General features: G+C 36.3%; 2 protein-coding genes and 1 non-coding gene across 9 annotated transcripts; 1 reads left to right on the forward strand and 2 right to left on the reverse strand.

Annotated features, from left to right (window-relative positions):
- Nucleotides 1-20,703: 20,703 nt before the first annotated feature.
- On the forward strand, nucleotides 20,704-200,304 carry TBC1D32 (TBC1 domain family member 32). 7 transcript variants are annotated; one of them, XM_043889936.1, is made up of 34 exons: nucleotides 20,704-20,841; nucleotides 21,014-21,169; nucleotides 29,747-29,908; nucleotides 34,088-34,265; nucleotides 42,668-42,736; nucleotides 45,287-45,412; nucleotides 48,102-48,180; nucleotides 48,309-48,412; nucleotides 48,508-48,569; nucleotides 49,345-49,489; nucleotides 55,339-55,398; nucleotides 58,867-58,957; nucleotides 62,489-62,629; nucleotides 63,138-63,230; nucleotides 64,173-64,315; nucleotides 68,384-68,511; nucleotides 72,413-72,614; nucleotides 75,794-75,876; nucleotides 88,166-88,304; nucleotides 90,907-90,994; nucleotides 93,217-93,335; nucleotides 97,069-97,185; nucleotides 103,898-103,986; nucleotides 128,280-128,402; nucleotides 130,175-130,283; nucleotides 130,975-131,071; nucleotides 143,441-143,566; nucleotides 154,091-154,174; nucleotides 165,346-165,415; nucleotides 167,145-167,260; nucleotides 168,216-168,370; nucleotides 177,303-177,443; nucleotides 189,189-189,377; nucleotides 200,022-200,304. In XM_043889936.1, exons 2-34 carry the CDS (start codon nucleotides 21,015-21,017, stop codon nucleotides 200,139-200,141), a joined length of 3,903 nt encoding a protein of 1,300 aa, XP_043745871.1. In that variant the 5' UTR covers nucleotides 20,704-20,841; nucleotide 21,014; the 3' UTR covers nucleotides 200,142-200,304. The 7 variants fall into 7 exon arrangements, with proteins under 7 accessions (XP_043745871.1, XP_043745877.1, XP_043745872.1 ...); XM_043889937.1 differs by lacking the exon at nucleotides 21,014-21,169 and having other exon boundaries at nucleotides 20,705-20,841; XM_043889938.1 differs by lacking the exons at nucleotides 20,704-20,841; nucleotides 21,014-21,169 and adding an exon at nucleotides 31,070-31,187 and having other exon boundaries at nucleotides 29,783-29,908.
- On the reverse strand, nucleotides 28,525-29,049 carry LOC122685308 (histidine triad nucleotide-binding protein 1-like). Its single transcript, XM_043889943.1, has one exon. The coding sequence runs from the start codon at nucleotides 29,022-29,024 to the stop codon at nucleotides 28,644-28,646; it is 381 nt and encodes a 126-aa protein (XP_043745878.1). The 5' UTR covers nucleotides 29,025-29,049; the 3' UTR covers nucleotides 28,525-28,643.
- LOC122685659 lies at nucleotides 56,264-56,370 on the reverse strand. The gene has a single exon (XR_006338509.1). It is a non-coding gene; the product is annotated as a U6 spliceosomal RNA (small nuclear RNA).
- Nucleotides 200,305-288,358: the final 88,054 nt, after the last annotated feature.

Below are 288,358 nucleotides of genomic sequence, written 5' to 3' on the forward strand. Positions count from 1 at the left end.
ATGTTTTTCTATTTGGGTGAGTACCAGTAATATAATGTTTCATACTTTAGAGATTAAATATAAGCCTTGATTAAAGAGATGGTATAATCTAGAAGACAGGTTCTGCAACCTGACTATATTGCTGCTCAGTTCCCTCGTTGGAAACAGGGCAAAACCCAGTTCTACATCATGGAATTATGGTGAGCATATCAAATTAATTAGTGCATAGAATAAAACAGGCAAAAAATAAGCATTCAATAAATGTTAATTATGCAATATTTTGGTCTTCTAATGCCACAACCTTATTTTTTAAAAAAATTTTTAGCACTTCCCTGGTGGTCCAGTGATTAAGACTCTGAGCTTCCAATGCAACATGTGGGTTCGATCCCTGGTTGGGGAATTAAGATCCCATATGTTGAGGGAGGCCAAATAAATAAACCCCTTGCTTCACTGAACCTTTAAAAAAAGATAATCCAGAAAATTTTAATTATATTGGAATACAGCTGATTTGTGATGTTATGTTAGTTTCAGGTATACAGCAAAGTGATTCAGTCATGCATATACATATATTTATTCTTTTTAAGATTCCTTTCTCATACAAGTCATCACAGAATATTGGGTAGAGTTCCCTGTGCTATACAGTAGGTCCTCATCTGTCATCTATCTTATATATTTTAGTGTGCGTGTGTTCATCCCAAGTTCCTGATTTATCTCTCCTACCACATTTCCCTATTAGTAACCATAAGTTTGTTTTCAATATCTATAATTCTACTCCTGTTTTGCAAATAAGTTCTTTTGTATCTTTTAAAAAATATAGATTTCACATATGAGTGATATCATATATTTGTTTTTCTCTATCTGACTTATTTCACTTAGTATAATAATCTCCAGGTCCATCCCTGTTGCTGCAAACAGCATTATTTTATTCTTTTTTATGGATAAGTAATATTCCATTGCATATATATATATATATATATATATATATAATGATTTTTTTATCCATTCTTCTGTTGATTGACACGTCTTGGCTATTGTAAATAGTATTACAATGAACCTTGGGGGTACATATATCCTTTTGAATTACGATTTTCTCAAGAGTAGGATTGATGGATCATATGGTAGTTCTATTTTAAGTTTTTTAGGGAACCTCCTTACTGTTCTCCATAGTGATTGTACCAACTTACATTACAACCAACAGTGTAGGAGGGTTCCCTTTTCTCCACATCTTCTCCAGCATTTATTGTTTGTAGACTTTTTCGATGATGGCCATTCTGACCATTGTCAGGTGATACCTCACTGTAGTTTTGATTTGCAGTTCTCTGATAATTAGTGATGCTGAGCATCTTTTCATGTGCTTTTTTTCCCCGTCTGTATGACTTCTTTGGAGAACTGTCTATTTACATTTTATGCTCATTTTTTTATTGGATTGCTCAAGTTTTTTTTTTTTTTTTTAATATAGAGCTGTGTGAGCTCTTTGTATATTTTGGAGATTAATTCTTTGTCAGTTGCATCATTTACAAATATTTTCTCTCATTCTGTGGGTTTCCTAACTGTGCAGATGCTTTTAACTTTAATTAGGTCCCATTTGTTTATTTTTGCTTTTGTTTCCTTTATTCTAGGAGATGCATCAAAAAAGATATTGCTGCATTTTATGTCAAAGAGTGTTCTGCCTATGTTTTCCCTCTAGTAAGAATTTTATAGTGTCTGGAACAAACTGTTTTAATTTATGTGAATCATTAAATACTTGTAAACAAATAGATGCTAATAAATATACCAGTTTCTCAATCATCTGGATTGTTATGTTATAACTTACTACAGAACTTGGAAGAAATTGAAAAATAAGACTAATTTTCTTAGAAGTTATAGATCAAATATCTATCACCTCATGGAACAATAATCCTTAATCTATATTATCATATGGATAAAGCTGGACCACGTTCTCACTGTGAAATCAACCTGAATATGGTGTGTAATTGGAAAACAAACATACAAATGAAAAACATAATACAACTTTCCTAAAAATTTAGAAAGCAATTTACCAATGTATTCCCCCAAAAGCCACCAAAGAGAAGTTTCAGTCATAATATACAACAAAATTCTTTGAGTCCTCTTTTTCACCTATCTTCTTAGAGTCCTGCCCCACATAGTAGAGCAAATCACCCTAAACTCTCATCCTCGGTGCTTCAAACATCTCCTAAAGTCATCCTGGGTTGATCTTTCTCTTGCTTGCCATCCATCCACTTCTTTGTTTTCTTCTTTTTTTCCATAATTTTCTTTGGCAACTCTTTGTCATCTCCAATTTAAAGCAATCCAACTAGCTCAACTGGCTTGAACTCCATTCAGTTTTTTTCTGGTACTCTGACTGCGTAGGTCCCAGGAAATTAAGAGGCAAAAGAGAAATCTTTTTAGTGGGCAGAGAAAGAAAGAGGATATGAAAATATCTTACTATTTTTTTCTGCAGCAAATTGAGATGTAAAACAGGGGAAAAATCAGAATAGATGATAACTAATACAGACGTGTGTGTGTGTGCTCAGTCACTTCAATCATGTTTGACTCTTTGTGAGCCTATGAATTGTGCTCTGCCAGGCTCCTCTGTCCATGGGATTCTCCAGGCAAGAATACTGGAGTGGGTTGCCATGGCTTCCTCCAGGGAATCTTTCTGACCCAGGGATTGAACCCACATCTCCTGTTGTCTCTTGCATTGTAGGTGGATTCTTTATCCAACTGAGCCACCTGAGAGGCCCAATATAAACATATACTTATATAAACCTGTATTATTTATCATTCAGTTATTATTCAATTATGTTTATTATTCAACTGGTAATATAAATATAAAGAATAACTAATTACAAAATCATGACTTCTTTAGACATATGGCAAGCTTACTAACACTTAGGCCTATTTTAACAAATAAAATGAAGAGCAATTGATCCTAGTCAAAAAATAATGTTATTTTATATCTTAAAATAGTTCCATAAGTATAAGCATGTGTTTTGGCTAGTGTCCTTTATTTCCAAAAGTTGACAAAAATAATACTAAAATTCTGCTTTATCAGAATATTTAGTTGAGCTACCCTTTTGAATCATTAAGCCATTTTTTTGAATCTCTGATCATTTTTTCCCTTATTTTGTTTAAACAAAAGAACTTAATGTCTTGTCAGTCAGATGATCTTTTAAATTCAATAAGAAAGAATTTCTGCTAATTTGAAACATTCTATTGGAACATGAATGAGAAAGGGAGAGTCAGAATAGCAGTACTGACTAGTACCCAGTTCAGTAAATCTTACTTACTTTTCAGCCGAGAGGAGCTACCCCACGTCCGAGGACAGGGGCAGAGGCCGAGAGGAGCTACTCCACGTCCTAGGTAAGGAGCAGCAGGTTCACACCTGGAGCAGCTGTGAAGAGATACCCCATGTCCAAAGTTAGGAAAAACCCGAGTAAGACGGTAGGCGCTGAGAGAGGGCATCAGAGGGCAGACAGACTGAAACCACAATCACAGACAGCCAGCCAGTCTGATCACACGGACCACAGCCTTGTCTAACTCAGTGAAACTAAGGATGCCGTGTGGGGCCACCCAAGACGGACAGGTCATGGTGGAGAGGTCCGACAGAATGTGGCCCACTGGAGAAGGGAATGGCAAATCACTTCAGTATTCTTGCCTTGAGAACCCCATGAACAGTATGAAAAGGCAAAAAGATAGGACACTGAAAGACAAAATCCCTGGGTCGGTAGGTGCCCAATATGCTACTGGAGATCAGTGGAGAAATAACTCCAGAAAGAATGAAGGGATGGAGCCAGAGCAAAAACAACACCCAGTTGTGGATGGGACTGGTGATAGAAGCAAGGTTCGATGCTGTAAAGAACAATATTACATAGGAACCTGGAATGTTAGGTCCATGAATCAAGGCAAATTGGAAGTGGTCAAACAGGAGATGGCAAGAGTGAACATCGACATTCTAGGAATCAGTGAACTAAGATGGACTGGAATGGGTGAACTTAATTCAGATGACCATATATCTACTACTGTGGGCAGGAATCCCTTAGAAGAAATGGAGTAGCCATCATAGTCAACAGAAGAGTCTGAAATGCAGTCCTTGGATGCAATCTCAAAAATGACAGAATGATCTCTGTTCGTTTCCAAGGCAAACCATTCAATATCACAGTAATTCAAGTCTATGCCGTGATGCGTAATACTGAAGAAGCTGAAGTTGAACAGTTCTATGAAGACCTACAAGACCTTCTAGAACTAACACCCAAAAAAGATGTCCTTTTCTTTATAGGAGACTGGAATACAAAAGTGGGAAATCAAGAAACACCTGGAGTAACAGGCAAATTTGGCCTTGGAGTACAGAATGAAGCAGGACAAAGGCTAATAGAGTTCACCAAGAGAATGCGCTGGTCATAGCAAACACCCTCTTCCAACAACAGAAGTGAAGACTCTACACATGGACATCACCAGATGGCCAACACTAAAATCAGATTGATTATATTCTTTGCAGCCAAAGATGGAGAAGCTCTATACAGTCAACAAAAACAAGACCAGGAGCTGACTGTGGCTCAGATCATGAACTCCTTATTGACAAATTCAGACTGAAATTGAAGAAAGTGGAGAAAACCACTAGATCATTCAGGTTTGACCTAAGTCAAAACCCTTATGACTTTACAATGGAAGTGAGAAATAGATTTAAGAGACTAGATCTGATAGACAGAGTGCCTGATGAACCATGGACAGAAGTTCCTGACATTGTACAGGAGACAGGGATCAAGACCATCCCCAAGAAAAAGAAATGCAAAAAAGCAAAATGGTTGTCTGAGGAGGCCTTACAAATAGCTGTGAAAAGAAGGGGAGTGAAAAGCAAAGAAGAAAAGGAAAGATATACCCATTTGAATGCAGAGTTCCAGATAGTAGCAAGGAGAGATAAGAAAGCCTTCTTCAGTGATCAATGCAAAGAAATAGAGGAAAACAATAGAGTGGGAAAGACTAGAGATCACTTCAAGAAAATTAGAGATACCAAGAGAATATTTCATGCAAAGATGAGCTCAATAAAGGACAGAAATGGTATGGACCTAACAGAAGCAGAAGATATTAAGAAGAGGTGGCAAGAATACACAGAACTGTATAAAAAAGATCTTCACAACCCAGATAATCATGATGGTGTGATCACTCACACTCACCTAGAGCCAGACATCCTGGAATGTGAAGTCAAGTGGGCCTTAGGAAGCATCACTACAAAAAAAGCTAGTGGAGGTGACAGAATTCCAGTTGAGCTATTTCAAATCCTGAAAGAGGATGCTGTGAAAATGCTGCACTCAATATGTTCAGCAAATTTGGAAAACTCAGCAGTGGCCACAGGACTGGAGAAGGTCAGTTTTCATTCCAATCCCAAAGAAAGGCAATGCCAAAAAATGCTCAAACTATCACACAATTGCACTCATCTCACATGCTAGTAAAGTGATGCTCAAAATTCTCCAAGCCAGGCTGCAGCAATACGTGAACCATGAACTTCCAGATGTTCAAGCTGGTTTTAGAAAAGGCAGAGGAACCACACATCAAATTGCCAACATCCGCTGGATCATCAAAAAAGCAAGATAATTCCAGAAAAACATCTATTTCTGCTTTTGACTATGCCAAAACCTTTGACTGTGTGGATCACAATAAACTGTGGAAAATTCTGAAAGAGATAGGAATACCAGACCACCTGACCTGTCTCTTGAGAAACCTGTATGCAGGTCAGGAAGCAACAGTTAGAACCGGACATGGAACAACAGACTGGTTCCCAATAGGAAAAGAAGTACGTCAAGGCTGTATATTGTCACCCTGCTTATTTAACTTATATGCAGAGTACATCATGCAAAATGCCAGGCTGGAAGAATCACAAGCTGGAGTGAAGATTGCTGGGAGAAATATCAATAACCTCAGATATGCAGATGACACCATCCTTATGGCAGAAAGTGAAGAAGAACTAAAGATCCTCTTGATGAAAGTGAAAGAGGAGAGTGAAAAAGTTGGCTTATAGCTCAACATTCAGAAATACTAAGATGATGACATCTGGTCCCATCACTTCATGGCAAATAGATGGGGAAACAGTGGAAACAGAGGCTATTTTTGGGGGGTCCAAAGTTACTGCAGATGATGGTTGCAGCCATGAAGTTAAAAGACGCTTACTCCTTGGAAGGAAAGCTATGACCAACCTAGACAGCATATTAAAAAGCAGAGACATTACTTTGTCAACAAAGGTCCATCTAGTCAAGGCTATGGTTTTTCCAGTAGTCATGCATGGATGTGAGAGTTGGACTATAAAGAAAACTGAGCACCGAAGAATTGATGCTTTTGAACTGTGGTGTTGGAGACGACTCTTGAGAGTCTCTTGGACTGTAAGAAGAGCCAATCTGTCCATCCTAAAGGAGATCAGTCCTGGGTGTTCATTGGAAGGACTGACGCTTAAGCTGAAACTCCAATACTTTGGCCACCTGATGTGAAGAACTGACTCATTTGAAAAGACCCTGATGCTGGGAAAGATTGAGGGCAGGAGGAGAAGGGGATGCCAGAGGATGAGATGGTTGGATGGCATCACCCACTCAATGGACCTGGGTTTGGGTGGACTCTGGGAGTTGGTGATGGACAGGGAGGCCTGGAGTGCTGCGGTTCATGGGGTCGCAGAGTCGGACACGACTGAGTGACTTAACTGAACTGAACTGACTCAGCTTATTGCTGATATGTCATTTCATCATGAGAAAGTAGAATCAGGAGTTGATAATTTGATATAATGTTATTACCAAGTGATAAAACATTTGATTGCTTTATACTACTGCCTAAACACACCCCAAAATAGGTTTTGAGATTAGTAATAAGTTTTGGGGATTCCCAGATGCCACAGCGGCAAAGAATCTGCCTGCCAATGCAGGAGACGCAAGAGACTTCAGTTCTATCCCTGGGGTGGGAAGATCCCCTAGAGGAGGAAATGGCAACCTACTCCAGTATTCTTGCCTGTGAAATCCCACGGACAGAGGATCCTGGCAGGCTATATAATCCACGGGGCCACAAAGAGTCAGCCATGACTGATGAGTGAGGGACTGAGAATGCAGGAATAAGTTTCGAGGCGTTATATTATGTTATAGACTGTGATCATTTGAAAAATGTTTGAGGTTTAAAATGAAGATGAGTCAATAGTTAAAAATATTCTTCATGTAAAAAAGCTAGGAATTTCATCCTAGGGATGAGGATGACACTGCGTTTGATTCATGTTTACAAGCAACTTATTGAGTAAAATATAGGTTTCTCTGAGCATTCCTTTGAATATTTACAAGGAAGTTATGAGCTATGTTGTTACTCTCTACCAAAAGGAAACATTGTTCTGAAATACACTTAACTTCTAAAATAAAAATGATTACAACCAATAGCAAGCATTTCTGAGCCTCAGTCTAGTCTCTGACTCTTTGCTATAAAATCACACTTTTATATAAACCTTACCAGCTTGGCAACAAATTATTTGTCTTGACTTTTTGCCTTAGACAACAGTTTAAGGTATATCTAAGGTGTAGACCTTTGGGAAAGAAAAACAAATCATTCAGTTCTTCCATGTATAATTTTTTATCTCCATCACAAATGCATATTAACAGTTTTTCAGTGAGTATAAGTAGTGTTTTATGTTTGTGAGAAAATTAGCCGAGAAGACAAAACAAAACTATTGCTGTGTGAGAGGATGAGTTCTCATTTAAGTACTATTGTAAAATCTGAGCTATTTATAGAAAATTCTGTCACCCTTAGCCAAGCTGTCAGATAATGCTTGAAGACTTATTCCACAGGACCATTCTTTATTTCTGTTAGTCATGTTTAGTAACTTCTGAAGACACGTGCAGATTATAAAGTTGTGTCATAAACTAGTCATTACCACAGGAATTACAGTACACAGTATACAAATCAATAGTGATTTTTTTATGCCTTTATTGGCTGCTTTTTACACCCATATGAAATTATTCTTCTGTGATATTTAAAGCAAAGGGAAGCAAAGAGTTCAACATAAGATAGAGGCAATTGCAGGTCCTCAACTGCCTAGCCTAATTATGAGTTTTGTTTCTGCAGAAAACCAAACAGCAAACAGTAAGAAATGGGCAGAATTTTGGTTGTCATTTGTTGTTTACCCACAGTTCCCCTGAGTTGTCTGCTGTGAAATGTGAAGAAGCTAATGGCAGGGTATTTTCTTCACCAGTATTCTAACCCTTTAAGTCTAGTATTACTGAAAAAGAAATCTCTAGCCCTAACAAATTTGCCTTGAGACAGCTCTGTCTTGATATCAGAAAGTAAGACCAGATTTTTGGTAGGCATGGGTTAATTAGCAAGCAAAAGAAAGAAAAACATATAAAATCTGCCTTTTTTTCTCCCACTGGTTTCAGATCACTGACTATTGGACAAGGTAGAGGCATTAGCAAAGATTTTATGAACTATTGTGACATATTTTCTCAACCTGTCAGGCTAAGAAAAATAATGAAACATTGATAGAATAAATTAGTTATGTGACATTAGGTAGAACAGTGTAAGTTTACATTTACTGATTAAACTTGAGGGAATACATTTTCTGTTACCTTATGCTTTTTTCTTTTATTTTTCTTCTTTTATTATAATACTTAAACCCAGTGAATTCAGTTTTTTTTTTTAACTGCCTCTCTGGGATTCTTAATTCTTCAGTTAGTAATTGGATAATATTGTACCTTATATATCTTAAAATCACTTTTTTCTACCCACATGCCATGGCTTGTAGCTAGCACTTGAATGCAAGTACTGACAGTAATATGTTATTCTTTTCCTTATGTCTACTGCAAGCAATTAAAGTGATGATGGGTATTGATAACCATTGTGTTACTCAATGTCTTGACAGTTGAAGTTAGGTCTAAACATGTTTCAGATGAAACCACACAGGAAGCCAATGTGAAACCTATTACATATATTAAAGATATTGAGATTTTAGATTCTATCACTGTCTTTATTATCTGTAAAATTCAAAAATGCTATGTTTATAATTTTATTCATACCACTCCCATACCCTTCTTGCTATCATTTTTCGGATTAAAAAAAAAATTGAGGAAGCAAAACTCAGTGACAACATTTCATATTTTACTGCTAATTAAAATCTTCAGGACACATGATTTTCTTTTTACAAATAAATATTTTACCATAGATGTCTTCTTAGAGATAATTTGTTTGAATATGCAAATCTATGAATAGTACTGAGTTAAAGAAGTCTAGCTAAAGTTGGCTGACAGGCAGGAAACCTCACAGGACTGCACTACGCTGGAGAATTTATTATAGTGTGACACCGGGCCTGACACAGTTTCAGGCTCTTAAAATTGAAATAATTTTTTATCAATGTGCTACAGTTGAAAAACCAAAAACTTATTCAAAGTAGATCAAGCAAAAATGTGATATATCTGCAGGCTACAGTGAAATTTCAAGGAAAGAAGTTCAGAATGAAAAGCCAAAGCTCAAGGATAAAAAGTCAAGTAATTTGTAGTTCTCCCTCTTCCTTACTTCCCCTTATGTATTTTTTTCTACTTTCCTTTTATAGATTGACCCTCTATGTTTATCTTCTTTACTTTTGCTTATATTATTGAAGTCAATATATCAATTTACAAAGAGAAATATAACACCCAAATGGCAGTGCATATTTCCTCAATAGGTAAACTTCAAGGTAAACCTAATAAACAATTTGTTGAGCATGGAATCAGATAAGGTGAACTAGGTATGTCTACGTAACTTTCCCAGAGCAGCCCTTCTTTGAATTTGTACCCCGTCTCAGGGCCCTTGTTGGAATGATGGGCTTGGGTGGTGATGTTTGCATGGTGCGATTCCATGATGACCAGACAATCTATACATAAACCTAATCATCGAGTCTTGGTGTTTAGAATTTGCACCAAGGGACACAGACATGAAATAGTTTGAAATTTGTGTATATTGTTCATTGAAGAAGCCATGACCAGGGATGAAATCAGTGGGGGAAAAATGGGAGTCCTGTACAGAGTGTTCCTTCTTTTAAAAATAATCTTTTGCCATTTGGCCAGAAACTAGACAAGGTTTATATGTACTGTAAGAGAAGGGCTGTTATGAAGAAGAAGCACCATGATGGACATTGGATACAGGTAACATATTCAATACCAAAAGGTAAAAAAGCTAATTTTTAAATAGTGTTTGGAAAGGTGGGTGATGAGTAGGAAAATAGCTTACTGAATTACAGCTTTGTGCCAGGAAGTAAGCTAGTTGTTTCTGCGCCATCTCACTTGCTCCCCACAACAGCCCTGTAAATTAGGCATTCTAGCCTTCCTTGGAGATTAGGAAACTCACGTTCACTTGTTAGTGCCACAAAGTTCATGAACAGCACTTACAAACCCAGATCTATCAACCCCCAGAGACTATCTTCTGTCTCTGTAACTTTCTTCCTGATACAAGGGGGAACTCTATTTAAAATATCACAATGGAGATTAGGTTTATATACAGATTATCTACTCATCATGGAATCATGGAACTGCACAGTACAAGCATGACCACCTAAACACATCACTTCAGCAAGGGCTCTGAGAGAGGTACAAATTCTAAGTGGCTGCTGTTGGAAAATTATCCAAACATTAAGTCATAAAGATTTAGCTTCTCCCACATATGCTGGGGGTACTGACTTTATGGATACAAAAGTGGAGTTCTTGGTTCCTTATTTTAGTGACTGTTTTCCTCTTCTGATTATGTGAGTCAAGATTGGTAACTTCAGTTATGCTGGATGCAGTAAAATGGGACTCAAAATCCTTGTCATTTTGTTTGGCAAACACTGAATTAAATAGCAAAACAAACAATTAAGGGTCACACCCATAGAATAAACAAAGTGAGTTAGACATAAAATTTTATGAATGCCCTTTTGTCATTCTAAGAAAATAGTAAATGTCTTTAAGATTAACACTACTTTATCTGAGTAATCTCAACTATGTGTACTTGGCACAAATTCTGAAGGCATTATGGGTTTCTGTCTGGCATTTTGGAAACATACATCAAATGAACTATAAAAGAATACTATGATCTCTCATGAATCCTGGAACATTACTGTTTTATTTCTGAGACGTGAGACTCAATCACGAAGAACTTTGTGTGGGTGTTTAGAGTTCAAAAGTTGGTGTGTAACTGATTGGCATAATACGTGTTGGCATGGAGATAGTTTTTCTGAATAAAAATGTAAAAGTGTTTTCACAGAGAGAAATGACATCAGGGTGAAATGAACACATTTCTCCTGATATTTTTACTTACTGTCAGATATGTAGTATAGGGCTTTTACTGGAAAAGGAAAAAATTTGACATTGTTATTACTTTTTGAGAAAAGATTTCAAAATTGTTTAGAAAACTGGCCTTACTTTAAAGGGTATGCTTAAACTAGTTCTTGCATCTTGTCTGAAGAATCAACAACCCAGTTTGTTTTCATAGTTCTTCCACTTACCTGTTTTTTTTTCTGGAAATATGACTGGGTACCTGGACTGACTTACCAATAAAAATAACTAAATATTTCTCATAAAATATATTTAATAAAACTTTCTTAAATGTATCAGTGAACTGGTAATAATGTAAGAAAATTTCAGGTCAATTATCTAAGTTAAGTCAAAAGCTCAGAAAGGTAAATTGAGAAATGAAACTGGCTAATGTTTCTAACCATGTTTCTCCATGTCCCCAAAGGATATTACAACAGGAACCAGAGCCCAAGACTTGTTCAAGATAAGGAGTCTAATAGAAAAACACACCTCCCCCATAAAACTATGATGTCAAATGGATGGTGAGCCAGGATTAAACCTTCCCTCCCTACTTCACACCCCAGAATGTAACAAGGAAAATCAACTTTCTTGAACATAAATGCTGTGCTGAGAAGAATCAAATGCTGTAACTGAGAATTTGAACCACAGTCTGATAGGTAGACTCAATATGTACCACAGGTCCAGTATAGTAAGAAAGAAAAATAAAGGATATGTGGATTGGAAAAAAGAAGCAAAGATGTCATTATTTGTGGATTTTATATATAGACATAGAACAGTAAAAAATTTAAAGACAAATTAACAGAAGAAGACATTTTAATAAGGTTTGTGGCTATAAAATTAATATGCAAATGCAATTCTATATGATTTGATAGTTTTATTTGTAATGGCAAAAATAATGGAAATAACCCACACACTGAGAAATAGTTAGAACAAAATAATGTGGCATAGAGAAAAAAACAAATAGTATACAGTGACAAAAAATTATTGGCAGCAACATACTTCCTTGGGTTGATCTTGGTTGATTTATATGTTACACTTACACAAATATGTGTATGAGAAAATTGGAGCAATTTTTGATTTTTTAAATAGCTATAGGTTACATTGTTTAAGAGAATTTATTTTTAACATGTGGTGACTGGGTTACATTGATCTTTTATAATGGTGATTGTTTTAAAATTTACTTTTGACTATGCTGGGTCTTCATTGCTTTGCTCAGGCCTCAAGCTTTCTCTAGTTGTGGCGAATTGGGGGGCTACTCTTCATTGTGGTGTGTGAGCTTCTCTTTGAGGTGGCTTCTCTTGTGAAACACAGGTGCTAGGCACGGTAGTTGTGGCATGCAGGCTCAGTAGTTGAGGCTCCGGTTCAGTTCAGTTCAGTTCTAGAATGCAAGTTCAGTAGTTGTGACACATGGGCTCAGCTGCTCTTTCGTACATGGAATCCTCCTGGACCAGGGATTGAATTCATGTACCCTGCATTGGCAGATGGATTCTTATCCACTGTGCTAACAAGGAAGTCCAATTTTTGATTTTTTGAGGACCGTCCATACTGCCTTCTTTAGTGGAATAACCAATTTATACATTGCCATCAACAGTGCATGAAGGTTCCCTTTTCTCCACATATTTACCAATACTTTTTATCTCTTGTCATTTTGATGACTGCTATTTTAAGAGGTGTGAGATAATATCTCACTGTGGTTCTGACTTGTATTTACATAGTGACTAGTGATGTTGATCAGCTTTTCATGTATCTATTGGCCACTTGTATATCTTCTTTGGAAAAATATCTAATTAGTTCCTCTGCTCAATTTTTAATTGGATTATTTGCTATTGAGTTGTATGAATTTTTTTTAATGTATTTTGGATATTAGCCCCTTATCAGATAGAATTTGTAAATGTTTATTCTTGTTTGGTAGGCCAACTTTTCACTTTCTTGTTTCTTTTGTTGTGTTTTTTAGTTTTATTTGCTCCCACTTATTTATTTTTGCTTTTGGTGTTATACAAAAAAAATTTTTGTTTTATACAAAAAAACAATTTGCCACAATTTTGTCAAGAAGCTTTTCACCTATATTTTTTATGAGAGTTTTATGGTTTCCGTTTTTATGTTTAAGTCTGGACTTTTCAGTTAGTTTTTGTGAGTGGTGTAAGACAGACGTCAGTGCTATTCTTTTGCATGTATTTATACATTTCCCAACACTATTTATTGAAGAGCTCTCTTGTTAAATATTACAATACAGTTGACTGTATTGTGAGGACTTATTTCTGGGCTCTAGATTCTCTTCCATTGGTCTATACTGTTTATTTTTATATCAGTACCATATTGTTTTGATTTCTATAGTTTTATAGTATGATTTTGAAATCAGGAGTCTGATACCTCCAGCTTTGTTCCTCTTTCTCAGGACTGCTTTGGCTATTTGGGGTCTTTTATGGTTCCATACAATTTTTAGAACTGCTTTTTATATTTCTGTGTAAATGTATTAGAATTTTGATAGATACTGTATTGACTCTACAGATGACTTTGGAGAGTATAAACATTTTAACAATATTAATTCTTGACCCATAAACATGGGATATCTTTCCATTTGGTTGTGTGTTTTTCAGTTTCTTTCATTGAAGTCTTATTGTTTAAGTGTATAGATCTTTTGCTTCCTTGGTTAAATTTATTCCTAAGTATTTTATTGTTTTTTGATGCTATTGTGAATAAAACTTTTTTTAAAATTTATTTTTTGGATATATTGCAGTTAGAGTATAGAAAAACAACTATATAATTTCTATATGTTGATTTTGTATCCTACAACTTCACAAAATTTGTTTATTAGTTCTAACAGTTTTTTTTTTTTTTTTTTTGGTGGAGTCTTCAGGATTTTCTGTATTTAAGATTATACCTGCAAACAAAGACAATTTTACTTTGTGTGTTTCCAAATAATAGACCTTCTATTAATTTTTCTTGCCCAATTTCTCTGGTTAGGATTTCCAGTACTTTGTTGAATAGTAGCGGTGAGAGTAGGCCCTGGAGCACAATTTTGCAGACCAGTGACAGAAAAGAAAGCCTGATCCAGGTCCCAAGGCAGCTGTGGGGCCCTGGCTATTGGCATGCTCTCCCATGTCTGCAGATACGTGCACTGCAGTGGATGTTAGTGACAAACATCAGGTTGGCAGTGTGCAAGTGCACAGCTGGGGGAGGTAACCCCAGGTGTGCATCTAGTGGTAGGAGTCAGCTGCAGGGATCCAGTCTGTCATCCTGAGTAGAGCATCACTGCGGGGAGGTTTGCCACAGCTGTGCTGTCTGTTTTTTGCTTTTCTTTTTTTCAGTAGTAAAATCTTCATTTGTCTGCAACATGGGTCGCTATACACTGCAGTCCCTCTCACTGCATGACTACAATTGGTAACCTGTGATTTTCTTCCATGTCCCTAGCCATCTCTGTAGTCTCTATATATGCCTCAGCTTTGCTGAATCTAGGTGGAGTAAAATCAAAAAGGGAATTTCATGTGGTGCCCTGAAGGCTGGGGAAGTTTACTTTTCCTTTCCTGGTAAGAGGAACTCTTCCTATTTGGGAAGTTCCCTCTTGGTGCTGAGTAATGGCACAGACAAAATGAAGCTGTCTTCCTTCTCTTGATGTGCAGTGATTATCAGGTTTTCTTCTTTGTTTGTTTCACTGTGCTGCTAAAGTTGAACTCCAGAGCTCTTTTTGTTTGTGGATAGCTGGAGTCTCACTCCACTCTATCAGGTCTGCCATTCTGACATTTGTCTTTGCCCATCATCCAGATCATTTCCTCACTTGTCTTCTACATTCATTTATTCATCCATACATTCAATAAATATTCTAGAAAGCTATATACCAGGCAGAATTATGGATACTAGAATTGTTCAGTTGCTAAGTCATGTCTGACCCTTGTGACCCCACAGACTGTAGCATGACCAGTTTCCCTGTCCTTCACTATCTCACAGAGTTTGCTCAAAACCATGTCCATTGAGTCTGTGATGCCATCCAACCATCTCGTCCTCTGTTGCCCCCTTCTCCTGCCCTCAGTTTTTTCCAGCATCAGGGTCTTTTCAAATGAGTTGGTTCTTCACATCAGGCGGCCAAAATACTGCAGCTTCAGCTTCAGCATAAGTCCTTCCAAAATTCTTTGGAAGGGTTGATTTCCTTTAGGATTGACTAGTTTGATCTCCTTTCTGTCCAAGGGATTCTCAAGAGTCTTCTCCAGCACCACAGTTCAAAAGCATAAATTGTTTGGTGCTCAGCCTTCTTTATGGTCCAACTCTCACATTTTTACATGACTACTGAAAAAACCTTAGCTTTGACTAGATGGATCTTCGTTGACAAAGTAATGACTCTTTTTTTTAATATGCTGTCTAGGTTTGTCATAGCTTTTCTTCCAAAGATCAAGCGTCTTTTAGTTTTGTGTCTGCAGTCACCATCCACAATGATTTTTGAGCCCAAGAAAATAAAATCTGCCAGTTTCTACTTTTTCCCCTTCTATTTGCCATGAAGTGATGGGACCAGATGCCATGATCTTAGTTTTATGAATATTGAGTTTTAGGCCAGCTTTTTCACTCTCCTCTTTCATCCTCATCAAGAGGCTCTTTGGTTTCTCTTTGCTTTCTGCCATTAGAGTGGTATCATCTGCATATCTGAGGTTGTCGATATTTCTCCTGGCAATCTTGATTTCAGCTTGTGCTTCATCCAACCTGGCATTTCACATGGTGTACTTTGCATAGAAGTTAAATGAGCAGGGTGACAATATATAGCTATGTTGTACTCCTTTCCCAATTTTGAACCAGTCCACAGTTTCATATCCAGTTCTAACTGTTGTTTCTTGACCTGCATACAGGTTTCTCAGGAGGCAGGTAAGAATTCTGGTATTCCCATGTCTTGAAGAATTTTCCACAGTTTGTTGTGATCCACATAGTCAAAGGCTTCAGTGTAGACAATGAAGCAGAAGTATATGTTTTCCTGGAATTCCCTTGCTTTCTCTATGAACTAACAGATGTTGGCAATTTGATCTCTGATTCCTGTGCCTTTTCTAAATCTAGCTTGTAAATTTGGAGACTCATGGAATGCTGAAGCCTAGCTTGAATGATTTGGAGCAATTACTTTGCACCAACCTAATAGAAAAACAATAACTCAGATTTTATGGAAAATCTCAAGTTACCAAATTCTATTAAATTGATTACTTACTGCAATTCCATACTATTTTAGTTCCTTTCTATCTTTAAAATGTATTATCCTAATGAAAGGGTACGCAACTACAAATATTAACTACTACAGAACACAAAGGTTATTTTAAATCTCTATATGAAAGAAAACTGGCCTAGCAAATAATTTCAAAAATAATAAAGGGATAAACACAGGCAACTGAAGATTTTCAATTAAACTATTACAGCTTCACTTAGATAATGCAAGTATTGCAAGCCAAGGTTAAAGAAAATCAATAAAACTACTATGGACAACTAACTGATGAACTGAACAGACTCTCCAAACACAGATGCTTAGAACTGAAGGGAATCATTCAAGATGATACACAGCATCTTGTCTAATTATTTGTAAATATGTCTCCCTTACGTGTAACCTGTCTATCAGACTGTGAGCTATTGAGGACAGCAGACTTGTCTTACATATCTTATTGTTCACTGATGCAAGCATAGCATATAGCAAAGTACCTAGCACATGGCAGATAAATGTGTTTGAGTAAGAGATAGGCTGTGAGTAATTTTATAGAGATGATCAGTGACTCTGGGAAAAGAAACAGAGTATGTCTGCTGGATTCTCTCTTTTTTTTTTTTTAAGCCTCAGCCTATGTGCAGGATGCATGCACTATTTTCTGCTTTCTCTCTGCCTCAGTAGGGATGGCCTATTATTTTATAGTTATACACGTGGCTGGGTGGGTAAATGCTAATTTAGCAGTGAAATATCAGCAAGACTGTTGTGCCACATACATCAGTCACATTTTTGAATTACACTTTTAATGAATTTGTTATTTTATCTCCAGCTGTTGGAGTCCTTTGTTTGCCTCTCAGTTCTAACCTTGGTTGGAAAGAAAAGTGCCATTTCTTGTACCTCCATGTACTACCAACTCTAAAAGGGCATTCTGTTTTTAAAATGAAAGTAAAAATATGCATTAATAAAAGTCAGTGTAGCAGGACTTATAACAAAAAGCAAGTGCTGCCCCAACTCCATTGCTGTTCCAACCTTTGAGAGGCAACCATACTCAAATGTTTGTTTTTATTAATACTTGTCTTGATAGTTTTCTCATTAATTCTATAAAATTCAACCATGCCTTTATTTAGCGACTTACCGACTTTAGAATTAATCTATAAAGAAGGCTGAGTGCCAAAAAATTGATGCTTTTGAACTGTGGTGTTGGAGAAGACTCTTGAGAGTCCTTTGGACAGCAAAGAGATCCAATCTGTCCATCCTAAAGGAAATCAGTCCTGAATATTCATCGGCAAGACTGATGCTGAAGCTGAAACTCCAATACTTTGGCCACCTGACGGGAAGAACTGACTGACTTTAAAAGACCCTGATGCTGAGAAAGATTGAAGGCAGAGGAGAAGGGGATGACAGAGGATGAGATGGTTGGATGGCATCACTGACTCAATGGACATGAGTCTGAGTAAACTCTGGGAGTTGGTGATGGACAGGGAGGTCTGGCATGCTGCAGTCCATGGGGTCGCTTAGAGTCAGCCATGACTGAGTGACTGAACTGAATTGAACTAAACTGACTTTCTTCTATAGTGCAGGAGAATTCAGTGCATTTATTCTATCCTTGGACTAAGACTTTGTTCAGGATAGCATTATATATACTAATATCACAATTATGATGAAGACGGTTTCATTGGAGATTGTAAGATGTGTGTGTGTGTGTTTTCAAGTCTGACTCTTTGTGACCCTTTGGACTATAGCCCACCAGTCTCCTCTATCCACGGAATTTTCCAGGCCAGAATACTGGAGTGGTTGCCATTTCCTCCTCCAGGGGATCTTCCTGAGCCAGGGGTTGAATCGCAACTCTGTCTCCTGGGTCTCTTGCAATGGCAGGAGGATTCTTTACCACTGAGCCACCAGGGAAGCCCAAGATATGTGTATTGCCTAGCATATAATCACACATTGCACATTACATACACTCAGTAAATAGAGTAAATGTATACAATTTTAGGTTCAAACTTTTCCACTTGAAATATGAATAATTCCTTATTAAACATTCATTTCTGGTGCATTTCTCTAGCATAACACTTTTTTAGAATGACTGATACTAACAGCATAAGCCTATGCCATAATTTATTTAACCTTCAATGTACTGTGAAATACTTAGGAGGTTTTCCAGTTTTTTAAAGTTACAAATAACCTATCTGTAAACATTCTCATAATAAACTACATCTCTGATCCGTGGAGTAGATTCTTAGAAATAAAATTACTGAGTCAAAAGTTCTTAATATATATTGCCAGTTTCATTTCCGAGATTTTGCTTATGTGTACTTGTAATAACACAATAAAGGTGTAATTATTTCACTGCATATTGTTCAACCCTAAATGTATATATGCTCTAAAACTCTGCTAATTTTGTAAATTTAAAATGGCTACCTTGCTTTAGCTTGTTTTTTTTTTTAAAAAAATTTGTTTTGCAAACTTTTTATTTTGTATTGAGATATGGCCAATTAACAATGTTGTGGTAGTTTCAGGTGGACAGAGTAGGACTCAGCCACACATATACATGTATCCATTCCCCCCAGCCCAATCCCCTCTCCAACCCAGGTTGGCACATAACGTTGAGCAGAGTGCCATATGCTATACAATAGGCCATGTCCGACTCTTAGAAGAAAGTCAATTCAGTTCAGTTCAGTTCAGTCACTCAAGTTGTATCTGACTCTTTGCAACCCCATGGACTGCAGCGCCAAATGTCCCTGTCCATCACCAACTCTCGGAGCCTACTCAAACTCATGTCCATCCAATCGGTGATGCCATCCAACCATCTCATTCTCTGTCATCCCCTTCTCCACCCGCCTTCAGTCTTTCCCAGCATCAGGGTCTTTCCCAATGAGTCAGCTCTTCGCATCAGGTGGCCCAAATATTTGAGCTTCAGTGTCAGCATCAGTTTTTCCATTGTCTATTCAGGACTGATTTCCTTTAGATGGACTGGTTGGATCTTCTTGCAGTCCAAGGGACTCTCGAGTTCTCCAACACCACAGTTCAAAAGCATCAATTCTTTGGCGCTCAGCTTTCTTTATAGTCCAACTCTCCCATACATGACTACTGGAAAAACCACATCTTTGGCTAGATGGACCTTTGTTGACAAAGTAATGTCTCTGCTTTTCAGTAGGCTGTCTAGGTTTGTCATAGCTTTTCTTCCAAGGAGTAAGCATCTTTTAATTTTCTGGCTGCAGTTACCATCTACAGTGATTTTGGAGCCCCCAAAAGAAAGTCTCTCCCTGTTTCCATTGTTTCCTCATCTATTTGCCATGAAGTGTTTGAACCCATGCCATGATCTTAGTTCCTATTTTCTTATTTGACTGTTTTTTGAAATTGATTATTTTTTTCTCCTTATATGATTTTCCTTCCACTTCTTCAATTTAAGTTCTCTATCTCTAATCTTTTAATGGTTACATGTGAAATTTCACCATTCCTACCCAACTATGGTTAATAACTTAAATCCCCTTTAGAAAAATTCAAGGACTGCAGAATACTTCAACTTATCATTACACTTCCTACTTACACAGGGTTGTTCACAGTATTTTCAATACTATACATTTTCACCTTTACAAATTATCCATTGCACTTTCTGGGGAGTGATCTTTATATATGTTACCTCACGGTGCAGTTCTGGAATCCCTTTGTTTTCTACTACTTTCAAGATAAACCTCTAATCCCTTGAAAGTGCCAAATATGACCCTTTCCTATGTGGCCTTTTTACTTCTATAGACTTCTCACCTCCTCCTTCTAATTCTAGTACTGGAATATGCTACACTCTCATGCCCCTACCCTCTGCACGTCCAGTTTATGTTCTCTTTAGTTCTTTCCTTGACTCCTCCTTTGGGTTAATAGGTGATTTGGTTTTTTTCCAGCACCTACCTGGTGCATTTCTCTAGCATAACACTTAATTACACTGTTCAGCAATCGCTGACTCCTTATCTGTTAGACTGTGACGTGTCCTCTTCTCCACAGTTCCTAGCAAGGTGACTGCTAAGGAGGAGTCAACGGATGTTAGCTGTTTGAAGGAGAAAGCATTGCAACACTTCAATACCATTCACTCAATTAAAACTTTTCAAGCTGCTTTCAGTTTCACTTCAATTTCTTTTATTGACCCCTTTCTCTTCGCACTTTTCCCTCCCACCTACAACCCTTTCAACAAGCGCACCTAAAACGTCCTGTAGGTGCGGCTCAGGTTGTCAAGACGCACTCAGTCCCATGTAGGGATTCGTCACGTCAACGCGCTGACGTCACGCGTAGCGCTGACGTCCCGCCGTCAGGTCCACCCGCAGAGACTTTGGGATCTCTTTTTTGCCGTTAGTCGGGGCAGCTCGAATTCTGTTGGTGAGGAAGCGACGAATGCCAAAGGCGGGACCTCAAGGACTCTTGCTTCCCCAACGCAAGGTAATTTGCTTTCCTGAAAGACGCGCCGACAGCCGAGGGCCCGCCCCTGAGCGCCGGCCGCGGTCTCCCGGGGAACGGCGCTGTACTCTGGCTGCTGGGTGGGAACGCGCGTGCGCGGGGCGCGGCGTTCGCTGGGACCCTCGGTAACGGGCGTGGACGTTGATGTTGACAGAATGGCTCGCGTCTCCGGTGAGGACGAAGCGATGCTGCAGGCGATGTTGAGGCAGTTGTTCCAGAGCGTGAAGGAGAAAATCACGGGTGCTCCCTCCCTGGAGTGCGCCGAGGAGATCCTCTTACATCTGGAGGAAACGGATGAAAATTTCCACAAGTAAAATTCCTTTTGATGTCTTAAGCAAACAAATCAGTTGATCCAGAAAAGGTCAAAATGCAGTTGGATAAAAAGAATGTTATAAGATTGTTGTCAAAACAGCGTCCAAGTTGGAGATTTACGTTTTTGTTTATTTATTCAGATACCGAATTTATTTTTATTCTTATTTTCGAAACTTTCTGCTTCCCTTGTGTTTTTAATGACGTGACTGACATATCCTAATTATATTTTTTTCTCCTGGGCAGCATAGTAAATTATTGTAAATTATTCTTGTTCGCTTAAGAATAGTTCTATTACAAGTGATTTCTGTCACTATACCTCTAAAGCTTTGAGTTCACAAGATCCGTGTTTCATTGCTGATCTGATATTTCAGTGGCTGCACCAATTTTGGCTTCTGAGCACTGCAGGAATACGCGATAGATTAATTTCTTGTGGAATAGCTTTGTTGTTTGTTTATTCTTTGCGACCCCATACAGTGTAGCCCACAAGGCTTTCCTGTCCATGGTTCCCCAGGCAAGACTACTGGAGTTGGTTGCCCTTTCCTTCACGGGATCTTCCCAACCTAGGGATTGAACCTGCGTCTCCTGCTTGACAGGCGGATTCTTTACCACTCAGCCACCAGGGAAGCTCACGGGATATGGAAAGTTCCTACCAAGGGAGAAGGCGCATACTCAGAAGTCTGTGATACATGTCAGGGATATTAGGGATTTAGAGAAGGTACAGCGTGCTCTGGGTTGGGAGCAGTAGGTAAGAAGTTTAATGAGAGATCATTTGAGATAAATCTTGACATGTGTGTTTCTTTAGAGATGTGGATTTTTTCTTTTGATTTGATTCATATGTATAATTTAAGCCTTTCCAATGAAAATTTACCTCCAGGTGTCTCAATTTATTATTAGTAGTGATATTTTTAATTCAGTTTGCTCTCAAGAGGATGACGTTTAACATTTTTCTTGTTATGTTAGCTTTACTGACTTTTGGGTGCTCTGAAATTCTTGTCTGGAATTCCTACCTGCTTTTATGTGGGCATCAGGGGATCTTTGAGCCCATTTAATATTCTGTGCAAAAGTTTGTGTTTATTTGCAATTTTTTGGAGGAGAACATTACAGTTTTCTCCCGATTCTCAAGGAAGTTTTAAGAAGTGTGGGAGGAGTTTTTTGTTAATTAGTATTTCTGGTTATACATATGGTTTCTTTTGTATTTCCATGATTTTTTATTTCTTCATTAAATCCACTACTGATGGTTGATATTGCGTGATAAAATTCTTTGTTTTGGAGATACCAGAGACCAGCTTTTATTGGTTAGCTATTGATTCATTACTTAAACAGAAGAATATAGGAAAATTGCAACTTTATCAAATTCAGATTTGATCATTAATGTCTTTTATACTCATGTAATACAGATTTGGAGAAGGCAGTGGCAACCCACTCCAGTACTCTTGCCTGGAGAATCCCAGGGATCGGGGAGCCTGGTGGGCTGCTGTCTATGGGGTCGCACAGAGTCGGACATGACTGAAGTGACTTAGCAGCAGCAGCAGCAGCAGCAGCAGAAATACTGATTTGCCTCAAAGAGAACCACATCAAGCATTACATATGGGGTTTAATTTCTGTTTCTTAGTTCACACGCAAATACTTCTTTAAAATGTTTTTATATTATTGAGTTTTTGTTAGGATCGTATTCTGGGAATTTGTCTATTTAATCTAGATTTTCAAACTTATCTGTAGAAGGGTTTTTGTTAATATTCTAACATTGTTGACGTTTAGTTGCTAAGTCATGTCTGACTCTTCTGCGACCCCATGTACTATAGCCTACCAGGCTCCTGTGTCTGTGGGATTTCCCAGGCAAGAATGCTGGAGTGGGTTGCCATTTCCTTCTCCAGGGGATCTTCCCAACCAGGGATGGAACCCATGTCTCTTGCATTGCAGGTGAATTCTTTACCGTTGATACGCCAGGGACGCCCCTAATATCCTATTACTTTTTTGAAACATAAATGTCCCATTTTTTATTCTTTTTTTACAATTTGTGTCTTTCCTCTTTTGTTCAACTGTAACTAGCCCTTAGCTCTGATTTTCCTTTCTATTATGTATTTATTTTATAGTTTGTCAAATTTCTGCTCTTTTTTCCCTTCCTGGGAAACTTTAAAATTTGTGATGAATGTTTATTTAGCTCCTTTTTTTTTATGGTCAGTTGGATTTTTTAGTTTTTTTTTTTTTCCCATTTATTTTTATTAGTTGGAGGCTAATTACTTTACAATATTGTAGTGGGTTTTGCCATACATTGCCATGAATATTTAGCTCCTTTGTTTGCAGCTTTTCTTCTTTTTTTTTAATGTAAGCATTTAAGGCTACACATTTGCCTATAAGTATTGCTTTAGCTGTGTCAGTTTTTAAATGCTTTTCAAGTTAAAATTGAATCATTATGGTTCTTCTCAGCAGTGCAATTACTATTGTAATAATGTCAATTCATCTTCAGCAGTTTATTAGATTTAATGTCTGCCAACTAACTTGCATCATTAAGGTTTACTATTTGATTTACTTGTGGCCAACCTGGAAAAACCCAGACACAATCAAATTATAACAAGTTTGTAGTCTTAAAAGTACAATTTATAATTCTAAAAGTAGTTTGAGTCATTTGTAGTCTTCTTAAAAGTACAGATAACAGAATTCACGTGTTAGTTGCACTAGCCTAAGATCTGTGTCTTAGGAGGAAGGATGTCCTTATGAAGAAGCAAAGAGAAGGAGATGGTTGTGTTTGGTGTTTTCATAGCATTGTACAATCTTAGAGTTTGATGAGATCCTGTCAGTCAAGGTACTCATATCTTGATTTGTCTTTCTACTCACTGACAAACTCTCCTTGAAGTTTAAATGTCCTTGAGTCACTTAGGTATATGTTGCCACCCAAAGTGTTTCATATTGTATATCAGAATTATGTCATCCCATCTCCACTATCAGAAATTAGTTCCTTAAATCTGCCTGATGTTGTCCTGATGTATTAGCAAGAAAAATAATCTTATTAAATAGATTAACAGGGGAAACCAGTATCTCTAGGCTATTGGCATTTTTGTAAGATGATGATTGTTAAGAGAATTGAGTCCATGAATGATGGAATTTCAGGTAGTATAATAAAGTGACAAGGGGAAAATGCAGTCACTTGAGAAGTCATTGAATAGGCAGAACAGCCTTATTGAGATTTGCTCCACATGCAGCTGCCCTAATCTATGCTTTCCATAACCTTTAAAAAACTTTTAACTCAAAAGCGTACATGTTCTCTAAAAGATCCAGGCTTCCTTTCTTTTCTTTGAAACTGGCAGCTAGGATTTGAGCCTTGCAGGAGAGAAGAACAGTAGGGAAGAAGACATTGCTTTCATTATGCGTGTATGTATTATATAAATTTTTACACTCAGATTGACCTCCTATTAAAAAAAAAAAATCCCTGGTTTTCAGTCTTGACTACAGTAGGATTGATTGGAGTTCATTTAAAAAAATACTGATGATGAACCTTAACCATAAATGTATCAAAATTTCTGGGGAGTTTGGTAGAGGGGGAATGGTGGAGGCCTGGCCTAGTTATTTTTCATAAAAGCTCTCTCAATTCAGTTCAGTCGCTCAGTCATGTCCAACTCTTTGTGACCTCTTGGACTGCAGCACGCCAGGCCTCCCTGTCCATCACCAACTCCCAGAATTTACTAAAACTCATGTCCATTGAGTCAGTGATGCCATCCAACCACCTCACCCTCTGTCATCCCCTTCTCCCCACTTTAATCTTTTCCCAGCATCAGGGTCTTTTCAAATGAGTCAGTTCTTCGAATCAGGTGGTCAAAATATTGGAGTTTCAGCTTCAACATCAGTCCTTCCAGTGAATATTCAGGACTGATTTCCTTTAGGATGGACTGGTTGGATTTCCTTGAAGTCCAAGGGACTCTCAAGAGTCTTCTCCAACACCACAGTTCAAAAGCATCAATTCTTTAGCGCTCAGCTTTCTTTATAGTCCAACTCTCACATCAATACATGACTACTGGAAAAACCATATCTTTGACTAGATGGACCTTTGTTGGCAAAGTAATTTCTCTGTTTTTTAATATGCTGTCTAGGTTGGTCATAACTTTTCTTCCAAGGAGCAAGTGTCTTTTAATTTCCTGGCTGCAGTCACCATCTGCAGTGATTTTGGAGCCCAAGAAAATAAAGTTTGTTGCTGTTTCCATTGCTTCCCCATTTCCCATGAAGTGATGGGACCAGATGCCATGATCTTAGTTTTTTGAATGTTGAGCTTTAAGCTAACTTTTTCACTCTCCTCTTTCACTTTCATCAAGAGGCTCTTTATTTCTTCTTCTCTTTCTGCCATCAGGGTGGTGTCTTCTGCATATCTGAGGTTATTAATGTTTCTCCCGGCAATCTTGATTCCAGCTTGTGCTTCTTCCAGCCCAGCGTTTCTCATGATGTACTCTGCATATAAGTTAAATAAGCAGGGTGACGATATACTGCCTTGACGTACTCCTTTTCCTATTTGGAACCAGTCTGTTTTTCCATGTCCAGTTCTAACTGTTGCTTCCTGACCTGCATACAGATTTCTCTGGCAGGTCAGGTGGTGTGGTATTCCCATCTCTTTAAAAGCTCTGTAGGCGATTCTAATATACAGCCAGGGTTGAGAGCCTCAGAGTTAGAGCATGCATGCATACTAAGTTGCTTTAGCTGTGTCCAACTCTTTGTGACCCTCTGGGCTATAGCCCACCAGGCTCCAATGTCCATGGGATTCTCCATGCAAGAATACTTGAGTGGATTTCCATGCCCTCCTCCAGGGGATCTTCCCAACCCAGGGATCGAACCCACATCTCTTATGTCTCCTGCATTGGCAAGTGGATTCTTTACCCCTAGTGCCACCTGGGGAGCCTGAGTTAGAGTTTACTTACTTGCATTTCAAGGAGAATTGCTCACTAGTTAGCTCTCTATAAAATACTTGGCAACCCTCATGATTGTAGCAGTCTCTAATATAGGTGTTCATCTTTGTGGCCCTCTAATCTGGTATATTTTTAGTGTGATACAGAAGGAACACAATATTTATTGAATTGGCTTTATTTTTTGTTTTACAGAAGAATCTACCAATGCCTTTCTAAATTAGTGAACTCTAGTGTTTTTAAGCTGTTACTTCAGGAAAACATCCATTATATAGAGTGTTATCCCTGCATAGAGAAATCGCTAAGAATTGTATGTGTGCTTCAGTAATTAATTATGCATGTAGTAACTGTTCATCATGATTCAGGCAAAGTCCAGGTAGCCCAGTGTTAAAGAATCAGCTTGCCAATGAAGGAGATACAGGAGTTTGATCCCTGAGTTGGGAAGATCCCCTGGAGAAGGGCATGGCAACCCACTCCAGTATTCTTGCCTGGAGAATCCCATGAACAGAGGAGCCTGGAAGGCTACAGTCCATGGGGTCACAAAGAGTCGGACACAATTTAAGTGACTTAACATGCAGCAGGTACGCCAGAAACTAACACAACATTGTAGGAATTTGCTGACTGAAGCTCCAAGAAATTTAGGCTAGTTTAAAAGCCACCTGAGTACAGAATCTGTCTAGATCAGTGATTCTCTAATAACAGTCCTACGACCAGCTGCTTTGGCATTTGCATCAGAATCACCTGGCAACTTGTTAGAAATGTGAATTCCTGTGCCCACAGTGTACCTGTATTGAGGCTCTGAGAGTGGAGCCCAACAGTTTGTGGTTTAATAAGCCCTTCAGGTGATTCTTATTCATGTTATACTTTAAGAACCACTGATTTATAGGATGACTTATGAGGGCCATTGTATTTGTTTAGATACAGTTACAAAAATATGCACATTAATCTGTAGTGGGAAAGGAAAGTTATAGAGGAAGAATTTACAGAATTATAGCATTTGCTAACTAGTTAGATCTGAGATGTAATGGAGAAGATTCTTTGAGGCTATACACAGATATCCGATTGAAGGACGGTACCATTAACAATGATATGTCAGAGGAGAACATGGCTTGCAGCCGGTGGATAGGATGAAAGTTTTGATATAGTTGTGCTGATTGATATGATGATAAAACAAAGTAGCCTTGTCCAATAGGCAGTTAATATACTGGCTTACCTCAGAGATGTTGTATGTTTGGTTCCAGACCACTGAAATGAAGCAAGTATTACAGTAAAACAAGTCATCGGATTTTTTTGGGTGTTTCCTTTTTTCATATAAAGGTTATGTTTACATCACACTGTAGCCTATTAACTGTGCAGTAAAGTTGTGTAAATAAAAAGTACATACCTTAATTTAAAAATACATTATTGCTAGAAGTGCTGTCATCTGAGCCTTTAGCAAGTTGTAGTAGTAAAATCAAAGGTCTCTGTTGACAGGTTTCCATAACAAATATAATAATAATGAAAAAGTTTGAAATACTGTGAGAATTCCCAAAATGTGACAGAGACACAAAGTGAGTAAATGCTCTTGCTGCTGATAGACTTGCTCTGACACAGGGTTGCCACAGATCTTCAGTCTGTTAAAAACTCAAATAGCTGTGAAGTGCAGTAAGGTGCAATAAAATGGGGTGTGCCTGTATAGTAACAGGTGTGCCTTTATTCTGGGGAGACATTTTGGCTGAAGGAAGAGCTGAAGAAATCAATCACCTGTTTGTGTTGAATCTGAAATTGAAGCTATGGGAGTGAAGAATATCCTTTTTTAGGTTTCTTGTCTAGGAATGAAGTAGACATGATTGTTTCCAAATTTCAGATGAGAAAACAGATTTGTTCCAGGTCACTCCAGCTAGAGTTTACCAGCTGTTTTGACTCTGAGCTTGTACTTTTGCTGTAATACAACATGTTTCATAATAAATCTCTCTACTTGTCTTTTGGGGCCTGAACTGTCAATGGCAGGGCTGCCACTTACATTTCTGAAGCAGACGTGGAGATTCCAGGAAGCAGCAATGTGTTCAGAGCTGAGGGGAAATGGGCAGGCAGGAAATCTCAGTCAAAAGTAGTTAAAATTGAAAATGAGATCCCTTGGCTACCTGGGTAAGATGGCTGTTCCTTAGCAGACATACAATCACTTCATAAATATTAAACTGAAGACTGTATCCTGGGTACTATGATGGACTTATGTTGAAGAAAATTATTCAGGCTCTCCTTGAGCTTCTGTGCTACGTATTATATGCAAGGCTCTTTGTACAGAGATACATACAAACTACAAGTCTTGAACATAGTGGCATTTACAAAAATGACCTGTCCTAAATTATCTTTGTCATTTAAGAGACCAAAAAATCTTTTTAAACCATTTTGAATCATGATATTAATTACATTCATTGCTGTTTACTTTTTTTTAAAAACCATGCAACAATGTCTTTTATTATGAGTTTTTTAAATTATTTTTTCAATATCTCCATACATAGGCAAAAAAAAAAAAATTGTTAAGCCTATTAGAACTTGCAAACCTGATCACTGCATATAGAAGGCAAAATTATCCCTATAGCATGCTTAACCAGGAGGCCAGTTCATCTGCCGACCTCCAAGAACATGGAGATGAACATGATAGACAGACTGGCCCCCATCTGAACCTTCATTCACCACCATTCGATAGCCCTTCTTCAGGCCCAGATCAGCAGCACATTTCTTGCCAACAATCATCAAATGCCCAAGAAGACTTTCATCATCATCTTCTGCTGCAGAAATCTGGGATATATGTTTCTTGGGTATCACCAGAAAATGTGTAGGTGCTTGAGGGGAAATGTCATGGAAAGCAAGACACTGGTCATCCTCATAAATGATTTTGGCTGGGATTTCCTTGCGAATGATCTTCCTGAAGATCGTGTCGCCACCAGGCCGGGCGACCTGAGCCTTGGTGATCTCATCTGCCATCTCTGCCTCCCTCCCGAGCAGCTGGCCGGGGCTGCTTTTTACTTTTAGTAAATGTGTTTCATAAAATAATTACCGACTTTTGGAACTCTTGCCCTCTCATATTTGCTATATTGTTGTGAGTTAGCAAATGAATTTTAATGTTGGCATCAACCTAAGAGAATGAAGGAAAATGTCCAGTGTGTTGGATTTTCTGAGATACTCCTTTTTGTGAACATAATCAGACAAAAGCTGATTAGGTGAAAATTTAGGTCAGTTCAAGATGTACACAGTTACCAAATGTACAAAAAACCTCTGATGATTGGAGCTTAACCTTTTCCTATTTAATTCTTTTATAATTATTGTTATTCTAATGTGGTTTTCTTCATCAACTTGAACAATTATAAAAGCCTCTAACAACTGCTTTCCCTGTGCTTAAGCATCACATGCAAACCATAGCAAAGTGTGGAATGGTCCTAAACCGTTAAAGTTTGTATTGGTCCCGAAGTGTGCTATCCACCATTGTCATTTTTAAATGTGAATTTTGCCAATTTTCTCAGGAAAAAAAAAACAACAAAATTTTAGATTAGTTGAATGATTTGGGATGAATAACTAATTTAATCCTAGAGTAAGGTAAGAAATCTAATTATGTTACAGATCTTTTCTGTGCTAACATTTTTTCTGGTTATGGTTGATAGATGAATTCATGATATTTACTGCATTTATTTTTCAAATATTTGTTTCAGCTATGAATTTGTGAAGTACCTTAGACAGTATATATGCAACACTTTGGGGTCTATGATTGAAGAAGAAATGGAAAAATGGACATCTGATCAGAACCAGGGTGAGGAATTTGGCTATGACACAGTTGTACAGCATGTTACTAAAAGAACTCAGGAATCTAAAGAGTGAGTATGCCCACAATAGTATTTTAAAGTAGTTTTTCTCTCAACAGGGTTCCTTGAAAGCACCCTCAACCCATGTCTCCTGCAGTTTCTTTTTCTCCTAGCTGCCAGAACGATTCTTTAAACCAATGAGTTAGATCATGCCACTCTTGCACTCCGCTTTAAGTAAAAAGGATGGCTTGCCCAGTCGATCTGATAGGCTAAATGGCTGCTAAGTGACTCCCAGGCACGACTGGATAGAGGGATGGCTCACGTGCTGAGCAGGACTGAGAGATTGTATCACCTATTCACAACTGCACACAGTTTAAAACTTACTCTTTATTTCTGGCATTTCCCATTTAATAACTGAAACTGTGAAAAGTGAAACCAGAGGTACGGGAAACCCTCTTTATTATAATTTCTAATAGTCTATTTCTGGAAATGTCATTAAATATTCTAAAGGGAGGACTAAAACTCTTAGTCAGAAAATGAAAACTTTTTAATGCTAAAAGCAAAGTTTTACATGGGATATTTAGGATATCTAAATATTACTAAAAAGTATTTAGTAATTACTTTTTATCTCTGGTTAAGACATTTAATTTTCCTACATTTTAGTTCACTCATGTGTAAAATTAATATGATAATAATTACCTCACAAAGATTTTAAATGTCTTAATGAATGTTCTTTGTGAACCATGGATGAAAGATTTTCAGTTGTACAGAGTGTTACTTTCTTTTTTGTGTGTGTGCGTGTGTTTCTTCAGAAACTACTTAGGGCTAATGTAATAGTACAGTTATTAAAAACATTTTTACTGTAATAATTCAAATTGCTTTCTTAATTAAACATTTTGATATCTGTTTTTTAAATATAGGTATTTGCACATGAAACAATTCATTTGTAAGATCTATCACGTTAATATAATCTCGTATATATAAGTGGAAGTACAGTGTTTATTTTCATTGTTAATTGATTTGGTTTTTTCACTACCTCTTAGAGCATTTTCTTTTTTAATTTCTTGGACTATGAAGGAATCTTCTCAGTGGTGTCCATATTCTGTCCTAGTCTTTTTCAAACCTACAGATGCTACTGAGTTCCAGTTTGTTTAGCTGTTGATATTGAGGGTCTTACTCTATAGTTTTTTTGGGTTTTTTTTTTGTTTTGTTTTTTATTCTGTCTTCCTTTAGCTAGTTTGCTGACATGCCTTGCAGAAGAATTCATGTTTGTGTGTTTTCAAGAAATTTATATTTTCTGGAGAAAATATGTCTAAAATGAAACTTTATGGATTTTAATTACCCTTACCCTGTAAGTTATTGAGATTTACTTTTATATTCCTTTATTAAATCAATATGTTGTAGGCTTTTTAAAAAAACAGTTTAATTTATTTTTGACTACACTGGATCTTTGCTGCACTCAAACTTTCTCTAGTTGCAGGAAGCCAGGGGCTACTACTCTTTGTTGTGGTGCTTGGGCTTCTCCTTGCAGTGGCTTCTCTTGTTGCAAATAGACTTCAGTAGTTGCTGCTCGTGGACTCTGCAGCACAGGTTTGGTAGTTGTGGCACATGGGCTTAGCTGCTCTGTGGCATGTGGCATCTTCCTGAACCAGGGATTGAACGCGTGTTCCCTGCATTAGCAAGCAGACCTTATCAACTGTGCCACCAGGGAAGTCCCACTCTATTGTAAGTTTTAAGGAGATAGTTTATGTTGTTCATGTGGCTATACCTAACTGGAATGGAGTCTGGGGAGTGTAGTTTACTCCTCCGCCCAGCTATATCACCCAGTTCCTGTGGAAAGGGAGCGCAGCTGTGGTGGACAGCTATTGATTGCTACGAGGACATTGTTACACTTCCCTGTTTCTTGGTGCTTGGAATGTGTTAAGGAGGAAGCTGGGGCCTCCTAACCCAGTTCCTATATGTACTTCACTAGTTAGTCTAAAGAGTGTCTTAGAATTCGATTTCTTCTTGCCTTTTTTTAAAAAATTATTTTATATTGGATTATAGTTGATTAATAGTGTTGGGTTATTCTTCTTTCTCTTTATAAACTTTTAAACTTGAGTTTTCCCTGGGCTGCTTCTCACTTCTATAGGAGTTCTTTTCTGTATGTGTTTTCCCTCTGTATTGTTCCTATTCTTATTTTCTTACAGTATTGTTGTATTTTCTCATAATTTCTGAGACTTTAAAAATATACACGTGTAGCTATATGTATATTCTATTTATAGTTATATAATGTGTAAATTATACATTATTAAATAGCATGATTAAATATATAATGTATAAGTTACATATAGAAATCATGTATTTGATGCTGTATAATGTATATAATATATAATTTAAAATATGTTTTAAAATTTCTTTAAACTTTAAAATCTCAGGCTACTATTTTTATCCAAATCCCCCAGCATGATTTTATTACTTCTATGGGAGAGTACCTTACCTATCCTTTCTTAGATTTATGTAGTTAATATGACCCACTAACCAGAATATTAAGAAAGGGAAGTTTCTGTGCTTATTTTCTAATGTGTTTTCATTATTATAATGATAAGCAATGGACATATGTTTTATCATGGTCTATATTTACAAAGAACTTTCAGATATATGCTCTTATTTATTTCTTGCTAGGGCCATGTGAACTAGATTAGCTCGATTGTTTTTTTTTTTTTTAATTTAAAGCTCTAAGTGACTTTATTCAATGATTCATGAATTGGACAGCATCCCATCTAGTAAATAGAAGAGTGCTCCTAGATTGTATTTTCTTATTTTCATTTTTTGGTTGCATTGAGTCTTTGTTGCTGCGCCTGGGCTTTCTTTAGTTGCGGTGAGTGGGGGCTGCTCTTTGTTGCAGTGTGCTTCCCATTGAGGTCGCTTCTGTTGTCGTGGAGTACAGGCTCTAGGCTCATGGGCTTCAGTAGTTGTGGCATAGGGGCTCATTAGTTGGTGGCTCATGGGCTTCAGTAGTTGTGGCATAGGGGCTCATTAGTTGGTGGCTCATGGGCTTAGAACGTGCAGGCTTCAGTAGTACATGGGTTCAGTAGTTGCAGCTTGCAGGCTCCAAGTTGTGGTGCATGGTCTTTGTTGCTCCGCAGCGTATGGAATTCTCTAGGACCAGTGATTGAACCCATGTCTCCTGCATCGGGAGGAGGATTCCTATCCCCTGCACCACTAGGGAAGTCCTAGATTATTTTCTTTTTCTCATGTATAGTTGAGAAAAAAGAGACTTATTTATAATGATAGAGCTTGTAGGTAAAGTAGTGAGGACTCCAATCCAAGTTTTCTGATTTCAAATTTAGTATTTTATTTGCTTTAACGTCTGGGCCACCAGGGAAGCCCATTTTATTCACTATCTTTATTTAAATATTTTTGCCTTTTTCCTTTTATTTTTTGCCTTTTTAAGTATAGAAATTTCAGTAGTACACATCTCATATTTCTCATTTGTAAAATAAAGGGTAGGCTAGATTATTTTTATATTTCCATCTAGCTCTAAAATTCTACCTGTAGGGTTTTGGAGGATCTTAATTTAATGTTAGTATGGGTGCTTGAGAGTTTGCACTTAATAAATGGAGAAATTTATTACAAGTTTTTAAAAAATATATATATAGAGAGATAAACCCAGAGAGTTAAAATGGACCTTAGAAATTATCCAGTTCAAAATTTTACTAATTTCAGGAATCCTTTTCCTAACATCTCTGATAGTGGTTTCTCTATTTGAAAGAATCCACTGATATTTTAATTCTTATTTGGTTCTCAGTTGTAGTGATGGATGCCCATAGATACAAATTATAGGCAGGTAAGAAGGGAAGGAAAAAATAGAGGAAGGGAGAATAGAGAAAGAGAAATTTTAAAAAGGAGTGAAAGTGTCATGTAGTATAGGCTGGGTTTTGGTAGTTGGATATTAGCAGTTGACTTTGTTGCTAACTACTGGAGTCTGCCTTTGGAACATCTTGCCTTGGGTTCTGTTAATTTTACTGCCTTGGTTCATGTAACCAGATGCAAAAACTTGGGAAATAACATATTTTAAATTTCCTATTAATTATTTTCCTGTTGTGTGAATTCTGTTATGTCATTTGTTCTTTCAGAAAAACTGACTTTTGTCTTTAGGATTGTATTCTTAAAGGGACTTTACAGAAAAAAATAATCAGTTTAATTTAGTTGAATGTTTTAATTTGTGTTAATAGTCTTTCTCTTACAAAGATTGCTTTGGATTTAAAGATACAAAGAGATGATTCATTCTCTGAAGAACATCATGATGATAGTGGTGGAATCTATGATTAACAAGTTTGAAGAAGATGAAATACGAAGTCAAGAGAGGCAGAAAAAAATCCAAAAGGAGAAAAGCAGTAGTTATTGCACAGACAATTGCTCTGATAGTGACTCGTCCTTCAATCAGGTGTGTTGTTTAATTCTGCCTTTATGTCTTGAAATAGTGTTTAATAATCATTAGCTTCAATGCGTTCTTTATTAGCCAGATTTTTTTTCTTACTTTCTAGTTTTAAGATTCAGAAGAATAAGCAATAACAATGTGATATTAAACATTTAGTTCATGAAATAATATCTTCTAGAATTATATGTTCAGCAAATTATATCTGAACAGTTGTTAATGAGATGAGGAAATAAACTGGTAGATTTTGGATAAAAAAATAATGAAACAATCTGCTTAATCTTTAGTTAAACAAAAGATCTTATTCCCAATTAATCCTTATTATTCAAATTTTAACTACACTATAGATGAGATATGGAGATAAAACATTTCCCTTATCTTCTGGAGATGAAAGTTGCTATGAATTGTTAATTTTAAAATGTAAGCTTTTTATTTATGTCCAAAGATTTGAGGCTTTATATTTTATCTTTCCCATTTATTGGAATCCTTGTCATTTGGCTACAACAGAGCTAAGAGTCCAGTGTCTAGATTAGTCCTAATAGAAAACAAAGGAGACTAGTTGGAGTAGGGCCCATGAATATACCATAAATTTCCATACAGAAATTTTCAGGCCAAGTGGAGTCTGTTTGACCTTTGTATGAATCCCATCTGATATTTTTAGTGAAACATTTTCACCTAATTAGTTCTAACATAGAGACATAACCGTAACATAGATCCTAAATGCATACCAAAAAAGGGATATGGGAAGTTTTGGTGAGACGTGAAATATATATGTATGTTAATCGCAGTTAAGACTACACTTTTGAAGGAAAAATGGCTTTGGAATTAGTCAAGGCAGAATGTAAAAGTTATCACTGCATTATTTAGCAGGAAATATTGTGCTGAGTTTTAAATTTTATAAGTCCAGTTAATTATCTGATGTGATGGAGGAAGTGACAAAGGTTGTGAATTTTCTTCATGTTGTGGCTATTAATCATCTCTTGTTGATGTACTCTTTGGATGAAGAGTATGCTATAGAGATTTTAGTTCAGTTTAATGCAATCAGATGGCTTATTCAATAGGTTTACTGAACTGCTATTTTTCAAGGAGATTCTGGAAAGGAAAGGCACAGAAACACCTAACTTTAGAACTCTGAGGACTCGTAAGATTATACTTTCTTAGTTATTCAGTTCAGTTCAATTCAGTCGCTCAGTCATGTCCAACTCTGCAACCCCGTGAACCACAGCACACCAGGCCTCCCTGTCCATCACCAACTCCCGGAGTTCACCCAAACTCATGTCCATTGAGTCAGTGATCCCAGCCAACCATCTCATCCTCTGTCGTCCCCTTCTCTTCCTGCCCTCAATAGTTCCCAGCATCAGTCTCTTTTCAAATGAGTCAGCTCTTCACATCAGGTGGCCAAAGTATTGGAGTTTCAGCTTCAACATCAGTCCTTCCAATGAACACCCAGGACTGATCTCCTTTAGGATGGACTGGTTGGATCTCCTTACAGTCCAGGGGACTCTCAAGAGTCTTCTCCAACACCACAGTTCAAAAGCATCAATTCTTCTGCACTCAGCATTCTTTATAGTCCAACTCTCACATCCATACATGACTACTGGAAAAACCATAGCCTCAACTAGATAGACCTTTGTTGACAAAGTAATGTCTCTGCTTTTAAATATGCTGTCTAGGTTGGTCATAACTTTACTTCCAAGGAGTAAGCATCTTAATTTCATGGCTGCAATCACCGTCTGCAGTGATTTTGGAGCCCCCAAAAATAGTCAGCCACTGTTTCCACTGTTTCCCCATCTATTTCCCATGAAGTGATGGGACCAGATGCCATAATCTTAGTTTTCTGAATGTTAGGCTTTAAGCCAACTTTTTCACTCTCCTCTTTCACTTTTATCAAGAGGCTCTTTAGTTCTTCTTCTCTTTCTGCCATAAGGGTGGTGCCATCTGCATATCTGAGGTTATTGATATTTCTCCTGGTGATTTTCATTCAAGCTTGTGCTTCTTCCAGCCTGGCATCTCATGATGTATTCTGCATATAAGTTAAATAAGCAGGGTGACAATATACATCCTTGACATACTCCTTTTCCTATTTGGAACCAGTCTGTTTTTCCATGTCCAGTTCTAACTGTTGCTTCCTGACCTGCATACAGGTTTCTCAAGAGGCAGGTCAGATGGTCTGGTATTCCCATCTCTTTCAGAATTTTCCACAGTTTATTGTGATCCACATAGTCAAAGGTTTTGGCATAGTCAAAAGCAGAAATAGATGTTTTTCTGGAACTCGTTTGCTTTTTCTATGATCCAACAAATGTTGGCAATTTGATGTGTGGTTCTTCTGCCTTTTCTAAAACCAGCTTGAACATCTGGAAGTTCACGGTTCATGTATTGCTGAAGACTGGCTTGGAGAATTTTGAGCATTACTTTACTAGCGTGTGAGACGAGTGCAATTGTGCCGTAGTTTGAGCATTCTTTGGCATTGCCTTTCTTTGGGATTGGAGTGAAAACTGACCTTTTCCGGTCCTGTGGCCACTGCTGAGTTTTCCAAATTTGCTAAAATATTGAGTGCAGCACTTTCACAGCATCATCTTTTAGGATTTGAAATAGCTCACCTGGAATTCCATCGCCTCCACTAGCTTTGTTAGTAGTGATGCTTCCTAAGGCCCACTTGACTTCACATTCCACGATGTCTGACTCTCGGTGAATGATCATACCATCATGATTATCTGGGGCATGAAAGTCTTTTTTATACAGTTCTTCTGTGTATTCTTGCCACCTCTTCTTAATATCTTCTGCTTCTGTAAGGTCCCTACCATTTCTGTCCTTAATTGTGTTCATCTCTGCATGAAATGTTCCCTTGGTATCTCTAATTTTCTTGAAGAGATCTCTAGTCTTTCCCATTCTATTGTTTTCCTCTATTTCTTTGCATTGATCTTCGCATTCTTAGTTATTAGATAAATCGTATGTCTACACTGAAATTATTTCCTAGATGGTGCAGTGGTAAAGAATCCACCTGCAGTGCAGGAGACACATGAGTCCATTTCGATCCCTGGGTTGGGAAGATCTCCTGAAGGAGGAAATGGCAACCCACTCCAAGATTCTTGCCTGGATAGAGGAGTCTGGCGGGCTATAGTCAATGTAGTCACAAAGAGTCAGACGTGACTGAGCACATATACACTGAAATTAAACCAGAAGAGAAAAAAGTGGAGCATGTTAATTTGTTGTAAGAAGTACAAATATTTAGATCTAAATCGGATTGATTAACTGGCAGTTAAGAGTGTTAATATCAAATGCCAAGTTATTTCTCATCATAGAATCTTAGATTTTTGAAGAAATTCAAAGCTTTGATAGAAATGGAATCATACTTTCAGAAGATATTTTTGTTTTTTGTTTTGATTCTTGAGAAGGATCTTGCTTTAAGTTTATATGGCTTCCTTTAAAGTGCCTGCCTTATGAATATGACTTTGTTTCAGAAGGGACTAATTGAATTGAAAGTGAACTATGCCCACCACCAACAAGGCATGGGATCCCTGGATCTTTGGGAAAAAAATCACATAAATGCCAGAACTGTCCTGAAAGGTCTGTTAGTGTGGCTGAGATGTTTGTGTATGCTTTTGTTTAGTGAAAAAAAGATTCTCTTGCTTTAACTGACCAAAGAGAGGCTGAATTAATATGCTCAGAATTGAAAGAGTCTCTGAAGATATATCAATCATTCATTCCATTAAATATTGATGTTATTATTGATGCCTTCAAAATTGATTTTACTTGCACTGGGCTTTAAAATAGCTGAATTGTTCTGTGAATAATATTTAGTCAAAATTTTGATGCTATTTTGATATTAGTAGAACACTTGTATTTTATAAATAGAACAGGCTTTATTTCATTGTTATTTTAAATATTGACTCCTGATTGTATATTGAACCATTATTAAAAAACTTTGGACATGACTTTCTTGGAGACTATTTGTGTAAGTTTTAGCATATTAAAGAATAAAGTTGGCTGGTTTTTACTATAGTTGTGAGCAGAGAATTGTCAAAGGATTTGATACTGTGATTAAACATGGAAAAGTCTGCAAAATAATGCTGAAAAGATAGATGTACACTTTGTATGGAGAAGTTGAGTTTAGGATAACAGGCACCTGCTCTTCTTTTGTAACGTGAACCTATATAAGGCATTTCTTTGCTTTCATGGCTACCTCTCCTTAAAGCCCATCCTTTGGTCCCTATGGCAGGCAGAATAATAGCTCTTTCAAAAACATCCATGTCTTAATCCCCAGAATTTGTAAACTGTTACCTTACGTAGCCCAAGGGACTTGTAAATATGATTAAATTAAGATGGGGAGATTATTCTGGATTATTCAGAGGAGCCAGATGTAATCACAGGCATCCATATGAGAGAGACTCAGGAAGGTCAGAGGCAGAGAAGGTGCTGGGCAGGCTGAAGTAGATGTCAGAGTGGTTGTTGGCTTTGAAGAGGGAAGGTGGCCCATGAGCCCAGGATGCAGGCAGTCCTGAGAAGCTGGAAAAGGCAAGGAAGTAGATTCTCCCCAGGAAGCAGAAGGAACACAGCTCTGTGGATGTATTCTGAGCTCTAGAACTGTAAATGCTGTTGAGAACTTCCCTGGTGGTCCAGTAGTTAAGAATCCGCCTGCCAATGCAGGGGACACGGGTTCAGTCGCTGGTCAAGGAAGATTCTACATGCAGTGGGGCAGCTAAACTCTTGTGCTGCAGCTGCTGAAGCTCACTCGCTCTAGGGTCCGTGCTCGGCAGCAAGAGAAGCCATGGCACCCCACCGAAACTAGAGAAAGCCCACGTGTAGGAGCGAAGACCCAGCACCGTCAAAATATAAACAAATAAAAATCTGTGGCTATCAAAGGGGAAAAATGGGTCACTGGGAACAACTAACAGTTAAATAAATAAATAAATAGGTGTTTTTTTTAAGTCATGAAGTTTATGGTAACATGTTACAGTAGCAGTGCCAAAACTAATATTGTCCCATTGTTACTTGTTCACCTGAAGGTCAGGTTTGTTGTTTCTGCTTTTTAGTTCCTGGAAAAGAAGCTATTACTTGGACTTTGTGTTTGAACTACCTCCTGGAAACAATTTGTAGTCCATCTTGTTACTAGGTTTTGAATCTTTCAGTAAGACGTTTCTTAAGTAGCTCTTTTCTTTTATTGGGTGTGAGGCCTTTGCCCTGAGTATGTGCTATGCTTTGCAACCTTGTGGGCTGTAGCCCGCCAGCCTCCTCTGTCCATGGGATTCTCCAGGCAGAAACATTGGAGTGGGTTGCCATTCCCAGGATCTTCCAGGGAATCTTTCTGACCTAAGGATCGAACCCGCATCACTTATGTCTCCTGCATTGGCAGGCAGGTTCTTTACGGCTGAGCTACTGGGGAAGCCCTTCCCCAGATGCACTGGATCACTTTAATTTGTGTTTTGCCCTAACTTCTCAAAACTTAGAGTATCTTGAGTTTAGCCCCATTTTTGGCCTCTCTTAAAATCTTTAGAGTTTTACAGTGCTCTTTTTGGTGAGGAATTCTGCTTTTGAAGATATCATAGTGCTGAAGAATCACAGGATTCTCTTGTTCAGTAGCATTGGCTAGAGCAATAGGATAACCGCAGCCCAAACTGTTGTTCAGAAGTTCCTCCATCTCTAGCTATCCTCAATTGATCAGACTTTTATTATTATTATTTGCCTTATAAACAGAAAAAGATAAAAACCTAAAATCCTAAAAATGTAGAAAAGGAAAGGCATCTGAGACTGGAAAAAAAGAATACAGTAGTATCAATAGTGCATCTGCCTAGAGTTAAGCTTGAGACAGGTGGATTGGGAGGAGAATTGGTTAGGTGCAGGTGTGAGCTTGCTTGCTTGTTTTAAAGCAATGTCTTGAGACAATTTGATACCAGAAAAGCTAATTTCTTTAATTAACAGTGCTAATACCTTCATGAATATGTGTTCCTTTATACTGTTAAATATTAATAGGTTTTTGTTTTTATTTCACAATGGTAGCACTTTTCACATAACTTAAGTATCTAGGAAATTAAAAACTTTATCATTTGAAAATATTTTAAAAACTTGTTTTTGTTTTGAATTAATAACTTTGTTCTATACTTAAGACTTAATGAAGAGTGGGTGCATAGTTTTAAGAAGTTTTAGATGCACTATAATTTTGAAAAGCTATTTTACGTGAAGCTAATTCCTTCTGAATCTTGAAAACAAGTCAGACTCTGGCTGTGCCATTTATGAACTATGAGCTTTGACTTCTTAATCTCTTTCTGTGTCTCAATTTTCTTAACTGTTATAGAAGAGACAGTAATAACATTTACCTTATAAGGTTGCTTTGCAGGTTTAATGTACATAAAGCATTCTGCACACATTAAACTTGCCTTCATATTAAGCTCTTCTGTAAGTGTTTGCTGTTACTGTCCTCATCCCTGGTTGGTGTTTTTTTTTTCTTTTTTTCTTTTCCTTATGTGAGAATAGGGAAGAAATCATTGTGCAGTTAGACATATTAAAGCCTGAGGAATAATTAAGTTTAATATTTATATATTTATTTCCCATAGCCATTTGTTTCAACAACAGAACAGTTGTCTTTCTTTCACTAGTTGTATTTCAATGGCTTATACAATTTGCAAACCAAAGATTTAAAAAGAGGTTTCTAGGGCAATTAATTTTGATGGATGTGTGAATTTTGTACTTAGTACAGTTATTGACTAATGTGAATAATCTTCAGTTTGTGTTGAATAAAGTGAGTACATCTCTGTAAAACAACAAAAGTTACAGAACGCATCTTGTGTGCACTATCTTTAGGTATACCCTGTTTGACAGAAATGTATACAAATCTTACTTTGGCATTTAAAGACCACCTTTAATTAGTGTCTGTATGATCATGCAGTAGGACCAAAATTCATCTTAGATTATCAGCCTGATCTACTTCTTGCCCTTTCCCCTGTAGAGTTTGCTCAGAAATTGTTTGCTTGGTTTACAATTTCATACATGTAAATATGTTTAAAAAATATTTTTCCTTTTGGAGTTATCTACCTATATTGATATCACCAACAGATCTATGTTGTGTTGCTTTAGCAACGAAGTTAGCAGATCCTGCTCCCTCAAGAATTTGTCTATTTATTTATTTCTTGACTATGCTGTATGGCATGTGGGATCTTAGTTTTTGGACCAGGGATCAAATCCATGGTCCCTGCATTGGAAGCATGGAGTCTTAACTACCGGACCGCCCTTTTTTGGTGGGGAGAGGGGCAGGAATATTTAATATAACTGTTTCAGCTGTTCTAAATACTTCTAACAAATCTGTATTCAATGGAACACATTACCTGCATGCTCTAGTTAAGTCAATTATTGCAGTTAGTTGCAATGGAAATTTGCCCATCCACTGACACACAAGAACACTAGAGGAAATGTTAAATAAAGAAAACCTTTAAGGTAAGTATTCTCAATTTCCACACTTTTAGACTTATTCTGATTTCTAGTGTAATAAGTTATTTCATTGCTTATGTAACATTTTAGGAATAATTTATACTGTGTTTAAGATGACAAAGGAATCTTGTATAGTAATGCATGCGTGCTCAATTGTGTCCAACTTGTTGCAACCCCATGGACTGTAGCCCACCAGGCCCCTCTGTCTGTGGGATTTCCACAGTGGGTTACCATTTCCTACTTCAGGGAATCTTCCCGACCCAGGGATTGAAACCTGAGTCTCTTGTATCTGCATTGGCAGGTGGATTCTTTACCACTGTACCACCTGGGAACCCAATATCTTATATAGGTTAGTAAGCATATTAATGAGGCCACTCCATAATGATGGCAGCTTTTATTTTTAAGTGGTTATTTTAGGTATTATTTAAATTGCTTTGGCAAGAAAAAGATTCTTTCCTTTTCCGAAACAGTTTATGGTCTACTATAAACTTTTTTTCTAGATGAGAGTTTTTACTTCAGGGATGCTTCGCTTAAGAGAAGGCATGAAGAAAGGTTACAGAGAAGTGCAGAAAAGAAAAGGAACAAAAAAGTTCAGTCAGCATTATAGTTATAGTTTGGGCACTGTTAGTGCCTTCTTATTTATTCATGTTGTTTTATCTTTGTTTCACAAATCTCAGATTCCTGGGTGTAAAATACTTTTTACTTTTACATGTCTTTTCAGTCTTACAATGTCCTGCACGTTGCAATTGCTCAGCAAATGATAACCTTCCTATATAGGAAGGTACACTGTCCTAGTGGAACATAAGTTCTCACTTAAATGCCTTAGGATACAAAAATTCTAAGTTTGCTGCCAAACCAAACCAGTTCATTCCCTTCTCTTGTTCAGAATGCATTTTGTGCTTGGAATTATATTAAAATCATTTATAATAATACCTCTAAAAGGCTAATAAATGAGTGAAGGAATGTATGTCCTGTTAATTGTGTTACAGAGTTACAAATTTTGTCAAGGAAAATTACAATTGATTTTAGACCAGTTGGATCCTGGGCAACCTAAAGAGGTAAGTTTAAAGGACAACTGTCAAGTTCACTCAGATATACTTCTTATATATTATAATCAATAGCAGCTGGATTATTTCTCTTCAAGATAATCCTTTAATATCATGACAGTTCTAGACTCATCCCTGCTAGACCTTCTAGTCTTGAAATGAAGAGTCACAGAATAAGAGATGGTCTCCTTAGAGAATTATCACAGTTTATAAGAGGAAATTTTTACTTCTAGTTTCAGTTTTCAAGGAGATGAAGTTATGAGCAGTTTTCCCCCAAATTGTTCCTTCACTATTGCTTTGTATGTGATAATTTAGTGATTTCTTTGAAGAAAAAAACTTGGTTTAATGCTCTTTCTACTTTGGAAAGTATGAGCAACTTTGACACATATATTTATTTATTTGAAAAGATTTTTTAAAAGCAGCTTTACTGAATATTTCTTTATATTGTAATAATTACATAAATTAATTTTATGAAGTTTTCTTTCATTTGTCAGTGTCTTTTTCTCTTGACATAGAAAATTATAGGGTTTTTGAAGTACCTGACATCTCGTACATCTTACCATTTGGTCTCAATTTTGAAATACATTGTTTTTCTTCAACTTTTTATTTTAAACCAAATGAATAGCTATGCCTTACTCTCACTGATCTTTTTTTTTCCTCTCAGCATTTCACATTCTGATTTATTTTCTAGATTTTTAGTAAATGTTTTAACAGATCAGCAATGGGACCTGACTTTATATGATAACAATATTATTGTTTTTAAGTGGATTGTTTGGAAATCTGTACATGATCAGAAACTTTTGTTCTGAACACGTAGTAAATTGTTAATGGAGTTTTCTCCTAAAAATTAACTGAAAAGGAGAAATTTACTTATGTTTTTAAATTCTCTCCCTAGTCCTGCTTATCCTTATCCCAAATAAATTGTATATAGAAGTCTTTCATATGAATGTATAGACATTTAAAAACACATGTGTATTGTATCTTTCACCTAAAACTTGACATCCTAATTTGGAGTGCCTGGTATCCTAAGGTCTTAGCTTTTTGACTCTTCATTTTTTTTTTTTTCCCTCTCACTAGGCTTCAGTCAGCCGAAAAACAACCAAATTTTGAGGAACTCACTAGTTGGAGAGTGAGAGGCAGAGAAGCTTTATTCCACTTCTGATTGGAATAGAGCTTTTTGCCACTGCTGTCTCTTGGGTCATACTGTCCTAAGTGAATTCTGATTGGATTTTGAGAATTCTGATTGGATTTCTTCTCAAAAAGATTTATATGAAAATTCAGAAATTCAATTTTGCATCACATTGCTGAATGAGCCCCCCCCCCGCCACCCCACCCCACAGTGGTTACAAGGTCAGAAAATATGATGTAGAAGCAAAAGCAAATTAAAATCAATTGTTTTGTGAGAATTGTTCATATATCTTGGAGTGGGAATGGCTTACCAGGAACATCTGGGCAGTATTTTAGAATTAGAGTCCTCAAACTGTAGGACTGAAATTGGGTGGCCTTGGCCTGCAATAGCTTAGAGTAGGGCTTGGTTCCCAACCAGAGATTGGGCTGGGTCATGGCGGTGAGAGCCCCAGATTCTAGCCACTAGACCTGACAAGGGCCCTGGCCCTTCCACTTTGCGGAAAAAAATTTCCACAAAGACGGGAAGTAGTGAAGCAAGTGAAGTATTTATTGGGAAAAAGAGTATAGCACATGTGGATAGATATTTTGGCAGACTCAGAGGGAGAGTCCCTGAGTTGTGCCCACATGGCAGTTTGAATCACTTATATGGAGCATTTCTTTGGGTTTCCTTTGACCAATCATTATGATTTGCCTGGTGTGCCGTCCATATTTGGTATATCTCAGGATTCTTGTGTATGCATGCATATCTTAGCCAAGATGGATCCTACTGAAAAGACTTCTGGGTAGAACATCCCTTGACTTGACTCCAGTTTGGTTTCCAAGGAGCCTTTTCTGCACATTTGTGGTTGGGGAGGTCTCCTGACTGTGGGAATGAGAACTATGTGTTCTCTGCAGGGTCCAGCCTCCTCCCTTAATTTCCCTCTATTCTTGTCTTGGAGTTTCCATCAATAGAGAATGAATCTCCAGTTGCTTTACCCTGGGGGGACCCATCTGCCTCCTACCTCAGGACCACGTGTGGGGGATTGTTCTAGTGAGGAAAGTGTACGGGAGAAGACACTGGGACACTTTATTCTGGCTTTTCAGATTTGACCACTGTACCTTCTCCTGTTACCCTCAGACATGTGACCCAGAATCTCCCAGTATATTGGATGGGCCAAAAAATTTGTTTTTCTTCAAAATCTTGTGGAAAAACCCTACTGAACTTTTAGTGTTTTTTAGTTTTTGCATAACATAAAATAACCTATTTTGTTTCTCTGCTAAGCAGTCTAAAAAAAATCAGTTATCAAGAATTGTTTCATGAAAGGGCATCTGACTCTCAGTTGGCTCTTTAAAGCAATTATCCAAACTCAGCCTTTCAATGTTTGTTAAATATTTTGAGAATTGCTGTTACTTTGGTGGCTAATTATTAATAAAGATTCTTTTAAAAAATTATAGGTGAGATATGAAGCCTTGCAAACATTGTGTTCAGCTCCTCCATCTGATGTCCTGAACTGTGAAAATTGGACCACTCTCTGTGAGAAGCTGACAGTGTATCTTTCAGATCCTGATCCTGTATTTAGGGTAAGGAAATGCTTACAGAAGTATAAATATTTTCTGTTTTTTCCCCTACCATTCTAGAAGCAAATGGAATATAATTTTCTTTAATAGTAGCTCAAATATTTACAGAATTTCACCTCCAACTTTTGAATTGTCAAGTTTTTTTTTTTTTTTTTTTTTAGGGAATTAGCTTACTACATCATGATTAGATTCAGAGTCTGGTTAGTATCACACTTCATTGCCAAGACAGACTTTATTAGCGTGAGTTTTGTTTTTATCTTCTAAAGGGACGTCTAAGTATCTGTGTCATTGTTTTTCAATTAAGAAAACTATTTTAAAAGAAAGAGTGTGTTTTTGAAAGGATTCATATGTGAAAACTTGAACTTGGAATGATTAAAATTTACTCTGAAAGATTTAAATAAGCATTTTCCTTATGTATTTAAGTGTTAGAGATTGCTTAAGTGCTTAGAAGGGCTTCCCTCCTAACTCAGTTGGTAAAGAATCTGCCTGCAATGCAAGCGACCCAGGTTCGGTTCCTGGGTCTCAAAGATCCCCTGGAAATGGAAATGACAGCCCTCTCTAGTATTCTTGCCTGGAGAATCCCATGGACAGAGAAGCCTGGCAGGCTACAGTTCATCATCGCAAGAGTCAGACATGACTTAGCAACTAAACGACTACCACCAACTGCCTAGAAAGAGAAGTTGGGAAACTGGAAAGCTAAGACATTAATTATGCAGCAAATATAGACAATTGCAAAAATTAAGGTTGCAAAGTAGAAGAGGTAGTTATGTAAAAAATGATTCACATATGACTTCTCAGAAGCAGTATATGATGAAAAGCAAGGTTATGTTAAAAAGTGCAGTAATTATATGGGATTAAAAAAAATCTGGACTGTGTTCCAGCATCACATTTAACTACAAACTAAGTTTTTAAAGTGCCTTTTTCTTCATAAATGATATACCAGTGAAGGAAAAAAGTGTCCTTAAAATATATAAGGTTTTTTAATATAGAATTTTTTAAGGTATTAGTAAAAGATAAATTTACCTACAATACACATCATTCTAGATCATATGCTGGGAACACACTGAGCAAAACAGAAGCCTTTGCCTGCATAGAACTTACATTTTAGAAGATGAGACAGTAAACAGTTCATAAAAGTAAATCTCAATACCTTTTTACTACTTAAAAATACTCTTTCATCAATGAAAGTATAATTGTACTGGTAAACAGAAGGGATTTGGAAACAAGTGATTTATTCATATTTTTTGTAAGAGGGAAAATGGTGTTTATTCAATCCTGGATGCAGTTCAACCATACTAACACCAGAGGGTGATGCAGACTTCTCAAAAATTCTGAAGGATTCAAGGGGGAAAGATATTTCAGGGTTACCTTTTCCCTTCAACCATTCTAACAGGAAATACAATTGTTAGAATAGTGCTCTAATAGGTTTTCTTTATTCCCATTATAAATATTGTAAAGATCATGCTGGGTCAATTTAAGTGGTTTGGTTTGGCCATTATATGCAGCAAGAGTTTGTGTCAGTACTTGAGGCAATAAAATTGGAAGAAGCAGTCACCTGAGGTGAGATGACAATAGAACCAATCATTTGAGTAGGAAACAAGGTATGATGTTCTTTTTGTCTAGAACTTATGCTTTGTCCAAATTGCTGCAACTATGAAAACATGCTTCCCAAATTAATTAATACCCTATGTTCAGTAAGAATCTCTTGGGTTATTGCAATATATATTTAGTCACTTGTGTATGCGTGTGTTAGTCATTCAACTGCGACTCTTTGCGACCCCATGGACTATATCCAACCAGGCTACCCTGCCCATGGAGTTCTCCAGGCAAGAATATTGGAGTGAGTTGCCATTCCCTTCTCCAGGGTGTCTTCCCAACCCAGGAATTGAACCCAGGTCTCCCACATTGTGGGCAGATTCTTTACCATCTGAGCCATGTACATCTCCTTGGGTAGCCATTTTCTTAAATTTATTAATCTAATATTTGATATAGGCAAGGTTACTAGTTTTTTCCTCAAAGTTGAACACTTGAGGGAATTTTATTTTTTTTTAATGAGAAATTGAATTTCACTATAAGATTAATCCCATCAAAGTTAGTATAATTAAAATGATAAACTGTCATTTCTAAGTACCTGTTAGTGTCACGTACTACATCTCTTATCTCATTTAATTTTTTTACATTGTGATAGTTTCTACTTTATGTTTTAATAATGTAGAATTTTACAGTATAATATTTTTCTTGGGAGTAGGTAAAATTATTGAAGTCCTAAAAGTCTAAACTTTCCATGTAAGCAATTAAAACAAAAACAGATACTGGATTTGGAAAGGAGTGGGTTTTTTGTTTGTTTTTTACATTTAGTACTCCTACTGTTTCCTTGTCTAATACCTTTACATTGTGTCAGATTATAACAAATTATATTGTTTCCTTCCTTTAGTGAACCTCACTTTGCCTCCCCACGTCTGTATCCACTATTACCAAATTTTACAATGTTCTGCTGCATTAGATTGACTCTTAGTTTTGGTTGACTTTACTTTTTGCCAACCAACACAAGAATGTGCTGTTTTAGTTACATTTCTATTGAAGTTTTTGAATGGTCATGTATTTATTAAGGTTTTTGCTATGTGAAAAAATGATTCTTACAAAAATAGATGATGAAAGAGTCTTGGATACAAATTTTGTTTCATTTCCATAGGACCGGATTTTAAAATTCTATGCACAGACGTTTACACTTTCACCGTTACATATGACCAAGGAAATTTATACAAGCTTAGGTATGTTAATTATATCATTTTCAAAACTTTTGAAAATTTGTGCTTAAGAAAAATGGATAGGAAATAACATTTTAGAAAGCACTATAACTGAATGGCATAATAACCTTATTTTTACTTTTCCTTTTTAGCTAAATATTTGGAGTTATACTTTGTTTCCAGAGAAAACCATATTCCTACTCTTTCAACTGGCATAGACATAAGTAATCCTAATGTGACCCATTTACTTAAAAAGGTATTTACTTTCTGTAATATGCTTTTATTTCTCTTGATGTAATTCTGTATTTAAGAATTTTAACCTTTTGAGAATGGTTATACATTGTTTTATAGATTCGTCTTCTAAATGAATATCAGAAAGAGGCTCCATCTTTTTGGATTCGACACCCAGAAAAGTAAGCCCCCTAATTTATACCAGTAATAAGATTAGGAGTCTTACTGGCCACATAAATTTCAAAAAGTATATAGTCAACTGATTTTATGTGGTTTGTTTTTAGCTTTTCATGTTTTGTACTTAGCTATGTGAATGGCTCTATACCAGTATATATAATATAGTTTAATTATCACAGTGTGTTTTCCAAGTGGCTCAGCTGTAAAAAAATTCACCTGCCAATGCAGGAGATTGTGGGTTCGATCCCTGGGTCTGAAAGATACCCTGGAGAAGTAAATGTAACCACTTCGGTATTCTTGCCTGGTTACTCCCATGAAGAGAGGAACCTGGTAGGCTGCAGTCTATGGGGTTGCAAAAAGAGTCAGGCACAACTTAGTGACTAAACAGCAATAAAATTATCACAAAAAGGTAAAAAGAGGGTGCTGCAGCCTCAGGTTCTTTCATTACTGGTCTTTGAGTCTTTGATACTTTGGTGAAGTTCCTTTAATGTTCTTTAAACTTTTCCCTTTTTAATTCTAAGATTTTTAATGAGGTTGTAAGGGTAACTGTGGTCTAAAAAGGAAAGTTAAATTTGAACAGCCAGTGTTGAAGTAGAACATAAGTTTTTAGAGCAGAGGAAATTGGGGGTGAATCTCATCTGTGCCATTTACTGAAATATTAAAAAATAAGGTTTTGAGATATTACTCATTACTTTATCATTCCATAAATAAAAAATGTCACTATTATATATATAAAACGTTTTTTTTTTCCTAAAAATCACTTCTTTCCCAAACTATTAGGTATATGGAAGAAATTGTGGAGAGTACCTTGTCTTTGTTATCAGTTAAGCATGATCAAAGCCATCTTGTCTCACAAAAAATTTTGGATCCGATATATTTTCTTGCATTGGTGGATACCGAGGCTGTGTGGTTCAAAAAGTGGATGGTAAGGAAATACAGATGTTTTTCTACCTTTCTTTGCATTGCTGTATTGTTTTAAAGAATAGCTGCTGTTTGTTTACAGTGTCAAGAATTCTAATCACATTTACATGTGTTAAATCACTTAATTCTAATAACAGTTTATGACATAGGTAGTATTATTATCCTGTTTTACAGATGCAGCATCTGAGGCATAGGGAAGTAACTTGCTCAGTATTCTTTACCTAGTAGGTGGTAGATTCAGAATAGGATTTTAATGGTAATTCATTTGAATCTACTAAACCGAATGACCTATTCCAAATCATGTCTTATTTTATTTTATTTTTTAATTTTTAAAATCTTTTGGCCTTGCCACTCCACGTATGAGATCTTAGTTGCCTGACAAGGGATGAAACTTGTGCCCCCTGCATTGGAAGTGCAGAGTTAACTGTTGGACTGCCAGAGAAGTCTCATATCTTAATTTTAAAGCTATGAATTTTTAAAGAAGATCTGGTAAACCATAAGGGTTCAATTTCACTTTTCTCTGGCTTATACATGTCTGCAAACATCTCTTCATTTGCCACTTCCTGAATCTGCAGTTTAGAAAATGTGTTTACTGCCTGAATGCTGGTGACTTCCTGTGGAACTGACCACTGCCTTAGAACTGTACTAATATTAAAAGACTGTTAAAGACTGTTGCCTCCCTCTTCTGCTGCTGAGTAAGAGTAGTCTGTGTCTGACAGTAGTCATAGTTATATTGGATTGTGTTCTTATATCTTTGTCCCTCGCAACATGTATTTGTTGCAGTGGGAAGGATGGGAATGGGGCCATATCTTGCCATGCAAACCATGCAAAGCAGCAACATGCTTCATTACTACTTAACATGAATTTGGATGTTATCTAGCTGATGCTTTCCTTTTTTTTTTTTTTTTAAATTTTTATCTCAACTGTATCAGTTCAGTTCAGTTGCTCATCGTGTCCAACTCTTTGCGACCCCATGGACTGCAGCACGCCAGGCTTCCCTGTCCATTACCAACTCCCAGAGTTTACTCAAACTCATGTCCATTGAGTTGGTGATGCCATCCAACCATCTCATCCTCTGTCGTCCCCTTCTCCTCCCACCTTCAATGTTTTCCAGAATCAGGGTCTTTTCAAATGTGTCAGTGCTTGGCATCAGGTGGCCAAAGAATTGGAATTTCAACTTCAGCATCAGTCCTTCCAATGAATATTCAGGACTGATTTCTTTAGGATGGACTGGTTGGATCTCCTTGCAGTCCAAGTGACTTTCAAGTGTCTTCTCCAACACCACAGTTCAAAAGCATCAATTCTTCAACACTCAGCTTTCTTTATAGTTCAACTCTCACATCCATACATGACTACTAGAAAAACCATTGCTTTGACTAGACAGACCTTTGTCAGCAAAGTAGTGTCTCTGATTTTTAATATGCTGTCTAGGTTGGTCATAGCTTTCCTTCCAAGGAGTAAGCGTCTTTTAATTTCATGGCTGCAATCACCATCTGCAATGATTTTGGAGCCAAAAAAAAATAAAGTCTGTTGCTGTTTCCATTGTCTCCCCATCTGTTTGCCATGACATGATGGAACCAAATGCCATGGTTTTAGTTTTCTGAATGTTGAGTTTTAAACCAACTTTTTCACTCTCCTCTTTGACTTTCATCAAGAGGATCTTTAGTTCTTCACTTTCTGCCATAAGGGTGGTGTCATTGCATATGTGAGGTTACTGATATTTCTCCTGGCCATCTTCATTCCAGCTTGTGATTCTTCCAGCCTGGCATTTCTCATGATGTACTCTGCATATAAGTTAAATAAGCAGGGTGACAATATACAGCCTTGACGTACTCCTTTTCCTATTTGGAACCAGTCTGTTGTTCCATGTCCAGTTCTAATTGTTGCTTCCTGACCTGCATACAGATTTCTCAGGAGGCAGGTCAGGTGGTCTGGTATTCACATCTCTTTAAGAATTTTCCATAGTTTGTTGTGATCCACACAGTCAAAGGCTTTGGCGTAATCAATAAAGCAGAAGTAGATGTTTTTCTGGAACTCTCTTGCTTTTTTTGATGATCCAACGGATGTTGGCAATTTAATCTCTGGTTCCTCTGTCTTTTTTAAATCCAAGTTGAACATCTGCAGTTCATGCTTCATGTACTGTTGAAGCCTGGCTTGGAGAATTTTGAGCATTACTTCGCTAGCGTGTGAGATGAGTGCAATTGTTCGGTAGTTTGAACATTCTTTGGCATTACCTTTCCTTGGAATTGGAATGAAAACTGACCTTTTCCAGTCCTGTGGCCACTGTTGTTTTCCAAATTTGCTGGTATACTGAGTGCAGCACTTTCACAGCATCATCTTTTAGGATTTGAAAGAGCTCAACTGGAATTCCATAACTTCCACTGGCTTTGTAGTGATGATTCCTAAGGCCCACTTGACTTCACATTCCAGGGTGTCTGGCTCTAGGTGAGTGATCACACCATCATGGTTATCTGGGTCATGAAGATCTTTTTTGTATAGTTCTTCTGTGTATTGTTGCCACCTCTTCTTAGTATCTTTTGCTTCTGTTAGGTCCATACCATTTCTGTCCTTAATTGTGTTCATCTTTGCATGACATGTTCCCTTGGTATCTCTAATTTTCTTGAAGAGCTCTCTAGTCTTTCCCATTCTATTGTTTTCCTCTATTTCTTTGCATTGATCACTGAGGAAGGCTTTCTTATCTCTCCTTGCTATTCTTTGGAACTCTGCATTCAAATGGAACCATCTTTCCTTTTCTCCTTTCCCTTTCACCTCTTCTCTTTTCTCAGTTACTTGTAAGGCCTCCTCAGACAACCATTTTTCCCTTTTGCATTTCTTTTTCTTGGGGATGGTCTTGATCACTGCCTCCTGTACAGTGTCACAAACCTCCATCCATAGTTCTTCAGGCACTCTATCATATCTAATTCCTTGAATGTCTTTGTCGCTTCCACTATATAATCTTAAGGGATTTGGTTTAGGTCATACCTGAATGGTTTAGTGGTTTTCCCTACTTTCTTCAGTTTAAGTCTGAGTTTGGCAATAAGGCATTCATTATCTGAGGCACAGTCAGCTCCCAGTCTTATTTTTGTTGACTGTGCAGAGCTTCTCCATCTTTGGCTGCGAAGAATACAATCAATCTGATTTCAGTGTTGGCCATCTGATGATGTCCATGTGTAGAGTCTTCTTTTGTGTTGTTAGTAGAGGGCGTTTGCCATGACCAGTGTGTTCTCTTGGCAAAACTCTGTTAGCCTTTGTCCTGCTTCATTCTGTACTCCAAGGCCAAATTTGCCTGTTACTCCAGGTATCTCTTAGCTTACTACTTTTGCGTTCCAGTCCCCTATAATGAAAAGGACCTCATTTTTGGGTTTTGTAGGTCTTCATAGAACAGTTCAATTTAAGCTTCTTCAGCATTACTGTTCGGGGCATAGACTTGGATTACTGTGACATTGAATGGTTATCGTATCAACTGTATGATAATGCCCGGTTAACCAAAGCATCTGTTTGGTGCTTAACATTTATCTGACCTCCGTATAGTATATGTTTGGTAAATGCTTGCTCAGCTTGATTTAGCCTGAACTCTTTGTTCTTCATGGCAAATAGATGGGGAAACAATGAAAACAGTGACAGAGTATTTTTTTGGCCTCCAAAGTGACTGAAGATTGTGACTACAGCCATGAAATGAAAAGATACTTGCTCCTTGGAAGAAAAGTTATGACCAACTGAGAGAGCATATTAAAAAGCAGAGATATTACTTTGCCAACAAAGGTCTGTCTAGTGAAAGCTGTGGTTTTTACAGTAGTCATGTGTGGATGTGAGAGTTGGACTTAAAGAAAGCTGAGTGCCAAAGAATTGATGCTTTTAAACTGTGGTGTTGGAGAAGACTTTTGAGAGTCCCTCAGATAGCAAGGAGATCCAACCAGTCCATCCTAAAGAAATCAGTCCTGAATATTCATTGGAAGGACTGACGCTGAAGCTGAAACTCTAATACGTTGGCCACCTGATGCGAAGAACTGACTCATTAGAAAAGATCCTGATGCTTGGAAAGATTGAAAGCAGGAAGAGAAGGGGATGACAAAGGATGAGATTGTTGGATGGCATCACTGACTCAATGGATATGAGTTTGAGTAGGCTCCAGGAGTTGGTGATGGACAGGGAGGTCTGGCGTGCTGGGTTCATAGGGTCTCAAAGAGTCAGACACGACTGAGCGACTGAACTGAAACTGAAACTTCGTTCCTCAATCTGATATTTGACCTTTTTCTTTTTTTGATTATCAAATTATACCACTATTATAGAACATATGCAAAATATGTAAAAGCACAAATAAAATTAATTATCTCTAATTGTATACATGGGCATAACAACTATTGAGATTTTATTTTATGTAGTTGTATGCTTTAAAAAAGACCCAAACAGATTAATTTTAACACATCTTATTCTAAGTGCTTCTAATTAACTTTTTTCACTTAACATTTTTATTGTCAGCACTTAATTCTAAAGAGAATGAGACCCATCACAGGAAAACCAGCCAACAGAAAATTATTAAATAGCTCCCATTGTGTTCTGGTATTACTAAAATTTATCACATTCTTCACTCATCTAAGGCAGAAGTTGTCACACTTTATGTTAAGAGCCAGGCAGTAAATATTTCTGGCTTTGTAGAGTGTCCTGCCTCTGATGCAACTAATCAGTTCTCTGCCATAACATAAAACATTCTTCACCAGATATCAGAAGGCAGCTAACTTTGACCCGAGGGTTGTGGTATGTGGACTATGGTCTAAGGGATGTACTATGAGGCTTTCTTTTCAGAACATGGTCAATAGTTTAATTGTAAGGCAGCATATTTCTCTTACTAAACCTGAAAAGTGGATTAATGATTTTTTAAAAACATTTTAAGCTACAAGGGTTAAAACACAGAAAGTGAGAGTGAAAGTCACTCAGTTGCGTATGACTCTCTGCGACCCCATGGACTATATAGTCCCTGGAATTCTCCAGGCAGGAATACTGGAGTGGGTAGCCTTTCCCTTCTCCGGGGGATCTTCCCAACCCAGGGACTGAACCCAAATCTCCTTCATTGCAGGTGGATTCTTTACCAACTGAGCCACAAGGGAAGCCCCCAAAAAACAAAGGGTTTTGATTAACTCTCAATTAACTCAAACCTCATTTGATTAAATTCTATTCCCCAGAAGTTCTGATAGCTTTTACAGAATATTATTTTTTAAAGTAAAATGAAAAACTACATTAAAGGCTAATGATATTGAACCTAAGTAACATTTATGTAAAATTTCCCTTTTGTACAATGTATAAAAACATATTTTAATCTCATTTATGTTTAGTTCTAAGGAGAGTTTTTTTGGCACTTTGAATTGGTTTTAAAATATGGTTGGCAGGGAATGATTAAGCTACTGTCCCTTGAGAGCATTTCAACCTTGGCATACTTCTGTATATGTAAACATTACAGTTCCCTCTTTGTTGTGAGAATTGCGAGTTCTCCCCTCACTCCTCCTTGCCCTCATTTCTTAATCTTCCCTTTATGCTTTTTCATAAACTGGTAGTCAGGCATATTTTTTGGTTTTAAAACAAGTTAGTATGGTAACTGGACACAACTGAAGGATAGAATCTATCCCTGGATAGATCAGGGATACTGGTCTATTAGTAAATGCTCCAGTTTTTAATATGATTTGCATTCTTGTGATTGCTATGCTTATAAATCACTGTACTTAGAAAAACCTGTTTTGCCTTGATTACAATAATTTAAGCTATTCTGTAATTTATGTTACTGTAGAGAGATGATGCAGGAAATATAGATTTTGAATGGTATAGCTTGAATATTAAATGTCATTTTCCTCCTAATTTTAGCATGCATATTATAGCAGAACTGCAGTACTAAGACTTCTGGAAAAGAAATATAAATCTCTGGTAAGTCTGTTTTTGTTTTTATCTTGAGAAATAATATCACAAGAAGATATATGATGTAATAACTTGAATGTGCAAAGTTGAGTGATAGTTAATGTTGGATAATGAAGTAATCCCCCTTTTATGTGACTTTTAAACTACCATTCTGTGAAACATAAAAGGATAAAAGTAGAGACTTAAAATGCAGTCAAGATAACAGCTAGGAAGTATATAACTTCATAGTATTAATAAATTGAGCTGCTAACAAGCTACTTTGGTATAAGCCGTTAAGTATTACCATATAGTTTAATTCAGATCAGGTGTTTGTAGTGTTTCACCCCCTCCCCAATTTCATTCTACAAAATTTACGCATGCTTTTGACTGAAAGTTGCATTAAAAAACTCAGAATGGTAAGTGCTTTTGTATTCGCACATTGATTCAAGTTATACTAAATACAAACTAATACTGTAAAATATATTAGTAAAATTTTCAGCTTTTAATGCTGTTGGTAGAACAGTGTGTTAGAGCACTGAAAGGAATGGATTCAGCAAGTCTAGCGAATAATTGACAAATATGAAAATTGTGGAAATTAAGGTTATACTGATATGACTTTCAGATAATAAATATGGTTTATGTACTTAAGTAAAATCTTGAGAACAGGAGTGAAGAGAAAGATTCCTAGAATTGTGAATTTTAAGAATACTGTGATAGGACATAAATTGAAGAAAGGAAAACAAAATTGTTTTCTGTTTGAGAATTAAAAGAATTGGGGTTCAGAAAGGAGAAGATGGAGATATTGGCTATTAGAATGGGAATTTATTTGTAGAAGTAATAGGTATTTAAAAATCCTTAGAGAAACTAAAAGTCTTTCTATACTTCTCTCTCATTCCATTTTTTTTTTTTTTTCACGAATTTGCGTGTCATCCTTGCGCAGGGGCCATGCTAATCTTCTCTGTATCGTTCCAATTTTAGTATATGTGCTGCCGAAGCGAGCACTCTCATTCCATTTTTAATGGAAATTTGTTGCTGCCATGTGAGCATAAAGTGATCTTGCTAGAATAGAGAAAGAAGAAAAAACAGGAATGATTTTTTTCCTCGAATGATTTGACATACAGATATCTCACTCTTGCTGTCAGAAAGGTCCTGGTGGAAGTATTTCAAATGTTTCTTTTAGGTTAACACTTAAAATATGTCCCTTATTTGAAAAGCGAATTATACTATAGTCAGTTCTTAGCCCACAAATATTATCAGCCTCAATATTCTACCAACTTGTTCAGATATTTTATCTCATATACATAATGAACCAAACTTGCATCTTGCATGAGATTTCATCCTAAATCTTATTTTCTCTCAAAGTTTTCCTAAATTTACCAAAATATTAAAAGATATTTTTTATGGTTATATTTATGGGTGTACGTACATGTGCGTACACACACACACACAGACACACACACACAGATTTCCCAGGTGTTTAAGTGGTAAAGAATCCACCTGCCAATGCAGGAGACACAGGTTAGATCCCTGGGTTGGGAAGATCCCCTGGAGAAGGAAATGGCTACCCACTCCAGTATTCTTACCTGGAGAATTCCATGGACAGAGGAGCCTGGTGAGCTACAGCCCATGGGGTCACAAAGAGTCAGACATGACTTAGCGACTCATACTTTGGGTCAGGACTTACTCATTTGAATATTTGTCATTCATTGATATAAGTAACACAGTGGGAAGACAACAGGATTTTGGAAAAGGTTATGACTTTAGATTTGGTAGATTTGGTCGTATCAAGTTTGAGATCCAGATTTCCTGGTGGGGAGATTTCATTTTATTGGTCTGGATCCTAAAGGTTGATTTAGACATAGATATGGAAGGGGGTTCCCAAAGCCCATCCCTAGATTTGATGATCTGCTGGGAGAATTTCTAGCACTCAACATGTAGTTGTACTCCCAGCTATGGTTTCTTACCAAAAAAAAAAAAGATGCAAAACAGAGCTGGTGTAAGGATAAGGCACACTGGAGAAGATACCGAGCTTGAACTTCTGAGCCTTTTTTCCCACAGAGTCACACAGGACTCATCTTAATTTCTCCAGTGTCAAAGTATGACAGCTCATGTGAAAAGTTGTCTACCAGAGAAACTTACTAGAGATTTAGTGCCCATTTTCTTTTTAAATCAGGGATTAATCATGTTGGCACCTTCTGCCTACTACATACCAGGGATTCCACACTCCCAGAAGGAACACAGACATTCAACGTAAAAACCACATTGTTTGTTGAGGTACAGTTTTTAGAATGGTAGGAAAAGTCCTGAAATCCAAGTTTTCAGATGATGGTCAAGGTCCGGTCTTGTAGGCGGGCCATTCTAATGATGGTAATCCTGCCTTGCTAATTCTTCTACATGAAACAAGGCCATAAGAATGAATGAGACTAAGAAATCTATCAATTCCTTGATTCTATCATTATGAGCTCATCTCTGTCCACACAGCCTCCTTGGTTTTCCCATCTAAAGCTTAACCTTTCCTTTCCCTTAGGTTCTAGCTGCTCCTATTCTTAGACACTATTCTATCAATTTTCCTTTCTCTTCTACATACTCTTAACTTCCTTTCTACTTAAGCAAGACCATATCCTTTCAACCTGAAGAATTCATTCTTGACCTAAAACCTCACCCCTATGTTTTACCCTTTTTCTGTTTCATGGCCAACCTTTTGAAAATGAAAATTATACTATCTGCCTTTAATTTTTCAGTTCCTAGTCCCTTTCCTTATAGTTAGTTCTATTCCCCAAGCTCCCTTGGAATTGATCTTTTGAAGATCAACAAAACCCTCTTTATTACCACATCTAGCAATTATTACTCCTTAACTTACTGGTGGCCTTTATTTTATTGAGAGTTAGAATGAGATGGTATCTACAGGAAGTATGTAGGTGCAGAGGAAAGGAAGAAGATTTGAAATCTTTGCTTGTGGAGAGTGGGAAAAGGCAGTAGAATGAAGACTATGAGAGAATTGCTGAATACAGAAGTTGGAGATCATTTTTTATGACTGTTCTTTGTATTGAGAATTTTCTTTATCAGCTTTTAGCAATTCTGGTATCTAAGATGGAAATGAAAGCTAGATATAGGTCATGTTTTACTGGCTAAGTAGGAAGAAAAGACTCTTAAGGCAAGAAAATTGGGGATATTGACAAGAGAATTTTTAAAGTCATGACCAGAACTTTTTCGTCTTTCACTATAAAATGTAAAATACATTTGTATTTTTGTCTTAATACTAACATTATAACAATAGTATATTTATTGATCTACAAATATTTTCCATGTTTCCTGGAATGATGCCATAGTTAAAATGTAATTGCAGAGACTGAGCTTCAGTGGAAAAGTGCTATTCTAAATTTTCTGAATATTTTTCTTAGATATTTTCCCAACATATTTTATAGCCTTGACTAACTTCTTTAATACATGGACTTGTGGGCTTAAAGTTTTAGGATTAATAAGCTGTTATTTTATTAGATAACTACAGCGGTTCAGCAGTGTGTTCAATACTTTGAGTTGTGTGAAACCATGAAAGGTGATGAAGTTTTGGGACATTCAAAGTCTTGTGGTAAGTATTATATTTTGTTACATTTTAAAAAATGGTAAATTTTATTAATAAATAGCTTTGTAATTTATTTTTTAATATCATGATAAATTAGATTGCTTTTGCTAATACAAGATACTTTCCCCAGATTTAAGATACAGCATAATATGACCTTTTGTAGCAGATCTGCATTTGAAGTTAACATAGTGATTCTTACAGTCTGCAGTTTTTTAGTTCATAACATGGTGTATGTCCTCGTGAGTTACACTACGGTAATACACTAGAGGAAGAAAGAATGAAAGTATATCAGGTGCATTTTATTGGGAGGAAAATTTCTATGGAATACTTTTTTATTATTGAGCACGTTGCCCCATTTTTTGATTCTGCTCTGCTTATTCTCAGTCTGAGCTAAAATATTCTAGATGTTTCATAGTCTGGCCCTTATATATCTATCTAATCTCATATCTAGTTATTGATAGAAGTGAATCTTCTCTTAGAAGGCATACCAGTGCCTACACTTTGGTTATTCCTACTCCTGCTGCCACAATCCATAATCCCTACCCTGATAACAATCTTATTGTGAAAGAGTAAGCTTTGAGTTTTTCAAGAAGGCTTCTTTGCCTTGGGTGAATTTTTATTGTTCTTGCTGACTTCATACAGCTTTGCATGTGAATTTGATATCTTTTATCATTCTATGTCACTTTTTTAGGGAAATATTAGGTTCTTTGAGAATATGAAGGTATCTTATAATTTCCTTTATCCCTGAATAAATTCTTTACTGAATAAAAATGGCCAAAGACCAGTTATTAACAGGTTTCAAAATATAAGTGTTTTGTAGTAAAGGAGAAAGTACAGAAAGAAGCCAGAACTTTGAGAGAAGACAAAGATATATAAGTTTATATGCATATGAGAGTAAAAGTGTTAGTCACTCAGTCATGTCTGACACTTTGCGGCCACATGGACTGTAGCCCACCAGGCTCCTCTGTCCATGGAATTCTCCAGGCAAGAATACCGGAGTGGGTATCCATTCCCTTCTCCAGGAGATATTACCAACCCAGGGATCGAACCCAGGTCTCCTGCATTGCAGGCATATTCTTTAATGTCTGAGCCGCCAGTGAAGCCTGTGTGTGTGTGTGTGTGTGTGTGTGTGTGTATAATCTGTAAATTCATATATTTTTCTAATTAATATTAAAATGTTGTATCTAGCTCTTTTTTCCCTACCACTCTCCCAGCCCTTCATTGCCTTGGTTTTTTCCCTATCTGGTGAAGACTTCAGGGTGCTTCACTGCATTCTTTTGACATTTCTTTCAAAATTTTTGCTTTCTTTTCTTTCAGAGTTTCCTGCCTACAGTTCCTCTACTCTAGGTCACCTCTGGTCTTCAGAAAATTAAGCAGAGGCTCTAGGTCACCTGTGGTCCTCAGGAAATTGAGCAGAGACGCTAGATCATCTCTGGTCCTCAGGAAATTGAGCAGAGACTCTAGATCACCTCTGGTCCTCAGGAAATTGAGCAGAGACTCTAGGTCACCTCTGGTCCTCAGGAAATTGAGCAGAGACTCTAGGTCACCTCCAGTCCTCAGGAAAATTGAGCAGAGAGTGTTGTAACATTAAACTGATAGTGCACTGATGTATTTCTCTAGATTCAGCAGCTCTTTGTGTTGCTTTGGAATCATTTTAGATATTCTTTCTTCAGTGTTCAGTGAATTTCATCAAACTCCACTGAATTGCCCCTGCCCACTTTTTTCTAAGAGGAAATCTTGCATCCTATCTCACTGGGAAAAGTGGAAGTTTTTAGATATGAAATTCCTAGTTGTCCTGCATTTATGCATGCAGATACATATTTATGTGTACCAATGTTCCCTTTCTCCCAGTTAGAATGAAGAGGTAATCCTTCTGTTCCAGATTGAACTACTTGTCTGCTCTTGATTCTGTCCCCATCTGGTGTTTTGTTTTGTTTTTTTAAGAACCATTGCTTCATTTGTTGTTGTTGTCTTCCTTTCTATTGGTACCTTTCCTTGCATTCTCTAAACCTGCTCATATTTTTCATATAAAAAACTGAGCAATTTCATATGTACCTTACTTCTCTTTGCTTTTCTTAAAACTATTGAATGTATACCCAGGCCCCATTTCTTTATCTCCTGTTCACTTCTCAACCATGGAAATGAGACTTTTATTTCTGCTACTCCATGGTCTTCCCATTAACTTTCTCTTCTTTCTTGCCCTCAGTTTACAGCATTTGCCTCTCTTGACTCTTTCCCTCATCTTCCTGGTACCATTCATTCTCATCTAACACATTTGTCTTAGTCACTTGAAAGGCTCTTTTTATGTCTGTACTTTAAAAAATTTTGATCTTTGCTTTTTTTCAGCTTAGTCTACCTGTTATCTCTTAAGGGAGCCCGTCCACTCTCATGGTTTCAAATATTAGATATTTTTATATGTAAATGATCACTCTGAATTAAGTCTGTATTCCTTTCCTGAGTCCCAGACCCATGTACTCATACTTAGTATTCTATTTGGAAGATCCTTGGGAATGTCAATATTAAAATATCAAGGACTGAAATCATTATTATCTTTCTAAACATTTTTTCTTCAGAATTAAAAAGAAGAATTTACTATGTACTCAGGAACTTGAGAATTTTTTTAAATCTTTTCATGGTCTGCATGTAATTCTAGCTAAGGCACATTGATTTATTTCCTTGAACATTTATTTTTGTCTCATCTTCTTCATTCTTTTTTCTAATGGATGCTTTTGCTCATGATTTTCCTAATGAGTGTTGCTTTAAGCCTTGACCTTCTTCCATTCACCTTTCCATGTTGCCGTCAGTCAGTTTTCCACAAGCATATTTGATTACTTTTCTGCTTGAAACCCTTTAATGTCATCCCGGTTGCCTCTATAATAAAGCCCATCCTCTTTCTGCAGCTCAGTCCTGATACGTTGCTGCTGTCCTCTGGCCATTTGTTTCTCCCACTTATCCTCCCGGTGCTCTGTTCACATCAGGCTGTTTGCCATTAGAAGCCTGATTTTTCACTCTTCTTGGTTTTTGACACCAGCAAATAGTTCAAGGTCTTACGTAAAACAGGTACTCAGTAGATCTTGAATGTATGGATGAATGAGTGAATAAATGATATATGTTAGAAGGTGCCTTTATTTTAGCAATTCTAGTTTCATCTGCAAACATGATTATAAGTATGATTGTGTTACTGGCCTTTAATTGGTGGAATTATGCAGTAATAATGTTTTATATTGAGTTCCTTCCTTCCTTAATTCAAAGTCTCTTTATAATGACACATAACTAACAATCTTATGGTATTTGTTTTAGAATGGTCACTGTATGCCCATTATACTTTTCTGAGGTTTGATCAATTTTATAATGAATGCTTTTCTTCAGATTTAAGTGTATTAAAGTATCTTGGGAAACAGTAAAGGATTTTGAAAGAAATTTATACCAAGTGTCTTCATTATAGACTACAACCTTGTTTAATGTTCAGAGAGAAATAAAAACAGGTACTATGAAATATAATAGCATTAAAACAAATGTAATTGTTTTTCTTTCAAGGGATTAAGCAGAAAACTTTCTACTACTCAGGAAAAGAATTACAATACATTTATTTCATTCACTCACTGAGCCTTTTGGGAAGATTGCTGATCTATACCCAAGGCCGAAAGCTATTTCCTATAAAGTTGAAGACTAGAAAAGGTAAGTGCAATTAGGAGATATTAATATGTTCAGATATGATAAAATTTGTGCTATGATTTTTTTAAAGTTTAGAGATTTGGCTTGGTCTCTCCTAGGATACTGAGCAAGATACCTTTCAGTCTGCTGACAGGCTTATGTAAAGTGTTGTTATTGTTTTTTTTTCCCCCCAGTATGTACTTCTTCCTACTTGTGTAATTCTGTTTCCCCTGTCTTGAATGTTTTCCTTATTTTTTTTCTCTGCTTTTTAAAATCCTAAATATATTGGATGATTCAAGTCTGGATTCGGCTTGAAGTCCTTGTTCTGATTCGGCTAAAAACTAGCTGTGATCTTTAGGCAACTATGTCTGATTTATTCTTCTGGATATAATCTTGTATTATAGACCCTTTTTTCCTAATTGTCCCATAGTCTCTATGAAAACTCAGATTAGGAGGATGGATGATTAGTTAAAAATTTTCTAACTTGTAAACATATGCTAGAAAATGACTTTCTTTTTCTTCCTTTTTGAAGATTCAGTATCCCTTACAGATCTTCTGGTTCTGTTTACCCAACTTATCTATCATTCACCAACTTGTCCAAAGATGACATCACCTGGTCATTTAGGTAATCTGCTTCTATTATAAATAGAGAAATAGAAACCATGGAAAAATATTTTATTTTCTGGATGTGTTGACAGACCTCATTTGGTAAAGAGATTTCATTAAGATAGCATTATTCATAATGAATTACATTGGTCCTGTCAAGTATTTGCTTAGTGAATTTATGGAGTATGGAATATTAGAGTATAAATTAAGAACTTTAGTATTTTTATGTTGTATATTACCAGGAAAACCATACATTACTAACTTTTGGTTCCTTAATTTCTTCATGTAAAACACTGTTTTGTTCAGTATATTAGGAGGCAAATATCTGCAAATGTTAATTTATGAAACTAAAAATACCACATTAATTTTGGGACTGTTCTCTATATTTATTTATATCTGCGTCTTCCTGAATATATATATTTTTAAAAGTCTTAAAAATGTTCATTTATTTCATTGGTTTTATGCTAACACAAGAAATATGCTAGTTTCCATTACAGTTTCTCCTCTGCTTTCTTTTTGGCTGTGTTTTGTATTTTTTAATGATTCTAGTTTTCTCCCAGGCTTGACACCTGAATATACTTTCTTCTTTTTTTAAGAAAAAGAAGAAAAGTGAATGCAATAAGAAAGGTGTTTGCCAGGAGGGGAGAAGTTGTGAATTTGCTTCAAACCACTTCCTCACTATCAAGCAGAGCTTTAATGTCAAAACAGCAAATGATCTAATGATGTCTTCTGGTGTTTATAATGTCATTTACTTTCATTAAATTGAAGATACATTAAGCAAATATTCTCAAGTTTCAGATCATAATTTGGTAATAAATCATCCTCTGAGCATTGAAATTTATGGTTTTTAAACTCTTTAATTAACCTTGATGAGCTTTTTGAAACAGCAATAGCTAACACAGAAACAAAAGATGTAAATAATGTCTTATTAAATTTTCAAAAAATACTTCTTCTTTATCAGAGAATTACTCTCCTGCAAGTATGGCAACTGAGGTTCTGTGTATACTCTGTGATCAGAAAGAATGTGCAATTGAATGCTTATATAACAACACTGTGATTGAGGCTCTTCTTCAGCCTATTCATAACTTAATGAAAGGAACTAAGGTTGGTAATAAAGAGTCTCTTAATTGGGTATTAGTGAATATTCAGTGGGACTTCTAAATTTGATCATTTGAAGTATTATACCATTTTCCATATAAATGTATTTTAAATCTTACTTCATACAGTTAGTTGATTTTAGTTATGACAGTGTCAGGGAAAAGTCCATATAACATCTTAATCTTTTTTTCTGGTCAAACTTAGATATGACTGTAAGGACTGAAGTTATCTATTAAGATATTTGTTTTATAAATCTTTTAAGTCTTATGAATACTTTGTTGTTTGTTTTAATGAAAACTGTATAGCCTTTGGAAATATTTTCCTGGAGTCAGCTTTTTTAAATATGAAGAACAAGTATTATTTTAGATAAACTTATAAGCATCCCAGTTCTGAACATATGTATGTCTCTGCAGTTTGTGCAATATATTACCTTACATTATATACTGTATCCATCACACCTGAGGCTGAAAGAAACTGCTTAATGTCAGACATTAAAAGGTGGAAGAGTTGATACCATTACCACTAGTGCAGTCTGTCTAATATATCTCTCCACTCCTGTGACTAAATTTCTGGGAAATGACTTAAAGCCTTAGCAATAGACTAAAGGTTTTCGATTTTCCGGGTCTGCATTTTGTAGTGTTTTTATTGATTTCTTCTCCCTTTGCCCCCCTCTCAGTGGGATGGGCAACTGTTCACCCACTCACATATTCATCATTTATTGCTCATTCAGAAAGCATTAAACATTTTTGTGAATGTGGTACAAAGTATGGAATTCTGGGAAAGTAAGTGGTTATAATGAAAATATTTTGATCTTAGTCAGCCTCAGGGAAACAGAATGATCAGAGAAGAAATAAATAGATCATAATATACAACTTAATATTATAGAATGCCATAACATAAATTTCAAAATGTAAACCACATACCAGAGCTAAGAAACATACTCCTGGATCTTGAACCATAGCTATTACTTCTTAGCTTTCATCTATCTATCTTTAACTTTCTGTTTTATTTTGGCATCTTTCTTTTACCTGTAAATGTGTTGGGATGGGGGAAACTCTTGATTACACAGTGCACAATTTTAACTACCAGCTTATATCTGGTCTTTTTAACAATAAGCTTTTAATTATGGCAGGTTACCTTTCTTGTCTTGGCTCCTTCTCTTCCCATTGGTTCTCAACTCATTGTATTATAATTGCCTGCATCATATCACTGATGAAGCTTTGATTGCAGTTGCCTGTAATTTTAAAACATGTAACTTTTCAGATTTGATCTTTAACATAGTAGATCACTTCTGAAATTATGTTTTCTTAGCTTTCCTACAATCTTTCTGTTTTTTTCTGTCCCTTTCTAAACATTCTTTGTTACCTCTGTGGTTTCCTTTCCAAGTCCCTGCTGTCTTCAGTGATTTAGGACCTGGTTCACTTTCCTTTCTCTTAGTGTGCTTTTCCTGGATGATTAGATCTCTTCAGCTCCAGACTTCTTTAGCTACCGACTAACTTCAGGTGCCTGCTGAACACCTTTTTTTGTTATTTATTCCATGAGCCAAACTCAGCATTTTCAAAACAGTATTTTTTTTCTGCCCTTGCTCTGTTCTGTAAATGGGAACTCCTTCATTCTCTACATTCAATTTGTATTTAAGGCCTATAGATTTTTTTCCCCCTGCATATGGCTAAAATCCAGGTATTTCTCTTAATCCCCGCTGTCTTTGCTTTTGTTTGTGTGTGTGCATGCATACTCAGTCAATTCCTACTCTTTGTGATCCCAGGGACGGTTGCCCACCAGCCAGACTCCTCTGTGCATGGGATTTTCCCAGGGAGATAATGGGAGTGGGTTGCCATTTCCTCCTCTGTGGGATTTTCCCAACCCAGAGATCAAATGCGCATCTCCAGAATCTCCTGTATTGCAGGCGGATTCTGTACTGCTGAGCCACAAGTGTAGGTATTAACTTTTGTTTAAGCCCTGATAATTTCTTGCTTGGAATATACACATTTTTTCTTGTTCAGTTTTTCCACTTTCCAGCCTATTCCTATTTTGCCACTAAGGCTACTTGATGCTTGCTGGATAAACTTCAGACTTTTCAACTAGACATTTATATTGAGTGTTCCATTTTATATTGTACCTGTTTCTTTCCTGTATATTCCAGTTATAAGAGATCATTTGCATTTTCTAAGTCAGGTTATAGTATTTCCCTATGTTCAAACACTTTTTCCTTGCCATGGAAAGTCTTTAACTTGGTCTGTTTGTTCTTCAGACCACAGTTAATTGTATCTTGAAATTTTCTCTCAGTTCTCCCTGACAGATTTAGGTGTTTGTCTATATTCTCATATTATGTACTTCTGTAATTATACCTAAGTTGCAGTGATTCTTGAGAGTAAAAAACAACTGTCTGGCACATAATAGACATTCATTATCTCACTTAAGACATTGAACACTACCCACTGAGCCACCGCTGCATCACTGGCTCTGTGCTGGGTAGTTGAAATGTAGAAGTGAATAAGACATGGTCATTGCTTCTTAAGGAACCTGCTCTAATAGGAAAGACAGAATATTAAACAAATAAAATATTGAAAATGAGGAAAAAGAAAGTTTAAAAAACGTGTGTATGAATGAAGGAAAGTAGAGAAGTTCTTTTAAGAAAGATATTTAGTGTGAAAGTAACAAATTAAACCTTAGATCATCATGAACTAGAACATCTAGATCATCTAGACCCCGCATTAGTTGAACTAACCTACTGAATTTTTTAGAATGTATTGGTTGCAATGTGTTTTTTGTTCAGTCACTAAGTCATGTCCGACTCTTTGCAACCCCATGGCTACAGCATGCCAGGCTCCTCTGTCCTCCACTCTCCCAGAGTTTGCTCAAATTCATGTCCACTGAGTCAGTGATGCCATCCAGCCATCTCATCCTCTGTCACCCCTTTCTCCTTTTGCCTTCAGTTTTTTCCCAGCATCAGTGTCTTTTCCAGTGAGTAGGCTCTTTACTATCAGGTGGCCAACATATTGGAGCTTCAGCTTCAGATCAGTCCTTCAAATGAATATTCAGGGTTGATTTCCTTTAGGATTGACTGGTTTGATCTCCTTTGCTGTCCAAGGGAGTCTCAAGAGTCTTCTCTAGAATTACAGTTCAAAAGCATCAATTCTGTGGCACTCAGCCTGTGATCCAACTCTCTCATCCGTACATGACTACTGGAAAATCATAGCTTTGACTATACGGACCTTTGTTGGCAAAGTGACATCTCTGCTTATTAATACACTGTCTAGATTTGTCATAGTTTTCCTTTGAAGGAGCAAGCATCTTTTAATTTCATGACTGCAGTCACTGTATAGATATATTCAAAATTATCGTAGAGAATAGGTGCATTGCATCCATGTAGGTACAGGTGCATAAGTAGGTCCCAGAAAGAATAGAAACTTTAGTAGAATTAGACTTCTAGATAGGCTCTAGCATTGACACGACTCTCTAGCTTTTAGTATTTCCTTTGTACTAATTTGCTATATACTGGTAAAACTAGTTTTACTGTTTTTAACAATAAAAAATGGGGAAATATGATCAGTTCCACTTACGTTTTCTCATTAGTTGACATCATTAGCTATTGGCCAACTCATGAATTGATAGTCCTTAGTCACACCTACAACTAACTCATGACCCAATCAGTTACAGGAAAAGATGATGTCCCTTAGAAAAGATGGTAGTATGTTATATAGCATGTACAATGAAATTAGATCAGATATAGCCCAGTGAGTGAGAAGTAAAGGGCAAAGAAAAAGAGCTACTGCATTTGTCATCTAGAATTATATGCATGTAAAACTGTAATAGCAGCAATTGTTTCAGCTGTCTTAATAAACAGTAATAGCTTTGGGTAAAAAGTATGTATGTTTTTGCCTTATCAACTGTGCTAGTATGAGAATATAATCTAATGATGCATTTAATTCAGACATATTTCACAGCCTAACAATCATTAACTTTCTCTTTTGTTGTGATAATATAACTTTATTAGATTACAGTACCATCCTTGAATGTTAGTCTGTGATATGTTAGCATGTCATAAAATTATATGATATCTTTAACATACAGGCTGCTCCAAATTGCTCTGAAACAGCTTTAATTCATATAGCTCATATTTTGGCAAGAATTGCATCTGTGGAAGAAGGACTTACCCTACTACTTTATGGAGAAAATATGAACTCTTCTGAAGAAAAAAGGTATGTTTCTGTTTTGAATAATTTTTGGAATTTTTTAGTATGTTTTCTCAAAACTGATTTAAAGTTTCCAAAAATCTTGTCATATATTAATGAAAATTGGGATAATTATTCTAGATAGTTATCTAGTTAGGTTTCTTGATCAACTAGTAACATATTAGATCATCAGAAATTTGAAGGAATAGCCAGGATTATGAATTCTACAGGCAGAGTAGGTCTTGATATCTATAACTTCAAAAGAAAACTAGAATGGTTCACGCTGCATAGGATTGTTTTTGCTCCCTTGGACTGTATTCTTGGAACTTCTAAAGCCACAAATGACTGATTTTAAGTTAAACCATACAAAGGAAAGCTAACTACTTCCCCATCTTCCTTTTCTAACCCTTATTCAGTTCTGTCACCTGGGTCAGCCAGTGGTAACATTATGGTCATGCTTCTAGACTTTCTCTGCACCTGTAATGATGCATCAAATATATATGTTCAGTCATAGGATGCTTTCTTTTCAAAAATGGTATATACGTTACTTTTTTGGGGGGTTTTGTATGGAACCATAACCCCTTCCTAGGTGAATATAGAATGAAACATTTTTAAAAGCTCTATAATACATTTTTGTATGACTTTACCATAATTTATTCAAATTTCTCTACATTATTGGATATTAGGTTGTGTCCATGATTTTGCCTCCACAAATAACACCACAATGAGTGTCCTTTTATTCTATTGGTATGGTAGATTACATTAATTGATTTTTTTTGAATATTGAACCACCTTGCATACCTAGAATATTTCTTTTTATATATTGTTAGATATGATTTACTAATATTTAAGGATTTTTGTCTGCATTTATGAGAGAGATTAGTCTGGTTTTCGGGATTCTTGTCTAGCCTTACTGTAACACTGGTCTCATAATTTAGGAAATATTCTACTTCTAGCTTTTGGAAGAGATTTGGCATAATTTGTTAAATGTTTGATAGAATTCACCAGTGTACCTATTTGGGCAAAGTGTTTTCTATTTAGGAAGTTTATTATTTATTCTATTTCTTTAATAGGTAGGCATATTCAGATTTGTTTGTGTTTTGGCAGGTTGTGTCTTTCGAGGAACTGGTCCACTTATCTAAGTTTTCTAATTTGTGGGCATAGACTTTTTATTGATATATTTGTTTTTTTACAGTATCCCTTTATTGATATATTTGTTTTTTTACAGTATTCCTTTATTACCTATTTAAAATCAATGGGATTAGTAGAGATAGCCTCTCATATTATTAATTTATGTCTTTTTTCCTCTCCTAACCTCGTTAGTCTTTTCACTTTTACTGATCTTTGAAAAGACTAGCTTTCCACCCCCCACTCATTTCCTGTTTTAATTTCATTGATTTCTGTTCTAATTTTTATATTCTGCTTTGTTTTGGATTTAGTTTCATTTTCTATGGTGAAAGTTTAGATTATTGAATTTTAGAGCATCTTTCTACTATATGCATTCAGTTCTGTAAACTTCCCCTTCTAAGCACTGCTTTTGCTACATCCAACAAATGAGTTGTGTTTTCATTTTCATTAGTTCAAGATATTTTTAGACTTATCTGGAGACTTCTTTGACCTATGAGCTATAGTTCTGAGAGCATATTTTGTATGATTGATATTTTTAGTTTGTTAAAATGTGTTTTATGGCCCAGAATGTGATCTCTCTTAGTGAATGTTCTGTATGAGCTTAAGGAAAATGTATATCCTGCTACTGGAAGTATTCTGTAGGTACCAATTATATGCTGTTGGTAGTTTGTGGTGTTCAGTTCAGCTATGTGTTCATGCTGGATCTGTCAATGACTGACAGAAAAGTGCTGAAATTTCAGACTGGATCAGTGAATTCATCTTTTTCTCCTTGCAATTCTGTTAATTTTTCCTTAATGTATTTTGACACTGTCAGGTACACATTAAGGATTGTTACATCTCTTTGCAAAATTGACCCCCTTTATTATGTAATATGCCGTTTGGGTAATTTTCCTTGCTGTGATGTCTGAAATTAATATAGCTAATTTAGATTTCTCTTGATCATCAGCATGATGTCTTTATCCTTTTCCTTTTAATCTGTCTTTATCATTATATTTAATAGGCTTCTATAGATACCACATAACTGGATCTTGTTTTTTTAATCTACTCTGATAGTCTTTCTTTTAATTGATCCTTGTCATTTAGAGTGATGTATGATATGATTGGATTAATGTTTACCATATTTGTTACTGTTTTCTATTTTGCCTTTGTTCTTCCTTTTTTTGTGTGTTCCAAATTTTTCCTGCCATCTGTTATTATTTTTTTCCATCATGTGTTTTAATATGTTTATATCTGGGAACATATTGTCTTGCTGATAATAGTCACACAGGATCAAAGTCTCTGCATGAGGTTGGGGGGGTTGGTAACCATTTAATCCTCACAGTGACTAAGGAAGAGGCCTCTATGTTTATCTCTATTATATAGATGGAAACATTGAGGCTTGGATTTCTATAACTGTGATTCAGTATTAATAGAAGAGAAGCATAATTCTTGTTTCTAATTGTTTTAATTTTGACTATTCAATTTTTCTGGATCCTAAATTACTCATTTTTTCCTACATTCCTAAACTTTGTTACTTATCATACCTGTTTTTTTCCTCCTTGTCCTTGATGGCTACAAGAGCCTTCTGAAAATTTTGTTTACTGTTGCATTTTAATATTTCAGAAGGGAGTAGATGTGAATGTAATGTGTTCAGTCTGACATATTTTTTAACCTGGAAGCCTTTTCTTATCCATATGAATTCTTTTAAAATTAGGAAGACTAACTCCTTGCCATGAGTTCTAAGATTCTTTTTATTGTTCATCACTTCCCTATTTTTTTCTTTTATATAGACATCATTTAATTGTATGTAGTTAATTTTCTCCCATTATTATCATTATGATTTCTAGGTTTCTTTTTTTTAGGCATCTCCCTTACATTGAAGTTAAACAGAAAAGACATAAAATGTTAGAATTTCTTCTGAATCCTCATTGTGCAGTGGTTTAGAGTTTCTAACTTTATTAGGGAAAGAATAGAAACATCCCAGGTGTTCAATCACAAGAGGCTAATAGATTGAATTATAATTATGCAAAGGAGTGCTTAGCAGTACTGAGAAGGGGATGCTGCTGCTGCTGCTACTAAGTTGCTTCAGTCGTGTCCAACTCTGTGCGACCCCACAGACGGCAGCCCACCAGGCTCCCCTGTCCCTGGAATTTTCCAGGCAAAAACACTGGAGTGGGTTGCCATTTCCTTCTCCAATGCATGAAACTGAAAAGTGAAAGTGAAGTCGCTCAGTTGTGTCCAACTCGTGGCGACCCCATGGGCTGCAGCCTACCAGGCTCCTCCATCCATGGGATTTTCCAGGCAAGCGTACTGGAGTGGGGTGCCATTGCCTTCTCCGGAAAAGGTTTTGAGAATTTTTTTTTATGTACGGCTATAGAGTTGTCATCAGGATATGTAAAGTGAAAAAACAAAACAGAAGAAAGTTTATAGAATATTACCTTTTATATAGTAGAAGGGAATATGAATAAATAAAATTATATTTGTATTATTTTCAAAAGGAAATGATAGAAGAGTAGTAATAGCTTTAGGGGAAAGAAAAGCAATAGTTTAGAGGAAAGGAAAAAAATATTGGATTAAGAGACATAGATATAAGATATCTGGGATTATTCCTTGATTGTACCTAGATTTGACTTTGGAATCATGAATATGTTTTATATACTAAATGTTAAAGTTAAAAAGTAGAATTAAAAAAATGTAAAACAAATGGAGAAATAAGTGAGCTTTACTACCAAACAGTCAAGTTAGTGACATACCCATGCAGAGAAAGCAGTTCAATCAAATTAGGTCACTTGAAATGCATTGTTTTGGTATCATCTTTTAGTCCTACAGGTGCTCATCTAATTGCCCAGTTTTCGAAAAAACTTCTTGATGAAGATATTTCTATTTTTTCTGGATCAGAGATGTTTCCTGTGGTTAAAGGAGCTTTTACTTCTGTGTGTCGTCAAATATACAGTACATGTGAAGGCTTACAGGTGTTAATTCCTTATAGTTTGCATGAATCTATAGCAAAGGCTTGGAAGAAGGTAAGTATTTTCAATCTTTTTTCTTCCCTGAAAATCTTTATTTTGGATATGTTCAGTATTATAATATTATACTGCAGTTAAAATATTTTACTGAACTTCTTTAGCATCACAGTACTCCAAAGGACATAATGATTTCTAACTTGTCAAAAGATGACTTCAGTACATCCTGTCCCTGTAGGATAGAGCTCTACAACTTAACTGGCGCTGCAGTCTTGTCTTCTGGTTATTGTTGTTGTTCGGTTGCTCAGTTGTGTCTGACTCTTTGAGACCCCATAGACTGTAGCATGCCAAGCTTTCCTGTCTTTCACCATCTCCTGGAGTTTGTTCAAGTCATGTCCATTGAGTCAGTGATGTCATCCAACCATCTCATCCTCTGTCATCGCCTTCTCCTGCCTTCAGTCTTTCCCAGCATCATTGTCTTTTCTAATGATTCATCTCTTCTCATTAGAAGCATCAAGTGGCCAAAGTATTGGAGCTTCAGCTTCAGCATCTGTCCTTCCAGTGAATATTCAGGATTGATTTCCTTTCGGATTGACTGGTTTGATCTCCTTGCTGTCCAAGGGACTTTCAAGAGTCTTCTCCAACACCACAGTTCAAAAGCATCTATTCCTTGGCACTCTGCTTTCTTTATGGTCCAATTTCACATTCATTCTTGCCTACTGGAAAAACCATAGCTTTGAATAGACGGACCTTTGTTGGTAAAGTAATGTGTCTACTTTTTAATATGCTGTCTAGGATTGTCATAGCTTTTCTTCCAAGGAATAAGCATCTTTTAATTTCATAGCTGCAGTCACCATCTACAGTCATTTTGGAGCCCCCAAAAGTAAAAGTCTGTCACTGTTTCCATTGTTTCCCGTCTGTTTGTCATGAAGTGATGGGATCAGATGCCGTGATCTTCATTTTTTGAATGTTGAGTTTTAAGCCAGCTTTTTTCACTCTCCTCTTTCACTTTCATCAAGAGACTCTTTAGTTCCTCTTCAGTTTCTTCCATAAGAGTAGTGTCATCTGCATATTTGACGTTATTGATATTTCTCCTAGCAATTTTGATTCCAGCTTGTGCTTCATCAGCCTGGCATTTCTCATGATGTATTTTGCATATAAAGTAAATAAGCAGAGTGACAGGGTACAGCCTTAACATACTCCTGTCCGAATTTGGAAACAGTCCATTGTTCCATGTCCAGTTCTAACTGTTGCTTCTTGACCTGCATACAGGTTTCACAGGAGGCAGATAAGGTGGTCGGGTATTCCCATCTCTTGAAGAATTTTCCACAGTTTGTTGTGATCCATACAGTCACAGGCTTTAGTGTAATCAATGAAGCAGAAGTAGATGTTTTTCTGGAATTCTCTTGCTTTTTTTATGATCCAACAGATGTTGGCAATTTTATCTCTGGTTCCTCTGCCTTTTCTTAATCCAGCTTGAACACCTGGAAGTTCTAGGTTCATGTACTGTTGCAGGCTGGCTTGGAGAATTTTGAGCATTACTTGCTAGAGTGTGAGATGAGTGCACTGTGCAGTAGTTTGAAGATTCTTTGGCATTGCCTTTCTTTGGGATTGCAATGAAAACTGACCTTTTCCAGTCCTGTGGCCACTGCTGAGTTTTCCAAATTTGCTGGCATATTGAGTGCAGCACTTCAGAGCATGATCTTTTAAGATTTGAAATAGCTCAGCTGGAATTCCTTTACCCCCAGTAGCTTTGTTCGTAGTGATGCTTCCTAAGGCCCACTTGACTTTGGACACCAGGATGTCTGGCTCTAGATGAGTGCTCACACCCTTGTGGTTATGTGGGTCATGAAGATCTTTTTGCATAGTTCCTCTGTGCATTCTTGCCACATCTTCTTAATATCTTCTGCTTCTGTCATGTCCATACCATTTCTGTCCTTTATTGTGCCCAACTTTGCATGAAATGTTCCCTTGTATCTCTAATTTTCTTGAAGAGACCTCTAGTCTTCCCATTCTATTTTTTCCTCTATTTCTTTGCATTGATCACTTGGGAAGCCTTTCTTATTTCTCCTTGCTCTTCTTTGTAACTCTGTATTCAGATAGATATTTCTTTCCTTTTCTCGTTTGCCTTTCACTCCTCTTCTTTTCTCAGCCTCCTCAGACAACTGTTTGCCTTCTTATTTTTTTTTTTTTTGTGCACTTCTTTTTCTTGGATATGATTTTGATCACTGCCTCCTGTACAGTGTTAATGAACCTTATTCCATAGTTCTTCAGGCACTCTGTCAGATCTAATCCCTTAAGTCTATTTGTCAGTTCTACTGTATAATCATAAGGGATTTGATTTAGGTCATACTTGAATGGTCTAGTGGTTTTCCGTACTTTTCTTCAATTTAAGTCTGGGTTTGGCAATAAGGAGTTCATGATCTGAGCCACAATAAGCTCCCGGTCTTGTTTTTGCTGACTGTATAGAGCTTTTATGTCTTTGGACTACAAAGAATATAATCAATCAGTCTAGTTTTGATATTGATTCTGGTGATGTTCATGTGTAGAGTCCTCTCTTCTGTGGTTGGAAGCATTGTTTGCTATGACCAGTGCATTGTCTTGGTAAAATTCTGTTAGCCTTTGCCTTGCTTTCATTTCTTCAGGTAAAAGGGACTTCAAATAGACTTATCTCTATATAGATTTGGAGAAGGCAATAGCAACCCACTCCAGTACTCTTGCCTGGAAAATCCCATGGACAGGGAAGCCTGGTGGACTGCAGTCCATGGAATCGCAAAGAGTCGGACATGACTGCACGGCTTTACTTTCACTTTTCACTTTCATGCATTGGAGAAGGAAATGGCAACCCACTCCAGTATTCTTGCCTGGAGAATCCCAGGGATGGGGGAGCCTGGTGGGCTGCCGCCTATGGGGTCAGACAGAGGCAGACACGACTTATCAGCATATAGATTTACTCTTTGTAAGTTATTTCTGGGCAGTTTTTACAGATAGCTGGGTTTTTGTTATGGACACTGGATATCATAATGGAGCAATATTCAAATATAGTGTATATCAATACCTTCCCCCTACATTATCTATGTGCCTTATTTGTGAATTACTTTACGTGATATTTAAGAATCAAATAATTTAAAATTTGCAAGTAATTTAATCTTTAATTACAGTAAAAATATAAAGATGTAGCTTGACAGCTTATGAGTAATGGTATAAGTAAGAAAAATGTGTTATTTCTTATATTTTAGACAAGTCTGCTATCAGAAAGAATTCCTACTCCAGTAGAGGGTTCTGATTCTGTTTCTTTGGTTAGCCAGGAATCCCAGAACATGTAAGTATGATTGATTTACGCTCATCTGTTTTTTCACATTTGCTGAAATAATTTTAAAATGAGAAATGTATAGATACTGTGGCAAAAATCAAAGAAAAGTTCATCTAGGGGAAACTTTAGAGATCATATATACTTGTATTTTTTGTAAGAGGAAAAACTAGCAGTATTTATTATATTTCAGCCTGTATTTACATTTGGAGATAGGAAATGTGACATGTTAGAGTGCTTTCAGAAAACTTGGAAAATTACCAAATACTAAAATTAGAATTTCAGTAGAACTTTTCAAATGGCCAATGAAGTCTGTTACATTTAAACTATAACTTCAAAATGTGTGGGAGTACCGTTTACTTAGATTTTGGCATTGGAGAATTCTTTAAATCATTATTTATACTAATTTTTAAAAAAAGTTTATTTATTTATTTTTGGCTGTGCTGGGTCTTTGTTGCCCTGTACAAAGACTAGTTGCTGTGATCAGGAGCTACTCTCTAGTTGCAGTGCGCAGGCTTCCCTTTCTGGTGACTTCTCTTGTTGTGGAGCACTGGCTCTAGGGCCCAGGGGCTCAGTAATTGTGTCCCATGGCCTTAGTTGCCCTGTTGCATGTGGGATCTTGCCAGAGCAGGGATGGAACCCTTGCATTGGCAGGCGGATTCTCAACCACTGGACCACCAGGGAAGTGTCTATACTAATTTTTTAATTTAGATGTTTTCATATTTTTTTCCATAGTTATCAATTGGATATGGAGTCAGATTAATGGGAACTATATATACATATTTTCTTTTTTTTTACTTAGGGTCATGTATTCATGGAGTCTCTTTTTAATTGAGTATTGGCATAATCTGAAAAAATAATTAGAGTTTTAAGTGGTAGTCTAAAGAAATTGAAAAAAAAACATAAACATTTATCTTTAGATAGGCATTGTTTAACTAAAAAAAAAACCAGTCAAACAAACGAAATCTTTTGCATTTCCTTAATGGTGTAATGCTTAACAAATAGTTAATTTTCTAAATGTCAGCTATAATTTTTTTTCTGATATAGTTGTGAAACTTAAATCAGCTACTATTTTCTTTGCATGAAGGGGTGAGTAAAAATGTTGCTACAATTAATTTTTATGTTTGTTTTCTTTGATTTATGATTTATTGTCTTCATTCATGCATTCATTTTCTACTCATGTATTTAGGTATTTATTGGACTGAGTGCTTTGCCAAGTTCTGTGGATGCCTACATACCTTAGAGAACTTATTATATAGTATAAAATACAAATAAGTAAATACAATATGGCAATATAGTATGCTAAATTTATGATACAAATCATAGAGGGTTCATACAGGCTAACTTGGGGAAATCTTTCCAGAAGAAATTATAATTAAAGTAAGTTAAAATGAATACATGGATATTAATTGTCTAGAAGGGTAGAACATTATTTCCGGTGGAAGACGTAGTGTGGTCAGTGGGCTGTAAGTGAGAGGGATCATGAAAGTGTTGTGAGTCCCTCAGTCATGTCTGACTCTTTGTGGTCCATAGACTGTAGCTCACCATGCTTCTCTGTGCATGGAATTTTCAAGGCAAGGATACTGGAGTGGGTAGCAATTCCTTACTCCAGGGGATCTTCCTGACCCTGGGATCAAACCAGGTCTCTTGCATGGCAGACAGATTCTTTACATCCTGAGCCACCATAATCTATGCATTTAGCAGAAGATATTAAGAAAAGGTGGTAAGAATACACAGAAGAACTATACAAAAAAGGTCTTCCTGACCTAGATAACTGCAGTGGTGTGATCACTCACTTAGAGCCAGACATACTGGAATGCGAAATCCACTGGGTCTTAGGAAGCATCACTCCAAACAAAGCTAGTGAGGTAATGGAATTCCAGATGAGGTATTTAAAATCCTAAAAGATGATGCTGTTAAAGTGCTGCACTCAGTATGCCAGCAAATTGGAAAACTCAGCAGTGGCCACAGGACTGGAAATGGTCAGTTTTCATTCCAATCCCAAAGAAGGGCAGTGCCAAAGAATGTTCAAAATACTGCACAACTGCACTTATCTCACACAACAGCAAAGTAATGCTCAAAATTCTCCAAGCCAGTCTACAACAGTACATGAACCGAGAACTTCCAGATGTTCAAGGTGGATTTAGAAAAGGCAGAGGAAGCAGAGATCAAATTGCCAACATCTGTTGGAACATTGAAAAAAAGCAAGAGAGTTCCAGAGAAACATCTACTTCTGCTTTATTGACTATTCCAAAGACTTTGACTGTGTGGATCACAGCAAACTGAAAACTTCAAGATCTGGGAATACCTTACATGCCTCCTAAGAAAACTGTATGCAGGTCAAGAAACAAAAGTTAGAACTGGACATGGAACAACAAATTGTTTCCAAATTGGGAAAGGAGTACGTCAAGGCTGTATATTGTCACCCTGCTTATTTACCTTATGTGCAGAGTATATCATGCGAACTTCCAAGCTGGATGAAGCACAAGCTGGAATGAAGATTGCTGGGAGAAATATCAATAACCTCAGATATGCAGATGACACCACCCTTTTGGCAGAAAGTCAAGAGGAACTGAAGAGCCTCTTGATGAAAGTGAAAGAGGAGAGTAAAAAAACTGACTTAAAACTCAGCATTCAAAAAACGAAGATCATGGCATCCAGTCCCATCACTTCATGGCAAATAGATGGAGAAACAATGGAAACAGTGACAGACTTTATTTTCTTGGGCTCCAAAATCAGTGTAGATGGTGACTGCAACCATGAAATTAGAAGATGCTTGCTCCGTGGAAGAAAAGCTATGACCAACCTAGACAGCATCTTAAAAAGCAGAGACATTACTTTGCCAACAAAGGTCCGTCTAGTCAAAGCTGTGTTTTTTCCAGTAGACATGTATGGATGTAAGAGTTTGACTATAAAGGAAGCTGAGTGCCAAAGAATTGATGCTTTTGAACTGTGGTGTTAGAGAAGACTCTTGGAGAGTCCATTGTACTGCAAGGAGATCTAACTAGTCAATCCTGAAGGAAATCAATCCTGAATATTTATTGAAAGGACTGATAGTGAAGCTGAAACTCTTAAATTTTGGCCACCTAATGTGAAGAACGGACTCATTGGAAAAGACCCTGATGCTGGGAAAGATTGAAGGTGGGAGGAGAAGAGGATGGTGGAGGATGAGATGGTTGGATGGCATCACTGACTCAATGGACATGCGTTTGAATAAACTCAGGGAGTTGGTGATGGACAGGGAGGCCTAGCGTGCTGCAGTCCATGGGGTCCCAAAGAGTCGGACATGACTGAGCGACTGAACTGAACTGAACTGAACTGAATCTTTCTGTCCCAATCAACTGTCATAGACTTTCCTCACCCTCAGAGGCAGAGCTTACAAAGATCAACCATAACTGCATAGTAGAACAGAGCAGACTGTGCTTCCTACAGGTACCTGGGTTGCAAAGAAGTGCTGAATTTGGGGCGAGGCATCGCCTAGCCTAGCATTCTTAGGTCCTCCTACAAGTCTCCTGAGTCCCTTCTTCAAGGGTAAGAGTGAGTGATTAGGTGAAGAAAGGCAAGCAGTGTTAAACTGGGGAATGTGCTCCATGTGTAAACTTGATGCTGGAGGAAAAGAAGTTTCCTTCAATCTGATACTACTCTTAGAAACAAAGGTTTAATGGCTTTTGATAAAATAAAACTGTTTGCATTTTTGTCATCAAAATACCTCATGTAGTTGAGTATCTCTTGTATTATTTGAAACGTTGATATGTGTTGGGATTATTTTTCCTTTGTAGTTTGGTAACACTTGAGTGTAGAACCAGTTTGGTCAGTTAACTAGACTAGCCTTTCTCTGTCATGTAGCAGGTGCTTGATACCTTGGTTGAATGGGTAAAAGAATGAATAACATTTCTCCTACCATCAAGCACTAGTTTCTAAATAATGACATAGACCATAACATTTACTCAGTCTTACTGAAGAAGGTAAAATGAAAAGTTGCTAAAATCTATATTTTTGAGCCAGTGACAGACTAATGTGAGGTAGTTTGATTTTATTTCCTCACAGCATATGTTGGAGATTTCCTCTCCATCCTTTCATTTATTGGTGCTTATAGTACTATAGAGAAGGTAGAAGCTACTGTGTAGTCATCATAGGTGATGTCTCTAAATCTGGACGTTGAAATGCAACCCCAAATAAGATTTCTCAAGGCTAGTTTGATATCAGTGATTGCAATGAATACAGACTATATGGGACTTACCTAGTGGCTCAGATGGTAAAGAATCTGCTTGCAGTGCAGAGTCATAGGTTCGATCCTGGGTTGGGAAGATCCCCTGGAGAAGAGAATGGCAACCCACTCCGGTATTCTTGCCTGGAAAATCCCATGAACAGAGGAGCCTGGCAGGCTACAGTCCATGGGGTCTCGAAGTGTCGGACATGGCTGAGGGAGTAACACTTTCACTTTTCACTTTCACAGACTACTTAGGGACCATCCTTAGGGTGACTGTAGAGAAGAACGTAGTCACAGAAAAACCAAAGATGCCCGCCCTGCCCTGACCTGTTACCACAGGGCTTTTGGTAAATCTCCGACAGGGAAGCAACAGGGATCTTTGGTCTGCAAAAACAGCCTATGAATAAACACCTAAAACTTAAGTGCCATGAGAATGGTCGATTAATATCTGACCATTCAAAAAATGGAGTTCGCATAAGCTAACAAAGCAGTGGTATTGTTACCTATTGTCCTAGGGGAAGGGTTCTCCAAAGACAGGAGGCAAATTCTATAGCTTAGATCTTCCTTCTGTTTTGAAACATTGAGTGTTTTCATTATAATTTGAAGGAAGAGTTAAATGCTAAGTTAATAGAAACAGTAAACTAAAACATATTAACTCTTTCTCAGGATTGTGTGATACAACCTGCAAGTTTTTGCCTGTGTTTTACTTTTTTGGAGAGTCAGAGTAGACTTTTTAAAAACACAATTTCTTTAATGGCTAATGGTTCATTCAAGATTTTTTGTTTCTGCATGAGTAATTTTTAACTATATTTTCTATAAAAGCATATTTTTTAATCTGAGTATTTACTGTATTGGTGTTAATTTGTTCAAAGTATTTTTGTGATGTTAAAAAATTCTTTAGCTGTAGTTACTTCTCATTTTTTATTCTTAGTATTTTTTGCAGCCATTGCTTCCCCTGACCAATTTATTTGCATTAGTTTATTCAAAGACCAGGTTTTGATTTTGCTGATGTTCTCTTTCCTTCTCTATCTTCTCTCCTTCTCTCACTTTAGTAGGATAGGAGAGCTAGTGAAAAGACAATTGAGAATGGATATCAATAGAAGAAATCTACATCAGGCATTCTAACTTTAATACATTTTGAAATATAGCACTTTCATTATTAAGCTCTTAAAAATATTGTTATCTCGATTTTGCCCTTTAAATCCATGAAATATTTGGAATACATTTAACTTTCCACATATAGATTTTTCTTTAACTACTGTATTTTACTGTTGACTTCTAATTCATTTCTGTTCTTTTCAGAAAACATGGATTGTATGATATATATACTTTTGGGTGGGTTGAGATTTTGTGTTCTAGTACAGGATCGGTTAAAAATCTGTCTTTACTTGAAAATACTATTTTATGTTCTTCATTGGAAGTAGATAGAGATATTCCAAATTTTTAATATCACCACCAATATTTTGTCAGCTTATGATAATCATTCACTTTGAAAGTTGACTTGTCCATTTTTCTCTGTAATTCTGGGGTTTTGTTTTACATACTTACATTTTATGCTATTAGGAACATAAAAATTCACTGTTTCTTGGGAACTTTTACTTTAGTATCTCATTACTTCTTTCCATTAAGTTTTATATTAAATGATATTAGTATTGTAAATATACTTTGCTTTAGTTACTATTTGCAGAGTACATTAGTTAAGAATATATCTATTTGCAGATAGCTCAGTAAGGCTTTCTTTTTTTCATAAAGCAAAAAGTCTCATGAAATATTATCAGGCATTGACTTATTGATGCAGTTTGAGATCCAGCCTCCTTTTCTTAGGAGAAAACATCACTAATGTTTTCTTTTTGCACTCAAGGTTGCACAATGGCTAACCTCTAGAGCTCACAGCCTTCAAAGAGGAAAAAGGTTGTAGAGACAAATGGCTTCTTTTCATTCTTTATCTTTTATTTAGGAAAGAAATCTCTTCTCATTAACATTTTTGTGAACATCTTGCTGGATGTGCCCTATGGCCATTTCTTGCTGTATGGGAGTTGATGAAAAAGGAACTTAGATGGAGATTGGGTCAGCCTATTAAAGTTTTTTTTTTTTTTTTCATCTCTTTATTTTCTGCCATTCAGAGTAGTAAATTTTGAATTTTTTATCCAATCTGACAATTCCTATTTTTTATTAGATGAGTTTTTAAGTTTTTTACATTTTTGCAATGCTGATATTTGTGTCTTATTTTTCTTTTTGTATTTTCTATTTCTATTCTGTTATCTTTACCTTTCTCCTTTACTTCCTTATCTTAGATCAATACATTTTATCCTATCTTCCCCTTGCTTTTGACTTTATATATCACAGTTATGTTTCTTGAAGTGGTTGTTCCTAAATTCTCAATATGCATTTAACCATATATTTTTCTAAGAAAGTATAAAGTAATTGGGTATTTATATCATGTTTTGAAAAGCAATATGAAAAAAAGAAAAGAACAGCAGTATGGAGTTTAACATACCTTGACCAGTTACGGCTTGTCTAAATACTCTATAGTTCTGTCTTGTTATAGTTATCTAGAATTTTGGTTTAATATTTTTAATCACCTGGTTTGTGTCTTCACACAGAATTTAAATTGGTATTTATTATTTTACACCATTTGTTGAGGCTTGTAGGCCATTCTTTCTGATAGGCTCCTTTTTTCCCCCTACTGAAAGATGTTTTTCAGTTTCTAACTATAGGTCTTAAGGTGATGGAAGTAAACTGTTTAATTGTTCTTAAGGCTTTGAGGGAGGCAAACTGATAGTTCTGTGTCTGAAAATAGCTATTGTCCTTCCAGCCCACACAAACCACCCCACCTCCTGTTCAGAGCTTTTGAGATCTCATGTTGTCTCTCCTCTAAATGGTAGTTTATCTGGGTGTAAAACTTTGATCTACCGTCCTTTCTTAGTGCTATTTGAGGTTTTACTCCATTGTCTTCTGGAGTAAGTAGCAGCTGATATCTGTTAGTATAACCACTTTTTTTTTTTTTTTTAAATTTTTATTTATTTATTTATTTATTTTGTCATATATTGATATGAATCAGCCATAGATTTACACGTATTCCCCATCCCGATCCCCCCTCCCACCTCCCTCTCCACCCGATTCCTCTGGGTCTTCCCAGTGCACCAGGCCCGAGCACTTGTCTCATGCATCCCACCTGGGCTGGTGGTCTGTTTCACCATAAATAGTATACATGCTGTTCTTTTGAAATATCCCACCCTCACATTCTCCCACAGAGTTCAAAAGTCTGTTCTGTATTTCTGTGTCTCTTTTTCCATTTTGCATATAGGGTTATCGTTACCATCTTTCTAAATTCCATATATATGTGTTAGTATGCTGTAATGTTCTTTATCTTTCTGGCTTACTTCACTCTGTATAATGGGCTCCAGTTTCATCCATCTCATTAGGACTGATTCAAATGAATTCTTTTTAACGGCTGAGTAATATTCCATGGTGTATATGTACCACAGCTTCCTTATCCATTCGTCTGCTGATGGGCATCTAGGTTGCTTCCATGTCCTGGCTATTATAAACAGTGCTGCGATGAACATTGGGGTGCACGTGTCTCTTTCAGATCTGGTTTCCTCAGTGTGTATGCCCAGAAGTGGGATTGCTGGGTCATATGGCAGTTCTAGTTCCAATTTTTTAAGAAATCTCCACACTGTTTTCCATAGCGGCTGTACTAGTTTGCATTCCCACCAACAGTGTAAGAGGGTTCCCTTTTCTCCACACCCTCTCCAGCATTTATTGCTTGTAGACTTTTGGATAGCAGCCATCCTGACTGGTGTGTAATGGTACCTCATTGTGGTTTTGATTTGCATTTCTCTGATAATGAGTGATGTTGAGCATCTTTTCATGTGTTTGTTAGCCATCTGTATGTCTTCTTTGGAGAAATGTCTGTTTAGTTCTTTGGCCCATTTTTTGATTGGGTCATTTATTTTTCTGGAATTGAGCTGCAGGAGTTGCTTGTATATTTTTTAGATGAATCCTTTGTCTGTTGCTTCATTTGCTATTATTTTCTCCCAATCTGAGGGCTGTCTTTTCACCTTACTTATAGTTTCCTTTGTAGTGCAAAAGCTTTTAAGTTTCATTAGGTCCCATTTGTTTAGTTTTGCTTTTATTTCCAATATTCTGGGAGGTGGGTCATAGAGGATCTTGCTGTGATTTATGTCGGAGAGTGTTTTGCCTATGTTCTCCTCTAGGAGTTTTATGGTTTCTGGTCTTATGTTTAGATCTTTAATCCATTTTGAGTTTATTTTTGTGTATGGTGTTAGAAAGTGTTCCAGTTTCATTCTTTTACAAGTGGTTGACCAGTTATCCCAGCACCACTTGTTAAAGAGGTTGTCTTTTTTCCATTGTATATCCTTGCCTCCTTTGTCAAAGATAAGGTGTCCATAGGTCCGTGGATTTATCTCTGGGCTTTCTATTCTGTTCCATTGATCTATATTTCTGTCTTTGTGCTGGTACCATACTGTCTTGATGACTGTGGCTTTGTAGTAGAGTCTGAAGTCAGGCAGGTTGATTCCTCCAGTTCCATTCTTCTTTCTCAAGATTACTTTGGCTATTCGAGGTTTTTTGTATTTCCATACAAATTGTGAAATTCTTTGGTCTAGTTCTGTGAAAAATACCATTGGTAGCTTGATAGGGATTGCATTGAATCTATAGATTGCTTTAGGTAGGATAGCCATTTTGACAATATTGATTCTTCCAATCCATGAACACGGTATGTTTCTCCATCTGTTTGTGTCCTCTTTGATTTCTTTCATCAGTGTTTTATAGTTTTCTATGTGTAGGTCTTTTGTTCCTTTAGGTAGATATACTAAGTATAAGTATTTTATTCTTTTTGTTGCAATGGTGAATGGTATTGTTTCTTTAATTTCTCTTTCTGTTTTTTCACTGTTAGTATATAGGAATGCAAGGGATTTCTGTGTGTTAATTTTATATCCTGCAACTTTACTATATTCATTGATTAGCTCTAGTAATTTTCTGGTAGAGTCTTTAGGGTTTTCTATGTAGAGGATCATGTCATCTGCAAACAGTGAGAGTTTCACTTCTTCCTTTCCTATCTGGATTCCTTTTACTTCTTTTTCTGCTCTGATTGCTGTGGCCAAAACTTCCAACACTATGTTGAATAGTAGTGGTGAGAGTGGGCACCCTTGTCTTGTTCCTGATTTCAGGGGAAATGCTTTCAATTTTTCACCATTGAGGGTGATGCTTGCTGTGGGTTTGTCATATATAGCTTTTATTATGTTGAGGTATGTTCCTTCTATTCCTGCTTTTTGGAGAGTTTTAATCATAAATGAGTGTTGAATTTTGTCAAAGGCTTTCTCTGCATCTATTGAGATAATCATATGATTTTATCTTTCAATTTGTTAATGTGGTGTATTACATTGATTGATTTGCGGATATTAAAGAATCCTTGCATTCCTGGGATAAAGCCCACTTGGTCATGGTTTATGATTTTTTTAATATGTTGTTGGATTCTGTTTGCTAGAATTTTGTTAAGGATTTTTGCATCTATGTTCATCAGTGATATTGGCCTGTAGTTTTCTTTTTTTGTGGCATCTTTGTCTGGTTTTGGAATTAGGGTGATGGTGGCCTCATAGAATGAGTTTGGAAGCTTACCTTCATCTGCAATTTTCTGGAAGAGTTTGAGTAAGATAGGTGTTAGCTCTTCTCTAAATTTTTGGTAGAATTCAGCTGTGAAGCCATCTGGTCCTGGGCTTTTGTTTGCTGGAAGATTTTTGATTACAGTTTCAATTTCCTTGCTTGTGATGGGTCTGTTAAGATCTTCTATTTCTTCCTGGTTCAGTTTTGGAAGGTTATACTTTTCTAAGAATTTGTCCATTTCATCCAAGTTGTCCATTTTATTGGCATAGAGCTGCTGGTAGTAGTCTCTTATGATCCTTTGTATTTCAGTGTTGTCTGTTGTGATCTCTCCATTTTCATTTCTAATTTTGTTAATTTGGTTCTTCTCTCTTTGTTTCTTAATGAGTCTTGCTAATGGCTTGTCAACCACTTTTATAGGTCATATCTTTTCTCTCATCGCTTTGAATTTTTCTTTGGATGTTTGCTACTTCTGTGTGATGTAAGTTTGTCCTGCTTGGTACTTTAAAACATTTTTTTTTTAATTTTATATTGGAATATAGTTAACTCCTGCTTAGTACTTTTGAATGTTTTTTTGATCAATAAACTAGACTGATACCTTTTTTTTTATCTAGAAAATTCTTAGTATTTTTCAAATATTTCTTCTGTTCTCTTGGACTTATCATTAGATGTATTTGAAAGCTTTTAGTATGTTCTGTCTTATCTGTTTCCTCAAACATTTCTTATCTAGCTACCTTTCAGTTCAGTAATTCTTTGTGGCTGAGAGTTTTTCCATTTGCTTTTTAATGGTTTTTAAAAAATACTCACAAGACTTTTTATAGTTTTTTTTTTAATATCCACCTATTTTTATTTCATTTCTGCTTTTTTGTTTCAGTTCTAATAGAAGAGTAAAAAATTTTGAGAATCATAGTCATTACTTTTGAATTATTTCAGCTGGAATGGATTAATTTAATGAATGTTGATTCTGCTGGCACTTGGCTTTAGATGTCCTTTGAAGTTTGATTACAAGTTCATTTTAAAATGAGTTTTTTTTTCCTTCACTACTTTCTTCCCTCCCCCATTTTTCCTAGTTTCTTTTCTATATTCATTCTTCTCTGTCCAGCAGTTTTATGGTTTTTTCCTTTTCCCCCATGTTTTAAATAAAAATTGCATTGGCATCTTGAGACTCCTGTCAGTGATGATGAGGGTATTGCATATACCGTTAAAAGTTAGAAGGTAAATTGATTATCTGTACATTTCTAGAAATGAGGCTTTTTCTGTATCCTCCTGTCTCCCTAGGGTTATGGCTTGTCAAAAGTCCCAATTTTTGTCAGTTATATTTAAGTATTTTGTTTATATAAATTTTATATTTTAATTTTGGCTTAACATATGCAATTTTTAGTAGTATTGCTCCATCATGAATCTTAAGCAGTGAGCCTTCCATTGGTCATACATCTCATATGTAACCCTGAGTCTTTTATATCCTATTTGAGCCAAATTTAGTTTCCATTGCCTGTATTTACCTCAAAACTAGTCCTACTTCTTTGTCCTTCTTTATCCAAGAGATATTTATTTTGTGTTTGAACATGGTTATATCTTTGACCATTGCTTTGTGATCACCACTGATGGATATCTGTCAACATGTACTGATTGTTTCTTTTTTAATCAGAAAAGTTGTGGATTTCAAATCTCTTACCAGTTTCAAAACATACTTCTGAAACTCCCTTGGGCAACAAAAGGGCACACATTTCCACGCTCTGTTTCATTGTACATATAAACATTTGATTTTGACCTATTTTAATATCCAGCTTTTTTGTTTTTCCAAGCAAGTAGGAATAGGATGGGTAGAAGATTTTCTCCTACTTTGATACTTCAGATGAAGTTCTCATATCCCCTCCAGTGTTTCCAGATTTCTAGCTGTGACTTTCCTGTTTACTGTATGACTTTTGAATGTTTTGAGTTATTTTCCTTTTCTTTTTTGTTTTTCTCTGGAGAATGCTACTGGCTTTTTAGAAGTATTCTGAGGAAAAAAATGTCATTCTCCAAAAGTAAAACTAATAACCAGTGAAAATAAAATGCCTGGCATGCTTTAGAAAGTCAAAAGACAAATACTCCTTAATGAACAGAATGTATAGAAATAGTGGAGAGCTAGGGCTTGGGGAATTTAGGCACAGCAGAATTTTAATAGGCAATGTGGAATGAGATTAAGACCTGGTTGAGAGAATTTTGGTGTAATGAAAATGCTGATATGTGCAGTTAATATTTGATTCATTTAGTGAAGGAAAATTATTAGATAGTAGAAAAAAGAATAGCAGCTCACTGTTAAGGAAGCCATGCTGCTTATCTTATTTTTAAACAGTTAAATACTTTGCAGCCAGTGTATTCTCTGTAAGTTTAATTGTTGGTAGTATTAAACTGAGGGTTTTTTTTTTCTTCCAGTTTTGAGAATAGTAAAGACATTTGTACCTTTCTTTTTATCTCTTTCAGTATGGCTTGGGAAGAGAATTTGTTAGATGATTTACTAAATTTTGCTGCCACTCCCAAAGGACTACTGCTTCTTCAAAGAACAGGTGCCATCAACGAATGTGTGACATTTATGTTCAACCAATATGCAAAAAAATTACAGGTGCGAATTATCATCTGCCACAGGCAAAAGGAACTTTTGTTTCTGTAAAAGCCATTAAGAACATCATTCTGATTTCTTTGCGTGAAGAGATTATTAAACTTCAATTAAAAACTCATATAGCTTTGTAATATTTAACTTGATATTTTTTTCAAGAAAGCATTAGAGTTGATATTGGTATCTATGACTGTTTTACAGGATGAAACAACTGAATGAAATTGAAAAACTCTCTCATCCAGATGTTTTATAAATATATCAGACATCTGGCTATATTAAAACTCAATGGAATTTCATTTTTGGGTCTAAATGTGTCAATGAGAATTTAGGGTTCACATTTTGAAAGAAAGAAATATATTTGTAGAGGGCTTTTATTATTGCTACTGTTTAAATTTAAAATCTAGGCCTTTCTCACAGAGATCATTGAAGTATGTTCATTTTTTTGCTATTACAGTAAATATCCCTAGACTTCAGAGGATCATAGGTATACTTTTTGTTGTTGTTGCTGTTGTTTTTGTTTGTTTGTTTGTTTTAATTGGAGTATAGTTGCTTTACAAAGTTGTGTCAATTTCCACTGTACAGGGAAGTGAATCAGCATAGGTATGCTTTTAAAAGTGTTTCCTTTTATCTCTGGAAGTTGCTGTTTCTTGATGTTCTTCTTGTAGTCTAGCAGAAAGGGCTGCTCTTGGGGATCTTTTATTTATTTATTTTTATAGAAGAGCACTAATCCCTTTCATGATCACTCTCCGCCTTCACAAATAGCCTCCCAAAGGCCCCACTTGCTACCATCACGTCTGGGGCTTAGGATTTCAACATAGGAATTTTGGCAGGACACAGACATTCATACTATAGCAAATGTAGACGTTTTCAGGCTTTTAAGTTTATATAAATTGTGTTTTGATCTGTTGGTGAGTTTGAATTTCTCCTTGTATACTAGTTAACCATTTGAGTTTTCATTTTTCTTCCATTTCTGAAAATATTCAAGCAGTTCAAAGACATTTTTCTTTCTCATTTGGATGCTTGAGACCATTCAGACACAACTTATTACTATTGTGATAATGCACCTAGGATTAGATGTTATTTTTTTTTATATTCATAAAATTTAAAGCAATCTGGTCTTCCTTTGTATTGTGCTTTTAGTTGTAATAGAAGACGTTCCCTCAGTAAATTACAACCATATAATTTAGTACAATACTTTAATATCGATTATTCAAGATGTCTTTTGAAAATTTAGATTCTGAGTTATCTTGTAAGAAAGCAGCTAGACTTTCTTTAATTTTGCTGAAGATAATGTTGAGAGTCAAGCTGGTATAAATGATCTGCCTGTGTTCACACATGTAGTTATTGATGGCAGTAATTCTAGAACTGAGATTCTGGTCTTAGATTTTAACAGTGTCCATGAAATCTAAGTCTTGTTTAGTGAAGCCCCTGTAACTTCTTGGAAGGTTTTCTTTGCTTCTTCTTTTTTAGTATTTAGTCTTGATTGGGAGACCCCTATGGCTACTAGTATCTGAATCAGTAGGGTCATTTGGAGTGATTGATGAGTAAGGTGTTTTTCTTCCTGTCATGGAAAAAGGCATGTGGGAAAAGATAAACACTTTGCTGTACTTCTATGTTATCTAACTGTTGAATTAGTGGATGGTATATTAAGGAACATGGAGAATGAGATTTGGAAGGCAAATTTATAGAGATGTGAGCAGCAAAAAAATTGAAGAAATAAGCCTAATTTTTTTCCCATAGTCTTTTAATTCCCACCCCTTTTTTGCCCTTAAAACAGAATGCATAGTTTATATTTTAAATATTTGATGAAAACGTGCTTATCTTTTTAATAAAATGTTGAAAAATACAAATTCTAAATGGTTAGCTCTATTTAGAAGTCAAACACTTTGGCTAAGATCAGGCTGACCTATGAAGTCTGAGGAAGGAGGAACATTTTGTAGTGTCTTTGTTATTTCCTTATTGTGATTTTTGCTAAGAGATACTTCTGAACTTTACCATGAATATATGTATAATATTCCCTGTGAAGTAGCAATTATTTCAGGTTTTCTACAATGTATATTAAATGAGGATTATGTGTGCATGCATGTTTGTATAACTTCCTCCTTTGGGGAAAAAATATCACATTGCCTCTAAAATGATGATTTTTAAGAAGGTACCATTGTTCTTTTTAAAGCTGTTTATTTGCAAGCCCAGTGTAAAAACTGGCAGTCAATACAGATTAATCAATGATAATTTATTATTGAAGAACAAATTAAAGAATAAAATAGTAAGATAACAGAAATTAGAGTTAGAAGGAATATCTTTTCATTTAGTCCAAAGTCCCTTATTTTATATATAAAGAGACTTAGAGACATAGTGACTTGTTTAAGGTCATAAAGCTTCTTAGTTTTAGGGCTGGTACCAGAGCCTAGTTCTGATATAAGATTGTCAAAAATATTCGTTAGCATTAACTCACTGATCGTTAATAGTTTTTCTCTGCTCTTGTTATCCTTACTTGAAAGACTATCTATCATTTTAATAAAGAAATCAGTAACTCTGCATATAAAATGTAAATAAAATATTAGCATGCTATGTTTTCCTGCTTCTCATGGTTTCTTATTTACATTAGATCAACAGGCATAAAAAGTTTGGCTATGGAGTTTTGGTTACACAAGTGGCATCAACAGCAGCAGGTGCAGTAGCCCTACAAAATTCAGGTAAGCTCTTTAGAAGTATAATTTAAATAAAGTGAGCTAGTTGATACAAAATTCAGCTGCCATGATCAAGAATCAGCTATTTCACTCTGAAGTTCTTCTTCCCAAGTTAGGTCATAGGTAAAAGAGTGTTAATGGGATTTCCTTCTTTTCTCTTCCATGAAATCCCACTAGGAATTTTTTTTCTGTAAAATATATACAATTTTTTTCTTTGCTCAGAACAATGGTACATAATGACCTAAACTAAGATATACCTGATGGCTTTAAGAACCCTTCATTTTATAAATCAAAAGTGTATCATCTTTTCTTGGTATAGTTACATCTGATATGCTTTAATGTTCAGTTTCAGTGATTTATATATGAATCAAGATTTACAGTCATAATAGTTGTCACACATGCATATCATTTTCTTAGTCCCTTTTCTCTTCTTTTCTTGAAAGATTCTCACCCACTAAATTTTCACCACTGTTTCTGGAGTTTATAGTCGGCATGTATTATCTAATATAGATTGGATTTTTAGATGTTCAAACATTGAAGATTTAATGTATTGTAAAGTTACCTGAACCCTGCACCAGAAACCAGATGTAATCTCTGATAGAGATGCTGTGATTATATTTAAACCTTAGAAGTGAAGAATCATAACCTCAGTGGTTACTACTGAGTCTCTCCTCAAATGAAAATATTTTTCTATGGTGTATCTAAATCTTAAGTATTTTTCGGCTGAACTTATTTGGACTGCTTATATTATGAAACATATTTCTTGGCAGAAGCTGTCCTAAGCGAACCACTTACTGCTTTACTTAGAATAAAATCCAGATTATTTATAGTACTCAGGGGCACATTAAAGGAAACATTTGAAGACTAGATTCAATCCCAGATTTCCCTGTTGGTCCAGTCATTAAGCTTCTAAACCTTATAGTATCCAGCTTTCTTTGAAAGGATTAAATGCAGTTTTTCATAGGACAAAGGAAGGGACTGACACTGCCTGAGTTCCTATGATGTCTTAGGTACTGCATTAAGAACTCTTATGTATATCATTCCATTTATACTTTACGGCAACCTCCAAATATAGCACTTATTCAGTTTTCACATTGGGAACTGATGCTGTTAGAATTCAAAAGATTCAAGGATATATAACTTAATAAGCTGGCAGATTAGTAATTTGAACCCTGATAGTCTTGATTTCCGGAGAAGGCAATGGCAACTCACTGCAGTACTCTTGCCTGGAAAATCCCACGGATGGAAGAGCCTGGTAGGCTGCAGTCCATGGGGTTGCGAAGAGTCGGACAAAACTGAGCGACTTCACTTTCATTTTTCACTTTCATGCATTGGAGAAGGAAATGGCAACCCACTCCAGTGTTCTTGCCTGGAGAATCCCAGGGACAGGGGAGCCTGGTGGGCTGCTGTCTATGGGGTCGCACAGAGTCGGACACGACTGAAGTGACTTAGCAGTAGCAGCAGCAGTCTTGATTTCAAAGCCTATATATTTTGTTATACTAGAAACCCATTCTGCTCTAATGTGTTCCTGCTAAATTACTGATTTTATGATTAGGTGTTCTGTTTTACACTTTTCCATATGCTTTGATTCCTCATAAAGGAATTTGATAATCAAACTCAGTAGTCACTTTCATTTAGATATGTAGTATCTGACTCAGGGAAATTTGAAGACTATATAGAACCAAAAATTGTATGAAATAGAGAACTGTTCTAAGCATATGGAAATACAAAAGGATAGTTACGTTAGAGAAAGAGAACACACATACACTCTTCGGTTGCTTACGGTGCCTCCTGATACCTCCTTCCTCGTGTACATACACTGTGACTTTCAGGGTGCATTTCACTGTTAGCTCATTTGCAGAGTAACATGTAAACTTTTTTTTTTTTTTTCAGGAAAACACGCTGAGAGAGATTATTGACTAAAGGATTAAAAACTGGGACTCAAAATTCAGTCCCCTAGGGGAATAGTTTTGAGAGTTTAGTCATTACATAGTTTCATAATAATGAGAGTTTAGTCATTACATAATTTAGTCATTACATAGTTTTATCATAAGCATATAGTAACAATATCAGCTCTAATTTCTACCAAGGTTAGAGGTTGTTTCTTATACAGGATTCAAGTATGTCTTTTGTCATTGTGGAACAGTCTCATCAGAAGGATAATTATATCTTTCCATCAAAATCCAAAGAAGAAACATACTATAAATATGATGTAAAATTCTTCTTAGGGTTTATTAATGCCATTATAACTGAATTATGGGCCAATCTGGAATGTGGAAGAGATGATGTTAGAGTAACCCATCCCAGATATACTCCAGTGGACCCTATTGACCAAAGCTGTCAAAAGGTAAGAAATGATTTATCTAATAATGTATAGATTTTAAGTATCTCTCAAATTACTTCATCCAGACTTTAATCTATATTCAGTTACAACCAGCAACCTTTCCTAAGTTTGTCCTTTCCCTCCTTTCTTTGATTTCTAACTTTGTGTTTTAAAAATAAACTTATAAAAGACAGAAATACCAGTGTTCCTTGGGAATTGTCTTGCAAGGACATTCTTTTTTATGATATACCTACTATATTTTATACTATAATTTTTCTCAATTAATAAACATCATAGACATCAGACAAAACAATAAATGTGGACTTAAAGGAGCTAGAAAAAGAACAAACAAATCCAAATTTAATAGAAGGAAAGAAATAATAAAAATCAAAACAGAAATAGAGAGTAAAAGTGAAACCAGAAAAAGAACAAACAAACTCCGATGTAATAGAAGGAAAGAAATAATAAAAATTGAAACAGAAATAGAGACTGAAAAACCAACAGAAAAGATCAGTAAAACTAAGAGCTGATTTTTTGAAAAGATAAACAAAATTAGTAAACCTTTAGCTAGACTGCTCAAAAAAAAGAGGACCCAAATAGATTGAAAATGAAAAAGAAGTTAGAACCAGTATCACAGAAATCATGATATTACTATGGACAATTATATGCCAATTAAGTGCACAACCTAGAAAAAATTGTATATTTCTAGGATTTTACCCATCTTTTAAGATTGAATCAGGAATACAAAATATGAACAGTCAGATGACCAGTAGCGAAATTGAGTTAGTAATTTTTAAAAGACTCCCAACAGACAAAAATCCAGGATCAGACGGCTTCACAGGTGAATTGTATCAGATATTTAAACAGTTAATGCTTCTCCTTCTCAAACTATTGCAAGTTTGAGATGAAGGAATATTTCAGAATTCAGTCTGTGAGGCCCATATCACCCTGATTCAGAAACAAAAGACTATGGGAAAAAAAAAAAAATACAGGCCAGTATCACTGAAGGTGGTTGCAAAAATCCTCAATAAAATGCTAGCAAATCAAATTCAACCATACATTAAGAGGGTCATAGACCATGATGAAGTGGATTTATCCCAGGGTTTCAAGGATGGTTCAGTATCTGCAAATTAGTTGGTGTGATATTCTACGTTAATAATTGAAGGATAAAAATCACATCATCTCAGTAGATACAGAAAGAGCTTTTGATAAAACTCAACATTCATTTGAGTATGAACATTCACCAGTGTATGAATGGATAAAGAAAATGTGGTATAGGTATAGAATGAAATATTACTCAGCTATAGAATAAAATGAAATCTTGACATTTGTGACATGAATGGACCCAGAAAGTATTATACTAAGTGAAAAAAGTCAGATGGAGAAAGACAAATACCATATGATTTCATTTATATGTGGATTTTTTTTGGGGGGGGGGATTTAATTTTATTGTCATTTAAATTTTAGGAAATAATTACGTAGCTTCCATATATAAAGAGGTTCATTTAAAAGTTTTAGTCCAGTTTCTCCTTCCTTCTCTGTATAGCTTTGCTTTTGCTGTATGCTAGACAATAGCCCTACATAGCTATGTAAATTTGAATTAAAACTAAAATTAAAAATTCAGTCGCAATTACATTAATCATATCTTAAATGCTTATCTGTAGTCACATGTAGCTAGTGACTATCATATTATACAGTTTAGAACATAAAATTTCCATCACCACAGAAAATTTTATTGACCAGTCAGGACCGTGGAGCTAGGGTGATACTGTATAGAGTCTGAAGGCTATTTATTTGGTAGTGAGTAATCTTAGCCTGGAAATAAGAAAATGCAATTAGTTCTGCTCTCAATTTTTTGATTATATGTTTTTGACCAGGACACTTCACTTCTCTGGTCCTCAAGTTTTCTCATCTATTAAATGAGAAATTGAATTAAACTATTCTTTGAATTATCTCAGTGTTTTGATTTTTGTGAAAATTCTTTTTTTTTCCTTTCCTTTTTTAAAATTTATTGATTTTTAAGTCGAAGGATAATTGTTTTACAAAATTGTGCTGGCTTCTGCCAAACATCAGCATGCATCAGCCATAGGTATACATATGTCCCTTCCCTTTGAACCTTCCCCCCACTTCACTCCCCATCCCACCCCTTTAGGTTGTCACAGAGCCCTGGTTTGAGTTCCCTGAGTCATACAGAAAATTCCCATTGGCTGTCTATTTTACATGTATTATTGTCAGTTTCCATGTTACTCTCTTCATAGATCCCACCCTCTGCTTACTCACTGCCCCCACCCTCATGCCTATAAGTCTGTTTTCTATGTCTGTGACTCCACTGCTGCCCTGCAAATAATTGCATCAGCACCATATTTCTATATTCCATATATATATTAGTATATGATATTTGTTTTTCTCTTTCTCACTTACTTCACTCTGTTTAATAGACTCTAGGTTCATCCACTTCATTTGAACTGACTCAGATAGATTCCTTTTTATGGCTGAGTAATATTCCATTGCATATATGTACCACAGCTTCTTCACTGATTGATTTGTCAATGGACATCTAGGTTGCTTCCATATACTAGCTATTGTAAATAGTGCCACAGTGAACCTTGGGGTACATGTGTCTTTGGTTTCCTCAGGGTATATGCTTAGTGGGATTGCTGGGTCCTGTAGTGGCTTTATTCCTAGTTTTTTAAGGAGTCTCCATACTGTCTTCCATAGTGGCTGTATCAATTTACATTCCCACCAACAGTGCAAGACTGTTCCCTTTTCTCCACACCCTCTCCAGCATTTATTGTTTGTAAACTTTTTGACGATGGCCATTCTGACCAGTATGAGATGATATCTCATCATAGTTTTGATTTGCATTTCTCTAGTAATGAGCAAAGCTTCTAAAGTAACATAGTGAGTCAATGGGAGGGCTAGAGGGAGCTCCTTAGTAGGATAAGAAAAGTTTGTATATGTGGCAGTCACTTGAAGGAGACTGCAGACAGATCTGATTGACTGCAGTGATGACTTCAGGCTGAGGAAACTTAATGGCAATTGAGGCTTTTGAGGCTGAAGAGGAGAAAAATGTCAATAAAGTGCCTTGAAAGTCATGCTAAGGACTTTAGATCTGATGTTTAGTAATGGGCAACCACTGCATACTGCATCCAAAGAATGAACTGTGCCTGAGAAAAATATACAGATTCTTGTCAGTGAGAGAAGAGCAGGAGCTTAAAGTTTTCATGGAGAGATTAACTTGGTAAAATTGCATGAAAAAAATGAGCTGATTTTGATAGGAAAAGCCATAGCTTTTTCTAATTAACTGTAATTATTAATAGATTACTTGAATTTCCAGTGAATGTATCAACAGTTAAAGGCTGAAGATAGCCTTGTGACCTGAGTGCTGTAATATATACAATTTGTTATCTTGCTCCAGAGCCCTGAAGTATTATCTTTTTTTATACATCAGATATAACAATGTGAAGAATGAGAAAAATGTATCATTTCATTTTTGTCAGAACCAAACTGTCAGAGATATGTGATATTTTAAAACATTTTCCAACTCTTCAGTTACATTTTCTTATAGTTTTTATGCATTGTCAGTACATAGATTATTGTTGTTAACTATTTTGTACTTATCATAGAAGCATATATTTCAGTTATATGGGTTGATTAGGCTTATTTTTAAAACTCCCATTTGCATTAATGACTCTTCAGTGGATGTGATTGAGAAAAAAAATGAACCATTTGAACAGTGTTTTTTCTTCCCACCTAGTCTTTTCTAGCACTGGTGAACCTGTTATCTTATCCTGCTGTTTTTGAGCTGGTTGGCAATCAAAGTCTTCCTAATAAAGCAGAATATTCTCTTCGTGAAGTCCCAACAAGTGTTATTGTAAGTCATTTTCTTTTAATCTTTCACTTTTTTTTTTAATCTTTCACTGTTATAGTGCTACTTTTTAAGATGTGTAGTAAAAATGCAATTTTGCAGGGAAAAAAAAGTACAATAAATCACATTTAAAGACCTATTTGATTTATTTACCTATAGAATGTTAGCTTCCAAATTATTTGTAAATGGAATCTTTGATCCTGGCTGGCTTAAAATGGTGGCACCTATTGAAATAACAAGGTTAACATGAGTTTGAGTAAGCTCCGGGAGTTGGTGATAGACAGGGAAGCCTGGCGTGCTGCAGTCCATGGGATCTCAAAGAGTTGGACATGACTGAGCGACTGAACTGAAAGGTTTCCCAAATAGGGAAGAGATCCAGCATATATAAAAGTTAGTGTATTAATTATTTTTAGGTGACTTATGTTATTAGTCACACGATTATTGCTCCTTCATTGACTAAGATAATTAGAAATAAATTGTATCTAAAGAGTCCAATACGTTTTCTGCTTATATTTTAAATGATCTGTGTATTACTGCCCCATGAGGGCAGTATATGCATATTTCTTTAATTTGAAACTTATTTTATATTCATATTTCAAAATTAACTTATTTTAATCATTCAAGTGTATTTAGTTCCTCATCTTTTGTTAAGTTTATGAATTAAGCGCCTATTTGTATTTAATTTAAATACATTTAAATAAATATTTAATTTAAATATGTGTATATATGCATTATTAAGGAATCATTTAATTCTGAAATCTCAGTCATTGATTTTATCTTCTGGTCACTTTGTGCTGTGTGTTGTTTTCCTTATATCATTTTGAGATTTTGAATTCTTCTAATTCTTGGTGACCCTAAACATTTTATTTTTAAGAATTTGCTGTACTTTGGAAATTTTTTGATAATTTATATGAATGAAATACAAATAAAATATTTTTCTCTTTAAACTTTTATATTCTTGAAGTGTTCCAATTTTAACTTATACTTACTTGTATCTTGGCACTTCTTAAGTAGTTTTATAATTAACCATTTATCTGCTTGTCTTCCCTGCTACACTGTGAGGACCTGAAAGCAAGTAGAATATCTTGGTCATATTTACATCTAGTAATAACTGGATAGTAGATATCCAGTGAATGGTTTTTAATGTAATTATAATGTTATTGCCTTTATTGAAATCTGTTATGGAACACAAGTATTATATTAATACAGATGTGCTGTTATTTAATCTAGAGCAATGACTTTGGTGTTTATTCTCAAGTTTTTGTGGATGTGCTACAGTGCATAGTCAAAAATACCTGTCCTCTTAAGTAAAGGATTTGTCTTTAATGTAGTCTTAAAATGCTTAACTGCATGTAGTTTTGATAGTCCATCTTCTTAATGTCACTACATTTTAACCCTGTAAATGAATCACTGCTTCTAGTCATCATTTAAACAAGTATAAACTCTTCTTATTAAAAAAACAAAAAAACTCCCTTGATCTGTGTTGTCTTTTAGCTATCACCCTATAGTTTTCTTTTTTTTTCTTTGCCAAAAAGTATCTTGAAAAAATTGCCTATATTTGAATTCTCAACTTATTTCTCTTGTATCAACTCTAGAAGTCACTGTAATCTGGAGTCTTGCCTAACCAACTACTGAAATTGTTCTGCCAAAAGTCACTGATAAATATGTAATTCCCTAATCTAATGGAACCTTCCCCTATATTTAACTTAATTTACCACCTTGTGGCATTTAGTGGAGTTGGTTCATTCCTCCTCATTGTTATTCTCTTCTGTGGCCCTGGCACTACTTCTAGCTCTCTTACGGCTTCTGTGGTCTCTTCTGTGGACTTCTCTTCTGCTGTCTTATGTCCTTTAGGTTCAATCAGTTCAGTCACTCAGTTGTGTCTGACTCTTTGTGACCCCATAGACCGCAGCACATCTGGCTTCCCTGTCCATCACCAACTCCTGGAGCTTGTTCAAACTCTTGTCCATCAAGTCACTGATGCCATCTAACTATCTCATCTTCTGTCATCCCCTTCTCCTGACTTCAATCCTTCCCAGAATCAGGGTCTTTTCCAGTGAGTCATCTCTTCACATCAGGTGGCCAAAGTATTGGGAGTTTCAGCTTTAACATCAGTACTTCCATTGAATATTCAGGACTGATTTCCTTTAGTATTGACTAGTTTGATCTCTTTACAGTCCAAGGGACTCTCGAGAGTCTTCTCCAACACCACAGTTCAGCACCTTTAGGTTCATTTCATCCAGTTCTGTGGCTTCAGTTGTACATTGACAACTCTCTGAACTGTGTCGTTTACTTGACTGCCAGAACTATACCCATATTTCTACCAGATAATGGACATTAGGAAAACTCATAGAAATCTTAGATTTAACCATGTCCACAACTGAATATTATGGTTTTTCTCTGTCTTAAATCAATTCCATTTCTTATTTTTCTATCTCAGCATATGGCATTATCATTCCCATAGTTGAATGAGCTACACACTGGAAAGTCATTTTTGACTCCTGTTTTTGGTAATTTTTCACTATTTATAAATTTTTCTCTCCTTTTTGACTTGATCATATTTGCTTTATCTATTTATATTAAGATTACCTTAGTTTAGACCTTAGTTTCCTGTCTAGATTACTCCAGTGATATGTTAACTGTTTTTTCTCCCAGTCTTAGCTCGTAAGTTAACCTCACAATGATTCTTTGAAAGTGAAAGCCAGAAGCAGTCATTGTTTATTTCCTTATTCCCTTTGTCTCCATACACAGTCCATGCTCCTTCACATTATCTATTATCTAGTGTAGTCTGTATAGAAGTTTTCTTTGTTGTGTCAAAGATGTCTGTTTTTTTTCAGTTTCTCAAGTCATGATCCAAACAAGGTCCACATGTTGCAGTCAGTCATTATGTCCTTTTCAGTCTTTTTCTAAAACATTTTCCCCCTTTTGTTTCCGTGCAACTTATTGGAGAAACTAGGCTACTTTTGCTATGAATTATACTGATTGTTTCATTAAGAGATGTGAAATGGTGATACTAGTCTGTCATTCTTTTTTATATTTAACTGAAATTATTTAATAAAGGGAATCCTGAAATACAGTTCTTTCAGAAATAGCAAAATAAATGCTTGATATTTTAATTTGCAGAGTAATGAATTTGTGTTCTAGTAGTCTGTAAAAGGGAGGTTTTATGATGGTTATTATCATTATGAACTTCTGGATTTTACACATATATTTCAACTCAGTGCAGTCACTATTGCTTAGATGGTCAAAATATTCTTTGTATATTGACTCCTTTTGTTATTTGGTATTTTTCTTTATTGATTTATTTGATAGGATATTTCAGGCTCATTGTATACATTTTTTGGTTTAGGCTTTCTCCTCTTCTTTTTTAAATATCCCTTTGTCTTTTTCTTACAAGAACACTAGTCATTAGATTTAGGGCCTGCTTGCCTAATCCAAGATGATCTTATCTCAATTCTTAGTGACATCTGCAAAGACCCTTTTTCTCAATAGGGTAATAATCATAGATTTTGGGGATTAGAACATAGACATGCTTTTTCAGGGATAGTTACCATTCAACTCACCACACTGTCAGAATGGCATTTTCATCTACCTCTTGTCTATAGACTGAATGTTTGTATACTCCCAAATTCATTTATTGAAACTTCATTCCCTGTGTGATGATATTTGGAGGTGGGGTCTTTAAGGGGTGAAGTGAAGTGAAGTGAAAGTCGCTCAGTCAGGTCTGACTCTTTGTGACCTCATGGACTATACAGTACATGGAATTCTCCAGGCCAAAATACTGGAGTGGGTAGCAATTCCCTTCTCCAGGGGATCTTCCCAACCCAGGGATTCTACCCAGGTCTCCCACATTGTAGGTGGATTCCTTACCAGATGAGCCACAGGGGAAGCCCTTTAAGGGGTGAATAGTGTCTTAAAAAAAAAAAAAAAAGACCCTTGCCCCTTCTGCCATCTGAGGACACAGCAAAAACTGTCTGTGAGCTAGAAAGTAGATCCTCATCAGACGCAAAATCTGGCAACTTGATCTTGTACTTCTCAGCCTCCAGAAATGTGAGAAATAAACTTCTGTTGTTTCTAAACCACCCAGTCTATGGAATTTTATTATAGTGTCCAGAATGGACTAAGACTTTCCCTTCTTTGAAAAAGTACAAGGAAGGACTTTTAATGGACTGAATTTTGCTTATAGATGTTCATGGACTAACTAGTCGCAAGCCACTCCTCATAATGCAATATGGGAATATTGGCATTATGGTTGATCTGTTCTTTACCCTTTACTTGGCCCTTCCTTAAGTGAAAGGCATCAAATAGCACAAACACAAGCTTTGGGACAACTGTAAACACAATAGGCCCTCAAACATATATTGATTTATAGAACATGAATATTATTTGTTTTTCCAGTCTTGGTTCCATTCTGGCTTGGTCATTTAACATATTCTCAAGCTAGACAATATGCTTTAAAAAAAAAAAAAGTACACAGTTTCCGACTCCTTTTTGCGAGTCCCAAGCCTTACTTGCACTAATTTGTTACCAGAAAGCTACTGCTTAATTTAGGAAACATTGCCTTCTTGACACCCATTTTGCTTAGGAACTGAATTTCTCTATAAGGCAGACTTCTCAGGAGTTTCCTTTTCTTCCCTAAGTGGTGATCCATCAGTATAATCCTCTTTGAAGAATTCATTTACTGTAACATTTGTTCTCTGAAAAACGCATTATTATTGATAGATTGCTGCAGTTAGCTTATTGGAAATGCATTCTTTGTCCTGTATTCTTACAGTATCTAGTACTTCGATTCAGAGCTAAAACTTTTGAGCCATGAAGTGTCAAGTAGGGTTTTGAAACAAGGAGTGTCTAGTGAGAAATGGAGTGTTTCCTGCTGTATCAGTAAACTTGAGGATGTCACAGGCATCAGTGATTCTGGGCCTCCAAAGGCAAGTTCTTGAGCCCTGAGGGCACTCAGGAAGGAGAAAAATAGCTTAGTGAGATCAGGCAGCCATTATGCTCCAGCCATGCCCTGTGGTTAGCACTAAAGAACTCAGGATGTGAACTCAGGATACTGGCCCTAGGATAGCTGAGATGCTAATAAAAGGAATGATTTCTGTGAGCCCAGACTCTTGTATCTTCCCATACAAAGAAAAGTGCTAAATTCCTTGACTTGGAATATCTGGTTTTCTTCAATTCACAAAGATGTTCAGACTACCAGCCTTTTGTTGCAAACTTCTATGTAACCTGACTCACACCCCACCCCACCCCGCCAGAGCAGTTTTCTCGAGATGTTGCCTCTTGAGCTCAAGTCCTAAAAATTTGCATTGAATAAAACATAACTCTCAACTTTAAGCTTGTGACTGTTTTTAAGTCAACACTTGCTAAGGAGCAGACAACAATGACAGATTCTTTAAGAGAGCAGTTCTTACATTCTTCATTGTTAGGCAGTTTATTTAATATTTGCTGATTATAAATTCTTGTGCTTATATTATTTACACATTTTTCAAGATATCTGTGGAATGGTAAATGCCTTCCTAAGTGTTCCATGTAAACATTTCAGTTTGTAAGTTTATTCAAAATCCTGTATTTACTATGTCTTGTTTATTATTTTTCAGATGTGATTTTTAAGTCTTATTATTTCCTCCTTCTTACAGATTTATTTCCTGGCCTCTTAAGTTATTTGATATGTTTGTACTATTATCTACATTGACCTCAGGAAATATTACATGACTTTATTCCCCAGTATAACCTTCCTCCTTTTGCCATATTGGTTACCGAAGTATCTTGAATTTAAACTCATGGAATGTAGCAAGTTTGTTGGTCAGGAAAATGAGCAATGAGAGAGTGTTTGTCTATGAATAAATTTCTTAGGCCTAAATCCAAAGATATGCACAAAAGTCAGGCATTATAGAAAGAAAGCCTTTTAGAGAATGCTCAAAATTTTGTGTTGGGCTTTTATTGTCATTGCTTGGGACAGCTGATGACACCTAGGCATTAAATTCTCTCTGCATCAGTGATTTTTAAAACTGGTTACCCAACACTGAAATGTTGTGAAGTAATTAGCCTCCAACTAATAAAAAAAATAAAACAAAAACAAAAACAAAAAAAAAAACTGGTTACCCATTGCAACAACTTTGGGAAGCTTTTACAGGGATGTTAATGCCAGAATCCTACCCTCAGGAATAGTGAGGTAATTGCTCTGGGGTAGAGCCTGGGCAGCTGTTTACTTTTTTAAGTTCCACAGGGTTGTGTTCAGGGTTGGAAACCACTGATTTACATGAGAAGAAGATATCTATTAACAAGATCTTAAATAGTTCCAGGTAAAACTAAATCCACTGTTCATGCTTCACATTTGTAGAGTTCAAATTTGATTTTGAAAGTAGTTTATATTTTTAGCAGTTTAAACAGTATTTAACTGGTGACAGTAAGCTGCTCACACAGTACCAAAGTGGGATATAAATTAATGATTCTCCTTTTTGGCTAAACATTTGATTCATTTCAGGAATGTTTACAAATCTTAATGTCCATATCATACCCAGACCAATTAATTTAGAGTCTCTAGGGGTGAGACTCAGCTATTAATTTTTCTAAAAAATCCCTTTTTTAAATGGCTCTCTACATTCAAATGTAAAGCTCCGAACATTCACATGTAAGGCACAAATCTAAATATTTGTCAGTTTGATGTTCTTTAAATGATTTCAACCAAGTACAGTCTAACTCTAAGACTGTTTTATAGGATATTATTGACAGACTTATAATTTTGAATTCTGAAGCCAAGATTCGTTCTTTATTCAACTACGAACAATCACACATCTTTGGTCTAAGGTAAGATGCTGAATTTCACTTGATGTTTTCTGTGTTGTAAAAATAGTTGAGCATATGCTCTATATTTATAATATTTAAAATAATTTTATAATATTTAACTTTATAATATTTTAAAATTTTATAATATTTAAAATTATTATAATATTTAGAATAATTTTTAAAGCATGTTTAAAGGTAATTTGTCTTCTGTAATATTACAGAGTAAATTATAGTCATTAGATTTTTACATTATACCCTTTGCTGCATTTAGGTTCTGTATTATTATCACTTTTGCTTGATTTATTAGAGGCATTTTGTGTACTATTCAGTTTTCTCAGGAGTCAACTGGGGCTTCCCTGCGTTGGTATTGTTGTGTTGTAGCCACGCGTTCTGGGAAACAAACTCACTCAGAAGGACAATGCAGATAGTGGAGTGCAGTTTATTACACGGCGGGCCCAAGACAGAGTCTCCTCTTAGCCAAGGACCCCATCCAGCATTTGTGAAAATCTTTTATACCCCATGTGTACGTGTCCGAACCCACCACCCCAAATTCCTTGAGACTTACATAAACTAAGGAAGGGTAAATACAATCCCAATAACCCCATCACTCATGTGCCATTTGCTCAGACAGTTAAACAGTTAGCCAATAATCAATAAGCACGAAGTTACACTCCGACAGGTACAGAAAAATGGCCTGTCTGGAGGAAGGGTGATTAGTGTATGTGTTCTCTTAGGTGATGAGTAACCTGGATACAATCTTCAAGATTCCCCTGTCCAGAGGGGGTCCTATCCTTCTGTTGTCATTTCCACAGGCACTAAACACAGAGTTCAGAGTCCATTGGAGAGGTGGCCGAGCATGGTCAGCATGGACAGGCCTGAGGTGGAGTCCAGGTCCTATGAATTCCTTCTTCAGTTGTAGCCACGCGTTCCGGGAAACGAACTCACTCAGAAGGACAATGCAGATAGTGGAGTGCAGTTTATTACACCTGCGGGCCCAAGGCAGAGTCTCCTCCTAGCTAACGAAACCGACCGACTTGTGTGAAAACCTTATATATCTTAAGTGTACTGCTCAAGCCTACATCCCCAAATTCCTTAAACCTAGCCTGGAAAGTGTTAAAGGGAAATACAGTCAGGTTACAGCCATGATTCATAATCAGAAGGGTTAGCTGGTTACACACTGTTGCCTCCACCAGTGGGTGCCATAAAGATGACAAAGGTGACTGACTACACAGGGGATTATTACATTCTTTCTGGCAACAGGAAATCTCGGTATGGAACCTGGTGTTTATCAGTCCAGGAGGCCATTTCCTCAGTAGGTATATCCCCGTGGCTACCAGGCACATAGTCCAAAGTTCACTGAAAGTGCAAGATGGAGTTTCCTTCTTTTTCAAGATGGAGTCAGCTCGGCCTGTTCCTTTCCTCCCTCAGTATTGGGTTGAATTCCTGCCAAAATATGGTCTTTTTAAAAAGAGGCCTAGAAATGGATGATATATTGCCCAAATTTTGCTCCTCAATATTTATCATACTCTTAAACCCAAGGTTTAAATATTTTCTGGTTGAATTTATACTCCTTAACATTTAAAAGCAGCTGAATTAAAGAAATTTTCACTTTCTTAGGTTCATGATTTCCTTTCGACTAGTAAAGTAGCTTTTTCAAGTATGGTGGAGGAGGTCAGTGAGAATGTTCTACCTAAGAAGTAAAGCAATTACTTTTCTAAAATTAGAATTCTCTAATGGTAGTATATAAGTCTTAAACCTTTTTTTAAAATTACATTCATTAATAGCTGAGCTTCATTTTTGGACTTTCTAGTTTAAAGAAAGTAGAAAAAAAAGATACAGCTATTATACTTTTTTGGGTAGTGCGCTCTTTATCTCAAAATGTGTTTTCACACTCAATTTTAACTTCCTGTGAATAGCATCAGATAATCACATAGCAAGCAGTGATGAGGAATTCTGGGGAAATCATATCAGTAGATCCTCCTTTTGCATAGCAAGTATGTTTCTGAGTTTTCTAATTGTAGACCATAGATTTTGGCCTCTTCTTATTAATACATTGAATGAATTTTTTTTCTGTATGTTTTCTTTCTTTTATGAGGTAGTATTTTTCTCTGGTATTCTGGCTAAATTTTTAACAGTAGGATTTTAAGTCATGTAAAAAGCAATCCAAGAAGTAAAATGCTCCTGAGGATAAAGTATATTGATGTGTGTGTGTATGTGCTTATAATGTTTAAATGGAGTCATTCTCTCCTACATGAAAAAAAAAATTGCCATTCCATTGTTGATACATGTAATAACCATCTATATAGTGGTTAGCAACATGGAGTCAGACTGCCTGCTGTTTACTAGTTGTGTAAAGTGAGATCTCTTGGACTGCAAAAAAGATTCAACCAGTCCATCCTAAAGGAAATCAGTCCTGGATATTCATTGGAAAGACTGACGCTGAAGCTGAAACTCCAATACTTTGGCCACCTGATGCGAAGAGCTGACTCATTTGAAAAGACCCTGATGCTGGGAAACATGGAAGGCAGGAGGAAAGGGGGATGACAGAGGATGAGACAGTTGGATGGCATCACCGACCTGATGGACATGAGTTTGAGTAAACTTTGGGAGTTGGTGATGGACAGGGAGACCTCGTGTGCTGTAGTCCATGGGGTCACAAAGATTCAGACACGACTGAGCGACTGAACTGAACATAAAGTGCTATCTCAGTTACCATCTATAAAATGGAGGATAATTGTATATTTCCTCATAGTTACCCTGAGACTTACATATGAAAAATTAGAAGGGCATACCAGTGCTTGACACATAGAAAGCACTATAAAAAATGTTAGTAATAGATATAGAGTAGCAGTACTTCAAGTGTTTCTTTATATCTGTCTACTTGCCCTATACTATTTTTGATTTTTGCTTAGGAAATAAATTTTAACTTCACTTTTCCAGTATCTCTGTAGTCTTCTAGATGCTGCCAGGTAATATGCTATTTATAATGTCAGCATTCAAACAACTTTTTGAAGAAAAATTCATATTTTAATTTTATGTTCATTTTAACAAATTTTTCTTTGACAGGAAGTTTATTTCATTGTATTTTAAGGTCCATCCTTATAATACTCAGTTATGTTTTTAAGTTATGCATCTCAAGTTAGGTTTTTTTCACTTTTCTACTGATTCCATCTAGCATTGGTCACTGAGGTCCAATGGTGATGATTTACATCATAGCTTAGTATTGTATAAATCCCGTTTCTTTGTGTTTGGGATTTTTGCCTGTATCATTTTTTCTACTCCCACAATTTTTTGGTTTGTTTCTGATTGTACCATTCCCTTCAGTAGATCATCTTATTAATGTGTTTGATTTCTTCCTTTAGCATTGCTTTCTTCCATTCACTTTATTTTTTTCCCTTACTTCAAAAATCTAGACTAGCATAATGATAAATTTTATACAGTTTCTTTAGGTTTTCCACAGCGCTTAGATAAGGCTAATTTGGGGCTTATGGAAATGTGGATTTACACTTTCAGTAGCATCACATCCTACTTAAGTTTCTGAATTTTTATTTGCCAAGGTCTTCTTATAAATCTTATATTGTAAATAACTAATACTCAAGAAGGTTGCTCCTTTGATTAGCTCTCCTATCCTCTTTGTTTCCACATCAACAGTGTGCAGACTTGCCTTTACATGTCCCAATTTATACTGAAATGAAGCAAAAATACATGCACAAAGAAACTTCTCTTGATATCACATCTCTCTGCAGTCACTGTCCTATTTCTTTTACTCTTGCAGCAAAACGTATCTGCACAAACTGTCCCCGCTTGCTCACCTCTCTTTACTCCTCAGCCCACTTAAGATTTGGCATTGACTTGGACAGCTCTGTCAGAACTGCACATCCTGTTCATCTCAAGGTCACTTGCAACTTCTATGTTGATGAATCTAGTGGATTCTATATTCTCATCTTGCTGTAAGCAAGACATGGACGTAACGGGACATTTCTCTCTGTGTGAGCGTTCTTTCACCTTCTGTGATAGCACGTACTCCTATGGCTGCAGTTTCTGCTCTTCATTTTCTAGGCAACCTCTGACTGATAGAATACTCAGGCTTGGTCCTGAATCCACTTTTTTCCTTTATACTCTACCCCTAGTTCATTCACTTATGCCTTTGCCTTTTAGTACATCTGTATGTGAATGGATGCCCCAGTTTTTATCCCCGATGTGAACCATTATTCTGAGCTACCAGACTCTCATTGAATCATCTTAATTTTCTTTGCATTTCAAAAAATAATTTGTCTTTATTATAAAGAAATTAACCTATGCAGGTAATTAAATATAATAAACGAAATTCCTTCTGACTCTGAAAGTGACATTATCAACATTGACGAAAATCATTCTAGATGTCTTTCTATGCATATACAGACAGAAGAATAGATATGTGGAAATAGTTTATAAAAATGGAATCATTGTTTCCATTTAAAATTCCAAATGAATTTCATAGAAAAGAAAAGAAACCCTAGTGAGACAGAAAGAATTGCTGAATTTCAAATAGCTGTCTTTTCACTTGAGAGGTAATTATATCCCCAGCATTTCCTCTAAGGTTAAGAAAAAAGATTATATAAAATATTTCAAGTGGTCTGAGCATTATATCTCACTTTTATAAAGTATTGATTGACTCTTTACTGTAAAAAAGCTGAGGACATTAATGTTCTCATTGATTTGGCCTCCCAGCTTCCTTGTATTCACCTATGTTAGAAGGATGTACTCCTGCCATTTCCTGACCTACCTTCATGAGTCAGAGACTCTATTTTCCTCTCTACCCAGGAAGGGAAGGAAGCTAAGCTGGGTTTCTTGTAGTGACCTAAGATGAGCAATACTTTTTATATTTGACTACAGAGTAAGACTTAAAAATTTTTAGTTTTCTCTGTTTACTTAGCCAGTATTTTTTTTTAAACTTGGAAGACATTCACATTTATATTTACTTTCCCAAATTGCCAGCTGTGCATATGTTGTTGTTGTTAAGTTGCTCAGTTGTGTCCGACTCTTTGTGACCCCATGGACTGCAGCACAGCAGGCTTCCCAGTCCACCATCCCCCAGATTTTGCTCACACTCATGTCCATTGAGTCGGTGATGCCATCCAACCATCTCATCCTCTGTGAGTGGCTTGTATTTCCATGAGGAAAGCATAGCACCATCGAGTGACTGTAATATCCAATGAAGAACTCAGTCTTTGGTCACAGCATTAAGGATTCCTAGATTTGGTCCCATTAGCCCTCTTTGAAATGACCTAACAACCAGCATTTTTGAACTCTTTGAACACATAGCTCTGCGCTATATGTAGGAGATGTAATAATATGTAAATGTGATGTGATGCACATTCTCTTTAAGCTTGCTACCTAGTGAGAAATTGAATGTTGATCATGAAAAATGTGAGGTAATTAATGCAGAAAAGAATAGCATCTTTATAAAGCTCTCCATCATCCCATTTTAAATAACTTGACAATTCCAGACACTTTATGTGGCTTTCAAGGAGCTCCATAATATCTTCACCTTTCCTATGTGTATTTTTCATATTTTCTACCTTCCTCACCCTGAACTAATGTAGGTTAGACTTAGCTCCATGAAGCACAGTGTTTATTATTGCCTCTATACCTGTTTGTCTTGAATGTTATCTTCACTTTTGCCATCTTTGTTAAAATTTGGATCATCCTCTTTCAAGGCAAAGCTTTCTTTATGAGTTACTTTCTCTTTGACTTACTATAGCATAAAGTGAAAGTGAAAATCACTCAGTCGTGTCTGACTCTTTGCGACCCCATGGACTACATAGTCCATGGAATTCTCCAGGCCAGAATACTGGAGTGGGTAGCCTTTCCCTTCTCCAGGGGATCTTCCCAACCCAGGGATCAAACCCAGTTTTCCCACATTGCAGGCAGATTCTTTACCGGCTGAGCCCCAAAAGAAGCCGTATTATAGCATACTCTGATCTTATAATTTTCCTGGATGTCCACTGCCTTTTTGGTCATTCACAAGGACTTAATTTTATTTTTCTCTCTGACTAAAACTTAAAACTTCCTGAGGGGGTATAATTTTCGTTTATACTTTCATGCCACCTCATTGCCCAGTACTTTTTGGTTATTGGGTTAATATTTATTTGCTAACTGTGTTGATTAAGACAGTTGCCTGGAAACTTTTTCAAAGAAGCTGTGCATTTATTATATGCTAGGTGCAAATTATTTTCTTAAACATGTCTTTTAAGGACACTAATTAAGGCACAGTGAGGTTTTTATCCTCTATAATTTGAGGTATAATTGTCTATAATTTGAAATGTAATTGACAATAGTTCAGGTGATAACTTGTATATACTGTGAAATATACTTGTATATATTGTGTATAAATGTGTGAAGTAGACTTCAACACAGAAGTCTACTTAAGATCATCAGCATGCATGCATAGTTAATAGGAATCATTTTTTTCTTGTAATGAGAACTTTTAAGATTTACTGTCTTAGCAACTTTGAAATGTAGTATACATTCTCTTCACCCATCTTGCCCTTCCACTGTCCTTTGGCAGTCAGTCTGTTCTCTATGTATGAACTGTGTTTTTTTTTTTATTCCACATGTAAGTGATCATACTGTATTTGTCTTTCAGACTTATTTCACTTACTCTAATGTCCTCAAGGTCCATTCATGTTGCAAATAGAAAGATTTTATTTTGTATGGCTGAATAATCTCATTATATATATATTTTTTCTTTATCCATTTATACGTCAATTGAAATTTAGTTTGTTTAATCACTTGCCTTTTATAAACAATGCTGCTATGAACTTGGGGGTACATATATCTTTTTGAATTAGTGTTTTCATTTTCTTTGCTTCAACAGGAGCAAAATTGCTACACCATATGATACTTATATTTTTAATTTTTTGAGGAACCTCTGTACTATATTCTGTGGTGGCTGTACCAACTTGTGTTTCTACCAACAGTGCACAAGAGTTCCCTTTTCTCCATATCCTAACATTATTTCTTGGTATTTGGATAATAGCCATTCTAACAAGTGTGAGGTGATCTCATTGTGGTTTTGATTTGCATTACCCTGATGATTAGGGAATCTGAGCATCTTTTCATGTACCTGTTGGCCATTTGTCTGTTGTCTTTGGGAAAATGTATATTTAGACCCTCTGCCCATTTTTAAATTATATTTTTTTGCTTGTTTTTGAGTTGGATGAGTTCTTTATACATTTTGAATATTAGCCCCTCTTCAGCTATATGATGTGCAGCTTTTTCTCTCTCATTATGTAGGTTGTCTTTTCATTCTATTGATTTTCTCAGTTTCATCTGGTGCCACTTGCTTATTTTTGTTCTTGTTGTCTTTTCTTTTTGTTGTCAGATCCCATGAGCAGCTTGATGTTGTTCAGGGTTTATCAGTTTTAAGATTTTCTTAACCATCTTTTTGGAGAAGGGAATGGCAACCCACTTCAGTATTCTTGCCTGGAGAATCCCATGGACAGAGGAGCCTGGTAGGCCACGGTCCATGGGGTCTCAAGAGTCGGACATAACTGAGTGATTAAGCAGCAGCCATCTTTAGGCTAGAGGAATGTTATACTCTTCCCTAGACTATTTTATTTCAATATGAAAACTGTATTTTATAGAGAAAAAAGTTACATCATTATTAATATTAATAGTATTCTTTATCTCAAACTGTAAATTATGTTTTAGTTACTCACTGTAGAATTGCTTATTTTTAACATCTTAAATCTTAGGTAGTCATTCTTAATTATACACATTAAAATTTAATATGGTTAAAAATGTTAATATAGTTCTCCTAAAATCTATTATAATACATCTTCATTTGAAACTCTAATGTGGCCTGTTAATTTTCTTCAAAATAAAACTCAAGAATCCAAATTTAAAGAACAGCCTTTAAAATTAATCACTTGCTATTTTAGTTATTTTACATCAATGAATAGTAAATTTTACACACAGTATAATGAATAGTTTTTTGCATAACTAACTTCTCTATAAAAAGTTTGACCTGGAAGATGACTTGAAGAGTAAAAAATTTTTTACTTTTACTTGAAAAGTAAAAAATACATATTTGTTTCTCAGTTTAGAAACAGTCTGGTTATCTTGAACATAGAAACGTGTTAATATTCCATCACAGCAAATCACCAAACTATTTTTTCCAGTGACCCAGATGCCAAGTAAACTTAAATCTTATTAACACTGGTAATCAGAAATAATTTTAAAATTCTTTTGTAATCTTTCTTTAACATCAGAAATAGGAATATAACCACAAAACTGTCCACATTTTGGATTCTGGATATACACAAATGCATATATCAAAAACATAATTTTATTCTATTAAGTTAACTTAAAGAAGGTAATCTTTAAACAGCTCAGGTCAAACAGAAGATGGCAAGAGTGAACATAGATATTTTAAGAGTCAGTGAACTAAAATGGATTGGAATGGGCAAATTTAATTCAGATGACCCCTGTATCTACTATTGTGGGCAATAATCCCTAAGAAGAAATAAAGTAGCCCTCATAGTCAACAAAAGAGTCCAAAATGCAGTAATTGGTTGCCATCTCAAAAATGACAGAATGATCTCTGTTCGTTTCCTAGGCAAACCATTCAGTATCACAGTAATTCAAGTCTATGCCCCAGGCACTAATGCCAAAGAAACTGAAGTTGAATGATTCTGTGAAGAACTACAATACCTTCTAGAACTGACACCAGAAAAAGATGTCCTTTTCATCAAAGGGAACTGGAATGCAAAAGTAGGAAGTCAAGAGATCCTTGTAGTAACTGGCAAGTTTGGCCTTGGAGTACAAAATGAAGCAGGGCAAAGGCTAACAGAGTTTTGCCAAGAGAACGCACTGGTCATAGCAAACACCCACTTCCAGCAATACAAGAGATGACTACACATGGACATCACCAGATGGTCAATACCGAGATAAGATTGATTATATTCTTTGCAGCCAAAGATGGAGAAGCTCTATACAGTCAGCAAAAACAAGACCGGGAGCTGACTGTGCCTCAGATCATGAACTTTTTATTGCCAAATTGAGACTTAAATTGAAGAAAGTGGAGAAAACCATTAGACTCTTCAGGTATGACCTAGATCAAATCCCTTATGATTATACAGTAGAAGTGACAAGGAGAGTCAAAGGGTTAGATCTGATAGACAGAGTGCCTGAAGGACTGTGGACAGAGGTTCTGAACATTGTACAGGAGGCGGTGCTCAAAACCACCCCTGAGAAAAAGAAATGCAAAAAGGCGAAACGATTGTCTGAGGAGGCCTTACAACTAACTAGCTAAGAAAAGAAGAGAAGTGAAAGACAAAGGAGAAAAGGAAAGATGTATCCATATGAATGGAGAGTTCCTAAGAATAGCAAGAAGAGATATAAGAAAGCCTTCCTAAGTGATCCATGCAAAGAAATAGAGGAAAACAATAGAATGGGAAAGACTAGAGATAATTAGAGATACCAAGGGAACATTTCATGTAAAGATGGGCACAAGAAAGGACAGAAACAGTATGGACCTAAAAGAAGCAAACAATATTTAGAAGAGGTGACAAGAGTACACAGAAGTAGGTCTTCATGACCCTAGCTAACTGCGATGGTGTGATGACTCACCTAGAGCCAGATATCCTGGAGTGAAGTCAAGTGGGCCTTAGGGAAGCATCACTATGAACAAAGCTAGTGAAGATGATGGAATTCCACCTGAGCTATTTCAGATCCTAAAAGGTGATGCTGTGAAGTGCTGTACTCAATATGCCAGCAAATTTGGAAAACTCAGCAGTGGCCACAGGACTGGAAAAGGTCAGTTTTCATTCTAATCCCAAGGAAAGCTAATGCCAGAGAATGTTCAAACTCATGTGCACTCATCTCACATGCTAGCAAGTAATGCTCAAAATTCTCTAAGCAAGGCTTCAACAGTACATGAACTGAGAACTTCCAGAATGTCAAGCTGGATTTTAGAAAAGGCAAAGAAACCAGAGAGCAAATTGACATCTATTGAATCATAGAAAAAGCAACAGAATTCCAGAAAAATATCTACTTCTGCTTCATTGACTATGCTAAAGCTTTTGACTGTGTGGATCACAACAAACTGTGGAAGAGATGGAAATTCCAGACCCCTTACTTGCCTCCTGAGATAGCTTTATGCAGGTCAGGAAGCAATAGTTAGAGCTGGACATGGACCAACAGACTGGTTCCAAATTGGGAAAGGAGTATGTCAAGTTGTATATTGTCAGCCTGCTTATAAACTTCTATGCAAAGTACATCATGCAAAATGCCAGACTGGATGAAGCACAAGCTGGAATCAAGATTGCTGGGAGAAATATCAATAACCTCAGATAGGTAGATGACACCACCCTTATGGCAGAAAGCAAAGAGGAACTAAAGAGCCTCTTGAGGGAACTGAAAGAGGAGTGTGAAAAAGCTGACTTAAAAGTTAGCATTCAAAAATTGAAGATCATGACATCTGGTCCCATCACTTCATGGCAAATAGACGGGGAAACAATGGAAACAGTGAGAGACTTTAGTTTCTTGGGCTCTAAAATCACTGCAGATTGTGACTGCAGCCATTAAATTAGAAGGTGATTGCTCCTTGGAAGAAAACCTATGACCACCCTTGACAGCATTTTAAAAAACGGAGAGATTACTTTGCCAAAGATGATCCATATAGTCAAAGCTATGGTTTTTCCAGTAGGCATGTATGGATGTGAGAGTTGGACCATAAAGAAGGCTGAGCGCCAAGAATTGATGCCTTTAACTCTGGTGTTGGAGAAGACTCTTGATAGTCCCTTGGACAATAAGGATATCAAACAGTCAATCCTAAGGGAAATTAATCCTGAATATTCATTGGCAAGACTGATGTTGAAGATGAAGCTCCAATACTTTGATCAGCCGATGTTAAGAACTGAATTATTTGAAAAGACCCTGATGCTGGGAAAGATTGAAGGCAGGAGGAGAAGGGGATGACAGAGGGTGAGATTGTTGGATGGCATCACTAACTCGATGGACACACGTTTGAGTAAGCTCTGGGAGTTGGTGACAGATAGGGAAGCCTGGCGTGCTGCAGTCCATGGGATCACAGAGTCAGACATGACTGAGAGACTGAACTGAACAGAAAGAAAACAATAAAATGATGCCTAACTAATTAAAATAACCAATTTAGAATTCTCTCTTAATCAAAGAGTTCCTGTTTATATAGAATGATTAGAATATAATAAAAACAATATTCATTATCCTCTTAAGGGAAAACTCATACCTTTTGAAGATAACCACCATTAGTCTCTTCATGCCTATAGTTCCTTTGCTGAAATTCTTTTTGAACAATAGACTTGTTTTTAATCTGCCTTTTTTACTTATTTTAAATTATTCTCTCATATCTATAAATATTCATCTATACCATAATTTTAAAGGGCTAAATAATATTCCAGTGCATATCCCAGCTTTCTGTTTGTTTATAAATGTAGCTTATTTAAAATTTTTTTTTATTTTGCATCTTTATAAATATCTCGTTCCATATTTATTTCTTAAAACTATTCTTTAGAAATGGGCTTGCTTAGTTTAAGTTTATTGATTATGCCAAAGCCTTTGACTGTGTGTATCAATAAATGTGGAACATTCTGAAAGAGATGGGAATACCAGAACACCTGACCTGCCTCTTGAGAAATCTGTATGCAGGTCAGGAAGCAACAGTTAGAACTGGACATGGAACAACAGACTGGTTCCAAATAGGAAAAGGAGTACGTCAAGGCCATATATTGTCACCCTGCTTATTTAACTTATATGCACGGTACATCATGAGAAACACTGGGCTGGAAGGAGCACAAGCTGGAATCAAGATTGCTGGGAGAAATATCAATAACCTCAGATATGCAGATGACACCACACTTATGGCAGAAAGTGAAGAGGAACTAAAGAGCCTCTTGATGCAAGTGAAAGAGGCGAGTAAAAAAATTGGCTTAAATCTCAACATTCAGAAAACTAAGATCATGGCATCCGGTGCCATCACTTCATGGCAAATAGGTTGGGAAACAGTGGAAATGGTGGCTGACTTTATTTTTGGGGGCTCCAAAATCATTGGAGATGGTGACTGCAGCCATGAAATTAAAAGATGCTTACTCCTTGGAAGTAAAGTTATGACCAACCTAGACAGCAAATTAAAAAGCATAGACCTTACTTTGCCAACAAAGGTCCATCTAGTCAAGGCTATGGTTTTTCCAGTGGTCATGTATAGATGTGAGAGTTGGACAATAAAGAAAGCTGAGTGCCAAAGAATTGATGCTTTTGAACTGTAGTGTTGGGGAAGACTCTTGAGAGTCCCTTGGACTGCAAGGAGATCCAGCCAGTCCATCCTAAAGATCAGTCTTGGGTGTTCATTGGAAGGACTGATGTTGAAGCTGAAACTCCAATACTTTTGCCACCTGTTGCAAAAGACTGACTTATTTGAAAAGACCCTGATGCTGGGAAAGATTGAGGGCAGGAAAAGGGGATGACAGAGGATGAGATGGTTGGATGGCATCACTGACTCAATGGACATGAGTTTGGGTAAACTCCGGGAGTTGGTGATGGACAGGGAGGCCTGGTGTGCTGCGGTTCATGGATTCACAAAGAGTCGGACAGGACTAAGCGACTGAACTAAACTGAATTGAAGTTTAGGCATATTTCCTACCTCGTATATTTCTATATGCCCTCTTCCTATGACTCATTTTACTTGACCTCTCTGTACCATTTTATATTCTACCAAGTTTTGACACTTTCCTTTCATTTGGTTCATTCATTGAGAAAATAGTTATTGAATTCCTACTAAGTGCTGCACTGCTATATATGGTCTGTTTGGGAGAATTGTGTGACTTTTGTCTCTTTATTTGTGGAGTTCTTTTTATGAATCATTTTTGGTGACTTTTCCTCTTTTACTACCTACCTTTCTAACTGAATTCTAGAGTATGTCTTTTGTCCTTTACCCAGTTTTTTTTATTATCATTATTTTTATTTTCTACAGTGGTTTCAATGTTCATTTCTTTACTAGCTAACCTTGTATCTATCTATCCTCTATGCTATCTCTTGACCATACGTCCAGATTTTATTGACCATTTGGATATGCACACACAAGTTTGGTCTTCCCTGGTGACTCAGCTGGTAAAGAATCTGCCTGCAGTGCAGTAACTGGTTCGATTCTTGGATCAGGAAGTTCCCCTGGCAAAGGGATAGGCTACTCACTCCATTTTTCTTGGGCTTCCCTGGTGATTCAGATGGTAAAGAATCCTCCTGCAATGTGATGCCTTGGTTGGGAAGATCCCCTGCAGGAGGGCATGGCAACCCACTGCAGTATTCTTGCCTGGAGAATCCCCATAGACAAAGGATCCTGGCGGTGTATAGTGCATAGAGTCAGACACGACTGGGCAGCTAAGCATAGAACTCACACCACGCAAGTTCAGCAGACTTGTCATATTCAAAAGCTATACTCTGTGTGTCCTTAGGGAAATCCAAACTAACTTCCAGCTTCAGGAGATCCCAGAGCACTTTCTGAAACTATGATGTGAATTTGCTACGTAGCTCAAATGAGGAGGCTTTCCACAGCCCTTGCTCACTCTCTTTGCTGCTCACTAGTTTTATGGACAAACTGACCTTGCCCCCTTTTTCATTTTTCGTAAACCGTTGTTGGTGTATCAGAATCTTTAAGCTCCAGATTTGTAGGTGTGGTTAGTGTGCTTGTAATTCATGTCTCGTTGGGTTTGATCAAATGGCAGGGAACTGGGTATTGCATTTTTACTAGCTAGTTTGTGTATACTAATCAAAAGGAAATCTTCCGTATTGGATTTTTGTATTGTTTGGTTAAGTAAAATATACACGATGCATTTGATTAAAGTTGATAAAAGTATATAATTTATGTAATTTATGGTGATGCATTTTTTAAAGTAGTTAAAATGTTATTAGAAACATGTTGTTTCAGTGTATTCAAGGAAGAAATACTAGGGAAAAAATGGCAGGGTGAAGAGAAGAGGCGTGTGACTGCTAGCATGAGGAAAGCAATGAACATTTTTGGATTCATTCAAGTAGAGATGATAGCTAAGAGTAAACTGCCCAGAACCATTCTGGTAGCCTGGACAAGTGCCCATTTGCTCACATTAATGATACGATGGTGATGATTAAAAAGTGGCATACAAAGAATGTGATAATTAAGAACAGGGAATTATTCTGGTGTTGAGATTTGATTTGGGTTATTAGCAAGTTCATGGGGGAATGGACTATGTTCAAAATACATCCCAAACCTAGTGAAAAGGTTAGGCCCAAATTTGAGGCCATTTTATTCCTTGAAACAGTTCAAATAAACATTCATATTAAGGAGACACTGATTTTCACTTCCAGAAATGAATTAAAATTCGGAATGTTTGGTTGGATTTTAAAAATAAATTTCTCTATACCATGTGTTATAGACACACATTCTTTTAAACTTACAAATATTATAATGGGTATTAACTTGGCATTATCCAGGCTCAAGTGCCACAGTTTCTGATTTGAAATTCTAAAATTCTAAGAATTTATTTGCTATCTGCGTCTAATCTTAACCTCAAGTGATGAGATTCTTTGTAGTCTTTATTTAGCCTGCCTAATTTGAATATCAGTATATTTTGCCAAAGAAATATTAATATGCTTGATTATAAGGTATTGCTCCAGACTCCGTGTATACTGTATTTTGTTGCTAAATGCATAAAAATTTAACTTCTTGGTCCTAAGGTTTACGGATAAGGAATTATAGACCTTACATCATAACTTTGCAATTTTTAAGTCACTGAAGGTTAAGGGGAGGGAGACTTTCAGGAAAGAAAAATTATATAATGTTTAGTATTTGAAAATCCAACTTTTTAGTGGTGTAAGATACCCATTTCCACACTAGGTTTGGAGTCTCCCTTTGCATCTGAGGCAAAACAGTGTATCTTCCTTGTTCAGAGTGGGGTTTATGGCTCAGCTGCATTACTCTCATTATCCCAACTCATTTAGGGCAAATGGGCTCTCCTTGAGTCAACCCTCACAGGGAACCTCACAGCGGCTCACAGCATGACTAGTGTGAGCTGGTTCACCTCACAGCTTGATCACATTGTTAGTGAAAACAATCTGGCCTAGTTATCTTTGGTTATAACTAGATTATGCTAGTTACGCTTATTGATACAGATTCAAGGATATATTGATATCTCCTGACAATATGATTTGACAGCATTGAATCTGCTGGATTAAAGCTCAAGTGACAGGATTTCTACCTCAAGTTTTAGACTTTATTCTAGCCTTTAGGTCACCTAAAGTTGAGAGTTAGGGATTACTTGATATGAATCAGAGAAGCATACCCAAATATTGTAGGAGTTGTTGCTAAAATTCACAGAGTCATGCATTATGTCACTTCTTTGGTGGTAAATAGTGTAAGATTTAATAATACATCATTGTATATTGCACATGTATATTGCATGTGATATCTTGACATTTTAGGCTACTAGAACTCAGAAACTTCACTGAGATGGCCATGAGTTTTTTGGATACCTCTCTCTGGTGCACCTACTCTTGGCTAAAACATGTAGAAAACAAGCTATGTCCTTTTCACAGATATCATCAGTAGAGTAGTTTTTCATGATAATTTGAGGGATGATAGGACTAAATTTTGATAAAACAAAGGATGTGTTACTGTCCATGTTGAATGAAAGCAAGCTGCTCTTGCTTTTCACATTAGCCAAATTAGCAGTATCTTACCACTGAGAGGGCTTCCCTTGTGGCTCAGTTGGTAAAGAATCTGCCTGCAATGCGGGAGACCTGGGTTCGATCTCTGGGTTGGGAAGATCCCCTGGAAAAGGGAAAGGCTACTGACTCCAGTATTCTAGCCAGGAGAATTCCATGGGATCCCAAAGAGTCGGACACAACCAAGTGACTTTTACTTACCAGTGAGAGATTTTGTTAATTCACTCGCGTAAAGAGGCTTCATCTTGATTATGTCTTTTGTTACATATGATGAGCAGATAACACAAAGGCAGGAAGCACGCACACTGAGCAGTGCTGTGTAAATGTCTGATAGCGATCGGCACTCGGTCTTCAGTGCCTGAGGCAGGATGAGAAATATGTTGTTATATATCACCAATAAGCCTGACTCAAATAAGGCAATAGATTTGATTATCCCCACAGCTGTACAAATGCTTTCATGGAATTACTGCAAGGGCTGGATCCTTCCCCACTTTTCATAATTGTGTTACGCCTGCAAAAGCTTTGCTACAGGCAAAGAAACTCTTAAGTCTCACTGCCTTCAACCAGCAACACCATATCCCTGGGATACTAGACTGTTTGGGTTCCTGGGAACTGTAAGACTATAATAATGTGGGTAATATTTGCACATTGTTTAGAATTGTAGGAAATAGAGAATGAAGGAACAGCTAAGGTCTGTGATTACTGTCTGTCTTTTGGTGTACAGAAACTTCTATTATTTTGATAAAAGTAATCTATAATACCTAAGTAACAAGCTAAGGGAGTTTGTGTCTGGAGTAGGTAGAATCAATCTACTTCTAACTGTATTCTGAGAGAGACACAAGCATATACTCAGACACTTCTGAAATTTCTTCTGTGAAGCTGTCGATATCTTTACATTAACTTTGTTATTGCTACTTTATCTATTTATAAAAAACTGAAAATATACCATTAAAACATTTATCTAGTTTACTCTTGAATTTGGATTCATCTTGGATAATTGTTGATTTTCTTTGAAATACTTCTTGATATAACCAACTTTATGTATGAAATAAGCAACAGTTTTTTTCTTAACTTTGGGAAATGTGGGTTGGAGTCAACAAAAGTTAAGCTTCACGATTTGTTATTTGCAAGCCTAATAATATGTAAGTTTTGAGACATGTTTTTCTGATCACTTTTTAAAAATTAATGGATATGAAATTTGCCCACTCCAATTCACTTTGTAAACCTAGCTTTAATTAATGTCATGGTTAGGCTAAAAAGATGGTCTTATTCAAGTGACTTTTTCTTCCATATTTACTGTAGCTGCTAGCTTATGCAGATATGCTGATGTAGTTAATGAACCCATTAAGATCTGTTTATTAGATGATTACATGATTGAGTAGTAAATGGCACTTGTCAAGGCTTTCTGCATGATTATTAAAGTATGCATTCTTTTATTGATATTTTTAATTTGTTCATATTGCATATATGTTTATACTTCATATGAAAAAAATGCTATACTTTTTCACATTATCCACCCTAGCATAAGTTTTTTAATGAAATATTAAAAATACAAATACTACATAAAACATGAGCTTAACAAGGTGTTGTAAATTAAATGTCTACATAAAATCCCAGTCAAGTAAACAAAGAAAACTTACTAGTACTATCCATTTGTTGATCATGACTGCCTCCCTTCTTGTTAATGGGTAAACACTATTCTGACTTTTATGCTATGTACTACTTTGACTTATTTTTATTTTTACTAATTATTTTTATATTTCCAAAAAATACATTTTAATTTTATTGCTTTTTGTTCTTTATTTTAGTTTTAGCATAGACTATATCCTCTCACATCTAACCTCTTATATGTAGCATATGTTTCTAAGGTCAATGCTCATTGCTATATAATATGTCATTAGCAGACATAGACTGTGTTTTGTTTATATCTTATGCTACTACCAGACTTTTAGGGTATTTACAGTTCATCAGTTTTAGCTGTCATAAACAACTTGCTCCACGTGGAACATATAGCTACATATCTCTTTGTGCATACATATACATAATTCTTTTGTGTTACAGAAAAGATATCTAAATATTCAAAGAGGTTTCTGAACTTCCTGTTCTATTCAGTTAGATTTTTGTTCATCTTTGTGCAAATATTGCATTGTTTTAATTACTATAGCTTTATAATATGTTACAGTAATTATAGGGTGATTCCTTTTTTCAATCATCTTGGCTACAGTTAGTCCTTTTCTTTCCATGTAAAGTTTAATATCACCTTGTCACACAAATCAACCCAGTGGGATTTTAATTATCATTGGATTGAACCTTTAAATCAATAGTGAGTGAACTGGTGTCTTTATAATGAGTTTCCAATCTGTAAACATTGCATATATCTGCATTTAAGTATTCTTTAATTACTTTCATTAGAACATTTGGTTTTTTCCATAGATCTTATCTGTATTTTGTTAATATCTGTAGCCTTACGTTCCTTAGTATATACTACAGTGCATGGCAGTATCTCCCAGTCCTTTAAGAGCATGGACCCTGGTACAACATTGCCAGAGTGATTTTAGACAAGATTCGTAACTCTCGATGCTTCCATTTCCTCATATGTGAAATGGAGACAGTAACTATACCTTCCTCGGAATTACTGTGAGACTAAATGTGTCACATAAATCTAGAACTGGTAGTGAAAGTCACTCAGTCGTGTCTGACTCTTTGAAACCCCATGGATTATACAGTCCTTGGAATTCTCTAGGCCAGAATACTGGAGTGGTTAGCTGTTCCCTTCTCCAGGGGATCTTCCCAACCCAGGGATCGAACCGAGGTCTCCCTCATTGCAGGCAGAATTCTTTACCAGCTGAGTAACCAGGGAAGCCCAAGCATCTGATAAATGTCTGAGATTGTATAGATGTACAAATTATTAATTTATTTAATTATTCTGTTAATGCTTTTAACATGTTAGTGGAGGCATTTTGCTGAACTGTAACCAGAAACTTTGTAGCTTAAAGTAACACATTTATCTCAGTGTCTGTCAAGGTACACCCTTGCTTGGTCCTTTTGCATAGTCTCAAAAGGATGCAATCAAGGTGTCAGATGGGGCTGTGATCTCATTTGAAGCTCAAGTAGGAAACGGTCTGTTTCTAAACTCGTAGATTGTTGACAGAATGTAGTTCCTCATGATTTCAGCACAGAGGGTCTTGTTTGCTTGCTGCTTAGAGGCTAGAAGCCCTTGCAGCTTGCCAGTTGAAGTGTGCCATCAGTTCTTCTTTGTCACTTGGTTCTCCCCAACATAGCTGCTTGCTTCTTCAAAGCCAACAGAAGAAAGAGACACTCCACCAAGAATGGCATAGTCTTATGTAATCACGTTCAGGTAATTCCATCTGTCCTATCACCTTTAACTACTCTGACTAGAAGCAAGACACAAATCCTGCGTACGTTCTAGAGAAGAGAATCATACAAAGACATAGGTACAGGAGGGCGGGATCATGAGGACTACCCTAAGTGTCTGCCTGCCACAGAGCCTTTTGTTTCTAATAAATAGATCCTCTACTGACAATACCCTGTTTTAAGCTACTGCCTTATCTAAATTTTCACTATATCTTTTTCTACACTGGTATCTCTGCTTCTGTCCTGCCTAATTTCAGCCTGTTCTGTATGTAGCAGTCAGAGTGATCCCGGTAAAACACAAATCAAGTAATCTCAATTCTATACTTACCAAGTTCCTCATATTATCAGGATGAGACAAGACTTCAGTGGAATTTATGTGTCACCAAAGTAAGGTGCAGACCTCCTACAATGACCTTAGAGTCCTGTATGATCTTGACCCCTAATTTTACTCTAACCTCATCTCCAAATACTTCTCCTTTGCTTATTCCACTTCAGCTACATTGGCTTCCTTGTGCTCAGTTGCCCAGTCATTTCCGACTCTTGGGGCCCATGGACTGTGGCCAGCCAGGCTCCTCTGCCCATGAAATTTTCCAGGAAAGAACCCATGGAGTGGGGTGCCACTTCCTACTCCAGGGGATCTTCCCGACCCAGGGATTGAGCTCGTGTCTCTTGCATCTCCTGCTTTGGCAGGCAGATTCTTTACCACTAGCGCCACATTGACTCCTTTCCTCTTCTTCAAAGAGGCAGGTATGCTCTCACTTTAAGTCGCTAGCTCAAGCTATTTGCTGTCTTAGAGCATTTTTCCCTCAGATAGCTCCATGGATTGTTTCTTTCTTTCTTTTAGGTCTTTACCCAGTGTCACCTTCTTGATGAGGTCTTTCCTAACGACCTTATTTAAAATTGGGTACAGTGATCCATCCCCACTGCTCTCTTGTTGTCCTCCTTACTCATTTCCCTGCTTTAGTTGTATCCGTGCTGTGTTTTAAGTTTGTATTTGGTTCCTTGTTCCCCTCTTCTAGTATTGGCATTCCATAAGGACTGGGATTTTTGTCGATTTGTGTTCAGTGAGGTATCTTCAGCACTTAAAGCAGTAGTAGGCACTTGGTAGGTATTCAGTCAGTATTTCTTAAAATTAAGTAAATTGAATTTTATATCATGGGGATAAGTAGTCTCCAAATAAACAGTTTTATCATCTTCTGATAATGAACAGCATTATTTCTTTTCAGGTAACATTCTTTTTCTCATCTTTTTTGCATTGGCTTAAACTTCTAAAACAATGCTAAATAATGGACAGTTTTGCTTTTCTCATTACCTCAGTGGGAATGCTTTTGCCCTTTATACTTTTAGCTCTTGCATTGAAATGAATTTGTCTTCTTAAAGAAGTAACCTTTTTTTAAATTTAGTTAACATTTTTTTGGAATATATGGAGTAGACTGTGAATGTTGAATCTTAAATCAAGTAGCTTTTAGGCCTCTGGTCAGATGATTATATGATTATTTTCTATTACATATAGATGCCATGAATTACCTCAGGAGATGTTTTAACATTAAGCTATCCTTTTCTTCCTGGAATGAACTGTATTTGATCACAGTATGCTGTTCTTTTAATTTACTGCTGGATCAAATTTGTGAAACTCTCCATTATTCCTAGTATTTGTAAGATTTTAAAAGTCTTACCTCATTTGTTAAAGTTTCTATTTATTCATTCTCTAATGAGAATTCAGTCCAGGCATGCATTTGCTTTCACAGATACCCTAATTCACCTTGGATCATCTCATTGTTCATCTAGATTCTATGGACTCCTCCCTTCAAATCATAAACTAGAGGACGCTGAGGTTATTTTCACTACCGGTTCACTGATTTAGTAGCCTGAAGAAAGTAGAAAGGTTACTAAATGCACCCTAAATCTTTATTGCTTAAAGCCTTATTAGTTTCCAACAACTTGATTCTTATTTTTCTAACAAGACATCTAGCGTTATCCTTAGTATTTTTTTAATTTTTGCTCCAAATATTCAGTCTATCAGGAAATTCTGTCTGCTCCTGACATATTTTAAATTTCTCTGTATATTTGCATCTGTTTGTATTTTGTTTATTCATGTCATTACTACAGGTTAAAAATGATCACAGTTTCATAATATGTGTTAATATCTGATTTGAGACCTCTGCCCAGTATGGTTTCATTGTCCCGCTGGTGTTGAATGTTGCTATGGATATGTCTGAGAACAGCTTGATTACCTGCCCCCAACTCCACCTGTTAGTGACTCTTCCTAGATACCCCAGTGGTCTTTATTTCTCTAAGTGTAACGGCTTTTCTAGGTCTGTCTTAGTGTTGACTCTTCTAATTTCAGTTTACTTATGGACATGCTGTCACTTTATATACTTAGATTCATGGTTGTTTTTTCTTGGGAAGAATTTGACTAGTATCGCTAAAGGTGTGTCCTGTTAGGTTATTTCTGTTTTCAAACAATAATTTAAACTCTTTGTTTTCATTATATTTTTCATACTTTTCTGTTCCCTATAACATTTATTCTGCTTTTAGCAGCATCTGTCCTTTTTTTTCTTTTGCTGTTTGTAGTTGTGCTTTAATTCCTACAACACTTTACTTTCTTCTGGTTCTTTCCTTTAGTTCTGCCAGTTCATGTTTTATTTTTTCTGGTTGTTTTGCTGCTTCTTCCCTGCGCTTATATAGCTCTACTTTGTGCAAAGAACTCGTTGGACACTATTGCTTTATATTAAACGTTTTAAATAAAGAGATAATTGATGGATAATATTCTGTAAGTTATACAGCCTGTTGATATATGATACATTTTATTTAACTTAAAAATCACAGACAATTATTTGGTCATAGTTTTCAAGTTATAATGACAGCTCTATGTGTGTATATGTATATGTGTGTTTGTGTTTGCCATCTGCTCATCCTGTTATTTCATCCTTTTTCTTGGAGCACCTTTGGATGCATCCTGTGATATTTCTTTTTGGAGGGGTGTGAGTTTTTTCATCAGCTATTATAGGAAGCTTGTGTTGAAGAGACATTACGGTCATGTTCCCAGTTAGCTGAACTCTTTCTGTGGGCCCAGGTTTTGGGATTTATGTATGTTTTTGTGTTGTCCCTGCCAATCTCAATATGGAGTGTAGTCAGTTTTAACTATTAATAATTGTCTCTATAACCTATAACCAATAACTCATAATTGATTTGTCTGTGACTCCACATTCTACCTGTTCCTTTTATTATAGGAACCATAATAGAACCAGAGATTTTCCTGCTTCTGTCTCATGTATTCTGTTTCCATTGTTATAAATAGAGGATTGGGTTTTTCATCTGAGTATACTCATTTTTTAAAATGTTTTTATGAATTTGGGGGAGGAATTAATCCTTTTTTTTCGTTGGCAGCCATGATGTCCTTTCTTAGTTTCTTTCCTCCCACAATCACCTTTGCCCAAGTTTGACTGCCCTTGACTGTCCTTCAGCTCATTTTGTAACTTAATATTGATCTTTTCTTTCCTTCTCAATTCTTAGGCTTATTTTTAGACTTAGAGAAGGGAAATACCAATTTATACTACCATCTTTAAACTAAAAGTCTTAAGTAGTTTTTTTGTTTGTTTTATCTTGCACAAATATTTTTACTTCTATAAACTAAATATGGAACATTTACCTAAATTGATGATAGTAGATTTTGTCTTAGTTTTATATGCATTTGTTCATTTTCACTAGATTCTGGGGAGTGATATTGAATTGCTCTTAAATGCATCCATCAGATATTTTTCTGCAGATGCTATCGAATAGGTAAAGCATGTGATTGCACTAAAATTGAAAAACTGTAAAAGATGTACTGTGAGAAATATATTCCCTTAGTCTGTCAGATTACACCCCCACCCCGTCTGACAGTTCTTGCCAGTTTCATTCTGTTCTTGGAGAGAAATTCTATATAAAAACAAATATGTATTTACATGTATACTTAAATGTTTCTCCATTTTTTGTTCAAATGCTGTCACTGTACACATTTTATGCCTCTGCTTTTTTACTTAACATACCTTGGAGATAATGCCTGTGTAACTCAAAAATATACTTTTACAGTTTTTGTTTGAATTATGGGTCAAGACAATCTTCACATTTGTTTTATTTTTCTTTTAATTTATAACTTCCTTTACCTCCTCTTTTTAAAATGAAACTTCTTTTTCTTTTCTTTTTTTTTCCTGAAGAAATACATAATGTGCAGAAGTCTCCATATTCTAGCTTTGGGGTTGACTCTCTTTCCCTTGGGTGTCTTTTTACATATTTCTCTGAGCCTTGTATTTCCTATAAACTGATAATGAGATATCTTGGATTGGTTAGTTTCAGGTTCAGTTTTCTTAGCAAGAATATTTCATAGATGGTGCACTGTACATCCTCCTGCATCACAATAGGAGCCACGTGATTTCTATGTTTAGTGATGTTAAGATAGATCTGTGTGTTTAGGTGTTTTCAGCTCTATTTGACTGTTATAAAGTTAGCCATTGACATTTCACTTGGTGAACATTTCCTGGATTGGTAGCAAAAAAAGTTCTGTCATTCCTTCTATATTTAATTTGGTGTAAAGTGATGGCAATCTGTTGTTTTTATAGATTTGCTAATATTCCCTATTTTTTTTAAGAGCGCTCTCTTTTTTAATAGTTTTATTTATTATTTATTTATGGCTGTGCTGGGTCTTTGTTGCTGCTTGGGCTTTTCTCTAGTTGCAGCAAATAAGGGCTGCTCTCTCATTGCTGTGCATGGGCTTCTCCTTGTGGTGGCTTCTCTTGCAGTGGAACATGGGCTCTAGAGTGAGTGGGCTTCAGGAGTTGCAGCCCACAGGCTTGGTAGTTGTGGTGTGCGGGCTTAGTTGCTTCCACGGTGTGTGAAATCATCTCAGGTTAGGGACTGAGGCATATCTTTTGCATTGGCAGGGTGGATTCTTTACTGCTGAGCCACCAGGGAAGACCCCTTAATTTTTAAATTATTAGTTGAGAAGATTCCTAGATTTAAATCAATTTTTAACATAGATTAGAAATTACCCATGGTCTTTAAATAGTATTTCAATAAGAAAATCTTTTGAAGTCAGTTATTTAAAATATATGTGAAGTAACTGCCTAATTTTATTTACAAAATTTGTGTTTCCATGTATAGGTGTTTGAGACACCAAGAGACTCTCTAAACTTTTAGGATGTATTTTAGAATATCTATTTTTATTGTTCCTTTTTATATAGGTTGTTAAGTGTGGTATGCTGTGATCTAGACACTCTTCTTCTGTTGGAGGCTCAGTATCAAGTATCTGAAATGTTACTAAATGCTCAAGAAGAAAATACCTTAGAAACCTCTGAAAGTCACAGGTAAAAAAAAAAAATACCAAGACAGAATAATAGCTTTCTTTACAGATATTCTGTTAAGACAGTAATTTCAGTACAGTTTATTTAATGTTTTCCATTATCCGAATTCAGTAGATTTAAATAAGAGTAAAAAGCAATTAAAGCATAAATGTCAGTTAAAAAGATTGTGAATGACATTTTTGGAAATGGCTTGCAGAGTACTACTTTCTAAGTTTCTGTTTAGTTTTTTATGGTTTAGTTAAGTACTGACTTTATTAAGTTGTGTCACCTTTAAATTCAGATTACATGAGAAAGATGACTCATTAAACAAAATGTCTGATTTTTGTGTCTCTTGTAGAGGCAATTTTTACTTCATTTTCTTCATTATGTTAGTTCACAGTCATAAATTCTGATTATTATGAAATGATGTTATAGTAATATCTTGAAAACTTTTTTCTACTAAAATAACATACTTGACATTGCCTTGAATTGGTTGACATGTGCTGGATACACATTCAATTAGCTGGCATTATTTTTGTGTCCATAATTTAAAAAAAAGTGTTCCTCCATGCTAGCTAGGCCTTGGAAAAATAGTATAGATCAGGCTATATTGCTGAATACTCTAGGTTTGATATAGAGGATAGTATTAACAGCTGCAGGAAGTATGGAGGATGCAAAGTTTAGAATTTGAAATAGGCTGCTTGGGCTAGAACTTACGGCAGAAAGCAAAGAGAAACTAAAGAGCCTCTTGATGATGGTGAAGGAGGAGAATGAAAAAGCTTATTTGAAACTCAGCATTCAGAACACTAAGATCATGGCATTCTGTCCCATCACTTCATCACAAAAAGAAGGGGAAAAAGTGAGAACAATGATAGGTTTCCTTTCCTTGGACTCCAAAATCACCGTGAACAATGACTGCAGCCATGAAATTCAGACGCTTGCGCCTTGGAAGGAAAGCTGTGACAATCCTAGGTGGTGTATTAGAAAGCAAAGACATCACTTTGCTAGCAAAGGTCTGTACAGTCAAAGCTATAGTTTTTTCTGCAGTCATGTACAGATGTGAGAGTTGGACCATGAAGAAGTTTGAATGCCAAAGAATTGATGCTTTAGAATTGATGCTTTTGAACTGTGGTGCTAGAGAAGACTCTTGAGAGTCCCTCAGACTGCAGGAAGATCAAACCAGTCAATCCTAAAGGAAATCAACCTGAATATTCATTGAAAAGACTGATACTGAAGCTGAAGCTATAATACATTGGCCACCTGATGCGAAGAGCTGACTCACTGGAAAAGACCCTGATGCTAGGAAAGATTGAAGGCAAAACAAGAAGGGAACAGCAGAGAATGAGATGGTTAGACGTAATCACTGACTTGATGGACATGAATTTAAGTAAACTCTGGAACTTAGTGGAGGACAGAGGAGCCTGGGGTGCTACAGTCCATGGGGACACAAAAAGTCAAACATGACTTAGCAACTGAATAATAACAACTAGAACTGAAGGGAACATTGACTAAAAATGTGGTAAAGTTGTTGTGGAAGTAATGCCTGTCTTCATCTCATTTCTTTTTGACATGTAGCATTTGTCAAGAAAATATTCTTCATACCATTCATTTCCTATATCAATTATATCTCCAATTCTTTGCTCCTTAGGTTGGAAAGCTGTTAGATAAAAGTGAATTTATCTCTCCCCTTTCTATAGAAACTGTATTGCTTTTTTCCTTATGCGTTGCACTGACATGATCTTAAAATTAAATCATATTTAATTAAGGCAGTGACAATTGGTATGTTTATTTTTCAGGGAGTTTATAATTGATAGCTTATCAGTAGAAAGAAATCATGTTCTTGTTAGAATAAATCTTATTGGTGGGCCAATGGAACGAATTTTGCCTCCAAGGTTACTGGAGAAGGTAAGTGGAATAAATGGAGGGGAGAATGTTTTTTGAATGTATTTTGAAGCAAGATAGCCAACTCAAATGACAGGATACAAGTAAATAGTTCCTAATGAAAATAGTATTTTTCATGACAAGATGTCACGAATGGTAGTTTGTGTTGCAGAGTAGATAGGATATTATTTTATTAAAAACTTGTCATTTTCCTTGTGTGTCCTTGAATTTTTTTCACTTAAAAAATTTTTCTCCTTCATGATACTTAATTTTTATTAGATGACTAATTTTGTTGACTTTCATTGGCAATATTGAGTACCTCTTTTTTCATCAGTATCCATAGAGTTTGGTTTTCTCTGGAAGGGTTTTTTGTTGTTGTTGTTACTAAGTGCACTTGTTTTGACTCATCACACCAAGAATGGTGAGGTCAAAATGATTACGGTGCAAGAGAAACAGCTTTGTGAGCCATCTGTTTATAGACTTATATTTGTTTTCAGTATTTAATGTTTCTATATTTCGTTTTAGTTAGTATCCATTAGAATATTGAACTATAATATATGATAGCTTTTGGTTAGTTATGTTACAACTTATGAATTACTTATGAATTACAACTTAGAATTTATGAAACAAAAGCCAATTTAAATGTCACTTCAAAAAGTCTTAAAATTTGATATTAAACTACTTCCTAAAGTCATCTGTCTTGCTTCTTTTTTAGGGTAATGAACCATATCCTTGGCCAATGTTTTCATCATACCCTTTACCAAACTGCTATTTGTCAGACTGTGTTACAAGAAGTACTGATCTAAAACAAGGTAAAATGCTTATTGTCAAGTGCCATGTTTTAGTGATTTTTTTTAATACTTTGAAAGAAAGACATAATTTGAAGGCAGATTAATTCTATTTTTCTTTCAGTTTGTACATGTGGATAGATCTATATCTATTCCTTTGTAAGTTTTCCTTATTTCACACACTCTTTACTAAACTAATATTTGTATGATGCTGAATAATTCTTATCAGAATCTTTTTTTGTTTAAAAAGGGAATTAGTGATTTTCGATGAATTAATTCTAGATATGTAGAAGTAGCCCGCCAGGCTTCTCTGTCCCTGCACATTCTCCAAGCAAGAATACTGGAGTGGGTTGCCATGCCCTCCTCAGAACTTTATTCAACAGATTAATATTTTTTTAATACTTGTGTGCCACATGTAAGTCCTGTGTGTTCAAGACTTGAAATATAAATGTTATATAAATATAGTAAAATAAAAAAATTTTAAATGTCAGCTGTTCATGACCTTTTAGAGAACACAGTCAAGTAATTAGACAGTCATATAGTATTACAGTGTGATAGGAACTAAATAGAAAATGTGTAGCCTGCTAGGATAGTTCATAAAGCAGATGCTCTTCCAAAGAACATTAAGTTTAATGTAAGACATGAAGTAGGTATTTTCTGGGTATTAAAAGAGCATTTTTGACAGGAACCAGCAGTGAGACCAAAAGGAGCAGATTGAATTAAGAACTCTAAGTAGTTCAAGGATGTGTGAGACATGATATGTGAGGACAAGAGTGACCAGAGATAAGACTTAGACGGGTAAGCCATGTTTGATCATAAGACCTAGGTACCTCAAGTTCAGGTATTTAGACCTTATCATAAGAGCAATAAAAAACCAAGCAATTTTTAGACTTGAGAATTCTAAGATGAAATATGAAGATATTAAACCATTAATTTGAGAAGTTAACTCTTGATATCAACATGATCTTTGCATTACCAACAAACTTGCATTGGAAAAAAATAACGTATATAATTGATTTCACTAGGTTAGATTCCACAGTTATTATTGACAAGTAAGACATTTTTCTTCTTTCATAAAGCCATTTACCTTTCCCTATGTTTACTTACCTTAAATCAATTAATAGAGGCCATCAACTGATAAATATTTTTATTTCTATCCAGTGTTTAATATATACACTCTGTGTCTCGCAGTTGCACAGAGGCAAAAATTCTATTTTTTTCCTCTCTACCTAAAGGTTAGGGAAAGAGAACATGAGGGAATTTTAAAAGCCTTTAATACTGTCTTTTACAATTTTGCCTGTGTGTTTTTCTATTTGACCTGATTCAGAGATGTGGGGTTAATATTAAGTAAGAAGAGATCCTTGAAAGAATATCATTTTGGACCCTTCACACTGACTTGCATCTCTCAGTGAACCCAATCTTTTACTCTTATGTTTTCTACGCTACTTTCAGTGTTTTAGCCAGTCTTAAATATTCTGACATTCTTTCTTTAGGTTTCATTATTTATTCATCTACTCATTCCTTTATTCAACATGGTTTGTGAGTGCTGATTATCAGTTACTTCACTAAGCCCTGGAGATAAGATGAGGTGTTAAGACATGGTCTGTTCTCCCTGCCTCAACCCTTCAACCCCTTTCCTTGTCTCGAAATCACATTGCTATCTTTGCTAAGTTTCACTTGGAAACAAATACATCTTTTCTTTTGAACAGCAAATTTACTCATTATCAACCTTATTTTGTGATTGCCATATTAGGTAATTTGTTTCTTCAAAGTAGTTTGATAAAAAATATGCTTTATTTGAAACTGACTAAGGCAGACAAATCAGAAAATAAGATTAAATTGATAGTTCCCTGAGAAGCTCAGAGGAGTATAACTTTATTCCCTGTTCTACTCTTAAAAGTGATTTAGAAAAGGGAGTAATAATAGCTTCTCTGTCTAGCCCAGAAGATAACTTGCAGAATGGTTATTAACCTTTAGTGAGCCCATAGTGTGTCCCCAGTTCCATTTACTCTCCTAGTCTCCTAGATGACTTATTTTCAAATCTTCTCATTAATCAACCCTTCCTCACCTCTTCCCAGTCTTTCCTGTCAGATAACTGTTTTTCTTTTTTTTTTCCCAAACTGAGGAAATAGAAGCTGTCAGCATCCATATACGCTTGATACATATTGGCTGACTCAGCTGCATCTGTACCAATTTAGGTTTTGCTTTACTATGAATGAAACTGCAAATATTACTTAAAAAGGCCAGCTTCTTCAGTTGTGCGATACATTCCATTCTCTTTCTCAGCAAAGATATTGCTTCTAACAGTTCTCTCTTTTTACTTATTGTTTTTTCATGGGATTATGGAGTTAGGGGATGAGAGCTTGGTAGACCTCCGCACTGTATCTTTTCCATAAGCCAACAAGCATGCTATTAATTTTTCCATATTTAAAATACCTTCTTTTGAACTTGCTTTCCCCTCTCTGCAATTCCATGTCTGTCCTTCTACTGCAAAATTCCTTCAAGGAATTGTCTAATCTTAGTATTGTAGTTATTCTCTTTCTGTGTTCTCTTGAATCTACTTGAAAGCTAATCAGGCTTTCACCCCTGCCATTCTACCAGGGTTAAATCAGTGGGTCAGATCTCAGTACTTATCTTGTTACACTTAGTATTATCACTTAACATGTTTGATGCCTCTGCTTTTTGAAACATTTTCTTATTTGGCTTTCAGAAAGTACGTTATCTGATTATTCCCCCCACCCCCTTGAATTCCTGGCAAATTCTTCATCTTTGTTGGATCTTTCAGATCTCTCCAAACTCTCAACTTTGGAGTGCCCCTCAGTTCTCAGTTGTATTTTTTTGTATGTGTGCATGTTCTTTGGGGATTTCATCTAGTCTTATGACTAAAATAACTGTCCAATATACACAGATTTATATCTTTAACCTGTGTCTCTACTTGACTCTGTGCTCATATCTGTTTACTTAATACCTTTGCTAGGGTGGTTAGTAAATATATCAAATTTAACAACTCTGAGATAAACTTTGGTACTCTATTTCAAAATCTATTCCTTTGGTACATTTCCTCATTTTAGAAATGACAACTTTGTGCTTCCATTTCTTTAGGCAATAAAGTTGAAGACTTTTTTTGACTCTTTTTCTCTTTATAACCTGCATCTGTGAGTGAAATCACTCAGTCATGTCTGACTCTTTGCAACCCCATGGACTGTAGCCCTCCAGGATCCTTCATCCCTGGGATTTTCCAGGCAAGAATACTGGAATGAGTTGCCATTTCCTCCTGCCAGGGGATCTTTCTGACCCAGGGATCAAACTCAAGTCTCCCACATGGCAGGCAGATGCTTTACCGGCTGACCCATTTCTGTCACAAATGTTCTTGATTCTTCATACCTCAAACAAAACCACTTTTCACTCATCCACTATTCACTCTCATCTCTCACTGTACTGTTATAGTAATCTGTTCAGTTTGTTAACACAGCAGCAAGAGTAATGCTATTGAAATGTGAGTTGGATTATTTTTACTCCTCTAATTGAAACCCTCTAATGACTTCCCTATAATCTACAAGGCCCAGTTTCTGTCACATGTCCTATTTTAGTTTAATACAATTTCAGGTCTGTTTATTTAATTTCATATTTTCCCACCATACTGGGCAGAAACTTCTAGTTACCTTTCTGTTAATGCCTAGAATACAAGTGTTTGAATAAGACATTATTCTCAATTTTACAGCAATACTTAATACTTCCTACTAATGGTGGCCCTGACATTACTGTGATTCTGTTAAGCAGGACAGAATGATCTAGCCAGTCAGTGGATAGCCCAAGAGGTACCACAGGAAGGGATTTTACATAGACACATTCTGAGTCAAACATGAATCACACTTATGTCATTATGATATTGCTCATGTTTCACTGACCCTGTACTTGTAGAAGAACAGCAGAGAATGGGAGAGGAAATCAGAAGCATGTCCAAATTTCCATAGTACCTAAGAGAGTATAGTGATGATGCCCCTGTAACCTCTGTGAGAATAATGGAGCCAGACGTAATTCTAGCAGATACAAAACTAAATTCAAAGTAATGTTCCTCGTTCAACACTGTTCAATAAGTTGAACATAAATTATGCATTTAAGCTAGTAATTATGCATTTAAGCTGTTTAAGCTAGTAATACTTTAAGATACAAATAGCTGTTTTAAAGGCAAGAGTTCATATACTTGCCATTTTGCTTTTTCAATTTGGAGGTAATGATTCACTGATTCTGATAGGTGTTATTTTAGTCACTTGCACTGCAGTATTTTGAGATATCATTTCATTGTTGTGGAAAAAAATCACTTTAGTTGTGTGCACAGGCTGACATTCACCTAATTTGTCTCCCAACTTTTAGATTTATCCTCCTTGCTACAGTTAGCATTTCTTCATCTGTTAAATTGCCTCTTGTTAGTTCTCTGGCATCAGTGTTAGCTATTAGATGATTTGTTTTCATCTGTAAATAAGAATCTTGAGGCACCATTTGGTTCAGTTATTTTTCTTTGTACGTTTTTAGGGTCACTATATTAAAATGTAAAAGCCTTTAAAAAAACTGGTAAGTATTATTTATGTACATATGTCACATATGTGGATAATCATAAATCAACTTACATGAAAATTTTTCTTCCAAAATGTCATCTCTCTGTTATCTGAGAGTTGAGAAAAGTAGGAAGAAATGTGTTAGTACAGCAACTTATTGTTCCTGTGTAGAAGATAAGAAGGAGGGAAGGGACGTTGGAGAGGTGTGCAGTAGTTAAAACCAAGTGCCAGTTAGCATGTCAGTGAACTGCTAGAGATTAACTCATACTTCCTTTCCTATATGAAACAGAAAGACTGAGACAACAATCTGTTTTGTTTTGTTTTTGCTTTCCTAAGCTAAAATTAGATTTCCCAGGAATTATTACATCACTAATCAGTGAGTGTGCTCTTCAGCATTCCATTTTGATGTGTTCAGGATGGGGACTTCTTTCTTTTAGGAGAAAGGGAAATTCAGTACTTCCATACTGAGAAATAAAAATGGCTTGAGTTGGCTAGCATAGTCTGGCCTTTGGAAAGACATAACTCAGTAAAATGAGAAATAAGCTCTCCTTACTTCCCTTTCTAGCATCTTCCATTCACTTTATTTTTTATTTTATAAAGTTTATGCAGGCTGAATTATAAAAATCAGCAATCAAATTCATGCCTATATCCTATCTACTTTATTACTGTAGAATTTCTATCTTTATCAAGAAATCACTGAGAAATACATTTGCTTTGTTGGGGCTGGTATCTTCAAAGTAGAGAGTATGTTGTTTTGTCATTGCCTTTATGTTTCTCGTATCCCTAACAGGGCCAGCCGAAGCACAGCATTGATTCGCAAGGTCATCGATGTCCAGGCCACTGGCAGTGATTGCTTTTTTTTTTTTGATCTTAGAAATTCAAATGGCTGTTCATTGAAAGCCTCAAACATATTAGTAGCTTTTGATACAAGTAAACTTATGAATGTTCTGAAGTAAAAATGAGCTTAAGAAAAAAAGGAGAATGGCATGACTTACAACAGCAACTACATTTTAATAAAAGAATGAAAATTGCCAAATTAACAAATGAGTAGGTTGGATTGCTTTTATTCCTAGTCTGATAAATTATGTAAGATTTAGGATTGCCACTTCTCCTCCAATCAACCGAAAATAGAATCCCATAAGAAAAACAAAGTGCTTTGAAAAATAATATGTACTACATAAAATGTAATGCAGCATGATGACAAGGTATTGTTTGTTCTGATTTTGAAAGTCTTTGTATTATGTCTTACATATATAGTAAGTCTATAAATATTTTTGGAGATGAATTCTCCTTTTTATCAAATATTTATCTAGGCTTTTATGTCAAGTCAGGCACTTTCTCATTTTTTTTTCTTTCTGTATTGTTTCTACCCTTGGAATTAAAATTTATTTTCTGCAGATAAAAGGTAAATGGCTTTTATTTGGCATTATCCTGTTAACTGAGAGAATAAGAAAATATGGTTCCTTTCCAATGTCATGAATCTTGAGCTGTAGTTGTTGAGATACTTAGTTTAAAAATCAGAATAAGTGTTTTCCTTTGAATTGTAAAAACTCTTCATGTACTTCTTGCATGTTTGAAACAAACATCAGTGGCAGATAGCAGAAATAAATCACCTGCTAGTTTAGATGCAAGTGATAGGGGAAAACTAATTGCTCATTTTTTAAAAAAACTCTGATGCCTCCTATAGTACATGCTTAATTATCACATATTAAAATGAAAAGTGATATGATAATTCTAAAGTGAAGTATAATCTGTATAAAATATAGATGTCATATGTGTAAGAACTCACAGTTCAAACCAAATAAAGACAGTGTAAGAATTTAGATACTCTCACATTTAGAAATGTAGGGAGAACTAATATAGAGAATTTAAGCATCTTTTCAATTGCTTCTTGGAGACCACTCCAGAGTCTTTCCTTAGATATTGTAAATATTAAGAATAAAGGGGCATAACTGTATTAATCTGCATGGAAAAGGAAAAGATAAGCAGAAACACAAATTGGAAGCAAATATTTCACAAATATGCTTCAGACTAATAGATGGGTGACTTTCCAAATTAAGCCTAGGAATCTGTTGCAAGTTAATTTATTAAATCTTCCATTTATTTTGTTTCTTTTATAGCAGCTGTTTATGATATTCTGTATAAAATGGGCATTCAGAATGTCTGATACCCTTGGAAAGAAGTATGCAAAGTTTTTTGCATAGATTTTCTTTGCATTTGTATTGTGCTTACATTTTTCTTGTCCTTGAAATGGAGGTTCTTTCTTTTTACATCATCTGTGATAATAAGTATAACCTTTCCTTCTATATTGTAATCTTTTGAGAAACAAATTATACAATATCATCAAGTATGAAAAGATTATAGTACTTACCATAACAAAGAATTTCAGGGTTTAGATATGAACTATTATCAGTTGTAATTGAATTTTGTAAACATGAAACTTGATGTTTCCTATTTCCTCAGTGATAGTAAGTAAGTAAGTGGGTTGGGTAAAAAGTGCTTATTGCCAGAGGGAACTGTCCTGTGCATTGTATGATTTTTTTTTAGCAGCTTTCATGGTCTCTGCTCACTAGATACCCATAGAGGTCTCTCTCTGCACCCACCCCTCCCAGAGCAAAACTTAGCCCATTTGAGAACTATAGCTGTAGATTTGTTTTTTCATACTAGCACTTCATACAGATAGACTCACGTAAGATACTTTATTTGTGCTTGATTTCTTTAAGCATAATGAATTCAAGATTCATCTAGTTTGTTACATGCACCATTTGTGTGTACCATTTTACTCAGGAGGATTCCAGTATAGATTAACTGCAGTTTGAGTTAATTTCACTTTTTGTTTGTATTTTCTTAAAATTCTTAAAAACAACTGCTTTAAAATATTTACCCAGTAATTGTATAACCAAGGTCCTTTCTGTGTCTTTATATTAATTGATTTAACTACTGGTTAGTAACTTTTAATTAAATACTCAGCATTATTAATTTTACATAGTTGAGTGCTAGATTTTGTTTTCTTTAAAGAGTAATGGACATTTCGGGCCATGCAGTCAAGTTACTTGTGAAATCAGTTTGATCATTCAGGGCTTTCATTGTTTTTGTTAGGCTACGTGTAAAGTTGTCTTTGTGTGTGTGTGTGTGTTTAGTCGCTCAGTCGTATCTATGTGTGACCCCATGGACTGTAGCCCACCAGGCTTCTCTGCTCATGGAATTCTCCAGGCAAGAATACTGGAGTGGATTGCCATTTCCTCCTCTGGAGGATCTTCCCAACCCAAGGATCAAACCTGCAGCTCCTGCATTGGCAGACGGATTCTTTACCAGTGCGCCACCTGGGAAGCCCCGTGTCTTTACTTTAAGGTTAATTTAACTCTTTTACGAAGGTTTGACTCTTTTGGTCTGTGGAACTCTGAGGAGGACTCTTCATGGTCTTTCTGTAACTTGGACATCTCCTCACCGTATGTATACTCAGAATTGTTCATGTTCTCTGCCCAGTCTTGTGGAGCTTCACTCTTCATCTGCACAGCCGATTCTTTGCAACCACCTAGACAAAAACTTAAACAGATTTTTGGAGTTCTTTCTTTGTTCTCCCTCTTCCACAAATTTTAGGCTCCTCAGTCTCTCTGCCGTTTGACTTCTGTGTCTTTAACTCAGTGCCCCACTTCCTGCATAATCATGTTGAAAGTAATTCTAGAAAAAACCAGGGCCCACTTGTAAAGGTACCTTGTTAGTTTCCCTTTTCTCAGACATGACAGTCCTATACTGCCTGTTGTTGACCAGTGTCTGAAAACAGTGTTTTGATATATTTTAACATTTCTTGAGTTATTTATGGTAGGAAGGCAAGTATATTTCCAGTTTCTCCATGACCAGAAGCAAAGCTATGGTTTTTAAATTTTTTATGTGACGATAAACAAAGAAATTTTGGTAAACATTCAATTTTATGTATCGTTCAGGTTTGTTCTATTCCCCAAATCACTGATTTAGAATTGTTGTGTTCCTATGATACCATTCCGGTAATTCCATTTCTCCTTGCCTCATTCTCCATGCCCAAGGGCTTTTGCTAGAGTAAAGTTACTGGCCTCTCTCTGGACTTCCTCACTTATTATGTACTAAGTTAGGAAGGAAAAATGTTTGGTAGGTGAATTTTGGAGAAGGAATGAAAAATCTTGGATTAGACTACTTAAAGGCTATATTTCCAAGTTAGCCTATCTTTTCATTAATTTTTATTTAAACCTTTTTTGTTTTTTTTTTCCAGTTAGCATTATACTCATAGCTTTCCTAACAAAAGCAATCAGGAGAGACCTTTGGTTGTCTCATCACTGTATGATTGAATATGTTTTTTCAGTGCAGGGGAGAGATTTGTTAAGTCCATGTGGCAGGAGATTCAAGTTAAGGTGCTTAATTTAGCTGTTACGGTACTAGCATTGATATTTTGAACTGCATTTATATCCTCCTGTCTACTTTTCATTTGGTTTCAGATTTGGAGGAGGGAAATAAAGGATTTGTTTTCCTCAAACTTTTTAACATTACAGATACAAATTTTCAGTAAACATATCAAATCACTAAATATTATTAGCTGTGATATATGCACATTGAAGAGCTCACATTCCCACTGAGATCCAGGGGAAACCATAACCAGATTATGAGGATACAAAGTTGTCTCTCTAGGAGTCTCCTAGGCACTCTGTCTCCAGCTCAGCATTTGTTAATTGCCTCAAATCAAATTTCCAGGTACTAAATTGGGTCTTTCAGCCTTTCTCCAGTTGGTGGATTCAGATGCATGCCACATTTACTGCTTCAGGACTGTTTACAGTCTAGTGCCTGTGCTTTTTTCCTTGGAAGGAAATGCAAGAGCAAAATAGAATAGCAAATGTGAAAGGAGAGAGACAGGAGAGCAAGAAGAGGGTGTGAGCAGGAGGGAAGAAGAAAAGATAACAGGTTTTTTAAATAGCAAATAACTTACAAAAGAGCTTTATGGACATTTTCACCTTGAGGGATGGTGGTGGTTATAAAAGACAGGGTCACACATGGATAGAAAGAATTGACACAGAAGGAAACAAAGATGAAAAGCAAACTGCTTTTGTCTTTTCAGTCATGTACCACTAGTGATTTTTTATAGAACTGTCTGACTCTTACAGTGTTATATTAGTTTTAGGTGTACAACATAGTGCTTCAATACTTTTATAGATTATACTACATATAAAGTTTTTTTTATAAGATCTTGACTGCATTCTCTGTTCTATAATTATATCCTTGTATCTTACTTTATACTTATGGAGTGGTGCTAGATATGTAAAGGGAATTAAGAGGTACAAATAATTAGTGATTCTTAGTGGGTTCTAGATAGTTTGCTCTTGGGGAATAAATAATGTAGATATTCTAAATGGAAACTATAAAAATTCCATTTAATGCTGTTCAGTTGTCTGTTACCTAACTTATATCAAGATGCATTTAACATTAATACTCTGCTGTTAATAATATAATTTCCAACAAAATTATCAGCTATGATATTTCTTGTTTAAAGTTTTGAGTTTTTATTAAAAATAGTAATTTTCTCCTTTGACTAAATCAGTTTCATTTTTCTCTAGATATTGCCTCTGATTGAGGCCATTTGTGGAATATTATAGGATCATTTTGCCCTTGATATTTAAAGGGAATATATTAGATTACTACTAAGTATCAGAATTCTACATTCTTCCAACAGAACAGTTCTTTCTGGCTTATATGGATACTTATGAGTGTGCATATATTTGATACATTTGTATACTCGTGCATGCATGCTGAGTCACTTCAGTTGTGTCCAACTCTTTGCAACCCCATGTGCCGTAGCCCTCCAGGCTCCTCTGTCCATGGGATTCTCCAGGCAAGAACATTGGAGTAGGTTGCCATTTTCTTCTCCAGGAGGTCTTCCCAACCGAGGGACTGAACCCACGTCTCTTATGTCTCCTGCATTTGCAGGTGGGTTCTTTTACCACCAGCACCACCTGGGAAGCCCTACTCATAATGTTTGTACAAAAGAATATTTCTGTAGTTTTGATATGAGAAGGCTTTTTTGGTGACCTAATTGTCAAATGTGGAAATAGTTACATGAATTATGATTTGTACAATCAGTCATATAATTTTGTATATGATAACCATGAGGATTGAGTGAGGATATGTAACTGCTTTTTTAGGGCTAAATAAAATCAGCTTAGATCATTGGAATGATATGTATTAATAAATCTTGATTATACTCAGTTATACTCCTGACTGTTAATGCACAAATACACACACATGTAAGTCGCATGAGGGCCAGTGACCTTGTCTGTCTAGATTGTTATAGCCACATAGGAATTCCATGCATGTTTATTGAATGTATTTTTATAAAAATTAGATGGAAAAATAAAATAGTTTAGTAAGGTAAAAGTTTATTTTTTAAAAAATTCCTAAGAATAAGGACTTACTTTCTTTATTATAATTTTATTCATTTCAAAGGACCAGGAGTTGGTTGAAATCCTCTTTAGTGTTAAGTTGACTACTGATATTTTCTTGGTGAAATTCATTAGCCCCTTAGGTGGCTGTATTTTATAGTGTTCCAAACCATGTCTTTGGGTAGAAGCAATCAGGCCTTTGACTTTATACATGGAAAATGGTCTTGTTCCTCTTTCCCCAAATTCTCCTTCAAGGACAGTGGTAAAGTGTATGAGTTGATGTGACTGTCTATCCCCCCACCCTCTGTTCTTCTAGAAAGAAGAGATTTTTTTTTCTCCTCTTTGAATTTTTACATATATATGTGAGTAAATAGTATATATGCTTATATATATATGTATTTGTATATCCTTTTTAAATGACACCTAAATCTTCAAGATATTTAGATGTTTTCTAAATCAATAAATTAGATGTTTTCTAATGCAAAATATGATGGGAATACAATTAAAATGGAAGGTGGAAAAATCTCATGTGAATAAAAGGAAAACATAAAATTAATTTTGCCATATTCATAAAATTGCTAAGAAAGAAGAAAAGTTATAATTTAGCAAAAGATGCTCTTTGAGCGGGACTTACCAGGTAACTCAGTGGTAAAAGCATCCACCTGCCCGTGCAGGAGACACAGGAGACATTGGTTCCATCCCTGGGTCAGGAAGACCCCTGGAGGCGGCAATGGCAACTTGCTCCAGTATTCTTGCTTGGGGAATCCCATGGACAGAGGAGCCTGGTGGGCTGCAGTCCAAAGGGTTGCAGAGTTGGACTGAGCACATGCATGCATGCTTTTTTAGCATGATTCATTTTCAGCCTATTTTTTTTTTCCTTTTACCAAAAAGAGGAAATAAATAACTGACTAGAGATTTTCTACATTTATGCTTTCTTTTTGCCTTAAAGAAATGAATAAGCCCAGTAGCCAGAGTAGCGTGCTAAAATTCCCTTGTAGATAGGGGCTCCAGTTGCCCTGCTGCAGAAACTAATAAAGGCGTGGTTGGCTCTAAAAAAAAAAAAAAAAAAAAAAGAAATGAATAAAACTGCACCTGAATGTACATGAAGAATTAGTATAATGTTTATATCAGTCTCTGTAGTGAAATCTTAAGGTCCGCACTCTGTATTAAATCAAATACTCAGTAATGAATAATGTTTGTGTAAGAAAGAGTAATGGTTATAAATCAGTCCATTTTATGAGTTTTTGATAAATATGGTGATAGCAGTTTGATGGTGTAAGATATAATTACAGAAAAATATCTGTTTCCTTTTGAAACCCATATAAAATATTTTTTCTGGAACTTATAACTGTTTACATTACTAACATTAATACTTATTTTTCAGTGTATCTAGCATCTTTTGTTAAAATAACGTAACAAGACATCTTTCTTATTAGACAATGATCTTGGCAAACTTTTATTGTGCTTCAAAATGTCTGATAAACAAACTGCATGGATAGAAAACTGCCGAAGACAATTCTGCAAAATAATGAAGGCCAAACCTGATATAATCAGTGGAGGTGGTGAGTATTTTTTTAATTTTTGTGGGATTTTTCTTGGCTTGAAAAGTTTGTTAACAGAAACTGTGGTTTCTCAAGATTAATACTGGCATATCTAGAATCAGTCAGTTCAGTTCAGTTCAGTTGCTCAGTCGTGTCCGACTCTGTGAGAGAATACATAACATTAGTTCTAGAAGTCCATTGACTTCTGGGAAATTTGTGATCCTAGAGAACAGAAATTAAAATTTGAGAAACTATGCAGATTTTTTTTTTAATACTGTCACAGAGGTCTTGTTAAGCTAAATCTACCTTGCCTAGGTAATGGTTTGCTTGATATCACCAGCTATGTTTTCTAGACCAGTTAGCAAGTTGTTTTTTTTTTTTTTTTTTTTTTAGCAAGTTGTTTTATACTCAGATATTTATATGTGTGCTTGGTTTCGTAAAATGACCTTGTTTTAATTAACATTATCTTGAATAAATATACTCCAAAAACTAAATTTTAATGTCAATATAAGCTAGATTTCTTGAAAGCTGTAATTTAAAAATATTGTCCTATTTATCAGTCATGCTTTATGGTTCTTATGTTTCTATCAGTTGCTATAAAATTAAAAATGGGAAATAAAAATAAGTTTATATTTTGTTGGAGAAATTATATTTTTAGGGCAAGAAAATAAAACATTATTCTCCAAAATTTTACTGTAAAATGAGCAGTTCAACTGTTTTAGACACTCCCAAATACTTTAAAAATGGCTATTAGAAAAAATATATATATATATGTTTATCACTGATTGCATAACAGAGAATACTTAAAATAGGTTTTGCAAATGCCAAAGGGTACAGAACAAAATGAGAAAATAGCAGCTTGGTATATTATTTAAACACAATAACTAAAGGTATAGTTTTCTGAGTTTCTTTCTTACAGGGATAGTGATAAGACAAAAGAGAAATCACCTCTTCAGTTCTATTCACAACTCTGAAACAGGGTAAAGGAGCAGAGCATTATCATTAAAACCATGTTCTGTTTGGAATCTTGGGGCAGGCACTTCCCACAAGTCTTGGTCTTAGTTATACATTACTCTGATACTGTGTCCATCATTAGATTGTGAGCTACTTTTAAAAATAGATCTTAACCTCTCTGCCCAGCAAGGTCTAGTTGGTTACACAAAATTCAGTTACTCTTCATAGCAACGAGCTCAGTCCACAGTGTTAGATCCAAGAAGTTAACCCAACAATCTGACACCGAAACCATGCTCAGTATCCGTTTACAGTAGTAACTCTTTGCACTTTCTCTTTAGTACCTAATGTTTTGCTCATGGGAGGTAACCATTTATTAAATAAACCCAGGTGAGCATAATACTGATGAGATAGAAGATGAAAAATATTTTTAATATCTCCAATCTCATGGCATGGTTTTCTTTTTATAAGCTAAAAGTTGAACTAGTTTAGGGGGTAAGCTCAAGGGAGAAACACGAAATACATGCTTTTGTAAGGCAAGCATGCTTATTTATTTGTCTATGTTCATGCACATGTACAGAATGACTCTATAATCTGATTCAATTTGGGTTTTAAATATAAGCAATCTACAGTTATCAAGAACCAAAGGTTTTTGAATTATCATTACTTATGCTGCAGTTTCTCCCTCAAATCTGTATATAAAACCTGCAGTGCATAATGAATACCATGTACCTCCATTAATATTTTTCATAATTATGATAATGAGTGAATGGATGTCTTAAATTCTCTATAAATTATATACTCTGAATCCAAAAGGAGGTAGACAAAGGAGATTCAGTTAACAAGAATTTAATGAGAACCTACTGTTGACTCCCTATCCTGCTCCCTGCTATGGGCAGCTACTCTCCTTTTGTAGGTGATGATAAGGAAGGAGAGAGCAATCTATAAATAGTCTTTCCAAATTGATTTAAACCCAGGCCACTAGACAGCTATCAGGAGAGAGATATTCCAGCTTTCTCCAGCTTGGGCTCCTGCTGTTTCCAGAGTTTTCTTTCCAGGTTTTCAGCTTATAAGAATAAATGAGACCATGTAGATATGCACTTGAATGATATTCCTGCACTTACTTGTAATGAATCATTGGCAGAAGCAATATATTATATGACCTAAGACCCACAGGCTGAAGTTAATTTTTTAAAACATAAGTCACATTTTTCTTTTTCGTAACCTTATTCTTGTTCTATGTGTACCTTCTACCCCACCCTCAGTTATATCCCAGACCTTTTTCCTGACATGGAACTAATTAGAACATGTTCTCTGAATTTCTATAAATTTCATTCATTTTCATGTGTTTATTTCATTCAGCTTCAGGAGAGAACATAGGTAGACACTCTATTCCATTAGGTTGAATTTCAAATGTATTCATGGACTGCCTCTTTTTCTTTGTTAAAATATAAATCATTCCACAGTTCTTTTTTTTTCTTCTTCTTGTCAGGAAGGCTCCTGTAGATCTGATAGACTTCTAGTTTCTGCTGAGTTTATTACACTAGCCGCTTGTTGTCTATTCACTCTAAACATTAGATTCCATCATCAATTGTGTGTTTAATTTTTTTTACTCTTGTATCTTCCTAGAGTAATTTCCCTATAAAAATGTTTCTGTTTTTCACATTATCTTCTAATCCTTATTTCCCACTAGTCTTTTGTGACCTAATAATTATACAATTAAGTATGTTCCAGGTATATTCTTCCTGTTTTTGTTTTCCAGTGTTAATAATATGGATTCCCAGGTGGTGCTAGTGGTAAAGAACTACTTGCCATGTAGGAAACATAAGAGTCATGAGTTCGATCCCTAGGTTGGGAAGATTGCCTGGAGAAGGGCATGGCAGCCCACTCCAGTATTCTTACCCAGAGAATCCCGAGACAGAGGTGCCTGGCCAGCTGCAGTCCATTGGTTTGCAAAGAGTCAACTGACAAGCACACACATGCATACAATGTAGAATTCATTTCATTTGAGTTGGCCACTAAATAACATATGTAACATGTCTTATAGACAGTATTGGAAGCTGGTATGCTTTATAACTATAATACATTTTGTCTAACTCTATACTTCAAATGTGCAAATTATTACTACTTGGACTTTTAAGAGTTTTTGTTTAAGATGCCCTTTTGTCCTTTAAATTTTGCTTTATTTTTTTCTGTTTTTCTCTGAAAGAATCCTGGCATAACAGCAGTGAGGTCATCTGGACTCATGTTTCTGGCTCCTAAATGTAGTTCAAGGAATTCTGGTTCCTTTTAGTGGGGAGAATAGCACTGAGGGCAGAATTTGAGCAAAAATGTGCCTTAGATTAACATTATCTGTTAACATGTTAACCTGGAATGCCTTAACATTCTAGGTTCCTATGCAATGTTGCTCTTTACAGCATCGTACTTTACCTCCATCACCAGTCACATCCACAACTGGGTGTTGTTTTTGCTTTGGCTCCATCTCTTCATTCTTTCTGGAGTTATTTCTCCACTAATCTCCAGTAGCATATTGGGCACCTACCGACCTGAGGACACTTTTAGTGTCCTATCTTTTTGCCTTTTCATACTGTCAATGGGATTCTCAAGGCAAGAGTACTGAAGTGGTTTGCCATTCCCTTCTCCAGTGGGCCATGTTTTGTCAAAACTCTCCACCATGACTGGCCCCTCTGGGATGGCCCTATATGGCATGACTCATAGGTTTCATTGAGTTAGACAAGGCTGTGGTCCATGTGATCAGATTGGTTAGTTTTCTGTGATTGTGGTTTTCATTCTGTCTGCCCTCTAATGGAGAATGATAAGAGGCTTATGGAAGCTTCCTGATGGGAGAGACTGACTGAGGGGGAAACTAAGAAATCTGTATGCAGATGAGAAAGCAACATTTAGAACTGGACATGGAACAACAGACTGATTCCAAATCGGGAAAGGAGTACATCAAGGCTGTATATTGTCACCCTGCTTGTTTAACTTACATACAGAGTACATCATAAGAAACGCTGGGCTGGATGAAGCACAAGCTGGAATCAAGGTTGCCGGGAGAAATATCAATAACCTCAGATATGCAGATGACACCATCCTTATGGCAGAAAGCAAAGAAGAACTAAAAGAACCTCTTTATGAAAGTTAAAGAGGAGAGTGAAAAAGCTGGCTTAAAACTCAACATTCAGAAAACTAAGGTCATGGCATCTGGTCCCATCACTTCATGGCAAATAGATGGGGAAACAATGGAAACAGTGACCAACATTATTTTGGGGGGCTCCAGAATCACTGTAGATGGTGACTGCAGCCATGAAATTAAAAGACGCTTGCTCCTTGGAAGAAAAGCTATGACCAACCTAGACAGCATATTAAAAAGCAGAGACATTACTTTGCCAACAAAGGTCCGTCTAGTCAAAGCTATGGTTTTTCCAGTAGTCGTGTATGGATGTGAGAGTTGGACTATAAAGAAAGCTGAGCGTTAAAGAATTGATGCTTTTGAACTGTGGTGTTGGAGAAGACTCTTGAGAGTCCCTTGGACTGCAAGGAGATCCAACCAGTCCATCCCAAAGGAAATCAATCCTGAATATTCATTGGAAGGACTGATGCTGAAGCTGAAATTCCAATACTTTGGCCATCTGATGCAAAGAACTGACTCTTTGGGAAAGACCCTGATGCTGGGCAAGATTGAAGGTGGGAGGAAAAGGGGATGAAAGAGAAGAGGATGAGATGGTGATGGCATCACCGACTCAATGGACATGAGTTTGAGTAAACTCTGGGAGTTGGTGATGGACAGGGAAGCCTGGCGTGCTGCAGTCCATGAGGTCGCAAAGAGTTGGACACGACTGAGCGACTGAACTGAACTGTGCCTTAGATCTGCCATGTAATCATTTAGGATAATAAGGTGACACAAATCAAGAGTCCCCTTAAAAAAGGGGGAAGGTGTACTTTTGTTGTTTCAGATTTACTTCTGGCTAGAGTATATCATGAGAAATGCTGGGCTGGAGGAAGCACAAGCTAGAATCAGGATTGCTGGGAGAAATATCAATAACCCCAGATATGCAGATGACACCACCCTTATGTCAGAAAGTAAAGAAGAACTAAAGAGCCTCTTGATGAAAGTGAAAGAGGAGAGTGAAAAAGCTGACTTAAAGCTCAACATTCAGAAAACTAAGATCATGGCATCTGGTCCCATCACTTCATGGCAAATAGATGGGGAAACAGTGGCTGACTTTATTTTTCTGGGCTCCAAAATCACTGCAGATGGTGATTACAGCCATGAAATTAAAAGACACTTACTCCTTGGAAGGAAAGTTATGACCAACCTAGACAGCACATTAAAAAGCAGAGACATTAGTTTGCCAACAATGGTCCATCTAGTCAAGGCTATAGTGGTCATGTATGGATGTGAGAGTTAGACTATAAAGAAAGCTGAGCACTGAAGAATTGATGCTTTTGAACTGTGGTGTTGGAGAAGACTCTTGAGAGTCCCTTGGTCTGCAAGGAGATCTAACCAGTCCATTCTAAAGGAGGTCAGTCCTGGGTGTTCATTTGGAAGGACTTATACTGAATCTGAAACTCCAATACTTTGGCCACCTGATACAAAGAGCTGACTCATTGGAAAAGACCCTGATGCTGGGAAAGATTGAGGGCAGGAGGAGAAGGGGATGACAGAGGATGAGATGGTAGGATGGTATCACCAACTCTTTGGACATGAGTTTGGGTGAACTCCGAGAGTTGGTGATAGACAGGGAGGCCTGGCGTGCTGTGGTTCATGGAGTTGGAAAGAGTTGGACACAACTGAGCGACTGAACTGAACTGAACTGATATACTTTTTAAAAAATTTTCCTCTGAGCTTTTAATCTAGTATTCTCATTTTGTCCTGCCATTTAGATTTTATCCGTATGAGATGCCATGGAAAGTATTAAAATATGTTCATCTTCTTGCATTTTTTCTGCCTGTAATCACTAGCCTGTACCTAGTACAGTAATTGAAGGGAACAACCTAGTTCTTCTTGACTTATCTTTTTCTTTCATCTTCTGACTTTCATGTATTTGGTTACCATGTCTTATAGAGTTTATTCTTAAATTTTTTAAAATCTGTTCTTTCTCATCCATATCCTCAGTTACTACTTTGATTCTAGTATTAACCTTTTAGCAACTAAATTATTTTGTGAACTATATGATCATTCTAGGAAAATTAGAAATTATAAACAAAATGAAGAAACTAAAATTTGCCTTATAATTTCTGCAGGGTAAGATTATCATTAAATTATTCTTAACCCCAAAGAGGTAATACCTAGCATACTATTTTCTTTTGTCATTTGTCTCAATACAATATTGTATAGAATTTTCCATGTCAATAAATGTACTTACACAAAGTAATTTTAAAGTCTACTCATTTATCTCTGGATCGGATTCCTATAACACTTTCCTTTGTCCCAGCCAGTTATGATTTCAAATATACAGGAAAGAAACAAAAATCTTTAATAATTTAGGTTATCTGATAATATCAAAGTGCTAGTAAATCAGCTTAAAAAAATGAGAAACATACAGGTAAGTACAGACTGCTCTAAGCAGAAAGAGAAACATTAAGGCACCAAAGAAAGCATAAGAGGTGCTATGATGAAAGCCTGAGACCTTAAAGGAGGATCACTAATGGCCCCTAAAGGGACAAAAGCATCAATTCTGTTTTTTTCCAATCACTCAACGCTGTGAGCACCATCATATATCGTTATTGGGCTAGCCTTAGTGGTATTCTTCCAGTGGTATCTACCCATCATGGGATTCTGTTACCAAAGCTCCTTTTTTCATAGACTGTCTTCTTGGCATAATTAATCAAAGGGAAGAGGAATTCAGCACAATTTCTAATCTATCACCTTCGGAATCCTGAACTTCAGCTGCACTGGTATACTCAAAGAATACTCATAATTGCTATGTAACTATAGACTTAAGGGCTTCCCTGGTGTCTCAGATGGTAAAACATCTGCCTGCAATGCGGGAGACCCGGGTTCAATCCCTGGGTTGGGAAGATCCCCTGGAGAAGGAAATGGCAACCCACTCTATGACTCTTGCCTGGAAAATTCCATGGATGGAGGAGCCTGGTAGGCTACAGTCCATGGGGTTGCAAAGAGTTGGACACGACTGAGCAACTTCACTTACTTACTTACTTACATGGACTTGAAATTGACCTGTCTTATATCTACTTATGGCTGTAAAGCACTGTACTTGATACATCAGATAATTCTCTAAGATTCAGTATTAATGGTGAATAATGTAAGAATAAAGAATGATTTGAAATAGGCTGAGGATTTTTTAAAAATTGTGTCTGGTGGTCTAATTTATATGGCAGAACTTACATCCAGCCTGTAAGGGGTCTAAATATTCATAAAGAGATGATATCTACTTTTAAAAGATGGAGTAGATGATCTTTCCCTTTTCTCTCCTACTATGTACATCTGAGATTTGTGGACATCATCTTATGTTTTATATGTGACTCTGGATTGAAAAGACAAACTGGGGACCTTGGGATCCAAGGCACAAAGATGACATTTCTTGGGTTTTGTTTTTGCCTCAAATATCCTAGGCTGAGTGATGGAGAATGTCAGTGGATGCAAGGAAAAAAATGAGGGCTCCTGGGCAATAAGAGCCTGCTCCCTCTAACCAAAGGACCAGGATAAAGGCAAGCTACCAAGACAAAACTTGCAGAAAGTGAGCACTTTAACCCAACCAAACACCACTGTAGAAGTCTTGCAAACAAGACTTGGCCGCAGCCGGGGCTTCTGTTCTCACGAGCCAGTTATGAGACACCCTGCCTCTCCGGACAGGATGGTGTCGGGGAGACCTCAGCAGAGAGTCAGGACTTTCCCCATCACCCAGTGGTAACGAGTCCACAGAGTCTACTTTCCCTCCATGCATGTATTTGTTTCACACATGAAAGGTGTGGTATATTCTGAATAAGCAAGTGTTCAAGGAACAAACATCTGGTGTTTGTATGCAGGATAACGATCAGGAAAAAACTGAGCACATAGTGTGATTTTCTTGTGATCTGAGGATGTGCCAGCAGTGATAAAAGATAAAAGAATTAAAGAGTGAATCCTGAGAAACCATGCATATTTACGAACACTGAATTTTTTGGAACCGGCTGCTGTTGTGATGGCAATGCCAAGGGAAAAAACACTTATCCCCGAACAATCTGCCTTTGGTTTTTCCTCAGCAGTAAAAGCCAGGTCCTCTTTTATCATATAAATATCATAAACTTTGGTTTTATAGTCTACTGATGTCATAGTCCAACCCTAGGGACTGAGTATAATTAAAAGGAGACGGTTTTTAATTTAAAATCCTTTATAGAGATTCCAAGTCTGTCATTCAAAATAAAAATCCACCTAAAACAATATTCAACAGTTTACTTTCTCAATAGCAATATCCTGGAGTTAATTTACTCTTAAAGTAAGAAATGTTTTATGTGAATTAATTTCCTGAAGTCACAGATAATGGAATTTTTAGTGAACTGACATGTAGTGAGTTGTACTGAGATAGCCATGTTAGTAATTATGCAGTATTGTTGTTGTTAGAGAGATGGTACCAATAAATTGTAACTATGGGTTTAACTACCACATATGAATTAGTTTTTAACATTGTTCCATGACTGTAGTTTATCGCTCAAAATATTTGGAAGTACATAGTGCTGTTTGGATTGCTGGGCAAAACAAATATATTGAAATCAGTAGAAACTATGAACTTTCTCTGGTTGATTCAATGATGTCATCTTTATATAGGATGCATAAATTACTTTATAAGCCTCCAATATATTATGATCTAATAGCATAATTTCATATTTCAGGATCACTACTTGCTGGAAAGTAGTATACATTGTAAGGTCTGCAGTTAGCCTGGTGACTCAAGTTTCAAATGCTTTAGTGTTTTAGCACCTTCACAGATGTGTGTTTTCTCTTCACTGACATATTTCTGTCTGTCTGTCTGATGGCTGAACCTGATCCTGTTCATTGCTTTCCTCATGCTAGCAGTTACACACCTCTTCTCTTCACCTGATTTCTGAAAAATTATAATCTCAAGAGACAGCATTTTGTGACTTGTAAACAAACACATAGAAGTTGAAAGCTTTAACTAAAGGGCTATTATTTACATATAGATTCATAGAAAATAAACCACTTGAAAGATTTCTCCAAAAGTGGGAGTATTTGTGCTTGTGTGTGTGAAGATAGAACCAATCTATAAATAATCTACAATACTAGTGTTCTTTCTAATCCTTAACTATTGCATTTTCATATGTTTAAATATTTCAGCTTGAAATCAATATGAACAGTTCCACAAATTAAAAAAAAATTCATTTTTATCTAGAGATGTTGCTTAAGCTGTATCATGAGATGTAGCTTGTTAGAACTGTAGTTGTTGGAAAGCACATGTTATCCCTTTTTGACTTTACATTTCTGACATGTTGAACACTAACTTTTCCTCATAAATTATATCTTTAAAATGCTCTTGGATGTGAAAAAGGGTGCATTCAGTTAATATGTGTCACAGTCAATATCCTGAATATAACCAGGGCACAAATTTAAAAAGTGACTAAAACTTACTTGCCCTAATTATAAGTATATCAGTTATTCTTCAGATACGTTTATTTCCAGCAAAAATAATTCTAAATTGCATATTATAATTCACTTGGTTATATCCATTTTGGTGGTAGTATATGCAAATATTTATATACTGTTACATTGACAGGCATCTTTTTTTCAGCTTTTCTTTAAATTAATAAACTTTTAGAGTAGTTTTAGATTCACAGCAAAATCGAGCAGGAAATACAGAAAGTTCTCACATAGTCTCTCCTTACACATTTAAAACCTCCCCAACTAACAACATCTCATACCAGAGTGGTATACTTGTTACAACTGATGAGACTGCATTGACATGTCATTATCATCAAGAATCCATAGTTTACATCAGGGTTCACTCTTGATGTTTCACATTCTATGAATTTTGACAAATATCATAATGATGACATGTATCCACCACTGTAGTGTCTTACGAAAGAGTTTCATTGCCCTAGAAATTCTCTGCTCTGCCTATTCATCCCTCCCTCTTTCCAAGTCCTGCCTGTCTTACCTTTGATCTGTTTACCCTGAACAGATAACGTCTGTTGTCAAGTATATAAAACATATAAAACGTGCTTTTGAAAGGGATGTGAGCTATGCATTGATTCTGGTCTTGAAGTTCATGTGATGTTTTTTCTGCATGTGTGAATAATGATGGAAAGATATTATAGCCTAATTTGTGATAATTTTTTTTCTGAATTGAAGTCATTTAGAAAATTCTGAAGTAATCCTTAGAGGATCTAAAGATAACAGATGGTTCTTTTCCAGTTTCACATTGAATAGGTTTGCAGTGAAGCTATTTAAAATTTAATTTACATTGGAAAGATTGTTGTGAATATTAACACGATATGTTTTGAATTGGCCTCCCTCAAGAGCACAACTGTGAAGAAGTTCTAATGACTTGTACCTACTGGTCTGTGATTTAGAGATACAGTATCGTGTATGATTCTTGACCTTTAATATCCTAATTATTCTCTTGTATATTACAGCTTTAGTAGAATTACTTGAAAAATTTGTACTTCATCTTTCTGAAAGCCCATCTGAATGCTACTTCCCTTCAGTGGAATATACAGGTACAATTTAAACATTTTGAATTTTGGAAAGTGCTTGGTATGCAAATAGATAATGTTTCATAGAAAAGTATAATTAGATGCAAACATACACAAGGGTTTCCATTCTTAAAATCTCTCACTTTGTGTTACATACATTCCAGATATCTCCTGGTCTCTTCTGTGCAAATGTCTGGCTTTCCTAGTTACTTTCTAGCTTTTTTGTTGTTGTTGTTAACTCTTTTTTTCTTTTTTCTGTCTACCCATTGAAATTTGATTTTCCTTATGGAGGTATCTTCCATTCTTCAGTTTTTATCCACTGTCTCCTAGTGATCTCATCTGTTTGTGCTGTTTTATTTTGCATACCTTATATATTGATGAATTCTAAGTTTATCTCTTCTACTCAAATATCTGTAAACTTCATTTTCATATTTCCAGATGCTTGATAGGTAAACATCACCTGAATGTGCTAAAGAACCCTCAGGCTCAAAATGTCCAACAAGAGCATTACTTTATCATACCTCATTGAGATACTTCCTCCACCTACACTATTTTGGTGGGCAGTGCAATCATCTGTCCATCTAAACCAGGTTCCCGCCTAGTCAGCAAACCATATTCTATGTTCTTAATATATTTCAAATTTGTCCCCTTACCTCTATCTCTCCTCCTCTTTATGTTAGTTTAAACCACCGTTACTTCTTGGTTGGTTATTGTAACATTGTCTTTACCTCATTTTTCTAATTGGAGTCTCATTTTTTATTCAGAAGTATTCTTTACGTTGCTTTCAGAATGACATACATATGAAGTGTAAATCTGACCTGTTCATTCCTCTACCTTTTAGAAGTTTACCATTGACCACTGCGTACAGTTAAAGATTTTTATCATGACACCCAAGGCCTTAGGTTACTCTTCTTCTTTCTTCTCTAGCATCATCCCCTTTTCTCCATGCCTCATTTGTTTTTCAGGAACACTAAACTATTAGCAGCATTGCCAGCCTCACCCTCTCTTCTCCAGATACACATTCATTTATTCAGCAAATTGATATTTTCCTCTACTATAGAATAGAATTGCCCAAAGCACTTGGACATATCTGAACAAAAGAGAGAAAAAAAGTCTTGCCTTGATAGAGTTTACCTTTTTATTGGAAGATAGACAGTAGATAAGTAAAATATCCAGCATGTCAAGTGGTATGGTAATAAGTGAGAAATACACAGCAGGGAAGGGATCTAGGGAGTGCTGGTGGCTGCTGGGGGTTCCAATGTTAAATAGTGTTTGGGCCAGCAGTAGTTGGCAGCAAGATATATGAATGTTTTCAGAGGAAGAAAATTCTAGCAATTGACTAGGAAGGAGACTGGTATAGCTCAAAAAGAGTACGGGGGAGAATTTTTGGTGTTGAAGTTAGGAGAGGATGATATGGGGGTGAGGGGCAGATGGGGGCACACTGCATAACTTGTGGAATCTTAGTTCCCTGACCAGACATTGAATCTGCATCCTCGGCAATGAAAGCACAGAGTCTTGACCACTGGACTTCTGGGGAAACCCTGATAGAGGGATTTTAAAGTTATTGCAGAATCTTGAACATAGGAGTGACATCCTCAGATTTACATTTTTAAAATATCACTGTGCCTGCTGTATTGGGAAAAGACTGAAGAACAAGGAAGATGAGTTAGGAGGCTGTTGAAAAGATGATGATGAAAATTGGCAACGGCTTGGATGAGGATGTCAGTGGAGCTGGTCAGAAGTACTTGGATTCTACTCAGACGGTAAAGCGTACAGTACACCTGCAATGCAGGAGACCCAAGTTTGATCCCTGGATCAGAAGATCCCCTGGAGAAGGAAATGGCAACCCACTCCAGTATACTTGCCTGGAGAATCCCATGGACAGAGGAGCCTGCTGGGCTACAGTCCATGGGGTTGCAAAAAGTCAGACATGACTGAGCGACTAACACACACACACACACACAAACACACACACGGATTCTAGGTATATTTTGAAAATAGGACCAACAGAATAGGCTAACAGACTGAAGATAGGGTGAGAAAGAGAGGAGTCAAAGACCTAAGTTATTGCTCTGAGCCACTGGAAGGGTGGATTATCAAACACTGAGATAGAGAAGAATGTGTGAAGAATAAGGTTCAGAGAGGAGACTAGGAGCTTGCTTTTTGTTATATTTTGAATACTTGTTACACATTTAAGTAGACGTGCTCTGTACATGTTGGCTGTTTGGAATGTAGAATTTAGGGGGAAGGTACGGGTTGAAAATACAAATTACTAAATCTTCAGCTTACTGTATAAAGCTTATATACATCTCTTTGTCCTGTTTTTCTCATATTCTGACTTAATGTCTGACTCTTCATGTGGCAGCGCACTCCTGTAGGGTAGCTTCCATGTCTTACTGGTCTTGTCCTCTGCACCTAGAGTAACAATGTGTCAGTAATTGTTTTACAAATAAAGGAAAGAATGGAATGAAGGATAAGCGCTTTGTATACTGTATCAATGAATTTGATTTACTCTATTGCCTATTAAAAATGAAAACGTATAAGACTTTGGACCAGAAGCTTTACTTGATTCATCTGTACCTTAGGATAATTAATTTAGTAACTATGTAAAGGTTGAGGTAGGGGTAAGAACTGAAATTTCCCAAAGGTGAATATCCAGTAAGTGAAAACACTGTGAAGAAAGCAGAGAGGTAGCCTAGATTCACAGTAATAGATCATCATAGGATATTGCCCCTCTTCCTCATAAAAGTAACATGACTTTTCTGTTGAAGAAACCATCCTTCAAATATGCATTTATTCAAGTTAGACATAATGTTTCAAATCTCCATAGAAAGAAAATTTTAAAGATACATTCTCAGTCTGGGTTACTTATTTTTTTTAACTCTATTATTCATCACTGTCCAAACACATGCTGTGCATTTGTATCATTGAACCTGTTGTGCTCCTAGTGTTCATTCTGGATAAGCTTTCTTCCTCATGACACCCGTGTGATAATGTCCAAGTACTGTAAAGTTGCAGCTGGAATGTCACCTTCCCTCTTACTCCCAAGCACAAGTCCCTCCTCTGTGCTCCTGTAGCATTCGTCTTAAACTACCAATCTGATGTTTATCACATGTGCTTCCCTGGTGGCCCAGTTAGTAAAGAAGCTGCCTGCAGTGCAGGAGACCCAGATTTGCTCCCTGGGTTGGAGAGATCCCCTGGAGAAGGAAATGGCAACCCACTCCAGTATTCTTGCCTGGGAAATTTAATGGTCAGAGGAGCCTGGTGGGTCCATGGGGTCACAAAGAGCTGGACACAACTGAACAATTGAACACACATATGGCTAATTTAAATTATTTCATTAGTCTCAAATGTCTCTTTATCTTTAATATAGTGCTTGAGATATTTGTTAGATTAATTATACATACCGTTACATAACATCTGTGTTCTCACAGTACATCTGTATAACAATTCTAAATCTGTTGGGATTTACAAATACACATATACCTAATTAAATCATAGTGACATCTCATGCAAATTTGGGAAATGGATAAAAATGATCTTAAGAAAATGAAAGCAAAGAAATTAGAGGAAAACACAGGATAGAATAAAACAGAAATTAAGGTAGATGAAGAGAACTGATAACTTGATTCCTGCTTGTGAGTGAAGTAAGGCACTGAGGCATCTGATGTGCATTATATGGTTCAACCCTGTAACTACCCTTAAACAACATGATTTTGAACTGTGGAGGTTCAGCATGCAGATTTTTTTTTCCAATAAATACCTACTACAGTACCACCAAATCCATGGTTTGCTGAATCCATGGATGTAGAGCTGAGGATATGGAAGGCCAATTGTAAAGTTATACTTGAATTTTCACCTGCTGCATGGGATTGGCGCCCTAACCCTTGCATTGTTCAAAGGTCATGTGTACTCTCTGAGAGCAGGTGTATAATCATCACATTTAAAAACCAGGAAACTGAGATTCAGAGGGAAGAAAATAGGACTAATGAAGAAAATTTTGAAGAAAAGCCTCTGTGAAGAAATTACAACTTTATAAACAAACCTGAAAAAGTACGTGAGAAACATACAGGGATTAATGATCAAGTCTGTAAGAGAGGAAATAAGTAACAAGTGGTAATCATGGAAATTTGAATGGCCAGAGGGGCTATCTTCAGTATGATAATCTTCAAATTCTACAGCTCTCTTTGGTACATTGTTATATTGGGTTATATGTTCTGTAGATAATCTAAAATTAACATTATGTTGTGTATGTTATCTAAATATTCAACAAGGCTGATTGCTCAGTGTGCAAGCATTTACTATCCTCTGTTATATTTCTAAATTATGATGAGGGAGATCTCAGATGTTGGCTTTACTGAATGTATTATCTAGGCAGTTGTTGTTTAGTCACTAAGTTGTGTCTAACTCTCTGTGACCCCATGGACTGTAGCCCACCAGGCTCCTATGTCCATGAGATTTCCCAGGCAAGAATACTGGAGTGGATTGCCATTTCCTGCTCCAGGGGATCTTCCCCACCCAGGGACTGAACCCACGTCTCCTGTGTCTCCTGCATTGCAGGCAGATTCTTTACCACTGAGCCACTGGCGAAGCCTATTATCTAGGCAGATAAACCCTGAATGTGAATTTAAATTCTTGAAAGGCTCCAGGTAAACAACTATCCACTGGTGTTTTAGAGAATGAATGAAAATAAAGTGGCTTCCTGTTGATTGATTACTATTTATTATTATGTGCTAAGCTTGTTGCTAGTATTGCTTTCTTCTCATGGCTTTAGATATCCTCATTCTTTATCATTAATTTTTTGGCTAGTGAAACAATGGTTTGCAATTACAAAATTTTACTCTATTTACTTTAAGTAAACAAAAACCATGTTTTGATATAAAAGATGTTTCAAAGCAGACGCTGGATAGATATATTTAGTGTTTTTTCATGTTTCTTGAAATGAGAAATTGATTGGCTTTTTAAAAATGACAGCTTGCTAAACCCTAAGGTAGCTGAAATTAGAATAACACAGTCATCCATCTGTTGTTAGCTCCCTCAGGATTTCAATCCATTATAAAATTTGCAAATCTGGAAAAATCAAATTAGTTTGGCTGTTTATCCCCTTAAAGAAAGAGGAGAGAACAAACAGATAAAAGTTCTGCGCACTTGCAGTTTGTAACTCCACACAGGTGCCTTTCCAAGTCCTAACAGACGTTAACTGTTTGTCAGCTCATTTTCCTGGAACGTGTTGGAGATTTTTCCTTCTATAATAGCTTCTTTGAAGTGATAAATTAAGTAATCCTTTCAGGGTGGTAAATATTTCAATTTTATCCTTTTTCTCTTTATGTTAAACAAAATTTTGGGAAAATATCAGGGAACTTTGCATTGTTTCACCGTTTGATTATTAAATTATTTTTAAATTTATTATGTACAGTTAAATGTCCATTATGCTTTCTTTGGATATTCAGCAAATATGCTCTTTTCTGTCTTACTTTTATGGAGGATATTTGTGAGTATGCTAGATAATCGCAAGGAGAGGTATATAAATGAATAACCCTGTCCACAAGGAGGGGGCAAATAGGGCATGTATCTAAAATGATGAATTAAAGTAATTTGCAGCACATGGTAAATAGAAAGTATAAAGAAATGGAAAGCTGACATTTCTCAGCTGGATACTTTGTTTCAGGCAATGTGCCAGAACGTTTAAGTTAGCATTTTGAATTGAGATTTGTCAAATGAGGGATTGTGTGGTAATGCCATAGGTATTCAGTGGAAAGAGGGAGCAGTGTTGACTAATACCATAGTGGAAGATTAAAGGAAAAAACAATGATAGAACTGCCTCCTGGGGTGTGACAGCTGAAAGAAATAGGAAGGGGGAAGAGTCTTGCAGGCAAGGGCAATTGTGTAATCAATGACATGGAAAAGAATAATACTTTTTTCCAAATAATGCTAACTATATTAGTCGAGCTTCCCTGGTAACTCAGTGGCAAAGAATCTGCCTCAGTGCGGGAGCCACAGGAGATGCGGGTTCAGCTGGGTGGGGAAGATCCCCTGAGGAGGGCATGGCAATCCACTCCAGTATTTTCGTCTGGAGAATCCCCATGGACAGAGGAGCCTGGTTGTCTACAGTCCATGGGGTCGCAAAGAGTCGGACGTGACTGAAGTGATTTAACACACGTAAGTTAGGGACTGAGACACTTAACACTAGCTTACTGGTCATAAGGAATTAAATTTTATGGCAGTAAAAATGGAATAAAATGGATAGATAGCAACCCCATATTAAAAAAGAAGGTACAGAACCTTCAGGCTTACTTTGAGGAAGGAAGAAGGCATGAGGAAATGGACTGGTTGTTGGTTTCTTTAGAAGTAAAAGTTTTCTGGCTCTGCTATTGATATAGCAGGGCTTTCAGGATAGTCAGTAAACAGTCACACTGTAACAGCTTTTCTAATACTGGATTTGTCATCCAGTGGAGATGTGCTTTACTCTTCTGAAAATTTGTTTGCTGCTGTTGCTGCTAAATCACTTCAAGTCGTGTCCAACTCTGTGCGACACCATAGACGGCAGCCCACCAGGCTCCCCCGTCCCTGGGATTCTCCAGGCAGGAACACTGGAGTGGGCTGCCATTTCCTTCTCTAGTGCATGCATACATGTTAAGTCACTTCACTTGTATCCAACTCTGTGCAACCCTATGGACAGCAGCTCACCAGGCTCCTCTGTCCACGGGATTGTCTAGGCAAGAATATTGGAGTGGGTTGCCATTTTCCTTCTCCAGAAAATTTGTTTAGTTTCTCACTATTAGCCAAGTGCCCAGCAAAATATGAAGGAGTATTTTGGGCCTAGAAAAGAGAACAACAGTCTCAAAGGCCCCTTGCTGAGTCATCTAACTTTGGACAAAACAAAACAGAATTTTAGTTCCACCCTGATGCTCCAGGCCAGTTGCATCTATCTGGGACTTATCAACCCCTGTCCAACAACCTTCCACCCCCTACACCTGCCCAGAAGACTTATCACCCCCTGTCCGGGAACTTTGCACCCCCTTCACCTGCCCAGAAGACTTATCACCCCCTGCCCAACTACAAATGTCATCTCAAAAAAGAATACTCAAAATATCCTGCCTGATTAACATTTCCCTTATCGCTTCCACAAACCTCCCTGTAAGTATGAAGCCTCCCTGATCCCTCTCGGCGCTCAGCCTGGTCATCAGGCCGACTGTCGCCCCTCCTTGCCTGAGTAAAGGTAACCTACTTCTGTTGAGGTCGTCTTTCCTTTTCTGCCAGGCCGGAACTGTACCCTACAAAATAGATTTAATTTCGTCTACCCCTGCTCTGTATGCTAGCTTTCTGTATTAAAAGTAGAACAGTATGTATTACCACAGTGAGTAATTTCAGTCAACATTAATTTTTTCAACTCATTTTGTTCTGAGATTATTATATTTGTAATTGAGATGATTGGTTATTGCAAATAGTTAACTGCTGAGAAGGAATTAGGCATTGATGAGTAAGTAGGGTAAGTCTAATGCTATCAGTGTCATTGGTTGATTGACCTTTATTCAGTAACTTACTTTGTTATGCTTTGCAGTGACTCTGGGAAATTGGAGTTATATTATCCTTTTGTTTCTTGATTTCAATATACAGAAAAGAAATGTTAAATTCATATCTATTTCCATCTCCACCTAGCTTTTAGTTTGATATGTAAAGCACAGTTTTTATTGTTCATTACATGTTTGTTCATTCATTTCTTCATTCAACTCATTCATCCTCTTGGTGTTTAATAAGCAATGTATCACTTATTGCTATGTATCACACACTATTATGCACATTTCAGTAAAGCACTGGTTGCCAGCGGTGTATCAGGGACCCCTGAATACATCTGTTTTTATCATTAAATTTCAGTTAATCATTTTGCTCCATTTTATTTCTGAAGATTTTAATTCCTGGTTCATAAATCGTATTTAGTCCAAGTTAAGTGTAACAAAGATTATTTCACTCAACTTTTGTGGTCCAAGATCCATTTCTGCTTGTCGGGTTGTCATATTGTATGTCAAATACAAATTAAAATTGAAGCTTCTTTTTAGATATATACCCATAAACCATTTTCTGACTTACGTCCTACTAAAAGATATGTTCAGTGGAATTTTATTCACTCTGAAGTCACCTAAATCTTTATCATCCTAGTAATTGTTTGAGTGGATATGTGATGTTTGTTTTGCTTAATAACTCATATATTCTCCTTTAAAAATCTTTTTGGAGATTTAACTGGTACCTTCTTTAAAATAAAATTTGTGTAGCAAGCTATAACTGTCCAACTGAAACTATCTCTAAAGTTCTGTTTTACTTCTTTAAGTGTGGATTTCAACTCAGTGCATAGAAGTAAGCTGTAGAGGTCTTTAAATAAACAAATGACTGGACAGTCACCCTCAGGTCTCATTCACCTTCAGGAGTCTCATTCAGTAGCCTGGAGAGAGTATTTATTTTTACTTTTAAAATGCTCCTCAGGATTTTAATATACAGCCATAATTGGAAACTATTATCTGTTGAAATGTAGAGTTAAGTTTTTACTTTGAAGATACAGAATCATAAGCTTTGAGAGGAAATAGACCTGGAAAATTATTCCTACAACGTCAGGAAACTTATCTGACATCTCAGGCTGACAGCTTGACCACTCTGGAAAGACTCTATTCTTCCATAAGGAAAAACTTAGAACCCAAACATCATATAATATTCAGTGGCACAGTCTTCTGGAGCAGATTCTCTCACCTTGATTCTTAACTTTATTCCATTCTTCACTGTACTAGAGATTAGCATCTTCTGGTAGATGGTACCCTGACCTATAGATTTCATGACATCGGGAATGCCCTTTCTTTGCACCCTTCATTAGAGGGATTGCCCTCTAACTCTCCTCCTCTATTATTGTTATCTATATGTGTTATACTTTCCAGAAGGGAAACATCAGTAGTATTAATATTATAAGCACACAAATTTACATGTTAATAACATTTCTTAGGCTTAATAACCTAATTTTTTGTGTACTAGAATGCTAAGTTTTATCTAATCTAAATTAAAATTGTTCTGGTAGTAGTTTATGTATATCACTCTTGTCATTATGATAGTTGATATGTAGGTCTGTTCCGTGGCTACAGGAATATATAAAGTAAATGTTTATTTTATTGAAACTATATAAACTTTGCAGTATCAGCCAGTGTCACCAACACTATAGCACTAAATTTTGCATTATTTAAACTTAAGGAACTAAAATATAATTAATCATGAAATGTAGATTCACCAGGAGCAGATTTAAGTACTGAAACAAGAAGAACTTCCTGGTAACTACCCAAATGAGTTTAACCTGATTGTGTTGTAGTGGACATTAGAAAAGCTGTGTTTAAATTATGGCTGAATTTTTAAAATGCTATTCTATGTCTCTCCTTGTATATTGGTTTCATTTTTCTCTACTGGAGACATAGAGTACCTCATAGCCCTGTAATTAATGCAAAGCATTGTTGGTGAATACCATTTTCACTCTAATTTCAAATACCTGTAGAAAACATTGAGTAGTCTTCCTTGCTCAGCCTCTTGCTAGGAGAAGTGCAGAAGTGGTATCCTTCTTCCCTAGATGCAGAGGTTCATCTACCATCACCATAACGGTTATAAGTAGCAAAGGATTCCTAGCTATATAAACTGTAGCTTAATTGCTATCATTATGAAATTTAGCAATATTGCTAAGACTGTATTCTGATCAAAATAAGTATAAATCAGATGTAGTTTATCAAGAAATTAACAGACACTTATTTTTTAAAATTGTTATTTATTTTTGTTTAAGAAATTACCCCTCTAGGCTAGGTAGTTGACCTATCAGTCTGGTTTGCCCAGGACTGTGAGAGGTTCCTAAGGGCTTGAGACTAAAGTACTAGCTCTGTGCAAGTCCTTGGCAAACTAGAAGTAGGTTACCTTTACCAGGAGTGCAGAAAGATGAATTATTATTGCTTTAAAGAGTAGATAGTCGATAACAGTGATATTTAATTATTTGTACATATCTCTCTACATCTTGTCTACCTATATTTTAAAATTAAGTTTGAATGCCAATTCTTCCTAATCTCTTCTTCTTATGAATTCACATAATTCTTCACCTGTATCATTTTTGTTCCACTTTGCACTTTAAAACATCTTTATCTGAATTTTCTATATACAAATTTTATCTCTGACACTATATAGAAAGTTCTGTTAGGTCATAATGTATGATTTATCTCTTATCCCTTATAGATTCTAGCATGGTGCTCCACACCTACTTTATAAGAAGGGATTTATTAAAAGCAAGCAATAAATTCATGAGTGAAGTAGGTGTATTGTTAATATAAGATGTACCAGTGTGTAATAGGAAAAAAAAAAAAACAACTGCTGATACAGAATTCAGAAAACCTAGATCTGTCACTAGGTAAATTTGTGATTCTTGGCAGTTCCCTTACTTATGTGTGTGTGTGTGTGTGTATGTGCACACACATGTGTATACACACTACAGTTTTGTCAACCCAAAACTGAAAGTTTCAGCTAGACCCTCCTTGCTATCTAGTGATGCTTTTGACTGTTCAGTTTTAATTTGGTCATCCATTGTTGTCAAAGACCAGTCCAAACTTTCAGCCTATCCTGTACAGTCCTCTGTACTGTACACCCCCTTTTTCACTTTTGGAAGATGACCACAATTTATACTCTATCAAGAATATCTACATGTAGGAATAAACTTGTCCAGTCCACCTTTGTAAATTGCAGTACATTTTAAGTAGAATAATACCAATTATTCCTTTCTGACACTGACCATTTAAATATTTACGATGTAAACAGCCATACTTACATAATTCAGAATCTTATATATGCACTGCTTGATGAAAATACAATATTCTAGACCATTTTTATGTTATGACTTTTGTGTTTGGAGAACCAAGTAAAAGTAGATTGCTTGAAAACTATGATTATTTGTTTTGTGTTTAATATATTTTTAAATGCTTTTTTATAGGAGAAAAACTATTTTGTAAAAGGTTTCCTGTTAATTTTTTTGAAAAATGTAACTGACAGCTCTTACAAGAACAGGATTCATCAGTGTGTTTTGAAGATTCACATTAAAATATGTAAAAATATTACTTTCATCAATTTTCAATTAAAATGTGATTATTATGCAGACTTTTATACATTTTTATAACCCAGTGTTCTATTGTTTTTAGCTACTGATGCAAATGTGAAGAATGAAAATCTTTCATCTGTGCAACAGCTTGGCATTAAAATGACTGTCAGGTATATTATAGGGAAATATCTCCCTGTGCATTTCTAGAATTTGTTTTTATCTAGCTAATATGTGCTTAATAATATTTAAGTTAACAATCAACTATTTTGTATGGTTTAAATGCAGAGTTTATCATTCAAAAAAATGATAACTTTGTTTTGAGGATATTGGCACATGGTTAAATTACCCCTGCAGGTAAATCAGTTATGGTTCATTATTATTTCAGAGGCTAATTACAGCATATTTAAGTCTCTATGACGATCAGGTTTTTTCCAAAAAACATTTTAAGTATCAGCATATTGGTAGCACAATTATACCACTTGCAAAAATATGATTAGTTTTTATTTTCAGGCTATAACTATAGTTATGAGTATAAAAGTATCTTAATGACAGATGCATAAGTAAAAGCAGAATAAATAAATTATAGTAGTTTGAATTTTTCATGTTCAAATTGTACTTTTCAAAAGAAATGGACAAGCTAAACGGACTGGGAGTTAAGCTATGAGCTCTTCATAATTAAATGGGGATCTTGACACGCCCATTCTATCTGTTCTGTTGGATCATCTTCGGAATTAAGTATAAAAAAGATGCATGTGAAAGTTTTTAAAAAAGACTGTAAATCCATAACATTATAATAAAAACTGTGATAGTGATTCTAGCACATCCACCTATATCACATAGGGTATATAACCCACTGATTATGTTTTGTGACCCTATACCTGCCTTTTATACTGTAATGACCTTATTTCCATTCTAAAATGGAATCCATAGATAATATGAGCAAGCTAGTCACATATTTTTTTAATTCAGCATGATGTCTTATTGTTAAGACGTAATCAGAAAGTGATTTATAATGAAATGTTTATATACAGCTACAGAATGAGACATAGCTGGCACCTGTGAATCATTGTAGCTGCGGGGCAGCTACAAATGGAGATGAGTTTTATTTTGGTGTTAAAATATTATAAGAGGGTTGCCACTGGCAAAGTGACTTTGCAAAATGATGACAAGTCCTAGGAAGGCTTCAGGCAAAGTGAAGGAACTATCTTTCCCTAACTTACATTTGGTTTCGTTCAGTGTATAATGAATAAGACTAATATATTATGATTTTGTATGAAGCGCAATTAATTTCAGATAATTATAAATAAAATTTTCATCTATACAAATAATAGGTAGGGCGTTTATAAGTTTTTACTGTGCAGGGCTGACTGTCCCATGTCTAACCTCCTGACGGTCACTCATCAAGTATCAGTGGTGCTCCAGTCACTGTGGCAGACAAAAACACTCCCATAAACTTCCAAAATAGTGCCATGCTCATGTAGAATCAGGACTAAATGAACCCTAAAATTGCTTCTAGACTTAGCATTCTGTCAAGCCAGCCTGTCAGCCTTCCATGTTGTAGATTAAATTCAAGAAAAAAGTGCTTATATTCTACTACTCATCTGTAGTATCTGTGTTTTATTCTTTCACTACTACTTCATTTTTCTTTAAAGTTATTGTATTTACCAGATGAATACTGCAAATTCTGATATATCATAATTATCAGGTCCATATATTGGGTGTTACTCGTTCATGAGTGCCCTGTATAATAGTTATGCCAAAAGTAGAAATTTGAAAACTTAAAACTATGAGATCTCAAGAGAACTACAGTTTGATGAATTTTAAAAAATGAATTTACTATGCAAGGCCTGACATTTTTCATTTTGTATGTTTTCTGGACATTTAATGTGTGACATTTAGGTATGGCAAGTTCCTCAACCTGTTAAAAGATGGTGCAGAAAATGATCTTACCTTGGTTTTGAAGCATTGTGAGAGATTCCTGAAACAGCAGCAAGCTTCTATGAAATCTTCTCTTCATATCCTTTCTAAATGACTGACAGTACTTTAACTCTCTTCATATGCTTTTCAGAATTCTTGGAGGGAATAATTTAAAATATTTGTAGGAAAATAATACTTTAACCTATATTAGTGATTTGCTATATCTTTTATAGTATTTTATTCTATTATTTTAAATAGGTATTTTATTAGATTGAGTTGTAATTATTAAATTCAACCTTATTAAATCTTGAATAATTAGTTATTAGAACATATTTTTGGGTATATATAGAGAAGCTTTAAAATAGGTTTAGTAAATCAAAATAATGCTCTAGATTTAGTAAATCTAGAATAAGAATAAAACATCCATTTATTTTATTTGTATTGGTTATCTTTCAGAAATAGAGTTTGACTTCAAGAAAAAAAAAACTTTATACAAATCATGTGCGTTACTGAATTCTAAAAATATGTGGACTTTTAAAATACTTTATTATGCTAATAATTTAACAGATAACCTAATCTAGAGAAAGGATGGTACTGTTGTGTTAATGACTTGAACAGTGTGTTTCCACAAAGCGCATAGTTTTTTCTTCTAGTTGCTGGTGATTTTGGCCGTGTCAACAGATAGTATATTAAATTAGTTACTGTGCAAGTAGTTTTTTTGTTAATAAAGTTTAATTTTAGAATCTGCCTGCCAATGTAGGAGGCACAAGAGATGCAGGTTTGATCCCTAGGTTGAGAAGATCTGCTGGAAAAGGAAATGGCAAAAGAGGAGCCTGTCAGGTTACAGTCCATGGGGTGGCAAAGAGTCAGACACAACTGCTCATACACACAGGCATTTACATCAATAGCTTATAAGCTGGTTGAAGACAAAATGAGAGCTAAGTATCATTAATATCTTTCTTGATAGAGATTCTGAAAATGAATATTTACGGAGTTCTGATATTTCACCATGTAAGATAAAATATTACAGAAGTTCCTTAACTGTGCCTTTAGTCTGCTTGCAGAGGAGTCACACTGGCCATGACTGGTTTGTATCTTCTTTGTTCATCATAATGTTGGGGGACAAAGACAAAACATTCCAATTTCTTCAGCAGTTCTCCAGGCTTCTGACTTCAGCTTTCCTTTGGTTGCCAAGACTACATATTTCTGTAAGACTTTTCAGTCTGTTTTATAGGAATATTTTAAATTCTAAGGATAATCCTCTTTAGATTCAATAGGATCTTATTATTTTATTTGTAGAGTGTGTTATATACTCTATATTCATTTTCTATCTGAAGGCAGTTTTGAGTGATTCATTTTGAAGATACACATTTGGTATTTTCTCAAATACTTGCTGTCTTACCTAATGATAACTGAATGAAGGATTAATAATAATGGGTGCATTATTAAATTTTAAACTTGTCATTTAATTGGAAAATTCCATATATAAATAGAAAACCTTTGAAAGGATATTTTTATTGTTACTTTGTTATAATCTCTGGTTAAATCATAGTATAAGAAAATAAAATATGTTGAAATTGTATCCATATTGTATAGAGGAAGAGCATACTTATATACATTTTGCCAATCTATGATGAGTTTTGGTTAAGGTATTATAGTGTATTTTTTTATTTAAAGATTTTACTAGTTCTGTGGGATCCAAGTTTAGTTTAGAGGTAAGTGTATCACTAATTTATTCATGATTCTGCATTTTACTTACTTACTGCATTTAAGACCTCCAACTTGGGGCAAGTGTCCATTATAAGCCATGCTAACGCTTTTCATGACAGACTGAACTTGGACAACAGAGTCACACAGTACCCAAGAATAAGTTGTTAAGGGGACTAGAGAGTATCTGTGTCAAGTTAAATGAAAGCATTTATTACATGCTCTTAAAATAGGTATTTGTGATTAAAAAAAATAAAAGCAAAGCACTGAGGAATACATTAAATGTTAAAATTTTATAATTTTATGTCTGAAATAGCTATATGCAATTCCTGCATAAGACTTTCTCCTGCTTGTACTTAACTGTAACTAGAAATTTGCTCACATAAAAGGAGGAACCAAAGACAAAGAGTATGTACTAGCTTTTCTCCAATCAGTGGAACTATTTTCCTTCTGTTAACCAGAATTTGGACAATTCTTTAAATTGTACATGAAGGTTTAGAATATCTTTAAATGCTTATCAAAAGAATTTTTAACCTTACATTTGTAAATGAAAGACAGAAAAAATCTTTAAGTCCATCACACACTTTCATATCAAGTATTTTGAAAAGATACCTACATGCCACTAGTTTTAAGTATTCTGCTTTAGTGTTCAGATTGTGACCCTGCCAGACATCACCAATGAACTGCTTTTAACTATAATTTTATAAAGTTGCATTTCTGCTTTGACTCTTTAAACCTTTTTTCTGACACATTATTTTACTTTTAACACGAGTGATGTGCTCTAATAGCATTTCTTCCCCTACAACTGAAATCAGGCAGTACTCTAATAGCTTTGAGTTTATTAGATTAACTGTTTTGATAGCATCATATAATATGTAATATAGATCTGTGAATGGAATGGAGTGACATTACTTAAGGGTTTTAGAATGAACTCAGTGTAAAGCTTTATACCTTTCTGTTAGTGCAGCTATATTGTCAGTGAAGACTCATGCTGTGCCTTCTATAGTATCATTTTTTTCTTTTCAACTACAGATATACCAAGTTGAATATTTTATTACCAGTAATTTGTTTTACTGTCTTTGTAAAGCAAATAACATTCTGCTAACATTGCTCTTCCAGGATTCTGTCTAGAACTGTTAGCTAAGTGCAGTTACTAATGTCTGTATAATCACCACTCCATAGTTTAAATGTTTTTTATTTAAACTTTTGATTTAATCTTTTGGATTTTTTTTTTTTTTTTTTTTTGCTGTGTCACTTTACTTGTTAGTGCATGTGGTAGAAGACTTAATATATTACTTTAAAAGTAGCCCTTTTCTATTATATTTGTTCCATTGGTTCTAAACATTATACTGACACTTTCTATGCAGGTTGACAAAATATGCAAATCTGCATTTGCCAAAAGACATGTTAAAGACACTTTAGCTTTAGCCGTTAATAGCACAGACTTTTCCACCATCTTTAGCACAGGACCGTGTTAATGTAATTAACCTCAGGAAAGCTTCAGCCTGTTTGCCCTGAACCCCATTCCCTTGTTCTGTTTTTTTCCTTTTGTTCCATGGCCTATATCGGTTCCAAATATGCTCCTTCATTTATGTATCTATTTATTTCTTACACACTTACATGTAATCTCTCTGGGGCAAGGTTTTGTCCACTGACATGCCCCACCATAATTATTCAGTAAATATGCTGAATGTATGAATTAATATTTAGATACATATATGTAAAATTCATTTTAATTGAAGACAGTAGGGAAAACTACTAAGTCATTCAAGTCCCTTATGATTATACAGTTGAAGTGACAAATAGATTCAAGGGATTAGTTCTGATAGAGTGCCTGAGGAACTATGGATGGAGGTTCATAACATTGCACAGGAAATGGTGACCAAACCATCCATCCCCAAGAAAAAGAAATACAATCAGGCAAAATGGTTGTCTGCTGCTGCTAAGTCACTTCGGTCGTGTCAGACTCTGTGCGACCCCATAGACGGCAGCCCACCAGGCTCCCCCGTCCCTGGGATTCTCCAGGCAAAAACACTGGAGTGGGTTGCCATTTCCTTCTCCAATGCGTGAAAGTGAAAAGTGAAAGTGAAGTCACTCAGTCGTCTCAGAGTCTTAGTGACCCCATGGACTGCAGCCTAGCAGGCTCCTCTGTCCATGGGAGTTTCCAGGCAAGAGTACTGGAGTGGGTTGCCATTGCCTTCTCCAATGGTTGTCTGAGGAGGCCTTAAAATCACTAAGAAAAGAAGTGAAAGGTGAAGGAGAAAAGAAAAGATATACCCATCTGAATGCAAAGTTCCAAAGAATAGCAAGGAGAGATAAGCAAGCCTTCCTAAGTGAACAGTGCAAAGAAATAGAGGAAAACAATAAATGGGAAAAGACTAGAGATCTCATTAAGAAAATGAGAGGTACCAAGGGAACATTTCATGCCAAGATGAGCCCAATAAATGGCAGGAATGATACGGACCTAACAGAAGCAGAAGATAGGAAGTGGCAAGAATACACAGAAGAACTGTACAAAAAAGATCTCATTGACCTGGATAAACATGATGGTGTGATCACTCACCTAGAGCCAGACATTTGGAGTGTGAAGTCAAGTGAGCCTTCAGAAGCATTAGTGCATACAAAGCTAGTGGAGGTGATGGAATTCCATCTGAGCTATTTTAAACCCTAAAAGATGATGCTGTTAAAGTGCTGCATTCAATATGCCAACAAATCTGAAAAATTCAGCAATGGCCACACGACTGGAAAAGGTCAGTTTTCTTTCCAGTCCCAAAGGAGGGCAATGCCAAAGAATGTTCAAGCAATGACAAAGAATGTTCAAACTGCCATACAGTTGTGCTCATTTCACATGCTAGCAGGGTAATGCTCAAAATCCTTCACACTAGGCTTTATCAATATGTGAACTGATAAATTCCAGATGTACAAGCTGGATTTAGAAAAGGCAGAGGAACCAGAGATCAAATTGCCAACATCCGTTGGATTATAGAAAAAGTAAGGGAATTCCAGAAAAACATCTCCTTCTGCTTCATTGACGATGCTAAAGCCTTTGACTTTGTGAATCACAACAAACTGTGGAAAATTCTTAAAGTGATGGGAATACCAGACCACTTTACCTGTCTCGAGAAACCTGTATGCAAGTCAAGAAGCAACAGAATAATGAACTGGTTCAGAATTGGAAAAGGGGTATGTCAAGGTTGTATATTGTCACCCTGCTTATTTAACTTATATGCAGAATACATCATGCGAAATTCTGGGCTGAATGAAGCACAAGCTGAAATCAAGATTGCCGGGAGAAATATCAGTAACCTCAGGAATACCACCCTAATTGCAGAAAGTGAAGAGGAACTAAAGAGCCTCTTGATGAAAGTGAAAGAGGAGAGTGAAAAAGCTGGCTTAAAACTCAACATTCAAAAAACTAAGATCATGGCATCCAGTCCCATCACTTCATGGCAAATAGATGGGGAATATGTGGAAATAGTGACAGACTTTATTTCCTTGTGCTCCAGAATCACTGCAGATGGTGACTGCAGCCATGAAATTAAAAAACGCTTGCTCCTTGGAAAAAAAGCTATAATCAACCTAGACAGCATATTGAAAAGCAGAGACATCATTTTGCCAACAAAATGATGGTTTTGCCAAAAAACCAGTCAAAACTGGTTTTTCCAGTAGTCATGTACGTATGTGAGGGTTGAACCATAAAGAAGGCTGAGCACTGAATAATTTTTTTGAACTGTGGTGCTGGAGGACTTTTGAGAGTCCCTTGGACTGCAAAAAGATCAAATCAATCTTGAAGAAAATCAACCCTGAATATTCATTGGAAGGACTGATGCTGAAGCTCCAATACTTTGGCCACCTGATGAGCTGACTGATAGGAAAAGGCCCTCATACTGGGAAAGATTGAGGGCAGGAGGAGAAGGGGGCAGCAGAGGATGAGATGGTTGGATGGCATCACTGACTCAATGGACATGAATTTGAGTAAGCCCCGGGAGTTGGTTATGGACAGGAAAGCCTGGTGTGCTGCAGTCCATGTGTGTGCGTGTGCAGTAAGTCACTTCAGTTCTATCCAACTCTTTGCAGTCCATGGGGTTGCAAAGAGTAAGGTAGGACTGAGTGCCTGAACAATAGCAACAAATGTAAAAGATAGTAGGCTTTTATTACTTTAGAAAATGTGTTTAAGAGCGCTCCCTACATTCTTAAAAGTGTTATAAACAAATTGCATCAAAATGATTTTAAAATTTGGCTTAGAAACAATATAGGAAATAATGAAATATTAAAGTTTTAAAAATTTATAAACTCTATTACTGTGAGATAAAATAATTTGAAAAAATGTGTCCTTAAGCCATTTACACAAGAAGAACCCTTTAATGTACTGATTTAGTTAAGTTATCTTCCAATTTTGTCTTTAAGAAAATTCTTCCTGAATGATAAAACAATCATTCTTTATGGAATTTCATCAAAAATCACTTTGACTAATTGTTAACATCAAAGCTGTTAATAAGTATAGATTAAGAAAGATCAAGAAATCAGTTATTTCCATGGAGGAATACCTAATCTCAAATAATAATTATAATAAAAATAACAATCATGTATGCCTTCTCTGTTAGTTGAAAGATGAGAGAGGATAACAAATTAAATTGAAATAAAAACTGAAGTATTTTAATTCACTTAGAAACAAAACTTCCTTGATGATAAATCAGGATAATGTTGCATTATAATTACTAGTGTAGTTCTGCAAAAAAGTATCATGGAATAGGATAGTCACTTTATATTCATTTAATTATTTTATATAGATTAGTGTGTGAATATCTGTATCTTCCTTTTCATAAAATAAATTAATAATAATCCAACACAGGAGGTTTAAAGTTAAAAATTCTAATAGCATTGAAATGTTCATTTAGATTTAAATGTTATAATCATCAGCATGTCATTGCACACTTGTAACCTATTTGCAAGGCATTAACAGTAGTAAGTCATGTAACCAATCACTTACTGGGAAGAGGAAAAGCATTCAAGTCCTTTCCCCTTCATATATGTGACTTTGAATCTTAGAAGATTCCTTTTTCCTATGCGTGGTTCTTTTTTGTCTGAGAGGAGAAATATTGTTTTTTTTAATTAATTGAATTGAAAAGTTTTCTATTCAGAGTTTTCTATTCAGGCCTCTGCATGGTGTGCGTGGTGCACACGCTTGACAGCGTAACTGCAGCAATGCCAATCAAATATGACCTGTTCTCGGCCTACAGATCCCTAGAGTGGAGGACAGGATTGGGTTGGATCAGTTTGCATGGGTTTGGAAAGTTTGTCTTTCTACTAGTGTCTTTCTATTTAATATGCATAAGTTTTCCTTAGTGTTAGAAATAAAATGACTGATTAAAACTGGCTGTAGTGAAAGAAAAAAAAACTGACTGCATACTGTGTTTTTCTTTAAGCACCTATCTTTCATTTTAATCTTTATTAAAGCCAAATACTCTTAAGAAACAGCATAACATGAACATATGGGTTCATATCATGCCAATTTTAGTATATACCAAACCAAAAATTTTACTGATAACTTTTTCCATGATACTAGGCTAGTTTATATGTTACGTAGGTGATCTGTTAAATGATGTGATCCTGTATGTGTTCTGCTTAATTCTATGTTCTGAATTTTCTTTAGAGTTACCTTTTATTGAGTTACCATCCTTTCCAAGAGTTGTGACTACCCAAAATATATCAGAACACTAGAAGTATAACAAATATAATTTATAATTTGATGATTCAGAAGATTCTTTGTTATATTCATGTGGCTCAGAGAGGTCATTGATCTGGTTTATTAATATCATTAACTGTAAATTAGAGTTATGAAATGATAATAGACCAGTTAACAAAGCTTCTCATATTATAAGAGAGTTTATTGGTAATTACAGGGTGTAACCATTAGTATCTTATTATCATTCAGTCAGTTTGTTGAGTAGCTATTCTGTGTAGGACTTGGTGCTAGAAGTTTTGTTAGTTACCAAAATTTATGGCATAATTTCTTCCAACAGTATAATTCATAAGAGTAGAAGAATTCTTGCCTTATCTTTGGGAATCCATTACATAATAATGTTTTTTTTTCTTCGAGAGAATTAATTAATCTATTGTCCCCATGTCTATACAAACCTAAATATATTGTATTAAGCAACTTAGAGAACACTGTGTAATAATATTTCTAAAATATATTATTTTTACACTCTTATTATGTATATATTCAGAAAATTGTTATCTAATTTGCATTGAAAATTAAAGTATTGTATATGTATGAGTTGAGTTTTTTGCTCTTAGGTATATTTATTAGATTAATTAATTCTACTCTGCAACTAGTAATCAGTGAAAACACATTGTGTACTCAACAAAAGAAGATAAATCAAAGGATGCTAATTCTCATTCAGTTCATATTTTTATTCTTAGCTATTTAATAAAAAAGTAATTTTCTTTGTCTGAACATCCATATGAAGTTGACTACAAGATGTTCATTTAATATGATGCATGTCTTCAGTCATCAATATGTAATATTAATTTTTGTGTGTGCTGTGAGATAAATCCCTAAGAACCTATCATAAAATATATATTTATACTTATATGTTTCCACAAATACATATTTCTCCAGTATGAAATGGTAAATCATTATTTATCATAATGAATGATAAAACCTGAAAACTACTGGTAAATCACTGATTTTCTTATATAACTCAAACATAAATTCTTAAAAACAGTTTAGCAATGAAATTTGCAAAAATTCTCATTTTAACTCATGTAATTGTTACATGTGAGCTCAATTTGTTTTGATTTTAAAGTATTAACTTTCTTTTATTAATAAAAGTTTGAGCTGCCCAATAAATATACAAAGGTAAATTTAAATTTGAGTTATATATGAAAATTTCTGAGATCAGTGATTTATCAGTAGTTTTCATGTTTTATTATTCATTATGAGAGCAGATCCAAATTGAGTATCAAATTTTTTATCAGTCTATGGGATATAATTGCTAGTCAAATAATTTTTCTTAACTCAAAATTACATCTTCAAGTTTGTTCTTCTTTAAAAAATGTATTGTGGTTAGATGTTGAGTTTACAGTAACATTAAAACATACAGCATTCATGATGATAAATTGTACCCAAGAACTAAATTGAAATAATCTACTTTATCAAGAAATTGCTGAAAAATGCATTTGTAAATATATGTGTGTCTGTATCTATACATATATATATACATATAAAATACATGAAATAAATTATATATATATATGTAGATAGATAGGATAGCTTGAATTCATTTATGAGGATGCACCAAGTTTTAGAGATGAATTTCTTACGGATTTCTCAGTTTCAATTATTTGTAACTCAGGTTTTAGTTCAGTTCAGTTCAGTTGCTCAGTCGTATCCGACTCTTAGCAACCCCATGAATCACAGCACGCCAGGCCTCCCTGTCCGTCACCAACTCCCAGAGTTTACTCAAACTCATGTCCATGGAGTCGGTGATGCCATCCAGCCATCTCATCCTCTGTTGTCCCCTTCTCCTCCCACCTTTAATGTTTCCCAGCATCAGTGTCTTTTCTAATGAGTCAGTTCTTCAGATCAAGTGGACAAAGTACTGGAGTTTCAGCTTCAGCATGAGTTCTTCCAGTGAACATTCAGGACTGATTTCCTTTAGGATGGACTGTTTGGATCTCCTTGCAGTGCAAGGGACTCTCAAGAGTCTTCTCCAACACCACAGTTCAAAAGCATCAATTCTTCGGTGCTCAGCTTTCTTCACAGTCCAACTCTCACATCCATACATGACCACTGGAAAAACCATAGCCTTGACTAGATGGACCTTTGTTGGCAAAGTAATGTCTCTGCTTTTTAATATGCTGTCCAGGTTGGTCATAACTTTCCTTCCAAGGAGTAAGTGTCTTTTAGTTTCATGGCTGCAGTCACCATCTGCAGTGATTTTGGAGCCCCCAAAAATAAAGTCTTTGGGTTATTTAACATTAGCTTAGAAAAAGCCGATTAGGCGAATAGCTGACAAACTAAATAAGCTCTTTTGATGTTTTAGAGTCATTGACTAAAGCCAAGGACAATATACATATATTGAAATATGCTTAGAATTAAAATGTAAAGCATATATTACTCATGTACTTATTTATATATTTATTGTTTCATGTAATACCCATCTCCATTATTCCATAGAGATTCAATTTGTCAAAATTACAAAGTGCTAATTGTATTCATTTTCTCAGAAGGAAAGTATATCATACTGCCTTTATTGAGAATCTGTGGTGTTTAACGTTCTAATTTTTTAATTTCCATAAAATTTGCAGTAGGTTGTTATGCCACCATGTTAATTTTGAAGTAGTAATTTAAAGCATAAATTTAGATGAGTTTGTTTTTAAATTGACTGCATATTCATTAATTCTCGGTTTTTCTCTTTCATGCAGAGGTACCTACCTGTTGACACTATAGAATCTGGCATTCATCCAGTGTATTTTTGCAGCACTCACTATGTTGAAATGCTACTGAAAGCGGAGGTGCCACTTGTATTTTCAGCTTTTCACATGTCTGGTTTTGCACCATCACAGGTAATTCATGGAAAATAGTATTTCTTCAACTCCCAGATCTCAGTGTCTTTGCAAAGAAAATTATATTATCATCAAATACAGGAAATACATTAAAATTAATCACATAATTTTGTAAATAGTTGTATGTCAGCTGCTGCTGCTAAGTCACTTCAGTCGTGTCCAACTTTGTGCGACTCCATAGACGGCAGCCCACCAGGCTGCACCGTCCCTGGGATTCTCCAGGCAAGAACACTGGAGTGGGTTGCCATTTCCTTCACCAAGTTATATGTCTATATGTGTTTAAATCTTTAAGCTGGCTTTTTCCCCTAGGCCTTGCAGGATACACATTTCCGTTATAGTAGATCTCTGGCATTCACAGATTTTGAGTTCTGTTTCAGCTATTCAAGACATAAACATTCTGGAAATCTATGACATGTAGACTTTTTAATGGAGATGATAGTGTCTTCTTCATAAGGCTTCTGCAAGGATTAAGTAGACTAACTGAGGGCAAGAATTCTTACCACCACTGAGTATCTGATGTGTGAGATATTGTATTTTATCTAACAGTAAGCTCTCTTTTGGAGTCTGGGAAGGTTCAATGATGTCTTGAGGGCCTGGAATTGAGCATGTGGTTATTTGCAGTACCCAAAGATGTCTCCCTCCTGTGCTTAGTCAGTCTTTCAGTGGTAGAGTGTGGATTGCTTCCTTACTATGTTATCAGGCTAAAATTTAATTAAAACTTAAATCTTTCTTTTGTTTTTAGAATTGAATCTGTAGGTCAGAGTCCCAGAAGGTAGATACTTAATCAAAAGATATGAACACTTTTAAGGATCTTGATACATACTAAGTTGCTTTGATTTTGTTTTCTCCTAATAGAAATTAAGAGAGTGTCTGTTCTCCAGGACTGGGTACTTGGGTTTTTCAAAACTAATTGCTAAATTTTTAAAATTTGCAGGGTTTGAGGCTTTTTTGAACATTAATAAGGTTGATTATAATTCCACAGCTTTGTTAACTAGTTGTATCTTTTTATTCATTGCCCATCTGTCTTAGTGGACTTCTATTGAGTTGTAAATATCCTTTAAAAGTAACCTCCACTATCCAAATCCCTTCAGTTCTTGAGAAATAATTTTTTACTTATTTTGTAATTTGACCTATCTACTTGTTTATTATTATATTTGTATTTACTATTCTGTTTTGCTTATTGAACTTTATTATTGCATCTTAATATGGGGTAAGAGTAAATAAACCTATTATTTACTTCCTAATGCTCTCCTAAAAAAGTCAATTTAGCTATTTCTACCTATTGGTTCCTCTTATGTGCACTTTAAGGAGAGTTTTCTCAGGTCAAAGTGGGCATTTGAATTTGAAATTTAGATTTTTATGTTAAAATATAGATACTTTGAAAAAAATTACATTCATATCACATTATTCTTCACATTATGATATATGCTTTTATACTTACTTTGAAGAGACCTTATGTCATTTATTACATTTACTTGTATCAGGTTACTCTGCCTGTTGAATTTTAAATTTCCTGAAGTTTAATAAGAAGTTTAAATATAACAAAGGAATTGCATGTAGTGGAAAGGCCAGTTCTTTCTTAACCAATTCTGGCTCTTACTATATTTTTACCTAAAACTCTTCTGAGAATTTTGAATCACAAAATGTTTAATTCTGCTTGGAATTAGTTACAATAAGTTCAACAATCCTTTCTTTTTGTATATATGTGTGTGTGTGTGTGTGTGTGTGTGTGTGTGTATATATATATATATATATATATATTTTAATAATTCAAGCTGTCAGGCGAGCATATGCTCCTTGGTTCTGTCTCGTCACAACAAAGATTTGTAGTGACGGACATTAAAGCCCTCAACGTGTCACAGCTCTCAGGTCTCGAACAGACTGTGTTATAGCTCTTAGACAAATCAGTGTTACAGCTCAGTGTTACAGCTCTATTTTATTTAGATATTAGCAGGAAAATCCATCTTCAAGGTGTGAGGGCACGTTGACCCAAAGACGCGAAAAGAGGCGGGGTGGGGAGAGAGAGCCTGCTTTGGCTCCTCTTTTTATATGTTTTTTCCTCCCCTTGGGCCTGCCCTATGTAAATTGGGCTAGCCAGGAGTGTTGTTTGTTCTACCTGAGGTCCTCACTCTGGTCCTCGGACCTTCTTTTGTTCTACTTTCGCAGGCTTTTCTCTTCCTTGTCTTTTAGCCACCGCCATTCTGGACTCCTGTTTCCTATTCTAACTGCCTAACAAAGCCAAGGAGAGTTCCTTTTGTCATTCTAGATTATGTGCTGTACTCAAGTCAGTCAGTTGTATCTGACTCTTTGGACCCCGTGGACTGTAGCCCGCCAGGCTCCTCTGTCCATGGGATTTTCCAGAGGAGAATACTGGAGTGGGTTGCCACTCCCTTCTACAGGGGATCTTCCCAACCCAGGGACTGAACCCGGGTCTCCTGCATTGCAGACAGATTCTTTACCATCTGCACCAAACATTTAAGAATGGATGACCAAAAACTGTGGGGAAAACTTTCAGTACCCAAAGCCCCACAATATCAGCTTGGTACCTCTTTATCATTTTGGCTTTTCTTTAACAATTTGATATGCTTTTATCAATTTGAAGCTGCATATCTGTAGATTTACCTAATAAAAAACTATTGCATTATTTCTGAGTAGTAATGTTATTATATTTCTTAAATTATCTAATGTAAAAATGCCTTTCTATGGCTCCTTATGTGAGCTAATCATTGTGCGTCTTAAGAAGTATGTATCATTGCTTTGTTATTATTCACCATTTTATTGCTAATTATGAAATATGAAAACAACATTTAAATAACTTGGTATATGCAGTTAAGTAATTATTTAGATGCAAATTTTGTATTTCAAAGTTTACTCATTCTGATCTAATTAGGAGCCATGCTTTTTAAAATTGCATAGTTATAGACATTAAGGGATTGGTTGATTAATGAAAGAATTTGTGAGCAGATTGCTAAATAGAATATACAGATCTCTAGACTAAAAATAATAAGTAACTAGAATACAAAAAATTAAATGTAGTTAGAAATACATATTTGTTGATTAGCATTTGAGATCAGAAGGAAAATCAAAATGAAAATATACTTTTAAAATGAACAGAAAATCACATATTCTAATGAAAATGTTGAATTTTATTCTTTAATTTAAAAGAAAAAGCTTTATTGTATTTTAGTAATTTTCCTCTCCTAAACCCCATATCTTTAATGACTTAACTTTTGTAATTCCTTGGAGTCATCATTTTGCATATCATTATTGTACTATATTGTGTCAGCAAGTGAGCTAACATGGATAATCCTCCAAATATACTCCAGAAAAATCTCTTGATTCTTCTCATTGCTGCTTTCCCCCCCTCCATGAAAGCAGGATTAAAGAAAACTATTGTTTCATATTTTGTGACAGTGCCTTTTGAAAATGGAAAGTATACAAATGTAAAGCAAGATTTCAAGACTAGGATGCCCCTTGTATGTGCATGTCCCCAAGCTTTCCCTTTCTTTATGTTGTTGATGTTGCTATTTGAAATGATACCTTCTCCCTCTTTGTGCCCCATCTTTACTTGTCTATTTATCTTTGATATCTGTCCAAATGGAAACTTTTAGGATCACTCACAAGTAGATGATTCTGCTTTGAATTGTATGCAGTTTCTGTGTTACTCTTCTAGTAGAAATATATCTTTTGCTTTGTGGAATCATTATTTGTGTGTTTACCTCTTTCTTACTAGTTGAAGTTTGTTAAAGATATGTATGCCTGATATATCTTCAAGTCTTTTAAGTATCTCGACATAGTGTCTTGTCTAGAAGTGCAATAAATATACTTTTTTATTTATATCAGTGCTTTACAGTATAAAAGTGTGTTTTCAGATGTTATTTCATTTAAAATTTTAGCTTCATTTGACAGATGGAGAAATTCAGGGAAATTCAGGATAAGTGAAGTGAGTGAATTGACTTACTGATATAACCCTGATAGCAAAGACTTCACTTGAAACCACATCTTACTTTACTAACATTCTTTCTATGATAAATAGATAAAATAATGCCAAAATAGTTGTTAAAAATAGTGTCTTTGTATCATAAAACTTAATCATTTAGGGCATACCTATTTTGACTTAATCAGGTATTCTTAAGTAATTGTTCTAACTAATGTTTTTACTAAAGAATTAAGTACATTTTTTGAAGATTGTTTTGTATCTAGATACATTTACCTTAGGTACAATAATGATGTTTTATTTACCTTAGGTACAATAAATTTACCTTAGGTAAATTTACTGAAAATAATTTACCTTAGATACAATAATGATGTTTTTATCAGTGTTGCATCATATGTCCTTTGTCATGAAAGTGAAAGTCTTTCAGTTGTTTCCAGTTCTTTGCAACCCCATGGACTATACAGTCCATGGAATCCTCCAGGCCAGAATACTGGAGTGGGTAGCCTTTCCCTTCTCCAAGCAATCTTCCCAACCCAGGGATCGAACCCAGGTTTCCCACAGGGCAGATTCTTTACCAGCTGAGCCACAAGGGAAGCCCAAGAATACTGTAGTGGGTAGCCTATCCCTTCTTTACCGGATCTTCCCGACCCAGGAATCAAACCAGGGTCTCCTGCATTGCAGGTGGGTTCTTTACCAACTGAGCTATCAGAGAAGTCTGCGTCCTTTGGCATAAGCCCAAGGAGCAAACTTTTCTAGGAAGGCTATGGTACATTTTGATACATATTATGTAAGGAATTTTCCTCCCTTTTTATCCTAAAGTGAATGTGTTAGTGGATCAAAAAGTCATTTAAATGTTTCAAATATAATTAAGTGTAAGGAATATTGGTTTACCATAAAAACATAATTAGTTTATTTTACTTTCTTTGTCATCTATCCCATTAATTGCTAATAGCAATTTTATTAATAGTATATTTTTGAGGCTTATATGAGGGAATTTTGCACTTTCTAGCAGAAGCACACATGCATTTACCCTTTCATTCAGCCATCTCATTTATAGAAATCTATCCCAGAGATACACTGACAAAAATTTTGAAAATGCATGTGTACAAATATGTTTTATAGCATATAAGAGCATATAGTATAAAGATTGGGACTTCCCTGGTGGCTCAGTGGTAAAGAATCCGCCTGTCAATGCAGGAGACACGTGTTCAATACCTGAATCGGGAGGATTCCATGGAGAAAGAAATGGCAATCCACTCCAGTGTTCTTGCCTGGGAAATCCCATGGACAAAGGAGCTTGACGGGCTACAGTCTATGGAGTTGCAAAAGAGTCAGACATGACTTAACAGCTAAACAACAACAGTAACTATCAAAAGACTAGGAATAATACACGTGTCTGTAAATAGGGACTTGTTGAGTTAGTTGTGGTTTATCTACAGGGTAATACTATGCAGTTATAAAACTGAATAAGAAATACCTCTGTATATTGCCATGGAGTGATACTCAGGATCTTTTGTTAAGAGAGAAAAAGGTGGAGACCAAAAACAAAAAAGTGTTTAGTATGTTACTATTTACATGGGAAAGGGTGGGAATATAAATACAAGTTCAAGTGTGCTTGTATTAAAAAATGAAAGGATGTATCATATTTTGTTAAGTGATTGCTTATAGGGATAAGTAAGGAATGAGCTGAAGAGTTAGGAAATATACCTTACTTTGGGGTCATTTAAATAGTTCATACCATACTATAAATACATATAATTAAATGACCCTGACAGTACCTGAAGGAGATAAGTCCTGGGTGTTCATTGGAAGGACTGATGCTGAAGCTGAAACTCCAATACTTTGGCCACCTCACGCGAAGAGTTGACTCATTGGAAAAGACCCTGATGCTGGGAGGGACTGGGGGCAGAAAGAGAAGGGGACGACAGAGGATGAGATGGCTGGATGGCATCACCGACTCGATGGACATGAGTTTGAGTAAACTCCGGGAGTTTGTGATGGACAGGGAGGCCTGGTGTGCTGCAATTCATGGGGTCGCAAAGAGTCGGACCCGACTGAGCGACTGAACTGACTGACTGACTGAACAGTACCTACTTGACAATATAACCTTGTAAGAAACACTTTAATTATTTAACCATTTTCAAAGTATAGTAAATTTTCAATGTGTTAATTTCAGATGTATGTCAAAGTGATTCAGTTATGCATACGTATGTTATTTTCTGAATCTTTTCCATTATAGGTTATTACAAGGCATTGAATATAGTTTCGTGTCCTCTCTAGTAGGTCCTTGTTATTTATCTATTTTATATATAGTAGTGTTTATATGTTAATCCCACACTCCTAATTTATCTCCCACACACCCTTATTGTGTCCTCTGGTAACCAGAGAAAGTTTGTTTTCTATGTCTGACTCTGTTATGTAAATAATTTCATTTATATCATTTTTTTAGATTCCACATATAAGTGATATCATATGATGGTTGTCTTTCTCTGAATTCCCTTAGTATGATAATCTCTAGGTCCAACCATGTGCTGCAAATAGCATTATTTCATTCTTTTTTTATGACTGATATTGTATTGTGTATATATATACCACATCATCTTTATCTATTCATCTCTAGATAGACACTTAGGATGCTTCCATGTCTTGGCTATTGTAAACAGTGCTGCAGTGATCATTGAGGTGCATGTGTCTTTTTGAATTAGAGGTTTCATCACATATATGCGCAAGATTAGGATTGCTAGATCATATGGTAACTCTGTTTTTAGTTTTTACAGAACCTCTATACTGTTCTCCAGAGTATCTGCACCAATTTACATTCCCACCAACAGTATAGGAGGGTTTCTTTTTCTCCACACCCTGAAAGGCACTTAAATTTTTTTTAAGGCACTTTAAAACACAGGCATTTGACTGTACATGCCAAGTGATATGTTGTCTAAATGACAAAGAAAACAACAGAAATATTACTGTTTTAAGTATTCATGTTGCTTGTGGTAGTGCTGGCATTATTATTCTGGATTCTTATTTTTGTCTTGTTCAGTAAATGAAACAAAAAATTGATACCATTGATAACTCAGATCTTCAGTTTGTTTTAATGCAAGCACAGATATAATAAATAGCAATTTATAATGTGTTTTATCTTAAAAGCCTTAAGAAGGGAAACCTGTAGAGGAAAATGGGCTTCAGAGACATGTCAGTCAATCCAAGTTTTGAAACTGTGATGGCTCAGGTTTATATAATGCTTTCTTCCTATTATGTGTATTTGGAATAATTCCATAATAAAAGTGTTAAAGAAAAGAGTTCATCATGTCTGTTTGGAGACATATTATTTCTTTTGTCCTGTTAGAACCCTGGACTGTCAGCTAATGTATAGATCATTTCATCTTATAAAAATAGAGAAGCTATTTGCTTAAGGTTTAAAAGACATAACTCATAGTTAAGTATTCTTCCAGGGATATAGTGTTTTGAATTCTGTTACAATTGAATAATTCTGGAATATTTTGCTCATGTAATAGCAGTAGCTGGTATAATTTCTGCCAAATGAAGAAGCTCATATATTTAAAAGGAGTATGTCTCCTCTTTAAGTGCAAGTTATGTGAGAACAGGGACTAAATGTCTTTTGTTCACTTAAGAATTATAATAATGCTTGTTGTATATTAGGTGCATAAGTGTTTGTTAAATGAATAATAAACATCTTTGTTATAGAATAACATTTACATAGCACTTGATATATTTTCAAAATGCTTTCAATTATAATCTTTCATTTTCCCTCTCTTAAATTTCCCACATGTTGAAAAGGCTGGGATTATTCTCCATTTGAGGCTTTCCAAATGGTGCAAGTAAAGAACCTGCCTACCAGTTCAGGAGATGTAAGAGCTGCTTGTTCAATCCCTGGGTCAGGAAGATCCCCTGGAGGAGGGCATGGCAACTCACTCCAGTATACTTGCCTGAAAAATCCCATGGACAGAGGAGCCTGACAGGTTACTGTCCATAGGGTTGCAAAGAGTCGGCTGCAACTGAAGTGACTCAGCACACATGCACATTCTCTGTTTAATGGGGAAAAAAAAAAAAAACATAGAAAATAGTGCTTGAATGTTGTGTAAATCCCAGAAAATTGCAGTTGCTTTAGAAACCATGTATAATAAGTAAATAATTACAGATTTGGGGACAGCTTTCTTTTAACCATTATGGATAAAGCTTTATGAATAAGTATTTTGACTTCAGATGTCTTTGAATCATAAAATTGGTAGGTTTAAAGGTCAAAATGAGTCAGTGGTCAACAGTTTCACACATTTCAACCTGTAGAATAGTCAGACCAACTAGAAAGAAGATGGGAACTGTTATCCCTTCATCATTATTGACTTGCTAGTCACCCATGAAGCTACAGCTGAATGGGAACTGATTTCTCTGGCTGCCCAGATCATTTGCATTAATTTTCATTCTTCAATTGTTTCTCTTATTCATTCATCTAGAGTCTTTCATTTTCATTAACAAAGCATGGTCCTTGGTTGACTAGTATTTATAGCTGTAACAAAGTATGGACAGAACCCTGGCAGCAGTGCATTTGGGAATTAAAAGTTTTGCTTCTAATCAAAGAGCCACTGACTGCTTCAACCCATCTAGTCAAGTACAAGCAAGGGTTACTTCCTCCCCAGTGCATTAGAGCCACACTGTGTCGATACTTGATTGGGCAGTGGAAGTTTGGTAATTAACTTTGCATGCCAACCTGCCCTCCAGGTCGAGATTTAGGAGAAGAATCCTTTTGCTACGAAATGAAATTTAAAGTTAGGACCAAAATAAATTAAATATATCCTGTCCATTGACAAATATTGAATGTTCATGTATATATTCAAATTCAATATTGAGTTAACCCATGGCCCTATAAAAATATTTTGGTGCATAATAGAAGGGAACATATTTATAAAGAAAATTCTGATCCTGAGAACAGAATTACAGTTAAAAAAAATACTTGGTTATATATAGTCAGCATTATCTAATAAGAAATATGACCGGAAGATGAGAAAAAAAAAAGATATGCCTGTAATAGCTGAAGTTAATATGTTAATGGTTGACTTGAGTAATGATGAATGGAAAACGAAAATGTAATATCTGATATGGGCTGATTTGTTGTTCAGTCACTAAGTCATGTCTGACTCTTCACCACCCCATGGACTGCAGCATGCCAGGCTCCTCTGTCCTCCGCTGTCTCCCACAGCCTGTCCAAATTCATGTCCATTGAGCCGGTGATGCTATCTAACCGCCTCCCCCTCTGTTGCCCCCTTCTCCTTTTGCCTTCAGTCTTTCTCAGCATCAGGGTCTTTTCCAGTGAATCAGCTCTTTGCATCAGGTGGCCAAAGTATTGGAACTTCTGCTCAGCATCAGTCCTTCCAGTGAATATTCAGGATTGATTTCCTGACAGGTTAGATCTCCTTGTAGTCCAAGGGACTCACAAGTGTCTTCTCCAGCACCACAATTCGAAAGCATCAGTTCTGAGGCACTCAGCTTTCCTTATGGTCCAACTCTCACATTTGTACATGACTACTGAAAAAACCACAGTATCCTCCCTGCAAAAAAAAAAAAAAAAAAAATCATATGTTGAAATTCTAAGCCTCAGTACCTCAGAATGAGGCTATATTTGGATATAGGGTCTTTAAAGCGGTGTGTGTGTGCTAAGTTACTTCAGTCGTGTCCGACTCTTTGCGATCCCATGGGCTGTAGCCTGCCAGGCACTTCTATCTGTGGGATTCTGCAGGCAAAAATACTGGAGTGGGTTGCCATGCCCTTCTCCAGGGGATCTTCCCAACCCAGGGATTGAACCCATGTCTCTTACGTCTCCTGCATTGGCAGGCGGATTCTTTACCACTAGTGCCACCTGGGAAGCTTTAAAGGGGTTATTAAGTTACAATGAGGTCATTGAACTTAATTATGAGGTCATTAAAATGGGCTTCCCTGATGGCTCAGTCAGTAAAGAATCTGCCTGCAATGAGGGAGACCTGCTTCAGTCCCTGGGTCAGGAAGATCCCCTGGATGAGGGCATGGCCACCCACTCCAGTATCTTTGCCTGGAGAATCCCCATGGACAGAGAACAGTGGCAAGCTACAGTCCATGGGGTTACAGAGTCAGACACTACTAAGTGACTAAGCACAGCACAGAGGTCATTAGGGTGGGTCTGAATCCAATATTACCATTATCCTTACAGGAAGTTATATGGATACCAGACAGACAGAGGGAAGACCTCTGTGAAATGAAATGTGAAAATGTAGGGAGAAGATGGCCATTTACAAGCCAAGAAGTGAGGCCTCAGAAGAAACCAACCCTGCCAGTACTTTGATCCTGGACTTCTCCAGAATTATTAGACGATCAATTTCTGTTAAGTCACCCAGTGTGTTACCATGTTATGACAACCTTATCAAACTAATACCCATGTTAAAGGCAGTTAAAAGCAGAATCATCATTCCCCCCAAATTGAGTCAGGGATATAAAATGAAATTTTAGAAACTATTGGAGAATGTATTTTTTAAAGGTCCAAACAATAGAACAAAAAAGGAAAATTTGTGTGTCTTCTTTATCTTTGTATGACAGATTGAGATATGACACTATATTTGTTCCCATTCCTTGCTCCTTACCCCTAAAAATCAAAACTGTAGTGAAGAGAGGTTAAATAAAAGAAAATTCTCCTCAGTGGTAATTTTTAAATCATAAATGAAAATTAAAATATTTGAAAGTAATTGTCTCAGTTTCCCAGGACTGTCATATCAAAGTACCACGAACTCAGTAGCTTAAAACAAGAGCAATTTATCATCTCACAGTTTGAGAGGATAAAAGTGTTGGCAGGGCTGTGTTCCCTTAGACAGCACTGAGAAAGAACTGTTTGATGCCTCTTTCCTCTCTTCTGGTAGCCATTGATATTTCTTAGCTTATAGATACATCACTCCAATCTTCTGTCTTCATGTGAGAGTCTCCATGTGTCTTTTCAGGGCCTTCCCGCTGTGTGTTCACATTTTCAGTTTCTTTGATATAAGTCATGTTGGAATAAGGCTCAGCCTAATGACCTCATTTTACTTGATTGCCTCTGTAAAGACTCTGTTTTCAAATAATGTCACATTCATAGATCCTGGGAGTTAGGACTTTGACTTATTTTGAGGGGAGAGACACAATTCCACCCATAACATTAATGTACCAAAACATTAGCAATGTTAATCACTGTATCATTTTTAAAAATTTTGTTTTTTAGTTTGCATGTTTTGCTTTTATAATCTGAAAAATGTTTTTCAGAAAGTAACAAATGATTTTTGTAAAAAGTCTCATTTTTGAATTCTGTACATTAGCTCTCAGTTTCTATGTTATATAATTCTGGTTGATTTAAATTGTTTTATTATTCAGCAAGAGTCCATTTGCATTAATGTAACATTTAGCAATCTGTCATCTGCATAATTATACATCTGTGATTCTAGGTAGGATAGAAGATGCTCCCATCTCTGAATTAAAATAGTCTCAGCATTTGTTATCTGAGGAGAGCAGACTGGTGTTATAGGTAAGAGAAGGACAATATGAATCAAGAAGGCATTTACAAATAGCATAGGAACAGTATGAACACCATCAGTTAACCCCTAAGTCCTGAGTCCCAAGGCCATTAGAGTTTTCTCACACATTAGGCAAGTAGGTGAGGCATCCTTATATCCTTATTAGGCTTCTTGTAGTCTATTTTGATTGAATGGTTTTATGTGAGTTACTGAGTACTGCTTTTTAAAAGTCAAATATGGCTATATCAGTTTTCTGATAAACTAACTTTTTCTTTTTTTTCCTAGATTTGCCTGCAATGGATAACTCAGTGTTTTTGGAATTATTTAGATTGGGTAGAAATCTGCCATTACATTGCTACCTGTGTTTTCCTTGGTCCAGATTATCAGGTGTATATCTGTATAGCTATATTCAAACATCTTCAGCAAGACATTCTACAGCACACTCAGACTCAAGATCTGCAGGTTTTCCTAAAAGTGAGTGACTTTATTTCTAGAGGAAAACTGTTGGTTGAAAGTTATCAACTTTGATGGGGTGCCTAGTGCCAGATATTTTTCTATATGCTCATTCAATCCTAAAAACAACATTGAGAGGTAGGTATTATTATCTTTACTTTAGATATGAGGAAACAGGTGTTAAGTACATTGCCTAAGATTTTACTGCTGGTGAATGCTGCTAAACTGTGATGGGGCTGGGATATGAAGTTAAGCTGTCTGGCTACAAAATTTTGCTTTTAACCAGTATGCTGTGCCTAAAGGCCTTTTTTTTTTATACTCCTGTATCTTGTTTAGCTAATAAAAGTCAAGTTACTATGTATTAATACACAGCTTTGAAACTTTAAAAAAAATGTAATTTCTTATACCTTCATACTCTATTTTTCTAAACTTTGAAATATTTTTTGAAAGGTTTCCATGAAAGAATCTATCATAACACTATTTTTAAAGTCATTATTATATAGAAGTACAGAAGTTAATATTTTAAAGCAAGATCTAATAGCTTTCTTTTTCACAATAATGTGACTTTTGAAACTCTGGACTTTAGAGAATATAAGATATATAAATACCTCCCTATGTGTGATTCTTGCTGTAAATTCAACTTTGTTTTAAGTTGAAATATTTCCTTGAATTTAAAGTATATTTCCCTCCCCCTGATACCCTCAGATACATACGCATGCATGTATACACTTACCCCAGAACCAACATTTGTCATATGTAGCTTTTTTCTGGGTGGACAAATAATTTCCATGTGAATTAATTTTATTTTTATTATTTATTGTTAGATATTTTTCAGTTATTTTTCTTATTTTTGCTATTTTCTGTCAGACCTCAACATGAATCAGCCATAGGAATATATGTATCCCCTCCCTTTTGAGCCTCCCTCCCATCTCCTTCCCCATCCCACCCCTCCAGGCTGACACAGAGCCGGTTTCAGTTTCCTGAGACATACAGCCGATTCCCATTGGCTATCTATTTTACATATCGTAGTGCAAATTTCCTTGTTACTCTTTCCATACATCCCACCCTCTCCTCCCCTCTCCCCATGTCCATAAGTCTATTCTCTTTGTCTCTTTCTCCATTGTTGCCCTGTAAATAAATTTTTCAGTACCATTTTTCTAGATTCCGTATATATGCATTAGAATATGGTATTTATCATTCTCTTTCTGATTCACTTGTCATTTGATGATGTCTTTTGTAAGTAAATGTCATTGATTATTTAAGATTGATAAACTGTCAATCATTCTTATTTCATAAATACTAAATCCAAAAGGTCTCAAGCTTCCTACATGTATTGTAGAATTATGATCTTAGAAACATTCTTAATGAAATAAAGTATAACACAATAGTCATACAAGCAGAAGGAAAAGTTCGGTAGAAAAAGAAAAAAATTATCTGTAAAGGGTAATTTGGAGAACAGGGATGGTTACGTAAATGAGAATTATATTGAGGACAAAATGTGGGTTCCTTTTCACTAAGGGGCATTTTCATTAGTTGCAGTCATCAGTTAAAGGGATTTCAGGGCCTAAAATTTCCCGAAATACTTACATTTGAATGCCTCCTAACCTATAATTATCTAATCTCGTATCCTACTTTAGCTTCTTTTATAGTGTTTGTCACTGACTGAAATTATTTTAAATATATTTTTGTCAGTCTTCCCCAGTATAATGTATAAGCTCCACAAGGATTGTGATTTTGTCTATCTCAGTTACTAGTGTATTTTTCAGTGCTTTGAACAGCACCTGGTACATAGCAGGTGCTCAATAAATACTTGTTAGAGTAAACAAAGCATGTTAATAAATATAAAAGGAGAAATTAATGGCCTTAATTTTATTCACATTGAATAACAAAACTTACTAAACACCTTCCTTTCCACCAGAGGGTTGTCCATATATTGCATCATCTTTAAACCTGATAGATGTTGGTGATTATTGCAGTCTCGTCTCTTCCTGATTACTGCCAGGAAAAATAATAGAGTTTACAAGTGGTGACCTCTTTAAATATTTCCCAAACTCTGTTATGCTCTAGGCATAATGCTTTCAATTTAAAACTAAAGAATTTTAAAATGAGGGTTTTTTAAAGATAAAAGATTATCTTTGCTAAGTCCTACTTAAATTACTAAAATTTTAATTGAATTGGTTTAAATCCAAAGTAAGAGCATGTTGGCAAAGAATTAATTTAAGCAGTTGTCCTGGAGCTAACCTTACTTCTTACTCCTACTGTTTGCATTCATCTGAGGTATTAGGAAAAATGCCTTTCTAATACCATGACTTCATGTTATTTTTTATTTCCAGCAAGTAGATCTTGGGGTCGTTGATCGCTTTTGATGAGCAGTTATTTTTCTTGTGAGATAAATTCCAGTGTACTCTATTAAGTATACATTTACATACCCCTTTAACTACTCCATTAAGCCCAGTTAAAATGTCTTCTTTGAAAAGTATGTAAACATATGTACACTATTTTTCAGTTATTCACGTATTAATCAATAATGAAATTTGTATTAAGGAAGTGATTTTATTCTTCCTTTCCTCAGAAAATCCACCAAGTCAGAAATACTTTAAGAGTCCTCATTAAACTGTTGTTATGGGGATTAAACGTTTGAAATTATGTTTTACACTTTCTGATCCAAAAGCTCAGACTTGTACAAAGGGGAAAAAAAACGTATCAATAATTTTCAATATAACTACATACCACAGCCATAATGATATTCTTACATAGATTACATGTTATTCCCTGACTCTAAATATTTAGTAATGACTGTTTCTGAGAGGAAAGAGGACGTAGAGTAGTTCAGGGGACTTTTACTGTTTATTGTATGTATTTATGAGGGCTCTTTTTTTTTAAAATTTTTGAAGAATGAGCCCCTACTTTTGTAACAAAGCTATTTTTAAAAGCAAAAATAAACAAATGAGACCTAATGAAACTTAAAAGCTTTTGCACAACAAAGGAAACTATAAACAAGGTGAAAAGACAGCCTTCAGAATGGGAGAAAATAATAGCAAATAAAGAAACAAAGGATTAATCTCAAAAATATACAAGCAACTCCTGAAGCTCAATTCCAGAAAAATAAATGACCCAATCAGAAAATGGGCCAAAGATCTAAACAGACATTTCTCCAAAGAAGACATACAGATGGCTAACAAACACATGAAAAGATGCTCAACATCGCTCATTATCAGAGAAATGCAAATCAAAAACCTCAATGAGGTACCATTACACGCCAGTCAGAATGGCTGCTATCCAAAAGTCTACAAGAAATAAATGCAGGAGAGGGTGTGGAGAGAAGGGAACCCTCTTAGACTGTTGGTGGGAATGCAAACTAGTACAGCCATTATGGAGAACAGTGTGGAGATTCCTTAAAAAACTGGAAATAGAACTGCCATATGACCCAGCAATCCCACTCCTGGGCATACACACTGAGGAAACCAGATCTGAAAGAGACACATGCACCCCAATGTTCATCGCAGCACTGTTTATAATAGCCAGGACATGGAAGCAACCTAGATGCCCATCAGCAGACGAATGGATAAGGAAGCTGTGGTACATATACACCATGGAATACTACTCAGCCATTAAGAAGAATTCATTTGAATCAATTCTAATGAGATGGATGAAACTGGAGCCCATTATACAGAGTGAAGTAAGCCAGAAAGATAAAGAACATTACAGCATACTAACACATATATATGGAATTTAGAAAGATGGTAACGATAACCCTATATGCAAAACAGAAAAAGAGACACAGATGTACAGAACAGACCTTTAGACTCTATGGGAGAAGGCAAGGGTGGGATGTTCTGAGAGAAGAGCATTGAAACAAGTATACTATCAAGGGTCAAACAGATCACCAGCCCAGGTTGGATGCATGAGACAAGTGCTCAGGGCTGGTGCATTGAGAAGACCCAGAGGGATGGGATGGAGAGGGAGGCAGGAGGGGGTATCGGGATGGGGAACACATGTAAATCCATGGCTGATTCATGTCAATGTATGGCAAAAACCACTACAATATTGTAAAGTGATTAGCCTCCAACTAATAAAAATAAATGGAAAAAAAATTTTTTTTAATAGAACACAATGGGAAAGCACAGAATTTTCAGTCCTGTTATGGTTCTTTTAAGAATAAATTAGTGTGAAGATGAAAAATAAAAAAATAAAAAGGATATTAATCATTATATAAAATAGATAGAACAAACATCAACTGTGCTAAATGAGTTCAAATAATTAGACACAATTGAAATAGTTTCCAAAATATTGAAAAACCACAAACATGTTTTCAATTACAGTATTATCAGTTATCCTGAGAAACTTGAGAAAATGAGATAATTGCAGAAGATTGAAAATACGAAATTCTTTTCCCTGTTTAATTTCATGTATTGACAGAAAAAGATATGATAGAAGCATTGCTTTAGGAATAAAAATCTCTCTGAAGCATATAGTATAGAGAAAATACCAACTTCTTCTGTATTCGCTTTGGTTTAGGCTCAAGATTTGAAATTAAGTAATAGAGTCTAGACTCAGTGTTTGTATTTATGGTAACCCCCTGAATAATTCTTCATGATCAGTATATTAAAAAAGATGACTTGGAATTTCTTAACTAAGTTTCATCTAATTAAAAAAAAAACAAGCAGAATAACTTGTTTATATTTCCTCATTTGATTAAACCACTGAAAGATTAGATGAATGCCATGGGTGTAAGTTTATCAGCAAGGTATTTTGCAGTATCTTTTTAGACACAACAAAAATGTGGGTTGGATAATAGAGCAACTAAGTGCATTATTCCCACACTGTGGCATTGGGTAAATTACTGCTGAGCTAGAAGACAACTTCTGAAGGTGTGCTGAAAATCTTAGCCCTTGGACCTAACATTTTTCTGTGACAGATGATAGTTCAGAAAATCTGTAGGCATCAAGCTTTCAGAAACAAAAACATCATCTGACAAAATTAATTTTCTCAATATCTCAGACTTGAAAATCTAAAGTTGGGTTGGTTTGTTTTTTAATGAATCTCTATCTCTTTTACTCTCTCTCACATGCACCGCCACCCCCCGCACACACACAGACACACACAAAAGCAAGTTTAGGTAGACTCACTTTGATGGTATTTAAGAAGACCCACTGTTTTAGCAGACTAACTGTATTTCATTGCTTTCTGCATGCTAATAGGCTGGCAGTGATCTTAGTTTTAGTTTACGAATTCAACCCGGGGAAAAACATCACTGAAATGCCAGGCTGGGAAAAGATTGCCTTCCAGTGAAAATTAGGCTGCAAAGACTCAAAATACTTAATTAAAATGCTTCAAGTAAATCCTGCATATTAGGGAGAAATCAATTTATAATTATGTAAAAATCAGATTAATTTCATCCCATCAGTAAATTGTCAAGTGGGTTTTTTTGTTGTTTCTGCTTGCAGCTGTGGTTACTCGAACATGTTGGCACAAGAAATAGAGATCAGACTGAAGGAAGAAAAAAAAACTAATTGTATAGTAAGCTCTTAAAAGGCAGAAGTGTTTATAGTATTAAAAAGAATTCACCATCTGAAGGAACAGATGCAACATGTTCAGTGTGTTATTCAACGGTGGTTTTCGGTTATGTTTTTTGCCTTCACCTTACATCATTTGAGCCCACCTCAAGTTAAACTCTGCCACTCTGTGTAAGTTTGGGCATGTTGCTTACCTCCGTATGCCTAATTTTTCTCATATGTTAATTGAGTATGAAATAATACCTATTACTTAGAGTTGTGGAGGAATGAAATGAGATGCTATCTGTGAAATACTTCTACAACATTATCTGGTACATTGCAAGTGCTTTAAAAAAAAAGTTAATAGTTACTTGTTTCCCCCATCTCTGTTCATCCTCCTTTTAGTGAGCCCATCCATACTTAACATTATAAATTTGCAGTGCAATCAAGAAAATCTAGCTCAATCATTTCCGAGAATGTAGCTTAACAAAACTATTATGACCACCGTTGACACCGTGAATGCTTATTGAATGACAGGCACTGAGCAAAAGGACTGCTCATTCACTCATTGACCGTTGTCCAGCATCTGTGTTCCAAGCATCGTTGTAGTTATAAGATAGGCCATGGCCTACCACATTGACTTTAATGTTTTACTAATTGCTGTTGTTCAGTCACAAAGTCATCTCTGAGTCTTTGTGACCACACAGGCTGCAGCACATCAGGCTTCCCTCTCCACTCTCCCAAAGTTTGCTCAAACTCACGTCCATTGAGTCGGTGATGTCATCCAACCTTCTCATCCTCTGTCATTCCCTTCCCTTCCTGCCTTCAATCTTTCCCAACATCGGGGTCTTTTCCAGTGAGTCAGCTCTTCACATCAGGTGTTCAGAGTAGTGGAGCTTCAGCTTCAGCATCAGTCCTTCCAATGAATATTCAAGGTTGATTTCCTTTAGGATTGACTGGTTTGATCCCCTTGCTGTCCAAGGAACTCTCAAGAGTCTTCTCCAGCACCACAGTTCAGAAGCATCAGTTCTTTGACAGTCAGCCTTCTTTATGGTCCAACTGTCACATCCATACAGGACTACTGGAAAAACTAAACCTTTGGCTATATGGACCTTTGTTGGCAAAGTGATGTCTCTGCTTTTTAATATGCTGTCCAAGTTTGTAATAGCTTTTCTTCCTAGGAGCAAGCATCTTTTAATCATGGCTGCAGTCACTGTCTGCAGTGATTTTGGAGACCAAGAAAATAAAATCTGCCGCTGTTGCCATTTTTTCCCCATCTAGTTCTACTAGTAGATAACAATATGTGACTGAATATATAATATCTCAGGTATTGATAGATCTTAAATATGAAGAAATCAAACATGGTAAGGGAGTCAGAGAGTCAGATTCCTAAGTGCTGTTTAGATAAAGAGTCTAGTGAAGGCTGCTGTGAGTGGGTATCCTGAGACTACATGAAGCAAGGGAAAAAGAAAAGCAATGCAAAGACTTCTGTGCAAAATCCTTCTCAATCAGAAGAAAGGCAAGTGTAAAGGCTCAGAGGTAAGAATGGGCCTGGCCCACTTATAAAGTGTCAGGATGACCACTGTGGCCAAAACAAGGGGAGAGGCTAAGAGTGGTCAGGGATAAGGCAGGAATCAGATCACATAGGGCTTTCTAGTTCCCGGTAAAGAGTTTAGAAAACACAGTTTATGCTGTTATTGTCTATATTTACACATGAAAAATTGAGGCTTAGAGAATCTGTAAACTTTCCCAGGTTCATTTGTCTAGTAACTAACACAGGTGAGTTTGAACCCATTTTGGTCTGAATCCAAATCCTATGCTCTTTCTAGTATATCACTGACTAGTCTGTTTACTTTAAAAAAAAAAAAAACCCTAAATTCAGTGGACTTTCTAATTAAATGCTCTCACTAGTAAAAGGAAACCAGTGGATACATACTTGAAACTAGATTCTGTGTACAAAGGAGAGCGGGAAGCTGTGTATATGCCATATTGTAGAATATTGAATACACACACAACACTCTGGTTTAGGATGGTAATTTTTAGTACTTTTTTCATGGTTCAACGTTTGAAACTCAACATTAATGAAAAGAGCAAATCATTTAAGGCACTTTGGTTGGAAATCCACTGCATAGAAAAAGAGAATGCAATATGCTCAAAATGAACTCCCCAACCAAGATATAAACTGTTCCAGAAGTAATTTATTAAAAAGAAAAAACTTGAATAGAGTACTGTCTGTATAAAATGTGATAACGTTACCTTATATAATTATATATGTCTGCCTATCTAAAGAATAAGGGAATTCTTATTTTTATCCACAATCCAATGTATGTTGGTCTATAAAATGATAATAAAACAGTAGTCTGAGGAAATGGCCCCTTTATAAACTTAAATGATTAGCTGGCAGTCTAAATGGTCATAATTACAAAGAAAAGTAATTCACTAAAAGGCAATTAGAGAATATTTAGGATAAAATGGAAAATATTCCACTTTGAAGACAAAGTAGAATTCAGAGGTTCTGAAATTTTATTCAGAGTTAAAATTGCCTGTGAATTTTAAATCTATATAATTTAAAAACATTTTAAAATGAATATTTTATATTTCTCTTATGAAATAAGGCCTTAATAACTTATTTGCCATTTTTATGGGTGTCTCTTCAGTATAGTTCTCAGAGTATTTTCTCTTTATTTTAATATTAATGTCTAAAATGGGAGCCAAAGTTCAAAAAACATGTTTTAAGGAAAAGGTATTTTTAAACAAAGTAATAGCTATGGTTCTCCATAGGTAGGTTTTATTTTTAAACTAAAGTGGAGCAATAATTAAAAGATGTTAAAGTAGGTTTTGCTTACTTTTGCCCAGGAAGAATTATTAGTGCTGTTTTTCAAATGCAGTCATTTCCTATTGTAATTCACATATAATGAACAATAAGCATTCTTTTAAAAATCATGAATATGTTCAAAGACAATTTTTCTGGCATTAAGTTTTTTTTTTTCTTCTGATTAGAATAACACATTACTATAATTCTTTTTTTTTTTTTTTTTTTCCAGTGGGTTTTGTCATACATTGATATGAATCAGCCATGGATTTACATGTATTCCCAATCCCGATCCCCCCTCCCACCTCCCTCTCCACCCGATTCCTCTGGGTCTTCCCAGTGCACCAGGCCCGAGCACTTGTCTCATGCATCCCACCTGGGCTGGTGATCTGTTTCACCATAGATAGTATACATGCTGTTCTTTTGAAATATCCCACCCTCACATTCTCCCACAAAGTTCAAAAGTCTGTTCTGTATTTCTGTGTCTCTTTTTCTGTTTTGCATATAGGGTTATCGTTATCACCTTTCTAAATTCCATATATATGTGTTAGTATGCTGTAATGTTCTTTATCTTTCTGGCTTACTTCACTCTGTATAATGGGCTCCAGCTTCATCCATCTTATAATTCTTTTCCAACTTAGGTATAGTTTTAGTGAAGGGGTGATTAATGTCAAATCACACATTAAATAGTTCCATGACTACAGCAGTTAAAGTGCATTCTTGAATAGCAAGATTAGTCTTACTTCAGTCCTACTTTTACGCCAAAGAAAAAAGTGAAATATATTTGATAGAGAAAGTTACAAAGATGTAGTATTTCTGCTCTTTTTAAAATGAACATCTTCCTTTTGATTCAGTTGCTTATACATAAAACTAGAGATATGATATATACCTTAGCTGTTAATATTTTGGAACAGAGACCTGTTTCGTTCATCTTTGGGTCTTCACTGTATAACCAAGAACCTTACATACACTAAGGGAATGAATGAGGTTAATGAATGAAGAAATGGATAATGTCACAAGTATTTTAAAATTAAGAGTAGCTCAAATTTTTATGTTCGAAGGTATTAACTCTTAGTCTTAAAGGCATAATCTTATGCCTCTAACTTAACATCATTTAATTTCTTAGTTATGATATCAGTTTTGTAGATCACTAAGAATACTTCTGTTTTTAAGGTACCAGTTAACTTTTCTCTCAGATTACCCAGATTTTTGGTGACATGTGGCAAGTAGTATACTCTTCTCCCAAGTGATCTGTGAACTATTACTAATCTAGTCATCACTGGTAACATCCGAGGCCTGTAAAAACATGCATTCTTTTCTTGGCTGTACCATACGGCTTTTGGGATCATAGTTCCCCAAGCAGGGATCAAACCCTTACCCCTTGGATTGGAAGCGTGGAGTCTTAATAACTGGATCACCAGGGAAATCCCTAAAAACATCCATTCTTACTGAGAATTTGTAATGTTTTCCTAAGTACCCTACATTTATGTCTCTCATCTACAAACTGATTTGTCTCTAAACACAGTATTTGGTATATGATAATATATTATCTTTTATTCTTTTGAATTGTTTTTATTTACTGTTAGTAGTTTTTGCCTTTAAGCTGTTATATCCAGAAAGGCATGAATTGTCAAAATTTCTTATAACATCCAAAATTTCTAACATGTTACATTGAATCAAGGATCAAGTTTCTTTCACAGAATTTTGTTGTTGTTACTTTGAAAGGTTGGCATTCCACAGCTAGTATTTGGAGATACTAAAATAAATAATCCTAAAATTTCCTAAAAGTGTATAAGATTCTAAATGGATGCTTTGTTATTTTTCATTCTTGAGTGCCACATTTGGGACACTAGCCATTAAATTCCAAATTAGTATAGATATGCATAGTAGCAAGATTATGAATTGCAGACTGCTGGAGATTTTATGAACATAGCTGTAGAATAGATATTCCTTGCAATATTGTAAGAGTCCTTTGATAAGCTTTAAAGTCTTTACTAATTACAGATGTAAGCAATCATTCTATAATTAGAACTATTATATCTAAAACATTAGGAAGGTTTCATTATCTAAGAGTTTGTTTTTTGTTGTTGTTAGCTATAAAGAAGTTTTCGGTTTTGATAACAGACAACCTAGTTATCACAGGGACATGATTTTTTGCTATCATATATATATGCACACACATATATGTATATATACACACACACATATATATAGCTTACTAAATAAAAAGCATTTACTAGCAACATAAAACCCCCATCTATAGCTGAAAAAAATGATATATCAACTGTTTAAAACCCATTAACTTAGAACTGTGTGTCTTTACCCAAGCAAATGGATGTCTTTTTATATCTTTGACAGGAAGAAGCACTGCATGGATTTCGAGTGAGTGATTACTTTGAATACATGGAAATTTTGGAACAGAACTACCGACCAGTGTTGCTGAGAGACATGCGGAACATTAGAGTGCAAAGCACATAGATCATGGAACCCACAATTTATTTTTATGTTTATTTTTAAAGGAAACAAGGGTTTGATTATTTTCTGTGTCCAGAACAACATATGCTTTGTGAATATACAATATTATATATCAGTACTGAGAGTTTTTGAATATAATAATATATTCAAGTAGGTATCAGCTCAACTGAAGTGAATTCATTTTTTAAGTTTGTTGTCGTGTAAGGTTGTTTTGGCTTTCCCTGGTGGCTCAAACAGTGAAAAATCTGCCTGCAATGCAGAAGACCTAGGTTTGGTCCCTGGGTTGGGAAGATCCCCTGGAGATGGGAATGGCAACCCATTCCAGTACTCTTGCGTGGAGAATTCCATGGCAGAGGAGCCTGGCAGGCTACAGTCCTTCAGATTGCAAAGAGTTGGACATGACTGAGCAACTAACACAAGGTTGTTTTATAATCAAATCCAGCTCACTTATAGTTCTTTATTTTTAAGAGTTAACCTTAACCTACATTTCCGTCTTCCCAGGATGATTAATATATCTTTTTCAATGAGCTTGGAAATAGCAGCATTTCTGTAAATAGCTGACCATCCAAAGAGAGTCCATGGAGACAAGACAATTGCTTTCTTCATTTTTATGTCTGTATGTATAAAAGAAAATAGGCAAAACCATAACTGCTTATTTTACATATAGAGGAACAAATCATATTTATCATGGCAAGTGGTAGGAAAATTATTTTCATCAGAAATAATTGTTTTTCTAGGAATTGCTTTTGACACCTATATCAATTTATAATTTTCATGTAAAATGTAGTCTCAACATGGTTCATTTAAAAGATAGATTATTTCATACTGGTATGCATTTAATGCTCATTTTTTACACAGTTTCTTTAGTGATAGATTTGATTTGATTTGTACTGATCTTAAAAACATTAAAGAGAATAGATTTGTAAATTATTTTAAATGACCAACACGGTGTTTTGTTTTATTTAAATAGAAGACTCTGCTCCATTGAGATTAATACAATATGCTAGGGTCTCTTTTCTTATAACCATCATATCTAATATGTGAAAGATAAGACACAAAAATATTAATTTTTCAGTTGGCAATTTCAACAGGTTTTTAAAATTATTAGTAAAGGTCATTTTGTATTCATGGCTTATATTTAAATGTAAATCAACCAATAAAACCATTCTAAAGCCTTTTTTCTTTTCAACCAAAAATAACATCTCCAGACTATTTTTCCTTTTAGTATAGTGAAATAACTGGTACCATACAATTTTCCCCAGTTTTGTGATATTTAGGCTATTGCAGTATCAACCTTCCAGAATCAGGTTTTGTGCAGTAAATGCCAACAATAGCTTCTCAGTAATGATGTTCCTAAAGGGCATTGAAAAAGTTGAGAAAAGAAAATTGAGCAAGTTAATTTGACATATTGCTCACTTTAGCTCTGGCTGAAATGAATTAAGTAAGAAAGCCCCAGGTTACTCAAAACACCAAGTTTTGTCTACTTTTAAACTTAATTTTGAAAAGCTGTTCCCCAGAACCTGTAATACATGATTATGTTTATGTTTCTTCCCATTCTGTTCCTGAGATACTGTTACTGGTCTTGAGAAACTTGCAGCTTCATCTCTTTTTAAAAGCTCTAACATGGTAATTGGAAATACAAATGGAGAAGGAGCTATAACTTAATTTTATAATATGCATGGGTGATTTTGATCGGGAACTTAAGATCTAGATTGTAATTACATTTTGCAAAAGCGACTTCAGTTAGAGCCAGAAGGCTTTTGTTTTTATTTGATAAATATCTTATGAACAATGACTCAGCAGGTTGGTGAAATAACATATAAAATAACAGTATTATTTGTGACTACCATTGTGAATTATTTTTGTACCTTTTTTACTTTAAAATTACCCTTTAGAGTAGAAATAAATATAACCCTGTCTTGCCTCTCAATTTTATTTTTAATTAAAGTAAGTTCCTAGGACTTATTTGTGAAGGAGGACCTTATATATTTTACAGGATTTATTATATTTTATTACAATGTAAACAGATTTGTGAAAATTTTTAAATATTCTTATATCCATCTTCAAATATCTGTTCCAAAGAATAGTAAGGAGAGATAAGAAAGCCTTCCTCAGTGATCAGTGCAAAGCCTTCCTCAGTGCAAAGAAATAGAGGAAAACAATAGAATGGGAAGACTAGAGATCTTTTCCAGAAAGTTAGAGATACCAAGGGAATATTTCATGCAAAGATGGGCACAATAGACAGAAATGGTATGGACATAACAGAAGCAGAAGATATTAAGAAGAGGTAGAAAGAATCCACAGAAGAACTGTACAAAAAAGATCTTCATGACCCAGATAACCACAATGGTGTAACCACTCACCTAGAGCCAGACATCCTGGAATGTGAAGTCAAGTGGGCCTTAGGAACCATCACTACGAACAAAGCTAGTGGAGGCGATGGAATTCCAGTTGAGCTATTTCAAACCCTAAAAGATAATGTTGTGAAAGTGCTGCACTCAATATGCTAGCAAATTTGGAAAATCAGCAGTGGCCACAGGACTGCCTTTCTTTGTCAATCCCAAAGAAGGGCAATGCCAAAGAGTGTTCAAACTACCACATAATTGCATTCATCTCACATGCTAGAAAAGTAATGCTCAAAATTCCAGGTGATCAAGCTGGATTTAGAAAAGGCAGAGGGACCAGAGATCAAATTGCCAACATCCGTTGGATCATAGAAAAAGCAAGAGAGTTACAGAAAAACACCTACTTTTGCTTTATTGACTATGCCAAAGCCTTTGACTGTGTGTATCACAACAAACTGGAAAAATTCTTCAAGAGATGGGAATACCTGACCACCTTAACCTACCTCTTGAGAAATCTGTATGCAGGCCAAGAGGCAACAGCTAGAACTGGACATGGACCAACAGACTGGTTCCAAATAGGAAAAGGAGTACATCAAGCCTGTATATTGTCATCCTGCTTATTTAAGTTATATGCAGAATGCATCATGTGAAATGCCAGGCTGGATGAAGCGCACACTGGAATCAAGATTGCCGGGAGAAATATCAATAACCTCAGATATGTAGGTGACACCACCCTTGTGGCAGAAAGCAAAGAAGAACTAAAGAGCTTCTTGATGAAAGTAGAAGAGTAAAAAAGTTGGCTTAAAACTCAACATTCAGAAAGCTAAGATCATGGCATCTGGTCCCATCACTCCATGGCTAATAGATGGGGAAACAATGGAAACAATGAGAGACTTTATTTTCTTGGGCTCCAAATCACTGCAGATGATGACTGCAGCCATGAAATTAAAAGATGCTCACTCCGTTTGGAGTGGTCTTTCTGTGTTCTGTTGGTCTGTGGTTCCTTTTTATTGTGGAGGTTTCTCCCAGTGTGTGGGGTTGGACAATTGGTTTGTCAAGGTTTCCTGGTTAGGGAAGCTTGTGTCGGTGTTCTGGTGCATGGAACTGGATTTCTTCTCTCTGGAGTGCAATGGAGTGTCCAGCAGTGAGTTTTGAGATGGGTCTATGTGTTTGGTGTGACTTTGGGCAGCCTGTATGTTGACGCTCAGGGCTATGTTCCTGCGTTGCTGGAGAATTTGCGTGGTTTGTCTTGTTCTGGAACTTACTGGCTCCTGGGTAGTGGTTGGTTTCAGTGTAGGTATGGAGGCTTTTGGATGATCTCTTATTACTTAATGTTCCCTGTAGTCAGGGGTTTTTTAGTGTTCTCAGGTTTTGGGCTTAAATCTACTGCCTCTGGATTTCAGTCTTATTCTTCCAATAGCCTCAAGACTTCTCCAACTATACAGGACTGATAATAAAACTTCTCGGTTAATGGTGAATTCTCCACATGTGATTCTCCACAGTGAAGGACACCCAGAGAGGTTCACAGAGTTACATGAAGAAGAGGAGAGGGAGGAAGGAGGTAGAGATGGGCAGGAGGAGAAAAAGGGGGACTCAAGAGGAGAGAGACAGATCTACACAGTACTCTGTTCCCTAAGTGTTCTCCATAGCCCAGAACACCCATAGCGATTCACAGAATTGGATTGAGAAGAGAAGGGTGAGGGAGGAAATAGAGGTGATCTGGGGGAGAAAAAGGAGAGTCAAAAGGGGGAGAGAGTAATCAACACACTCCTGAGTAAAAATAGGTACTGAAGGTTGGATTCTTCAATGTCCAAAATTGATATCAAATACTGAAAAACAAAGATTAAAAATCTAGAGTAGAGGTTAGACTCTTAAAAATACAATATTAAAAACAAAAAATTTAAGAAATATATATGAAGTTCGCTTTAAAAATAAAAGTCTACAAGCAATAAATGCTGGAGAGTGTGTGGAGAGAAGGGAACCCTCTTAGACTGTTGGTGGGAACGCAAACTAGTACAGCCATTATGGAGAACAGTGTGGAGATTCCTTAAAAAACTGGAAATAGAACTGCCATTTGACCCAGCAATCCCACTCCTGGGCATACACACTGAGGAAACCAGATCTGAAAGAGACACGTGCACCCCAATGTTCATCGCAGCACTGTTTGTAATAGCCAGGACATGGAAGCAACCTAGATGCCCATCAGCAGACGAATGGATAAGGAAGCTGTGGTACATATACACAATGGAATATTACTCAGCTATTAAAAAGAATACATTTGAATCAATTCTAATGAGATGGATGAAACTGCAGCCCATTATACAGAGTGAAGTAAGCCAGAAAGATAAACACCAATACAGTGTACTAACGCATATATATGGAATTTAGAAAAATGGTAATGATAACCCTATATGCAAGATAGAAAAAGACACAGATGTACAGAACAGACTTTTGGACTCTATGGGAGAAGGCGAGGGTGGGATGATCTGAGAGAACAGCATCAAAACATGTATATCTTCAAGTGTGAAACAGATCACCGGTCCAGGTTGGATGCATGAGACAAGTGCTCGGGGCTGGTGCACTGGGAAGACCCAGAGGGATGGGATGGGGAGGGAGGTGGGAGGGGGGTTCAGGATGGGGAACACATGTAAATCCATGGCTGATTCATGTCAATGTATGGCAAAAACTACTACAATATTGTAATTAGCCTCCAACTAATAAAAATAAATGGAAAAAAAAAAATAAAAGATGCTTGCTCCTTGGAAGAAAAGCTATGACCAACCTAGACAGCATATTAAAAAGCAAAGACATTACTTTGCCAACAAAGGTTCATATAGTCAAAGCTATGGTTTTTCCAGTAGTCATGTATGAATAGGAGAGTTGGACTATAAAGAAAGCTGAGTGCTGAAGAATAGATGCTTTTGAACTGTGGTGTTGGAGAAGACTCTTGAGAGCCCCTTGGACTGTAAGGAGTTCCAACCAGTCAATCCTAAAGGAAATCAGTCCTGAGTATTCATTGGAAGGACTGATGCTGAAGCTGAAACTTTGGCCAGCTAATGTGAAGAACTGACTCACTGGAAAAGACCCTGATACTGGAAAAGGCAGGAGGAGACAGGGATGACAGAGGATGAGACTGTTGGATGGTATCACTGATTCGATTGAATGAGTTTGAGCGAGCTCTGAGAGTTGGTGATGGACAGGGAAGCCTGGCGTGCTGCAGTCCATGGGGTCACAAAGAGTTGGACATGACTGAGCAACTGAACTGAACTGATTATTCCTTGCTACTTTGTGGCTAGCTAGTGATAGCATAGTCTGAGCCTTGTCCTTCAGAGTTCAGTCCTCTTTCAGCTCTATTGTTTAATCCTTTATTTAGTCATTCAGTGTACCTTTATTAAATTCCTCCTGTTGATCAGGCACTCTGTTAGGTATGGTTCTAACGTTGTCCCTCATTCAGACTTCTTATGGAGTAATTTTATATTTTCTTACTTATGTTTTCCTTACTAGTTATAGAATGGCAGGAAAAAAAATAGAAGTTCTGTGCAGTCCAAGGTAAGACATTTATTGTAGTTTATTCAATTTTCCCATGTTTCTTTTCTATTTTGAAAGGTTAATTTTTTATACTGTAGATATATCAGTGCAGACCAGATGAATGTATATGGAATTATTGATATATTTCTGAATTGTTTTTATATTCTCCAATGATAGATAAATGTTTCCTTTTTTGTGACATAAACTTTTATTCACATGTTCTTTGTAGCAAAATTAACTTACCTACTTTTTTTTCAGCAGGATATTAAGAGAAAGTTATTAAAGTAGGTTCTGATGTGTTTACTTATCTGATGAATTTAAACCAGGGTCAGGGCAGTTAGCCTCACATAAGCCATGCATTTTCAGTGCTAGCAATATTTTAGCTTTTAAAATCAGTTAACATCACTGGAACATTTCCCACCCCATATTCTACCACTATCAATAGGCCACCATGAAATACTAAGCACCACAGAAATAACTGGACTGTCATGTTTGCTAATAGAGTGCTTTTGAGATACATTGGGGGAGACAGTTATTAAAATGTTGGCTGTTTGATCATCTAATCCACGATATAAGCATTTATCTGCTACCATAATATGTGTCAGCTGTTCTCTGTTGAATAACACATTTAATATTTAGCCTTTTCTTAAAATGTTAAAGTTCATCTTTTTTAGGCATCTCTAAAATATAGTGATTCCTCTTACAACATCAAATGTAATTAACTGCGTTTCACTGCTGCTGCTGCTAAGTCACTTCAGTCATGTCCGACCCTGTGTGACCCCATAGACGGCAGCCCACCAGGCTCCCCCGTCCCTGGGATTCTCCAGGCAAGAACAATGGAGTGGGTTGCCATTTCCTTCTCCAATGTGTGAAAGTGAAGTCACTCAGTCGTGTCCGACTCGTAGCGACCCCATGGACTGCAGCCCACCAGGCTCCTCCGTCCATGGGATTTTCCAGGCAAGAGTACTGGAGTGGGGTGCCATTGCCTTCAACAGTTTCATTGGAAATCATCAAATAATGGGAACTGAAATACTCCAAACCAAAATGATCTCCATAACTACGTTTTTCTTATTTTTCTCGAAGAAAAGTTTTCAAAGTATTTTACTATCAAATTATTTTGATTTGAAAAGTATTCATTAGAATGGATGATGGATATAGCAGAAACTAGTTCACCAATCAGTTACTTCCTGGATTAAATATATTACAGAACACGTAATCAGCTTAACTAGTGTTAAGTGAGCAAACCAAAGCCTAAGGAGCAGGTGAGCTTTCTTTTCTCTTTCCTGGTGCCCCTGAAGCCTGGATGCTTAAATTTTTGAAGAGCAAAATCCTCCCTATCAGCCCACATTCCTCAGTGACCTGAGGAAGAAATCAACCTTGCGTTAAGTGACTGAAATCATATATATTTTTTAAAGTGTATCTAGCATTAAATATCCTGTCAGCTGCTTCTTTGATTTCCCCATTTCTGCTCCTCTTTCACAATAATTTTTGATGTCCCTAGATAGGTAAAATCTTAGTTTCACAGTTTTTATGAGATTTCATATTGAAAATCTGAGTGTATTGTCTAGCACAAATACAATTAAGAATGTTCCATCATACCCTTCATTGATATTTTAGCAATTAGCAAACAGTTTTCTAGATATAATAGATACCATCTGACTAGCAGATAGGTGTACTATCAAGGAAGCCTTGTTTCTATAGATGAAGGCTGGGACATCTAAAGATACAGCCGTTTCAGGTATCAATCTCATCCTTGAACTCAAATTTGACCAGAGTTAGGTATTTTGAATATTATTCTTTTTATATTCTTTAAAGCATTTATAACCTATTTCTACTTTCTTGGCCCCTTATTAGTCAATAACAGGGAGCTTACCTGCCAGTGAATCTGCAAAATGTGTTCTAAGATTCCAAAAAGTTCAATTTCTTTTATTACCATTATTTTATTCTTGGAGCTCATATCATTATTCAGGAAGAGCTTGCTCAAACTATTCATATTCTTCTGGTTAAAGAAATATTTACAGTCTTTGGTTTTGCTGGTTCTTGACCCAAACACCATGTCCATCCTAGGGAAAAAATCTGAAACAGGGCTCAGGCATACTTGAACATCATCACATCCTTAGGCTCACCAGGATTTCAGAAAGCCTGATTTTACCCAAAGAGTTAAATGCAAAAAAAAGAAAAAACAGGAAATAGAAGTGACAAATCTAGAGGAATTAACAAAATACATCTAATACCATCACTGAAAAGACAGAATAAATGCAAGGAATAAGTGTCAAAAGTAGTTTTGTATAGTAATTTATTGTTTTCAGTGTACCTGTATTCATATTTCATCTTTACAACTCTATCACCCAAATATAATCTTTTAACATTATACACATATATGTATGTATATATATATATGTCCAATATTTATCATGAAGTGAAATATAATTTTTATGTATGGACAAAACTGTGATCATATTGTATAGTCATTTGAAAATTCTTATTTTTATTAATATAAGCAGTAATGAATATTTAAACTCATGTGCTATACATGGAAATTATTGACTTCCATATTATAGGATTGTTTGATAACGAAATACATTTCAAACTGATGAGTATTTGAGAGTCTACAACATCAAATATAAGACAATTAGTCTCTACCTTCAAGATGCTTATAATATGACTGAGAGAGATAAAACTCATACAACGGAAAAGGCAAATGTACAAGTTCCTATTTTTTAAATCTTGAGCAATATCAAGAGCAATTGGTGACAGGAAGATTCAGAGCAGATACCTTCAGCTGATTGTGGGAGGGGCAGGGTTCTAGAGATCTGAAGGGACAGGAGTAAAGTGAAGCACCAGCACCGGTGAGGGAGCTGCAGAGGGAACAGCCAGGACAGAGTGAGACTGCAAGGACGGTGGGACTTCAGTAGAGAACTCTGGTCAGAATGAAGGTTTGGCTTAAAGGGAAAAAGTACTGGAAGATAAGCTTGATTGGCCAAATAATTCAGACTTTCTCCTGTAGGTTATAACACTGAAAATTTTTCAGCAGTAGAGTAACATACTGTATTTTATCTATTCAACAAATTTTATTGATCCGTTATGAATGAAATGCTATGCTTAAAACCATTTATTTAAGACCATTTTTTTCTTTATTCTTTTACCGTATAGCATATACCTCAAGGTAGTTACCAATAGTTTACATCTCTAGAACTTTTAAGCTGTGATTTATGCTAATAGGGCTTCCCACGTGGCCCAATAGTTAAGAATCTGCCTGCCAGCACAGGAGAGGCAAGAGAGGGGAATTCAGTCCCGGGGTCAGGAAGACTCCCCTGAAGGAGCAAATGATAACTCCCTCTAGTATTCTTGCCTGGAGAGTTCCATGGAGAGAGGAGCCTGGTGGGCTACAGTCCATGGGATTGCAAAGCAACTGAGCACTCACACACACACACACACACAGTTTTGCTAATAAGGAACATCCTTCAAAGTGACCTCATGTAGGTTTTTAAAAAATTTCTCCTTAAGTGGTATTTGAAATGCAATTCTACAAGCCATGTGAAGGTTAAGAGGTTTACATTCAGAACAAAAGGATAAATAAAACCTTTAGCAGTTCTAGAACAAGAATCTGTTAAAGAGAGTCCGAATGAGCACTGCTAAATTTTTCTAATGAAGTAATTATTTCAAGCTGTGTTTCTTAAGGAATATTAAGTAATTAAGTTTATGAGTCCTTAATGAGAGAAAAAACTAAAATAAAGCCTATACAGAATCCTCTTGACTGCTGTAAAACAGCCTTGGAGAATCGATGAAAGGATGTAACCTTGAAAGCAACTATCCATACGACTTTTACTTTGTGAGAGGGTCTTGACAATAGGTTTACTACTGATTTAAAGTGTTGTATGTCTACAGCATAGACCCTGGACAAAGTTGTCACTTAGGAAACTTGTTATCAATATCTCTTCTCCATCACCCTCCACCTCTTTATTTGCCATCAATTTTTCTAAGGGAACCAACTAATTTAATCCTATCAGTTCTCCTCCTAAGTCACCTCTATTCTGTATTTCACAGCCTAGAACTTTACCTAACTTTAATTTCTTCACATATAATCATATTACATTGTTCAGTGAAGAACACTAGAGTAGAATGTCAGTAACCATGTACTCTGGCCTTGGTACCATAAACAACTAACCAGGTCATCTCAGCACCTGAATGTTTGTAGACCTCATTTCTTCTGGTGTAGTCAAGGGTACATGACTTCTTAGGGTCATCCTAGTCTAACTTTTCCTATAATACTATGTGCCATATTACTGCAGCGTAATTCATAGTGAGGCACAGATTGCTGACCAAAAGTTTCAAGTGATCATTCCCAGATTCCACTGGCATTTTCCAAGTAAACTTGTTAAATGAGATTACAAAACAACAAGGGTTATGGACATACTAAGTACTAAAATACAAATTTCTTTTGTTCTTTCTCATTTAAAAACATACTCAGTTGAATAGTGTCAGAGCTGATACCTTTATTGTGCAGTCAGTCGTAGAAACTTGACCTATTTTATGAATACACATATTTTTAGTTTAAATAAAACATTATTTTAAGATTAGCTGTGAGAATATTATAATCCTGAGCTACTCTTTTATCTACAGATGTATCAGTGAAATAAGTGAATACTTTTTGAATCTGGTCTATAATTATAATTAACCAGTACTTGATGGGCATCTGACACTTCAGAAATTATACCCAGGTATTAAGCAAGAAAGATTGTCTTAAAACAGTAGAGACAACAGCAGGAAAACTTCTGCTTATTAGAATCCCTTATTGAGAATTCATTATGACTGAGATATTATTATGTGGCCTCATCTTATTCCCATCCTCCTTAATTTCAATTTAAACAAAATCCCTAACCAACAGGAAAACCATGTTAAGCACAGAGGTAGGAAGGGGAGCGAATTCTTTATTTGAATCCTGCAAGGCAAAATTTTAAAGCATTAAAGTAAATTTGGCAGTAAATTGAGTTTCAAGGATATTGAGTACCCAGGAAAATAGTAGGAAAGAACATCTATTTAGTCTCCTTTGTTTTCTAAATCTGATGGTTAAATTGCTAGTGCAGATAAGGTTGGAAAATTAAGAGAAACTATAGTGCTTGGGTTCATAAAATTTATATTGAACCATGTTTAACGAAAAGCAATATTGTTGGTAACAATTCATCCTTTAAAATATTGAGCATTTGAAGTTTAGTGAGATAGACCTTTAAAATTTTGTACTTGGTAAGAAGGAAAACCTCTAGAGCAATACTTTTTGTGTGTAGTTGGCAGAGAAGCAAAGTCCTGGAAAGCAATTCAGCAACACCTGTTAAAATTAGAAATACATATACCTACAGACCCAGCAATTCCTCTCCTAGGAGCTGATTCTCACAGGAATAAAGGTACCCATATGAAAGACATTGGTACAAGGATATTTATGGCAGCATTGTTTCTAATGATGAAAAACTGGAAACAAAGTGGATGTCCATCAATGGAAGGGCTAACTAAAAAGTGCATCTACATGCTGTACCACTAAAATGAATGGCTTAGAAATCTATCAACAAACCTCAAAGATTCTCAAGAAGTATTCTTGAATGCAAAAAACAACAACAACAACAAAAAATATATAAGCCTATTCCATTGTTAAACAACGTGTATATGTGTACACGTGTGTGTGTGTGTAAATTGTTATATGAACACAAAAATACAGAAAATTACAAATTAGGTTGTTAGCACCAATGTGGTGGAGGGTACAGGGGTTCTCATATGAATGGACGGGGGATAAAAGAGATGATGAAAACGTCTCTAGTGGTGGAATAAAAGATCAAGAAACAAAATACACAGCATCAAATTAATTTTTTTGGCTCAAATTTCTCTCACAAATATTCTTGCAACTTTTTAAGTTGTAAAAATTCCTGTTTTGACTGCCCAGTGTTAAACCACTGAGAATTAGCCACAATCAGTATGGCTAGATCAATCTTAACCTTTGGGAGATGGTGGAAAAAAATTAGATAAGTGAGAAAAAGGCAGTGAGGGATCTGAGGTCAAAATAACATGGTATGACTAGGTAAACCAAGTGAACTAACATCTTCAAGTGAATAATAAATTCATAATATATAATTGCTTTTCAAGAGTAAAAAATAATTGATATGTCAATTAAAATAATCAGCAAACTAATCTGTAATAGGAATAGAAAAGAGTTTTATTTGAACCACTGAGGACTGTAGCCTGGAAGAGAGGTTCAAGAAGCACTTGAATTGTGTTCCACCAGACTACAAAATCTTGTAGATGAGTGCATGAAGAACTATGGGCAGAGGTTCATAACATTGTACAGGCAACAGTGACCAAAACCATCCCAAAGACAGATGCAACAAGGCAAAGTGGTTGTCTGAGAGACCTTACAAAGAGCTGAGCAAAGAGACATGAAACGCAAAGGAGAAAGGGAAAGAAATACACAATTGAGTGTAGAGTTTCAGAGAATAGTGAGGAGAGATAATAAAGTCTTACATGGACAATGCAGAGAAGTAGAGGAAAATAGTAGAATCGCAAAACTAGAGATCTCTTCAAGAAAACTGGAGATACCAAAGAAACATTTCATTCAAAGATGGGCACAATAAAGGACAGTAATAGCAAGGCCATGACAGAAGCAGAAGAGGTTAAGAAGAGGTGGTAAGAATATACAGAAGAACTATACAAAAAAGTCTTAATGACCCAGTTAACCACGATGGTGTGGTCACTCACCTAGAGCCAGACATCCTGCTGTGTGATGTCAAGGGGCTTTAGGAAGCATTACTACAAACAAAGCTAGTGGAGGTGGTGGAATTCCAGCTGAGCTCTTTCAAAACCTATAAGAAGGTGCTGTGAAAGTGCTGCACTCAATATGCCAGCAAATTTGGAAAACTCAGCAGTGGCCACAGGACTAGAAAATGTCAGTTTTCATTCCAATCCCTAAGAAGAGCAATGCCAAAGAATGTTCAAAATTCAACTGCACTCTTTTCATATGTCAGCAAGGTAATGCTAAAATCCTTCAAGCTAGGCTACATCAGTACGTGGACCAAGCACTTCCAGATGTACAAGCTGGATTTAGTAAAGGCAGAGGAACCAGAGATCAAATTGCCAATATCCATTGGGTCATAGAGCAAGAGAATTCCAGAAAAACACCTACTTCTGTTTCACTGACTTGGCTAAAGCCTTTGTGTGGATCACAACAAACTGGAAAATCCTTAAAGAGATGGGGATACCAGACCATCTTACCTGCCTCCTGAGAAACCTGTATGCAGGTCAAGAAGGAAGAGTTAGAACTAGATGTGGAACAACTGACTGGTTCCATTTTGGGGAAGGAGTACATTGAGGCTTTGTATTGTCCCTCTGCTTATTTAACTTCTATGAAGAGTGTTGTTCACTCAGTCATGTCCAACTCTTTGTTACCCCATGAACTGTGGCACTCCAGGCCTCCCTGCCCTTCACCATCTCCTGAAGTTTGCCCAAGTTCAGGTCCATTGAATTGTTGGTGCCATCAAACCATCTCATCCTCCGACACTCTCTTCTCCTTCTGCCCTCAATCTATCCCAGCAATCTATAAGTCAGCTGTTCGCATCCTATGACCAAAATACTTGAACTTCAGCTTCAGCATCAGTTCTTTCAATGAGTATTCAGGTTTTATTTCTCTTAAGGTTTACTGGTTTGATCTGGCTGTCCAAAGGACTTTCAGGAGTCTTCTCCAGTACTACAGTTCAAAGGCGTCAATTATTTGGCACTCTGCCTTCTTTATAGTCCAGCTCTCACAACCATATGTGACCACTTGGAAGACCATAGCCTTGAATATATGGAGCTGTGTCAACAGAGTAATGTCTCTGCTTTTCAACAAAATGTAGGTTTGTCATAGCTTTCCTGCCAAGAAGCAATCATCTTCTATTTTACAGCTGCAGTCACCATCCTCAGTGATGTACTGTTCAGAGTACATCATGCGAAATGCCAGGCTGGATGAAGCTCAAGCTGGCATCAGATTTCTGTAAGAAATATCAACAATCTCAGATATGCAGATGATACCACCCTTATGGCAGAAAGTGAAGAAGAACTAAAGAGCCTCTTGCTGAAAGTGAAAGAGGAGAGTGAAAAAGCGTAAAACTCAACATTTAAAAAACTAAGATCATGGCATCCGGTCCCATCACTTCATGGAAAATAGATAGGGAAAAGTTGAAATAGTGACAAATTTTATTTTGGGGTCCTCCAAAATCACTGCAGATGGTGACAGCAGCCATGAAATTAAAACACACTTGCTCCCTGGAGAAAAAGCAAAGACAATCTACGCAGTATATCAAAAAGTAAGAGACATCATTTCGCCAACAAAGGTCCATCTCATGAAAGCTGTGGTTTTTCTAGTCGTGTACCAGTGTGATAGTTGGACCATAAAGCAGGCTGAGAACTGAAGAACTGATGCTTTTGAATTGTGGTGCTGGAGAAGACTCTTGAGAGTCCCTTGAATAGAAGTCCCTTGGACAAATCAAACCAGTCAATCCTAAAGGAAATCAACCCTGAATATTCACTAGAAGGACTAACACCGAAGCTGAGCCCCAGTACTTTGGTCCCCTGATGAGAAGAGCTGACTCATTAGCCTTGATGCTAGGAAAGATTGAGAGCAAGAGGAGAAGGGTTCGACAGAGGATGCGATGATTGGATGGTATCATTGACTCAATGGACGTGAGTGAGCAACTCCAGGAGATAGTGAAGGACAGGAAAGCCTGGCATGCTGCAGTTCATGGGGTCACAAAGAGTCAGACATGACTTAGTGACTAAACAGCAGACTACAAAATGGGGAACCTTATAAAGGCAAAACCTACAGTATTACATAAATTATCAATAAGATTTGATCTGGCAAGAATTAAGGTACACGTTAAGCGAGGATTGGTTGGGATCTGAAATAGTTGTGTTGTTACAAGGGGACCTTGAGACCATAAGGTTGCATCTGGTAGCTACTAGCAGATACTATTTTGAGAATGGCTGGTGATGCCCTTGAGTCTGATAGGGTTCAGAAAATTAAAATCTCAGTGATGCAGGAATGTGTCTAAAACCATATCCACAATGGCCACTCATTTCCCTTTTGAATGTCTGAACCACAGTTAATCCATTTTGATTTTTAAATATATTGTTTTATTTAATGGTTAAAGCAGATGTACCATATACATTTAATAGGTCACAGAGTCTTCCAATAAACATGAAGTTCAAGTTAAATCATATATAAGCCAGAATAACTTCCCTCTACCTCTATATGTGAAAATTTCTTCTATCAGACACTAAAATACTTCATTAACAAATAATATATTCAATAGTTAGTGTGCTACTCAAATAGAAAATGTCCCAACACCTTAAGTGGACAATGACAATGATGACTATTCACTTTAGAGGGTCCATTCATTTCAGGAAATCTGAATCATCTTAGTAGGCCACTGGAATTCTCTGTGCATGAGATCCACTAAGCAGTTCAAAGAGATAGTAAGACTAAAACTGATGATCATGTGTGCAAATATCAGGATGAAGTGTCTTGAGTAAAAAAATTTGGCCAAGACCAGAACAGAGTTCAGGCCTAGTTCTTGAGGCAGATGACATAACTTCCTAAAAGAATATAGCTATTTCAGTTTAGTTCAGTTCAGTCGCTCAGTCGTGTCCGAATCTTTGCGACCCCATGAATCACAGCACACCAGGCCTCCCTGTCAATCACCAACTCCCAGAGTTTACTCAAACTCATGTCCATCGAGTCAGTGATGCCATCCAGCCATCTCATCCTCTGTCGTCCCCTTCTCCTCCTGTCCCCAATCCCTCCCAGCATCAGGGTCTTTTCCAGTGAGTCAACTCTTCGCATGAGGTGGCCAAAGTACTGGAGTTTCAGCTTCAGCATCAGTCCTTCCAGTGAATACCCAGAACTGATCTCCTTTAGGATGGACTGGTTGGATCTCCTTGCAGTCCAAGGGACTCTCAAGAGTCATCTCCAACACCACATTCAATATCATGCATTTTAGGTGTATATAAACATTAGGTATATTTAGCTATACCTAAATATAGCTATTTAGGGTGGAACAAAAGAGTTTCATCATTTAGAAATCCAATTGTCTAAGGTGACTGAAATGAATGTCACTGAGAGAAATTTCTCTGTTGCAGTGGAAGGAGCTAAAGCTCCCATGTGATCTGGAGAAGGATGGTAGGCACTTACAACACTGCACAATTACGAGCAACTGAAGAGGAGTCAAAGCCTACTATTGCAATGACGATCGAGGCTGGAGAGTAGACGCTTAAGAGCAATCACGAATTGATATTGGGGGCTGAGAAAGTGTGAACTCTTGAAAAAGGTTGTTGGTGAGGATTTTCCCCTCATTTTTCCAGTCTCATCTGAGGAATGAGTGGAGTTGAAATTTCTATAACTGGGTCTGGAATTGAGGGCTTCCAGGAATGCAGTTCAGTCAATGATTTTCCTATGGTTACTTCCGATCATAACAGAAGTAATCATTCCACATGTGTTTATTAATTTGTTTAACAAATGTGTGTTAATATTGTCCACTGGTAGATTTTACTTTGTGCAAGTATGAACTAAGCAGGTAGACTGACTGTATATTAACTCTTGGACCCCCAATCTGAGCCCTAGCTCTTCCTGAGTATAATGTTCCTTGTTCTCAGAAAGTACCCAGCTTTGACCTCTGCCCCCATTGCCTAACCTGCCCTCCATACCTGATGACTATACCAGGAATAGCTATTTTTGATGGGCCCCTTTCTCTGTATCTACTCAAGATTTACTTCCAACCCTGGCTTATCTCAATAGTTTCTTCTTTCCATCTTGCAGAAATCATCTTGATCCTTTGGTTTTCTGATATTCCCAAATCCAATGCAAAAACCTGTTACAGGCTATTTTTTTCCACCCATTTGCTATAACATTTTGATGGGACTTTGGAAGGAAGGATGATAAATGCGACAGGAAGATATTTTGGTAACAGAATAGATGGTGGTCAAGTGTGGAGCAGAGGCAGAAGGGGAGGTGAGGAGATTAAACAGGCTACATCAGCAATCCAAGCCCAGAGTTGGCTTTTCTGTTTCTTTTGTTCTGCTGCTTTTCTTTTTTATTTGAACAGAAGTTTTTATCTTAATAAATCCATGGAAAATTGGAATTGGAAAAAGTTGAATAGTAAAAAAACAAAGTTGCAAAGAGTAATTTAATACCTTACCCAAACCTTAACAGTGGGGCATCATTTCAGAATTTTTATCACTGGATTTATTTGTAAAAATGGTATCTGTCTTCCTCAGTTAAAAATGTTACTGTTGATGTTATGACTTATTAGTATATTTAAGATTTTTAATATAAGTTTGATATCTGCATTTATATAATTATCTCAAAAGTCAGTTTTGACAAGCTTGTCTCTGGCAGTTTATAAGTGCTACAATCATGACAAATAGGCACATATTGGTGCAATTAACAAAACAAAATACATTTTTTTTGTTTTTTTCACTAAAGATGTACCAATCAACAAAATGTAAGAGGAAAGAAAAAAGTAAGCTGAAAATTTCAGAAGCTGAGCCTAGAAAAATGAAAGTTCAGTTAGGGTCCAGCTGGAAAAAGGGTTAAAGGCTTCATATTTAATCAAAACTTGTACTCTATCTGTAACTGCCACTACAAGTGTGTGCCTGTTTCTTTTGGCCATTTAGTCCGGTTTCATTATACTCACCATAGGTGTTTGAAAAAAGAAGAGAAAAGCCCAAGTAATGAGTGTGTCTAGAGTTGTAAATCTGTTCAATGCCCAAAAGCTATTGCTAAGTTGTTTTTTTGCAGTGACTCAGACCACTTTTCCCCTGGGCAGTCACTGCTTGAAATAATTACTGGCATTAATGATGCAAGCTCCTGAATTTAATAGATCTACGTTCATGTTGTCATCCATCACTGTGCAAACATCTATCTTCTCTAATATCATGAAAAGTTTCTTGAAGTTTTAAGATATTTTACTGACCCAGTGATGCATTTTAACTATGAGAAACCACCAAGCAAAAAATTCCACCTCTGTAAGTTTTATGTATGTTGTGGTAGTTATATTAGTATAGCTTTTTTTTTTTGCCAGAATTTGAGAACAACTAATGCAAATAAGGCTCACAGAAAACATCATCTTTCTCTCATATACCATATGATCTTCTAACACAATCAATTGTTACCACTTAATAAAGGGCTTGGTTCAATAATGTTCTAGTCTTCTTAAAAAGGAGGCTTTTCCATAACTTTGTTAAATAACTCTGTTCAGGATTTGACTTATCTTTTTCTGTTGCTCAAGTGTAAAGCAAGATGATTTTCCTGAACTCAGCAGGGAAGTGTGGGCAAGGAGACATACCTAGCTTCACGACTCCAGCTTCCTCCCCTGTGGTTATTCTGAGTTGTTCAAAAGTCTGACCTTTTTGAGATGTGTCTCCTCTCCTTCCCCAATTTTATCTGTAATGTCCATTTTCTTAGCCATTTTATCCTTCTCTTTCTCAATTTAGATTCTCCAAGTAAACTCTCCTGTTTGTCAGGCTCTGTCCTGGAAGAGAGATTCACCTGGCTAACTGTTCCTACGACCCACATCACCCCACCACCACCTGAATTTAATTTGGTGTTCTCTTCTCACTTACGAGCTCTGCTGTAGATCTGTCTGCTCATCTCAGCTGAGCATTCTGTGAGGAGTAGGAACTCTGCTTTAGAAGTGACTACATATTGACAATTTGGTTTCTGAAGTTCTTACAAGTCTTTTTGCCTTAGCTTTGTTTTTGTTGGGGATTTCACTAATGCCACACTTGTCTTCTTGCTGCAGCTGTTTGGCTGCACCCACTTGTATTCTGGAGTCTGTGATGAAAACAAATCATTTCGTTTGTTTTAGCTTTTGTCTGTGGGTTTTTTCTGTGCTATCATATTCACTTGGATTCTGTGGGGTTTCGAAATTTACCCAACTAGGCTGTCCACTACAGCTTGCAGTCTTGCTCCAACTTCCCTTTTTATTTCTTCTTGACTCTGTTTTGTTAAATTATATTTTTCTAGGAATTTGTCCATTTTTGTTTAATTTTGTTGAGAATATAACATATATACAGAAAAGTGCAAAACACCAAATGTACACCTTATGAGTGTTCACAAAGTGAAACATCGTGTAACCACAACTCAACTCAAGAAACAGAATTAGTATTCTCTAATTTCCATGTCTTCCTCTCTGACCCCTGAGGTAATTAGAACTGTGCTATCTAATTTCCAAATATTTGAGGATTTTCCAGATATTTTACAGTTATTAATTTCTAGCTTAATTCCATTATGATCAGTCCTAATGAGATGGATGAAACAGAGAATATGTTTTATATTAATCATTAAAATCTGTTAAGCCTTTTTAAAGGTCTAGTGTATGGACTATTTGGTGATTGTTTCATGTACAGTTTTTAAGACTGTGTACTCTAATGTTACTGATAAAGTATCCTATAAATATTAATTAGGTCAAGTTGGTTCATAGTCTTATTTAGGACTGTATATTCTAACTGATTTTCATCTACCTGCTTTATGAATTACTGAGCTAGAATGATAAAATCTACTGTACTTGTACATTTCCTATTTCTGCTTTTAATTCCATCAGTTTCTGCTTCATGCACTTGGAAGTTCTGTTCTTAGATGCATACACATTTAGGATTTTTATGTCTTTTTGGTGAACTAGCCCCATTATGTGTATGAAATATCTCACTTTATCCCTGATAATATTCTCTGTTCTCAGTCTACCTTGCCTTTTATTAATATAGAAATACCAGCTCCCTTTTAATTAGTTTTTCAAGGTATTATCTTATTCTCTCTTTTTACTTTAAACCTGTATCTTTGTATTTAATGTGAGTTTTTTGTAGACAGCATGTAGGTGAGTCTTGCATTTGATCCAATCTTTCAGCTACTGGTCAGATATTTTATGTGCATGTGTGCTAAGTTGCTTCAGTTGTGTCTGACTCTTTGCAATCCCATGGACAGTAGCCTTCCAGGCTCTGCTATCCATGGGATTCTCCAGGCAAGAATACTGGAATGGGTTGCCATATCTTCCCAGCCCAAGGATTGAATCCATGACTCATTATATCCCCTGCATTGGCAGGTGGATTCTTAATCACTAGCATCACCTGGGAAGCCCCAGACCTTTTATATTTAATGTAATTATTCATATCTCTAATTTCCTTGAAGAGATCTCTAGTCTTTCCCATTCTATTGTTTTCCTCTATTTCTTTGCCTTGATCACTGAGGAAGGCTTTCTTATCTCTCCTTGCTATTCTTTGGAACTCTGCATTCAGATGCTTATCTCTTTCCTTTTCTCCTTTGTTTTTTGTTTCTCTTCTTTTCACAGCTATTTGTAAGGCCTCCTCAGACAGCCATTTTGCATTTTTGCATTTCTTGGGGATAGTCTTGCTCCCTGTCTCCTGTACAATGTCACGAACCTCCGTCCATAGTTCATCAGGCACTCTATCAGATCTAGTCCCTTAAATCTATTTCTCACTTCCACTGTATAATCATAAGGGATTTGATTTAGGTCAAACCTGAATGGTCTAGTGGTTTTCTCCACTTTCTTCAATTTAAGTCTGAATTTGGCAATAAGGAGTTCATGATCTGAGCCACAGTCAGCACCCGGTCTTGTTTTTGCTGACTGTATAGAGCTTCTCCATCTTTGGCTGCAGAGAATATAATCAATTTGATTTTGGTGTTGACCATCTGGTGATGTCCATTGTAGAGTCTTCTCTTGTGTTGTTGGAAGAGGGTGTTTGCTATGACCAGTGCATTCTCTTGGCAAAACTATATTAGCCTTTGCCCTGCTTCATTCTGTATTCCAAGGCCAAATTTGCCTAAAACTCCAGGTGTTTCTTGACTTCCTACTTTTGCATTCCAGTCCCCTGTAAAGAAAAGGACATCTTTTTTGGGTGTTAGTTCTAGATGGTCTTGTAGGTCTTCATAGAACTGTTCAACTTCAGCTTCTTCAGCATTACTGGTCGGGGCATAGACTTGGATTACCATGATATTGAATCATATGCCTTGGAAACAGAGATCATTCTGTCATTTTTGAGATTGCATCCAAGTACTGCATTTCAGGTTCTTTTGTTGACTATGATGGCTACTCCATTTCTTCTAAGGGATTCCTGTCCACAGTAGTAGATATAATGGTCATCTGAGTTAAATTCACCCATTCTAGTCCATTTTAGTTCACTGATTCCTAGAATGTCGATGTTCACTCTTGCCATCTCCTGTTTGACCACTTCCAATTTGCCTTGATTCATGAACCTAATATTCCAGGTTTCTATGCAATATTGCTCTTTACAGCATCAGACCTTTCTTCTATCACCAGTCACATCCACAACCAGGTATTGTTTCTGCTTTGGCTCCATCCCCTCGTTCTTTCTGGAGTTATTTCTCCACTGATCTCCAGCAGCATATTGGGCACCTACCGACCTGGGGAGTTCATCTTTCAGTGTCCTATCTTTTTGCCCTTTCATCCTGTTCATGGGGTTCCTAAGGCAAGAACACTGAAGTGGTTTGCCATTCTCATCTCCAATGTGGAGGTGATGGAATTCCAGTTGAGCTCTTTCAAATCCTAAAAGATGATGCTGTGAAAGTGCTGCACTCAGTATGTCAGCAAATTTGGAAAACTCAGCAGTGGCCACAGGGCTGGAAAGGTCAGTTTTCATTTCAATCCCAGAGGAAGGCAATGCCAAAGAATGCTCAAACTACCACACAATTGCACTCATCTCACACGCTAGTAAAGTAATGCTCAAATTTCTCTAAGCCAGGCTTCAGCAATACATGAATCATGAACTTCCAGATGTTCAAGCTGGTTTTAGAAAAGGCAGAGGAACCAGAGATCAAATTGCCAACATCCACTGGATCATCAAAAAAGCAAGAGAGTTCCAGAAAAACATCTATTTCTGCTTTATTGACTATGCCAAAGCCTTTGAATGTGCAGATCACAATAAACTGTGGAAAATTCTGAAAGAAATGGAAATACCAGACAACCTGCCTGCCTCTTGAGAAACCTGCATGCAGGTCAGAAAGCAACAGTTAGAAATGGACATGGAACAACAGACTGGTTCCAAATAGGAAATGGAGTATGTTAAGGCTGTATATATTGTCACCCTGCTTATTTAAATTATATGCAGAGTACATCATGAGAAACGCTGGGCTGGAACAAGCACAAGCTGGAATTAAGATTGCTGGGAGAAATATCAATAACCTCAGATATGCAGATGACACCACACTTATGGCAGAAAGTGAAGAAGAACTAAAGAGCCTCTTGATGAAAGTGAAAGAGGAGAGTGAAAAAGTTGGCTTAAAGCTCAACATTCAGAAAACTAAGATCATGGTATCCAGTCCCATTACTTCATGGAAAATAGATGTGGAAACAGTGGCTGACTTTATTTTGGGGGCCTCCAAAATCACTGCAAATGGTGATTGAAGCCAGGAAATTAAAAGATGCTTACTCCTTGGAAGGAATGTTATGACCAACCTAGATAACATATTAAAAAGCAGAGGCATTACTTTGTCAACAAAGGTCCGTCTAGTCAAGACTATGGTTTTTCCAGTAGTCATGTATGGATGGGAGAGTTGGACTATAAAGAAAGCTGAGCACCAAAGAATTGATGCTTTTGAACTGTGGTATTGGAGAAGACTCTTGAAAATCACTTGGACTGCAAGGAGATCCAATCAGTCCATCCTAAAGATCAGTCCTGGGTGTTCATTGGAAGGACCAATGCTGAAGCTGAAACTCCAATACTTTGGCCACCTCATGCGAAGAACTGACTCATTTGAAAAGACCCTGATGCTGGGAAAGATTGAGGGCAGGAGGAGAAGGGGATGACACAGGATGAGATGGTTGGATAGCATCACCTACTCAATGGACATGAATTTGGGTGGACTCTGGGAGTTGGTATGGACAGGGAGGCCTGGCATGCTGCGGCTCATGGGGTCGCAAAGAGTTGGACACGACTGAGCAACTGAACTGAAGTGAATTATTGATATAATTTGATAGAAACCTACTCTCTTGCTATTTTTTCTATTTCTTACTTCTGTTCTTTAACTTACCTCTTTTTCTGGTATTTATGGTTAACTGAATATTTTTCATGTTTCATTTAATTTCACTATCATCACATTATTAGTTATCTACATAGCAGTGGCACTTCCCTGGTGGCTCAGCAGGAACGTATCCACCTGCAATGCAGGAGATGCAGGCAACGCAGGTTGGATCCCTGGGTTGGAAAGATGCCCTGGAGAAGGGCATGGACAGAGGAGACTGGCGGGCTCCACTCCATAGCATCACAAAGAGTTAGACAGGACTTAAGCAAACACACACACACACACACACACACACACACACACGTAGTTATAGATACATATATAAATATTGCCATACTACTAGATATATATCACAGCTGTGAAATTACACAGTAGAGGGGGATTGTTAGTTAAACCCCACACTTTTAACCAGAATATCAAAAACAGTATTTGACTACCAATAGCAAAGTGAGTAGCAATATAGTAAAATGTGTGGCAACATTGAAAGGATAGGAAGAATTAGGAATAGAAGGTCATAAAATTCTTATACTGTATGTGAAGCAGTATATTACTGGAAAGTAGGTAGTGATAAAAGATAAAACACTTTACTGATAACAGATAAAACAGTCATAACTATATAATATGTATATATATAGTATATGCACAATATTTATACAGTATGTGTAGTATATATACTATATAATATAGCTATTATAACTTATATGGCAGTTATATGTACCTTTTATCCTTAATCACCACCTACTTTCCAATAATATACTGCTTTCACATATAGTATAAGAATTTTATGACCATGTATTCCCAGTTCCTCCCATCCTTCCTGCAATGTTGCCACACATTTTACTCTATTGCTACTACTTTTGCTATGGTAGTCAAATACTGTTTTTTATCTTCTGATTAGAAGTCTGGGGTTTAACTAACAATCCCCCTCTACTACACTGTGTAATTTCACGACTGTGTTCACACCTAGTGTTAAGTGATAGATGGGAGGGAGGATAGAGAGAGAGAAAAACAAAAACAAAAACAATGTAGGTTGGCTCCATCTTCTTGGAACCCCAGCTTTACCAACTGGACAGGAAGCTACCTATTACCACTTTTGTTTTCTGTGGATCCTCTGTACCAGTCATTGCTACCACAGCATCATCAGGAAAGTGCTTGGGGGCTGGAATACCAGACAATGGTTGAGATAAAAGAGAAAGAAACTAGAATGCTCTGCTCTCTCTCTCTGAGCATTAGGTGTTTCCTTTCCAGCTCCTTGAGCCAGAACCAGAGGCATTCTGTGGCAGGCGCCCATTTTGGGGCTGGTTGGTGATTTGAGTCCAGGTTAGAGAGGCTCAGCTGGTAAAGAATCTGCCTGCAGTGCGGGAAACCTGGGTTCAATCCCTGGGTTGGGAAGATCCCCTGGAGAGGGGAAAGTCTACCCACTCCAGTGTTCTGGCCTGGAGAATTCCATGGGCTGTACAGTCCATGTGGTCACAAAGAGTCAGACATGACTGAGCGACTTTCATTTTCACTTTCAGAGAATACTGAAAGAACAAAACGTCAAAGTCACTGACAACTCAGTAGCACTTTTAATTTGGTCTTCTGTAATCTTCCTCTGATATTTAATTTTATGTGTCTTGCTGTTTCACCCAGTCTTTCAACATTTTATAGCTGTATTCATTGAAGGACACAGAGAGGAGTATGGTTCTTTTCTTTCAAACTGGAATTGTATATTATGGTTTTAGTTTGTATTTCCCTGTTTACTATTGAGGTTAGAAACTTTTCATATATTTACTGGCTGTTTGTATATTTGTGTTTGTAAATTGCATGTGAAAGCCTCTTGCCTTTTTTTTGTTGTTGTTGTTTATAATTGGGTTGCCTATCTATTATTGATTTATAGAAATTATTTTGCTCTAAAGTGACATTTTTGTAAATTATCAAGGGTTCTGTATGTTTAAGTTCTGTTCCTGGGTTCCCTATTTGCTTTTTCTTGTATATCTGCCCATTTTTGCAGCAATATCACAGTGCCTTAGTTATTATCCTTTAATATAATCTTAATATGGAGTAGAGCAAGTAATTTTATCTGACTTTCTACTTCAAGGGTTTCTTGGATATTTTTAGTTCTCTGTATGACAAACAAATTTCAGGATCAGCTTATCAATTCTATCTCATTTCCAACATGGAAATCTGATAAGGTTTTGTTTGGCATTGAACAGAATGGATAGATTAATTTAGGGAGAATAATATTGAATCTTCTAATCCCTTCATTTCTTTATTTTTTTCTTTTAATCTCAATAGCTTTTTATAAAAATCTGCATCAAGGTTTTACATTACTTTTGGTCTATTTATTTCTAGGTATTTAATATTTTCATGGTAACAAAAATTTCTTTTTAAAATTTAATTTTCTGTTTCCTGTTGGTATGTAAAAATGCAAATAATTTGTGGAAAGCAATCTTCTGTCTGGCTATCTATCCTAAAAATTTATCTGTATTTTGGGGAGATTTCCTTTATATACAATCATATTTGATATGATTAGAAATGAAATTTCAATTTTAACTTTCCAGTCTTTGTACTTTTTATTTTCTTTTTATGCTCTAGCTAGGACATGTAATATAATTTGCTAGAGCACCTAGTATAATGCTGAATAAAACTGGTAATGGTGGATATTCTTGTCTTGCTTCAAATTATAAAAGTAAATCTTTTAAACATTCACTATTTAGTATAATATTTATAATAGGATTTTATAGATATATACTTTTTTTGGTTTAAAGAAGTCCAAGTTTTTCCCTAGTTGGTAGCTTTTTTGAAAAAAGTCAGTAATATATATTTTATTTTATTAAGTTCTTCTTCATCAACTGATGTATATTTTCCCCTAATTCTATAAATCTGGTGAACTACTTTGATTTCTTTTTGAATATTAATCATTTTTGAATTCCTGGAATAAACCCTACTTTATATACATATTATTTTTTCAATAAATTTCTGGACTTGGTTTGTCAAAATATTGTTTGTGATTTTAATTTTATGTTTATGTGAAAGATTGGTCAGAACTTTTTTTTCTTATAACATGTTTTTTCAATTTAGTATTAAGATTATTAGATTCAGTTCAGTTCAGTTCAGTTGCTGATTCGTGTCGGACTTTCTGTGACCCCATGAATCACAGCACACTGGCCTCCCTGTCCATCACCAACTCCTGGAGCTTATTCAAACTCATGTCCATTGAGTCGGTGATGCCATCCAGCCATCTCATCCTCTGTCGACCCCTTCTCCTGCCCCCAATCCCTCCCAGCATCAGGGTCTTTTTCAATGAGTCAAATCTTTGCATGAGGTGGCCAAAATATTGGAGTTTCAGCTTCAGCATCAGTCCTTCCAATGAACACCCAGGACTGATCCCTTTTAGGATGGACTGGTTGGCTCTCCTTGCAGTCCAAGGAACTCTCAAGAGTCTTCTCCAACACCACAGTTCAAAAGCATCAATTTTTTGGCACTCAGCTTTCTTCACAATCCAATTCTCATATCCATACATGATCACTGGAAAAACCTTAGCCTTGACTACACAGACCTTTGTTGGCAATGTAATGTCTCTGCTTTTTAATATGCCATCTAGGTTGGTCATAACTTTCCTTCCAAGGAGTAAGCATCTTTTAATTTAATGGCTGCAATCGCCATCTACAGTGATTTTGGAAGCCCCAAAAAATAAAGTCAGCCACTGTTTCCACTGTCTCCCCATCTATTTGCCATGAAGTGATGGGACCAGATGCCATGATCTTAGTTTTCTGAGTGCTGAGCTTTAAGCCAACTTTTTCACTCTCCTCTTTCACTTTCATCAAGAGGCTTTTTAGTTCCTCTTCACTCTCTGCCATAAGGGTGGTGTCATCTGCATATCTGAGGTTATTGATATTTCTCCCGGCAATCTTGATTCCAGCTTGTGCTTGTTCCAGCCCAGCATTTCTCATGATGCACTCTGCATATAAGTTAAACAAGCAGGGTGACAATATACAATTATTAGATTCAGTTCAGTTCAGTTCAGTCGCTCAGTCATGTCTGACTCTTTGCAACCCCATCATATTAAACATTGAAACTGTTTTTTTATGTTTTTTTGGAAGTGCACAAAATTGAAATGCTCTTTACCTGAATATTTGGTGAAATTTGCCTCTGAAATGGTTAGGTGGTTTCTCTGGGGGAAATTTGTAATGATTGCTTTCTATTATTTCTTTTATAAGTTATTAAGTTACGTTTTAAAGAGATATATCCATTTTGTTAAACACTAACTATATTGGCACAGTCAGGAGCTTTCTCATATTAAGAAGACTCTTTTGTTTCTATAGTTATGTTCCAGCTTACATTAAAATTCTTTTTATCTGTGCCTTCTCTCCTCTTTTTTTTCATTTTTTTACTAGATGTTTGTCTAGTATATTATTCTTTTCAAAGACCCAACTTTTGACTTTGTTGATCATCTGCAATGTGTTTTGTTTTCAGTTTTTTAAAAAATTCTGCTCTAAATTACATTCTTTCCTTCTCTTTTTATCCAGACTTATTCTATTTTTAAGTTATATGTGAAACACTTAATTTGTTAATTTTCAGAATTTCTTGTGTATTATATAAATTTACAGTTAAAATTTCCCCCTGTAGGTCTGCTATTGCTGCACCTTTAAAGATTTGGTATGTTAGTATTTCATTATAATTCACTTCTATGCATTTAAAAATTATAATAGCTTGATTAGAGTTTTAAAATTTTTATAATTTTAAATATGCACAGAGATTTTTAAAAATTAAGCTTGTTCTTAACTTCTACTTTAATTGTTGTCATTAGAGAATGTGACTTGTACTTGTTGAATGTGTGTATATAAAATTATGCTTGTTAGCAGTTTATAAATGTATTTTTAATTTCCTTATATATCTTTTTATGACACAGCAGTGATTTAGAGCTATGCTGAAATCACCTACCTGCCATGATGGTGGATTTGTTACTTTCTTCCTAGAATTCAATTTTTGCTTTCCATATTTTGAGGGTATTTTACTTTATGCCTGCATATTTAGAATAGTTTATATCTTCTTGGTGAATTAAATATTTTAGTATTATTTAGAGATTCAAATGAACTTATATGATCTGAAATTGCTTTCTCTCATGTTAGTTGGGCAATATCATTTGTTCATTTGTTCCTGTTACGTACCTTTCCATTGTTTAACTTTCAACCTTTGCATAATCTATGTTTTAGATGTATCTTTTATAAAAAGCATGTAGCCATATTTTTAAAAGATACAATCTGAGAGCATGTGTTTTTAATTAAATCAATGTAAGTTGACAATGATTATGTATTTGCATATTTGTAATCTTATATTTTTATTTTAATTTATCCCATTCTTCCAATGTTTTTTCTACTTTCTTGTCTATTTGAAAATTAATATTTATATTTCTTTTAACAAAAAAAGCAGTTTAACATTTTCTAAATGTGTCAATGCTTCCTTATCTTCTCCCAAATGCTCATGAATTTCTATTAAGTAGGATTTTCTTTGGGGCTCTATCTCAGCCTTGGTAGTAGTAGTTATTCCTTATTTTTGGCACTCCTATATTATTTAGCATTCTCTTTGCTTCCACTAGCCAATTCTTTATCTTAATCCCCTATTATAATGAATAATTCTTTATCTCACCCAACTTAAATTACAGTGTGGTTGGATGCACAGTAATACAGTGTATATAGTTCATATAGTTCATACAACTCAATATCAAAAAAAAAGAAAAAACCCAATCAAAAAATGGGCAGAAGACCTAAATAGATATTTCTCCAAAGAAGATGAACAGATGGCCAAGAGGCACATGAAAAGCTGCTCAACATAGCCAATTATTAGGGAAATGCATATCACAACTACAATGAGATATCACCTCACACCAGTCAGAATGGCCATCATCAAAATATCTACAAAAAATAAAAGCTGGAGTCGGTGTGGAGATAAGGGAACCCTTTTACACTGTTGGTGGGAATGTAAATTGGTATAGCCACTATGGAGAACAGTATGGAGGTTCCTTAAAAAACTAAAACTAGAGTTACCATATTATCCAGCAATCCCACTCCTGGGCATATATCCAGAGAAAACCATGGTTCAAAAGAAAACATGGACCCCATTGTTTATTCCAAGTGCTATTTACAATGTCTAAAGTATAGCAGTAAATGTCCATCGACAGGTGAGTGGATAAAGAAGATGTGGTACATGTACACAATAGACTATTACACAGCCATTAAAAAGAATGGAACAATGCCATTTGCAGCAACATTGAGGGACCAGAAGATTATCAAACTAAGTGAAGTAAGTCAGACAGAGAAAGACAAATATCATATGATATTGCTTACATGTGAAATCTTAAAAAGTGATACAAGTAACTTATTTACAAAACAGAAACTCACAGACTCACAGACTTAGGAAACAAACATGGTTACCAAGGGAAAAGATTGGAGGGAAGGAATAGCTTGGGAGTTTGGGATTGACATATACATACTACTATATTTAAAACAGATAACTATCAAGGACCTACTGTATAAAATAGGGAACTCTGCTCAATATTCTATAACAATCTAAATGAGAAAAGGATTTGAAAAAGAATAGATACATGTATATGTTTAACTGAATCCCTGTGCTGTACACATAAACTAACAAAACATTGTTAATCAAATATACTTCAATATGAGGTAAAAATTTTAAAAGTTCAATCCATAATAGGATGCAGTAAACATAGCATGAACGGTATGCAAGACAAGAGGAGGATTTAAGTAGGTGTTAGAGCTCCATTTAGATCCCCTAGTATTTGGCGAGTTTCTTTTCTAACTGGCAGCACCCACAGTTCTTTTTCAGAGAACTGTCATTAGATATCAGAGTCCATTGCCTATGGAGATCCAGAAAAGGTGCAAATTGCTTTTCCCCTCTCCTTTCTTCCCCATAAACAATGTGACTATAAAAGGGCCTATCTTGCCTTGAGTCAGGAGGACTCTGAGGTGTGGTGACTTTCACAGGATCAGACTGAACCTACAGTTCACAATGTTTTGCCTGATGTTGTTCAGTCGCTCAGGCATGTCTGACTCTGTTACCCATGGACTGCAGGACACCAGGCTTCTCTGTTCTGCTCTGCCTGATAGCACATGCTTATTGGCTTCCCAGGTGGCACAGTGTAAAGAATCTGCCTGCCAGTGCAGGAGACGCAGGAGACTCAGGCTGGATCCCTGGGTGGGGATGATTCCCTGGAGAAGGAAATGGCAACCCACTCCAGTATCCTTGCCTGGAAAATCTCATGGACAGTGGAGCCCGGTGGGCTACAGTCCATGGGGTCCCAACGAGCTGGACGTGACTGAGCACTCACGTATTACTACATTCTTATTATGTTCCCTAACACTTTCACCAGTTTTTTTTTTCCTCCTGGAGAATCATTTGCACAAGATTCTTTATCTCAGGTTCTGCTTCTGAAGAAGTTTATTTAAGACAGTTAGTCCACATGTTCTATTAGTTCTATTTCAGATAGTGTATGTTTTTCAGATTGTGATATTTGAGATAATTGTGCTCCCTACAGTTTGGGCCTGTGCATTTGGATCACCTGGAGACGCTGCATGTCTGTATATGGTGAAATGTGTTGGGGAAGCACAAATGTGGTTTGTAATGTGGACCCTAATGTGCTTCCCCTATAGTTGAACTGAGAATAAAGAAGGAGACAAGCCTTAAGACAGAAGCACAGTAGGTTCCTCTGTGTGTGTGTGTGTGTGTGTGTGTGTGTGTGTGTGTGTGTGTGTGTGTGTGCGTGCACATTCAGTTGTGTCCAACGCTTTGTGACCTCATAGACTGTAGCCTGCCGGGCTCCTCCATCCATGGGATTTTCCAGGTATTAGAGTGAGTTGCCATTTCCTACTCCAGGAAATCTTCCCAACCCAAGGATCGAACCCACAGCTCCTGCATTGACAGAAACTCTGCACCACCTAGGAAGCCCAGGTTCCCCTGGACAATGGGTAATCTTTGCCATTTAACTTTTCAATAAGCCTCTCCTAGATGAGTGCTTTCTAAAAAAATAAATAAATGAATGAGTTTGGAAGGAGGTGGACCCTCCAGCTTGTAATCTAATAGCCTAATACTTCACAGAGGGAGGGGAAGAAGAGAGTATCCAGATTGTCAATTCTAATGGTTATTTTAATGCACAGCTCCCAAGTAGAACTTGTGCACACCCTTCATATTATTCTGATGGACAACTTCATCAATATGATCAATTTCCCTTATTTCTGTAGAAAAAATGTAGGCCTGATTCCAAACTAATATAGCAGGGAGTAGTCAAAATAAAACTTAAAAGACTTTATTTTGTCATGCCACAAACCAAACTCAACTTGAGGTTACTTTGACACTTAGTAGTTGAATCCACCTTTGATCTCTCTCAAGATTTTTCATGAATTCCCCATCCTCATTTCTAGATATCTTTTTTCCCCTTTGGGTTTCCCTGAGGGCTCAGATGGTAAAGAATCTGCCTGCCATGCAGGAGACCCAGGTTCCATCCCTGAGTGGGGATGATCCCCTGGACAAGGGAATGGCACCCCCCTCCAATATTCTTGCCTGGAAAATTCCCATGAACAGAGGAGTCTGGTGGGCTGGAGTCTGGAGTCCATGAGGTTGCAAAGAATAGGACACAACTAAGTGACTAACACTTTTTCCCTTGATGGTTTCTCGTAGTTGACTTTTCTAAACTTTGGTGCTCCTTTTCTAAATTTTGGCAAGAGTTAAAAGACCTGCATCAAGTTTGGCACACATTCCATAATTTAAAGGGAACATAATATTAACTTCGTAAGTTAAAATATTATTGCTATGGAGAAATGAAAATATTAGATCCTCTATATAAATGGATCATATGTCAGATTCATCTATTCATAACGTTTTGGGAGAGTTTGCAATCTTTTTCTCCCAAACCTCAGTTCTGGAAGAAGGGAGCCGGAAGGCAGAAGAGCAGGGGCATGAATCCTAGAGCAGAGGAGGAGGCAGTGGGTGTTCCACGAGGGCTTTCTCTGCCTCCCTCACTCATGGAAGCTTCAGCAGAAATGGAAATGACAGCAAGACTGGAACAGACTCCTGAAAGCCAAGCCGGGTGGTGTCCCATGGGAACCCTCTGGTGTGCAGTCCTCTGAGGGCGGCGGTCCTGGGCACGGGAAACATGGGACGCCCAGTTATGGCAGGACGCATGCAGCCGCCACTGCGCAGGTACTGGACATCGTCCTAGAGACCCTCACGGTGGAGGCATTGTGCAAACCAAAAAGCAGTAAAAAACTACGTTGAGATGTTATCCCCCTCCTCACTTGCACCTGACGGTTCGTGGTGAGTAAGAATTGGGTCATCATCTAGGCAATAGTTGCTATTGCTGGTATATTTCCACACACTATGGAACTAAGCAGGAAGAACAGGTAGAAGACTGTGGGACGATGGGTGTGTTCCTTGTTACTGCAAAATTAAATATTAACAACTTTCCAATGCTGATTTTGGTAGACTCATGTTTTTTGAAATTCTGTTTGAGCAAGTTGGAAGTAATTTGCTTTCCAGCCAACCAAAACTAGGCATTTAATTCATGCAACTTACTGTGGTTTCAAAGAAGCTATTGATTCTGAAGCAGTGTGTTTTGATTGAATTGATTTCTTTTTAAAATACAGTTTGGATGTTAGTTATCGTGCAGAAGTTTTAGTAACAAAATTTGGTTTCGTAGAGACTTCATTTCCCCTCAAGGTCATATCCTGACAACCTCCCGTCTCAAAACCAGCCAACCAGCCAACCAACCAGGGACTGAGCAATCAACTACAATTCTCAACATGTTGAACACCTGGGGAGAGTCCGTGACTCTTATAAACAAAACATGTGCTTTCTGGACCTGTCTTCAGCTCTTGGAATACTTTCTATCTTGGGTCTGACCAGGATTGACTGTATTCCTATCAGATACTGAACCAGCTGTTTGAAAGCTGAGGCCCACTCTCTTCCTTATCTGTAGCTGGGCATTCACTTCCTCAGGTTGGCAAGTTGGCTCCCGTTCTGCTCTTGGAACAGCCTCTAGAAAAGAGGAAATGTTGAGGGAACTGATATTGGCAATACTTTGAGATGGCTGGCAGACGTGTAATCGAGGTGAAAGGGGCCATGAAGAATCCCTTCTTAAGAAGAAATCATTTTCATCTTTCTCTTCTGTTTAGAGGAACTCTATCCAGGAGGTAGGAATCCTTGATTTTTTGTTTTCCTTTTTAAGATGGGGGTAATGCAAATCTAAATAATCCAAAAGTAGCTGAGCAGTAATATGTGGTAGACATATTACTACCACATATGGTAGAGATGATTGGATGGTGTCACCAACTTGATGGACATGAGTTTGAACAAGCTCCAGGAGTTGGTGATGGACAGGGAAGCCTGGCATGCTGCAGTCTAGGGGTCCAAAGAACCAGACATGACTGAGTAACTGAACTGAACAGAACTGATGTGGTAGACAGTAGTTTCAAAAGTAGTAGGGATAAAAAAATAGTAGCCACATCAAAACAGTTGGTCAGCCCCGTGTTATTTTATGAGCATGGGGGCATGAGCTCTTTCTTGGCACACTAACTGGCTTGAGGTCTTATACGGAATAGATACCTCAAAATACAGTACTTATATTGCACATATTTGCTCTAGATATGTCATGAGTATTTAAACACACTCAGATTTTAATTGAAGCAACAAGAAAAATCTAATGCAATTTTGCACTGAGAATGGTGTATATTCTTTGTTTGATTTTATATTCAGAATGAATGTAGAGTCCTTTCATCTGGTGTTCTACCCATTAGGAATAATAGTAGCAAAAAAGGTTAATCAATTCCTACTGAGAATGGAAATTATATGTGAGAAAAAGACTGGTAGTAATTATTAATAGTAATCATTTTAAAGAGCAAAGACCAAATTAGTTCTTTAATTTACTAATTCTTTTGCTCAGTTATCACTTGAATTTTTCATATTTTTACTTGAACATCTTTGGTTTTTTTTTTAAGATAAAATATTTGGTATCTCAAGTAATATACATTGATTGTCTTTCACTGCATTCAGTGTCTCCATATATCAGAGATTTAATAAATGTTAAATAAGAGAATGTTTGGCTATGCCATGTTCCATATAATACTTAGAATAAAAAGGGGTTTATGAAGATAAAAACCCTTATATGGCTTAATATACTTTGCCTAATAATAATAATTATTATTATTTTATTTTCAAAGTATGAAACTTACCTTTGAATTCTTAAAAGTATCACAGAGTTGTAGCAAGTAAATGTGTGGTCTTGATTGAATCTTACTTTGAACAAAACGGCTGCTGAAAGTACTTATTATGATAGGATAAATTTGATTAAGGAGTAGGTGTTCGTTATTATTAGGAACTTACTGTTAATTATTTTGCTTGAGATGGAACTTTTTTACTTCCTGTAAGAAAATATCCTTATATTGTAAAAATTCATAATGAAATATTCAGGGCTGAAATGTTATGATGTATACAATTTACTTTTAAGTTTTTTAGCAAAAAATACATTAATTAAATATGGCAGAGGATAAATAAACAATTGTTCTATCTAACAATGGTATATGGCTATTTTTTATACTCCTCTCTACTTTTTTGCATGTTTGAAATTTTTCATAATGAAAATTACAGTGATAAGAAAAGACAGAAAGGGAAGATAGAAGTAAAAACACTATAACTGTGTAACAGAAAAAGCAATGCATATAGAATCAGGAAACCAAGATGAAGATAATAGCTTCTATTATATATGCAGTTATGAAAAAGCCATATAATTGCTCTGAATTTAGTATCCTCATTTTTAAAACAGGCATAATCTACAATGAAATTTTACTACATGTCCACCTGATAATTAAAAATGGCTGGCAGTGTGAAGTACTAGCAAGCATGTGGAGCAAATGGAACGTAGATTACTGATAGGAATATAAAATTGTATAAAACCTTTGGAAAACTGTTAGCATCTTCTGCACATGCATGTAATCTATGGGAAAGCAATTCCACTCCGAGTTACATACAAAAGACATATACGTGCATATGTCAGCAAAAATGTATATACAAAATATACACTGTTTTATTAATAATGACATGAACCTCAATAGGAGAGTAGTTAAATGAATATTGTGTATTCATACAAAGAAATGCTATGCAGCGATAAAAATTAATGAATTCTGCTACATGCTACAATATGGATGAAACTTACAGATGTTATGTTGACAGAAAATAGTTAAGCACAGAGATATATTTATTCTGTGGTTATCTGTATGAAGTACAAGAACACGCAAAACTAGTTTATAACAATAGATGAAGAACAGTGAAAAGCATATAGGATTCTGGAAATGTTTTATATCTTGATTTTGGTGTAGTTAGTCAGCTCTCCTGTTTTTGCTGTGGCTCAGTCACTCAGCCATATCCGACTCTTTTCGACCCCATGGACTGTAGCCTGCCAGCTCCTCTGTCCATGGAATTATCCCAGCCAGAATATTGGAGTGGGTTGCCATTTCTTCCTCCAGAGGATCTTCCTGACCCAGGGATCGAACTCGTGTCTTCTGTGGCTCCTGCACTGGCAGGCAGATTCTTTTACTACTGAGCCAGCCACCTCGGAAGCTTAGTTAATCAGGTCTATAAATACCTTAAAAAATATCATGCTATATACTTATGATGAGAGTTCTTTATGCATTTTCTTGTATCTTATCCTTCAATTAAATAGAATAAATAAGGTCTTAATATCTGAATCTCAGGAGGGATGAGCAAATAAAATAATGTGAAATTCTTCACTTAATTATAAAACTATACAAACTTCAAATATGATCATTTTCTAAGTTAAATTCTAAAAATTTTGCTAAAAGCTAGAGTATATTTTAAGTTTGATCATTATTATTTATACAGTTTGACCCACATTTTCCATAAATCCTGTCCATTTTGGACTAGCCTTACTACAATCATAAAGTATCTTAAAATAGTCTTAAAATTTCAATAGCAATGTTCCATTGGTAGTGGAAAAATTGTGTATTTCTACTCATTTGCCATTTGTCAAACATTCATGAAATAGTTAGTTACCTGCCTAATATATGCCAAACACTTTCCTAAGCATTGGTGATACAAATTTAAATAAGATGTTATCTCTTCCCTTATATTGATATTTTAGTCAGTAACTCAGTTGTGATACAATTACTCTAGTGTCCTACTTTTCTTTAAATAAAAGAAGCTAAAATGATTATTATACAACAAAAACAAACACATTTACCAAATATATTCTCATGTACATACTAAGAATTAAATGCATTTTGTTTCTACTCATCTTCTAAAATTAATGATATTTAAGTTGAATATGTTTTTTAATAAGGTAAAATTCTGAATTTCCAATTTTTAAAAATATATTAAATGTGATAATCACTTTAAAAGTATTTTTGAAACTATAAATTACTATGCAGATTTCTTTTACAATATTAATTCTTCCTTAGAGATGTATAAATTGTATCTTATTTTATAAGATAATTAAAGTTTCTTTACTGTGTATTCTACTTAATTTTTCATTTCTTAAGGAGTAATAAGAGCAAATAAAATGTTTTTATGCCTTTAATGCTCTCAAACTGATACATTAGCTTCTTTGTTAAGCTTTAAGCTAGGTTTTTAAATAGAAGGTTTTAGTGTTCAGACCTTCAGATGTTACTCAGCAAGAATACTTGAATATAAGTACTTAGCTCCCATGATTCCCCCTTTCCAAAGCATTAAGTACAAGCTGATCTTTCAAGAAGTGTGCAAATGATGCACAATATGCTGAACGGCATGAACAAAAGATCTGAAAACAGCAAAATCACTCTGAAACCTCTGGAGACCTTCTTATAATTCAGGTAGAGAGAGCCCCCATTCTGAAAGGTAATATGTCTTTTTAAACACCCAGTCTTCCTGTTCTCATCTCCCAAGGTTTCATCTCATAAAAAATGTTGGTTGACATTATAAACAGATGCTGGAAAGCACTCATCCAATTCATGAAAAATTCAACATTAAGTTTTAAGCAAACATAGCAAAATCACTTATTAGGAAAAAATGCATAGTCTGATAGATGACCATGATTACCAGGTAAATTATTCATTTCTCTTCACAAAGCAATCACCCAGTAAAGACTCACTCATTATTCAGAGATTGTCAAGGAACAGGGGATAAGGAGTGAGGATGTGGAATGAGTGAGCTGCATGCCCAGAAACCCAAGTGCAGTAAGAATTTTAGTTGAAGCAGGGTAAACAGGAAGTCTGGGGCTACAAACTTGCAAAGGAGTCACTGTCAAATTAGCATCTATCAGTGCTACAGAGATTAAATCCATGAAAAGTCGTCAGAGCCCAGAAACTATTTTGTTTTCCAGAAGTTGAAATCTAGTTACATTAAGGATGTAAATAAAAATTCGTGCCAACTTATTTGCAAAATTCTCAAGGACAAAAATAATCATAAACCTGAAACAGTGCTAAATAGCATGTTAAAATATTTCTGTCAGAGATAAACTTTGAAATGATCATAATTCCATCTATGATATTATACTATGGATTATTCTGTACTCTGTAAACATTAGAAAATCTTAAATGTTAAACATGATGCAACATGTCACTTGCTAAGTAATATATTGATTTCAGTGTGTTGTTTGTGGAAACTTAAAAAATTATATCTATTACATATATCTATTAAAATTGTGCAAGAAAAGTTTTTTCCTCTTGAACCAATTGCTGGTCTTTAATTCAGACCGGTCAAAATTTACGGCCAAGGTGGTCCAGTTGTATTTGAAGTTGTTTTTGAGGATGGGCTGTAATCAGAATGGTTCTGCAAGTTGTCGTGGAATATAAGATAGATGTCACTTAGTTTTACTGAAACACAGAGGTTTTGCCTTCTAGCTAGAAAGTAATGCTCGTTATCCATGATTCAATCCTATTTTCTCTCAGGGTTTGTTTGTACCATAGAGTTGTTGTGTGGCTTATAGTTAAGGCATAATAAAATAAATGATAATATGCTAGCTTATTTTGCAGTGCAGTACTCTTATCACACATTTAGTGATGGGTCATTTTCAGAAATATGTATCCTTTGTACATAATCCACATTCCAATAGGTTCCACTGCTGCAGAGACCTACCCAATAAGAGATCCAGTAGGATATATGCGTCTAAACAAAAAGTAAATTTGGACATCTAGTCCCATCTCAATAAAAAGTAGCTCCCTTGAGGGAAACTGTGGAGTATAACTGGTCAATTTACACCTAAGATTAGGCAGCAAACCATTATAAATTAATATTCAGTCTAACAGAAATTGAAGTTCCAGTTCAAAAAATTTCCTCCTAGGAAACCCTATACATTATCAGACAGGCAAATCCAAGTCTGCCCTAGAGTTATGGAATCAAAGAGCAGAACCTACAGGCATTAAGCATTGGCCTGATCTATCTTCCTACATTCATGTTTGATTACAGTAAAAAGGCCAGGTGAAAACTGAGTCTAGAATAAGTTCACTAAAGATTCACTTATTATAAATGAGTGCTTACAATGACAAAGACAAAGAGAAATGTACTAAGAGGTCTTGGACTTGAATTTCCTTTTCTGTTTATCTTTCACTTCCTGCTTACACTCCCTTTTGAATTCTTAAGTACACAATTAATGTTCTTTTCCTTTCTGATGATTATTTTGCATGCATTCAGCCTTTAAAACATTTTAAATTCTTTTAAAATGACTTGTGTTTATATACACTCTTTGCATTTAAAAGTGTTCCAACCTAGATGCATATTAACAGTTAGGAATTGAACAGTGAGGGAGAGGAGGCCTATGGAGTAACACTGGAGTCAGCAGAGAAAGAGCTGTTGGAGATCAGAAAGCAAGATGTAGACTAGCAGGAGGCCACGTACCCTAGTTTGGTCACAACAAATGATTCTACCAGCACTGAATAATTATTAGGGAATAATAAGTAGGAATAAAGTTTTAAGAATCTGTGGCCTAAAGCCCAGGCCAAAAATCAAATCAGCCTTTTGCATACTGCCGACACTGGTAAACCCAGTGATTCACGGAAGTTTTCTCCGTTTTGGCAGGTCCCATTCCATTAAGTGATCTGTTCCACTTTTTCTCTCTGGAAGGTTACTTTCTCTCAGTTATCTTAAAGATTCCACCAGATGGTATTAGGTTCTCTATCATTGAAAGATTTCATGTTTTCTGCTTCCGGTGCTGTGAGGGCTTGGGGCTGATGCAGGGTAGTTCCTTTCCTGCAGTTACTTTTGGATGAGAATATGCTCTTTTCCCTGAAGAAGGCAATGGCACCCCACTCCAGTACTCTTGCCTGGAAAATCCCATGGACGGAGGAGCCTGGTGGGCTGCCGTCTATGGGGTCACACACGACTGAAGCGACTTAGCAGCAGCAGCATGCTCTTTTTCCAATAGAAGATGGTAATCTTGGAGATTGACCATGGAGAAGGGCTGCCTTCCAGATATTCTCAGGTTTTGGCTGTTAAAATAACAGCTGAAGAGTTGGAAGCAAAGGAGTCCCATAAAGAGAAGCCAGGGGGCTTTGTCTTATTGCATGCAGGTGCAGGTTATCAGTCTGAATACAAAGCTAAGGAGTATAAACAGGTATGCAAATAGACTTGTCAAAAGACAACTGAAAAGCTACAGGCTGGCGCTCTTGGGACAAATGCAGTGACTGCAGCCCTGGTGGAACTGTTGCAGGAAGGGGGACACTTTCCAGGGCCCAAGAGGTGGCTCTTGGCTAACACTTGGAAATGAATTGTCCAAGGAGACACATGTTCTGACAAAGCAAGAGATTTTATTGGGAAGGGGTGCCCAGACAGAGACCAGCAGGTTAAGGGAATTTAGGAGGAGTGCTCAGCTACGGGGTTTGAAGTCCCAGGTTTTACAGTGATTGAATTAGTTTCTGGATTGTCTCTGGCCAATCATCCTGACTCAGGGTCCTTCCTGGTGGCTTATGCATCACTCAGCCAAGATTGATTCCAATAAGAAGAATTCTGGGAGGTGGTAGGACATGTGGCGTCTCCTTTTGACCTTTCCCAAACTCTTCTGGTTGTTAGGGGAAACACACTGACTGAAACCGCCCACCCTGGCCAGGCACAATAGTAACCATTTGCCTGAGTTATTTTACGACAGGAGGTCTTAGTGGGGAACACGAACTAGCAAGCCACCACCAGCTGGAAAGAGTTTGCTGGAATCCATCTTGATTGAGCATTGCATGAGCCACCAGGAGGGACCCTGATTGGCCAGAAACAATCCGGAAACTACTCCCATCACCGTTAAACCTGGGACTGTGAGCCCTGTTGCAGAGCACTTCTCCTGGGTTGCCTTACCTTGCTGCTGTCTGCCTGGGTGCCTCTTCCCTGTAACGTTCTGTTGCTTTATTAGCACGTGTGTCTCCCTGGGCAGTTCATTGCTGAGTGTTAGACAAGAGCCCACTCTCAGGTCCTGGAAAGGATCCCCCTTCCTGCAACAGAACTTGAGAGGTGCACACATAGTTACACTTCATGGAGCTGCATCTAGGCAAGCGTCCCATGTTCTTCTCGTGAAGAGGCAGAGAAAATCACTTCTGCCAAGAATCTCCACCTTCTGACCAAGGGAAATGTATCCTGAAGAGCTTTATGCAGATAGGAGGCAATGTATTTGCTTGTTCTGCATTGGTTTAATTAGAAGACTCACTGTGGGTGGCCAAGTGCAGACCAAGAAGCACCGGACACAGCCCTGTTAGCCTGGTGGTAAAAGTAAGTTACACTTTTTTTTTTCACATTTCATTTTTTGAGCTTTTAAAAGTTTATTTATTTATGACTATGCTGGGTCTTTGTTGCTGTGTGGGTTTTTCTGTAGTTGTGAGCAGGGGCTATTTTCTAGCTGTGGAGTGCTAGAAAGTGGAGGCTTCTAGCAGTGGCTTCTTGTTGTAGAGCACAGGTTCTAGGACTTGAAGGCTTCAATAGTCGTGATGCATGGGCTCTAGAGCATAGACCCAATCATCATGGTGCATAGGCTTGCTTACTCTGAGGCCTGTGGGATCTTCTCAGATCAGGGATCAAACCTGAATCTCCTGCATTGTCAGGTGGATTCTTTACCACTGAGCCACCAGGGAAGCCCTACACTCTTTTAAAAACACTTTTGCGGAGTCCTGATGCTGTTTCTTGCATTTAGTTCTAAGGGGCAATATGTAACTTTTTGTGTTTACACATTAAGCTATCTGTTCTTTTTCTTAAGGCCCTAGTAGTTAAGCATGCTCATTAGCAAAATGTGCTTAGTCCTATCTGACTCTCTTTCAACCCCATGGACTGTAGCCCACCAGGCTTCTCTGTCCATGAAATTTCCCAGGCAGAAATACTGGAGTGGGTTGCCATTTCTTTCTCCAGGTGATCTTCCCCACCTGGGGGGTGGGGGTGTTCTTCCTCCAACCAGCACCACCTGGGAAGACTCATTAGCTCAAAGTCCCTGCTTAACAAGGGGCTTCCCAGGTGGCGCTAGTGGTACAGAACCCGCCTGCCAATGCAAGAGATGGATAGGACTGAAGCGAATTAGCACACACCTGCTTAATAAAGGAAAAGTAGTGATATTTTTTCTTTTAATTTTTCTTAGAATAAAAAGAACTGAATCAATTAATCCATTCCAAATTAATTTTTACACTTTATCAAAATTGTGTATTAGTCTTTGACCAAGTCAGAACACTTGAGTACAGAGCTTATTATGTTACAGAACTTTGTGCTGATGGGAAGATGAAAACAGTTTCACCTTTTTCTAGCCATTTCTTGATGAGCTGTGTGGACCTTATCAGATGAATTCATCTTGACTGAATCTGATAGAAGATACGGTCCAAGGTCAGACCTAGCAGTTCCTAAGGAGCTTGTTGCTTTAGGTATGAGCACTTGTTTTGCTCTGGGAGTTATTACTCTCCAGGAGTATACTACATTTTAGAATTTAGTTCTGAGCTACTTAAAGCTACATTCGGTAGTGTGGTGAAGTTGGTGTAATTATTGAATCACAGCACTATATTGTATATGAATGTGGGGTGTGTGGTGTGTGTGTGTTTGGATCTATATCAGTTGGGGCATTAGTTTTATAATCTAGCATCTATTGCTTTTTGCTTTTGGTAATGAAAGGCTAAGTTAAGAAGATTTTTCTGTGTTTAGAAAATCACAGGTTGATAGTACGAAAATCAGTCTGAAAGACTGACTTTGAGTTTAAGTTTTTGTCTCTCAAATGTAGGACTTTATTCACAATCTGGAGAGGAATGAAGAAGAAATTTATATAATTTTTAGGAATCTCACCAATATCATATCCCAAATCCTGCTTCAAAGCAGAACAAAACATTGCTTCCATTTTGTTTTCCCATTCATTCTCTCCATCTACCTGTCATCTAGCTTTTGTGTGTGTAGCCGACTGTGTCTCAGTGTTGGGATAATGAAGGGTTGCACCTCACTGTAGCAGAGCAAACAGCTTCAAGCTGAAACCTAGGCATCCAGTGGAGAGCTGTGCTGTGGTCACTCCCACAACCAGGGAGCTTTTACTGGCGGTCCTTGCCACTCAGGGTCCAGCGTCCTGCACAGTCTAAGTACTTCCTGACAGTTCATGACATTTGTATAACATGGGGTATTGACACTGTAACACTTACTTGGCTTCTCAGAAAATTCTGAGTGAGGAACTTGTTTCCCTCCTTTACAGTATGTGAAAATGTTAACATTTTCCCAGTGGGTCTTTTGAATAAAAATCATAGTTATAAGTTCTACTTATAAGTTAGTGATACCCCCTTGCACTTCCAATCTGTCATGTCCTTGCTTCACATTTGATAGAAGGAGGGTTTACATTATTATAATTCCATGGTCTGTTAAGTTCTTTTTGAGTGATACTACCATATTATTGTCAATGTGATTAAAAGGTGTAATTATTTAGATTGAAGGGAAGTACACGTAGACTTTCAAATTTGGCTTTGCAGGAGGAACAGCCACATTTGTCTTTCCTATTGTAGGAGAGGACAGCTTCAGGTACTGTGTGTGCTAATCTCTTCCTGGACATCATAAAGGATCCAACTAAAACAAAGTTGAAAACTACTTCAGATGTGCCAGGCTACAGAAGGCAATATTTTAGAGATTTGTGTCATGTTTGACAAGTAACTCTTTGTACTGCAGTTCTATGGCTTTCATTTAAAAAAAACATTCAGCTTTCTCCCCTTTTCCTCCTTTGCTTTAGTAATTGCTGTGGCTCAGATACAGGCCGTGTGCTGTATCTCTATCTCCAGCATCACTGGGTGCTAGAGATACTTCAGGGAACACAACTTCTACTTTGGAGTTGTTCATAGACTAATGTGTGGATCAGCTAAATGATACACATGCTTTTATTTTTCTCCACATATACAAAGGGTTTGATGCGTCATCTAATTGTCCTGAGAAACATATGAAGTACCTGTATTGGTAAGCTAAGTTGCCATAACAAAATTCCATAGACTGGTTGGCTTAAACAAAAGAAATTTGTTTTCTCATGGTTCTGGAAGCTGGAAGCCTGAGATCAGGGTGCCAGAATGATCAGGTTCTCACGAGGTCCCTTTTTTTGGCTTGGAGACCTTAGGTGTCTTCCTCTTCTTATAAGGGTACTAGTTCTCCTGGATCAGGGCTCCATACTCATGGTCTCACTTAACCTTAATCACCTCCTTAAGAATCCCTATCTGTAATACATGTCATGGGAGTTAAAGCTTCAACATATGAAACTTGGAGGACATAATTCAGTTCATAGTATATCTGAGTGATATTTCCTTCAGTGAAACCTACCATCTTCTAGTTTAAACTTGTTTAAGCTTTTATCATCCTAAGTGTACCTCTGATTAATGATTTACTATTTAAAAACTTCCAGCTCAAAAATATCTTCTGCTCTCCCTTTGCTTACTTCCTAGCTCCTAGAATTTCATATATAACTGGTATTACATTTTGATGTATAATTAGTTATATGTTTTATCTCCCTGAGTGCCTCAAGGACAGTGTCCCAATTATCTGTAACAGCATAACAAATCATACCAAAGCTTAGTGACTTAAAATAAGGATAATCATTTTATTGCCTTGCATGGTTTTTGTGGGTCAGGAATTTGGGGAGGGCTTGACTGTATGGTTCTGGCCCAAAGTTCTGACTGACTCTGCTCAGGCTGCTATAACAAGAAGTTTAAGATCAGGGTGCTTGCAGAGTTGGTTTCTTGTCAAGCCTCTTTTCCTGGCTTGCTTATGATTGGCTTCTCACTGTGTCCTCACATGGTCTGTACACACGTGGAGAGAGAGGTCTCTGGTGCCTTTTCCTCCTCTTCTAAGGAGACTGGTTCTGTTGGATTATAGCTCTACCCTTGTGACTTCATTTAACCTTAATTACCTTCTTAAAGGCCCTTTCTCCTTAAAAGTCACTTTGGGGTTTAGAGCATCAACATATGAAGGTTGGGCAAGGATTTCACAATTGAGTTCCTAACAGTCTCTCAAGGAGATTAGTCAGTCAGTGGATGGAGCTTAAACACAGGGGGCTGCAGCAGATGGGAACTGTTTGAGTTTCTCTCTCTCCCCAAATTTCTTAGGATCTTTCTCTGTGGTCTCTATGAGAATTATTTTGGCCTCAGCATAGAAATCTGAGGGTTGTTAGACTACTTACATGGCATCTGGCTTTCCCCAGAGCACAGGTCTCAAGAGAGCAAGGCAGAAGAGCATGATGGCATTGTTACGGCCCTACCTTGAAAATTATATCACTTCTGACATACTATATTTGTTGACGCAAAAGCTGACGTAGGTTCACTGGAAGGAGACGTAGACTCTGCCTTCCAATGGGAGGAATATCAAAATCACAGAAGAGAATGAAAGTTAGAAGGTGCTGTTACTGCTATTTTTGGAAAATATGACTTTCCACAGGCAGGAACTGTGTTTCCTTTAAGTTTTATATTCCTTATGCCTAACAGTGACCAGTATGAACAGACGTCCAATAAGCAACTTTCAAATAGAGTGATTACTTGTGTGTATGTATGTATTTTCCCATTTGAACCTGTTAGGGACAGGCTTTTTAAAATTTTAACTTATTTTTTATAATTGTAATTGAAAAGACGAGATATACTTGTGATACAGAAAGCAGTAGCAAGACTCATGAAGAATATCTAAACATATTTCTGTGACAAGTATATTAATTCCAAAATGAAAGATGCCATTTGATTGACATTGGCTAATTAACACACATATAGGGATGAGGAAGGCAGAAAGAGAGGAGTTTTAAGGAACTGGTTTCTGTGATTGTAGGTGTTGGCAAGTTCAAAATTTGTAAGGTTGGCCAGCAGGCTAGAGACCCAGGGAAAAGTTGATGCAAACTGAACTGAAAGGCAGTCTGATAGCAGAATTCCCTTATATTTGGGGTAGGCTATTCTTTTTCTTAAGGCCTTCAATTGATTTGACTTCTCACATTATGGGTGGTAATTTACTTTGCTCATTCTACTGATTTAAATGTTAATCTCATCTAAAAATATGCCTTCACAGAAATATGCTGATATGTGTTTGACCAAATATCTGAGTACTATGGCATAGCAAAGATAACATAAAATTAACCATCACAGATATTAATGATGGAGGTATCATTGTTCTAAGAATGCTAAAAACCTTTAAACCAATTTTACTTGTGAAATTATCTCAAACAGCTACTGTCTGTATTTCACAATTTCCTCCTCATTGGACTATTCTGTGCATTTTTTACATTCTCAACATCCTCTCTACTCAGCTAGTACATGGGGAAAGGAGAGAGTGAGGATAAACCCTTCCTAGGTGGGAAGGAGCTAAGAAATGCCATCTAGTGCTGTTGCAAGGAATCAACGTAATTCTAGATCTTGGTAAGCAATCTTAGGCTCAGGCACAGGCCATCACCTCGGAGCAAGGGAACTCTGGAGGCTGCCCTCTATCCAGCAATGACAAATGAACCTAGGAGTAGGAACAGAACAGGGACCTCAACTGGAAGTATCCACATACTCTTGAGAGTATCCTATCTCTTGATTGGGATGTGGTACAAGATTTTTTACTCCCATTCTATAAATATACCTAAAGTATACTGCCTCTATTTTAACTATGTATTTTAGTTTAAGTCTTTAAGAAGAGAGAAGATTCTGTAAAATTTCTCTTTGCTGGGAAACAAGAGATTAAAAGTAAGACTCCAGGCTTTAGATCAGTCACTGGTTCCATCTGGTGAATGTTCTCTTTGATGGTCTCATTTAGAACTTCAAGAGATTTTGCTCAGATTTAAAATTCTCATTAGAGTCCTTGCCAAAGTATCTTAAATGCAAAGCAATCTTAACTTTAAAAATTTAGAAATTGCTGAAGGAGACATACCATTTAGAGCCAATAAATGAAAACCATGAGACAAAATGGATCAGAAAAAGATTCTAGCACATTCTTTAACACTGCTGCTCTCTGAAAATAAGTTTTCATTACTGTTTTTAAAGACGTTTTTCTATATAGAGCTATGCCTATTTATTGTAGCTCCCTCACCAGTTTATAGGGAGATATGAAATATAGCTGATAAAGATTTTTTCCTAATATTTGCTACTTCTTCACCTTTGGGATGAATCCCAAATGGACTTGATTTTTACAATTTTATACAATTTCTTCTGCTCTTCAAGCATTATTGATCTCCTTCAAATCCATTTCTTTCTAATCTAGAAAAATAGACATCTTCATTTCTTCAGTGTATCCTATATAGTTATTTTTAGTGGACAAGGAAAAAGTACATATCTTTTTCGCCCAAGAATCACTACACATTATCATTAAATTAACCTTGGTCTACCTTAAAGTCTCAGTACTGCCAAGATGTTAAGCCTTCTCCATAACATCTTATTCTTACTGCATGTTAGAGACATTAACTTTACTGTGGACTTGCAACAATTTTTTTTCAAGTTTTATTGTCCTTTGAATTCTCATTCACATAATTTCCCTTGAATATTTTCCTATTTGGATTTCTAATTTTCACTACCTTCTCTATAGTAAAAAGAACCATATAATATTTCTTTAAATAGAATGGAAAGGAGAGAAGAAGGAACAGAAAAGTGTGCAGAGCCATCATAGTGATAGATGGGTAGTATCTTTATAATTATTTCTATCATAACTTAGAGTGATAGCACACAGTGACTTCAACAGAAGATATATGTATTTAAGTCTTCTTGGGAATGTCAAACACAGTATGTTAGAGGTGCAGAGCATATTGCTGCACATTCATAATACCAACAAATGGAAAACAACTTGATTATGAAATTTTTTCAAAACTAATGCCTTACTCTCTATAAATGAAGCATAAAGAAGGCCAAAAAAAAAAGTCCTGGTATGGGATGGAAATGGAAGAAAGAGAAAGGGGCCTGTTCTTTGAATACTCTCTTTAGGTCAAGATCTTTCACACAAATTATCTCACTGATTCTTACAACAATCTCCTCTAATTATTGTATGTGTATACCACTGTCTCTACCATATATATGAACAAACAAAGACTCAAGTATTAAGCAGAAGGCTGCATCACTACTAAAAGGTCATGGAGGGAACTGAACTAACCTGTGGGACACCAAGACTGGATGGTAATAATGCAGTGGTTGCGGGGTCTGGAGGAGGGGGAATGGAAACCATAGAGTGACTTTGAGCATATTAATAAGTCATTTGTAAAAAGAACGTTCAGCATCTTCAAATTTATCCATTCTAGCATTTGATAAAAGCAGAGACAGTTTTACTTAATTAGTCATGATGTGGATCATGTACAAAGTGATGGTAAAGTCTATGAATTTGAATTTAACCAGACATTTTTTTTCATGAATTCATGGATGACTGAATTTAAATAGCTGAAGGATCATTAAGCACACAGGATTGATTACTAAAGCAGCTTGCTGAATTGTTTTCTTTGGCTCTCTTTGAGAATGTGGGAAAATGAATGATCATCTTTTCCAAGTTAAGTAGATGAGAGAGAATTCATTTTCCTCAGCTTCGACATATAGCTCCTCTGAGAAATCTACCTTAATGAATTACCTTAACAATCGAATCTTCTATCCTGTGCTTCTTCAAACACTTAATGTACCATAATGCTTTCTACAGTAATTTATATCTGGTCACTACAAGTTCTGTAAATGTATTTGGAGTATTATGTATAGTATGGCTCAGTGAACTGGTTAATGAGCTTCTTCAGGATAGTGCTCGGCTCTTTAAAGTGTTTGTATTGGGGTGCATGTAGGGGAGGGATAATGGGAAAGAAGGGCAAGGAGGCCAATATTTTAGCAAAAAAAAAAAAAAAGAGCAATAAATAATACTGAGAATTAGAGGACTTAGGAAGTAAGAAGAAAGCCAAAGAGAATGATATCATGAGTCAAGAAAAGAAGACTGTAGAATGAGATGAATGAGAGATGAATCAAATACCACAGAGAGGTTGAACAGGATTGGATTGACAGGAGACTACTGGTTTTCAAAGAAATGATTGATAACAATTTTATTAGAGTGATAAGAGAATAAGGCAGACTGTAGAGGATAAATGATTGGAGAGGAGAAACTAGAGGTAAGCTATATTTTGTTAAGGAGTCTGATCATAAAGGAATGGAAGAGGCTAGAGTGGTAGTTTGAAGGGAAATCAAGACCAAAGAAAGGTAATTTTAGGATAAAAATACTGAGCATGTTTAGAGAGCAAGAGAAATAAGAGGATAGGAATAGAGTGAGGATAAGTAAGAGAGGAGGCAGGGTTAGTCACTGCTAATCTTATGTTGTTTGGTACTAGACCCCTAGGGTTTGAATTTATATACATATGTGTGTGTGTGTGTGTGTGTAAAAGCTCTGTGGACTTATACAAGCCTCAGTTTTGTCACTTATTAAATGGGGGTAATTTAGGATTTTGAAAGTGAAAGTCACTCAGTCATGTCTGGCTCTTTGTGACTGCATGGACTATACAGTCCATGGAATTCTCCAGATCAGAATACTGGAGTGGGTAGTTTTTCCCTTCTACCAGGGGATCTTCCTAACCCAGGGGTCGAACTCAGGTCTCCTGCATTGCGAGAAGATTCTTTACCAGCTGAGCCACAGGGGAAACCCAACAATACTGGAGTGGGTAGCCTATCCCTTCTCCAGTGGATCTTCCCAACACAGGAATTGAGCCAGGGTTTCCTACATTGCAGGTGGATTCTTGACCAACTGAGCTATCAGGGAAGCTCAATTTAGGATTATGGTGAATATTAAATTTTACAGTTAAAGTGTTTATTCTAATGCCTGGCACTTCATTAACATTCAATAGGTAACAGCTATTAATGTTAGGAAGCTCCTAAATAAAAATCATAGATGGAGGTGGTGGTGTGTGGAACAGAAACATTTCTCCTCACTTAGGAAGATGGGACTGATGTTATAGATTACACCTAGGAGGCAAGATGAAACTGAAGGAGAAAATATCACATGAACTCAGATTTCGTTTTGCTTTTTTTTTTTTAAACAAAGAAAGGAATATATATATTGAGAATGAGGGCTTAATCCTGTTAGATTGGCTTGAAGCAACTTTATTGACAATGAGAAATTGATGAGTACAATGGTAGATGGAAAACCCTGAGGATTATGGAAGATGAAAATCACAATTTTATTGTAGTTGATCTCTACTGTTATGTGAATTTTCTCCAACATGTGCAATAGTCTGGAGGAAATAAAAAAAGAAAGAAAAAAAAAATTGTGGTTCTCCAGGACTGATTAGAAATGTTGGTGTGCTTCAAGTTGGGAGCGACCTGGGATTTGTGAATGTTTATAAGAGAAGAAGTGGAGTTTAGACAGGATAGGGAAGGAAATGAAATCAGGAAGGGATAGTAGTCTCAGCATTAAATTATGTTGAGTTTAGAACAGATTAGTAGGTCCAACTGTAGGAGTAGGAAGTTGATTCAGAAAAGGGAATTTCAATATTTCAAAAAGTGTGGGGTATATATGTTAAGGGTAATAATGATTCTCAGGGTTATCACTCAGTGTTGAGTGAAGGTAAATGGTAAACTCTATAGGAGTAGATACGTTTTCTGCAGATGGAGCACAGAATACGCTGAGAATCAGGCCTAGGACTTGACTAAAGGAAACAGATCTTCAGAGACTACTTTCCTTTCAACCCTGCAAGTCTTTCATACCAAGGTCAAGACTTTTTTTGGAAAGATGTGGAACCTTAATATTTGTGGTGGGGATATCTGGGTCCACACAATTGGAAACTTTGAATCCTCGCATTGCCTAAACACTCTGAAGCTTTGGATGTGACTCCCTCTTTTTGAAAACTAGCACTCCAGCTCTTCTTAAAGATAGCATTCTCCCCTCTTCTCTACTTATCAAGTATCAACATAACCCAAGCAGGATGACAGAGGACTTACTCTGTAAAAGGAAGGACTTAGCCAACATGTACCAGCAGGAGTCTGGACAATATGCGTGTGCTTGGATTCTGGAGACAACTGAATCAAGAAAGAATAGGACATTAAGTTAAACAAGTAGTTGATTGATATGGAAGTACTCTCTCTTGATATAAGATTTAGTACTGTCAAGGACCCTGGAAAATGCTACTAAAATGCAGCTAAGCTGTTTCTTAGAAGCTTAAAGAAGGCAATTTGTTAAGTGGGTAGGTAAATGAGATTTTTAGTAGACTATTCTAATTCTCATACTGTCACTAATGTCCAAGTTAGGTTTGGTATTTAGAACAACAAGGTTAATTAGAAAATTCAGTCATCTATAGTTGTGTGACTAAGGAATGTTATTTAACTTCCTTGAAACTTTGTCAGTACAATGCCTGCCTTCATGGAGGTTGTAATTTAACTCAGGTATATTATAGTTTTTTGCTTCTATTCCTTATGTGATATGATGAAAAATGGAATAATCAAGAGAGAATACTGTTATTTGCTTAACAAGTACTTTCTCTTTTAGTAAAATTTTTTTCCTCCATAGTTTATTATTTTTTTTATTTATTGAGGTATAGTTGATGTACTAGATTATAAAAGTTTCAGGTGAACAAAATAGTGATTCACAATTTAAAAATGGTATTGTTTTAATTTTTACTTTCTTACAGTGCAGTTTATATTAAGTATATTTCTATATTTCTATTCAAATTATGAACTGGTGGATTCTTGCAAAATTCATTTTTGTACTAAATCATTCATTGGAAATAACATCAAACAAATTAGAAAATAATTAAGTGGTTAACCATGAGTTTTGGCATATTTTCAACTTTGCCTTAGCTATTTTGAAGTTACATTTGTAGTTGTTAATTTTTAAATATGGCTATACTCAGCATAAACAACTGACTTAATCAACTGTGATCATAGATCAAAACATGCATACCCAAAACCTTTTCTATGTATAGCTGAATGGGGAAAAGGTATATTTTTATTCACTGGAAATAGAGTTCCTTTTAGGAAATGAACTTTCTTTGCCTAGGAAAATAAATACAGATAAATGATTTTGATAAACAGAGCATTGGAAGGAAAGATACCAGGGAAATAGGACTGAAGGAGTTTTGTTGTTTTAATGCTAGAGCAAAATTATTCTGTGTAAAAAATATATATGCCAGCATTTTGGCTCTTGAGAGTACCAATAAGAGGAGCAGGAGAGAGATGAAATCAAGCAACATGGAAGAATTTTCCAAAGGAGCATAATAAAAAATGATACTGAGTGTGAAGTTGTTCCTTTTGCTGAACTTCTTGCTCTCCACTTAGCCGAATTTTCTCTAAAGTATGGACTTTCAACACACGAAATGGAATTCCTTTTTTGTGGAAGCTAAAGAGGAGGGGTTGAATTCCTCATTTTTAGCCAGTACCTAGAGGACAGAAGGGCTTCCCAGGTTGCACTAAGTGGTAAAGAACCCACCTGCCAATGCAGGTAGATGTAAGAGACACAGTTTCGATCCCTGGGTTGGGAAGATGCCCTGGAGAAGGGCACAAAAACCCTCTCCAGTATTCGTGCCTGGAGAATTCCATGGACAGAGGAGCCTGGCAGGCTGCAGTCCATAGGGTCACACAGAGTCAGACACTACTGAAGTGACAGCATAGCACACACAGTGGACAGAAAAGAACAACTTCATGACATAGAACCAAGACTAAAAATTCAGTAGCCTTGATAGAAGATTTCAGCCAGAGATGGCTCTGGTAAAATCCCCGGGCCTTCAGTCCAATCTTTAGATTCTGGGGGGTAAAGGGAACCAAGCTGACTCTGTGTTACACATGGTTTGATCTCAGAGTATTCAGCAATCATTTCTATAACACTGTGCAACTTTCGACAAATAACTTCACTACTCTGTTCAGTTTGTTCATCTACAAAAGTGGAAGAATGGGCCTACCTAAATGAGAATTAAATGTTAAATATTTTTGTTGTATTTATTATTGCTATCATTGATACTGTTTATCTATGTTCTTCATTTTTTCATTGCTAGGAGATAGTATTATTGCAATAATCCAGTTAAAGATGAGTAGGATTTATGGGCATGGACATTTAATGGGCAAGATGATGAAGGAGGCATGTGTAGAATTAATCTTTCTCTTCCCCTGCTCATCCAAAATGCCCTGAAAAGGTCTATATTTACTCTCTCCCTTTTGTTACTCCCAGTCACTTCTCAGCCAACTGATTTTCTTTCTGCTACCAATTACTGTTCCTTAATTGCTGCTCTCATAAAGGATGTTAAATATACCAGTTGCAAAAACCCCATTGATACTTCTTATTCTCATTGGCCTTTTCCTGCACTGAGTATACTGATCAGATACTCTACACTTTCTATTTGTGTATCCATCTCTTCTAGTTCTCTTCATGGGTCTCTATTTCTTTTTTGTTTCCATCTTGAGCATCTTTTCTTTCATGCACCACTCATCACCAACAATACTACCACCTCTGCAACCAGATATTGTTATTAACCCCACCCAGTGTTCTTCCATTTACTTATAGTTTCTTTTTTTTTACTATTATCTTTTTTTTTTTTAAGTTGGAGGCTAATTACTTCACAACATTTCAGTGGGTTTTGTCATACATTGATATGAATCAGCCATAGATTTACATGTATTCCCCATCCCGATCCCCTCTCCCACCTCCCTCTCCACCCAATTCCTCTGGGTCTTCCCAGTGCACCAGGCCCGAGCACTTGTCTCATGCATCCCACCTGGGCTGGTGATCTGTTTCACCATAGATAGTATACATGCTGTTCTTGTTTGCAGATGACATGATCCTCTACATAGAAAACCCTAAAGACTCTACCAGAAAATTACTAGAGCTAATCAATGAATATAGTAAAGTTGCAGGATATAAAATTAACACACAGAAATCCCTTGCATTCCTATATACTAACAATGAAAAAACAGAAAGAGAAATTAAGGAAACAATACCATTCACCATTGCAACAAAAAGAATAAAATACTTGGGAGTATATCTACCTAAAGAAACAAAAGACCTATACATAGAAAACTATAAAACACTGATGAAAGAAATCAAAGAGGACACAAACAGATGGAGAAACATACCCTGTTCATGGATTGGAAGAATCAATATTGTCAAAATGGCTATTCTACCCAAAGCAATCTATAGATTCAATGCAATCCCTATCAAGCTACCAATGGTATTTTTCACAGAACTAGACCAAAGAATTTCACAATTTGTATGGAAATACAAAAAACCTCGAATAGCCAAAGCAATCTTGAGAAAGAAGAATGGAACTGGAGGAATCAACCTGCCTGACTTCAGACTCTACTACAAAGCCACAGTCATCAAGACAGTATGGTACTGGCACAAAGACAGAAATATAGATCAATGGAACAGAATAGAAAGCCCAGAGATAAATCCATGAACCTATGGACACCTTATCTTTGACAAAGGAGGCAAGGATATACAATGGAAAAAAGACAACCTCTTTAACAAGTGGTGCTGGGAAAACTGGTCAACCACTTGTAAAAGAATGAAACTAGAACACTTTCTAACACCATACACAAAAATAAACTCAAAATGGATTAAAGATCTAAATGTAAGACCAGAAACTATAAAACTCCTAGAGGAGAACATAGGCAAAACACTCTCCGACATAAATCACAGCAAGATCCTCTATGACCCATCTCCCAGAATATTGGAAATAAAAGCAAAACTAAACAAATGGGACCTAATGAAACTTAAAAGCTTTTGCACTACAAAGGAAACTATAAGTAAGGTGAAAAGACAGCCCTCAGATTGGGAGAAAATAATAGCAAATGAAGCAACAGACAAAGGATTCATCTAAAAAATATACAAGCAACTCCTGAAGCTCAATTCCAGAACAATAAATGATCCAATCAAAAAATGGGCCAAAGAACTAAACAGACATTTCTCCAAAGACATACAGATGGCTAACAAACACATGAAAAGATGCTCAACATCACTCATTATTAGAGAAATGCAAATCAAAACCACAATGAGGTACCATTACACACCAGTCAGGACGGCTGCTATCCAAAAGTCTACAAGCAATAAATGCTGGAGAGGGTGTGGAGAAAAGGGAACCCTCTTACACTGTTGGTGGGAATGCAAACTAGTACAGCCACTATGGAGAACAGTGTGGAGATTTCTTAAAAAACTGGAAATAGAACTGCCATATGACCCAGCAATCCCACTTCTGGGCATACACACTGAGGAAACCAGATCTGAAAGAGACACGTGCACCCCAATGTTCATCGCAGCACTGTTTGTAATAGCCAGGACATGGAAGCAACCTAGATGCCCATCAGCAGATGAATGGATAAGGAAGCTGTGGTACATATACACCATGGAATATTACTCAGCCATTAAAAAGAATTCATTTGAATCAGTTCTAATGAGATGGATGAAACTGCAGCCCATTATACAGAGTGAAGTAAGCCAGAAAGATAAAGAACATTACAGCATACTAACACATATATATGGAATTTAGAAAGATGGTAATGATAACCCTATATGCAAAACAGAAAAAGAGACACAGAAATACAGAACAGACTTTTGAACTCTGTGGGAGAATGTGAGGGTGGGATATTTCCATTTACTTATAGTTTCTAAATCTATATATTGTTTCTGAAATTTAAGTCTATTAATTCAACTATCAGGAAAGCTCTACTAAGGTGTCCTTCAGATACCTCCACATACCTTCAAAATTAAATCTATTTTGTGTGTGTATGTTAGTTGCTCAGTCGTGTCCGACTCTCTGAGACCCCATAGACTGTAGTCCACCAGGGATTCTCCAGGCAAGAATATTGGAGTGGGTTGCCATTTCCTTCTCCAGGAAATCTGTCTTCATTTCTGCCTAAAACTGGCTTCTGATCTGTTGTTTTCTGTTGGTCCTTTAATGTGGAACCTGGTGGTCTGGAGTCGATGATAAGAAAGTAAGAGAGAGAAAGAGGCTGACATCCCCTGGTTTACGCGGAAAGCCAATAGAGCCCTGTTCTTAGGGCTCGCGCTGCTGCACGTGGGCACCGGGCGCCTTCTCGAGTGGGTGAAGGCACAGTGCGCCTTCTCGAGAGGGTCTTAGAAGCCCGGGCAAGAAAGTGAGCTCAGCGGGCCTCCGCGCTCCAAGGAATTAGCCTGAAATAGAGAGAGAGAAAGACAGAAAGAAGGAACAGAAAGAAAGGAAGACCCGGACCCGGGGACCAAAGCTCTGATGGAGCAAAGGTGTTTTAATCAACATGGCGTGGGCATATATACTGTCTTACAAGGTGGTTATTCTCAGCAAAGATAAAGATTAAAATTCCAGACTTACAAAACATAAGACAATCCCTATCAAAGAGAGAATTGCAAACAATCACCTTTTACTGTATGGCTCATAAAAAGGAAGAGGGTACTTATCACTGTAATGAGAAATGCCTGGATTCCTCAGCCCCCGGAAAGATGTGCCTCTCCTCTTAATTCCTGAATATTCAGGAATTAATAAGGGCCAGAGGGTTCCTGACAGATCCAAAACAGCACACAGGAAGCCTTTTGTTAAATGCTTCCTGACAGTTTTCAGTCACATTTGGTAACAACAACAGCTCAAAGGCATCTCGTCACTTAAGTAGAAACCATAGTCCTCCATATTCCTTTCCCCTTCTGCTTCCTACTTACATCTACTGAATTAATGTGTTTGAACTCTTGGTCTTCTTACTTAGTAAAATATACTAATTAAGCACTCCAAAATGAGTTAATTTAGATATTATTTCTGTGTATTATTCATGTATTATTATTCCTTAAATATAAGGAAAGCCTATTTTTTATGTTTTAAGATAAAAATTAAAAGTTCTAATATTTGTTGCCCACAACCAACATATTGTAATGTTAAATCCTGCTAATTAGACTCTGAAGTATTTGTTTAATTGGTTTCCTCTCATTTCTTACCTCTTCCCATGCTCTGGTTCAGACCTCCTTTGCCTGAACTGCTGCAAATCACTCAATTTGTGGTTTCTTGACTCTGCATGTGTCTTCGTCAAATCTTTACATGTGTGGTATTTTATTTTAATATTTTATTCAAACTCTACAATTAAACCTTTTTTATTTTCCTGCTTAAGACCATTCATTACCCTTTCATTACCTACAGAATAAAACTAAGCTCTGTTTAAAGCTTTCCATGATCTATATATATCCCTTTATAGCCAGATGTGTTACCCTTCCACTCTTTACATTTTAATCTTCAGTGCAAACAGCAGTACTTTATTAACTCACTCACTTCTCACCTCTGTTCCTTTGTGTATTTTTAGTGCCTCTTTGTGTCTATTTTTAGTGCCACCCAGTGGCTCAGGTGCTAAAGAATCTGCCTGCAATGCGGGAGAACTGGGTTCGATCCCTGAGTCGGGAAGATCCCCTGTAGAATGGAATGGCAACCCAGTATTCTTGCCTGGAGAATCCCCGTGGACAGAGAAGCCTGGCAAGCTACAATCCATGGGGTTGCAGAGTCAGACACGACTGAGTGACTAACACTTTGAGTTTGACCCTTTTACGCTTTCATTTTTCTGACAATCCCAACTTATTCTTTAGACTCAGATTTGGTGTTGCATCATTCAAAATGCATTTTATCTGACTATTGGGATTAGAGAGCCACATAAATCTGTAATATTCTTGTAATATTCACCATTATGGAGCTGAATGTGGTGAAGGAAAATGCCCAATTAAGTTGATTAGTCTCATCCTAAGTATATGTCTACAGCTTTCAAGGGTTCTCTTAAAATCATAGCGGTTGCTCGTTGTTATTCACTTTCTTAGTTTCTTGAATGCTATTTGACAATTTTCTCTTGGTCACTCCCCAGCACCATCCAGTCCATTCTGCGATGACTCAAATCTTATTCACTGAGAATAGATGCAAATGGAAGACAAATTTCACACACTCTTACTACACTATTTGTCAAGGTACCCATCATCTCTAATCACAACAAATATCATGCCTTCTCTTTTATTACCATAGATGAACTATCCATGTTCTTATCTAAAGCTCATTCCTCTACTTGTTCACTAGATCCCATGTCTCTATTGACTGCTCCAGTACGTTGCTCCAACAATATTATTTTGCCTGTCTTACATCATCATTGTTTTTTTCTACTAGATTATTTTCATTATCATAGAAACACCCTATCATTCCCTCCAAATCAAAAAACAAAGCAAAACTTACTAGCTGTTGGATGATATTAAGGACTTGCCATAAATTTTGTTTGAGATGACAGTGATATGTGGTTATGCTAAGAAGTCCTCATCACTTGAAATACCTACTTAAATATTTTTAGGGAAATGATATGATGCTTAAGACTGCATGAAGAATGTGGAAAGAGATGAAATAAGATGAGCAAAATATTGATAGTTTTCAAATCTGGATGATGGGTACTAGACAATTCTCTGTACTTTAGATTACTGAGTTATAAGAGACTTTTTGTTGTTTTTGACATATTTTGGATACAGACTATTTATCACATGAATTTTGCAAATGTTTTCTCCATGCTTATAGTTTGTTTTTTTCCCTTAATGAGCTTTCGAACAAGAAAATTGTTAAATTTGATGAAGTCGAAGTTATCTATATTCTTTTACAGCTTGTGATTTGTTTATCTTACTTAAAAATATTTGACTAACTAGAGGTCACAAAGGTTTTCTTCTATATTGTCTTCCAGAAATTCTATAGTTACAGCTCCCACAACTGGGTCTGTGATACATTTAGGGTTAATTTTTCTGTTAGGAAATATGAATTGAAGTTCATGTTTGCATATTCATGTCCAGTTGTTCCAACACTATTTGTTGAAAAGACTGTCCTTTTTCCATTGAGTTACTTGAGCATCTTTATTTAAAATCAGTTGGTCATGTATGTTAGTGTTTTTAATGAACTCGTTTTTTCATTGATCTCCATGTTTATCCTTCCTTAGTTATTGTAACTTTTTATGAAATCTTGAAACAGGTATTTTAGGCCTCCAACTTATTCTTCAAAATTGTTCTGAATATTACAGGTGCAGGTACTCTGCATTTTGATGTAAGTTTTAGAATTAGCTTGTTAATTTCTAAAACAAAATATTTCCTGATGTTTTTATTGGGATTACATTTAATTGAGAGACCGTCTATCAACTGATAAATCACATTAGCAGAGTAAGTCTTGTAATTTATGAACACATGTATCTCTCCACTTATTCATGTGTTTAAATTCTCTCAGCATTGTTGTAGTTTTCAGAGTACAGGCATTGCATATATTTTGTGAAATTTATCTTTTTTATATTGCTTTGATGGTATTCTAAGTTATATTGTGTGTTAAATTTTAATTTTTAATTGTTTGTTGCTAGTATATGGAAAAACAGTTGAGGAATATTTACCTTGCATCCTGAGACTTTGCTAAATCCAGTTATCAGTTCTGCTAACTTTTTTGTACATTCTCTAGAATTTATAATGTAAATAATTATATTGTCTGGGAAGAGAGACCGTTTCACTTCTTCCTTTCTACTCTATATGCTTTTTCAAAAAAATCTTACCGCAGTTAATGTCGACTAGGAATGATAAGAGAAGTAACCTTGCCTGTTCCTGATTTTAGGAGGAAAGAATTTCTTCTTTTACATTATGCATATGTTAGGTATAAGGAAGATAACTATCCCCAACTTTTTCCTTATTAGTTATCTGAGTCACTATTTGTTTTCTTCAACAAGAACTGAGGATCTCTCTCCTGGAAACTGCTTTGTTCTATTTTAAGATAAGTTAACAATTTTGGTCTGATAATATTAAAACAACACAAAAACCTCATCCAACAGGTCACTTATGAGTCAAGAAATGCTAGGGACTTTCCTGGTGGTCCAGGGGTTAAGACTTGGGTTTCCGATGCAGGATGTGCAAATTTCATCCCTGGTGGGGAGCTAAGATCCCACTTGCCTTGTGGCCAACCCCCCGCCCCAAAAGGAAAACCTAAATAAAGAATAAAGGAGCTCTAATTTTTCCTCAATTCTTCAACTCTCCCCCTGTGATATCTAACTTGGATGCTAATGACAGATGGCCTGAGGACACTGTGATCTCTGTATGTACAGTGGAAATGGATAATGCCCTTCACACACTCTACATTCAGTTACTGTTTGTGCCAGGGTCCAGCCCCAGCAGGATCCAGGGGAACCCTCAGGATGAACGGCGTCGGCGAATGAGAGAGAGAGTGAGACAAAGCTCGGGGCTAAGTCTGAAGTTTATTTTTGCACAGCTCCTTTATACCCTTAACAGCATCTTTTGGGGGAAGTGCATATTGCTTACACACAGGTCATCTCAAAACATTACAGCAACTTGACCTCCAACAGAAACAGGATGTCACCCACATACTTTTTCGTTCACAAGAGTCTTTCTTATCATTTGGCCTTCAGGCCTGCTAACATTTTATGGCTTGCACCTGGTGTGACTTAAGCAACTTCAGTAGCCGACCCTGTTTTTCTTATAATTAATCTATTTTCTTTCTAATAAGCATCATCTCTATGGGAACTAGATAGGATTACATTTTTACAGAACAGAAATGTGAAGGACTGCAGAAACAGTAGATATGGCACAAAACAGGCTCTTAGTCTAAAAGTTAACCACCTGCAAGAAGTCGCCAGCTAATCTCTATCTAAAGTATTTTCTATGAGGCACATTTGTGGCTATGATATTTGTGGAGCTTTTCTCACCCCATGAAGGGGCCTGTGCTTAATAGTTTCTTTCGTCAGTGTACTGTGCTTAGGATGTTTAGAACAATCAAGAGCATTTTGTGCAATGAGATCACACATTTATCAAACAAGCCAGAATGCCAGCAAAATGTTTGAATGGAAGCATTTTCTTCATCTCTGGCCCCTTCATAGGGTACCAGCATCCAGGAGATTTATTAATTAGGGTTTTAAGTTGGTCCTCATTCAGTGAAAGAGGAGCAGGAGAGCTCTCGGCAGGCAACACAAGAATCTGCAGCAGGGCAAACAAGAACAACAGCAGAAAAGGGGGGAGGATACAGGGTGGGGACAGGCCAAGGCCAACCTGGAGGGTCCCTTATCCTAGATGGCCTTGCCTGTCAGGTTCTCTCCTCATGACCTCGTCATGGATGGGTCCCGGATGGCCTTGCCTGCCCGGTATTTTCTTCATGACCTCGTCACGGGCGGGACCTCCCATAACGGCTCCCGGCATGTTTGCAAGATACAACATGCACTCTTCTGCTTGAGTGTTTCTGCTCACAATTTTTTCCTCCTCTAGCTTTCCCTTGGAGAGGGAAATGGCAACCCGCTCCAATACTCTTGCCTGGAGAATGCGGTGGACAGAGGAGCCTGGTGGGCTACTGTCCATGGGGGTCACACAGAGTTGGACATGACTGAAGCAACTTAGCATGCATGCATGCATTGGAGAGGAAATGGCAACCCACTCCACTGTTCTTGCCTGGAGAATCCCAGGGACGGAGGAGCCTGGTGGGCTGCCGTCTATGGGGTCACACAGGGTCGGACACGACTGAAGCGACTTAGCAGGGGCAACAGCAGCTTTCCCTACCTACGTCTACCTTTAAAAACTCATCCTTTTTGGTTTTATTTTGTGAAGTGACCTCCATACCTCACCACCTTGATTAAATCTTTCCAAATCTACTCAACCAAGTAAGCTTTCTTATCTCTGAGTTTCTGTAGCACTGTGTTTAAATTCTGCTGTCTTGGCTATTAGTTCTTCCTAGGACTATAATATTTTGTGTATACATTTGTTTTCCTGTGTTGTTTATCTTTGCTTTCTCCATAGCAAATGTTTATACACACTATGTTTTCAATAGGTGGATAGTGACTTGAATTAAGAGTATTTCAAACATAGTGAATGATTTTTTTTAAAGCAAGATAAATCAGTGGTTTTATATAGAATGATTAGGGGCTGGGAGATCATGGAGTTACATATGTTTATAAACACTTTGTGAGATTCATGCCTAAGGCAATGAGTGTCTAGAAGCATGATTATATACAGGAGAGGAAATAGTGATTCACAGGGAAATTTTGGAGAGGAAAATGACACATTGTTAAGGTTGATGGTGATAGCAATGCAGATGTTAACATATTTGTATAGCAGTTTACAGTTTCTGTAGATTATTCTAGAATTATGTATGCAAATCTCACTCTTGATAATCAAGTGAAGTGATATGATAATCATAATAAAGTGGTAAAATGTATAGGATTCTTGCGTTTTTTATGGGAAAAGTTTGTTACCTTCAAAGTTGAAAAAGGGATATGGCACAAAACATGTTGTCAGCTTAAAAGTCAGGTTAATCATGCCAAGGTAAGAGTTGTTGCATTTCTCCTGCTCATCAGGGGGTATTAGAAGGTTATCTAAGGAACAGTCTGAGAAATCCATTAGAACAGTTTCCTAATAACGAATTCCAAATACCAGTGTTATTTTTAGCAAATATTTAACTCCCATGGATTTTGTGGGAGCTGCATTATTCCTCCTAAAGGATAGACACAAAGCAATAGCTCATTCCACCTGGGGAGACACTGACTTCCAGCTTGTGATATTCTGGTACAAGGGCTAAAGTGAGTAACTTTGCTTTCTTAGGGCAAAGGCCACAGGAAGTTTTTAGCAGGTTGCCAGTAAACTACTTACATTTGCTCTGTTGGAACCTGGAGCTGTAAATGAAGCTGACTGCAGAAAACTTAGGGACCAGAATACCAACTTGACAATTGTAGAGTTATGTATATTGAGATGTATTGATGAATGTTTTGCTATCCTTTTAAGGAAATGTATTGGAGTAGAAAGTAACATGTGCTGAACTAGTGTCTGTTTAAGTAGTTCCTATCACCAGCTAAAAGATACGGATTTAATGTGTTCACACATTGGACTGAATTAGTCTCGTTTTTGTTCGTCTCCCTTAATTTGCACTTGTAGGAAGAGCTTGAGTTTTGTCCTATTATTGCACAGGGAAGAATTCTGTTATTTTAAGATGTAATTTAGTGCTACATCCTTGCTTTCCCTTTCCTCTTTATAGCTAGCAGGGATAAGGGAGTAAAAGAAGTTATATAGTTTAAGCATACTCAAGTATTCATTGATGGAGTGAAATTATGGCATTATACTGAGATATCCATTGATGAATGCATAAAGAGATGTGATTTTATATATATGTATACACACACACACACACCCAGAGTCACTTCAGTTGCTCGGTCATGTCTGACTCTCTGCGACCCCAATGGACTGCAGCATGCCAGGCCTCCCTGTCCATCACCAACTCCCGGAGTTTACTCAAACTCCTATCCATTGAGTCGGTGTTGCTATTCAACCATCTCATCCTCCATCGTCACCTTCTCCTCCCACCTTCAATCTTTCCCAGCATCAGGGTCTTTTCAAATGAGTCAGTTCTTCACATGAGGTGTCCAAAGTATTAGAGTTTCAGCTTCAGCATCAGTCCTTCCAATGAGTATTCAGGACTGATCTCCTTTAGGATGGACTGGTGGGATCTCCTTGCAGTCCAACGGACTCTCAAGAGTCTACTCCAACACCACAGTTCAAAAGCATCAATTCTTCTGCACTCAGCTTTCTTTACAGTCCAACTCTCACATCCATGCATGACTACTGGAAAAACCATAGCCTTGACTAGACAGACCTTTGTTGGCAAAGTAATGTCTGTGCTTTTTAATATGCTGTCTCGGTCATAACTTTTCTTCTAAGGAGTAAGTGTCTTAATTTCATGGCTGCAGTCACCATCTGCAGTGATTTTGGAGCCCAAAAAAATAAAGTCTGTCACTGTTTACCCATCTATTTGCCATGAAGTGATGGGACCAGATGCCATGATCTTAGTTTTCTGAACGTTGAGCTTTAAACCACCTTTTTCACTCTCCTCTTTCACTTTCATAAAGAGGCTCTTTAGTTCTTCTTTGCTTTCTGCCATAAGGGTGCTGTCATCTGCATACCTGAGGTTATTGATATTTCTCTTGGCAATCTTGATTCCAGCTTGTGCTTCATCTAGCCCAGCATTTCTCATGATGTACTCTGCATATAAGTTAAATAAGCAGGGTGACAATATACAGGTTTGATGTACTCCTTTCCCAATTTGGAACCAGTCTGTTGTTCCATGTTCAGTTCTAACTGTTGCTTCTTGAACTTCATACAAATTTCTCAGGAGGCAGATAAAGTGGTTTGGTATTTGCATCTCTTTATGAATTTTACACAGTTTGTTGTGATCCACACAGTCAAAATCTTTCTTGAAGGCAATAAAGCAGAATAAATAAATAAAGCAGAAGTAGATGTTTTTCTGGAACTTTCTTGCTTTGGCTATGATATTTTGGCTATGATCACTGTTATGATCCAATGGATGTTGGCAATTTGATCTCTGGTTCCTCTGCCTTTTCTAAAAACAGCTTGAACCTCTGCAAGTTCTTGGTTCATGTACTTTTGAAGCCTTGCTTGGAGAAATTTGAGCATTACTTTGCTAGCATGTGAGAAGAGTGCAGTTGTGTGGTAGTTTGAGCATTCTTTGGCATTGCCCTTCTTTGGGATTGGAATGAAAACTACCTTTCCCAGTCCTGTGGCCAAGGCTGAGTTTTCCAAATTTGCTGGCATGTTGAGTGCAACACTTTCACAGCATCATCATTTAGGATTTGTAATAGCTCAACTAGAATTCCATCACCTCCACTATCTTTGTTCATAGTGATGCTTCCTAAGGCCTGCTTGACTTCACATTCTAGGATGTCTGGCTCTAGGTGAGTGATCACACCATTCTGGTTATCTGGGTTATGAAGATCTCTTTTGTACAGTTCTTCTGTGTATTGCCATTTCTTGATATCTTCAGCTTTTATTAGCCATACAGCCATATAAAAGAAGAAAAGCCTGCCATTTGTAAGAACATGGATGGACCTTGAGGGAATTATGCAAATGAGATAAGTCAGACAGAGAAGGACAAATACGTATGATATCATTTGTATGTGGAATCTAAATAAAGCCAAGCTCATAGATTCAGGGTAAAGTGGCCGTTACCAGGGGTTGGGTCATGGGGAAAAGGGGAGCCATTTTTCAAGGGGTACAAACTTCAAGCAATTAGATGAATAAGTTCTGGGAATCTAACATACAGCATGTAACTGTAATTAGCAATATTGTGCCATATATTTGAAAGTTGTTGAATAGAGCTTAAATTTATCACCAGACACAGAAAGTGGTGGTCATGTGATGAGGTGGAGGTGTTAGCTAACTTTATTGTGGTGATCATTTTACAAAATACACTTGTAGCAAATTATCACACTGTACAACAATAGCAAATATGTTACTTGTCAATATCTCAATAAAGTTGGAAATAAAATTTCCTATTTTACGCATTAAAAAACAGAAGCTAAAATTACTAAAAGTAAAAGAAATACATGCCCCTGTGACCATTTCATCAGATACCTTCCTAAGATATCCTGTTAAAAGAAACATAAGAGGGGCTCCTTCCCACACAGACATTCTGACATGTTACCTCAAAGGACAACCTCTTTCCAACCAGATTATCAGTTTCTTATCCATCTCACTCTGAAATATTCTTGATCCATTCTTCATCAGTGGATGCTTAGGTGGTTTCCATATTTTGGCTCTTGTGAATAATGCTGCAGGGAACATGGGGTTGCAGATAGCCTTTTCAACATAGTGATTTCATTTTCTTTGGAAATATACTCAAAAGTGAGATTGCTGGATCATGCAAAGGTTCTATTATTTTTGAGAAAATTTCATACTCTTTTCCATAATGGCTGAACCAACTTACATTTGTACCAACAGTGCACAAGAGTTATTTTTCTCCACAGCTTTGGACTTTTGTATCTTTTTGATAATAGCCAGATTAACAGATGTCATATGATATCTTGTGGTTTTGATTTTCATTTCCCTGATTAGTGATTGAGCATCTTTTTATATACCTGTTGACCATTTGTATATCTTCTAAAAAATACCTATTCAAGTCCTTTGCCCATTTTAAAATTCTCTCTCTCTCTCTCTCTCTCTCTCTCTCTCTATATATATATATATATATATATATATATATAATCACTGTTGTATGAGTTTCTATATTTTGGATATTAACCCGTTATTAGAGAAATAACTTAAATATTTTCTCCTATTCTGTAGGTTGACTTTTTTATTTCGCTGATTGCTTCTGTTGCTGTGCAGGGACTTTTTAGTTTCGTATTCCCACTTTTTTATTTCTGCTTTTGTTGCTTATGCTTTGTGTCATATCCAAAAATCTGTTGCCAAGACCTATGTCAAGGAGTTTTTCCCCTATGTTTTCTTCTTGTTTTACAATTTGGGGTCTTAAATTTAAGGTTTGAATCCATTTCAAGTTGATTTTTATAAGTAGTGTAAGAGAGTGGTCCAGTTTCATTCTTTTACATATGGTTATCTGGTTTTCCCAATGCTATTTACTGAAGAGACTTCCTCTTGGAGTATTCCGTGGCTCCTTTGTCAAATAGTTTACTTTATATGTGAGAGTTTACTTCTGGGTTCTCAATTCTTTCTTGTTAGTCTCTGTGTCTATATTTGTATGCTGATATCATACTGTTTTGATTGCTATAGCTTTATAGTAAAATTTGAAATCAGAAAGTGTGATGTCTCCGGCTTTGTTCTTCTTTTTCAGGATTGCTTTGGCTATTTGGATCTTTTGTGGTTCCACATGTATATTCTGTGTGTAGACTTTACCTTCCTTGGTTGAATTTATTCCTAAATATTTTATTATTTTTTATGCTATTGTGAATGGGATTGTTTTATTTCTTTTAAAATAGTTCATTGTTGTTGTTCAGTTGCTAAGTTATATCTGACTCTTTGCATGGCCTGCAGCACAGCAGGCTTCCTTGTCCTTCACTATTTCCCAGAGTTGACGCAAACTCATGTCCATTGTGCTGGTGATGCCATCCAACCATCTCATCCTCTGTTTCCCCTTTCTCTTCCTGTCTTCAATATTTCTCAGCATCAGGGTCTTTTCCAGTGAGTTGTCTCTTTGTATCAGGTAGCCAAAGTATTGGAGCTTCAGCATCAGTCCTTCCAATGAATATGTATTATTGATTTCTGTTAAGATTAACTGCTTTGATCCCCTTGCTGTCCAAAGGACTCAAGAGTCTTCATATTAGTGTATTGAAGTACAGTTGATTTTTGTATGTTGATTTTGGATCCTACAACTTTATAGAGCATTTGAGGGAGTGGACACCTCTTTTTGTTTTTACAGACTGGCTTCAGCAGACAAAACCTTCACCTGTCAGCCAGTCCAGAGATTATAGATGGGCAGTCTAGTGGTGTTTGAGGGAGGGCTTGCTGCTGGAGTCCTTTGGTGGGCAGGTGTGGTGAGTGAGTGTGTAGGTGAGTAGACTTGTTGCTTGAGTCTGGGGTGGGTGGACCTATTTTGGATCCAGAGGGGCCAACCAGATGCAGGGACCACTGGAGTTCCATCTGGGACCAGAGCAAGCCAGGAGCACAATGCCAGTGATATTTATGGGGCCTGGTTGTCACTGGGGTGAGTCAGGAGCCTGGATCTGAGGGACCTGATCTGCAGTCTACATTGTGGGGGCCAATCCAATGCTCAGGTGAGCCTGAGGCCTGGGGACTTGGGACATCCTGATGTGGGGCAGACCGGGGTCCATGGCGAAGTGCAGTGCTCACTTCACTCTCCTTTTCCCAGACAGTGTGTGTCTTTCTGTGAGCTGGGCTCCCAGGGCTTGAGGGAAGGGTAATGGGGATAATATGAATCTATCTTTCCTACCCTCCTTAATGAATCTCTTCTTATTTCTGTGCTTCACTCATGTACTGTAATCCCTCACATGGAATCCTTGGTTCTTGTGAGGATACTTTATGTGAATATATTGTTCAGATTTATGTTTAGCGTGGGGTGGCAGGGGAACCAGTGCTAGACATTCCTATGCTACCATTTTGCTGAGGTCACTCCCCAAAGTACTTTTTTTTTTTACTAGAAAGAGAACGCATTGTGTTCACTCTGTTCCAAACAGGTATGATTATTAAGATAAGGGACACACAGGTTGGGGAGAAACCCGTTTTCCTCAGGCTTGTCATGACTCATATTTACAAACCCAGAGAAGAGCAAAGGTTCAAAGATGTGTGCAGTGTTGACTGGTGTGTGTGGTATGTTAGCATAGAGCTCAAGGCAAATTGAAAGGGGACTCAGAAGTCTTTGACATCTATAATGGTTCTGGGACCTTTAAAACATTTGTTCCCTTTATAGTCCTTTATTACATTGTTGAAGTTTTCTAACCAAGATGGTATGTGAGACCAATATTTTACACACATTTCTTTCAGTCTTTTTATATCTGATAACCAGGACCCTGAAGGGTTACCACAAATGAAGTTTTATCCTTGGAAAATAAATAACAGAAAGTATTGAGACTGGGAATAATATATACCAAGGCAAGTGTAATTGAGTCTTTTAGAAAGGCTGACAGAAATTTAAAAAAAAAAAATCTAAAGTTAAAACATAAAATTTACTTCCAAGATTGCAACTGAACTTTGTATTGATGCTTCTAATAATACCTGTATTATAGAATGGTGGAAACCCCATATCTACTAATCAGAAAGATACAGATTGGTATCAGGCAAAATTGAAGTTGTCTCAGTGAAGTGGTCATATCAACAATGTGCTTAATTTAGGGGATAAAACTGCATATTTGCAGAATTATTTTTACTTAGAAATCATTTTATTAGAATATTATCATTTATTAGAGTATTTATTATGCATTAAATGTGGCAGGAATTTTAAAGTAAATAAGAAATTACCTGGACAGAACCAATCAGGGGTACTAATATTTATTGTATGCTACTTTATACTAGACATTATGTTAATTTACTTACAGTCTTGTTTCCGTTTTACAGAAACCATAAGAAATACAATTATTTATCATTCTGGAGATGAGGAAGCTAAAGTATAGATAGGTTGATCTCTTGATCAAATAAAAGGTCTCAGTTTTTTAAGTTTTGAGAATGATAAGAGCAAAATGACAAAAATAATGATAAGAATTCAGGCAAGAATAATTAGTAGATTCTGCAGATGGGACATTTTAATGAGGAACATATTTACATAGTCCCAAAATCTCTCTCAATATATTATTTACTAATAAATAAAGAAAAATAGTAATTATGCATTGGAAAACAAAAGACAAACAAGAAATGATCAAAATTAACATCCCCGGTAAGAAGCAGTTAGTATCATGTGCCTCTGGATGTGATATTCTGAGAAGGAGATGGCTTCACTTATATCTTATTCCAGGCATGTTGCATAATATAAATGTAATCATGTAGAAAAGTAAAAAAAAAAAAAAAAAAAACACATTGAGAAATTTACAAAGTAATTGTCATTTTCTTCACAAGTGTCAATGCCATGAAAGATAAAGAATAAAGACAAAGGGGCATTCTAAGTATAACACCTGTTACTTGACTGGACTCTGTACCAAAAGAAAGTGCTATAAAGATTTGGGGCAGTTGAAGTAGTAAGACTGTAGATCAGATTAAAATATTGTATCAGTGTTAAATATTCTGAAATTGCCCACTCTTTTTGGGTGACATAAGAGAATATTCTTGTTCTTATGAAATATATGCTAAAGCATTAAAGGGGTAAAGTGCTTGATGTATGTAATCTATTCTCAAAGATCCAGAAAAAATGATAGAGAAAGGCAAGGCAAATTCTGCAAAATATTAAAATTTGAATCTGGTTTATGTGTTATTTGGGTGTTCTTTGTACTATTCTTGCAAATTTTCTGTGTCTAAAAATATTTCAAAAAAAAAATCCAAATCATTGAAGAAATATAAAAGTTCATGGAAGCATTAGTCAAAGAAAAACACTGGATAAAATAGTTACACAGTCACTTTTTATTCAAAGTCAAGTAACAGCTCTAATGTTATATAAAATGTTTCAGAACATACACAAAGGTAGTTCAGTTCAGTCGCTCAGTCGTGTCTGACTCTCTGTGACCCCATGAATTGCAGCACGCCAGGCCTCCCTGTCCATCACCAACTCCCGGAGTCCACCCAAACCCATGTCCATTGAGTCGGTGATGCCATCCAGCCATGTCATCCTCTGTTATCCCCTTCTCCTCCTGCCCCCAATCCTTCCCAGCACTAGGGTCTTTTCCAACAAGTCAACACAAAGGTAGAGCAGTTGCCAAACTTTTCAGGAAGGTAATGTGACTTTGATGCCAGGGTTACTAGGTAGTTTCCTGCAGATGTTCCCTGCCCAGGAGCCACCTGCTCAAGGAGGTGAGTTGAGAGGGTGTTGAATATAACTCTTAACCTATTTGGAAAGCCCTACACAGAACTACGCCAGCTGGCAAGAACTCATTTGAAGATGCTACAGGGCCCACTTGTTTGGAACCCAAACTGGAGAAAGAACAGAAAGCACACTGAAGACCAACTTCTCTCATGATTGTAGATATAAAAATGCTAATAAAATAATGCAGTTGAAAACATGGCTCATATTAAGACTGTATCATACTCTGACCACTCCAGTATTCTGGCCTGGAGAATTCCATGGACTGTATAGTGCTTCCATTTTTCTCTTGAGCACTTCTGAAATGTAGCATTATTACATCCACTGTCAAATGGAAGAACTCTAGGTTTTGAAGATAATGATTTGAGCTCTTAATCTTTGAGTATGATTTGACATTTTTATGTTATAAAATATATTTCTAATTTATAGAAATACTTCAATTAGAATTTCATGTTAAATTTTATCAAATATACATCACACTTTAAAAATAATGTACATTGAATTTTTACTTGATTTTTTGATAAACTGAGTTATGTATGCCTAACATTGACCATCTGCATAATGCTGAAATAAAATCTCCTTGAAATTGTATTCCAGGAGTCTGAAATAAAAGCTATCTTGATAAAGAATCCACCTGCAATATGACAGACCTAGATTTGAGCCCTGGGTTGGGAAGATCCTCTGGAGAAGGGAACGGCTACCCACTCCAATATTCTGGCCTGGAGAATTTCATGGACTCTGTGGTTCATAGGGTCACAGAGTAGGACATGACTCAGCAACTTTCACTTTCAACAAGAGAAAAAAAATGCTGAAAATAGCTAATAAGTATAAATGAAATAAAATGGAGGTAATGAAATAAAATATTCAATCATTATACTAAATGTGATTATAGAGAATTCTCCTATTAAATATACACACACATACAGCCATACTCACACATACACTTGAAATATTGGCACTCTGCTCATATGAAAAATCAAGATATTTAAGCTCAAGTAATCAAACTGTGTGCTTCCCAGGAGATACAGTGCTAAAGAATCCACCTGCGATGCAAGAGATGCAGGTTAAATCCCTGGGTCAGGAAGATCCCCTGGAGAAAGAGACAACAACCCACTGGAGTATTCTTGCCTGGAAAATCCCACGGAGGGAGGTATCTGGCGGGTTACAATCCATGGGGTCAGACTCAACTAAAGAGTCAGACACGACTAAACACCGACAAATCAACTGTATTTGATCAGGATCCTCAATGCACACAGACGAGTAAAGCCTCCATCAGTCAGTCAGTTCAGTTGCTCAGTCCTGTCCGACTCTTTGTGACCCCACGGACTGCAGCAAGCCAGACTTCCCTGTCCATCACCAACTCCTGGAGCTTGTTCAAACTCATGTCTATTGAGTTGGTGATGCCATCCAACCATCTCATCCTCTGCCATCCCCTTCTGTCTTCAATCTTTGCCAGCAACAGGGTCATTACCAATGAGTCAGTTCTTTGCATCAAGTGGCCAAAGTATTGGAGTTTCAGCTTCAGCATCAGTCCTTCCAATGAATATTCAGGACTGATTTCCTTTAGGATTGACTGGCTGGATCTCCTTGCAGTCCAACGGACTCTCAAGAGTCTTCTCCAGCACCACAGTTCAAAAGAATCAATTGTTTGGTGCTCAGCTTTTTTCATGGTCCAACTGTCACATCCATATATGACTACTGGAAACCATAACTTTGACTAGAAGGACTTTTATTGGCAAAGTAACATCTCTGCTTTTTAATATGCTGTCTAGGTTGGTCATAGCTTTTCTTCCAAGGAGCAAGCGTCTTTTAATTTCATGACTGCAGTCACTATCTGCAGTGATTTTGGAGCCCCCCAAAATAAAGTTAGTCACTGTTTCCACTGTTTCCCCATCCATTTGCCGTGAAGTGATGGGACCGAATGCCATGATCTTTGTTTTTTGACTGTTTAGTTTTAAGCCAGCTTTTTCACCCTCCTCTTTCACTTTCATCAAGAGGCTTTTTAGTTCCTCTTCACTTTCTACCATAAGAATGGTGTCATCTGTATATCTGAGGTTATTGATATTTCACCTGGCAATCTTGATTCCAGCTTGTGCTTCTTCCAGCCCAGCGTTTCTCATGATGTACTCTGCATATAATTTAAACAAGCAGGGTGACAATATACAGCCTCTATGTACTCCTTTCCCAATTTTGAACCAGTTTGTTGTTCCCTGTCCAGTTCTAACTGTTGCTTCTTGACCTGCATACAGATTTCTCAGGAGGCAGGCCAGGTGGTCTGGTATTCCCATCTCTTGAAGAATGTTCCACAGTTTGTTGTAATCCACACAGTCAAAGGTTTTGGCATAGTCAATAAAGCAGAAATATATGTTTTTCTGGAACTCTTTTGCTTTTTCTATGATCCAATTAATGTTGGCGATTTGATCTCTGGTTCCTCTACCTTTTTGAAATCCAGCTTGAATATCTGGAAGTTCATGATTCATGAACTGTTGAAGCCTAGCTTGAGGAATTTTGAGCATTACTTTGTTGGCGTATGAGATGAGTGCAATTGTGCTGTAGTTTGAGCATTCTTTGGCATTGCCTTTCTTTGGGTTTGGAATGAAAACTAACATTTTCCAGTCTTGTGGCCACTGCTGAGTTTTCCAAATTTGCTGACATATTGAGTGCAGCACTTTCACAGCGTCATATTTTAGGGTTTGAAATAGCTCAACTGGAATTCCCTCACCTCCACTAGCTTTGTTCATAGTGATTCTTCCTAAGGCCCACTGACTTCACATTCCAAAATGTCTGGCTCTAGGTGAGTGATTACACCATCATCATTATTTGGGTTATGAAGATCTATTTTGTATAGATATTGTGGGTTATTGCCACCTCTTCTTAATATCTTCAGCTTCTGTTAGGTCCATACCATTTCTGTCCTTTATTGAGCCCATCTTTGCATGAAATGTTCTCTTGGTATCTCTAATTTTCTTGAAGGGATCTCTAGTCTTTCCCATTTTATTGTTTTCCTCTATCTTTGCATTGATCACTGAGGAAGGTTTTCTTATCTCTCTCTCTATTGCTTAGAATTCTGCATTCAGATGGGTATATCTTTCCTTTTCTCCTTTGCCTCTAGATTCCCTTCTTTTCTCAGCTGTTTGTAAGGCCTCCTTAGGCAACCATTTTGCTGTTTTCCATTTCTTTTTCTTGGGGGTAGTTTTGGTCACTGCCTCCTGTACAGTGTCACAAACCTCTGTCCATAGCTCTTCAGGCACTCTATTAGATCTAATCCCTTAAATCTATTTGTCACTTCCATCGTATAATCTTAAGGGAGTTGATTTAGGTCATACTGTTACACTGAATATGCTCCTTTGGTTAAAAACATATAATCATATAAATTTTCAAATAAACATTAACTTATGAGATACTTTATTATTTTTATTCTTATTTAGAGATATTAGTTACCTAAACATAAGCTCAGCATCCACCCTGGAAATATTAACACATTTTATCTTATGGGTAAGTTATGAATGATGTATGTAATTCCAGGTAGAAACTAATTTTTACTGAGCCATAAAAGAATTTCCAAAATATATATTTCTGCTGGTATTGGCAGTATTTCTTAGAAATACATTATGAAGTGACTAATTTATATCATCTTCTTGCCCTGTAAAATGCTTTGGGAAATCTTAAGTTGTTAGATTTTGAGGAAAAAGATTTTAAAAAGACAAATGGCAAACTCTCATATGAAACTTAAAGACCAGTAAGAGACGAAAAGAACTGCTAAGTGAAGTGGCTTTTTCTACCAAAATCTCCAAAAAGTAAAACATATTCTTAAGAAATACAAAATCCAGTTATGGTTTAAAAATTATTCTATGATATCAAATCACATATATGCCTGATTTATTCATTTCTGACTCAGACTATGTCTACCCACAGTCTCCAGACTACTCCTTCATAGGCCTTTTATTTTCCTTTATAGCACTTATCACAGATTAAGTTTTTGAGAGGTTGCTTATTCAGTGTCTGTGTCTCATGTAGACTCTGAACTCTAAAAGAACATGATTAGTTTATGCACACTTGTTATCTAGAAGTTAGCAGAGTGCTTGGCACAGAGTAGTACCCCATTCATATTTACTGATGAATGAACCAATAAATATATGAACTAGTCAAGCCACTAAATCAAATTAATTGTTAGTACATTCAAACAATTAATTTGATTTCTTCCCACATAGCCTTCACCCTACCTTTATTCTCCAGGGATTTGATGTCTTCAAAAAAAAAAGATTGATTTTATGGTTGTATTTTTGGTAGAACCAAACAAAATTACTATTTCTTTATTAAGGCAAGATGGATGAAGGTAAGTACCCACCTGATGTGATTACACTAGGAGTTAGTATTCTGACTATAATTATCAGGTGTATTCACTTGGTTTAGATAGCCATTTTTTTTAAAAAGATCTGAAAAATTCATTACAGCTAGAGAATAAAGTGGCTAATCCCATGTTGTGAAGGAGAACTATGTAGAATGGCTAAAGTTATAGTTAATGTGGTCCTGGTATTTTCTTCCAAACCTTCCCCATTAGAATTTTGAGCCTATGGTGTAGGTTGCTCAGTTGCTAAGTCATGTCCAACTCTTTGTGACCCCATGAATGGCAGGACGTGGTATAAGGGACATTTCTAAATTATTCCTGCTGTCAGCATATAATCAGTCAAAGGCATTTTGATTCCTCATGATTGTAAGAGCTCTGACCTATGAATTTAAAGACCAAATCCTACCTCACAGTACTTTGATGAACTCAAAGTAAATGGATGCATTTAGAATACAGTATAGAGAGAGACTCACACTAGAAGCTCAGTAAAGATTAGTTCCTTTCCTTTTTTCAACCTAATTTACCTTTTAACATTAGCAAACAAACAACATAAGCATCTGGCATCCAATAGATAGTACCTGCTGATTTTACTGTTTAAAAGATCAGCTATTACGAAAAACAGCAACAGCAAAAGGTATAGCTTTCCTGAGTCTTTATATATTAACTGAATCTTAGGAGTTCTACCACTCCAATAAATAGAGAAATTAAATATTTATATAGTTTCATTGTTTAATACTCATTGTTCTTTAGAGTCAATGCCTATGTGCTTATTATGAAGATAACTCCTAATTTCCTTTCATGTCAGTGATTGACTTATTAATAGGTTGTTCATCATTTCTGATGAAACAGTCACAAAATTGTTTTTTATAAACCACTGCATATTCTAAAGCTACAAGACTGTGTCTCTTTAGTATCTCAATGTATCTGGAAGTCCAAGAAGAGAAAAAGATACTAAATGATGCCTTCTGTGCTTTTTGAAAGCATGAACACAAAATGGTCTCATTTTCCTGGAGAGTCAAAATGATGAATGACTGCTGTAGTTAGTCATATATTTGCAGTGGCAAATTAGCAGTCTTTGGGTGTGAAAAAAATCACATTAAGCTCACTTAAACAAGCTTCCTTAGTCTTTAATTCTAACTGTAATGAAACAACTAGTGTTAGCAATAAGAGGACACTTTGAAATGATGGTGTGAGAATGTTCTCGTCAGTTCACGGACCTAGATTAATGGAGCTCTTTTAAGTACCCTAAGCCTCATAACTAAATACTACTCAAGTCTTTAGTAGGAATACATAATGAGGAACACACTGAACCTAATAAAAGTTATGACTGTCTATATTTTAGTTTAATATTTTTAGGAAAATTAGGATTAAAAACTAAAGTGCACATTTGATCAATCATCTGTACTAAAAATCAGTTATATATGAATAGTTTATATCCAATAATTTTTATAAATTGTCTTATAAATTGTTACACAGTTACAAAGATCCTTTTATATGTTGATTTTTCTCTTGAGCATGCTTATAGACTAGACCTTGAAAATACTTAATTTCTAGAAATTATGAGGAAGAAATATAGAAAATTAACTTTTAAGTGCTGCCTCTGTTTCCTTTGGGACTTCCCCGGTGACTCAGACAGTAAAAGCGTCTGCCTACAATGCGGGAGACCAGGGTTTGATCCCTGTGCCGGGAAGGTCCCCTGGAGAAGGAAATAGCAACCCACTGCAGTACTCTTGCCTGGAAAATCCCATGGACAGAAGAGCCTGGTAGGCGATAGTCCATGGGGTCTGAAAGAGTCAGACACGACTGAGTGACTTCACTTTCTTTCTGTTTCCTTTGCCTGCTCTGTCTCTCTGCATTGATTACATAATAATAAAACAGTAATAGAAATTCTAGTTTCATTTTTCTAATAAAAATTAAGTTGATTTCACTTTTATCTTCATTTCTAATATTGTCCAGCCAGTACTCTTGCAAATGACAAGGATGAATTGAATAAAACAGTATGGTTAGGACGAGTCACAGGAATTTGAACTGCAAAATCTCTAAAAGTCATTTAGTCTAAACTTTCATTTTAGAGCTGAGAGAGAAGATGTGGGTAAGAGATGTTGTCCTTTACACTATCTAATGGTGTAAAGCTATTTAATGGTGAAAGTGAAGAGCAGTCCTTATGGCTGCAACACGTGTTCTTTCTACTGAAGTCAACTCTTACTTCATTTTGTGTGCGTGCTAAGTCGCTTCGATCATGTTCAACTCTGCGACCCTGTGGGCTGTAGCCTGCCAGGTTCCTCTGTCCATGGGATTCTCCAGGTAAGAATACCGGGGTGAGTTGCTCTGCCCTCCTTCAGGGGATCTTTCTGACCCAGGGGTCAAACCCACGTCTCGTACATATCCTGCATTGGTGAGTTCGTTACCACTAGAGCGGTCTGTGAAGCCTCAATTTGTTACTACTTGAAAGCTTATTCCAGGTGCTGAGGAAAGAATGTTGCTCAGTGATTGTGGGTATAACTTGTTGAAGCAGGGCTGTCTAGGTAGGCAGGTGAGGAATTAACATTTCTACATCAGAATTCACTCCTCTCGTGACCCCCACATCCCCTACCCCTGATTAAAAAAACCAAAAACTGTGTCTGTATCAGCCTGCAGCTGCTTGAGACTCTCTTGTTCACTATCTTTAACAATTAACTTGAATTGTTTGATCAGTATGCCCTGCCAAATCAGTCCAGAAACGTTCAAAGCAGGCCAAATTTTTTGTATGACTTATTTCAAAACTCAGTTGCTTTTTACTTGAATTAGTAATAAAAGTTTAGTATGAACTTAGATACAGTCTGTGGAATCTATAAACTTATTTCTACCATTCTCTAGATCAAGATTTTTTTTTTCTTTAATTTCAGCATACAAAATGGACTGTAGAGTGACCAGTTGAAATAACCATATTCACAATTTGACCTTAGAAAAGAGTATTTTTATTTCTGCTTTGGGAAAAAAAAATCATACTTTCCAGGCTCCAGAATTCTAATTAGTCTCTAATTTTTTGATGGCAAGGTTAAATTAAAGGAACCACTAGAATTCCAGGACAACAGATGCTGCTACTCTTTTCTCTAATATTAGAAATAAAAATTTAAAGGTTTCAACTATTTAAATAAAGATCTGTTAGCATACATGGAATCCTAATCTGTAATCCAAATTTTCATTTAACTTATTGGTGGAAAGTGACACTTAATTCTTTAGCATATGTTACCTTCACAGTATCAGTACATTATAATATCATTTGAACATCTTTAAAGATTAATTGGCTGTACAGATTTTCATTTCTAATGTTATTCATGTCACAACTACAGTTCTTTTGGACTCAACTTCTGAAGTATCAATGAAAGAAAAAAAATGATTTCCCTCTTTTTGAAACTTCTTAAATATATTATGCACAGTATTTCTCTGAATGACTCAGCATTATTGTACTTTTTCAATTGGAATAATAGAAAAAGAGACATTATAGTAATTCATTCAAATGACTTCTTCACAGAGTTGCTCCTGTCTACCTACTTTTGAACTTTTTGAGAAGGAATAATTATTCTATAGAGAATCTTGATTTATTTTCAAAATTAAAAATATGTACTTTAGAAAATAATTGCTATTAATGTTTTTAATGCAATTAATACCCAAATTTCAAACGGAAAAACTATCATTGTTTAAATGAGTTCATAATACCAAAGAGTTTGAGAATATCCACTGAAAAGAATACCTAAGTAAGACTGTTGCTGTTAAGTAAATGAAATGTGGTCAGTCACAGAGAACCCTAAAAAGCAGTCAACTTGTGTTTATAGATGTTAAGGTAAAACTTTAACCCAAAATATTTTATCCTACAAGCATCAGTTTACAAGATAAATGATCTACCTTCCTAGAAGACAAAAAAAGTCTGAATGTATATACATTCTTTCTCTTCTTTCTTCTTCATCTCTCCCTTCCTTCAATAGTTTTTAATATTTAGTTATTTCTAGGTATGATCTTTCTCGTTACCAAAAAGGAAAGAACTCTCTCGTTATAAATATAAAACACTAAGATGCCCTTGAAGGAGTTTTAATCTTCAGGAAATTATTTAAATGGCCCCACCATAGGTGGTAGTGCTGGAAGTAGGGAAAGGAGCAGAAAAAGAAAGAAGCAGAGGAGAGATTAGGATCTAAGACAATTTTTTTATCGACAAAAATCTAAATATCTCTTGATAGTAAACTTTGTAGCTATTATGCAATCAGGCCAAGAAATTCAGTATAAACCTTCAGACTCAATAAGCCTCACACAGTTCATACCAAACTCCTCTAATTGCCAATGAATAGCACACTCCTGCATAGAAAACCAGAAAGGTCATGCTAAATTACACAGGCCCATGCTGTTCTGCAAATTTGTTGCACCTTGCATCACTGGCTTGTGGCTGCAGTGCAGTTTTCTGAACTTTACTCAACTTTACCACCTACTGGTTAGTCGATTCTAATCAGAAGAAGTAAATATTCCTTCAGCAAACTGCAAGAAAGCTAGAAGGGTAAGAGCATTCAGAGAGGAAATAAAATAGTGACCATACCTTGTAAATAACAGGAATAAATGTAATTTTTGTCTTATTTTAACTGGGAAAGGAAGAGAATGAGAATTATAAAAAGAAATTGGCTTTTAAGTTAAAAAAAAATTTATGTTACAGTCCTGAAAAACAAGGGTTTCCTCGGTGGTGCTAGTGGTAAAGAACCCACCTGCCAGTGTAGGAGATGCAAGAGATACAGGTTTGATCCCTGAGTTGGAACGATCCCTTGGAGAAGGGCATGGCAACCTGCTTCAGTATTCATGCACGGGAAATCCTATGGACAGAGGGGCTGGGTGGGCTACAATCCATAGGGTCAGTCACATAAGAGTCAGACACAATGTCTATGACTTCACTTTTTTATGAATTCTATATATTAAGACTAGACGTAAAAATGTTACCATAGTAGTGAAGCTTTTCAAAAGGGGGATGGAGGGGGAACCACTTTCTGTAATTCCAGGGCTAGGGATAAAACACGAGAGAAATTTCAGTGGTTCTTTTTCTTTCAGTCTCTTAAATCCTACCTCTAGACCAACTCTTTTGTCTAAAACACCTGAAAAGAATGCATGGAGAACTGTCTATCTTGGTGTCTCTTGAACTTCACAATCCTGAAAATATGCACATGGTTGTCACCCTCATTAGGAAAGGAGTGTTTGAGATGTAAGATAGAGGGAGGGAAAGAGACAGGAAAATGAAAGGGCAGAAGAGGAAAGTTGTTGGTATAAGACAAAAGTTTTTCTCTTGGTAGTTCATTCCCCTTCATCCCCTCACCTGCTTTCTCTTCTGACTCCATAGTACTCTTCCTGCCCCCCACAGTATTCTTTAATCTTCTTTTCTCTCCCACTTCTGTCAACACTGATCTCTGGAGAGATTCACAAATCTGTCTCTTCAAATTTGAAGTGAATAGAAGCTAAATTGCTGCACTTTTCAAATTGTATTTGCATTTTGTTGTTTTTGTTTAGTCTCTTAAGTCATGTCTGACTCTCTTACCACCCCATGGACTGTAGGCCACCAGGCTCCTCTGTCCATGGGATTTTCCCAGGCAAGAGTACTAGAGTAGGTTGCCATTTCCTTCTCCAGGGGATCTTCTGACCCATGGATCGAACTCACGTTTTCTGCATTGGCAGGTGGATTCTTTACCGCTGAGCCACCAGGAAAGCCCATTTATATTTGCATACCTAAGTCTAATCTATAATTATGGAGTAAAAGATTTGCTTCCATTAAAAGATTTTTAGGCATCAATAGGCAACTGGAAGAAGGTTTATTATTTGGGATGTTGTGCAGAAATATGAAATTATGTACTCCAAAAAGAAGACTGATTTGAATTCCACATTGATTTACCTTTTCATTAACACATATAAAATTATTGTGTGTTTTGAGGTAATTGCCATTTGTAATACCAATCAGGAATTTTAAAGATTGTCAGTAAGCAAAATTAAAAAAAAACAACAAAATTCCAGGGTATGAAAGCTGCCATTTGAAGAAGAGAGTTTAACATCTCTGAAAAGTGTCTACACTTGTATATTGAGAAATTTTATCCATATCCTTTTGTTAAGAGAGGGATAAGGAATGAGAATGTTGATTTTCCTGAGTGTCTGCTCTGTGCTGGATACTCTCATAGACACTTTCATATACATTTTTTTCACTCTAATAATTACTTTTTAAAAAAAATGACACATGAATTATATTTAATTATTCTAGAGATTAAGGTTGTTCTTATAAAACATTCTTTTTGGTATCTGAAATTCTGAAGCAAAGTTTTACAGACTGTATAAAATTGAGTTTTTTAAAGGCATCAAGCACCTTTTTTACCCTTGCACCATTGGATCTTCCAATGGAGAAAAGACCTTCCACACACTTAAGAATCTGTGTGACACTTGCAACTCATTTCATTATTTAATTGCTTTCAATTTGTACAAGATTGAATTTGAAAACTGTAGTATATTGGGAGGAAAACTATACATATTCTCCTTTTTTCCAAATATTTGTGATCCCATTAGTACTTTTGATGTCTACCCATTTAATGGGACCGTGTACTCCGTGTTGATTTCAATGACTACAGAAAATAACTTTACAAAAAGGACAAAGGTTACTAACCATGGACTAAAGGCAGAAGCATCAGGGCCTAAAACCTCCAGGTGTGGAGCATGAAGTAATGCCAAATCCACCTTGTCTCTGGAGGGAAGGATGCAAGATGTCAGGTAGGTGTCATACCCCTAGGAAAGTGAACTATCGTGCCTTATGGTGGATTGTGAACAAGTTAGATCGGCTGACTTCCCAAGATGCTTTGGCTCCATGGTCATATGGTGAAGTGATTGATAGTCTACTTGTGGCTGGCAAGAATATACAATTTCTTACATATACTTATTGATAAATGAGCAAAAATTCAAAGAGATAGACACTTCACTTCTCATAAGCTTTCACTTGTATTCCGTAGAATGGTTTTGTTTTATTTATTCTCATTGACTGTGAAATGGACCCTAAATTAATTAATTTCTAAACTTTTCTAAGACTTGGCAAGATAGTCTCTTGAAAATAAGCCCTTCATTAACTCTACAGAAATGACAGCCGGGTCTATAATTCTTTTGAGTAGATCAGAAGTGTTTTGCAATGCAACAAAAGGTCAAAGACAGGAAGCTCACTTTTAATAGACTATTCCTTTAACAATGTTTCCCTCAAAAAGTTTATATTAAAATGCCGTATACCTATCTCATCCACTCCAGATATTAATTATTTTGACAAGCAATGGGGAAATGCCAGGAATACGTGAACTGATGAAAACAAAAGCAGTGATGTTTCCAAGGATGCACCTGACAGCTCTTAGGGGATCTAGAGAAATGAGAGCAGAATTACAAAGATTTCAATGTCTTAGTAATACACTCAGACAATTTAAAGTTACAAAAGTTCATCAGATTTCTACTGAACTTAGATTCTTTCTGAATGCATAGTAACTCTTTTATACCTTTTGTAATGCTGTTCATTTAGAGAATGATCTTATTATGATAAAGTATATTTAATATGGATTTACATAATGAAACTTAGTTTTATATGTTGTAGTAGCTGTGCTCTGATCTCTAGTCTACAATATGCTTGTCTGGATTACTAAATCCTAGCTTTGGAAAGTTCTGTTAACAGCAGATTTCCTTTCTAACCCTGTTAAGTTTTAAGAAGAAATCTTTATTATTTGGTATGTATTTTCTATTTTTGTTTTTATACTTAAAAAAATAAAAGAGTACTAGAACTAACTGAAATTTCCTTACAGAAAGTTAGACATTCAAGGTTAATTTATCTCACTAATCAAAATAAGTAAACAGACAATACTAAGAAATTTGGAAGATACTGAAAAACTCATGAGAATCCCTGGGGACCCTTTCCTGGGGAAATTATAGTGGGATTTTCCACCTATATTTTAAAACATTGAAAAATCACTGTCCTGGGATTGAAGCAGTAACCTAGAAATTCACCATCATTTCATCATTGTTGCACAGATTTCTAAATTATACTGAAATTTTAAGGACAGCCTGTTTTAATCCTTCCTAAGCCATTCAGATATTCTAACTAGATAAAACTCTATATTTTGCCTTTAAGAAAGGAAAAAAGACAAATTTGTTAGCACAATGCACATGGACGGAAGTGTCCTTAGCAATCTACCCATCTTATTTTCCCAGGGTAAGATGCTCTCAGGTTCTAGGAACTCTTCCCCTAGAGATGTATTGGACTGGCCATAAGAGAGACTGGCAACAGGGGAAAAGGTTTGAACCTGTGGAGGCATCCAAACAAGATAGGTGGTGTTGACCAGTAGCAGCAATTCTACTTCATAATAGTCCTATCATATTCTATTATTCCTGTCCATTAGGGCAAGGTCAGCTTCCCACTGGTCCATCTCCTCCAGGCTGAAACATCAGAAGCTAAAGCTTATTTCTCATGTTCCCTTGATCTTTTAAAGTGTAGGTCTAATTATTTGTGAATTTATTTCACTTTCTTGCTTAGGGATACAAAGTTTCACTAATACTGAGAACTGTAGCATATTGTGTTCCTGTCACCCATACCAGAATAAGATTGCCTTTAATGAATTTTCCAAGAAAAGTAGGTTCCAAACCAAAGTGTAACTATCATGATTTCTAGTTTTCCCAAAGTGAGGTAAAGTCACTTTTTTTTGGGTAGAAAATCATTACTTCTCACTATGACTTTTTCTGTATACAAACAACATCAATTTCAAAAACAAAAATACTCTAGTTATAATTTTTGGACAAGAAAATCAACATAGAGTTCTTTTCTAGATTCTTTTATAGAGTTAAAGATTCTTAAAACCATGCTGTCACCATCTTTATGGAAAAGACTGTAATGTGATTTACAGTAACAGAAAATGATTTGTATCTTCTAGAAAATTGAATCTTGAAAAAATGTTCAGATAGAAACAATTATCTCCTACATAAAAATATTATATATATATATATATACACACACACACACACACACACATATCTACATTAGAAGAAGGGGGAGCAAAGCTTTCTAGATATCGACTTTTACCACTGAGGAAGCTTTTCCATAAGCTCCTCTGTGTTTGAAAGAAAGAAGAAAGAGGCATGGATTTTGGGTAGACAAACAGTGATATCCTCTGCTATAACATAAGGTCAAGTAATGCAGTAGTCAAGAATCAGACTTGGGGGTAGGGGCAGGGGGAGTTGGATCAAGGCAGTCAAAAGGTACAAACTGACAGTTACAAAGTAAGCAAGTACCAGGGCTGTAATGTACGACATGATAAATATAATTGACACTGCTGTATGTCACATATGAAAGTTAGTAAATCCTGAGTTCTTAACACAAGGAAAAATATTTTTTTTATTTCTTTAATTTTGTATCTGGGATGATGGATGTTCACTAAACTTACGGTCATAATTTCATGATGCATGTAAGTCAGATTATGCTGTACACTTCAAACTTCTACAGTGCTGTGTGTTAATCATATCTCAATATAACTGGAATAAAAAAAGACTGATATTGGGATTAAGGAACATAGAGATAAGCAGTCAAGAACACAGTAAGCCTTAAAAAAAAAAAGGCTCACCTAAGATCTGTCCAAGGGAGGTTAGAGGTAATCATTCAGATACTATGATGGAAAGTAGGTGGCATTTCAGAAACAAAACACCAAAATTTAATACACTATAAAACCCAAAGATGGCTGCTTCTCCTCTTGATCAAATATAAAAACCTTTTCCTCAGCTTCTCTTCTGGTTTATAATAGTCAATAAACTATTAGTTTGAATTAGCATAAATATGGTTTCATGATACCAATTTTACTTCCCTAGTTGATTTTCACTTTGCAGGGACATTTTGTCAGAGGAGAACTCTAATCTTTTATCACTTTATTCATGATGATTAATTCACTCATTTCACAAACATTTTTTAAGGATCCATTAGATGCTGTGATTCATGGTTGAGTTCAGTCACTCAGTCGTGTCTGACTCTTTGCGACCCCATGGACTGCAGCATGCCAGGCTTCCCTGTCCATCACCAACTCCCAGAGCTTGTTTAAACTCATGTCCATCGCATTGGTGATGCCATCCAACCATCTAATCCTCTGTTGTCCCGTTCTCCTCCTGCCTTCAATCTTTCCCAGCATCAGCATCTTTTGCAATGAATCAGTTCTTCGCATCAGGTAGCCAAAGTATTGGAGCTTCAGCTTCAGCATCAGTCCTTCCAATGAATATTCAGGACTGATTTCCTTTAGGATGGACTGGTTTGATCTTGCAGTCCAAGGGACTCTCAAGAGCCTTCTCCAACACCATAGTTCGAAAGCATCAGTTCTTCAGTGCTAAGCTTTCTTTATAGTCCAACTCTCAATCCATACATAAATACTGGAAAAACCATAGCTTTGACAAGATGGACCTTTGTTGGCGAGGTAATGTCTCTGATTTTTAATATGCTGTCTAGGTTGATCATAGCTTTTCTTCCAAGGAGCAAGCATATTTCAATTTCATGGCTGCAGTCACTATCTGCAGTGATTTTGGAGCCCCCAAAAATAGTCTCTCACGGTTTCCATTATTTCCCCATCTATTTGCCATGAAGTGATTGGACCAGATGCCATGATCTTAGTTTTCTGAATATTGGGTTTTAAGCCAACTTTTTCACTCTCTTCTTTCACTTTCATCAAGAGGCTCTTTAGTTCTTCACTTTCTGCCATAAGGGTGGTGTCATCTGCATATCTGAGGTTATTGATATTTCTCCTGGCAATCTTGATGCCAGCTTGTGTTTCACCCAGCCTGGCATTTCACATGATGTACTCTGCATAGAAGTTAAATAAGCAGGGTGACAATATACAGCCTTGATGTACTCCTTTCCCAATCTGTAACCAGTCTGTTGCTCCATGTCCAGTTCTAACTATTGCTTTTTGACCTGCATACAGGTTTCTCAGGAGGCAGCTCAGGTGGTCTGGTATTCCCATACCCTTAAGAGTTTTCTGCTGTTTTTTGTGATCTGCACTTACGCTTTGGCGTAATCAATAAAGCAGAAGTAGATGTTTTTCTGAAACTCTCTTGCTTTTTCAATGATCCAACGGATGTTGGCAATTTTATCTCTGGTTCCTCTGCCTTTTCTAAATCCATCTTGAACATCTGGAAGTTCACAGTTCACGTACTGTTGAAGCCTGGCTTGGAGAATGTTGAGCATTACTTTGCTAGAGTGTGAGATGAGTGCAATTGCATGGTAGTTCGAACATTCTTTGGCACTGCCTTTCTTTGGGATTGGAATGAAACTGATCTTTTCCAGTCCTGCGGCCACTGCTGTGGTTCATGGTGCTAGGTCCTAAATTCTGAACTGAGCAGAATTTAGTTACAGGAGCTAAATGTGTAAATTTAAGTTGCAGAAGAAAATACTGGGTTCTGTATTTGTAAAAATTTGTGGCGATGAAGCATTTTTTGAACATCTTGGTGAAGGCTTCATAGAAATGCTAATTGGAAATTAACATTGACTGGTGGCCAAGGTGGGAAAGGTATTTCTGACAGAGGGAAGACATTAGAAAAGTGCAGAAATCTACAGTGTTGACTCATTGAGAGAACTTTATATAATGTGATAGATAAAGAGTTGGAAGTTGGGGAGGAAACGTGATCAGATTAGGACGTAAGCTGCTACAATGCTTAGCAAATGTGAAGCGATCGGTGGGTTTGGGGTTGTGTTTGAATTTTTAGAAATACCACTTGGTAGCAGTGTGATAAGTGGACTACAGATAAATGAAAAAGAGAAGATCAGACATTAAGTAAATATTGTAATATAGAAGAGAGGTAAAGAGAGCTTAGATTAGGTCAGTGACAGTGAGAAAGGCTATAAGGAAAGGTTAACCAGATAGGCAGGACTTGAGGATAAGTTGTATTTGACTAATAAAGGAGAGGGAAACTCAGAATGAATTTCATGTTCCTTGGTTGGGAGATTGGGTGCTAGGAACCATTATCCAGTTAGAAATGAGAGTACGAATATGCTTTAGGAGAAGAATGATAAGTTCAGTTTGGCATGCTGAGTCTGAGATGTCTGAGACTATAGGTGGTTAACCCATTACACAGGTGCTTGTGTGAACCTTGAGCTTAGGAGAGCAGTCTGCTACATAGAGATTTTAGAGTTACTGACATATAGATATCTGCAAAAATTATGTTGATCCTCTTCAAGGAATTTAGTGTGATGAAAAGAGTAAGATTTGTGTGGGGATAAGGATTATATTTGTCTTTCTCCTCATATTTGCAGTGCGCAGTTCAGCACAATATACATAGTGACCTTTTAATATATGCTTGATTAAGGAACATAGTTGAAGAGAAGCCAGAATTGAGTGATAGGAACAATGAGAGAAAAAGGAGGAAGATTAGGAGGAAAGCTTGGTGTCATTGAAACCCAGAGAGATTTAAGAAAGGACTTATCAACAGTGTTTAATGCCGCAAAGGCGTCACACAAGACAGAAACTGTAAAAGCAGAACATGTACTGTTCTTTTGTATGGAAACTCAAATACATGTATTTCATTGTTATTTATATCTCCTAACAGTAGTGGAATGAATGTCAGGCTATGTTTTTAGTAGGTGGATTTCTTTTTACTCAACCTCGAATTTCCTTTTAACCCTCCAAAGTACTTATTTATCATAACCAACAAATGTACATTAAATGAGAGTGTCAATAAGCAAAATGATATTGAATGTCAGCTAAATTATATAATCATTATTAATAAATACAGATGCAGATGCAATCTGGGGCCTCAAGATTGAGAAATAGCCTTTTATTTTTTAGCACGTTACAACTTTGTGAATTCCCAGTTTCACCGAAAGGCATCTAAGTGTTTTTAAGATACAGAAGAAAATTGGAGAAAAAAGATCTTTGGAAATGTTAACTCAGAGTAAACTCATGTAAGATTTTTTTTTTTTTAACAGTGAAATAGAAAACTAGTTCTGTGGAATGGCCATTTAACAAATATTTACTGAGCACCTACTATGTGCCAAACACTCTTCTAGGTCATGTGGCTACAGCAGTGAATGAAGCAGACAGCTCATGCCCATTTAATAAATCTTATGGTTTTAGGTGACATGAAAAGTATATGATTTAAAATGTTAATTAATTGCAATGGGAATACATTCTCTGGAGACTAGGGGATTTTTGAGGGCATCTTGTTTTATGATGTATAACAAGGTTTAGTATGTGACCTCATTGTATCAAAGTATTAATTTCAATCATCTTACAGAAATTGTATTTTCAAACTACCTTGAAGAAGTGCTACTTATTCCAATAATTAAAGAATGAATAAAAGTTAGCCTGTAGAATTGGGAGTGGAGAGGATGGGAGAGATCTTCCTGAATGTAATGGACAGCGTATATACTCCCTAGGGTAGGAAGGAGCAGGCACACTGGGAGAACTGGAAGCAGAAGGAGTTATCTGGAAATTAGAAAGAAGACAGGAATGGAGAGATGGTAGAGAGAGCTTTAGGATCACGTTATGAGTTTGGTCTTCATCCTTCTATGAAAAGCAGTAAATGATTATAATAGATGAGTAACGTGAACAGCTGTGAATTCTTTGGAAGGATCTCTCTTTATTTAGAGTATTTAAAGAATGAACACAAAACTAGAAAGTGAAACAGTATATAGAGAAAGCAACTATAATTTTTAGAAGATTGTTGCTTCCCAGGTGACACAGTGGTAAAGAATCCCTCTGCCAATGTAGGAAACCACAAGAGATACAGGTTCAATCCCTGAGGTGAAAAGATTCTCCTGGAGTAAGGAAACGGCAACCCATTCCAGTATTCTTGCCTGGAAATTTCTATGAACGGAGGAGCATGGTGGGTTACAGTCCTTGGGGTTGCAAAGAGTCAGACACACTTGAGCAACTTCTATGATTTGGAATTTCCATATGAGAAATAGAAGTAATGATGGCTTCTTTTTTTGGATTCTTGGTAGGATTAAACATATAAAGTGCTTCACGTGGCTTCTGGTATGTTATAGGAAAAGTTATTTTCCTTCTTATTCCTTCATAAGTAAAACCGGCTGTCCATTCACCAGTTTTTTTGTCTAACAATAACTTAATGCTAACTGACTGGCATTGCTAGGGGAAAAGACAGAGAGTTTTCAAGAAAGTGACTTTTCATTCTGGGAGCATCCTTCAGGTATCCATTACGAAGGGGGAAGCCTGATGTTATCACAGTGACGTTCTCAGTGGTCACTGCCCTTCAGTGGCACCCAGAACATCCAGGCTGGAACTCTGATTGGACAGGCCTAAATCTGAGTTGCACCATAATATACACCTG

The sequence above is a fragment of the Cervus elaphus genome, chromosome 28 (genome assembly GCF_910594005.1).
Source record: "Cervus elaphus chromosome 28, mCerEla1.1, whole genome shotgun sequence".
Taxonomy (NCBI): domain Eukaryota; kingdom Metazoa; phylum Chordata; class Mammalia; order Artiodactyla; family Cervidae; genus Cervus; species Cervus elaphus.

Coding starts and splice junctions, on each gene's coding strand:
- TBC1D32 (XM_043889936.1), top strand. CDS start 21,015: ATGGCTCGCGTCTCCGGTGAGGACGAAGCGATGCTGCAGGCGATGTTG. Junction 128,403..130,174: donor GAAACCTCTGAAAGTCACAG/GTAAAAAAAAAA, acceptor TTTATTTTTCAG/GGAGTTTATAATTGATAGCT. Junction 167,261..168,215: donor TTCTATGAAATCTTCTCTTC/ATATCCTTTCTA, acceptor CTGTGCCTTTAG/TCTGCTTGCAGAGGAGTCAC.
- LOC122685308 (XM_043889943.1), bottom strand. CDS start 29,024: ATGGCAGATGAGATCACCAAGGCTCAGGTCGCCCGGCCTGGTGGCGAC.